The sequence below is a fragment of the Schistocerca nitens genome, chromosome 11 (assembly GCF_023898315.1).
Source record: "Schistocerca nitens isolate TAMUIC-IGC-003100 chromosome 11, iqSchNite1.1, whole genome shotgun sequence".
NCBI lineage: Eukaryota > Metazoa > Arthropoda > Insecta > Orthoptera > Acrididae > Schistocerca > Schistocerca nitens.
In genome coordinates this window covers 63,536,123-63,818,313 of record NC_064624.1, presented here as the reverse complement: position 1 = coordinate 63,818,313, position 282,191 = coordinate 63,536,123, and the positions used below count along the sequence as shown (strand labels likewise).

General features: G+C 43.4%; 1 protein-coding gene across 1 annotated transcript; it reads right to left on the bottom strand.

The window, feature by feature from the left end:
* Positions 1 to 63,859: 63,859 nt before the first annotated feature.
* Positions 63,860 to 213,592, bottom strand: LOC126212633 (GA-binding protein subunit beta-2-like). Its single transcript, XM_049940060.1, has 4 exons — positions 213,518 to 213,592; positions 162,493 to 162,591; positions 119,774 to 119,899; positions 63,860 to 64,352 (listed from the first exon to the last, which is right to left on the bottom strand). Exons 2-4 carry the CDS (start codon positions 162,561 to 162,563, stop codon positions 63,860 to 63,862), a joined length of 690 nt encoding a protein of 229 aa, XP_049796017.1. The 5' UTR covers positions 162,564 to 162,591; positions 213,518 to 213,592.
* Positions 213,593 to 282,191: the final 68,599 nt, after the last annotated feature.

The window sequence follows — 282,191 nt, the reverse complement described above, 5'->3', positions numbered from 1 at the left end:
GAGACGGAGACGAAGACGGAGACGGAGAGAAGAGACGAAGAAGACGAAGAAGTTTTCAGTCAGTTTCGGTGCTGAAGACCGTCATGCAAGAAGAGACTGCATCATGCACAGACGCACCAAGTCCGCCGCTGTAATGGAATAGCAAGCAGCAGCCGCGGTGCCAGAAGACAGAAGTTAAAAGGTATTTGAAGTCTGGTTTTTACATACCCGGGTGGCTCGTGAGGACGGGAAGGAGACGGCCTCACGTCAGTAGTCACCTGTGAGCTGGGATGAAGACCTGACAGCCGAAGACTGGCAAGCAGGAGTCCGTGGTTCGAGTCCGCCACACTGGCCTTCCCCCGCCGCGCCGCTCCGCTGGCCGACGCAGAACACACGCGGCCGCTTAGAGAAGAGAAACACTGGGACGCGACACCCAAGGTATCATCCGACGCACGACTTCGCTCGCAATAATTAAACCGGCCACCTCGCGCTGCGCGTCTCCCGGCAACTGGGCGAGACAGCGACACGAGATACACACCGCTACGCGTAATCAGACGCCGCCGCCGCCGCCGCCGCCGCTGCCGCAGCAGAAGACTTCACAAACGACACAGCTGCCGCTCTCCGAACCAGAATATTCCGTAAGATACAGTTGTACAAATCTTCAATAAAAGTTATTCTTATGTAAAAATGATGTTTCATTCGACCTCATACCCGAGCCAAGGAAGAACCCACCCTGCCCACATGTTGTTAAGAGAGAAAAGTTAATTTATTTAATATTTTCACCCTGACAGAATGCTTTAAAATGCTCATCCTGACAATTGACTTGCATCAAAAGAGAAAACCCAGTTACATTTAGTGACAGAAGTGCCACATTTAGTTTCACAACTGTTACATTTGGTATCAGAAGCCGTTATATTTGTTACATTTGGTGTCAGAGAAAAAACCCTTGGCTCAATATGAGGTGTGAATGACAGTCACTAAAGGTCCACAGTTAGTATTGTTTAATGTGTGAAATGATAGAGGTTTGCATAGCAGTCGTAATATTTTCTTTATTTAGAAGTGTATTCTCTCTCATAATTTTAAGAGTTTGTCGACAATATTTAAACATCTTTTGAATTCAGTGTGGTAATATTGTGTAACTAATAGTTTGTAAAATGATGACACGAAATCGTACAAAGTCAGAGTCAGCACCACAAGCGGTTTCTACTGAGGAAGCTATTCAGAGCTTAGTTAATCAGATAGCACAACTTAAAAACGATAATAATGCATTGTTTAAACAGTTGAGTGAGTTTAGGCAAACCAGTTCAATCCCTCCCACCCTAGATTCCTCAGCAGCAGCCTTAGTAACTCCTTTTTCAGGTAAACCTGGAGAGGACATAACAGCCTTTTTTGATGATTTAGTAGCAGCTGCAAAGTTAGGATCATGGTCAGATGAACAGCTCTTACAAATGACAAAGTTAAGATTGCTAGGTGAGGCTAAAGCACACGTATTATACCATGAAGAATTACGGAATGCTCCAACATTTGAGGAATTGAAGAAAGGATTGCTTAAACGTTTTCAAAAACAGAACAGCTGTAGATTTTATAGGGAACAGTTAAACACTATCACTCAGAGGCAAAACGAGTCGTTAGAAAGTTTTGTAGATAGGATTAGAAAAGTTAATATTAACACCTATCAGTTGACAACTAGTGATGAAGCAAATAAAGTTATTTTACAAGAGGCAGAAGATAGAGCTCTGGATACATTTTTACGTGGGTTACCTCTTGAAACGTCCCGTCGTGTCAGGGCAGAGTTTCCTAAAAATTTAGCAGAAGCTGTATCTGTGGCGACGGCTTTCGAAGAAATAGACATTGCCACCAGATACAAGGAGAAGCGAAATGTATTTCAGCAGGAGTGCGATGTTTTAGGTGCGATCGACAGGGACATATAGCAAAAAATTGCAGACAACCTAAATGCAATAACTGTCAAAGAATAGGTCACACATTCAAGGAATGCAGGTCTAAGAAAGTTTTTGGAAATAGAAATCAGTTAAACTCAAACGGGAATGCCGGAGCCGCCGCCAGGCGTTCCCAATAAAATTTCATGCCATTAAGGCTAATGTGAAGGCGGAATGCTGGTTATCTGCAACCATACAGAATAAAGAGGCAAGGATACTAGTGGATACAGGCGCAAACGTATCAATAGTAAGTAATGCATGTATTGGAGAAAAGAAATATGACCCTCCAAGGTATAGATTGAGTGGAGTAGGAGGAGGTACAGTGAAGTCAATAGGATGTACATCACTGATTTTCTATATTCACGGTGTACAATTTCAAGAAGATGTAGAAGTGGTAACAAAGGTAACTGACGGGTACGACGCGATCCTAGGACTGGATTTCCTGAATAAACATCACGCTAAAATTGACCTCAGACAGCAAACTGTCGAACTTAGCGGAATAGTTGGTTCAAATGGCTCTGAGCACTATGGGACTCAACTGCTGTGGTCATCAGTCCCCTAGAACTTAGAACTACTTAAACCTAACTAACCTAAGGACAACACACACATCCATGCCCGAGGCAGGATTCGAACCTGCGACCGTAGCAGTCGCACGGTTCCGGACTGCGCGCCTAGAACCGCGAGACCACCGCGGCCGGCAGCGGAATAGTGTTTCAGCTAGGTGACACCGCTGCAAAGGGCCCTCTGCCGCAAGATTTCCCTAACCGGAAGGCGAAATCAACTACACTGCGTGCAACGTCCTTGAAGGTTGATTCGCGGGATCAGATACCGTCTGGCTCAGGAAAACTTTTCTGGATGACCGTTGACTCCGAGGTACCTACAGATACAGTGTGTCTAATAGAGCCTTTAGAGGAAAATGAGGAATTAGATGTATCACATTGTTTTGTACGTAGAAGTGTTGTACGGGTTCAAGACGTTGAAGGAGAAAGAAAAGTACCGGTACATATTGACAATTTCGGAGTGGAGGACAAAGAGTTGCATAAGGGAATATTAGTAGCTACAGTCAGTACTTTTGAAGAAGAAGATTTCATTTGGTCAGATATTAACGATGGTCAGAAACCAGACGCCTATAAAACCGCATTACGCCAGAAGATTGAGCATTTGAAAGGAAATGATAGAGACACGATAGAAGCAGTTTTAGTTGAGTTTCAAGATTTATTTAATGCAGAAGGTCCACTGCCAGCAACAGATATCACACAGCATAGGATCCCAACAGGAAATAGCCCCCCAGTTTATAGGAAGCCTTATAGAGTTGCGCATCACTTACAGCCAGTACTAGATGAATTTATAGAACAGCATCTAAAAGATGGAATTATAGAATATTCTGATTCGCCTTATAATTCAAATATTGTAATTATTCCAAAGAAGTCTTCCGATGGTACGAAACGATATAGATTTTGTTGTGACTACAGACACCTTAACAAACAAACTATCTCAGATGTTTATCCTCTTCCAAACATTACAGATATCATTGACAGTTTGGGTAACAGTAAATACTTTTCAACAATCGATCTACGTAGTGGATATCATCAATTGGAAGTTGCACCTGAAGATAGGCATAAAACAGCATTTTCTACCCCTGGAGGCCACTGGCAATTTAAAAGAATGCCTTTCGGTTTGAAAAATGCACCAGCAACTTTTCAAAGACTACTCGATGGAGTATTGCGAGGACTCAAAACTCAGCAATGTTGTGTATATCTAGACGATATTATTGTATTCTCCAAAGACATTAATGAACATGCTGTGCGTCTGCGTAACGTTTTTCAGAGACTTAGAAAAGCTAAATTAACATTAAATATGGAAAAATGTACTTTTGCATTGACAGAGGTTACTTACCTAGGGCATGTCATTAGTGAAAAAGGAATTAAAACAGATCCTCGATTAATTTCGGCAGTTAAGGACTTCCCAACACCACAACGCGTTAAGGAAGTACAAAGTTTCATTGGTCTCGCATCGTACTACCGGAAATATGTTCAAAATTTTGCTGAGATTGCCCGACCCTTAACCCAATTATTGAAAAAGGGTGCAAAATTTCATTGGTCTGAAGATTGTGAATTAGCATTTCAAACCCTTAAAGATAAGTTAACACACAGTCCAGTATTAGCCTACCCAGATTATAATAAAGAATTTATTTTATCCTGTGACGCAAGTGGTCATTCAGTAGGAGTTGTTTTGAGTCAGAATATTAATGGCGCGGAACACCCCATAGCCTACGCTTCGAGACAACTAACAACAGCAGAAAGAAATTATTCCACAACGGAGAAAGAATTGTTAAGTGTTATTTATGGTATCAAATACTTTAAATGCTACTTGTACGGTAGGAAATTCAAGGTCATTACAGACCACGAAGCTTTAAAATGGTTGCTTGGATTAAAGGATCCATCTAGTCGTCTCACGCGTTGGGCCCTATGTCTTTCCGAAATGGATTTCGAAGTTATCCATAAACCAGGCAAAAAACACACGAATGCAGATTGCCTAAGTCGGAAAATAGCACTTTTGGAAGCAACAGGCCGAGATACTGAGGACTGGAGAAAGGCACAGGATGAGGATACAGAATGCAAAAAATACGCAACTCAAAAACAATTTTGCTTTGAAGATGGTGTATTATGCCGTAAAACAAAACTTGGACCGCGAATTGTTGTTCCCCAACACCTTAGACAAGAAATAATGGCAGAGGCCCACGATCATATCCTTGCAGGACACGGTGGACAGCGGACAACCGAAAGACGTGTAGCAGAGCGATTTTGGTGGCAAACCAGAAAGCAGGATGTTGCGCAGTACGTTCGTAATTGCATTGCGTGCGCACAACGAGCTGAACTTTCTCGTTCAAAAATACCCTTACAGAGGCTCCCCGAGGCTTCATGTCCATATCAAATCTGCGGAGTGGATCTCTACGGGCCATTTCATAAAACACCTGCTGGTAATAAGTATGTTCTTACAATTATAGATCACTTTTCACGCTATCTAGCTATGGTGAGTCTCCCAGATCAGCAAGCAAATACAGTTGCCCAAGCTTTAGTTAACAACTGGATACTTAAATTTGGCGTACCTGAAGCTATTATCACAGATCAGGGATCTAATTTTATGTCTGAATTAATGAAACAGCTTTGCCACTTACTAAAAATACGTAAATTACGCACAACTCCGTTACACCCTCAGTGCAACGGGCGCACAGAAAGAGTTCATCGGACAATTGGCAAGATGCTTAGTTATTATATTAACGAACAACATTCTAATTGGGATACGTATTTACCAATAATCGTGTCGGTATACAACGCCAAAACGCATGAAGCAACTGGCATGTCACTTTATGAAGTGGTCTATGGGAGAAAAATGCCGTCCCCTTTTGATGTAATCAGGCAGAAAAATGGAAAAGTCGGAGAAACAGTAAGAGATTTCAGTCGAATGATGAAGGATCTATGGAAAAAGGTTCAAAAATCTAATACAAAGGCTTTGGAACGACAGGAAAGATTAGGTAATGCCCAAGCTAAATATCCAAATTACAAAATCGGTCAGTGGGTTATGGTTTCGACTCCTTACATTGCTAAAGGAAAAACGAAGAAATTTGTAACAAACTACAGAGGTCCTTACCAAATTATTGAGATCACGTCACCAGTCAACGTTAAATTGCAACTGCCCACCCGAACTACCATTGTGCATGCAAGTCGTTTAAAACCTTTCAAGGGCGCTCCAGATGTAATTCCTTCAACAATAGTGTCTGCTTTTCCGAAGGGTGGAGGAAGTACCCGAAAAGGAAAAAGAGTGGCCACACCAGCACAACATACAGACATGGCACCATACAATCTTCGACCAAGAGTACGAATGTCCTAGTTGAATCTTAGTAGACTGTGGATAATATACAAATGTAAATAATTAATACATGATAATGGTTTATTTTCTAAGAAAGAAAATTTGAACGTAGAAACATGAAGATCTTGTAGTTAACAATTTATTCCCTCTTTTCTTTGTTTTAGTTTTTACGAGGCTGGTAGGTCCATAACCATGTTGTTTGCTTTTTCAGAAAACGCCATGCAAGCATTTCCTACACAACACCTGTCCTACCTCAATGACTCCCTTGACAGTTCCCTTCTGAAGTCATTAGATATGTTCATAAACTCACAGCAAGGCAAAATTGATGCCAATGTTATGATGCAACATGTTTTAAAATTAAAAGGTGAACACAAAACTAAAATTATAATGCTAGGAACGGGTATATCTGGAACCTTTGTGTTGGTGTTTCTACTTTGTACAGTTTTCTTTTATCTAAGACGAAAAAAGAAGCCCAAAAATAATATACCACTTCATCAAATCCCTGTTACCTGGATACCACGCTCTTAACTGGGGTACTTCAGTAGTTACTTTTCAGCACTAGTGTATTAATTTTGTTTATTGTACTTCATTCTTTATTAAACAGTCTCATGTTAAAATAAACAATACTGTAGAATAGATATTCTTGCATTAGTATAGGGTACATTAAACAGGTGTTGCTATGTTACTTTCTAAGTGAATAATCTATTTTTGTTCATTCATTGTCATAAAGATTTGTTACACTTATTACAACCATTTATGTGTGAACTATGTGATTCATGACCGTACAGTGCTTTAGTAAAGTGCTAAAGTATTTTCAACATACTTAATGTGAAGCATGTGTAATTTTCTAAGTCGAGAGTTTTCAATGCTTGTGCTCTTGCCGTGTGAAGAGTGGAGGAATGTTGAGTGGTAAATTCGAGGGCGAATTTCTCCGAAGGGTGGAGGAATGTTGAGTGGTACTTAAGTAAATAAATTAGTGAAATCAAAGTGAACTAGAAATTAGAATATAAATGGAAAACTTGGTTTAGTTTAGAGAGTTACATACTGGCATTCAGCGGGCAAAACAGCAGAACAGAAGAGACAATGACCATGAAGTCAGCGAGTTCCACATAAGCGGGCGCTGTCGATTCAGCCGTCAGGGCATCGCCCGACCGGCTCACGTGTTTCTCAGTTGTCGTATGTGAGCAAAGGCCCTCGCGTACATCCCAAGAGCCAATGACCGACGTAAAGAAGATTCTTCGAGAAGCTTTTCAACGTGACAGACGAGGCAATGACCGTGAAGTCGTTCACCTCCAGTGAACTGAAGTGAATAAATACGCGAGACGCAGTGGGCCAGACAGATGAAGTCAGAGGAAGTCAGATGAAGACGGAGACGGAGACGGAGACGAAGACGGAGACGGAGAGAAGAGACGAAGAAGACGAAGAAGTTTTCAGTCAGTTTCGGTGCTGAAGACCGTCATGCAAGAAGAGACTGCATCATGCACAGACGCACCAAGTCCGCCGCTGTAATGGAATAGCAAGCAGCAGCCGCGGTGCCAGAAGACAGAAGTTAAAAGGTATTTGAAGTCTGGTTTTTACATACCCGGGTGGCTCGTGAGGACGGGAAGGAGACGGCCTCACGTCAGTAGTCACCTGTGAGCTGGGATGAAGACCTGACAGCCGAAGACTGGCAAGCAGGAGTCCGTGGTTCGAGTCCGCCACACTGGCCTTCCCCCGTCGCGCCGCTCCGCTGGCCGACGCAGAACACACGCGGCCGCTTAGAGAAGAGAAACACTGGGACGCGACACCCAAGGTATCATCCGACGCACGACTTCGCTCGCAATAATTAAACCGGCCACCTCGCGCTGCGCGTCTCCCGACAACTGGGCGAGACAGCGACACGAGATACACACCGCTACGCGTAATCAGACGCCGCCGCCGCCGCCGCCGCCGCTGCCGCAGCAGAAGACTTCACAAACGACACAGCTGCCGCTCTCCGAACCAGAATATTCCGTAAGATACAGTTGTACAAATCTTCAATAAAAGTTATTCTTATGTAAAAATGATGTTTCATTCGACCTCATACCCGAGCCAAGGAAGAACCCACCCTGCCCACATGTTGTTAAGAGAGAAAAGTTAATTTATTTAATATTTTCACCCTGACAGAATGCTTTAAAATGCTCATCCTGACAATTGACTTGCATCAAAAGAGAAAACCCAGTTACATTTAGTGACAGAAGTGCCACATTTAGTTTCACAACTGTTACATTTGGTATCAGAAGCCGTTATAGTTGTTACACATGGATAGTGGCCTAGCATAGCATCTTATGTACAGCTGAAGTGAGGAAGTACAGTGTATTTACTTTTTAATAAATAAAGGTTAATAGTCTTCATTGTTTTAAATGCTGCTCCAATCTCACAAGCCACGATGTTTCAATTGGCAGTCCTTGAAATGTCGTATGGATTCCATATACCAGAAAGAACTGTAAAATTTAATATAATTGGTATGCACATAGTGCAGTTGACAGTGTGTTTAAGAAGGTGTATATACGCATTGAAAAAGATTCTGACAGATATTCAAGTTTACGTTTTTTTCAAATGTTGGACGATATACTATGTGATCAACAGTATCCAGACACCACCAAAAACATTTGTTTTTCATATTCGGTGCATTGTACTGCCACCTACTGCCAAGTACTCCGTATCAGCGACCTCAGTAGTCATTACATATCGTGAGAGAGCAGAATGGGGAGCTCCACAGAACTCACGGACTTCGCATGTGGTCATGTGAGCGTGTAAGGAGCAAACATTGAACGATTAAACAGTGGAAAAACGTTGTGTGGAGTGACGAATCACGGTACACAATGTGGCGATCCGATGGCAGGGTCAGGGTATGGCGAATGCCCGGTGAACGTCATGTGCCAGCGTGTGTAGTGCCAACAGTAAAATTCAGAGGCTGTGGTGTTATGGTGTGGTCGTGTTTTTCATGGAGGGTGCAAACCCCTTGTTGTTTTGCGTGGCACTATCACAGCACAGGCCTACATTGATGTTTTAAGCAGCTTCTTGCTTCCCACTGTTGAAGACCAATTCGGGAATGGCGATTGCATTTTTCAATACGATCGAGCACCTGTTCATAATGCACGGCCTGTGGTGGAGTGGTTACACGACAATAACGCCCCTGTAATGGACTGGCCTGCACGGAGTCCAGACCTGAATCCTAAAGAAAAACCTTTGCGATGTTTTGGAACGCCGACTTCACGCCTAGCCTCACCGACCGACATCGATACTTCAGTGTAGCACTCCATGAAGAATTCGCCAAGAAACCTTCCAGCACCTGATGGAACATATGCCCGCGAGAGTGGAAGCTGTCAGCAAGGCTAAGGGTGGACCAACACCATATCGAATTCCAGCATTACTGACGGAGGGCGCCACGAATTTTTCAGTCATTTTCAGCCAGGTGTCCGGATACTTTTGATCACATGGTGTACATTACGTGTACCGGTATTCTGAAATCACATCGCGGTGGATATCGATTCCTGAGCTTAATTACTTTTTATTAGTCTTTCGTTCTGTCTCGACTGATGATCTCTGGAGTTTATTCCTTATTTCCTCTAGACTTGCTTACATATTTAGCTCTACCTATGTTTCAATGATTACTTTACTCTCCTGTCTTGTAAAAATTCTGCCGGCCGCGGTGGTCTCGCGGTTCTAGGCGCGCAGTCCGGAACCGTGCGACTGCTACGGTCGCAGGTTCGAATCCTGCCTCGGGCATGGATGTGTGTGATGTCCTTAGGTTAGTTAGGTTTAAGTAGTTCTAAGTTCTAGGGGACTGATAACCACAGCAGTTGAGTCCCATAGTGCTCAGAGCCATTTGAACCATTTTTTTGTAAAAATTCTTATCAAATTGAAATCATTTCAGATGGAATTCAAACGGAATTCCTTAACAAGAATACCAAAATAATTCACATGCATATAAAATATTGTCCTCACATTTCATATTCATGACGGCAGGATCGCACAATTAATTCAAATCGATCTACGTTCTACTGGAGAAACGTAGAAAGAAACAGGAGCCTGGTAAGCTTTTGAGGGTACCATAGCCTACAGTCCGGTTGAATGCAGTTTCCGGAACCTGACAGTCTTACCTGGCTCACCAGAGGTATGACGTTATGTGTCCTGTACGCTAACACTATCACATTCTTCACTTCCAACATTATAGGACAAAGTAAAGTATGTAGCAATAACATTTTCTCAACCCACAAAACTATCTGGCAGGCAGCAGAAATGCTTGTAACAGGTAACTGATGCTACACTTCACCGATTTCTATACGACAGATAAATCATAACAAAAATAAATGTCTGCGCTACAAGAACTACACACAATTCGTTCAATAAGTTCTTGTAACAGCTGCGGAAATAACTTTTTATCTCATTCATTTCTTTGTGAATGAAGACAATAGAACATGTGAATAAGTAATTGGCTGTCCGTAATACACTGAAGCGCAAAAGAAACTGGTATAGCCACGCGTAATCGAATACAGAGAGATGTAAACAGGCAAAATATGGCACTGCGGTCAGCAAAGCCTGTATAAGACAGGTGTCAGGCGCAGTCATTAGATAGCTTACTGCTGAACGTGGTGTTATAGTCGGCACACGAACTTTGGGACACAGCATCTCCAAGGCAGCGACGATGTGGCGATTTTCCCGTACGACCATTTTACACGTGTACCGTGAATATCAGGAATCCGGTATAACATCAATTCTCCGACATCACTGCACCCGGAAAAAGATCCTGCAAGAACGGGACCAACGACGACTGAAGAGAATCGTTCAACGTGACACAAGTGCAACCCTTCGGAAAATTGCTGCCGATTTCAATGCTGGGGCATCAACAAGTATCAGTGTGTGAACCATTCAACGAAACATCATCCTGTGCGGCTGGTCCCGGCGGAGGTTCTAGTCCTCCCTCTGGCATGGGTGTGTGTGTTTGTCCTTAGGATAATTTAGGTTAAGTAGTGTGTAAGCTTAGGGACTGATGACCTTAGCAGTTAAGTCCCATAAGATCTCACACACATTTGAATTTTTGAAACATCATCGATACGGGCTTTCGGAGCCGAATGCCCACTCTTCTACACCTGATGACTGCACGACAGCAAGCTTTACGCCTAGCCTGGGCCCATCAACACCGTCTCTGGACTGTTGAGGACTGGAAACGTGTTGCCTGGTCCAACGAGTCTCGTTTCAAATTGTATCGAGTGGATGAACGTGTACAGATATGGAGACAACCTCATGAATCCATAGACCTGCATGTCAGCAGGAGACTGTTTAAGCTGGCGCAGGCTTTGTAATTGTGTGGGGCGTGTGTAGTTGGGGTGATATGGGACCCCTGACACGTCTAGATACTTCTCTGGCAGCTGATCACCTGCATCCATTCATATCCACTGTGCATTCCGACGGACTTGGGCAATTAGAGCAGGACAAAGGACACTCCACACGTCCCGAATTGCTACAGAGTGGCTACAGGAACGCTCTTCTGAGTTTAAACATTTCTGATGGCCACCAAATTCCCCTGAGATGAACATTATTGAGCATATCTGGGATGCCTTGCTATGTGCTGTTCCTAAGAGATCTCCATCCCCTAGTACTCTAACAGATTTATTTACAGTCCTACAGAATCCACAACTTCAGACATCAGTCGAGTCCATGCCAGCCCTGCAGGTTTAATGGTGTCAATTTCTTCCAGCACTATTTCAGACATTAATCGAGTCCATGCCATGTCATGCTGCGGCGCTTCTGCATGCTCGCGGGGGCCCTACACGATATTAGGCACGTGTACCAGTCTTTAGGCTCTTCATTGTACAAACTATCTCGATCTTCCAGAGACCTTCGTTCCCTCCACTAACACAAGTAATGATTGTTCAGTAACAAAAATGTAGGAAGTTGATAGGCTTTCAATGGCACCGAACAAAAAGTTAGTGACCCCCAGTAAACACGTAGCCAATACTGTGTGGCACCACTTCATTTCGTCAAGGGATAGATTCCAAGAGTGTCTTCAAGTATAGTAGATCAAACTAGAGACACTCATCGATGTTTGGGAGCCGAAAATCTGTCAGACTGCGGGAATGATGATGGCACAAACAGCTACAGACGTGTTTTCTGGGACAGCTATCGGGTAATGTAGCAGACCATTCGAGGTACGACACACTGCCGGAGCGTTCAAGTACCCAGGAATGCCCTGACCTGCCCTGGGAAAACAGGTGTTGTCGTATTGGAATGTACAAGGGTGCACCATGTGCACATCATAAGGTGTAGGAGAATGCGAAGCATTTGGTATCGATAATGTTGAAATAAAGATCACTGTTCGCGTTCGAGGTAACGTAACTGAACGGCCGCAGTCCACGCTTCGAGAAACACCCATAAAATTTCACGGAACCACCTCTGGTCTCAACTATACCGTCCACAGGCAGCAGCTTACACGCCTCATAGAGCCGTCGGTCCAATCAACGGTCTGCATTGTTTGAAAAGAACTCGTCAGAACGTGCTACATTCTCCAGTCATCTAATTTCCAGTTGCGCCGTTGTGTGGCCAATGGATGACGTGTAGCTTTAGGTGCAGCTGTGAGGGACAGACTTTCGCGAAGTGTCCTACTCCAGTTTTCCACTGTGCAGAATTCCCTTCACAATCATGGCTCAAAAACTCACTGAGATGGACAAGCATTCAATAACAGCTGACATTTCTGACGGATTTGTAGCAATTTTACGCCTTATTAAATGTTTGCGAGATGGAAATCATTCGTTGCAGACATGTTGGAAAATACGCATTGATACGCCAACAGATCAGGCAACTTCATTCACTGTGTGGCTGCGGGCACGTCAAAACACTACAGCTGCTTTCTTTCTGTCACGCCTCCACGCCGACAGATCTTCCGGTGTTCATTCTACACAACCGAGTGGCACCTGTCATCGACAGTCGCGTCTGCACTCCTTGTATCGCTTCTGTTGTGTGCGCAAATCGGTAGGAGTTGCCGCTATGATACAACGTGTGGTCACACTTCTGAAGAGTCTCTAACTAGAAGATGCCTCCAAAAGTGGGCTCGACTTTTTGAAACCATTATACAGTGATGGTCCAAGGTATCACACCCTGTAGTCGTTCACACAGGTGGGCCCTCGTCTCTGAGTGATCGATGAAAAGAAATTCTGAATTTCGTGAGTAGCTCTACTACAGCTTTGAATAGGTTCGTATCTCGTTACAGACTTCGAATTCTTAAATTTTTTAATCTGTATTGAATTCATTTTGATCGTTATTTTTATTCAAATAATTGTTTTAAATGAAACTATTTATTTTTCTATTCCTTTGTAACGACATTTTATTTAGAATGTTCACTCTTTCAATTTCTCTCACTTTTTCTTCCTAGCATTCTTTTTCCACTTGGGATAATTGTGCATGTGAATTTCATTATTGTTATTTATTGATTTCGATTTAATTTATTTCCTTTTATCATCTTATATTCTCGTCCATGTTATTGCCTTCGTTATTGTTATTCCTAATTTTGCTAGAATTAGTTTTACTTATAACCGTTCTTTGGTTTAAATTTTGATCTGCGTTGTTTTGTCCATAGTGCAATAAGAATTTACGTTTTAAATGTCTATTTGACAACTGCCATCAAAAAAAAAATTATGCATCTTGTAACGAAAAATATGTTTGACACCATACCACAGTCAATAGGAGAAGGTTTTTTTTCGGCTTTTGTTTTTTTGAATGACAAAAAGACATTTTAAAGCGTTTAAATATTATGATCGACAAATTAAAAATAATGAAATTCACATGCACAAAGATTCGAAGTGAAAAGAATGACAGGAAGAAGTAAATACAACAACTGAAACAATTAATACACTGATTAAAGTAACGTGATAAAGATACAAAAATTGAAAAAATCACTTTCATTCAGGTTAACTGAAAAAAAAATAACGATTAAAGTCATTTCGATGAAGAATTAACAATAAAAAGTTTCAAAGCACCTGACGAGTTTCGAATTCTCCATCTTGTGCAAGTGAGTATGGCATAGTTACCGTTATGCTATCGCAACAGTCTGATTAACAATACTACTACTGTAGAGCATGAGACAAAATTTCGAAATATTTTTTTCGTTAATTACTGGCAAACGAGGGTCCACCAAGGTGAATGGATGCTGGGTGTGTTATCTTGGACCTTAACCTACATAAAGTCGATCCCATCGTTGGAGACCTGTCTTTGTAAGAATATGTGTTGTGGCTAGCTCGCTTGTTGGGCTAGAGGCCGACGGGCAGTGTGTGTATATTCTGGCAAAATACGTTGACTCAGCATCCATCAGCACTTTCTGGCCTGTGTCATATTACATCTGTGCGTGTCATATCGAAGATCACTGGCGACACGTTACAAGGTCCCCCACTCCCCTCTCCTTCCTCTGCTCGCACCCCCTTCCATCCACCACCTTACTCTCATCTAGTATGTATCATATGACATCCGTATGCAATAGTGAATGGATCGTTATGAAGTGCTGTTGACTGACATCGGCGAAAAAGCAGAAGAAGTCTCAGAATAACTACACACATGAAAAAAATTTTGCATCACCCCAGTTCCCATAACTCCTGAAGATAGATGTTCACTGTAGATATTGTATCACAGACACAGTCCCTTTCACTGCTCAGAGGTGTCACTGAACCCGCCCCAAGTTGTAAACAACTATGCATCAGCAGTGCCTATTACATGGTAGGGGTCCGACAGCCTGTCAGTTACAGTCATTCCACCAAGAAGGAGGTACACGGCTGGTGTTGTCTGTAGCTCAACCATGCCTAGACGGTCAATACTGGGGTTCGATCGCGTCCGCATTGTTACTTTGTGCCAGGAAGGGCTCTCAACAAGGGCAATGTCCAGGCGTCTCGGAATAAACCAAAGCGATGTTGTTCGGACTCGGAGGAGATACAGAGAGACAGGAACTGTCGATGACATGTTCCGCTCAGGCCGCCCAAGGGCTACTACTGCAGTAGGTGACCTCTACCTACGGATTACGGCTTGGAGGAACCCTGACAGCAACGCCACCATGTTCAATAGTGCTTTTCGTACAACCACATGACGTCGTGTTACGACTCAAATTGTGCACAATAGGCTGCATGATGCGCAACTTCACTCCTGATGTCCATGATGAGGTCCATCTTTGCAACCACGACACCATGCAGTGCGGTACAGATGGGACCAACAACATTCTGAATGGACCACACCAATGAGTGTCGTATATGCTTTCAACCAGACAATCGTCAGACGAGTTTGGAGGCAACCCGGTCAGGCTGAACGCCTCAGACACACTGTCCAGCGATTGCAGCGAAGTGGAGGTTCCCTGCTGTTTTGGGGTGACATTGTATGGGGCCGACATACTGCACTGGTGGTCATCAGAGCCGCTGTAAAGGTTGTATGATATATGAATGCCATCCTGTGACCGATGTTGTTGTTGTTGTCTTCAGTCGTGAGACTGGTTTGATGCAGCTCTCCATGCTACTCTATCCTGTGCAAGCTTCTTCATCTCCCAGTATCTACTGCAGCCTACACCCTTCTGAATCTGCTTAGTGTATTCATCTCTTGGTCTCCCTCTACGATTTTTACCCTCCACGCTGCCCTCCAATACTAAATTGGTGATCCCTTGAGGCCTCAGTACATGTCCTCCCAACCGATCCCTTCTTCTGGTCAAGTTGTGCCACAAACTTCTCTTCTCCCCAATACTATTCAATACTTCCTCATTAGTTGTGTGATCTACCCATCTAATCTTCAGCATTCTTCAGTAGTACCACATTTCGAAAGCTTCTATTCTCTTCTTGTCCAAACTACTTCATGTCTCACTTTCGTACATGGCTACACTCCATACAAATACTTCCATAAATGACTTCCTGACACTTAAATCTATACTCGACGTTAACAAAGTTCTCTTCTTCAGAAACGCTTTCCTTGCCATTGCCAGTCTACATTTTATATCCTCTCTACTTCGACCATCATGTTATTTTGCTTCCCAAATAGCAAAACTCCTTTACTAATTTAAGTGACTCATTTCCTAATCTAATTCCCTCAGCATCACTCGACTTAATTCGACTACATTCCATTATCCTCGTTTTGCTTTTGTTGATGTTCATCTTATATCCTCCTTTCAAGCCAGTATCCATTCCGTTCAACTACTCTTCCAAGTCCTTTGCTATCTCTGACAGAATTACAATGTCATCGGCAAACCTCAAAGTTTTTATTTCTTCTCCATGGATTTTAATACCTACTCCGCATTTTCCTTTTGTTTCCTTCACTGCTTGCTCAATATACAGATTGAAAAACATCGGGGAGAGACTACAACCCTGTCTCACTACCTTCCCAATCACTGCTTCCCTTTCATGTCCCTCGACTCTTATAACTGCCATCTGGTTTCTGTACAAATTGTAAATAGCCTTTCGCTCCCAGTATTTTACCCCTGCCACCTTCAGAATTTGAAAGAGAGTATTCCAGTCAACATTGTCAAAAGCTTTCTCTAAGTCTACAAATGCTAGAAACGTAGGTTTGCCCTTCCTTAATCTAGCTTCTAAGATAAGTCGTAGGGTCACTATTGCCTCACGTGTTCCAGCATTTCTGCGGATTCCAAACTGATCTTCGCCAAGGTCGGCTTCTACCATTTTTTCCATTCGTCTGTAAAGTATTCGCGTTAGTATTTTGCAACTGTGACTCATTAAACTGATAGTTCGGTAATTTTCATATCTGTCAACACCTGCTTTCTTTGGGATTGGAATTATTATGTTCTTCTTGAAGTCTGAGGGTATTTCGCCTGTTTCATACATCTTGCTCACCAGATGGTAGAGTTTTGTCAGGACTGGCTCTCCCAAGGCCGTCAGTAGTTCCAATGGAATGTTGTCTACCCCGGGGCCTTGTTTCGACTCAGGTCTTTCAGTGCTCTGTCAAACTCTTCACGTAGTATCGTATCTCCCATTTCATCTTCATCTACATCCTCTTCCATTTCCATAATATTGTCCTCAAGTACATCGCCCTTGTATAGACCCTCTATATACTCCTTCCACCTTTCTGCTTTCCCTTCTTTGCTTAGAACTGGGTTTCCATCTGAGCTCTTGATGTTCATACAAGTGGTTCTCTTATCTCCAAAGGTCTCTTTAATTTTCCTGTAGGCAGTATCTGTCTTACCCCTAGTGAGATAAGCCTCTACATCCTTACATTTGTCCTCTAGCCATCCCTGCTTAGCCATTTTGCACTTCCTGTCGATCTCATTTTCGAGACGTTTATATTCCTTTTTGGCTGCTTCATTTACTGCATTTTTATATTTTCTCCTTTCATCAATTAAATTCAGTATTTCTTCTGTTATCCAAGGATTTCTACTAGCCCTCGTCTTTTTGCCTACTTGATCCTCTGCCTACTTCACTCCTTCATCCCTCAAAGCTACCCATTCATTTTCTACTGTATTTCTTTCCCCAATTCCTGTCGATTGTTCCCTTATGCTCTCCCTGAAACTCTGTACAACCTCTGGTTCTTTCAGTTTATCCAGGTCCCATCTCCTTAAATTCCCATCTTTTTGCAGTTTCTTCAGTTTTAATCTACAGTTCATAACCAATAGATTGTGGTCAGAGTTCACATCTGCCCCTGCAAATGTCTTACAATTTAAAACCTGGTTCCTAAATCTCTGGCTTACCATTATATAATCTATCTGAAACCTGTCAATATCTCCCGGCTTCTTCCATGTATACAACCTTCTTTTATGATTCTTGAACCAAGTGTTAGCTATAATTAAGTTGTGCTCTGTGCAAAATTCTACCAGGCAGGTTCCTCTTTAATTTCTTACCCCCAATCCATATTCACCTACTACGTTTCCTTCTCTTCCTTTTCCTACTATCGAATTCCAGTCACCCATGACTATTAAATTTTCGTCTCCCTTCACTATCTCAATAATTTCTTTTATCTCATCATACATTTCTTCAATTTCTTCGTCATCTGCAGAGCTAGTTGGCATATAGACATGTACTACTGTCGTAGTCGTGGGCTTCGTGTCTATCTTGGTCACAATAATGCGTTCACTATGTTGTTTGTAGTAGCTTACCCGAACTCCTATTTTTTATTCTTTATTAAACCTACTCCTGCATTACCCGTAGTTGATTTTGTATTTATTCCTCATAGCACTGATGCAAATAATGAAACATGGCAGTTCACCATTGGCACGTGACAACTTCACTACAGTGACCCAACAAGACAATACGTTCATTCTGATACTGTTCCGAAAACTCTGTGTTACATCTACATCTATGTACATAAGTCAGCAAGTCGCTGTATGTTGTATTGTGGAGGATACCATGTACCACTACCAGCGATTTCCTTTTCTATTCCACTCGAAGCGAGGGAAAAAAAGATTGCTTACATGCCTCCGCAAGAGCTCTAATTTATCTGGTGTTTGTGATATTTATGCAAAATATATGTTGGTCACCGTAGAATTTTCTGCAGGCAGGTGTAGCTATTTCATGGGAAGTGTGTCGTCTTCCCTTTAGGGATTCCCATTTGAGTTTATGAAGCGTCTCAGTAGCAGTCTCACGATGATCAAATCTACTGGTGACAAATCTAGCGGAATGCTTCTGTATTGCTTCAATGTCTTTCTTTAATATTACTTTCTGAGGATGCCAAATACTCTAAGAGTACTCAAGAATAGGGTTGCCTTAATGTTGTATATGTGGTCTCCTTTTGTAGGTGAGCTACACGTTCCTAAAACTTTTCCAGTAAACTGTAGCTGAAAATCCACCTTCCTTACTGCTGTTTTAATGTGCTCATTAGATTTCATATCACTTTGCAATGTTATGTGTCGATATTTAACCAATGTGAATTTGTCAAGTAGCACAGCACTGTCACTGTGCTCAAACATTACGGGATTTTTCTTCCTACTTATCTGCATTAATTTACATTTTTCTACGTTTAGAGAATACGGCCATTCATCCAGACAAAACAGGAATTCTATGTCACACTGTATAACTCTACAGTCACACAAGGAGAATATTTCCGCATATAATACGGCTTCATCATACGGTGAGGAGTAAAAATTCTGCAAATTCTTTACTAAACAAAGGCAATTAATAACAAACTCCTTTTCTTATTATGGAAGGAAAGATGTTCCCGCTAATAAACCCAATATCCACCTGCCAAACAGTTTCTTTTTCTCTAAATATTATATGCACCTGCAGATATTAATGGCACTGTATCACTTGGAAGTGAGTCTGTACAGCCAAACTAACTTACTGTGTTTCCATCCAGCTCACATACTCAAAGTGTAACTATGTTCTGACAATTACGTCAAATGCATTTTCATCTTTAGTAACGAATGGAGATGTAGACGAAGAGAATTTTTAACGACTGTGCAGTGGCCAATAGCCAAGTAATGCTTTTCGCAACCACACTTCTTTCATAGGTGTGGCCCTGGTGGAGTCGGTGCTGCTTTGCCCTCATCTGTAGTGTGCACAGGATCACACGGACCCACTGTCCCACCCGGACTACTAACACTGGTCTTCTTTTCCTTTAGTGTTCAACCCTGAGGGTGGTTTGCAGCAGAGCGCCATTCCTCTCTTCTGTCTGGCTTTGTCTTCATTTCCACGTATGTGTTACATCCAACGTCATTCATGATGTGTTGCATGTATGATACCCTTGGTCACCCCCGCCGATTGCTTCCCTCAGTAGCTCCTTCTGCTATTGTTCCAATCATTTTGTTGTGTCGTAGGACGTGCCCTAAAAGTTTGTCTCTTCTTGTTTAGATGTGCCTCCACAGACATCTGGTTTCCTGTACTCTTCTAAGCACCTCTTCATTTGTTACTTTTTGTCTCTCCAGCTGATCTTCATCGTCCTTCTATAGCACCACATCTCCAGGGCCTCTAGCCATCTTGTCCGCAGCTCGTGGTCTCGCGGTAGCGTTCTCGCTTCCCGAGCACGGGGTCCCGGGTTCGATTCCCGGCGGGGTCAGGGATTTTCTCTGCCTCGTGATGACTGGGTGTTGTGTGTTGTCCTTAGGTTAGTTAGGTTTAAGTAGTTCTAAGTTCTAGGGGACTGATGACCATAGCTGTTAAGTCCCATAGTGCTCAGAGCCATCTAGCCATCTTCTCTCTTCTCTTCCAATTGTCCAAGTTTGACACCCTTATACGGCCACACTCCAAACTAAAGCTTTCATGATACGTTTCCTCGTTTTCAGACTGATGTTGTTGCTGGTGAGTAAGTTCCTCCGCCAGTTAAATGCAATTTTGGCCTTTTGTATTCTGGTCGCAATTTCTTTCCAGCTTCTACCATCCCTTGTGATTTTGCTTCCCAGGTAATTAAATTCCTCTATGACTTCCAGCTCCGCTCTTCCAACTCTCATTCTCAGACCTTCATATTCTGCTCCTGTACTGCATACCATCACTTTAGTCTTTTTATTGTTTATTCTCATTCCACACTGATTGCATATAATTTTTTCCATTGTTCTGAGGACTTCCCATAGATCTTTTGTCTCCATGACTATAGCAATATCATTTGCATAACGTACCATGTCTATCTTCAGCCCACTAATTTTGATACCCACCTTAGTAGTTTCTTTAACTTGGCCTATACCTTCCTAGATGCAAGCATTGAATATAAGAGGAGAGAGAGCACATCCTTGTCTTACCCCTTTTCTAATATCTGCTTCTTGTTCCTGGTGACAGTCCCTAATCTCTGCCACCTCATTCTTATAGAAACTGAGTATCACACGGATGTCTTTGTACTTTATTCCACTTTTCCTCAGCACTCTGAACATCTCTTGCCAGATAACGTTATCAAATGCCTTTTTCAGGTCTACAGAGGCAATACAAGTTGGTTTATTTTTCTGTCATTGCCTTTCGATAACGAGACTTAGTGCCAGAATCGCCTCTCATGTTCCCAATCCCCTTCTGGACCAAACTGATCTTCACTCAGCATATCCTCCACCTTCTCTTCAGAACTAATTTTATGAGAATTTTTGATGCATGTGATATTAGACTTAGAGTTCGGTACTGTTCACATTTTGTAGCTACTGTCTTCTTTGGTATAGTACAACGTAACCATCCAGTACTGGTGGTGGTAAAAGTCTACCTAAGTAGTTATGTTACCTTCGCTTTGACCTGTCCAACCGCTCCTGCAAGCTACCGTCTGCAGTAAATGGTTTCTTAAATTCGTGTGGACCACGAAATTACTGGCCCCTGCGAGTTATTGCTGGGTATTAATAATTTCTAGCGGAAGGTTTTAATGAACCGGTAAAAACTGGAACGCAACGGATAACCCATTTTTTTTAACCACTACAGAAGGTACCTATACAGGGCTTAACAGGCAGTATATAGCTTTTATTTGCTTTCATGACCCAGAATTCGCCTGGGGTACTCACTGCCACCTACTTTTTGTGACGGACGGAGTAAAATCAGTGGGCATTAAAATCCGATACTTTTCCTAGTGGCACGAGTATTTTACTTAACGCACAACATCGCCAACAAATGAGATCGTTATGGGGGTGCACAAGAAACATCACTGCAATGCTGTTCAACCCACATAGCCAAGTTTCAGTAGGCAACAGAGCCCAGAAAAATATGGACACACATGATTATTCCTTCCCTATTTTACACTCGCTCACTATCGTATGATTATTCATCGTGTACAATTTATTTTCAGACCGAAACTACAATTTATCAATGCGGCGGTTGCTCCAACCGACCACGTGGCGCGAAAGCAAATTCACAAAGAAAACATATGGAAAATAAATAAAAATCCCAAAAGCATTACTGTAAATGGAGGAGCTGATTAAAATACATTGAGTGAGTGAATTTCCGTTAAGCACAGAGCAATAACGTGACAGTGAGCTTAAGGCTTATGGTGCGTTGCCTGAACAAGGCACTAACGCAAGGCCTACTGAAATTCGAATAAATTAAGAAAATCCGTTCCCTTATGGTCTCCAGTGGTAATCTCGCACCTGATTTCAACATCTGGACTTCATTACAGAGCAGATTTGAGACAATCTAATACCTATGTTAACATTACCAAGACGAGAGCTGCGTCTCCATGTCTGTCCCGCTCCACGACCCAGGAACAAGTGCTCTTCCAACCGAATTCGCCTAACCGTTCCGCTCACAAACGTGGTGGGGGTGGCGCGCCAACCTGACAGAGCCAATACGCGCGCCTGCGTGTCATCTTTGCCCTGACCTGCAAACTTGGTCTCTGCTAAACTTGTTCGCACTTGGGGGTTGGTACTACCCTACCCCAGAACGACCATTCATTCAGTGTTTCAATCTGTGCCTAAAGCTTCCTGTTAGTTCACAGATTCACTCATTTATACTGTCCAGGCCGCGCAAAGGAAACGAAAATGGGAAACGTGGTACATAACAGAAAAAAATTCAATAAATAACCCTGTTTAGTCCATTCTCTCCTTTTGGACTCCAGCTGAGGTATTACCTGCAAGAGAAGAAACTCTTGCTAATAATTTCTGCGTGCTAGCAATTTAATAAAACATTGGAACGGTACAACAAGTTCCGTTTCATCACACTCGGGTATCTTCGAAGAAAATGGACTTGGGGCTGTCTTTCCGATGGAACGACAGTCCAGAACATTTTTCAATTGATGCCACGCGGAGGAGACCCTAATCTCCACGCTGCACCAATCCGTTATATATATATATATATATATATATATATATATATATATATATATATATATATATATATATATATTTAACATGCTATGCTAGGCACTGTTCAAAGTACAACATTTGACAGTTAGTCTGCCAAGACTGCACAAAATAATATCATTGACACAGTGACAATTGCAACAAATAATCTCATCATTGTGAATGTTCTATAAGTGACATCATCTCAGTTAATTAATCTCAATTATAAAATACAGATGGGTACACATTATGCAAACACAATGAATTATTGCAACAAATATTCAGAGCATCCTTGAAGGTTCTAGAAACGATATCACCTTAAGTAAATAATCACAATTTTACAATACAGATGGGTACACATTATGGAAACACAATTAATTGTTTTAACACACTGTGAATTGGAACACTCATAACAAGGGGGGCAGTTAGTGGTTCTCAATAGGCATCACAGAAGTACTGTTCAAAATATTAAAATGAGAATTATTCACGTAATTACAAAGACAAATAAATACACATAATGGAAAGACTCTTAGTTATGTCAAGACACCGTGAGATGAAACATTTATAGCAAGGGTGGCAGTTACTGTTTAACAACACATCAAAAATGAATAAACAATCACTTAATAAAAATATATCTCCTTCAGGGGCTACAAAACATTTTCTATTATTCGTCTTATAAGAAACTCTAATAAAAACTCTAATTTCAGTTTCATTAGTTATTGAGTCTGCTAGCCTATCACTAAACCCTTAATAAAGCATTCTCATTATTGATTGCAGTAAAGCTACGTGGACCATGAAAGCAATGTTATGAACAATTATATAGGCACAAATAGCTCACAAAACCATATCCGTTTACACATGTCTTAGGTCCAGTTAAAATCAAGTATCTTATCTCTGCTAGACCGAGGCCTATGGCCGCCTTGTCGTGACACACACTTAATTCTGGCCAGACAGGATTGAGAGAAACATTGTCGGCCTAGGTTCTGATTAACTCATTAGGTGTACATCTTGCTTTGGGTCAGAAAATTTACCCCATCTTACATCCCCAGTTTCAGGTTGGTAGATTACAGGCTAACGACATGCACCTTACTATACTTCTAACTTTAGAGATAATACTTTATGTTAAAGCCAATGGTCCTCTCCTTTTCCTCTCTGCTCAGAATCTGCTACGAAGTCATCAAAGAAGGATACACTAATGACACGACTAACCTAGGACAAGTAACACTTTGTACATCTTACTCAACATATTCACATGAATAAGATACAAGATTTTCTCTTGAGGTTAGAGTGGCATGATACAGAAACACTTGAAAGAAGGGGCTAGCTCTCTGGTTAGGTCGGTTATCACTGGCACTTGCTACACTTCAGTAGTCACACGCCACTGTTTAAGTCACAGGCACACAATCTAGGGTTATCGTCGGGGAGGGCTTTGTTCCAAAGTAACTTGGGGGGTAGCGTATTACACTCTGCCGACTCTGATTCCTCACACGCTGTCTCCTTAAGTTTTATTGCGCCCAGCGCAATTGTCTTCTGCGAAATTCTGGCGGCAAGCTAGTCGTCCGTTTGCAGTGAACACACTGTTAAAGCGGTTGCCTCTGTTGTTCTGCGAGCACCCTGACTAGTGGAATGGGCTGGACTAAAGGTACAGCAGTTCCCGTAAGCCCACTTAAATCACCTGCCATACACTCTTTCTGAACGTTTGTGTCCCTTTATGGCTTGAAGTTTTCCTACTGTCCTCATTCAACCGCTAAATTATTTCGTGGCAGGTTTACTAGCGTTTACTGTCTTAACTCTCGGCGGCGAACAGTTCGTAGCTCTCTTAACAGGCACTGCTGGCGGTGTCTACACCTCAGCGTCGTGAATCACTCAAAATGCAAGCGAAGTTCATCACGACACACTTTTCTTAGTTAAATATCGGAGGGTCCAGGTCCTCTTTACGTCAAAACATATCACGGATCACGAAAAGTGCTAGTGAAGTTCATCGTGATACCATCTAAATATCGGCGAGGTTATGTCCTCTATGAGTCCGAAACCTATCACGGATCAGTAAAACTGCTAGTGTAGTTCATCACGATCTAATTAAATATCGGCGACTTTATGCCCTATCTCTAAGTCCGAAAGTTCTCCCTCATTTCCGTGTCCATAGTCACTACAGGGGTTACCTATGAGACTAGGAGCCTTCAGTCTGTACCCCATCATCTCTTAGCCCTGGAAACAAACCAAACAGCTCGTCGTAACGGCATGCGAGTCGCCGCCTGACAAGATGCGACGCAGCGATAACATCAGGGCCTCTTTAGTAGTTAAAGGCTTAGCCGCTCCGCCTGGCCGTGAGTCCCCGCAGGTAGCCGCCCGAGGCCGTCGGCGTATGTCAGCAGCTGAGAGCGGTGCGTCACCTCGGGCCGCCGTGGACGACGAGCCACGACCCAGCTCTGCCGCATGGGGTGGGGGAGGGGTGCAAGGCTCCATTCATACCGCCTGGCCCGTGCGTGCGCGCCCTTCCGCACTCGGCTGCAGCACCGGGGCACGTTCTCCCGTGTCCTTGCCACCTGGAACTCGGTAAGCTGCCCTTTTCTCGCCATCGCCTTGCAACATTCTGACAGAACAATCGTCATTCTCTTAAATTTTAGTGGTCATCATCTCCTCACTTGAGTACACCAAGTACATTTCTCAATTAACCTACAGTACACAAATCTTAATTATTTACAGATTTCACCAGGGCTTTACAATGGATGACAAATAGTTACTAATACAAAATAATTTTTAACCTCTACATACTACATTTTGTTTACACACAGGCCTCTCTCTTATCTGACGCTAATCTGTTTGGCAATTTACAGTAACTGAGTTCAAATACAGGTTTCTCGAGTCCTGAATAATAATTACAACAAAGGGAAAAGTGAGTATCCAAAAGGCGTTACTCTGTGGGAGACGTTTTATAAACATTGCTAGCCTATTTTTTGGATACAGGTGATCTACTTCTCTCTGACAACTGTAAAATTGTTATGGTTACTTCCTTAGATACTAATCATATTTGAGTGCCCATAAAGTAGCAACCCTTCTGTCTCGATTGTGGAGTAGGGCAGGTACCTTGGGTTTTGGGGACTGTTATGTACACCACTACACCACCACCACGATCTTACCTCTCTATCTTCCTTCCTTCTTGCATGCTCGCATTTCCAAACTACTCGAGTATTACTCCAGACATTTATATGTCACCACAACGTTTTAGATATTCCTTTCACCATCAAAATTTTCTAATCTACTATTATGAGAGATCGTTAGCAGTACTGACAGATAGCTAGAAGCATTATCCCAACTTTTTTTTTTCTTTTGTTCCTTTAACACGCAGGCAAAGCCAACACAGGCGACGTAACTGCCCATCCATTAGGTATGACCAGTTTAGCACACCATCAAACACTGAGTAGCTAGTTACACATCAAAAGAAAAACACAGAATAGAAGTTCATTGGAACGATACCACCTGGAGTTATTACCTCTCGTTACAGTTTCATACTTTATCTGACTCAGATGTTTCCTCTTTGTTTTGTCAAGTTCAGTCCACCAAGAACAAGTTGTAAGGTGTCAGGCAAATCCAACACCTTCCATGAAAACCCTGACATGATAAGCAAATCCAGTAGCATGTCACATAGCTCCGAATAAATCGTAACATTAAATTAACCAAAGTAATACGAGTAACGAGTGAGCGAATGGAATACCACAGACTAACACAAGAATGCCTAAATGCATGTCATACCTTCCCACCGTGAGACAGACGCAGTTCCGAGGGGAGAAACGAGAACAGAAGCCGAGAGCAGAACCGTGTTAAGCTAGAAGGCCCTACGATAAGGGACACCCACGTCGCCAGCTAACCGCTAGGACCACACCACCCGCAAGTTTTAGCGTGAGACTTTTCCGCGTCTCTGTTATGTCAGGACCACCACCCAGCCCATGTTAACAGATAGAACCCTCCAGAAGAACAGTATAGATCTTACGATAACAGAAAAAGGACCACAGCAGCTGCAAGTTTTAGCGTGAGACTTTTTCGCGTCTCTGTTACGTCCGGACCACCCCCCAGCCATGTTAAAAGATAGAGCCCTCCAGAAGAACAGTATAGATCTTACGATAACACTAAAAGGACCACACCAGCTGCAACTTACAGCGTGAGACTTTTTCGCGTCTCTGTTATGTTGCAAAATTTAAAAACATTGCCCCACCACGAAAAGTATAATGTTTCTCATTGGATGGACAGAATTTTTGTAGGCGGAGCTTAAGGTTAACATTGAGACCCTGATTGGTCAGATGAAAACACAGCGAGATAGTGTTTTTAAACCAACTTCGGTAAATTGTAGTAAGGAGAAGTTAGGAAAGAGTTGCTTCCGAGACGCCGAGGTGTGCGGAGCTGTGCTGCACGCCGCCCCCTGACGAACACCGACAAGGTTATGAACGCTCGCGATGCCACATAACAGCACATAAAGCTTCACTCAGAAATGCAGAAGTCTCATCTGTTACACCCCCTTTTTGCGTAATACTAGTGTCGATCGTCAATTAAAGCTCATGGTGTTCACATTTGCCACTTGAAGTAAAAATCTGAAACGCGATGATTTTTCTGTTATATAGTTATTGAGAGGCCACATCAGCCACTGTAATTTACGACAAGTTAGATAAGTAATTAAAGATAATTGAGGGTCACTGTAGACCATTTTGATAGTTTTCTCTTTTGTGAAACTTAATTTAAACCTAGATTATAGATGTGACATGGCATAGGTCATCCTTCGATCCATTGTAGAACTTGTAAACCCATTCAGGGAACATTCGTTCACATTTTTGTTGAACACAGTTGGTTTTTACCATCCTGAATTAAAAACATTTCCTTTTATCAATAGTGCAATTTTTAACAATGTTTTGTGAGTAAAATAAAATTTCCAATGGTGAACTTAACTGCTTTTTCGACGTTATTTTACCAGCTAACTAAAAATAGGAAAGCCTTGAACCCCTTCCACTAAATTTAGTTAGTATTAAGATTCTTTTACAGGGAGTGCAGTGGAGCTGACGCTGAAATCATTAAGTATTTGGTTATATCATCGCTAGTCTCACTGAACTCTTCTGAACTCTACATGTCATGTGTGGTCTGACGTCTCCTTACCAGCAACAGGTCCCAGGTTCAAATTAGTCAATTCCCTAAAAAACACGCTCAGAGCGTTTCTGCGAAAGTGGTAGGGAGACAAGATATAGAACAACAGACGCCACACAGAATGTTAGAAAATGGCGACCCTGCCAGGATGGTAAAGTACCATGATTGAAGGTCGACCACACGCCTAACTAAGTCAGAAAAATATCCTGTTAAAAATTTTTCGTAATAAAAAAAAATTTTTTGAAAGGCATAAAAAGTTGAAAACAGTAGCTGCAGCGATAGATAGTGAGACATTCTAGCAGAGACAATAGCATAATTAAGTTATGAATTTTAAAAATTGTTAGAATTAAGTTTTCTGTCCAATGCACAGCGGGTACATCGTTGACAATTTGGTTCCTACCCAACAAGTAAGTGAATGGATTGTCAGTCTTGGGTATAATTTGTGTCAAGTCGTGTGAACAAAAAGTTTATGAAACGCGTGAGATCGTATGAGCGCATGCTGACTCGATGTAGGGCGCGTGAATTGCTTTTAAAACAGAAAATAAGGGTTTCGGAAAGATTAGCAATGGCAGATCGAGACCTTGACCGAATTGAAGTAGAGACCCAGCATGAAAATTGAAAGAGAATAGAGGACAGTACAACAGACGATGCAGTATCGCGAGAAATAGGACATATAACGCACCATGACGAGGATAATGTACGTCAAGGCATGGAAAACGTAAGTCAGCATACGACAGAGGAGCAGGAAAGTAGAGAGACAGTCGATGAGGATTCTAACTTGCGTCTTGAATACGTAGAACCCATAGTACAAGTAATCAGAGCTCCCTCACCACAGAGTACAAGGAATGAGAGCAGAAACGTGTCACAGCACAGTTCAATGCAATCGGTTGCGAACCAACACTTGGGCGAAAACACAGAGCGTAGGACGTCGGAAGAAAACGCAATAGGACCCACCAATCTGGCAGAATTATTACAACAAATTACGGAAACCATGACAAGGCAAAATAAAGACATAGCGAACCAAATTCAAATTCAGAATGCAGAAACCACGAGACAAATGCGTGAGATTAAAGAACAAAACAAAAAAATTCAGTTACACCTAAGTCGTATTGAAGACGAGGCAAAAGAATCTCGAGAAGTGATAGGAAACTTAATAACAGGTTACAATCAATTGAGAACAGGCGTTGACAAGGTACAAGCGGACGTACAAACATTGCGTAATGACATTCACGACGAGATCAAAACATTACGTAACAACACCCAGGGAGAAGTCAAGAAACTAGAGAAACAGATAAACGAAATTACTAGACAAGCAGCAGGTACAGCGCGTGAAATTGTTGAAAACAGTGTGTTGCGCAAACGTATCACAAAAGCAGCGCTGAAAAGATATGACAACCGGATAGTCAAAATAGAAGCGCAAACGAAGCGACAATTTCAGAAATTGCGAACAGAGTTGTTGCAAACCATTGAAGAGCGTAGTGAACAGGATCGAACAAGCACAGAGTCTGCTACCACATCCATATCTGTAACAGCACCGGAAAAACAAGCAATTAACGAAGATATTACGCATTTGCGATTCCAATCACAGGCGGAAAGTAACATACGTGAAATCAGACAGCCTGCACTGCAACAAACACGTTTCGAAATTCTTGATGAACAAACGTCATCACAAACACATGCGGAACCACAAATATATGTTTCAAGACAGTTTGGATCGTGCAATGAAGCAGTAAGGTTAGCCAGACAAGATACCGAACCAATACCTGCCAATGGAAAGCCAGGTCGCGAAGAGTACAGTGCAAGGCATTCAGCTACACGTTCATAACCGATGGAAGAAAATTATTGCATACCACTCCAACGATACTACGCAAGGGTAGGCGAAAGTTACAGTGGACAATATCCAATGGATCTACCACAACCGGAAAGAACGACGGGAGAAATGATCAGAAACAAAAGTGGCGAAGAATCGCGAATTTCATATGGAACTATGACGAAGTACGACAACGATCATTTCCTTACAGTCAGAAAATTCCAACACTTTCGAGAAGGAAGCTCATTACAACCACGAACTTTTATTGATCAATTCCGAGTAGGATTACCAGAACACTGGACGCTAGCACACAAATTAGACTTTATATGTGCACACATGTCAGGAACAGTCGCAGGAACCATGCAGAATGTTGTAGCGACATGCCGATCGTACGAAGATTTCAGAAAGAAGTTTCTCTCACGATATTGGTCCAGCGAAGCACAGAACAGAGTGAAGTACGAATTATTACAGAACCCATATTTTGAAAATTCAGGAGAGAAGAGACCCGTGAAATTTTTCGAATTAATGGCAAAGAAAAATCAATGCTTAGATGTACCATACAGTGACGGAGAGTTGATTAAATTATGCGCGATGAAGCTACCATTGAAATACCAGCAATCATTAGTAGGTCGCGGAGGCAATGACGTCGAAGCATTTAAAGGTATTCTAAGGGAACTAGAGTTCATATTTTCGGAAGATGATGCAAGAAAAAGACGAAGCGCACGTGAAAACGAAAGCAAAAAGCAGTGGAATCCACAAGACACAGTACGAAGAAACAATTATTACGAACCATGTGATAACTTCGCACTAAGAAACGACAATAGATTTCAACAATGAACCGGTTATGGATTTAGAAGAGAATATGGCAATAACTATAATTCACCCAGGAACGGCAACAACTATTACAGAGTGAATAACGACAACCGGAACGGGTACTGGAGAACCAATAGACCGACAAATTATCAACAAAGAAACCACTATCAACAAGCTGAACAAGAAAAGAGAATACAGATAGAAGAGGTGGAGGTAAGACCACCAAACCCCGATAAACGTTCGAATTGACAGCTAAGCGCCCATGCCAAAGAGAATGACACACCGACCCAGGACAATTGCAGCACCTTGAACAGAGAAGTAAAAATCTTATCACGAGAAGAGAAGAAGGAAGAAACAAATCCGCAGGGACCAGATGAAAACGAAGACAAGAAAATAACAATATCGTGTTGGGACGAAATTAATTGGGATAATACTGACGAGGAAGATCAATTACCAGAGGCATGCACAACGAATGTAGGAGGAAAGGACGAAGTAATGAGTATTGCAGAGCTTTTTGAGATGGAAACCAGGGAAAGCGAATTCTATGAGGATAATGCGCAGTCGACAGAAGTTGAAAATAAGTTACGAGTGGGCACACAACCCAACGTATATAATGAAGGAAGTTATGAAGCGATAATTAGAGCATTTAGATGCGATTATGTGGAAGTAGCGACGAAGAAGGAGAAGATAGACGAGGATGAGGAAAAAGTAGAGGATTTTGAAGAAAGCGTAAATGAAGGAAGAAATAGAGAAGAGGAAATAAAAGAGAGAGAAGTAGCAGTCGAAGCTTATCCTACAGAAAGTTCGAATTCACAAGGGAAATTCCTAAAAAGACTCATGTATGATTGAGTGGAGGATTCGTTGATGCAAGAAGAAGAAGAAGAAGAACAGAACCAACCCTTTCAAATTCAACCAATTGTGAAGGCCATGGTAAAGCATATCCCAGTCAATATTGTAATTGATAGCGGAAGTGAACTGACTGCGATCTCAGAAAATTTATTCATGCAGTGTAATGCCAATGAGGAATTGCCAGTTCTGAAAACACGTAAGATTAAAGTAAGAGGTCCTATTAGAAACAATGCTGCGGAAGTTACGAGACAAATAAGGTTAACTCTTTCGTGTCAAGGTCAAAAGATCGAAGCCAACTTCGTGATTATACCTAAACTAACTGTATATTTGATATAGGTGCAGATTTCTTAAATGAGAGACGAGAGATAATAGATATGGGGAAAGGTAGCGTAACATTCGGGAATGTCAAACTTCTCTTTGAGCAAAAGCTAGAATTAGAATGACGCTAGATAAAGAGGATGAAGAATTAGAATGGTACGCACAAAAGGGGGAATCGCCTCAACTCATGTTAGAAGTCCATAAAGAAATCGACGAAAAACTGCAAGAAGTTCAAGGTATTTCGGAACACAGTAAAGGAGAATTAGAGGGTATTTTACGAGATAAAGCAGTGGTATTTTTACCTAAGACTGGCAGTATTAAACACTTTCAGTACAAGTTTGAAGTAAAACAGCACAAACCGTTTAGAGTGCCACCCTATACAATCCCATTAAGCTACAGGAATAAAGTATTCCAGGAAATATCTAAAATGTTAGATGACGATATTATTGAACCAGCTACCTCCACATATAACAGCCCGCTCCAATCCAACTTCACAAGTTTGTTATTCAAGAGCCTTCCTTCAGGCCCCTTTGTAACTTTTGCACATATTGATATTTATACTATGTTATGGATGTTAATTTCTGGGACCCTTCATAATGATCATATATTTTTTTAAATGGAATAATCAATCAGAATAAGCTCATTCATTTTCATCCAGAGAGCCTTCTTCGGAAGGGGAAAGGATGTGCAGGGAGGAGACCCCCCAAGAGGGATCATTGCCGACAAAATTTTATTAAATAAAATTTTCCATGCATAATGTTCGGCCAAAGCCGGCTTGGGCATACCGTGGTGGAAGGTGCTGGCCGGAAGACCATGGTCGGCACATTCCTGCCACGTGCTCCTCGGTCAGACTCGAGTCCCACGGGTTGGTTGCGCTGACGGGGGTACGCTACTAGCAAGGCGCGTTGGCGGAATCAATCCTCCAATCAGAGACTAATCGTGTGATCACGTGGGGACGCGGCCGGGAGCGGCGAGGGCGGCTTGGAAACAGCTCCGCGCTCTCTTAGCTTCAGACCTCGGCCCCGAGTGGTCGCTCCTCTAGCCTCTGCCTCTCTGATGAGCAGACGGCAACCCCTCTTGGGGCTGCTCAGCACTACGTAGGCACCAATGTATCATCGTTACAGGAATAAACTGGGTCCATTCCACTTCATTACTTTTCATTTTACAACGCCCTCCGCTCCTGACTTCTATCCTGACGAACAATATTTAGAAGTAAGTTCCAAAATGACAAATATGAAAATATATCCATTTTCTGTGCGTGGGAGGGGCCCCATCAAATCTGTTGCAGCTATTTGTTTTAATCTTTTAGGGATTATTGGAAACATAGGTGGCTTGGTTTGGGAAGTGACGTGTTTAGCCCTCATACATTTTTTGCATTTGACTAATACTGTTCTAATTCGTCTTTCCATATTAGGAAATTGGCTTGTTTGTTTTACTTTTAAAAAGCATTTCTTTGGTCCAAAGTGGCCATTACTTAAATGTGTATACCATATGTACTTATTAATTAGTTCATCTGGGATATAAATTAACCATTCATTCGTTGCAACATTTCGTCTAAAAAATAAAACATTGTTTTTACGAGATAGTGCTTTCGAATGTCTGGAAAATCCTTACTTCTCCACTTGTGTTTGATTCCTAGTATTTCGGGATCCTTGTCCTGTTCTTTGCCTATGTTTTTCAATGCTGTCGTAATGTAGTTTTCGAAAGGTACTTGTTTCATATAGTACATTGTAAACTGGTCTTCTGCTGCTTCCAAACCTATGTTATTGGATGCACCCTGTGGACATCGTGATAAAGCATCTGCTAATACATTCGCTGGTCCTGGTATGTGTGTAACAGTGAAGTCAAATTCTTGTAGTATTAACATCCATCTGGGTAACCTCCTATGAGTTAGTTTGGCGGATAACAGATATTCTAATGCTTTGTGGTCAGTGTATACTTTTGTTTTTCTTCCGAATAGGAAGTATCGAAAACGTTGGAAGCCCCATACAATGGCCAATGCTTCCAGCTCCGTGACTGAATAGTTTTTCTCGCTTTTTGTCAGTACCCGACTGGCAAATGCAATTGTTCTATATGATCTTAGCCCTGCCTGTTCGTATTCTTGGAATAAAACAACTCTTAAACCTGTTTTCGCGCTATCAGTGGCCATACAAAAATTTTGTGTTAGATCAGGATGTGCTAAAATCGGTGCTGTTGTTAGTGCGTTTTTCACTTTTAAAAATTCTTCATTGGCTTGTTGATCCCATGCCCACGGCGTGTTTTTTCCAGTCAATGCACATAGGCGTGGTGTTGCGAGAGAGTCAATCCAAATAAATTTTTTATAGAATCCAGTGAGACCTAGAAATCCTCTGAGAGTTTTCTTATCATATGGAGTACAGAATTCTTTTGATTGCCGTTAGTTTTTCTGGGTCGGGCATTACCCCTTTCTCGGAAATTATGTGTCCTAGAAATTTGACCTCTCGCCTTCCAAATTTGGATTTTGTTATATTTACTGCGACCCCATGCTCTTTCATGATCTGTAAAAACTGATTTAATGTGTCGTTGTGATGTTCCCAAGAGGGTTCTGCTATAATCACATCATCAACATAACAAGTAATTTTTTGTAAAATTTCAGGACTGAGTATAGTATTAAATCCCCTAATAAACGCTGCTGATGATATGCTTAAACCAAATGGCAATCGTTTAAACTGGTAACATCTACCCAATACGATAAATGCTGTAAATTTTCTACATTCTGGAGCCAATTCTATTTGCCAGAAACTACTCCGTAAATCAATTGATGAAAATATCTTAGCACCGTGGAAGTTTTGTATCAATTCCTCTAATTTTTCTGGGCGATCTGTCTCAGTGATTATGATTGTGTTGATCTGTCTGCAATCAAGCACTAACCTGATGCTCCCATCTCGTTTTCGTACAATATGGAGCGGGCTGACCGAGGAGCACGTGGCAGGAATGTGCCGACCATGGTCTTCCGGCCAGCACCTTCCACCACGGTATGCCCAAGCCGGCTTTGGCCGAACATTATGCATGGAAAATTTTATTTAATAAAATTTTGTCGGCAATGATCCCTCTTGGGGGGTCTCCTCCCTGCACATCCTTTCCCCTTCCGAAGAAGGCTCTCTGGATGAAAATGAATGAGCTTATTCTGATTGATTATTCCATTTAAAAAAATATATGATCATTATGAAGGGTCCCAGAAATTAACATCCATAACATAGTATAAATATCAATATGTGCAAAAGTTACAAAGGGGCCTGAAGGAAGGCTCTTGAATAACAAACTTGTGAAGTTGGTGCGACGGCAGTGGAGCGGCGCCATGCTGTGAGTGTGTGTCGGCGGTATCAGTGGTGGTGGGTACCCAGGCGATGGTGAGGGGCACCGGAGCACAGCACACTGAAACACCCCACCCTCGTGGGGGTGAGAGAGTGCTCCCAGGCCTAACAGTCACAAGGGGGTTTTTCCCTGTAATATTATTTTGAGTTCTTAAATCTAGGATTACAATGGTAATTGCCCAAGTGGGTGAATGAGAACATTACAAAATGACAAAAATTTAAAGAGAAAACAAAATGACTTACTTGAGGGTTAAGACTCGACAGTTAAATTGTGATTCCATAGACTTTACATAGAAATACAAATCCATTACAAAATTAGTTCATTGACCTGACACCTAGACTACAACTTAATTCTAAGGGGGGAGGGGGGGGTCATGCCTGATCGCATGCACCAAGTCAAGTTGGGCAGGTAGTTTCAGGTGTGATATTCACCTTCAGGTTGTGGGGGTGGTACTACTTCTCGGAAGGAAGTGAAACATTTGCAAAACCCTCTTTTACAGAGTATCCAGGACACTATAAACAGAATCATTACAGTGATGATTACCGAACCAGCGCTGGGTCATACAACGGTGGTTAATCGCTTGGTTTGGTGCCAATCAGCAATATGTGAGGCCACTCGGTCAAGAGCAACTTGGTTGTGTTCCTGGGTAAGGAGATGATTAATCGATTGGAGTAGATCTGAATCATTGGTATTCGGTAAATTCTTTAGCTTCTCATGGTGATGGAGTTTAAAAGAGAGTTCAGGAAGGTATAAGGTAGATGTGGGAATGGTGACATGAAAGGTGGAGTGCAATTGAGCTGAAATCCTCATAGAAGCAGCGTATACGTCACATCTTGAACTATTATACACTAGGCCACTATTATTCAGTGTTACCCGGTACGATTCAGTCTCTGCCATTGAACGGTGGCACACCAGGGTGGCGGTGACAGTCTGTGGAACAGCGAACAGAAAACTGTTGCCTACAGGCTGAATTATTGGTTGACGAAGTGAGACTAGAACACGAGGACATGGAGGTGTAGCAGTTTCAGCTAAAAACAGTGACATCTCGCACTCAGTAGTGTTAGTGTGGAGCATAAGTAATGTGTTGTGTGGAAGCAACTGGATAGTTCAGCGCGAGGGAGAGTGGCGTGGGTTTGTCGATCCCGTTTAACTATTAAAAATTCTTGAGTCTGCCAAACAACATGCTGGTGAAGGGTGGCCCAAGAGACTGGAAAAGTGTATATTTGATAGCACTCGTATTCGCAATTTGCGCACGTGATTGGCAACCTCATTCGCATCCGAATACCGTCCGAATTACGGGTAAGTCGGACCTCCAACGCAGCATAGTAAAAGGGGAGGTTGCTTTCCCGCACGGCATAAAGCATTTGTTTAGGGGCCAGAATTTGCGACGACACATTGTGTAGGATGTGCAAGAAGGCCTGTGAGGGTAACAGATGTGGACTGAGCTTTCCTTGCAGTCCGAGTTGAATGGCCGAGTGTAACATGTGCACGTGTAACTGTGCTGTGTGTATATTAAATAAAAGAATCTGCGTGGTCTTCACAATGTCCAATGTGACAGTCAGACTACGTAAACCCGAGCGAAGATGAGTCCACTCTTGGTTAAAGGATTGTTCAAGTGTATCATAGTGTCGTGTTAATCTGTCGGCTACAACTTGTATTTGTCTAGTTGTGGCTAACAGGTTATTCTCAAGGTGTGTCAGGCGCACCTGTTATTGTACCAACACTTCGTGATCAACTTGTGTTTCCGAAAGCGCTTGCTGTGTGTCCAAATCCCAGCGTTTGGCGTCTGTTTCGTCAGGAGTCCCAAAGACAGATTTTAATAATGTACCTCCAACGGGCAACCAGGCTTGTTTGAAACGAGGCCGTGGTACTGCGTCCCTAATACTGTTCAACTGACTTCCAAGGGTTGAAATAATTCTAGTCACTTCCCACAAAGATCGGAGAAACTCATGTTCCTTCGTCTGCGTCAAGAAGGTTCCATATTTTGACAATTGCTGAGCTGTATCATATAAAGCACGGTCTTCCTCTTCTAATAGTGTTAAGTTGACATCAGCTAACACAATAGCATAATGTGGAGTATGCACCAGATTGTGACGACGTCCAAAAAGCACGCCAGACGTGGGAGGGTAGACGTGAAATGGAGGCGCCTTAACGGCGACGATGACAACCATTGAGGTTAACATGCTTCCCATTGCGGATGATGAATTGACAGCCATTTGAACGGAGGTTGCTTTCAGCTTCCAATGTTGATAACGGTCGACTGCGAGAGAGAGTATTAGTGACCCTACAAGTAAAAATTTCCTGGCTTACTTGACGAGTAACTCAGAGATGACAGAGGGGGTACAACGTTGTAGCAATAATTACCTGGCAAGTAGCGACGGTGGACCAGTTCAGTCACGCTTACTGATGAAGAAGGCCACGAAGTAGAATCACGGCAGGCAGCCAACAGTTTGGCAGCCGTGGGGGTAGCAAGGCGGCAAGGCAACGGTGTAATTCAACACTGAGTATCCGCTGATCAATCACGCGTCAGCAAAAAAGACGCTGAACGCGGAGCCAGTACTACGCAGCGCAGACTAAGCGTAACTCGCTGGAAAAGTTTTTCAACCTGCTATGGGACGATGGCCAAGTGTCGTTAATTAATTTGCGATTTTGTACGAAGAGAGTTTTTTTTTTAATGAATAAAATGAGAGGTAATCCTGTGATCGCGGTGTAAACCTGCACAGCATAGGCACCTCGCACGCATTGGCCACTACGCAGGGGCACCCACCCCGCTAAGGCTCGACACGGCGAGACAGGTGAAGTATTTCATAAATTTCAGAAATAATATTGAGTGGTTTTTCAGCTGTAGAAAACCCGAATGAGGGTAGGACAACTCAAGTTAACTCAATAATCAAAGGATCTTTACTTACAGAAGTGCTCAATAGAGAGATTAACTGTACTGAAGTCGGAAATGAATGTTAGCGAGAGCGAGTCTGTTGCTCGTGAATACAGAGGCTGGGCGTGAAGCAGTGGAGGCGGCGCAGCGCAGCTTTATCAGCGCTGAGCCGGCAGAGTGCTGAGCTCGGATAACAGCGCCGGAGAGCGCTAGTGGCTCTGCGTCCGAGACCAAGACATTGCAAGTGCAACTTAAAAGTAACAGTTTATTGCAAAGCAATAATAAACGAATAGCTCATGTCACAAAGACGTTTGATTCCATTTTAACAGAACAACTTAAGTGTTCAACAGGTAAATTGATTATGTTGTTGATTAAAAGAAACTGCTACTGAACATAACGTACATACGTACGTACTTCCCTTTCCCCTTGCGAAGAGCGGAGGGCATAAACGATAAAAGCCGTGTTCATGTACTTAGTATATGACAATGGAGGTCTGGTAACATCAACAACTTACACCAAGGTAGTGTGGACATGAACAGTGTGAGTGTGTTGTAAGTTGTTATTGGGCGTATGAAGTGTTGTGTAAATGTGTGACTAATGGTAGCTGATGGCGGATACGAATTGAACGCCAATAGGTGCTATCAGAGATACTTCCAGTCGAGAAACAATGAAAGTTAAAAGGGAATACCGAATATGCCACAAAAATAACGTATAACCATAAAGTGTACTAACATTAATCATAACTATAAATTGATAACAATAAAACATGACACTGAAGTAATAATAATTGACAAGAAATAAAATAAAGGGAATATTTCCCGAACATAAACTTCCGAATCGGATACGAAATCCGTCAGGGGATGTTGTTTTTTAGTCGGTTGACGAAGTGCATAAGGGACTACGTCAGTAGAATCCGACTGTGTGTGTATATAACAACATTGTTCTTAAAAGTGCAGTTTGCACTGTCAGATGGTGAAAAGCAAAGAATCCGTTCAGCAACGAGAAAGGCTGCCATTTGGGCAACGGTATCTGAATCTTTGGCAGAATCCAATGATTTTGCAATGGAATTGCCATGTAGAAGAAAGTGGCGTTGTATAAAATGTAATAAAAGAGCGTCTGGGGCTCAGTTCATTTGTGGTTGAGTGCCAAAGGCGTAGTGTGAGCGCAAATTGTCTCACGGTAATTGATGTATGAATTGTTTTATGGTCAACCGAGGAACCTAGGATTCGGTGACGTGCAAGTACAAGTTCGCGGTGCGAATGAGCTACCTGCGAGTGACTCGACTAATAAGTTCAGCAGTACATTAGTGCAATCTGCAGACTTGGATTGATGACTACATAATTTGCAGGGCAATGGAGCCACCTGTGGACAGTGCTAAGGCAACCTGTCTAATAACTGAGGGGTAGGCAGTGCATTGGAGCTACCTGCGATACCGTGGTTCAGCGGGCCTAAGGGCGTCCGTCTGACTTAATAAGAATTGGTGCAGGCAAGTGGGTCTCCTGCGATGCATGGAACAAAAGTATCAGCGGCGGTATGAGCGACCTGCTGTACTAGGAAAATGTCGACTGTTCAATCAATAAAAATAGCTCTGAAGCTAGAATAGCATACATGCATAAATAGCGTCACTTTTTGTGCGCGCAGTACATAACACTACATAAAATGAAAATCATGAACTATAAATCACTAGCGCTAGCATAATGACATAATTAAACACAATGACAAATATTGACAGGAAAATAAAAACAGAATGATGTATAATAATAACGCTGTAAGTAGTCGGAACGCTCAACGTTAACATGTACCACTGACCACCTGGGGCTGGCTGCTAGGCCGCGTGTGTGTTTGTTTTAAAACTGACGATAACAAATTGAACTGAAACGACAACTAGGCACAGTTCCCGTAGCGCTTACATCACCGGCTAATTAGAGGCAAAGTACGTATCTCACAATGGATCATCGGCCGATATTTTGGGGGCCAGACTGCAACAAGGGAGAGCAATATCTCGGTGTAAATGGGTGGTAAGATTAAAAGACCGGTACTGACGGAAGAGGGTGCCTAACATGTTGTAGGGGCCTCCTCATCGACAGAAGAAGGAAAACAGGATAGAACAATGACCACGGCGGTAGAGTAAAATAAATGGGGAGGGCAAAAATAACTGCGTAGCAAACAAGGAACAATCGCCCACCGATATACGGCAGCCCGGACGATTGGTCGTTTGTGCCTCGTCAGTAGCGTGAAAAACCCGTGGCATTGCATTGGTTTACCCATATCTGGCCTTGTCCAAGGAAGATAACGTTAAATGTCCTCATAGTTCGATGTGTAAGAGGGTCAAGGCTGTAGTTTGCAGCTTATACAATGAATCAAAGCAGTAGTGAAACTTCACTTATAGGATTGGCAGACTAAGGTATGCAGAATAATGTAAATCGTTAAGAACTTCGTGTGATTTATCCAGCTAATGTGAAACAAAACGAGGAAAAGAATTTAAACAATGAATCACATCTACTTAATATTTATGTTACGATTTAATGGGATGTTGGAACGAATTTTGTTTGCCGTGTCTTCCGGCTGCATGAAAGAAACCAGCTTGGAGCTGTTAGCGAGCGCGCAGCGCACGCGTAGGTGCGGAGTAGGCGCCGGCACGTCAGCGGTCATGTGAGACGGCGTGTAGCCGCGAGAGACCGGCCGCTACTGTAGCGACAAGTATCACGCGCATAGCGTGTACCAGAAATAACGACCAATTAGAAATTGTTAATTATCTAGCATAAGAGTTTTTTAAAAGGGCTGTTAGTTATATAAAATGGTGGTAAATGCATTGTAGTCTGTCATACACGGAGGATAGGGCAGTAATTTGCGGTTTGTTTTTGTAACTACTCGGACGCGCCGCGTGTTGAGACGCTGGAGGCGGCAGCGCACGTGGTGATAAGATACGTCATCGCGCGGAGCGCTGTTACTGGCTGAGAAAAAATGATGGCCGCTGGCCAGTTCTTGGTGAGGAGAAGGGACAGCGCTGAAGAGAGGAGGGGAGGCGACAGCTGATGTGTTGCCCCGCCAACAGCTGGTCCCGTAAACAAAGCGTACGAGGCGTATGCATTTCAAGTCCTGGCTTTTTCTGTTCCGATTACTTACGATTACCTGCAGCAAATACAAGACTACGACATATAGTACAATACACTAGACGTCAACGTAACAAGTATTAAGAAAAGCTCGAAGTAAAAATACTCCACATGTACTGGTTTGCCAAATAGATGGCAATAGAGGACATTGAAGAATATTATTCGGGGTTAGCAGCCGCGGTACTGCCAACACCAAGTGTAATGGCTGCATCTGCAGCAAGTCAGTTGCGTGACGTCTAATGCGTGGCATTGCTTGCAAAACATAAAACATAATCATACATATAAAAATGAGCAAAAATACATGACAGCACTGGAAATTGACAATTGAGAATGCCTGGGAACTCCGTGGTGGCCAGGCACGTCTTGCTTCCAAGTCCCTGGAGAAAATGACTTAAACTAATCTGCAATAAAACATAACATAAAACTCTAATTAGGCGTGATTAATCACGCGACCTCAACCCATAAGGGTGTCGATTCCGCAAGGCGTATCTTGGACAACCCTGTGGAGGTAATCTCCTCCGTTTTTTCTTTCGTCTTTGTCCCACTTGAGGTGGAGGTGACACAGGCGGATCGGCGGCTGCGACCTGTTGTGGTGACACAGCCCTACCGTGGTAAGGTTGCAGGCGGTCAAAGTGCACTATCACCGTACGATCGGTTAATTGCAGTTCTGCATTGACTGGTGAGGTCAACCGCACAATCCGATACGGGCCTTCAAAGCGGGGAGAGAACTTTTTAGTTCGTCCCTTTTTGATTGCCGGGTTTCGTAGTAACAGTAAATCACCTGTTTGACAAGTCGGTAAAACAGCATTTTTGTTCTGCTTGTGCAACTGTTTATTAGTAGCTTTGATATTATTCCTCTTTACCTTATACCAGATAGCTTTTAGCCGGCGGGCTAAACCTTTTACTTCCTTTATTTCTACACCTCGAGGTAGTTTGTCTATTTCGAACGGCGAATTCATCGGCCGTCCAAACACAACTTCGTAAAGGGGTATACCCCGTGGATTCGTGTATTCGGGTGTTGTATGCAGAAGAAATATACGGTACATATCTGTCCCAATCAGCGTGCGTTTTTGCAACATAATAGGATAACATTTTACAAATTGTACGGTGTACGCGTTCAACGCGACCGTTGGCTTTAGGATGGAAGGGGGTTGTACGCCATTTTTTGATTCTTAGCAATTTACAAACTTGTACAAATAGAGCAGACATGAAATTGGTTCCTTGATCCGTTAAAATGGCATCAGGACTTCCAAAAGGTAGTATCACACGATTTACAAACTCTCTCGCCACAGCTTCAGCTGTTATGACGGGGAGGGGAACCAAAATTAGATAACGTGAAAAGTGATCAATAACAGACAAAATGTATTTGTTACCTTGTTGCGACTGTGGAAAAGGACGTTGGAAATCTAAAGCAAGAATTTCGAAGGGTGAAGATGCCTGAGGAAGTGTTTGCAGCGGCACTCGCGGATGCCTATTTTGTGCTCGTTGTGCACACGGCAGGCAAGATCTTACATACCTGCCCACGTCACGTTGTCGGTATTGCCACCAATAACGTGTCGCAATTCGAGCGTTCGTAGCGCGTTTTCCGCTGTGACATGCTTGGATTGTATCATGGCATTGCCGTATTATACGTTGCTGCAAGCATTCCGGTATTATCAAACGATTTCCATGGGGAGTTCTCGATATAAAAGGTCGTCTATTACTTCAGATCATGGCAAGGTGGCGTATCTTTGACACTGAACGTCCACCTGCTGTGCTTCTTTCAACTCTTCAATTGATACCTCATCTGATTGAATGAGACGCACTTTTCTACTTAACGCATCAGCATTTTGATGCAACCGACCAGCTACATTACCATTCTTCCTTTTATTTCCATCTGCACATTTAAAAAATCAGCTTAAAATTCTTTTTTAGTCAAAATTTAGTAGGATTTGCAACGTAGAATCTACATCTCATTGTTGAGTCTTGATTTCAGTGTGTAAGTATGGCGTCGTGTTACATGTAAAATGCTAGCGCTGTGTGCTAATTCGGTTGTGTAGTGTGCCCGTCTTCCATCTTGTCTTCTCCGCTTCAGTTCACAGTCGTTTGTTAGGCGAGTGCAACTCCCATACTTGACATACAGCACGTGACCTGACGTCAGAAGCAAAGGACAGACGGACCGCTTTGCAGAGCACGTGTAGCTGACGTAGTACTGTTGACAAACAGACACCGCGAGATGGAGGAGGGTAAACAGAAGTTAATCCCGACAGCAGGTGGCAGTGACGATATGAACAGAACTCAATATTCGCTGCGCTCACGTGCAACTAGCATGCGAGTGGAGGCGGAGGCTAACGCCGGTGACATGATTGACACAGACCAAACAATTCAAACGATCCCCACGGGTAGCAACCCGACTGTGGATACGAATGCAATGCTCCTTCAGATCCACAATTGGATGACAAATAATGATAGGGAAAAGGAACAATTGCGGTTAGAAAGGGAACGAAAAGCAAGAGAAAGAGAGCTGAAAGAGAGGAAGGAAACAAAAAAGAACTAATGCGAGCTTTTACCGATTTAAATAAACAATTTGACGTGGTAAATGAAAAATTTGAAGTGGTAAAAACTAAAATAACTATCGACTTGAAAACTGATCTGAATACGCAATTGGGCGAGGTCAAGTCGGAAATAAGTGGGCAAATCGAAGCAGTAAGATCTGAGATCCGTAAACAGGTTGAGGCTGAGATTTAGTAAATTTGATGCAGCACTAAGGTGCAGCCAAGGGTGAAATTAATGCCACGATAGAAGCATACCATAGCGATACTGTAGCATTAAAGGGTGATTGTGATACCACGTCAAAGGAGGTCAGCTGACTGCAGGCCGAAGCCTGGCGCAGCCCAGAAAGGCGGCTTCAGCTACTATTTTCACAAACAGCAATAGCAGACTGCGTCTGGGCTGCATTTAGAATACTTTTTTCCCCACACGTTAATTACTTAAACGCTGAAAAGGGTGTTTTGGTCGACCGACATTTTATGCTTCATTCACTATGGAATTTCAGAGTCCGCGGTCCTGGACTCTGGAAAATTGAGAAGACATTTCGCACTTTATTCATTATGGAATTTCAGGGTGTATGTTCGTTCGTACACCCTACAAAATTAAAAAGAAAAGAGTTTCACGCTTTATTCGTTATGGAATTCCAGGGGTCAAAGATTTGTTCCCTGCAGATATAGCTAAATCTTGACGAAAGTCGATGTCCGATTCATTTATGAATGCAGAGATTATATCTTCATCATGATCAGGACAACATACAGATAGGAAGAATGAAAGCGCCAGTTTCCTCATTCGTATTGTTCGATACAGTTATATGGAAATAATTTTTAGTAGATTTGCAAAGAAGTACACGAAAATTTAAAAGGGGACCGCCAAGCCTCCTTAAGGGTAGCAAAGCGTTACCCTTAAGAGGTAATGAAAAGTCGGCTGTTTTTATCATTGAACCAGCGACAGCTGAAGCAGTCTTGGACTACGTCCAGGCTGGAAAGATTTCCTGTCTGCAGTTTGGAATTCATTCGAGAGAAGAAGTATGGTTTGGACATGGGAACATGGTTTAGTGACATATGACGCAGTCAAAGCCTGCTTCAGCTGCCTCCGGGTGTCTCTGTTTGAAGAGAAGAATGTTCTCACCACGAGCGACATTCTAGCATTTTTGTATGGAAATCCAGCCGTGGAAAATTCTCAGGCGTGGAATTTTGACACAATTTAAAGTCGCCTGCAGACTTAGGACAATTTCGATAGCGGTGAAATGGCGCTACCACACCAAATTTATCTGTGTGTACTTATTCATGCATATAAAAGAAGTTGAAAATTTTAATAATTTTTTACAAATCTATAAAAAAATATTCTCTTAAATGGCAGCTTCTAACGCAGTTGTTGCAAGTGTAGAATCGGCTATCCTAAACATTTTCGAATTCATTCAAGAGAAGAAGTATCAATTAAATTTAGGAACATGGTTCACCGACATTTGGGTTCCTTTGTTCAATCAAGATGATGTTTTACTCACAAACGACATTTCGTGCTTCACGCACCATGGGATTGCAGAGGATCTGAGCGTATCCTCTGGAGATATTGAAAATATTAAAAAGAATTTGATCAAATCGTTGAATAATTACAATCTGGCGTACACTGAAATCAAACAGGATGATCCTCTCGCTTTTAAGAATGAATACATCCAGGACGAAGCCAAGCAAATTACACCGAACAATTTAGGCAAAAAGACGTGGATTTTTCTACCTGTGCGAAGAAACTTGAAGAAACTCATCGTGAGTCAACGCACGAAAGTTGCTGACGGAATCAAAGATTACTGTATAACAATCGAAGACATTTTGGTTGATTACCTTAATATACAAGAGAGTATGAACGCATTCGAGCAGGCCAACTTGCCATCGACTTTCAAAACAAGACTCTCGATCGAGTCAAAAGAGAAAGAAGAATTAGAAGAAGACGAAAGATTGGAACAATTCAACGTGAATATGAAGGTCTTCATAGACAAAGTCTAACAGAAAACAGGAAATGCTTACATCTACATAGATACTTCATTAAGGTATTCTTTAATCAACGACTTTAAACTGGGAAAAACAGAGAATTTGTCTATTCCAGATTCGAGTTTTAATTCTTCACGCAGAGCAAGATAAATTTTATATCTGCTTCTACGATAAAGTATAGGACGTCCATAAAACAGAAAAGACGGTTCATGAGTTATTGGGCGACTTCAGAGAAAAACAGAACAAGGATCTCTTCGTTTTACATTACACACCAGTGCTCGAGATTGTTAAACTAACGATTAAAAATATAAACGAGTCTTTCGACTACATTAATGATCTAACTAAAGATCAGTTAGTGGCAGTGTACTCTTCAGACCCGATAAACTCCGAAGAAGTGGAATCATTTGATGAAGAAGAATTGAAGGAGAAAATAAATCAAGTTCTTTGGTGTCTATAGGAGACCTGCGTTTAACTAGATCAGAACTGTTGGATCGAGTAAAAGTTGAACATCACATTAACAACACAGAGATTCCGAATTGCTTCAAAGAACTAAAACAATGGGAAAGCAGTAAAGAGCCGATTGCAGATAAAGAAATTAAAATTACGGTCACTTATTAATCGGCCTGTCCGCAGGACAAAACATGGTGGCAGCGGAGGCAGCGCCAGCTAAAGGAGGCTCAGCACTGCGTCAGCAGCCGCTGAACTGGTAGCGCCATTTCAGGACTGCCTGAGTGTAAACGAAAATTCATCTTTTCCTTCCGCTGGCGCAGCCTAAGGCAGCTCTAGCTGACTTACCTCTTAAGGGTGACGTTTCGTTACTCTTTAAGTTTTCTAATGGTTTCCGTCCGCTGACGCAGTCTGAGACTGGCGCAGCCAGAGAGGCTGGCGAGTGCCGCCAATCACCGACTGTTACTTTATCCACCCAACTGTTGTGCGAATGGTCGAAACCCAACCACTTAACATAAACCTTACCTCCTTTCTCAACGAGATACACATCTGGATATTTCGTCTTATGCAGTTCGTACTCATAAAAATTTCGTCTCACTTCTTCACCATCTAAAGCCTTCAATTTACATGTGATTGGGGTGGAATGGACAACACACGCAATTTCTAAAATTTCTGTTGACCAGTTGGCAGTGTAGCCCTTCTCAAAAAGCCCTTTCAGTTTACTCATCCTCACTTTGTTGCCAATTTTAAATTCGGGCTCAGCATCCGGCCTTCTGCAATATTTTTTCAGCCTCTTCATCTACGTCTCTCGGAGCCATTTTTATAGTTGAATCTCTCACGGTGTTGTATTCGCCAACTACTTTCGAGACTACAGCGACCCATTTATAATTTCCTTAAAGAGCAAATGTCTTCCAATCTTGAGTGCTCGGTCGACAACAGATGCTTTCATCTCTGTGAGGGTCGAATAGCGGTTAATGTCGTATTTTTTCATCATCTCCTGAAAATTTACGTTATAGAATTCTTTCCCGTTGTCTGTCTGCAGATTTTTTGGTCTCCTGGCGGTGAAAATTTTTTCGAGAACATCAGCCACATTCTTGCCTGTTTTACCCTTGATTGGGGCGGCCCAGGCAAATTTAGAGAAGACGTCGATAACGGTCAATAAATACTTGTATCCTCGATTTATCTCTGAAATTCCTTTGAACTTGCCACAGTCCATTTCGACTAAGTCGGCTTTCCATAGATCATCAATTCCAAAAGGGACTACGTGTCTTGGTGTAAAATTTTTTCTCATCCGTTTATGTAGTTCATTAATGATTTCTTCACGAATGGAGGTGGGTAATTCACCCGCCTTTTCACCGACTGCTGAAGCAGACGCATAAGGGGGGACCGATTTGTTCCCCCCTTCACCGCCTGCTGTCTGAAGACTGTCGCCGCCACGTTCGCCTACAAAATTCTTTTAACGAACCTACCCTTTGTAGTTTTACACACTGTGCAAAGACCTTTGATCCTCTGTCTGCCGTTTTTAGTTGTTACTCTGTGGGGATTATGCGTTTCAGTAAATATTTTGCACCTCAAACAACAAATGTGATCGCTCTGAAGAGCTGAGTGCGAATCTTGATCGTCCGTTTAAATAGATTAAAAAATAAAATACTATATTTTAGCTGCCGCCGGCGACTTCCAAAGCAGTTTAATTCACCAAACATGATTAATTCACCTGAAAGTCTTAACAGATTCATTTGTAGATATAAGTATTTTATCTTTCTGTTTCATTTCAAGTGATGGATTATCGAACTGTGTTGGATATAAAATTCGTAGTTCATCAACGTCCAATCTTTTTGTCTCTATTTTAAAATCAGTGGGTGACAGGTCACGATTTACATTGGCTCCAAATAAAATAATTCTCTTGATTTTTACATCATACCCAAATGTCTATTTCAATATTTACGTACCAGTATTAAAGTCAAATTTCAGTTTATGTTTGTCATACATTCTTTTCTGAAGATCACTTATTTGACTTGGATATGGCGTTAAATCTGCCTTTGAAAAATAATCTTCAAAAGCTTTTTCTACTTCATTTTTTGTGAAGAAATGCTTTATAGCGTTGTAGTTATCTTGATGAATCTGATTAATTTTTTGATTAAGCTGTGCAGCAGTGGCATAGTTATTGAACTGTGTTAGAATGCTTGTGTTTTCAGGTTTTGTAACATATTCTTTCTCTAAGAACTGTTTCGTAACAGAATCGTGACCATTTACCGGGTCTTTTATGTCTACGATTCTTCTGCCTTTAAAATCAACATATCCTTTAGCTACTCTAAAGATGGTGCGTAGTCGCTGACTGAAGCATGCTTTAGCTGACTCAAGTTCTTTTTTTTTTTTTATATCAATTTCAGCTGCCCCTGAATGCGTTGGACGATCTTCACCCTGAGGCAGCAGTTTATTTCCAAAAATGCCCATTTATTAAACTCAGAATTTCATTAAAGTTGTAATTATCACACAATTGTTTCAAAACAAACAGACACAAATGGCCACATATTACCTCATCGAAATTTTGAATTCGTTGTTCATTATAACAAAGCTCCTTTGAACCGAGATATTTAACCAATTCTTCGGGGATGTTTCCCCCAAATGAATCAGAAACAAATTTTTCACCATTATTCTTACAGTAGCAAATCCAGTGAGCGCCAGCATGATCAGATGTATCCAAATTAACTATTCCAGATTCGTGGCCAGGCGCTGGACTGCGCCCTGGTGATCCATCGATCATACAAACGCCGCGAAAGTTTTTGATTTTCAGCTGTTTAACTAATTCTTCTATGTCACAGTTAGGCAGAGGCTCGGCATACTTTCGAATTATTTTTTCGGACTTTTTTTTTTTTGCCTTTCTGGCTTTCTTCTCCATTTCCAAGTTGTGTCTTTTCTGTTCTTCTAGCTCTTTATCAGCTTTCTTCTCGAAACTTCCTGGCAGATTGAAACTGTGTGCCGGACCGAGGCTCGAACTCTGGACCTTTGCCTTTCGCGGGCAAGTGCTCTGCCAACAGAGCTACCCAAGCACGACTCACGACCTCGCAGGAGAGCTTCTGTAAAGTCTGGAAGGTAGGAGACGAGGTACTGGCAGAAGTAAAGCTGCGCGGACGGATCGTGAGTCGTGCTTGGGTAGCTCAGTTGGTAGAGCACTTGCCCGCGAAAGGCAAAGGTCCCGAGTTCGAGTCTCGTTCCGGCACACAGTTTTAATCTGCCAGGAAGTTTCATATCAGCGCACACTCCGCTGCAGAGTGAAAATCTCATTCTGGAAGCTTTCTTCTTGTTTGACTGCATTTGCGATTGCTGCAGATCCGCCAGTAAGTGAGCCAACAGTTGCTAGATATGGTAAGGCGGCCAAACGTAGAGGAAGGAATCTACCGTCGTGTTGTGTTACTCCTTTTCCTTCCTTCTTTTCTGTTAGATACTCAATGATCTCTTTCACAACAGGAATACCTAGGGTAATGAGTAAATTACGACCAACTGTAGCTGCCGCTTTCTCTTTATTTCTCTTTTGTGCATCGGTTAAAAATGATTCTATCGCATTTAGTTGATCATTATTCAGTTTAAATTTTATTGATTTTGGCTTGGTTTTGCCACTAGGTAGCGAAGTATAATCAGTCGAGAAGCTCATTGAAATAGATTAAAAAATTTACAAAGATTACAGTCCTCAACCATTGTCATCCACGCCTAAGCCAGCGCCGGCCGAAGCAGACGCAGTGTGGAAGTCTCCGGACTGTGTCCCGTTCCTGGTTTTCTCTTTCCGTACATTCATCCCCTAACTGCAGCAGCAGACGTTTATTCACCCGCTGAAGCATCACTTGCATGCATTCTTCCTTTCACAGCTAGCTGTAGTTCTTTATCAGCTTCAAGCCATTTTTCTAAATCCTTATGATCTCTGTAGGCAATATCCTCATCTACTGCATAATTCTAGGATCACCACGCGCCAGTCGCTCATCCAATTTAGTTCCCGGGCCACAGTACGAGTAGCCTGGAAGATGCATTTCGGACGGCAATTTGTTGAGCACAGTGTTTACTAGGCCCTTCCCATGTTTTTCGCTTGTCCAGGACGTGTGTAGAAGATTGTTCGAAAATGTGACCAAGTATGGAATCTCTTTAGGATTGTTGATGATGAAGTCGCTAAATTTGTACCTCAGCACCTTCGTTATGCCAATTATTTCACTGTGAAAATTTTTATTCTGCGCTACTTCTTCACCATGAATAACAGCTAGTCTGTCTGTTAATTGCCGAACATCGTTCATCCAGACATACTCGACCGGTTTTTCTGTATATTTCTTAATTATCCCTTTACTCCATCTTCTCAGCGTCAGCCTAACTGCTTTCAGCCGAACTTGTTTCTGAATTTGATGGTACTTGATGAACTTTCGGGAAATAGACACTAACAATTTCTTTACCAGTTTCTTGTTTTTTTTACCTCTACTTGATTTCATTTTATTTGGGTTAGTTTCAGAGTATAATGCTCCTGAACGGTATAACATATCTAAATAGTTTGACAAATCTTCACCATCGAATTTATCATTCAAATCATCCATAGTAATTTGTTTTTCACTTAAGAGATTCCTTAGTCCATCTCTGCCCTCATATTCTCTTCCGCCAATTTTTAATTTATCGCCATCGAAATCAACAGCATTACGCCCAACAAATTTAAATGCACCAACAAGTTTTAGTCCGAAAGTTGGATCTTCACCGTGGTTAATATACTTTAAAATTCTTTCACTAACGTTTATTTTTTTAAATGTAATCAGACTTCGTCTTTCGCTCCTCTCTTAATTTTTTAACATATTCCTCTCCTTTCTCTTCTTCATAGTTTTTCAACACGCCTTGAATTTCTGATTCACTTGATGTGTAGTCATAGTTGCCAGGAGCGTCGTCAGAGCAATCATGTAGTTGTCTAACTGGGCATACATCTCCAAAGTCGTCTGGGTGGTGACGACAAGGAATCATCTGGTCTTCAACCTCTGTGTTTCCCTTAACCTCTTTTAAAACATTATCACCCAAACCCTCGATTACCTGTTGTACTTGTTCGATTGCGTCCATAAGTGGTTGTTCCTCTCTTTTATATTTTTCGTACTCGATTCTAGCCTGTTTTTTCCAAAGCTTGAAGTGCTCTTTCAGTTCTTCAGCTTTCTTTCTATTTCGTGTGGCTTTTTAACAACCTCATCGTATTTTGCGAACATTTATTAAGGACGAAAAACATTAATTCAACATTTCTGACGTTTGAGTTCAACGTGTTCAACGTTCAAGAGGAACGTTTACGTTCATAATAAAATTTAATTAGCTGACATATTCTAAACATGCATTTATCAAAATGATAACAACCACTTGTGTCTGAACCACATGTAGCATCATTATCAGACCACACACAACTGCTGTAATGTTCGCCAACCTTAGCTAATTTTTCATATTTTTGCAAATAATCAAGAGCTTCTTTAAATTCGCTTACATGTTCTGCTAAAACATCGTGACTGTGGTCTAATAGATATGCAATTTTATCTTTCATTTAATACATTAAAATTTAATAAAATGTTGTATTTTGTTTCTGAACTTGCCATCGTTCCGTTTCCTAGTCATATCTATCGTAAAAAATCCGTGTCATCATTCCAACATGTGCTGCACATTTCATTAAACTCATCAAACTTTAAATCACCACCAACGAACTCGCGATAGGTGTGATTTAGATTTGTGTCATTCTGTCTGAAAATATTTTTAAAAAATGACGTTGTCTCTGCCTAACTGTTTAGGTATTTTTCAGTACGTTTGAGCTAAGTAAAACCAGTCTGTTCCTTTGTGTCTGCCTCTCGTAAAATATTCCCTAACTATATCTTGGTTCTCAAGAATGAAGTCATCGAAAACAATAACTGAATTGTCTTGACACTGATCCAATGGGACAATGTCTCGACGAAGGTAGCTATCTTTTCGGACTGCTGTCACTTGTCTTCAATTTTTTTGCACATTTTTATAAATTCTAAGTATTTTGGCCTCTATAAACTTTTAGAGTAAACATATGGATGATTAATTTTATTCCAGTTCAAACAACCAGGAGCTAGAATATAATTGTCGACCATTAATGTAGTCTTTCCACATCCGCTCGGCGCAGTTATTGCACATCGAACAGAATTTGGTAAAAGCTTACCATGTTTGTTTTTCGACTTCTTCTCTGGAAGTCTTATTTCTGGCTCTCAGTTTTGCTCATTTTTTTTTAAAAAAAGCTATTAAAAATGGTTCAGTTATTTCAATTGAGTGGTAAGTCATCTGTCCAAAGAAAAGATTGACTGTACCCATGTGAGACAGCTTTAGTAATGTTGCACTGGTTGGTTTTTATTCAACTTTTCTAACTCCGAATATTACACCGAGAAATAATAAACTTTACTGCTATGCAGAAACGATAGAAATTCCAACTGGTAAGTATAGTTTGAAAAACTTGGAAAAATTTATTCATTCGAAAAAGCCTAATATTCACATTAAAGCAGATGAAATTTTAAGCAGAGTTACTATTGAGAGTGATGTAAAATTGTATATGGATATAAAAGATAGTGTTGGAAGTATGGTTGGTTTCAGGAACCAGATTGTTGAGGATAATGAAAAGTTCCGTTTGAACTGATCAATATAAATTCCAAGCTTGCTGATGGGATGTTTGTAAAGCATGCTGATCATTGTCACAGAGAAACTAATATTATCGCCTCATTCAAGCCTAATGCAGAATTTGGTGGGCCAATAATTCACGAACCACATTTTCCTGTTCATGTGTCAATTTTTGAACCAATTCAGGATTTACAAATTACTATAACTGACGAAAATGATAATTTAATTGAGTTTAATGGAGCAACTGTGACAGTTCTTTTGAAATGTCTTAAATTTTTTCCTGAATAAATCAGCGAAAGCTAGAGCAGTGTTTGACTACGTCATGAATAAAATTGTACTCATTCCCTGTGAAAGAGAAGACTAAAAATAATTTAAATGCCCCAAATAAGGATACAGAAACCGAAATAAATATTGGCGATGGATGGCTTCATCCGAATCGTGCACAACTTTGTATGAATTTCAGTATTATTGCAACTGATGGAGCGGATTGTCCAACGTACGACGGAAAATCAAACAAGCGGTTCATCGATAATTACGAAGCAAAACTGTTTGGCTTCACAACGATAAACAGGGGGATCCTTTCATTTCCTCATCAGTTTTACTGCAGATGACTTCATCTGTTACTGACAAAAAAAGGTTAGAGGTGCATATTCTTACAGGGGAAAAATAAAGAGTAAGAGAAATGAAGTAGTTTATCCGTTGTCGATGCTTGGCGGATTTTTTAAGGATTACAAAGAAATCATGTGGGAAGGAGATTTAACTCTAATTTTTACGCATAGTTCTTCTGAAGACGCAATTCTTCAATGGATTGACTATAATGGCACTGAAATTTAAATAAAAGACACTCTTCCAAAAGAAGGAAAGATCGTCATAGAATCCATGGAAATTCGTCTTCCTATTGTTAAAAATACGAGCCAAATTACGAGCTAGAACAGCGACAAAATATTTTGAAAAACCTGAAAATTCCTATTTGTTTTTGTGAGCTTCAAACTGTAGAAGTTGCTGGCTTATCTGGCAAGAAAAATTTTGAACTTGACATCACAAATTACTATAACTCGTTGGAATTCGGCATGCGTTACTTCGTTTTTGTCACATTTCAGGCAAATCGAAAAAAATAATCAGTTATTCCATCACGTTAAACTTCAGAACATATACCTGAAAAATGGTCCGCATGAGATGTGGAACATGAACCCCGCCCCCAGATAACTTTCTCAAAGAATACGATGCATTTATCGATTTTAAACGAGTTACTGTACTAAAAGCAGATATCTATGTTAGCCCATTTAGTTTCAAAACGAATTATCTGATTTATGTCATTAACATGACGCGTAGAAGGAATGTTGTCACTTCACAGAAGACTACGATGAAACTTTGTGCAACTTTCATCGATAAGCTTCCTAATGACACACTCGCATATGTGGTGACGTATGGAAAGAGAAATTTGACATGCGATGCGCAGTACAGGCCAGTAGCTGAAAACTTGTAGTTGACCCTGTGTGAGGTGTGGACAGATGTTTGTGGCGGCTGCAGCTGGGCTGACCACGCGTGACCTCTGACCCTGGGCTGACCACAGCTGACCTTCGCTCCACGTGCTGCCTGGCCGCCTCTGGGCACAGCGCAGCCTCTTGATACGGCCGCCTGCAGCTGCAGCTCGCTCCAGGACGATAAAAACTCCGAAATGAAACTGATCTCCCCAGGAATTCCGCAGGGCTCTGTCATTTCGCCTCTGCTTTTCAACTTATATATAAATGACATCCCAACAGTCCCCCTTGTTACGGCGAGTTTTTATGCGGACGATACGGCCTTCCTGACAACTGGACGACACTTGGACCAGCTAATCGCTAGGATGCGACGGCAACTTGCTGTAATGGAACGCTGGGCGCTGCAAAATAAGATAACCATCAACCCGACGAAATCGGCAGCCGTTCTGTTGACATGGAGGAAACCAGTTCTGAACGACAGACTGCAAATAGCTGACCAATTTATCCCATGGTCGCCGGGAGTGAAGTATCTCGGTGTCTACCTTGACAAAATATTACTCTTTACGCTGCATATTGACGACAAGAAGACGGCAGCCCAGAAGATGGCCAGGTCATCGATTCTGTTCCTGAAGAGTAAGGATCTCAACCCTAAGACTAAACTCCGATTGTAAGGCTCTTCGAGTTTTTGACAAAATCGATGCCCTTAGGGACGAAGTTCGACAATTAGAATCGGTAGGAACGGTAAACCCTGCAAGATGGAACAAGTATCGACTACCGAAGTCAATAACGTTTCACCCCCCATAGGCAATCTGTCATAACACGAGAAAGCAGTCACACATAACAGCCTCGACACATTTCACCCTCCACAGGAGATAGACATCACCAAAGACAGCAGGCTAAAGGACCCATTGCGTGCCCAAGCCAAACTGAATGTGTAATAAATAAAGTGTTTTCCTTTTATCCTTACATCCCATCCTAGAAGAATAAGTCATCAAGGATGATCTCTTCAGTCCACAATAAAAAAAAATAAAAATAAAAATAAAAATAAAAAAAAGCTCGCTCTAGGACCACTGATTCCAAAATGAGTTAACAGATGGCTTTGTCGTCAGTTCCATTTACTATGGTAACATACTTCACCTAAGACATAATTTTCTTTGTTTTTAATTTTAATTTGGATGTTTTTCACATTCAGACTCTGTTTAGAAACTGCAATGAAGTGAAAAATATTACCTACTTGTGAATGTTTAAGTGCGATTTAAAAAAACGAGTCAGGTGACGGCAATAAACGTGTAGTGCTTCACAGGCAGCCGACGTGGATTATTTACCGCATTTACAACTTTTTCGAACGTGAACTTAAAGGTGGGTTATAACACTTCCGTCTGCTACTGCTGTACCATAACCTTAAAGTTTTTTCTCCACGGGGTGCACGGCAGCAAAACATTTTCGTATTGCGATCAGAAAGACGGTGACTGAAATTTCGGATAACATCTGGTCGCACGGAAAAGCGCCATTGTTTTAATCTCTGCCACCCCATCTGCGGTATCGTATCCCCCCACTAATTTCGCGATAGTGAAGAAGAACTCTGAAAATGACCAGTTGTTGCTCGATACAGTCTGCAGTTGGTTATTACAACGTTTACAATCTCCCTGCCGCACGGTTACACAAGAATATGTCAGTAGGATCGCAAAACATGGGAGGTAAACTACACAGTGAACTAAAACGGCGTGTCGAGATTCCAGAAGCACTACGGCTGCTCCCGTGTAGCGAAATGACGACGAGAAGAACGCATCAGAACCGCACAACGCAGAAGGCGGGGTCCTCAAAGAAAACTTATTTTCTGATCTGAGAGGAAAATGAAATTTCCGTAACAGGTATTGCGAGCTACGTAAATGAACAAGTAGTTTGGAACGCACACTAGCAGACAACCAAACCGACAGCGGAAACTGGTGTAATGAAACGAAGCGTTACAAGCTCACCGCCTCAGGCCTAGCTGTTTTGTGCACAAAAAGCCACACACATGCGGTATCTGACTGTCAAGTAGCAAATTTAAGGCATCTGGAGAAGACGGTAGGAAGGCGAATGGGGTGTGAAAAAGTTGCATTGTTGAGGCATTTGATTTTTTAAAACGGGTTCCTTCAAACCAAGCACTCGGTATAGGACATTTCGTGAAGAGAAAGTACTAGGAAGACAAGGGACACGTGAAACAGTTTATCTTTTCAGAGCCTAAGCTGTTTTGCGCATGAAAGGATGCGTCGGTGTGTTATTTAGCCAGCCGTTGTGGCCGAGCGGTTCTAGGCGCTCTAGTTCGGAGCCGCGCGACTGCTGTGGTCGCAGGTTCGATTCCTGCATCCGCCATGGATGTATGTTGTGTCCTTAGGTTAGTTAGGGTTAAGTACTCTACGGAACTGATGACCTCAGATGTTAAGTCCCATAGTGCTCACAGCCATTTTTTTAAACTTAATGCAAACAGGTGTGACGTCACACTCGTCGGCAGCGGTTTATTGTTATGAGGTACTCCGCAGTCTTCGTCATAAAGCCTTTGACACAGTTTGCCGTTTATCAGTTCTTACCAGTCAAAATTAACAATGTTTGACTGCAGACTAAAACAATGAAAAATTCGCGGCATTTTAAATATTCCAGGTTTTTCCTAGTTTTCTTCCAGATGAAAAAATTCCCGGGTTCCTCACGGATTTCCCAGTTGTCCCGGATCGCATACACCGTGAAGACGCAATCGATACCTTCACTGCGCGATAACAATGGTGATCTTTTTGATGACAGCTCCACGAAGGCAGAATTATTAAACCGTTTTCCCAATTTCTTTCACAGGAGAGGACGAAGTAAACATTCCTAAACTCGAATCGAGGACAACTGCCAATACGAGTAATTCAGAAGCAGCAATTCTTGGTGCAGCAAAACAGGTTAAACCACAAGGAAGGCAAAGCTTGCGGTCCAGATTGTATACCAGTCTGTTACTCTCACAGTATGCTGATACAACAGCTCCACACTTAGCAACCATATACAACCGCTCGCTGGCAAAAAGCTGTCCGTACCCAGCAGAATGGAAAATTGCGCAAGTCACACCAATAGCCAAGGAACGGGATAAGAGTAATCCACTGAACAACAGACCCACATCACTAACCTCGGTTTGCAGTAGTATTTTGGAACATATACTGCGCTCGAACACTATGAACCACCTCGATTTATTGACAAATAGCCAGCACGGAATCAGAAAACAACGCTCTTGTCAAACAGAACTAGCTCTTTATTCCAAAGAAATAATGTGTGTTATTGACAAGGGACGTCAATTTGATTAAGTAGTTTTTAGGTTTCCATATCGATTCTGACACCGTCCCTCCTAGTTAAATTGCGCACCTGTGAAGTTGTGTGACTGGATTCCTGATTTCTCGTTAGAAAAGTCACAGTTGGTAGTAACCGACGGAATGTCATCGAGTAAAACAGAAGTAACGCCTGGTGTTGCCCAAAGTAAGTGTTAAGAGGCCCTCTGCTGTTGCTGATCTCCGTACACCACTTACGGGACAATCTGAGCAGTGCTCTTAGAGAGTGTCTAGCTGGTGCAGCCACTTACCGTCATGTAATGTCATCAGATGACCAAAACGAATTGCAAAATGATTTAGACAAGATATCCGGATGGTGCAAGAAGTGGCAATTGACTATAAATCATGGAAAGTGTGAAGTCGTCCACATGAGCACGACAAAGAAACCACTAAGATGATAAATCACAAAAATCTGAGGGATATAATTTCAGCTAAATACTTAGGGATTAAAGTTGTTAATACCTTAAATTGCAACGATGACATGGATAATGTTGTGCAGAAAGCAAGCTAGAGACTACGATTTACTGACAGAAGAAGTAGAAAACGTGACAGGTATACTAAAGAGACCGCCTACACTACACTTGTACGTCCCCTTCTCGAGTACTGCTGTGCAGTGTGGGACCCGCCTCAGACAAGATTCACGGAAGCGATCGAAAAAGTTCAATGAAGGGCAGGTCGTCTTGTATTACCGCGAAATGGGTGAGACAGCGTTACGGATATGATACAGCAATTAACATGACAGTCGTCAAAACGAAGCCGTTTCTTGCTACGGCAGGACCTTCCCATGCAATTTCAATCGCCAGCTTTCTCCTCAGAGTACGATAATATTTTTTTGGCGCCCACCTACACAGGTAGAAGTGATCTTCATAATGAAACAAGGCAAGTCAGAGCTCGCACGGGGAGATGTGTTTGTTTCTCCCGCGACTGTTCGAGAGTGGAACGGTAGGGGAGTAGCTTAAAGGTGGTTCGATCAACCCTCCGCCAGGCACCTAAGTGTGAATTGCAGAGTAATCATGTAGATGTAGATTTCGAGTGAGCGGATCAGGATCTGCACAGCCCCTCTTACACTGGAAATGAGCCACACTCTCAGAAAGAATGTTACCACGCGCTTGATGCTACTTCCGTGGCATCGTGCAACACGCCCTTCAGCTGCCACCTTTCTGTTTAGGAGCGCGCAGTCTGTTTTCCGACTAATCGTCCAGTCACCTACGTTTATTGTTTACGATATTCGCAGTCTGCTCCGAAGTATTTAACAGGTTCGTCTGCATGCATCTGAGCAGAGTTATCGAAATGAAAGATATCGCATCCTCCAGCCACGCCACAGCACACTCTAATGTAACAAATACGAGTCGCAGACCGGGGACATCGAGTACATCAATTACCACGTTACGTGTTTTACGGCATAGCCTTCCAAGCTTTGGAGTCTTCTGCAAGTAGCGGAAACCGGTAAATACACCTGTTGGACATGAATAATAGTTGTAAATGAAATAAATGGTACTTATTCTCGGTAATTCCTGTAGTTCCCATTGCTAGTGCAACAAACACGACAATATCAGTCAGCTTTTCGAGTAATTTACACGAGATTTTGGGGGCAGAGCGCACCGAAGTCAGGTTCCTGATAGAATAATTTTTACCCGATGTCTTACTTACGTTGTGGGAAAGTGTATTTGCTGCTTCTTAAAGGTCACGCATTTTCTTTGGCCTCCAGGATTTTCACCTGTTTTTTGGTTGATTCTTTTACTGATAATTCAGGGTGTAAAAATATGCTTTTCCCCGGGTGAAAATACACATTTTCCGTGCTGAGTGACGGTAGGTTTGCCGTAGATTTTCCCTCGGAACCGTAAAACTTATCAATCCTTTGAATGGTTTACGGTTTATTCACTGACGTGGAACTTCCTGGAAAAAATGGAACGGGGAGAGAAGTTTTTGAACGGCTTTTCATTTGCGGAACATATAGGCCTACACTGCATATTTTCGTATTACGAAACTATAAATTCGAATTGCACCAAACACGGCACGCTAGTTTCCGGAGCTTTGAAATCGAGATTGCGATGTCATGGCACGTGACTTGGCCAGCCAATGACAGCAGACATTCAGAGCATAGGACACGCGCTGTATTAAGCCAATAGCAATCACTTACGTAGCGCGAACACACAAATAGGAAAAGTTAGGGATTTGCGTTAATATACGTAGTGTAACAACAAGAAAAGCCAAGCTTTCACACACAATATTGGTCTCTAACATTAATAAGCTACAAGGGAAGCTAAGCTTTCACATCTAATATTGATCTTTATTGCGTGTGTTATACTTTACGGTACTTCACACAGATGTGGCAATAAATTTAAAATAATGACCTAAATGTCTCGTCTTCAAGGCTCGAAATTCTTCTACGTGGTTGGTCCTGAAAGTGTTCACTTTCAAACGAGAGTCAAACGCTGTGCGATTTAAGAAATTCATCCCACTTCCTCACACGTAACATATTTCATCCTGCGTAGAAGCATATTTACTTTGAAAGTAACACTTTTCAAACCACCATTCGCAAAACTATAACCAGACTGTCACAAATATCTTCGGCTTAGCAGTTGCCAGAGCGCCAGAAAACAGGCATTACTGCGCGTGCGCAGCTGCAGTGACGTAGGAAGGCCGCATGTTTGTGTGTATAAAGCATAAAGAGGTGTTACATTACGCCATAAAAGAAACAGGACGTCAGAGGATACTCCGAGTGCATCGGAATTTCGTAAACTATAGTAACGTGAATACTTCGGTCTGAAGTGCACACTGTCCAGATTCACAATCAAGTAGGTCCCACCTGACATTAAGCTTTTCGGTGTGGTTTTTGGGATGTAAGTTTTCTTTGAGTAGCAGCACTGAAGCATCTCATGTTTTTTTCTCTTCATTAAGACATAATGACATACATGGCAGAATATGAAAACGTGCACTTTACATTCAACGAACAGCTGTGGAATGAAACACTTCGTTTCAAATAAATTGACTGCCTCTGCGAGAATAACAATGCCAAATTTCTTTAGCAAACTGACAACAATAACTTCATCGTTCTGCAAAGTGATTAATGCTTGACTGCCAAAAACTTTGAAATAGAATCCAGAAAACTGAAACCAATAACATATTTCTGCCTTCAATAAATATGTTAATGTATTTTAATTTTCTTGATAGCTCCTGGCCACAGAAATACGTTTTGTGTTCATTAGACGTGGGAGCTGTATATGAAGAGGAAGCAGCGAAATCACTGAACGCAAACACGGGTCACGTGCTCAGAATTCCCCCCCCCCCCTTTCACTACAACACAGATAACTCTGCGCATGCGCGAATGCGGCAGCCAGGCGCGCGGTACAGCTAACGGCCTGATCAGTCCGAGCAGCGGGGAGCGGGGGAAGGTACTGCTCGCAGGCGAGTCAACTGCGCATGCGCAACAGCCCGCTGGTGACTGCTCAGAAGAATCAGACGTAAGCAGCTGTGACGTCACGCTCACAGAAAGGAGTGTATTGTTACGAAGTATCACAACGTCTTCGCCCTAAGGCCTTTGACATATTTTTAGCTGTATTTTCTTCTTGTAAATGGTGCATTTCCTCTGCAACTACAGATTTAGTTTTTTCCCCTCTCGTTTATGTTTCATTCCGGCAGTATTATTCTCCATTAGCGGGATACAGTAGCATTCTTTGCCAGAGAATCAGTTCCTACCAGCCAAAATTACAAAAATTTATCTGAAAACTAAAACGATGAAAAAATTCCCGGATTTTTTCCCTGATTTCCGGTTGTCCTGGGTCGTATACACCCTGTAATTTTTCAACACCCGTTCTTTGTACAAATATTTACTCCTTACTTTTCTTCCGAACGTTTTATTACGCGCAAGACCCCCATTTGGTACGAAATCTCGGTATGTTTCTGAATGTAGCCACGACTCCGAAGAAAGCAATAAACACACCGTAACTTCCCACCCGAGACTGCTACACTTAACTATTTCCTGTACGATGTTAATGAGCCGACGCACCGCAATCCCTCCTGCTTGTCCTTCGTACGTCTCTCGCTGATATGGCCACTTGGGTAGTTCTTGCAGCAGAACGGACAGCTATTTAGATGCAAGCAGGCGATCTGTGTGTGTAATTTGGTGGTGAGAGTAGGTAACCCATTTGCAATAAAATCCAAGACGCCATCACAGTACATTTATTAAAGAATGCAGTAAAACAGTTAGCATTTAAATAGGTGAAACGGTTCACCACATGAAGTTACAAAAATCGGGACGTGTGTGTGTGTGTGTGTGTGTGTGTCGGAGGAGTTTAAAGTCTGACATGTGCCGAGATGAAATCTTGTTCAGAGCCCAAAGGCGACACTGCAGTTGTGAAAATAACTCTTACAGTAAATGGCTAATATATACATATATTATTGAAAACAGGTTTCCTTTTATGCAGAAAGACTAATTCCTCTTGTTACCTAAACATGTCTTTTGGCCACCTCTGTGCCATCCCCAGTGGACATCTGATTATTGTAAGCTGCAGAAAGTGAATATATTTTGTTTTAATTGATCTAACAAAGACAGGCCTAAAGGAAGTTTTTTTTCTTACCATCATTTTTACATTACACAGTTTTGCAGGACTATCTGTAGGGTGTCCTGCACTGCACACCTCTTGATTATTCAGCGACGTAATTTTGGCGTCAAAATATTTAGCGTGTACATGTTACTGCTCAAGTTTTTTGCGATATCAATCTTTTGCGTTCTGAGGGCACTGCACACACACACACACACACACACACACACACACACACATTGTTGTGTTTGCTAACGCCGTTAGCGTTCAACTCTTCTCGAGAGTATTTGGCGACGAATTTTAATTTTGTTTACACTATCGGTCTCTCTCTCTCTCTCTCTCTGTCTGTCTGTGTTTGTGTGTGTGTTTCTTTTCTCTCTACTAATTTGTTGGCTTAATTTCTCGATCATATGGAACTTGCCACTATTTTCCTCTGGTGTATGTTTTATTGTGTGTAGCTCCTGTGTGTGATTGTGTTTGCTTACGGATGTTCCGTTCAATCTGTGGAGTCTGAATTTGAAGCTTGTGCGCCACCGGGTCATTCGGCAGTTTGTGAACGGCCATGCTTCGTGGCTGTCGGTTTCCCGAATATTGTGAAGCCGTGTGTGGTGTTCCTTTTTTACACTGCGATATTCAGAAAATTTAGTGTGTTTCATGTTTCCGTTTGTGGCCTGGTGTGAATGTGTGGCTGTAAGTTGTTTGTTTCGTCGTCTAGCGGTTACACACGTGACCACCTGCTAGCGCCACAGGTGGGCCCTGGCGGCCGATGCTGACTGAGGGGAAGTTCCAGGTCCGTCTCGCAGCCGAGTACTGGAGGCTGGCGGGCGCGAGTCTCTCTCGCGGCCCCACGGCTGGCTCGCGAGCCCTCATCCCAGCCACTCACCGTCACGCCGCGTGCCGAGTCCGCTGCCGGCGCATGCGCGGGGAACGCCTTCTCGCTCACCGCCGCTGCTGTATTCTGCACTGTTCCCTTAGCTGCAGCGTCACATTGAAACCTAAAACCTGGAAAAATAAGTTGTTGCTGTCGATAGGGAAAGGAACCTCACACGCTCAATCCGGCCAGTTCATTTTCGACATCAACATTTTATGGGTCTTTCACATCGGTTGACACTTTATAAGAACCTCTTCTGTGCACACTGGACATGTATCTCTTCCCTCTCTGTAACCAACAGCTATTCGCTTCAGTCTAGCACAGTTGAGAGAGGAACCGTCTTTTGAAACTTAGTTGTTTTAGTGCGTTTTTTTTACATCCCCGCTGCTCGTTCCGTCATTTTTATTAAACGTCGTAGAGTCACGTGACGAAAGTTACGAAACGACACGCTCATATACAGATGGCGACAGTATGGGAAAGTGTGTAATTTACATCGGCAGTCACATCTACATTTGAATTAATTTAACAGCAAGTGGCTCATTAGACTCTCACCAGCAGTTGGAAGCAGTTACTCGATTCGTGGTCCAAAGTAGAGGATTTAATTTGTTTTAGTTTTCGTGATAGTGTCATCTCTACGAATCTGCCTCATATGAGACACGTTCCGTGTGCAGTGTTGCCAAGTATGTGGTGTAACTCTTGGTACCAATGTGAGGCTGCAATCAAAGGCGGCAAGTATTTTCGTACTGCAGATATGCAGGAACACTCGGCGTGAGATCGGAACTGAAGACACATTCTGACTGAACGACTTGTGTGCCAATAATTTATGAATATGGTGGAGTATATGCTGGTGTAACACAGCGCCACACATGCTAGCAGCATAGTTTCCAGTAACGGGGTAATGTAGTGGACTGGTTCAAACAAGGAACGTTAATGCAGCTGCATGATGTGGTAGACAACCAACAATATTGCGCCATTCGTGTCTTTAAAAGAGTTTGATTGGTGACGTTTTGAAATGCAGGCGGTCGTGATAGATGTCGGCTGTGTTCTTGTAAGTTGCTTGCATATGTTATACGCCATGAGGAAGACAATCTTGAAAGAGACATGTGGTGTTTGTTAATACAGCAGTGTTTTTGAGTTGTTGAGCTTTTGCAAAAACTGATTGTGAAGTATTTTACAGACCGAAGGGCTCCTCACGTTAGTTTACAGGTATCTCTCGTCGTTGTCACGGTGTTACCGGAGTTGTCATACACAGCACAAAATGGTACCTACAAATAAATGAACAAAGGATTGATTTTTTTGTATTCATTATTTGAAAGACCAATAGATATGATGTAACTGATTGTGATTCCTGAATGCCGTATGTCAGCGTTGTGTCAGCATATCCACCAGCTGCTGGTTTCTGTTCTGTCTGGCGACGTCCAGGGGGGTGCTGCCACCCCCATCCCGGGCCCCCCTGTCCGCCCCCGCCAGCAGGAGCTCAGCCGCCGCCTCTGCGTCGCCCCCCACTGCCGCCCTGTGCAGCGGCGTCCGCCCCAGGAAATCCCTGGCGTTGGGGTCAGCAGAGGCGCCGACCAGCAGCCGCACCACACCAGCGTGGCCATTCTGTGCAGCCCAGTGCAGGGGCGTGCTCTGATACAGGCTGGTCCTGGCGTCGACCTCCGCGCCGGCGCCGACGAGGCAGCTGGCCGCCGCCACGTGACCCCTGCCTGCTGCCAGGTGCAGGGCGGTCCAGCTGGTCCACTCATCCCTCGCCGCCACGTCCGCCCCAGCCGCCAGCAACTCGCGCAGCTGCTCCGCCGCGCCCTGCTCGGCCGCCTCTATCAGCCTCCTCCCTCTCTCCTGTTGAGAGAGGCTCCTGCACAAAACATCGACACTCTCTCACTCTACTACACAGACAGACACACAGACACACACACACACACACACACACACACACACACACACACACACACACACACACCGAATGAAAGAAACCGTCACAGACTCCAAACTGCGAGCAGCCCTCAATACACTTCTGCCCAGCCACGAGTTAGATAGAAATCTAGAAATCTTCCCTCTAGGATACAGATCAACCAGCGTCCGACAGAGACATACCAGTATCCCATTATCGAAATCTGCAGCCGCTTCCCGTTAAAAATTGGTGCACTGCATCTCATTACCAGCTGTTTTAACTTTTTCTCCTAATTCACTCCGAGGAGTCACCTCCTGTGACCTCAGCATCCTGTTGGTAATCGATCTTTGAGCTTCAGAAAAAAACACCTGTGACGGTTACTTGTGTGTGGAGCAATCCCTTCCGACACTGGGGAAGAAAACACAGGCAACTAATCAGATCTCTAAGTACAGAAATACAACTTCCTCGTCTGTTAACAAAACGTAGGTCGCAACACGGACAGTATTAGTGAAAGCGAGAGCGGTGAATATTGGATCCATTGCTGGGTTTATGTATTACTCTATACCAATGTTGTCTTCATCAAAATATTTTCCAGTACATGTGAATACATTTATTCCAGTGTTTGTTCCGCTGTGGCAAACAATTCTGGAACTTTCGCTGTGATATCCCGTAGTTCCCTCACCGATACATTTCACATCTCATCTGTGTATGAAAGAGACAGCCCTTTACGGTTCGTCGTAATTTTTAGGAATAAAATTTCACATCGGGTGATCGTGCAGCCAAGGGCGTCACCATAGTATGGTTTGTAGCCAACAATCACGAGCACGCAACGAATTCTAAGCAGATGCGTGATGACAATGCAGAAATCATCGTTCCGCCACAGATAGAGTTTTTTTTTCGGATTGCGTCATGCCGCTGGCGTTGAGCTTGTAGGTTTTGCTGCTTTCTCACCGTTTTACCTTGTGACTGGAATTTGTGGTGCACCAAACTGTTGAAATCGAAGAAACATTTACACCAGTCGTAAACACTTCCCGTACTGATAGTAGATTTGACAAAAGCAAAATCTAATGTCTCTAAAAGGTTGATGAATTTGACTCCGTTCGCATAGCCAAATTTAGTACAAACGCCATAATCCCCTTTTACGTTAAACAAATAATCGCAGATTCAACTAACAGACCAATAACCTTTCCAAGATGTGACCACAGACTAAATATCCCATTTACCTGGTGGAGACATACTTTTCAGACATGTTTACCTACACAACGACAAAAAAGTAGCGCGAATCTGAGATATAAAAAAGGCGAAATGGCGAGTTCCCCGTTACTTTTCAGCACTACTCGTGTCGCAAGAGTTGTCGCGTTTAACCGGACCGCATCAAAGGAAAGGCTTAAATTCTCCAGTACAGCTGCACTATGTGTTGTTTAAAAACCGTATCGGACGGAATGTATGCGCCAATTGTGGATGAAGTTGTACACGAACACGCATTCAGACGAACAGGCAACCGCTTTTACATTTCTAAGAGATACGGGAACGCTGACATTTGATTCCTGTTCCCGTGTTAATGCAATTTACTCCGTAATGTCGTGTTTTTCTAGACAGGGCAGTCGCTGAGGTGGGAGTGAGCGCCGCCAGGCTGTGTGCCCAGACTGGGTCGCCGGGACAGCACTGTGGAGCGGAGAGGGCGCACGACTTGACGGACACACTGTACCGCGTCCAGGGCAGGCTGCGCCGTCTGCAGGCGACCCTCACAAGCGACGCCCCCTACCGCCTGTCAGCGACTGTCGAACACATTTCAGTATGTGCTCAAAGTATTTAAATAAAGTGTATTCCGTCTACGTACAATGGCGAGTAGTTTCTACTTTCGACCTGAGACCATGTGTTTCACCATCAGGAAGCAACCGCGTGCCTTCGAGCAGAGACCAGGTCGAATGTTAGACTGAGCCGACAGCCGTGTCTGCAGACGCAGGCGGCTGCGGCGTGGCGCACGCGAGCTGCAGGAAGGGCCGAGCGTCGGCCGGGCTGCCCCCTCTACTCGGCTGACTCGCCTGCAAGGGCTGCCGCCGTCTTCTCTGATGGCCGCACGGCCGCAATTGACAGACTTCGGCTGCGGAACGGCAGTCGGCGCTACACCAGGATTGTCGGTATTTTTAAAAATATGGAGGGTCCAATACATCGATATTAATTAAAATGTCGATACCGACTGTCGATACCTTGAAAAAGTGTGTATCGGCGTACAAAATATCGCGACACTCCTGCCTATAAAAATATCGGCTGCACATTGTAAATATACTGCTGATTGTAGAGTTGTAGAACTATCGACTTATTATTACATGTTCTGTACATCAACAAGCTAACAGGGTGTGTACGTGGAAGAGGAAAAAAAATTCCCGCATTTTTCCTCGACTTCTCGGTTAAAAATATACTTTCTCTCGGGTGAAAATACACTTTTTCCGTGTTAAGCGACACTATACTCTTCCTCCCCACTGTAAAACTCATCACTTCTTTGATTGTTATACCGACGTAGAATTCCCCAGCACTTTAGTAAACTAAATTCAGCGGGGGAAAAAAACGTTTTGCAAGACCTTTGATGTCGTCCAAATGTTCCTATTATGAAGGTATAAATTCGGATTCCCCAAACACCGCACGTTACTTTCAGATGCTTTGAAATCGAGATTGCGAAGAGCTTTTGTAAGCCAGCCATAGCTCATGTCACGTGATCTCGCCAGCTGATGACAGCACACTACACGTGATGTAAGTCAGCCAATAGCAACATTACTCTTAAGTAGCGCCAAGACACAAATAAGAAAAGTTGACAGTTTAAATCAATATATTCACATATAATATTTGTCTCAAAGATTAATAAGGTGCGATCTCTCGCAGCTAACCCTGCACATATAATATTGAAGATCTGTGCGCGTTTTACACTTTAATACACGTCACACTAACCTGCCAGTAAATTTTTAGTAACGACCCAAATGTCTCATCTTCTGGACTCTAAATTTCTCTAAATGGCTCGTCACCAAGGAGTTGATTTTTAAATGAGAGTCAAACGCTCTATGATTTAATAAATTCATCGTACGTTCTCGCACATAGCTCACCTTGCGTAAAAGGAAATTTGCTTTGAATGTAACGCTTTTCAACCCACTACTCTCAGTATTTTCCCGCGACCTGTTAGAAATATGAGGTTCGTTTCAGCAGTTGACAGAGAGCGCCAGGTGGAAGGAGTCACCGCGCTTGCGCAGCTACGATGACGCAGGAGGCCCTCATGTTCCTACGTGTAAAACTCTGAAACATCTTACATTATGTCACCAAAGAAACAAAACATCAGAGGATTACTTCAAGAGCATCCGCATTTCATGCACTGTGGTGTCACCGCCAGACACCACACTTGCTAGGTGGTAGCCTTTAAATCGGCCGCGGTTCAATAGTATACGCCGGACCCGCGTGTCGCCACTGTCAGTGATTGCAGACCGAGCGCCACCACACGGCAGGTCTAGAGAGACTTCCTAGCACTCGCCCCAGTTGTACAGCCGACTTTGCTAGCGATGGTTCACTGACACATACGCTCTCATTTGCCGAGTCGATAGTTAGCATAGCCTTCAGCTACGTCATTTGCTACGACCTAGCAAGGCGCCATTATCATTTGCTATTTATCTTTAAGCATGTACAGTCAAGAGCGATGTACACCAATTATGGATGAAAGTTAAGTATTCTACCAGCTACGTATCTTTTTTATTAGACTCAACTCCTATAACTGTTCCAGACCTCACGACAATCTGCGTGAGCTTAAAAGCGTGCATTTCGGCCTCCTCTAGCAACACGGTGTTGGCTCTTCTGCCAACACTTCATGCACCACACTAAAATGCACAATTCGGCTTAAATTGCCCATTCCTAAGTCGATATTCCGATGTAAATTTTCTTACAGCACCAGTACTGTATTACCTGATGTTTGGTTCTTTATTATGGTATAATGCCATAAGTGCACTTGATGCGCAGCGAACAGTTGAAACTAGCCAATAGTCTGAAATTAAACACTTTGTTTCAAATAAATTGACTGCCTGAGCGGAAATTATTAAAAGCCAAATCTCTTTGGCGAACCTTGAAAAATAACTTTATTCTGCAAAGCGATTACTTCTTGACTGTCAGAAAGGTGGAAATAATATCTGAAACTAGGAACATACTTTAGCGAACGTATTTTAAAAAGAAACAGGTCTCACGTTTCCTGTGATTCTTATCGTCGATAAACCGTAAGAATTTAACAGAATTCGATATCGTGAACGTCACAGCCATTGACATTCTTGTAACCTTTATATATCTTAAGTGTGCCTTTCAGCATTTCATAGTCCTCGTAATTCGGAACATTGTTGTATCTATCTGCTGAAAGAATCTTACACTCGCAATCGAGCTCTAGGTATGTTTGATATCCATTTATTGTATTTACGTGCTAGCATTTGTAATTTTGTACAAATGTCCTCCTTAGTCGCCAAGTCCTATGATCCACTGGCGACATTATAGGATTAGACAGACAGAATAATCTCTCGTTCGAGGCGAAGGATGTATGTGACGTTCTCGAGTATGCAAATTATAGACACGCCTTGAAAGATGTTAGAGAAAAAGATACCTCACAGTAAAAAACATTGTAGTGTAGCTGTAAGCGGCAAATTTTGTCAATGAAACCGGACTCCACATGTTAGTGCTAAAGTCAACAATGCCTCTGACTGTTAAATTTAGTGATTGATTGGGTGTTTGAAGAAGTCTTGCCTTCCATTAGGGCGGGTGCACAAGGGAGAACCTCTGTCGTGCAACTGCCTCGCCTTTTGCACAGAGTCTGTACAATCATATGAAAGAGCACACACACACACACACACACACACACACACACACACACACACACACACACACACACACACAGCGACTCCCCAGAGACAACTTTTCAGTTGCTCCGGCCGCCGACAGAAGGGCGAACCAACTGCCTCAGCCGGACGAAGACACCGATAGTGAACTGATCGTAAATGAAGTAGAAAACAGGTCGGCACTGTTCACTGTAGAACTTTTGAAAGATTATTCTGGCGCTAATTTGAAAAGCAAAGTGTAGGAAGAACTGTGTGTAGTACAATTTGGGGTTATCCTCCACAAAAGAACGCCAAGCAGACAAGTTTTTAGTTTACAGAGTTGCTTTTATTGACATACTTTCAACATTATTATCATCTTACACTTCTTAATAATGTTTCGTGGATAGAACAACTAAGTTTTTCAGTATTGTTGAATTGTAGTGAAATCCGAGTCCATTGTACTGCCATGGAACAGATCCTCCATGGGACATATAATCGGTTTTAAAATAGCTGCGTATATTGACAGCAGATAAAACTTCAGCATGGTCTATAGGCTTCTGTGGACATTCGCAAACAATATCTGTAAAGTCTATTTCATCTCATCTGCGTACAAAATTGTGGAGCACACAACATGCTTTAATTATTGGACGACAGAAATCGATGTTAACATCATGAGGTTTACGGAAAATGTGCCATTTGTTCACCAGTATGCCAAATGTGCATTCAACCGTATGACTAGTAGTAGTGCGCCTACACTTGAAAATTTTCTTCAATGAGGTTAGCATTTTAGTAGCAAATGGGCGCAAAATGTGCCTCAATAAACCGAAAGCTTCAGCAAACAAACAAAAATGCATTGGTTTGCCTTCTGGATCGTTAAAGGCAATGTTCGGTTGTTCAGTATGTTCAGAAGGTTACGGTATAGCTTTTCACCCATATTAGAATTATTAAAAACTGCGGAATCACCTGCTGCTCCATTTGCACCGACATCTATGAACAAAAATTGGTATTCAGCATCGACCCGTGCCATCAATACCACAGGAAAGATTTTTTTATAATTAAAAAAATTCTGAGCCAGAACTTTGAAGTTGTATTATTCGAATACGTTTTCCATCTGTATCGTGTTGCAGAAATGGGTGTTTTTATAGAACTGTTCAGCCAACAACTCTTCCTCACATTTCTCTGGCATAACCACACATAGCAAAACATTCCGTACTTCAGTGCATGTTGCTTTCACTATTTTGCAGACTGTGCTATCACAAATGAAGTACTTGTATGGAAGATCATTTAAACTTGATCCAGTCGCTGGACACCTGAAAAGTTATGTAACTGAATAATAATAGTTTTCATTTTTATTTCACGAAAATAAATTAACTTCTACAACAATGTCAAGCATTTCAATTTATTGTCCGTTTCCTAGGAACACTGGTACAACAAAGACGAAAAAATCGAAGGACATGCTCAGCAAGAGAATTGCGTGAGCAAAAATTGGCCATGTCGGGACAAGCAGTACAAATTTTACGATCAACTTATTTCTTCTACCAACCGTAGAAGTACGTGATGCAAGTGGAAATGTTGAAACAGCAATAAGGAACCTGAGGAAACAGAACCTTCAAAGGACACGAACCTTCAAAGGCCACCCACTGTTTAATCTCGACATACATCCTACAATCCAAAGAAGAAAAGTTACGAAGAAACTTCACTCAATATAGTTCGAGAGGAGAAAGAAACTGTTTCATCAATGAATGACCCTGCAACATAATTTGCATTGTCTCTCGTCGCTACACTGAAACCAATACCCACACACCAAATGATTGATGCACAAATTGAGGTTCTTCAGGTAATGAGACTTTTACAGAACACGTGTCTACCAAATGACATGTAACGGTTTCAGTCGTGGCGTTCGGTGTTCTAGCTTCTCCACCCCTGCACGAGTGTTCACTGGAACATCTGTGTCTGACAATTAACCTACTGCCGGCAACAGCTCCTAAACCATCCTTACTTCTCCTCATGATTGACACAGTGTAAACTCATACCCGACAAATTTTTCTGTGCCTCCACATGGATCAGGAACTATGTACAATGTCGCTACACCAACAGTGTTTAAACTTTATACCTGCACTCATTTTCTGCCATTTCCATCAGTTGCTTTGGACATCTTTTATACCAGGGATTCCCAAAGTGGTCCATATCAACCCCTTGGGGTCGATATCGGTTTCCTAGGGGCCGACATAAACGAAAACTGATTTTGGGGGTCGACGAGGTCTAAAAATCGACCCCTATTAAATTAAAACAAGTTCATCAGCACAGACGAAGAGCTTAAGCAGAAGTTCAACCAAGGCTATCAGAAGTTCTGGTTGCAACGCAACATTGAAACACAGTATCCTACATTGTGGAACATTGCTGAAAGATACCTTATCGCTTTTCCATCATCATACCTAGTGGAAGAAAGCTTCAGTGTAGTAACAGACATTTTGACAAAACAAAGAAACCGTTTGAAAATCAACGAACGTGGAGATTTAAGGTTGCAACTCACCAATATTGAACCGGATGTAGCTAGATTGGTATATAGTCACCAGGTTCATCCATCACACTGAATGTTTTATTTTCCATCTGTGAATTAATACTTTTTTAAATATAATTTCCTACCTACTTAAGATTCTTTAAGTACTTAATTTGTAATAATCATTATAAATTTAACTTGATATTTACTGAATTGTATGTCTTTTTATTTTGTTAAATTTTGATGCGAAAATGAAGTCAACTTTACTCACTTAACCAAGTGCAAAGTTTCCCAATTGGTACCTTAGTACCTAGGTATTTTGTATCAATAAGAAAAAACTAAATATAGGCCCCCTTATTCATAATACTCTGCTAATTCTCACTCTGTCTTCTTCTATTGGCCTAAGTCAGAATGAAAAATAACAATCTGTAGCAGCTGTTTTAAGTTAGCGGACCTTTATGAATAAGGGGGTTGATCTTAAAAGTAGGTAATTTGGCCATGGGGGTCTGAGGTAACAGTTCATTTTGGAAAAGGGGTCACTTGTCCAAAATAGTTTGGCAATCCCTGTTTTATAAAAATGTAATGATTACTGTTACTAACTGGATTGCTGGAATTAATAAATATCAAGCTAAATAAAAATGTGTAATTTCATGCAACCTACTGTAATATAACACTGAGCCTCTCTTCGGGTGGAATCACCTGTCGTGTATTTGTATTTTGGTAGGAGGCGCGTATTTGTATTTTGGTAGGCGATGGCAGGCCCCAGAATTGGGACTAGCTCGTCACATGACGTTACACTCGTGCGGAACTGAAGGATTTCTCTGGGTAACATCTTAGCTGTTTAAATAAAGGGAAATTCACTTTAATATTTCGTCTTTCAGACGTAAGTGGGTGAATCCAGTACTTCCTTTTTCGGTTTGTCCTTTGCAGTGGTTTGTGCTCTTACCATTCGACAGTCCCAAAACAATTCCTCCCTGTGCACTGCTCGGCTACACTACAGAAACCCTTCAAAACGGGTCCACTGTCAGGAAACAGTTGCTCATCGTGTGCGAGCTCTCGAAAGCAGAAGCAACAATAAAGCAACAAAGACGAAATGGTTGCGCGACAGTAAGTCTTCCGTGTACGCCTGCCCTTAGAAAACACGGTGAGTACAGAATTAAAGAGATGTATCGAGGCCACATAATTCACTTCGAAAGTTTGAACAGTATTAGTGAAGGGCAAATGAAGCACATCAATTACTACCTCATCTTGTCCCTAAAAACGAAAACTTGAAACATGTTCGTACTCTCGAAATTATTTGACGATTACTGCGATTACACTTACCGTGTCATCAGAGTGCAGAGAAGAAATTTGCAAAAGCATCACGGTCTGACACCCAAATAGTGAAGAAATGCCGAGGGTCGAGTACAATGAAAATTCGATAAATTTGTACCAAAGAATGAAGGAAAACCTTAGCATCGACTACTACATTAACTATTTCAATATCGAGGATGATGACTACACCAGAGGCGAACTGGTTAACGATATCAAATATCTCCGTGAGGCTAAGTTGTTAGCATAATTTTTTAATGGGTCGAGATCCGTTAAAACTGTTGATGCAAAAAGTGCAAAACCTTCGGTGCCACCTGAAGGAAACCCCGGAGGGATTTTTTGTTTCAAGTCTTCTCTCATATTCCACCTTCAGGGTTTTCTCTCTCTCTCTCTCTCTCTCTCTCTCTATGATCCGCGACGTGATGGGAGCTGCTCCTTCTTGCATCTGTCGCCCGTCTTTAACTGGCGGGGGGGGGGGGGGGCAGAACACAGGAACAGTGGCGACTCGCTAGCCTGAGGCAGACCTGGGAGCGAGGTCAAGCATTTGCAACTTGTACATACGGTTGGTGCGGCAATGCAGCACTTTCTGAAAGCACCTACAGTCACCTTATTTCTCGCACGAAATGTGTGGTTTTTCCCAGATAGGTGCAGCTCGTTTGAAGAGACGAAACGCAAACTTCAGTTCTCTCTAATTTTCAGCTGGCATGACCGTCCCATCTGCATTTCCGTAACGAGTAAAGCAAAACACGTACTGCAGTAATTTACATGGCGCAAACCTCGGCGATATGTGTTGACGGAAGAGAGCAGCTGCAGACAACGCCGCCACATCCTGCTTCTCTTAGTGTGCCACAGATTACAACAGGGAATGATTCGCAGCGGTTCGTGCGCACAAACAGTGTTACGAAAACTGAATTAGCAGAAACACTAGTTAAAAAAATATATATTGCGTAAGAAAATTTTCAACAATACTATTAAACATGGAAGGAGCAACACTTGGTAACCATTTGGTAGAGTATTACAGTGGTTTTAGAAAGTGCAGATTTTGCTCAGAACAGATTTTCAACCTACAGTCCGTAATTCGCCACAGATTTACAAAGTCCAAAGATATAGTTGTAACATTTATATATTTTAAAGATGCATTTGACTCGGTTGATAGAGAAACACTTGATAAAGTGAACAGAGAATTTGCTATCAAATCTAAATCAGCAAACCTTATTCGTTGAAACGCTCACAAACACCACATCAAAAGTAAATTTTCGGGGTGATATATCGAAGGCATTCGACAAAAGCAGGTGGAAGGCAAGGTAATGGCTTGTCTCCACTCCTTTTAACTGTGCACTTGAGAAAATAGTAAGAGAGTGGAAACAAAAACTCAAAGAGCAGAAGCTATCGCCAATCATAATAGGAACTAAAAGCAAAGGTACTGAAATTCACTGTTTAGCATAAGCGAATCATTTTGCCATTCTTTCTGAAAATCTAACAAATGCTGGAATACAAATCAGTCTTTTAGAAGAAATAATCAACAAAGCAGGTTGAATATCTGTAGAAAAATAAAATTTATGACAAATATAACAAATGCTCTGGAATCTCTAGACCAGATATTGGCCAGATAAAGATGGTAAATATATTTAAATATTTGCGAGAAATTATCCAAGAAAATGGCTTAGAAAAATTTGTTTTAGAAGGGAGTACATAAAATGGAGAGCACTTGTGAAATAACAAGGAATATCTGCAACAAAAGATGCCTGTCTAAAAATTTAAGATACGCCACTACAACACAGTAGTAAAACCAGAATGTTTTTATGGAAGTGAATGTTTAATACCAAACATCAAATTGTACAACACTTAAGTCCTAGAAAGAAATTGCAAAAATATTTGGGCCACCACAAAATAAAGAGGTATGGAAATTATGAAGCAATGAAGAAGTTTATCGCAACATTGAAAACATGAATGGAACACTACAAAATAGGCGACTGCTATTTTTTGGACACTTATACAGAATGAACAGCAACAGGTTAACGAAACCAACAGGTTAACCAAACAGATTCTTAGATATCTTTGGGACAAGACGTTAACAATAGCCTGGATCCAAGAAGTTGAGAAAGATATGGAAAGAAACAACATGAGTGAGAAATATGCAACAGAAAGAGAGATTTTCAAGAGGACAGCGTTAAAAATTGAAGGATTCCAAGGCAAAAGGGAGAAAGAGACAGGGTCCAAATGGTCCCAGGAGAGAAAAAGGATACGTAGTGAAAAGATGAAAATACTGCAGGAAAAAGAAAGAACAACAAAGAAGGAAGCATTGAAATTGGTGCGTGGTCCTTAGATGGCCCAAACGAAGAAAAAACTTGAATGTTAAAGAAAATAAAACTTAAGGAATTAAGAGCTCTTGCATAAGACTTCAGAATCAAAGGTTTGTACAAAATGAAGAAAGCAGCACTTGAAGCAATAGAATGAATTTACTCAGCAGCAAATGATAGTGGTTTGTTTAACTATGGAGACTTGGCTCATAAAGCTACTCGCGAACTGAAAAAAACAGCGAGGGAATGTAAGGTCAAAGGTTACCCTGTAGTACATACAAAGAAAGACCTACTGGACTTGGTAAATTCAGAAAAGGAACGTTTGGAAACAATTCGGCACATTCAATTCTTTACAGAGGTTTTCTAAGAAAAACAACGGCGCGGCTCCACGAAAATATGAAAACTAGGCCAAATCTTTCTGCCCAAAAAGAGCTGTTCACTTCAGTGAAAGAAAAGAAGCTGGCCCTCGAGATTCAATTCCGTGATTGTACAGTATTGCTAAAGAAATAAAGTTTGGCAGACAGCTAATATCATTACAATCAAAGACTCGAAGAAAGGTAATCCCGTGTAACTAATGAAAGCTGTCAGAAAGGCTATACAAGCAGCTATAAATGCAGTAAGAAAATTGATTACAAGTAAGGGGACAAAATGAAAATAGTTGCTGAAAATGATTTTAATCATGCAATTTCATGGAAAAGGAATTTACTAGTCAACACCTCGCAGCTACTTGATCAGATTTAAATAATAATAACATCCAATGATCCAATGAAAATGTAAACACAAACAACACCAAATTTTACTTTAGGGTCTACGAAATAGGTCGAGGTAAAGGTTCAAAGGGAAACAAAAATAGTAAATATTACTAAAGATATAATTGGCAAGAGAAGTATAAACAAAATAACCAACAACGATAGCCTGCGCGGTTCTCGAGCAATGATCACTAGAAACATACTTGTGCGAGGAACTGACAGATAATGACGCTCTCTACACTAGGAAAGGGAGAGCTCTGCAGGAAGAATTAGCGAAAGAGTTGTGAGCGAGACTCGAAGAACTGTGAAGAAGGTTTCAGTCTGGAAGATATCGACGATACAGCAGCTTTTTTTGAATGTTCAGATTAATGTTGTTTCAGCTGATAATTTTAACACGGTTATCCATTGCTCTGGCGGCAAAAAGGGAACAACACTATTTGTACTTAAATAATGACCACCAAAACACCATCAAGAATATGAAGAGTTTTTAGGCAGCATGTCTATTGCAAGACGTGTGACGAATCCTGCAATCACAAGGACAAATATTTCTGCAAAAAAGATAGAGGAAATGTGTGCACCTTGCGTTTAAGAACAAAGCATGTAGGTTAACAGCCAAGGATTTAATGCAGAAAGTGCAAGACACACAGTGGAGTCTCGATAGTTCGAGGTAAACGGGACCGGAACCACCTCGAACTGTCAAAAACTCGTACAATCGAAATTTAAATGGGAAAAAGAAATATTATGACATTGTAAGTGATACAACCCAAATTTGAACTTTATTAAAATAAAAGTATTTACACATGCATTTGCATTGGCAGAACAACAATAATTACTTATTTAGCCAAGTAAAAGTGAAGTGTCTGTGACGTTTGTTCGCGGCACAGTGACGCCACCGGTGTCGCCTCAGGCTGCTGTTCCACGGAGCATATGGCGGCCTCGAGGGCAGCGCAGCCATCTGTGTGACTCGTCACCGGTGCAGCTGCTGCCTCGTCACCCTCACACTGCCGTGGAATGTTAACCGTGTCAATTACAGAAGAGTCTGTCACTTCCAACTGTTGACACCCTGACAATCCACTGATTAAATTACACAATGGTTGATCGTCCTCATCTCCTGAATTTTCAGTTTCTGTGTCCGGCATACTTTCCTATAGAATTTTCCTCCACGACTTAGAAATTGTGTCTGACTATTTGGCTCCAAGATTCACTAATCCAGTACACGACGTCCTTCAAAGTCACTTTCTTCAAAGCTCCTACAATGCTTTTGTTGTCTTCAGAATGCAGGATTGACTGTAGCAATCGCCGTCTATACTTTTTTTTACACATTCCAGAACGTCCTGATCCGTGGGCTGAATGAGACAGGTGACGTTTGGTGGGAAAAATAAGGCGCGGATACCGTCGCACTGCAGTTCTCCTGCACTCGGATATGAGGACGCATTATCCGTGAGCAAAATTGCTTTGCACGGCAGTCCCCTTCCTTTTAAAAAATTCTTGCAGTCAGGTACAAATGAGTTAAAAAACCAGTTCTTGAAGATTTCCTGATTCATCCAGGCATTATTCTGATGTGTATAGACAACTGGAAGAGCTGAGATGGATACATTCTTGAATGCTCTTGGCTTGGCAAACTTCCCAATCACAACTAGTTTTAGTTTGTGGTTTTCAGTTGCATTTGAAGCTGCCATAACTGTGAGCCTCTCTTTGCTTTTTTTGTGCCCAGGAGCTACGAGAAGCAAGTGTTCTCGCTGGTACCATTTAAAAATTTAGCACAGTTTCGTCAGTTATGATTTTTTTTAAACTCTACGATAAATTTTGGAAGGGGCTGAGCGTCACCACGGAGTTTTTCCTCCACATACGTCTAGTTGACACACTCCACACCTCTTCTTCCACTTGTCGAGCCAGCCCACAGTAGCGGTGAACTTGTCATCTCCTTCCTCCAGCTGGTTTCTGAAAAAACAAAGCTTTTTCTTGCAAGGTTGCGCAAGAAATCAGAGGACCCTTCCGTCTGTTGGGTAAACCACGTGAACAATGCCGCACTTTTTCTTCTCTCATTTCTTTTGAAGTCTGACTTCTTTATACTTCTTCGACTGAGAGATTCGTGTGAGCATTTTTGTGAAGAAAACTGTTCCAATTTAAGTCTCTTTCTTGGCCACTCAGCAACCATTAACTTCACCTACACCATACCCGACAGCAAGTTTTTTTATTGTTTCTCCTTAGTGCTTCTAATCTTAGATGCAAAGGCACAAATTTCCTCTTTTTTGTCACAGCACTCATCTTTGTAAGGTGTACTACAGAACACACAGTCAACAAACAAAACGACACACAGCACTGTACAGTACAGGTGCTGGGAACTACAGCGGCGTATGAACTCCCCAGTTTTGATCGATAGCAGTCGGGGTATTTCGTGCCATACTGACGACAGATGTTCGTGCAACAGGGCAGCGAGCTAACCGTCGGTGTTGACCGAATTGTTGTCTGCTTTGTCACTGAGCTGTACTCTCCCTTTCATTATTTATCATGTCAGTGAAAAAAAGAAAGTAGATCATTGCAACCTCTAATTTTTTAATTTTTATTAAAGAGGCTCGGATTATTGGGAACTCTGACTATCGAGACTACTGTATTGTTTTGGTAAAGAATGCATGGGTAATCACAAGTGAGCGTGTGAAAAGATTTTCGAGTGCGAAAAGTGTAAAAAAACGCAGAAGCAGCCTCGGCAGACAACTCTGGCTTCTCTGATTGCCAAAATTGCGCTGATGAGCATGTGAAGGTAAGTGAAAACAAATGCTACATGCAAAGGAGAAAAAGACGTGGTGGTTACTGCAATAATAAATATACTTGCAATGGGAGTGGCACTAAAAAATTTAAAAAATGCACTTACAAAGAAAGGTACTACTTTTCCGATTTCAAAGCAGAACAAGATACAGGCATACACACGCCAAACTTTGTGGCTGTGCACGACTTCAAAGGAAACACGTACGAATTTAGAAACTATGAATTTTGTGAATAGTTGCTATCACAGAGTAACAGGGGCTACACGTGTATAGCACACAATACACAGACATATGATACGTACTTTATTTTACAGTATTGTGTAAATAACGGAATAAAGATCAAAACCATTTACCAAGGAACGAAGACTATAATGCTAAAAATACCTTCCCTAAGGCTCAGAATAACTGACAGCATAAACCTTACCGTATTGACTCGAATCTAATCTAAGCCGCACTCGAAAAATGAGACTAAATCAACGAAAAAAAAAATTACCGGATCTAAGCTGCACCTGAAATTTGAGGTTCTAAATTCAAGGGGAGAGAAAAGTTTTAGACCACTCTAACGTGAGAGAGAATTGACGTCGGTTGGTTGGTTTGTGGGATTAAAGGGACCAGAGTGCAACGGTCATCGGTCCCTTGTTCCAAAACTTAAAAACTACCACACAGAGTAAAAAAAATGGATAATAGAGACAACAGACAACACAGGACAAGAAAAACTCAGACAAAGAACAGACATAACAAATTAAAATCACACGGAGTGAGGCGGTGGTTGGCCGACCATAGAATAAAAAAGGAAAAGCCAACCACCGAGAACATATTAAAAACTCAGTTAAAAACCGTAGGCCAAAGGCTAGAATCAACACAAAACAATAAAATAAAACATTAACACTCAAATTAAATGATAAAAACCCCCTGCCCAAATAAAACGTAAAACTAAGCCAGCCATAGCGGGGTCATCAGTTAAAAGGGCAGGGAGCGTATCAGGCAGCGCAAATGTCTGCCTGACCACAGCTAAAAGGGGGCAGGCCAACAAAATGTGGGCCACTGTCAAAGCCGCCCCGCAGCGACACAGAGGAGGGTCCTCCCGACGCAGTAGGTAACTGTGTGTCAGCCGGAAGTGGCCAATGCGGAGGCGACAAAGGACGACTGAGTCCCTGCGGTTGGCTCGCACGGATGACCGCCACATAGTCGTCGTCTCCTTAATGGCACGGAGTTTATTGGGCGTGATCAGATCGCGCCATTCTGCGTCCCAAAGCGCAAAAACTTTTCGGCGGAGGAATGCTCGCAAATCAGTCTCTGGGAGGCCAACATCCAGAGATGGATTACTCGTGGCCTCTTTCGCCAGGCGGTCAACATGTTCATTGCCCGGGATACCGACATGACTGGGGGTCCACACAAAGACCACAGAGCGGCCGCAACATGCATGGACTCGTGGATAGCCATCAACAGACGAGAGCGAGGGAAACACTGGTCGAGAGCTCGTAAACCGCTCAGGGAATCGCTACAGGTCACGAAGGACTCACCTGAGCAGGAGCAGATATACTCTAGGGCACGAAAGATGGCAACCAGCTCAGCAGTGTAAACGCTGCAGCCAGCCGGTAATGAACATTGTTCGGAATGGTCCCCTAGAGTAAGCGCATAACCGACACGACCAGCAACCATCGAGTCGTCAGTGTACGCAATGCTAGAGCCCTGATACATTGCAAGGAGGGAAAGAAAGCGGTGGCGGAAGGCCTCCGGAGGGACTGAGTCCTTCGGGCCCTGTGCCAATTCCAGCTGAAGGCGAGGCACACACCATGGGGGTGTACGCAGAGGTGCCCTGAAAGGAGGCGGAAGAAGTAAGGCCCCAAGCCCGGAGAGAAGCTCTCGGACGCGGACCGCGATCGTACTGCCAGCCCTGGGTCGACGTTCTGGAAGATGGACGTGCGACTCTTGGAATAGTAGCCGATAGTTAGGATGCCCGGGCAAGCTGAAAACCTGGGCAGCATAAGCGGCCAGCAAACGTTGTCGCCGTAACCGCAGTGGAGGGACACCTGCCTCCACTAGTATGCTGTCCACAGGGCTGGTACGGAAAGCACTAGTGGCAAGGCGTATCCCGCTGTGGAGGATTGGGTCTAGCACCTGCAACGCAGATGGGGATGCTGAGCCATAAGCCAGGCTCCCATAATCCAGACGGGACTGGATTAACGCCTGGTAAAGCCGTAAGAGGATAAATCGGTCGGCGCCCCAGCGGGTGTGGCTCAAGCATCTCAGAGCATTTAGATGCCGCCAACACGCCTGTTTAAGCTGCCGAATATGAGGCAGCCAAGTCAGCCGGGCATCAAAAACTACACCCAAAAACCTGTGGGTCTCCACCACAGCAAGATGTTCGTCGGCAAGATAAAGCCGCGGCTCAGGATGGACCGTTCGGCGCCAGCAGAAATGCAGAACACGGGTCTTGGCAGCAGAAAACTGAAAACCATGCGCTACAACCCAAGACTGCGCCTTCCGGATAGCGCCCTGTAGTTGACGTTCAACAGTTGCAATGTCAGTAGAGCTGTAGTAAAGGCAGAAGTCGTCAGCATACAGGGAAGCGGAGACAGAATTTCCCACCGCTGCAGCGAGCCCGTTTATTGCGATTAAAAACAGGCAGACACTGAGGACAGATCCCTGTGGTACCCCGTTCTCCTGGACTCGGGAGGAACTATGGAAGCCCGCGACTTGCAAGCGAAAGGTACGATACGACAGAAAATTTCGGATAAAGAGCAGCAGAGGGCCCCGAAGACCCCTTCCATGAAACGTAGAGAGTATGTGATGACACCATGTCGTATCGTACGCCTTCCGCATGTCGAAAAAGACAGCGACCAGGTGCTGACGGCAGGCAAACGCAGTACGCATGGCCGACTCCAGACTCACCAGATTCTCGGTGGCAGAGCGGCCTTTGCGGAATCCACCCTGAGACGGCTTCGAGACTCCAGTACCCAATTCAAGCGCCTGGCTCACCATCCGTTCGAGAAGCTTGCAAAGAACGTTGGTGAGGCTAATGGGGCGGTAGCTGTGCACCTCCAAAGGGCTCTTGCCCGGTTTCAAAACGGGGATTTTTTTTTTGTGGTTTTAGGGCGCACAACGTCAACAATCATTAGCGCCCATACTACTTTAGGAATGCACCGCGAGTCACAAGTTTAAACAACGAAACGGAAAACACGATGAAAGACAGACAGGCATAGGATTAAAAAGGAAAACAGCATAATCAAATGTCCTTTGAGAGGGTTGTCAAATTGATAAAATGAAGAACGCGAGCAGCTGCTCGTGGGTCATCCGCTAAAATGGCTTCTACAGTACATGGCAGGCCAAGATCGAGACGCAGGGTGTTAAAATCCGGACACGACGTTAAAATGTGGCGGACCGTCAGCAATTGCCCACATGGGCAGAACGGCGCCGGCGCAGCCGTCAGCAGATGGCGATGGCTGAACTGGCAGTGGCCAATTCGCAACCGGGCCAAAACTACCTCCTCCCGCCGAGAAGGGCGTGAGGAGGACGTCCAAGCCACGGGAAGTGCTTTCAAGGCCCGAAGCTTGTTGTCTGTAAGTGCAGCCCAATCGGCATGCCACAGCGATACAATGCGCCGACAAATTACCCTGCTACAATCTGACGAAGGGACACAACAAGAAGCTGTCCGAGGCTGGAGGACCGCAGCCTTGGCCGCGGCATCTGCAGCTTCGTTCCCAGGGATACCGACATGGCCAGGAACCCACATAAAGCTAACCGGAGAACCGACGTCCACCAGCTGCTGAAGAGAGCGTTGGATCCGGTGCACGATAGGGCGAACCGGGTACGGATCACCGAGGCTCTGGATAGCGCTCAGGGAATCGGAGCAGATGACATGTGCAGAATGTCAGTGGCGGCAGATGTAAAGGACAGCCTGGTAGAGGGCAAAGAGCTCAGCTGTGAAGACCGAACAATGGCCATGGAGCCGATATTGGAAACTTTGTGCCCCGACAATAAAAGAACACCCGACCCCGTCATTGGTCTTAGAGCCATCTGTATAAATGAAGGTAATATTAATGAACTTCGAACGAAGTTCGACAAAACGGGAGTGGTAGACTGAACCGGGGGTAACCTCCTTCGGGAGCGAGCAGAGGTCAAGGTGGACGCGAACCTGAGCCTGGAGCCAAGGTGGCGTGTGGCTCTCGCCCACTCGAAAGGTGGCAGGGAGTGAAAAATGAAGGTGTTGAAGGAGGCGACGAAAGCGAACTCCAGGGGGTAGCAGGGCGGAGACATACAACCCGTATTGACTGTCGAGAGAGTCATCAAAAAAGGAACGATACGACGGGTGGAAGGGCATTGCCAGTAGCCGACAGGCATACCGACAAAGCAGTATATCGCGCCGGTAGGTGAGTGGCAACTCACCAGCGTCAGCATGAAGACTCTCGATGGGACTAGTATAAAACGCTCCGATCGCAAGTCGTAAACCCCGATGTTGTATGGAGTTGAGGCGGCGTAAGATGTATGGCCGTGCAGAGGAGTATACGAAGCTCCCATAATCCAGCTTGGAGCGGACGATCGACCGATAGAGGCGAAGTAGGACGGTTCGATCCGCTCCCCACGACATACCACTGAGAACACGGAGGACATTGAGAGAACGGGTACAACGGGCAGCCAAATATGACACATGTGGAGACCATGTAAGACAATGTAAGACCTAAAAATTTTGTTGTCTCCACGAATGGGAGAGCAACGGGACCGAGTCGTAAGGACGGTGGGAGAAACTCTTTGTAGCGCCAGAAGTTAATACAGACCGTCTTCTCGGCAGAAAAACGGAAGCCATTGGCGACACTCCACGAGTAAAGACGGTCAAGAGAACGCTGAAGACAGCGCTCCAGGAAACACGTACGCTGCGCGCTGCAATAGATGGTAAAATCGTCCACGAAAAGGGAGCCTGATACATCAGCTGGGAGGCAATCTATTATTGGATTGATCGCTATGGCGAAGAGAGCGACGCTCAAAACTGAGCCCTGTGGCACCCCATTCTCCTGGCGAAAGGTGTTGACAGGACAGAACCCACACGTACCCTGAACTGTCGATCCATTAAAAAGGAACGAATACAAAGAGGGAGGCGACCGCGAAGGCCCCATGTATGCATGGTGCGGAGAATGCCCGCCCTCCAACAGGTGTCGTAAGCCTTCTCCAAATCAAAGAACTTCCGCAAGAAGTTATTCATAATGGTCGACAAGGTAACCAGATGGTCAACAGCAGAGCGGCGCCTACGAAATCCACATTGTACATTGGTAAGTAGGCGTCGAGACTCGAGCAGCCAAACCAATCGAGCGTTAACCATTCGCTCCATCACTTTACAGACACAGCTGGTAAGCGAGATGGGTCGATAACTGGAAGGCAAGTGCTTGTTCTTCCCCGGCTTAGGAATCGGGACAACAATAGACTCGCGCCAGCATGCGGGAACATGTCCCTCAATCCAGATGCGATTGTAAGTACGAAGAAGAAAACCTTTACCCGCAGGAGAAAGGTTCTTCAGCATCTGAATATGAATAGAATCAGGCCCTGGAGCGGAGGACCGTGATCGGCCAAGTGCGTTTTCGAGTTCCCGCATGCTGAATGGGGCATTATAACTTTCACGATTCGAGGAGCGGAAGTTAGGTGGCCTAGCCTCCTCTGCCTGTTTGCGGGGGAGGAAGGCAGGGTGGGAATGAGCGGAGCTCGAAACCTCTGCGAAAAAGCGGCCGAAGGCATTGGAGACAGCCTCAGGGGCCGCAAGGACGTCATTCGCGACCGTCAAGCCAGAAACTGGTGAGTGGACCTTAGTGCCAGATAGCCGGCGCAGGCTACCCCAGACAACAGAAGAAGGAGTAAAACTGTTGAAGGTGCTTGTGAAAGCAGCCCAGCTGGCTTTCTTGCTTTCGTTAATGATACGACGACACTGTGCACGTAATCGTTTATAATTGATACAATTCGCCACTGTAGGGTGGCGGTTAAAAATGCGTAAAGCACGTCGACGAGCACGTAGAGCGTCTCTACATGCTGCGGTCCACCAGGGGACCGGTACGCGACGTGGAGAAGAAGTAGTATGAAGGATGGAATATTCAGCAGCAGTGAGAATGACTTCCGTGAGGTGTGCGACCTGACTATCGCAGCTTGTGAAGGTTTGATCCTGAAAGGTCGCCCTGGAAGAGAAGAGCCCCCAGTCTGCTTTGGAGATGGTCCAACTAGATGAGCACGGAGAGGGGGTATGCTGCAGGAGATGGATAACACACGGGAAGTGGTCGCTCGAATATGTATCAGAAAGTGCATACCACTCAAACCGGCGTGCAAGTTGGTGAGTACATATAGAGAGGTCTAAATGGGAATAGGTGTGAGATGTGTCCGAAAGAAAAGTAGGGGCGCCAGTATTGAGGCAGACAAGATTGAGCTGGTTGAAAAGGTCTGCTAACAGGGAGCCCCTCGGGCAGGATGCTGGAGAGCCCCAAAGGGGATGGTGGGCATTGAAGTCTCCAGTTAACAAAAATGGTGCAGGTAGCTGAGCAATAAGTTGCATCATGTCTGCCCTGGTAACGGCAGACGACGATGGAGTGTAAACGGTACAAATGGAAAATGTTAAAGTGGGGAGAGTAATGCAGATGGCAACTGCCTGCAGGCCGGTGTGCAACGTGATGGGATCGTAGTAAATATCATCCCGGACCAGCAACATAACCCCTCCATGAGCTGGGGATACCTACCACAGGGGGTAGGTCAAAACGCACAGAGGTGTAGTGTGCCAAGGCAATTTGATCGCATGGGCGTAGCTTCGTTTCCTGGAGGGCTACGACGAGCGGACGGTGCAAGCGGAGCAGCAACTTCAAGTCATCTCGGTTGGAGCGAATGCTGCGAATATTCCAGTGAATTAGTGCCATCGTAAGAAGAAAAGGAAGATGAAAGAAGGGGTCACCTCGAAGGCCGCTGAGGGCCTGGCTTCGAGCGAGCACTGCCGCCGCTATCAGTAGGCGGACAGTCATCGTCCATTGGGTCTATAGGTTCATCGGCCATCGTGGGAAGATGGCCGGGAGGGGGAGCTTCCTCCGCCGGTGAACGGCCAGATGTTCCGGCTACCAGCGGTGCGGCCAGGCGAAACGGATGACGGCCTGGGGCGGCAACCGCTGGGTGGCGCAGGAGAAGAAATGCGCCGTGGCGGAGAAGGAGAACTGTGCTTCCTATGAGCCTTCTTGGAAGGTCGTTTGTTGGAAGTACCGGTCGAAGGCTGGGAGGTCGAGGTACGTAGGAAGTCTGCACGGGACGGTTCCTTCTTGAAGGCCCGTGCATCTGACTTCTGGGTCTTCGTCTTAGCAGAAGCTGATGAAGGGGCTGGTGTCTGTGGGGTGATGGGAGGAAGAGGAGACGTCGACCGCGCGATCTTAGCACTGGCCGAACGGACGACCGTGGTGATGAAGGTCAGATCGCATGTCTGGGTTGCCACCTCCCTAGTAGTCCGAGGAGAGGCGAGGACAGTACTGTATTTCCCCGCTGGGAGCAGCGTGGGCTTCCTACTAGCCAATAGCTTGCGAGCGGCCGAGGTGGACACTTTCTCTTTGACCCGAATTTCTTGGATACAGCGTTCTTCCTTATAGACAGGACAGTCGCGGGAGGATGCGGCATGGTCACCCTGACAGTTCACACAACGAGGAGACGGAGGTGGACAGTCACCCTCATGGGCATCCCTGCCACAAGTGACACATTTAGCCGCATTGGAACAAGACTGGCGAGTGTGATTGAAACGCTGACACTGGTAGCAGCGCGTAGGTGTCGGGACATAGGGGCGAACAGAAATAACCTCGTAGGCCGCTTTGATGCGCGATGGCAGCTGAACACTATCGAAGGTCAAGAAAAGTGTCCGGGTCGGTACAAGGTCATTGTTGACCTTTTTCATGACCCTATGGACAGCCGTCACGCCCTGCTCAGCGAGGAAAGATTGAATCTCCTCGTCAGTCAATCCGTCGAGGGATCTAGTATAGACCACACCACGAGACGAATTCAAAGTTCGGTGAGCCTCCACCCAGACAGGGAATGTGTACAGGAGTGTGGCCCGAAGCAGTTTTTGTGCCTGAAAGGCGCTCTCAGTTTCGAGTAATAAGGTACCGTTATGCAACCTGGTACAAGATTTGACAGATCCGGCTATGGCATCGACGCCCTTCTGGATAACGAAAGGGTTGACAGAGGAAAAATCCTATCTGTCCTCAGATCGAGAAACGACGAGGAACTGTGGGGCAGGCGGTAGTACTTTTGTCACTGGTAGCTGGTCAAGTTTCCGTTTTTGGGCAGAAGTCGAGAGAGATGGAGTGAAATACATTGCGGAGGAATCCCCCATGATTGCCAGCGTCTCCGATGGCGCGCTTCTTCCTTGTGGGGACCCTCTCAGAGGGCACTCCCGCCTTAGGTGGATGTTTACACCTCAGGTCACACCTCCCGAGAAACAGACGGAGGGACCAATCGGCATGATCAGAAAGTATCAGCTCAGGCAATCACCCCTCCCCGGGCCTGGCCTTTACCAGGGGCTACGTGCGTGCCTTACATGTCTACCCAGGGCGGGGAAATCCGCGTTACCCCGTCACCGGCTACGCGTGCGAACGCGCGGGTCGGCCTTCAGGCGCGCACAGGGAAGAAGGAAGAAGAGGAAAAAGGAGAGAGAGAGGGAGAGAGAGAGAGGGAGAGAGAGAGAGAGAGAGGACACTCTGTCTCAAACGCCGAGGCGGAGACCAGAGAAGGCAAGAAGAAGAAGGCAATCAGAAGGCAAGGAGAAGAAGGCAATGAGAAGGCAAGGAGAAGAAGGCAATGAGAAGGCAAGGAGAAGAGGGCAATGAGAAGGCAAGGAGATTACGCAGGGGAAAGAGTAAGGAAGACAGTGAGGTGGAGAAGAGCAAAGAAAGGAACCAACCAAAGGAAGGAAGAAACGAGAAGTGAAAAAGCAAAATGACCGCAAATAGAGGTCGTGGAACCGTCCGTCTCCAGACGCAGGCGCTAACTACCCCCTTGAGGGGGAGGGACTCCTTTTAGTCGCCCCTTATGACAGGCAGGAATACCTCGGGCCTATTCTAATCCCCGGACCCACAGGGGGAAAAACGGGGATGACAATGCTTTCCCGCCATTGCGACGGAAACTCACCCTCGACCCAGAGACAGTTGTAAAGGTCGAGGAGGCGTCGCTTGCAGTCCACTGAAAGGTGTTTCAGCATGTGACAGTGAATGCGATCTGGCCCAGGAGCGGTATCAGGGCAAGCGGCAAGGGCGCTGTGGAATTCCCCCTCACTGAATGGAGCATTGTGGGATTCAGAATGGTGGGTGCGAAAAGAAAGGATCCGACGTTCCATCCGCTCTTTAATGGAGAGGAAGGCCAGTGGGTAATTGGAAGAAGCGGAACTAAGAGCAAAATGCTCTCCCAAGCTGTTGGCAATTTCGTCCGAGTCTGTCAAACTGCTCCATTCTGTGAGAGCGCAGGGACGCTGACAGGGGTACGATTGCCATAGAGGCGTCGGCATCTTGGCCCAGACCTGCGATGAGGAGACATGGAGGCCAATGGTGGACACATACCGCTCCCAGCACTCCTGCTTGCGTTGGCGGATAAGGCGGCGAGCCCGCGCATGCAGACGTATGAAGGTAGTGAGGTGTTCAATGCAGGGATGTCGCTTGTAACGCTGTAGGGCCCGCCGGCGATCTTTAATCGCCTCAGCGATCTCAGGCGACCACCAAGGCACAGTCCGCCGCCGAGGGGACCCAGAAGAACTGGGAATGGCAGATTCTGCGGCAGTAACGATGCCGGTGGTGACTGAGTGAACCACCGCATCAATGTCGTCACAAGAGAGAGGCTCAATAGCGGCAATGGAGGAGAACAAGTCCCAGTCAGCCTTATTCATAGCCCATCTGCTGGGGCGCCCACAAGAGTGACGCCGTGGCAGTGACAGAAAGATTGGAAAATGGTCACTACCACACAGGTCGTCATGCACACTCCATTGGACAGACGGTAAGAGGCTAGGGCTACAGATCGATAGGTCAATGGCGGAGTATGTGCCATGCGCCACACTGAAGTGTGTGGAGGCACCAAAATCGAGAGATCGAGCTTCACCAATAAATGCTCAACGGTGGCCCCTCGACCTGTTGCCACTGACCCACCCCACAGAGGGTTATGGGCGTTAAAGTCGCCCAGTAACAAGATAGCTGGAGGCAATTGGGCAATCAGTGCAGCCAGGACACGTTGCGCGACGTCACCACCCGGTGGAAGGTAAAGACTGCAGACAGTAACAGCTTGTGACGTCCACACCTGAACAGCGACAGCCTCTAAAGCTGTGTGTAGAGGGACAGACTCGCTGTGAAGAGAGTTAAGGACATATATGCAGACGCCACCAGACACCCTTTCACAACCTGCCCGGTTCTTATAATAACTCCGATTGCCACAGAAGGTGGGGGTTCGAATTGCTGGAAACCAAGTTTCCTGAAGTACAATGCAGAAGAAAGGGTGAAGGCTGATAAGTTGGCGGAGCCCAGCAAGATGGTGGAAGAAACCGCTGCAGTTCCACTGGAGGATGGTATTGTCCATGTCTGAGAAAGGCGTGATGGGACTGGCAAGGCAGATTACCCTGCTGGGGCACCTGCTGCCTCCGAATGAGCACCTGTGCTAGTGCTTTCCATGGCGTCTGAGGGACCGGCGAGATCGAGGTCCTCAGTGGACGCCAGAATCTCCACCTCGTTCTCAGTCGCAGTGCTTGTAGGAAACGGTTGGATGGGTGCCACCGAAATGTCGTTAGCCTTGGGGACTTTCTTCTTCTTCTGTTTCTCTCGCTGTGCCTTCGGTGGTTCAGGCTTGGAGGGCTTCACTGGGTCAGTCTCAGGGACGGACGACGACTGTGAGGCCCTACGACCAGGGACTGGTGGTTGTTTCAGCCACTTGCCGGTGTCCGCTTTTAAACTGGTCGGAACTTGCGAAGGTAGGTCCCCAAGGGACTCTTCGCTGGCTGGGAAGGGGGAACTGATGTCACCGATGGTTGGTGGGGTGTTGCTCCTGAAGAAGATGGAGCAGGAGCAACAGGGAGTGAAGTGCCCCCACAACCAAGGGGGCCGGTGGATTCTGACAGATATTAGAGCAAAAGATAAGTGACAATGGGAGAACCGTTGTTGCAGCAGCGGCGTAGGTCGACGTCATTGCCACAAGATGGAGCCGCTCATACTTCCGTTTAGCCTCGGTGTAGGTCAGGCGATCCAGGGTCTTATATTCCATTATCTTTCATTCCTCCTGGTATATCCTACAGTCCGGCGAGCAGGGGGAATGGTGTTCTCCGCAGTTAACACAGATGGGAGGCGGAGCACATGGGAGTATTGGGATGCCGGAAGTACAGCGAGATGACATGTGCCCGAACTTCCAGCATTTAAAACATTGCATCAGAGGAGGGATATATGGCTTCACATCACAGCGGTAAACCATCACCTTGACCTTTCTGGGTAAAACATCACCTTCGAAGGCCAAGATGAAAGCAACGGTGGCTACCTGATTATCCCTCGGACCCCGATGGACGCGCCGGACGAAGTGAACACCTCGTCGTTCTAGATTGGCGCGTAGTTCATTGTCGGACTGCAGAAGAAGATCCCTGTGGAATATAATACCCTGGACCATGTTTAAACTCTTATGGGGAGTGATGGTGACGGAAACATCCCCCAACCTGCCGCAAGTGAGCAACCTCCATGACGGGGCAGAGGATGCTGTTTTGATGAGAACTGACCCAGAGCGCATTTTGGACAAGCCCTCCACCTCCCCGAACTTTTCCTCTAAATGCTCCACAAAAAACTGGGGCTTGGTCGACTTAAATGATTCCCCAACTACTCGCCTACACACGAGGTACTGGGTGAATAATCTCCACTGCCTTCTTTGGACAAACGTTCCTCCCATGGAGTGGCCAGGGAGGGAAATGATCAAATTTCTTTCCATCGAGGTTAGACCTCGATCGCTTAGAGACTGCTGGTGGAGGCCCACCAGCGAGAGATGATGTACCACGCTTCACTGCGGGTCATCCGCCCTGACGCCATCCGACCAGGGGCTCTCCCCACGGGCGCCACCCAGCCACAGCAAAGACCACCTGGCAGGATGGCCTTTGCTGGGAGTCCCGATGCCCCAAAGGGATAGGCATCTACTCCTCGGCATACGTGGGGAGGTAGCAGCTCAGGCATCAGCAGTGAGATCCCTGTGTAGTCAGGGGGCTACCACCAAGAGGGTACATGACGACCCCACCACAAAGGACTGGCTACCGTGCTGGATATCGGGTGTCGAAATATCCATGTACATCACGAGGGCAAAGATTGAAGTGCACAATAGAGGGAAGGGATGCTATCCGGAACACACTGCAGCGGATGTGGCCGGTAGCTCTATGTAAGTCCAACTCCATGAAAATATCAGGTGTGCTAGATCTTAGGGCAAGATGGATTTAAGATGCACCACGTAAGGTGTCCTTCCCCAAATGGTACGCACTAACGGAAAAATTTGGAAAGAGTGGTCAAAGCCCTCAGGGGACCATCACATTAAAGGCCGAAACAGTTGAGACTCCGTTTAGTTACATCTTACGACACGCAGGAATACCGCGGGCCTATTCTTACCCCCAAACCCGCCGGGGGGCAACTGAGGTCGAATGGATGAAGATACAGCCACAGTAGTTTGGTCCGAGTCGTAAGCTTAACAGTTAAGCTTTACCAAGTAGCCATTGCTATGTCAATTAATCAAAGTGACAGTCACAGTCACATTTATTTTGTCGCCAACCGATTTCAACCCGCAATAGGGTCATCTTCTGGGCGATGTACACTGCAAAGTTATATCAGTAAGTAATCATGTACAAGCAATCGCTGCTATCTCCACGCAACTATGTTCTCTAAACATTCATTGCTGTGTGTCAGGCATTATATGGGTACCCTTACTTTCTCACGTGCTTCGTATGCTTTGAATAGATTGCTTATTTTGCTTTGATCTGATGAGTGCTGTTCTCTTTGTTACAAGTGTAAGTCACTCGAAGCTGCAAAACCATTATTGTACTGTGTCATGCACTGTTTGTCGCATACTGACAATGAGTGTTTACAACCTGTCCCCGCTTGCGGCATGGCTTGCTTTTGTGCGCGCTACCGTGGCTTACAATTTAAAATAAAAAAGAGAGGAATTGTCTCATAAGGGAAACACTGGCAAGGGACTGCCATATGTTGTTACTTACACAGCTGCTTTCTTAGATAATGACCAACAAGATCGAAATAATAGGGTATGAGAGAAGATGTTCTGAACTAGAGTTTAGCGAAACTTTTTCTCCGTTTGAAAATCTTTGCACACGCCTCTTTAGTGCATCACATTCTGCACAGAAATTAAAGTCATCTTAGATTTAAAAATCTAGTCAGTTGCTGTGCTTCATTTCTCACTATCACTATTCAACATAAGAATAATACGAATATAAACATGACATGATATGTATATTCTTCCGCATTTGCTGTAGTCTCACTCGAGTTTCGTAGTTTATTAGGCAGACAGAATTTAAATGAGACAGCAGCAAACAAAAGAATACATGGCATAATGTTTACATTCTTCTACCTTTTATTTTAATTTATTTACGGACGCAGAGGTTTTGGCGGCAGTATTTACCTTTGTGCCTGTAAAGCATGCCTGTGTACCGCTACATATATTTGACGGGAGAAGTTAGTTGTGGCGGCACCTACCAGTATTTCTCAGAACTTCTGCTTACTTTGCACTCTATTCTAGGCCGCAGGCGGTTTTCTGAATTACAAAAACCAGAAAAAAACTGCGGCTTAGATCTGAGTAAATACGGTATCCAAGGAGATCTCGCGACGTTTCCCAAGACATTCAGTTTGAAAGAGCTGAAAAAAGGTTACTTTCCACCTTCTTCAATAAGCAAATCAAAATTACGTAGGGCGACTTCCAGCAAACAAGTACTACGGTGTGATATGTAAGGCTAGAAAAGCATTCTTAGAATGGCACGCTCAGGAAGTGGGTGAAAATTACGGGTTTGACTTCCAGAAGGAATTTTACGAGTATTTCCATTCTGACGACATATTGCGCCGCAGCTGCCTTGAATGTAGTTGATATTTTCTGGAAATTAGAAACATTGATCCTTTCCAGTACATAATTTCTAGTGTCTGTATGGCTATTTACAGGTCAGAATACATTCAACCTAATTGCTGTAGTCAAACATTAAAAGAAGGAAATGTTCAGCAAAGAGTAAATTGTGTGGTTAAATTAGTTTCATAATGTACAAAATGCATTGAACGGTGGAGAAGTTACAAAATGTGGCGGAAATGTTGACAGCTAGAACGCAAACACAAAAACAGTTTACCAGTATCACAATTGCTTCTGGCACGGCTGTCCAGTGTGTTATTCTCCCGATACTATCGGCAATGGTCAACAATGAAACCATGGATCTCTTAGAACTCACAGAAGAGTTGGTGAACGCCAGTTGTAACCGTGTCGAAATATGGAGCCGTAAGTGGAGTAATTCAAAAGAGAACGTAAATGTCATAGAACCCCTGAATCCTAGAGATGTCTTTTTCGGTGCAAGAACAAACGCTGCTAAATTCAAGTTTCAGGCAAGAAGCTGCGATATATAGACATGGGCAGGCTATATCCGACAGTGATGTTTTACGACGATTATCTGTTGGTCATCTCGTACAGATACTGAGGCCACAAAAATATGACAACGAATGATTTCGTTTTGTTAAATGCAAAGTGCATGTGCTTCACGGCTTGTACCACTCTGTGCTTCCAGTTGAGCAGGAAAAGCTTTTGTTTGCTCTACATTCGAAAAGTGTAGAAGAAAAGCCTGATGGTAGTTGCAACCATAGTGACGATGAGCGAGCATTTGTACGAACTTTGACAACTATAGAGCTCAACAAAGCCATCGAGAAGGCTACACAATACAGGAAACTTACGAGGTGTGGCACTTTGAATGGGAAAGTAATTGACTGTTCACAAACTACGTTAAAACCTTTATGAAGGTCAAACTAGTCCTTGGCAAGGTAATTAGAAGCCTAAAGAAGAATACGGTCGGATTATCGAGGGAAAGCAAGACATCACGCACAGCTTCAACAATACTGAACCGAAGGCTGGCAAGCGGGCTGTGGCCAAAATGTGCAATTCCCTCTGGAGAAAATTCGACCAGGGACAGAACTAGTCACAAATAGAATTTATAGACAACATTGAGCAATGGTACGAGCTCTTACTCGAAATAAATGAGAGACAACTAACGTCATACCGACCAACGAAGAAATAACACAGGTCTGAAAAAGAATATTTTTTGAAATTTGATAACTGATGTACTTTTCAACGACAATTTCAAAAATGCAATCCAATTTTTTTCTCTCACGTCAGGTTTTCTCACAAAAAAGGAGTATTTTTAGGTATAGTAACAACAAAATTTTATTTTATTTATAAATAAGTTCTAAACTACATTTCCCGCACACTTCCACTTCTCTTTCATCTCACAAGTCATTATAATAACGCTTTCGCTTTATGTCGAAGCTCCTCTTATTGCTTCTCCAGCTGTGGGCTCATTGAGGATCACCACTTTTTATCATCCAGTAGTAGTCCGTTATCATGTTGACGTTCAATCTTCCTTGATATATTCTTTCCATTCCTTGGATGTCTTGGTGGAATCTTTCGCCCCACTCTTCACTTACATCGCCAATGTTTTCAGGGAAGTAGTCAAGACGCGAGTGGAGGAAATGAACTTCAATGCTCACGTTACAGCCCAGCTTCTTAAAGTTGTTGAGCATGTCTGTGACAATTGTCTTGTAGTTTGGATCTCTCGTGTTTCCTAGGAAACCTGTAACACCTAATTTCAAAGAAGTCCATGGTGCCTTTTCTTATTTTTCCATTTTGTCCACAAACTTGGGATCTGTAATTAGTTTCCTAATGTCTGGTCCGACAGATTCCTTCCTTTAGCTTTGCCTCGGATAAACCAGGAAACTATCTGAAGCATTCCCCTTCTTTTGGCAATGCCTTAAATTGTTTCATCAGTCCCAACTTAACGTGAAGTGGTGGAAGTAACACCTTTTTGGGATCCATAAGGCTTTTCCTCTCAGCGTTCTTAACCCTTACCTGTAAGGTTTTTCTGAAGGGCCAACCTTTTTTCATATAGTGTTGCTTTCTATCTCTACTTTCCCATTCACAGAGAAAGCAAGGGAACTTTGTACAGCCCTTTGCTGACCAAACGGCATTGAAATCACTTTTAAATCAGCACGTAATGTCCATTTGTGGTCTGAATAGCAGTGTTTGCTTGAAGCCAGTTCAAGGCCTGCGTAACATTGTTTCAAGTAAACCGAATGTCCAACTGGTATAGAAGCGTACTTATTGCCGTTGTGTGGAAGTACTGCTTTAAGGCTTTTTTGTTTTGAAGAACCAATAAAAAGTCTCCACTCATCAGGAGCATATTCTATTTTGAAAAGGGCCATAAGTCCAGGAACACCACTGCAAAACACCAGGTCACCTTCTTGAGGAAAAAAGATACAAACTCCTTTTCCCTCGATCGATACCAAGAAAAGGATCTACCGGAGCCAATTTAAGTTTATCTTTCAATCTAGATCCTAAAACCTCTGCCGATTCTTTAGAAAGGCCTAGGTCTAAATCGTTCAGTTGAGTTTGTGAGAATGGAACGGGATCAGCTGTGCCAGAATCGTAGCAATCTCTGTCTTCTTGCAGTGCAAGAACAAAAATAGCAGTCATCGCTATGATTTTTGGGCTCCTCAAAACCATTGGTATTCCGAAATGTACGGACTGCTTTTTACGTTGAAACCATTGCCTATGTTCTTCAACACACACTGAACGAACTTTGTGTGGGGCCCAAGGCTTATCTTGATCACCTAACTTTATACCAAAATAGGCGAAATATACCTTTTCAACAAAATCGGAAATGTTTCTTTGTTGCTTTTTAACGGTATAGTTACCACAAATGTAGCACAAACAATGTGGCGAATTTATACATCCTCTGGTAGCCACTGTCCATGGAAGAACTTCACAAGGAAACTGTCACTAGTTTAAAGCACCAGCAACAACAACACGTGAACATCACAGAGTGAAGAGGTACTGTGAACTGAAGGACAACAGCAGAAGCTCACTGCTCGGTGATGGCGGGGAAGGGGCAGCGCGACATACAGGCACTGACATGAAAATACTGCTGGTTTCTCCCGATTACTCTTTATTTTGCGTATATTTAGCATAAAAACGGCTAAGTAACAGTTTCCGGAGACCATAAAAACCAAAATTGAAACTCACTAGAGTGCTGAAATATCGAAAAAAGCTAAAACTAGAGAAGCAGTTTGTGAAATAACTGTACGTGATGGAATGTTTTCACTAATTTTCCTGAAATCAGTGTTGAAAACACTATAAAAACCACTTGATGAATTTGGAACGTTTTTTATGTCGCAGACCTGTGTAATCCAAGTTATATATCAGTACAATGTCTAAGATCGTACAAGTACCAACCTATTTGTGTCCGTCCACCTTCACCACTTCCAACACTAAAATGAGGCCGTACGAAATGCTCGATAGATTAGGTGATAAAATTGTGTCCTACGACACAGACACTGTTGTTTATATTGACGATGGTACGAATACTGTAGAAACAGGTTGCACGCTTTGTGAATCGACTGACGAGTTTGGTAAAGATGATTACGGAATTGAATGGATAGGAAAAGGACCAAACAGTTGTGCATACAAAACGTACAGAGGTAAACAGACTACCAAAATTACAAGGCTTCACTCTTAACTACCGTAGTGCTAAAGGTTTTGAATTTGGAAACAATGGACGAGCTGGTACATGGTTCACAAGACAAAGTCATAATACCCAACAATATAATAACCATACACAAGAAAACAAAGAACTTTGTAATTACAGCTATAGGTAAGGAATTTAACTATCTACGATAAGCTTATGGCCTTAGAAGAGAATACAGAATAACCGATACACTTCCCTGGGTGTTATTATTTAATAATGAAATAAAATCTACATGTATAAATAGAATACAGCTATGCTTTCCGCGAGATTACAGAATGCATTGATGATACTGATTGTTGGTACAGATTGTTGCTGGATGATAAAATAGAGATAACTGAAGAGACACCTATCAACCAGTAAATAATTGAGGTGACTTGTAGGCACATCACAACTCTCTGATTTTGAAGGGTGGACACCATTTAAAATTTTCACGTGTCGTTGCAGAAAGTCGTTGCAAAAATGCGCTCGCAAGAAAGTGGTAGCTAAACAGCGACCACGGAAAAGTGCCTGCCGAGCGACGACTGGGCGCTGCTTGGAAATCTCAAGAAAGTGGCCGCAATAAAGTGGACGCAAAATGTCGTTGCAGAAAGGTGGCTGTCGTCTTTCCGTCTAAAAGATGTGGGTTCGTGCCATACCGCTGCCCTTACTTAAAATCACCACGATTTCGCAAAAAAAAAAAAAAAAAAAAAAAAAATGACTGCTAAGAAGTGGCCGACATCTTTAGCGCAAAAAGATGAGTTCAAAGAGGCGACCACTTTTACGCAAAATGTTTTAAAATCTGCAGTGACGAGATGCGGAAAATTTTCATGCAGAAACTATGTAAATATTTTTACGAGTAAAACATGTGGAAATGATGAAAATAGTCTTGTCGATACAGTTTTCTTTAAGACCAACAGCGAATTTATAAAAAGAAAATTGGAAATATTTAACAGAAAATTTAAGTGGAATTTTAATAAGACAAAAATATTTTTACAAAAAAATATGTGGAAACGTTTTTACAGAAAAAACCACGACGAAATATTTCTTCAGGAAAAAAAACCACGTCGAAATATTTCTTCAGAAACAAACCACGTCGAAATATTTCTCCAGAAAAAAAAAACCACATCGAAATATTTCTCCAGAAAAAAAACCACGTCGAAATATTTCTCCAGAAAAAAAACCACGTCGAAATATATCTCCAGAAAAAAAACCACGTCGAAATATATCTCCAGAAAAAAAAAACCACGTCGAAATATTTCTCCAGAAAAAAAACCACGTCGAAATATTTCTCCAGAAAAAAACCACGTCGAAATATTTGAGGAAAAAACACGTCTAAATATTTTGTCAGAAAAAAAAACCGTCTAAATATTTTCAAGTCAAAAACACGTCTAAATATTTTATCAGAAAAAAAAACGTCGAAATATTTTCAAGTCAAAAACATGTGGTGTCCCATACCAACGCCTATACGACTGGCATAGTTTGAAACAGTGCTACAAAACGGAAAGAAATCAGGTAACGAAATTTCAAATAAAGCGTTAACTCGACACTGCACAGTGAACTGCAGGTTTGTAGATGAGACAAACTTTTCCCATCATTCAGTAAGGAATTTGTTTTTAACATCAACCATCCGCGATCTGAAGATAAAGTGGTTAAAAGAGGGGATAAGAGGGAATTGTAAGTTCCAGGAGAGGTATATCAAGATTAACTACTATCAGTGCAGATTAAAACTGCGTGCCGGACCGAGACTAACTTGGGAACTTTTCCTCTCACTGAGAGCTGCTCTACCATGAGCTACCCAAACACGACTCGCACCCCGTCCTCACAGCTTTACTTCCGCCAGTACCTCGACCTCGTCTCCTACCTTCCAAATTCTGCACACTCCTCTGCAGAGTGAAAATCTCACTCTGGTAATATCAATGCCTTAACGCAGCAGTACACAATTATGTCGAGTGTTAGTCTGGTCGGTAAATTGGTTGGAAATCTATTTATTGTGCTGCGACAAGTTGGAGGTGCTCTGCCCCCCTACGATTCTTTCTCGTGTGCGCCATCTTGCAAGGGCACTAGGTAATAGTTACCTCAAAGCAAACGAGAGCAGGTAAATAGGCATAAGAGAACTACAGCTGTAGTATGAGCACTGCTTCTGACCAATGGCTGGTTAAAGCAAGTTTCTTTTGGTCGTTCCTGGTCTGCGTATAAAAATCATACTCCCTCAGAGCAAACTATCCCTCCTGAAAGAAGTGCGACATTGTGATTTGTATCATTGGAAAATTCGGCCTCTAGATGTTTTGTTTGTTCTGTGCCTATAAAACCTATTATCTCATTATCTGAACGTGCACCTCGAAGGAAGACCAGTTCCACGGTAAGGTCCACGACAGTGTTCACCTTCGATCTTGATGGTACAAACCTTTGTGACCACTGGGACGCGCTGTTTTTCATTTGGTGCTCGTTGTTCAAGTTAATTATCTGTCCTGAACATTTCTCTAATGTCGACGATGTGTATTTTGTTAAGTGTAATACGTGTGTCTCATAGGAGGTTTATATCTGTACGTCTTTGACACTCACTTTCTGTAGCCCTCCTCATGATCATCAAACATTAGCAGCTAATATTTATCCCGATCACAACTGTTAATACTATCCAATGAGCCTCACTGAAGACTGAATTTGTGATCTCGCACTCAAGAGGTTCCCTGTGAGAACTTCCACACAGCTGTATACTCATTCACGTGACGTGTAGGTTTCGGTGAATAGCAATGCAGTGACACCGTGGCTCCGAACCCACTTCCTTCGGAACTAATTTCTAACATAGGTGAACACCATCAACAGCAGCAGTTACATTAAACACACCTATTAAATGAAGAAATAGTTTTTCCTTACAACTGTAAGCTCAGCTTTATCGAAAATTTCAAAAATGCTTAAATTAGATGTTTTTAGTGTAACATTTGGTTGACGCGGCACCGAGTGTACAAGTCGGCAGCACTCACCGCAGGCGAGAGATGGCCACGTCGTCAGGAGGCGGCGGAGTGTGGCGGGCAGCCGCGGCAGGAGAGCGGCCGGGGTCGCCGAGTGGCCGAGTGGCGGTGCTGGGACTGCTGGAGCCACGGCCCGCGCTGCAAACAGGGGGCGGCTGTTCAGAGTGGGGCGCAAACCACAGCCCGAACGTAGGGGACAGCGACTGTGCTGCACTGACAGCACGACTGCCGGGCAGAACTTTGGAGGCAGTTCAAGTCAGCTAGCTGTGACTTGCTTCTGAGGTTATTTGGAACCTAATGTATGGAAGCTGAATACCACTAACAGGGGGGAGAGGGGGGGGGGGGGACATAGTGGAAACAATCGGCGAAGTTCAGTTATCAATTTACGAGGGTCGTTCATTAAGTAATGCCCCAGGTCCGGACTGTAGCGTGGATGAGGCAATGCGTTCCCGGGCTCTCGGACTTGTGTGTGGGCGTGCATTATCGTAATAGAGCAAGATTTCTGCTGGATTCTTGTCCGATTGAACACGTCGGAAACGGTTCTCGTGTGAGTCTTCTCGTATGGCCCTGAATTGATGGTTGACCCTCTTGCCATCACATCCACAGAAAAGACGCCATCACAATCCGAGAAGACGGTCACCGTGACTTTTCCGGCAGAGGGGTCGTCTCTAATTTCTTCTTCTGTCACGCATGAGGGCGATGCCACTGCATGGACTGCCTTTTTGATTCTGGCAAAGTGGTGCTCCCAACTTTCGTCCCCCGTAACAATCCGTGAGAGAAAGGTGTCTCCATCGGTCTCAAAACGCTCTAATAGTTAAGATGAAATGGCCCTTCTTTGAATCGTGTAGCCCGCTGTGAGCGTTAATTGAATCCATCGGGAGCACCACTATCTGAATAGTCGAGAGTCCTGATCATTGCAGACCCACTTCCAATTCTGACCAACTATAGAGCCAATTGTCAAGTTTTGATGCACCGGTCGGCACGAATAATGGCATCTGCACGATTCAGCATGTCTGGAGCAGCTGCTGTGGCAGGACATTCTAAGTGTGGCTGATCGTGAAGCTTGATTCTGCATTTCCTGAGCGTGCAACTTTCACCACCCGTTGCCCAACTGTGCTATCAACTGCAGCATTGCCACACACTGCACACAAACGTTTATGGATGTTCACCATGGTTTCTTTTCTTGTGCACAAAAACTCAATAACAGCATGCTGCTGGTAATGGAACTCATATGCAGACGCCATTTTGACGCTGTACTACTGCTCTGCCGTCTTCCAGAACGGTTCGAAACTGCAATGGCACACAGAAAAAACATCAAATGGGAGGCAGCAACAAGGACATTTGTCTATGTATAGTAATGGCATTTTTAAAAATTTTTAGGCATTGCTTATTGAACGAACCTCGTGCAATGAAAAACACATGAAGCTTGTCACAGATACAGCTATACTGTAAAACTTACAAAAGAGTTGTTTCAAAATTTGCTTCTGACTAAAGCAGACAGAACCATATACGCATGTAATGTCTCGATAGCAGAGGTGATGTACTTCTTCCTCAAACATCAATTTTCATGTTAAATTAAGCTGGACAAAACAGACAGAAGATTCCAGTACAGGCTACCACTAGAAGAAAAAATGGATTACACAGGATAGGCAATATCGTTTCACGAACAATGTTTATAAATTGTTGAGTTACCAGTAGTGTAACACATTCAAGAAACTCCAAAAAGGAAAGAAAGACTTAATATGAAGCATTTGATTCTGAGAGACAGAGGGTAACAAATAATACTTGGATCTAAGCGTCACACCAATACTGACGGTGTGGAACATGCTAGAGACCAAATTAGACAGATAGGAAATGTAATCTGCCACATCCTAGTGCAAGGAAACTCGTGCGATTCACTGGAGTGGCCCCCGATAATGCCGGAGAGAATTGCAGCCGTGGCAGAAGGGTAGACATTTGACACCTGCCCCTCCAGCATCCAGTACAGTGAGGTAACTAGAGCACACCATACCTGTGTGTTTCGTAGAAAGGAAACCATGGCACATAATCTTGGTGATGGCTGAACAGACGAAAATGTGATTGTAAGGCCCAGCATTGTGTGTGACCACGGTACTGTGCTGACTGAATTACTGTCTCCGCTCACAGCATCTTCTGTACTGGATATCTGACTGGATGGTTATTGGTTGATTGGGGTTGAAGGGACCAAACAGCAAGGTCATCAGTCCCTTGTTTCAAATGTGGTCCATTCAGACAGTTTGACATCTCATAAAAGTCAGAACAACAAAAGGGAAAAGGCTAAAAAATGTAAAACAGCAGTCATGTCGTCAATGGTAAAAACAAAATGAGCAAAGTCAGCAAGAGAGCGACCCCATGGCTATGCTAGAGGCAGGAAATATCCCACCTCTGAAGCAGTAGGGGCAAGACCACTTGCTATTTAAAAGCATTCAACCGCTAGAATGTAGAAGTGCATATGGCAAAAGGAGACTAACAAATTCTAAAAAGTGAAAAAAAAAACAGAGTAAAAGGGGGAAGAAAAAAGGATCTTGGCCAAGGAGGGGAGTCGGGAATCTCCAAACACAGTTTACAGTGGAAGATACCCCAACCCTCACCGCCATGCCCCAACACCAAAGTGATGTTAAAAACCTTAAAATTTAGAATAAAAACCACTTTCCCGGAGGAAACTGAGAACCAGTTCGACTATCCAGAAATCCTGAGCCAACATTAAAGGTAAAGCACGGGGAAATCAGTACTTAGTGTGCAGAGCCAAAAGAAGGGGGCATTCCACCGAAATGCGTGTTACTCAGTGGAAGGCTCCACGACCACAAAGTGAGGGTGGCTCATTACGCAAAAGAAAACCGTGTGTCAGTCTGGTATGGCCGATGCGGAGACAACACAGTGTGGTTAAGTCCTTTCGGGAGAGACGAAGGGAAGAATGCCAGCCCACATCTCGTGGTCGTGCGGTAGCGTTCTCGCTTCCCACGCCCGGGTTCCCGGGTTCGATTCCCGGCGGGGTCAGGGATTTTCTCTGCCTCGTGATGGCTGGGTGTTGTGTGCCTTCCTTAGGTTAGTTAGGTTTAAGTAGTTCTAAGTTCTAGGGGACTGATGACCATAGACGTTAAGTCCCATAGTGCTCAGAGCCATTCGAACCATTTTTTTGAAGAATGCCACGGGCCAGGTGTCACCTTAATTGCACGAAGTTTATTAGACAGGGAGGTAGCCACCCAAGAGTTGGCCCATGATTGTGCGAAGTTGGATTTGATGTGAAACCGTAAATCCGCTGCAGGAGGAGTTAAGAGAATGGAAGGCGGGGGGGGGGGGGGGACTGCTCCCCCAGCCAAACGACCAGCAAGCTCATTACCTGGGATACCTACATCACCAGGGACCGTAAGGAAGTCAACACAGTGAAGATCAGCAAGATGGTCATGGATGGCCGAGACCAAGGGATGGCGGGAAAAACTCTGGTCAACAGCCACAAGGCCACTCATTGAGACCGTACATAACAAAATGCGGTTGTGTTGGGACTGTTTAATAAAGGTAAGCGCCTGGGAAACTCCCATCAATTTCACAGTAAATGGCCCACATGTAGGTGGCAGCAGATGATTTTCTGTGCCAACAGAGGACATGAGGGCATATCCCACATGATCAACAAATTTAGAGCCATCGGTGCAAAAAAAAAAAAAAAAAGAGCAACATCCCAAAACTCCCCTAAAATTTGGCGGAAAAAGCAACGGAACACCATCGGGGGGATGGACTCTTTTGGACCTCTGCGGAGATCCATCCGCATTCGGGGCAGAAGAAATAACCAAGAGGGGGTGGTGGGAAGGGAGCATGGGAAACAGGACAAAGAAGGAAGCTGAAGAGACGCAAGGTGGATCCCAACAGTTAAACCTCCCTGAGGGCGGGAATCAGATGGGCGACATCCATGGTATGGGAACAGGATAGAAAAGGAAGGATGAGTGGGAGAGGAACAGACAGCGATTGCATAAGAAACCAGAAGCTGGGACCGCCAAAGAAAGAGGGGGGAGGGCGGGGATCCCAGCTTCAAACAGGAGGCTATCAACTGAGCTAGTAGGGAAAGCACCAATGGCCAAAAGGATACTGCAATGGTGGACCGGATCCTGCAGGCACAGTGTGGAAGGAGCAGCCGAACCATGAACTTGACAACATAGTCCAAGCGAGACAGCACTAGAACACGATAAAGGCGGAGAAGGATGGAGCTTTCCACACCGCAAGAGTTGTGGGCAAGGAAGCGAAGAACTGAGTTTACGGAAACATCCTACCTTCACAAGTCTGATACGAGGCAGCCAAATGAGCTTGTTGTCGAAAAGACTACCCGAAAAACGAAACTGTGGGAACACAGGTAATCGTTCTGCATCGAGATAGAGCTCCGGATGGGGTTGATCGTAGTATGGCGACAGAAGTGTACCACCCGCAATTTTAAAGGAGAGAATTGAAACCTGTGTGAGAAGGTCCATGCAGAGGCATGCCGTATAGCTCCCTGGAGCTGCCACTCTGCAGAGGCCATCGAAGAGGAACTAACCCAAATGCACAAATCATACACATACAGAGCAGGGGCGACCTAAGGACCGACAGAGGCCACAAGTCTATCGGTAGCAATGAGGAAAAGAAGTATACTCAATACAGAACCCTGTGGGATGCCAGTCTCCTGGGTCTGTGGAGAACTAAGAACAGTACCAACCCAAACACTGAACGACCAATACAACAGGAACAACAGTGGACCCCACAGATGAACTGTAAGGAAGATGTGATGGCGTCAAGCCGTGTCATAAGCTTTGCGAACTTCGAAAAATACTGCAAACAAATGGCTAGCAGTGCGAACAATCGCGTCAGACACGTCACGTAGGACGTCATCAATACAACCCGACAAAGATGGAGAAAACACAACCTGTGCAGTGTATCGATGCCAATCGGCCCGTTGGAAAGACCAACGAGGTAGCCTTCCCATCGGGGAGTGGGAAGAGAGTGAAAGAATCCATAGGAAATGGTCACAATCACAAAGGTCGTTGTGTGATGACCAGTGTAATGAAGGGAAGAGGGAGGGAGAAGGAAAAGAAAGATCGATGGCAGAAAAGGTACCACGACTGGCACTGAAATGAATAGGGGAGCCATCATTAAGAAGGTACAAGTCGTGGTCTGCAAGAAACTGCTCTATGAGAAGACCTCGTCTGATTGGAAATGCACTGCCCCAAAAGGAGGAAGGGAGGAACAAGTTGCAGAAGACGGGCTGTTATGCCAGCACGTGTAGGTGTCCTGTCAGGAGGGAGATAAAGATTGCAAACCGTGACCTCTGAGTCCAGGTGGACCCTAACAGCAACCACTTCCAATGCAGTTTGAGGAGGAATCCACATGCTAGCAACATCTGTACGGACCAATGTACAAACTCCACCAGTGGCCGACACGGGGCCGACCCGATTTCGACAGAAAACACGTAACCCACAGGGAGTCAGTGAGTGATCATCAGTAAAATGATATTCCTGTAGAACCAAACAAGCTGCAGAGTAAGACGAAATAAGGGATTTCAACTCTGGTAGGTGATGGTAATACCCATTACAATTCCATTGGATAACCATAGAACCTGGAAGAATCCTGGAGATACTAAAAGGGATCAGATAGATTATATAACGGTAAGACAGATTTAGGAACCAGGTTTTAAATTGTAAGACATTTCCTGGGGCAGATGTGGATTCTGACCACAATCTATTGGTTATGAACTGCAGATTGAAACTGAAAAAACTGCAAAAAGGTGGGAATTTAAGGAGATGGGACCTGGATAAACTGAAAGACCCAGAGGTTGTAGGGAGTTTCAGGGAGAGCATAAGGGAACAATTGACAGGAATGGGGGAAAGAAATACAGTAGAAGAAGAATGGGTAGCTCTGAGGGATGAAGTAGTGAAGGCAGCAGACGATCAAGTAGGTAAAAAGATAAGGGCTAATAGAAATCCTTGGGTAACAGAAGAAATATTGAATTTAATTGATGAAAGGAGAAAATATAAAAATGCAGTAAATGAAGCAGGCAAAAAGGAATACAAACGTCTCAAAAATGATATCGACAGGAAGTGGAAAATGGCTAAGCAGGGATGGCTAGAGGACAAATGTAAGGATGTAGAGGCTTGTCTCACTAGGGGTAAGATAGATACTGCCTACAGGAAAATTAAAGAGACCTTTGGAGAGAAGAGAACCACTTGTATGAATATCAAGAGCTCAGATGGCAATCCAGTTCTAAGCAAAGAAGGGAAGGCAGAAAGGTGGAAGGAGTATATAGATGGTTTATACAAGGGCGATGTACTTGAGGACAATATTATGGAAATGGAAGAGGGTGTAGATGAAGACGAAATGGGAGATAAGATACTGCGTGAAGAGTTTGACAGAGCACTGAAAGACCTGAGTCGAAACAAGGCCCCGGGAGTAGACAACATTCCATTAGAACTACTGATGGCCTCGGGAGAGCCAGTCCTGACAAAACTCTGGCATCTGGTGAGCACGATGTATGAGACAGGCGAAATACCCTCAGACTTCAAGAAGAATATAATAATTCCAATCCCAAAGAAAGCAGGTGTTGACAGATGTGAAAATTACCGAACTATCAGTTTAATAGGTCACAGCTGCAAAATACTAACGCGAATTCTTTACAGACGAATGGAAAAACTGGTAGAAGCCGACCTCGGGGAAGATCAGTTTGGATTCCGTAGAAATGTTCGAACACGTCAGGCAATACTGACCTTACGACTTATCTTAGAAGAAAGATTAAGAAAAGGCAAACCTACGTTTCTAGCATTTGTAGACTTAGAGAAAGCTTTTGACAATGTTGACTGGAATACTCTCTTTCAAATTCTGAAGGTGGCAGGGGTAAAATACAGGGAACGAAAGGCTATTTACAATTTGTACAGAAACCAGATGGCAGTTATAAGAGTCGAGGGGCATGAAAGGGAAGCAGTTGTTGGGAAGGGAGTGAGACAGGGTTGTAGCCTCTCCCCGATGTTATTCAATCTGTATATTGAGCAAGCGGTAAAGGAAACAAAAGAAAAATTCAGAGTAGGTATTAAAATTCATGGAGAAGAAGTAAAAACTTTGAGGTTCGCCGATGACATTGTAATTCTGTCAGAGACAGCAAAGGACTTGGAAGAGCAGTTGAACGGAATGGACAGTGTTCTTGAAAGGAGGATATAAGATGAACATGAACAAAAGCAAAACGAGGATAATGGAATGTAGTCAAATTAAATCGGGTGATGCTGAGGGAATTAGATTAGGAAATGAGACACTTAAAGCAGTAAAGGAGTTTTGCTATTTAGGGAGTAAAATAACTGATGATCGTCGAAGTAGAGAGGATGTAAAATGTAGACTGGCAATGGCAAGGAAAGCTTTTCTCAAGAAGAGAAATTTGTTAACATCGAGTATAGATTTAAGTGTCAGGAAGTCGTTTCTGGAAGTATTTGTATGGAGTGTAGCCATGTATGAAAGCGAAACATGGACGATAACTAGTTTGGACAAGAAGAGAATAGAAGCTTTCGAAATGTGGTGCTACAGAAGAATGCTGAAGATAAGGTGGGTTATGAGGAGGTATTGAATAGGATTGGGGAGAAGAGAAGTTTGTGGCACAACTTGACTAGAAGAAGGGATCGGTTGGTAGGACATGTTTTGAGGCATCAAGGGATCACAAATTTAGCATTGGAGGGCACCGTGGAGGGTGAAAATCGTAGAGGCAGACCAAGAGATGAATACACTAAGCAGATTCAGAAGGATGTAGGTTGCAGTAGGTACTGGGAGATGATGAAGCTTGCACAGGATAGAGTAGTATGGAGAGCTGCATCAAACCAGTCTCAGGACTGAAGACCACAACAACAACAACCACCATAGAACAATGATTCAAATGGGGGTTGAACATGCTAAAGCCAGTCACCAACCATCACCGACAAGGAGGGGGCGACATCCATGAACAACAACTCACAATCGGGTTGCGAAGCTAAAGATGGGACCTCTGGTGACACCTGAGGCTTCTTGCCCCGGGACTTCTTTTCTTCTTCTTTTCTGTTTGAGATTGACGACGGCAATGTGGCATAAAGGAGCCAGCTGCAGCAAGTTCGGGAACAGAAAGAGATCAGGCAACCTGGGGACCGACAGACCGTGGTTCTCGCGGTCGTCGCGTGGCAGCAGAATTTTGGCCCGGAAGGTGCCAGAAAGGGATATCCCGGGAGGGGCGCCCTTGACCGGCAGACGGCAAAGAAGTGGGACTCTTCTCCGGCTGGGGAGGAGGAGCAGCGCCCAGAGGAGAGGGTGTGGGAGCCGCAGGGGAGTGGGGTAGGAGAGGGGTTCGGGACTGGGGTAAGGAAGGGGGGACAAAGGGGTGAAGATGAAATTAAAGCGAACTAGTCATCGACACAGGGTGAAGACATGCATACTACTTACGAGCCTCAGTGTAGGTTAAGAGACCAAGGGACTTATACTCCTGTATCTTCTTCTCCTTCTTATACACCGCGCAATCTGGTGAATGTGGAGAATGATTGCCATGACAATTAACACGCACAGGAGAGGGAACGCACGATTGTCTTAGGACCCTTCTGAACACGCCGAACAAAGTGAACACCCTGCCTTCTGATATTGTCCCGAAGTTCCTCATCAGTTTGAAGGATGAGGTCCCTGTGAAAAATCACACCTTGTACCATATTTAGAGACTGGTGGGAGCTAATGGACACAGGAATTGTGCCAAGATGGTTACAGGCACGAAGGGCCGCAGACTGGGCAGCTGAAGCAGTTTTGTTCGGCAACGAACCCGACCGCATCTTGCTCAGGGAGTCCACTTCGCCAAACTTGTCTTCAATGTTCCACAAAAAATAAAGGTTTGGCATTGCCTAAAGTATCCCTATCAGTCCTGGTGCAAACCAGATAGCGGGGAAAAGGTTTCGCCCCTAGCCGACGGGCCTGACCCTCCTCCCAGCGTGTAGCCACGGAAGGGAAGGCCGAAGGGGCAGGAGAAGCAGCACTAAAAGAATCAGTTCCATTCGGAGAGACGGCCGCAGAAGAACGGCCAGAGTTCGGGACCCGTATGCATTTCATTTGGATACTGTCCGCCCTGACACCACCCACTCCGACCAGGGGCTCTCCTCACGTGCACCACCCAGCCACAGCAAGGGCTGTCTGGCACGGTGGCCATTCCCTGGAGTTCTGATTCTCCAGGACGACAAGCTACCACTGCTAGGCTTACCTAAGGTGGTCACAGCTCAGGTATCAGATGTGTGATCCCTGTGTGTTCAGGGGACTCAACCAAAAGGGTACATAGCGACCCCACCACACGGGCTGGCTACCGTGCAGGGTATGCACCCTAGCATCAGACGACGACATGAAAGAACAGGTGGAATGGACTAGGAGGGCACATGTCAGAGACTAGGTAAGGTGCTCTTACCTAAATGGCTCACACTACAGAATGGAGGTCAATCCCCAGGGGGGTACCAGGGAATGCCAAAAGGATGAGGTGATGCAACAAAGCCAAATTACAAAACCAACATAACCAGGAGGATAGCGGGGCCAACAAACAAGGACACCAAGAGAGGGAGAGGAGAGGGCAAAGGGGAAGGAGCAAGGAGGGGAAGGGCAAGGAAATGCAGCCCTGGAAAGAAGATGGCTGCACTAGCTGGCACCCCGTGCTCGCCACGCACACACTCACGAAAGAAATGTGAGCCCCCTGGGGGTATCTGACTGGAAATCATACCCTGCTCTTTGGACTTCATGGTCTAGCAGTATTGTCTTTAATTAGCAATCAAAACTGTCCTCGGTGCTGGGTTCAAAGCCTGCCACCGCTTACATTTTGAATAAATATCGTCAGCGTTGGCAGCCGAAGACTTCCAGCATAAGACGTCATCATTACTCAGTCAACAGCTTTGTCAAAAGTGGGTGGAGGAGCAGACAGGTTCAGGGAACTCTCTTACCATTGAGTTTGGAAGCTTCCACTTAAGGCAGATGAATCGGCAATGGTCAAAGGCATGAAGATGCAGAAGACAATAGAAACCACTGCATTAGACACACAAAGTGCATCAACAGGAGATGTGGCCAGTAACTGACAAAATATCATGATGATCTTGGCAAGAGATTCCTGACTAGTGTGTATTTGGATACCTGGGGGAGACTGCCAGGAGTGACGTGACCATGAGAAAAAGATTGAATGACCAACAAAAGGATGACATTATACGAGTCGAGACGTTGAACGTACGGAGTTTGAATGCAGTAGGAAAGCCAGACAATAACAAAAGGGAAATGTTAAAGCTCGATGTGGATACGGTTGTGGTCACTGAAGTGAAATGGAAAGAAGGTAAGGACTTCTGGCCAGAAGAGAATAGGGTAATATCCACAGCAGCAGAAAATGGCGGAGCAGGAGTAGAATTCATTATGAGTAGGAGGGTAGGGCAGACAGTGAGCTACTGTGAACAGTTCTGTGACAGGGTTCTACTCAACCGAATCGACAGGAAACCAACACCAGCACAGACAACGAGAGTTCAGGTACACATGCCGACATCACAAGTTGACAATGAAGATGTAGAAAAACTATATGAGGATATTGAACACTTAATCCGGTATGTAAAGGGAGATGAAAATGTAATATATATTTTTTTTTTTTTGTGGTTTTAGGGCGCACAACTTCAATAGTCATTAGCGCCCAGACTACGTTAAGAACGCACCGCAAGGTACAAGTTTAAAACAACAACTAAAAGGGAAAACACGATAAAAGACAGACTGACAGGCATAGGATTAAAAGGAAAACAGCATAATCAAATGTCCTTTGAGAGGGTTGTCAAATTGATAAAATGAAGAACGCGAGCAGCTGCTCGTGGGTCATCCGCTAAAATGGCTTCTACAGTACATGGCAGGCCAAGATCGAGACGCAGGGTGTTAAAATCCGGACACGACGTTAAAATGTGGCGGACCGTCAGCAATTGCCCACATGGGCAGAACGGCGCCGGCGCAGCCATCAGCAGATGGCGATGGCTGAACCGGCAGTGGCCAATTAGCAACCGGGCCAAAACTACCTCCTCCCGCCGAGAAGGGCGTGAGGAGGACGTCCAAGCCACGGGAAGAGCTTTCAAGGCCCGAAGCTTGTTGTCTGTAAGTGCAGCCCAATCGGCATGCCACAGCGATACAATGCGCCGACAAATTACCCTGCTATAATCTGACGAAGGGACACAACAAGAAGCTGTCCGAGGCTGGAGGACCGCAGCCTTGGCCGCGGCATCTGCAGCTTCGTTCCCAGGGATACCGACATGGCCAGGAACCCACATAAAGCTAACCGGAGAACCGACATCCACCAGCTGCTGAAGAGAGCGTTGGATCCGGTGCACGATAGGGTGAACCGGGTACGGATCACCGAGGCTCTGGATAGCGCTCAGGGAATCGGAGCAGATGACATATGTAGAATGTCAGTGGCGGCAGATGTAAAGGACAGCCTGGTAGAGGGCAAAGAGCTCAGCTGTGAAGATCGAACAATGGCCATGGAGTCGGTATTTGAAACTTTGTGCCCTGACAATAAAAGAACACCCGACCCCGTCATTGGTCTTAGAGCCATCTGTATAGAACCGACGTCCACCAGCTGCTGAAGAGAGCGTTGGATCCGGTGCACGATAGGGTGAACCGGGTACGGATCACCGAGGCTCTGGATAGCGCTCAGGGAATCGGAGCAGATGACATATGCAGAATGTTGGTGGCGGCAGATGTAAAGGACAGCCTGGTAGAGGGCAAAGAGCTCAGCTGTGAAGATCGAACAATGGCCATGGAGTCGGTATTGGAAACTTTGTGCCCCGACAATAAAAGAACACCCGACCCCGTCATTGGTCTTAGAGCCATCTGTATAAATGAAGGTAATATTAATGAACTTCGAACGAAGTTCGACAAAACGGGAGTGGTAGACTGAACCGGGGGTAACCTCCTTCGGGAGCGAGCAGAGGTCAAGGTGGACGCGAACCTGAGCCTGGAGCCAAGGTGGCGTGTGGCTCTCGCCCACTCGAAAGGTGGCAGGGAGTGAAAAATGAAGGTGTTGAAGAAGGCGACGAAAGCGAACTCCAGGGGGTAGCAGGGCGGAGACATACAACCCGTATTGACTGTCGAGAGAGTCATCAAAAAAGGAACGATACGACGGGTGGAAGGGCATTGCCAGTAGTCGACAGGCATACCGACAAAGCAGTATATCGCGCCGGTAGGTGAGTGGCAACTCACCAGCGTCAGCATGAAGACTCTCGACGGGACTAGTATAAAACGCTCCGATCGCAAGTCGTAAACCCCGATGTTGTATGGAGTTGAGGCGGCGTAAGATGTATGGCCGTGCAGAGGAGTATACGAAGCTCCCATAATCCAGCTTGGAGCGGACGATCGACTGATAGAGGCGAAGTAGGACGGTTCGATCCGCTCCCCACGACATACCACTGAGAACACGGAGGACATTGAGAGAACGGGTACAACGGGCAGCCAAATATGACACATGTGGAGACCAACTAAGTTTCCTGTCAAATGTAAGACCTAAAAATTTTGTTGTCTCCACGAATGGGAGAGCAACGGGACCGAGTCGTAAGGACGGTGGGAGAAACTCTTTGTAGCGCCAGAAGTTAATACAGACCGTCTTCTCGGCAGAAAAACGGAAGCCATTGGCGACACTCCACGAGTAAAGACGGTCAAGAGAATGCTGAAGACAGCGCTCCAGGAAACACGTACGCTGCGCGCTGCAATAGATGGTAAAATCGTCCACGAAAAGGGAGCCTGATACATCAGCTGGGAGGCAATCCATTATTGGATTGATCACTATGGCGAAGAGATCGACGCTCAAAACTGAGCCCTGTGGCACCCCATACTCCTGGCGAAAGGTGTCTGACAGGACAGAACCCACACGTACCCTGAACTGTCGATCCATTAAAAAGGAACGAATAAAAAGAGGGAGGAGACCGCGAAGGCCCCATGTATGCATGGTGCGGAGAATGCCCGCCCTCCAACAGGTGTCGTAAGCCTTCTCCAAATCAAAGAACTTCCGCAAGAAGTTATTCATAATGGTCGACAAGGTAACCAGATGGTCAACAGCAGAGCGGCGCCTACGAAATCCACATTGTACATTGGTAAGTAGGCGTCGAGACTCGAGCAGCCAAACCAATCGAGCGTTAACCATTCGCTCCATCACTTTACAGACACAGCTGGTAAGCGAGATGGGTCGATAACTGGAAGGCAAGTGCTTGTCCTTCCCCGGCTTAGGAATCGGGACAACAATAGACTCGCGCCAGCATGCGGGAACATGTCCCTCAATCCAGATGCGATTGTAAGTACGAAGAAGAAAACCTTTACCCGCAGGAGAAAGGTTCTTCAGCATCTGAATATGAATAGAATCAGGCCCTGGAGCGGAGGACCGTGATCGGCCAAGTGCGTTTTCGAGTTCCCGCATGCTGAATGGGGCATTATAACTTTCACGATTCGAGGAGCGGAAGTTAGGTGGCCTAGCCTCCTCTGCCTGTTTGCGAGGGAGGAAGGCAGGGTGGGAATGAGCGGAGCTCGAAACCTCTGCGAAAAAGCGGCCGAAGGCATTGGAGATAGCCTCAGGGGAAATTAGAAACATTGATCCTTTCCAGTACATAATTTCTAGTGTCTGTATGGCTATTTACAGGTCAGAATACATTCAACCTAATTGCTGTAGTCAAACATTAAAAGAAGGAAATGTTCAGCAAAGAGTAAATTGTGTGGTTAAATTAGTTTCATAATGTACAAAATGCATTGAACGGTGGAGAAGTTACAAAATGTGGCGGAAATGTTGACAGCTAGAACGCAAACACAAAAACAGTTTACCAGTATCACAATTGCTTCTGGCACGGCTGTCCAGTGTGTTATTCTCCCGATACTATCGGCAATGGTCAACAATGAAACCATGGATCTCTTAGAACTCACAGAAGAGTTGGTGAACGCCAGTTGTAACCGTGTCGAAATATGGAGCCGTAAGTGGAGTAATTCAAAAGAGAACGTAAATGTCATAGAACCCCTGAATCCTAGAGATGTCTTTTTCGGTGCAAGAACAAACGCTGCTAAATTCAAGTTTCAGGCAAGAAGCTGCGATATATAGACATGGGCAGGCTATATCCGACAGTGATGTTTTACGACGATTATCTGTTGGTCATCTCGTACAGATACTGAGGCCACAAAAATATGACAACGAATGATTTCGTTTTGTTAAATGCAAAGTGCATGTGCTTCACGGCTTGTACCACTCTGTGCTTCCAGTTGAGCAGGAAAAGCTTTTGTTTGCTCTACATTCGAAAAGTGTAGAAGAAAAGCCTGATGGTAGTTGCAACCATAGTGACGATGAGCGAGCATTTGTACGAACTTTGACAACTATAGAGCTCAACAAAGCCATCGAGAAGGCTACACAATACAGGAAACTTACGAGGTGTGGCACTTTGAATGGGAAAGTAATTGACTGTTCACAAACTACGTTAAAACCTTTATGAAGGTCAAACTAGTCCTTGGCAAGGTAATTAGAAGCCTAAAGAAGAATACGGTCGGATTATCGAGGGAAAGCAAGACATCACGCACAGCTTCAACAATACTGAACCGAAGGCTGGCAAGCGGGCTGTGGCCAAAATGTGCAATTCCCTCTGGAGAAAATTCGACCAGGGACAGAACTAGTCACAAATAGAATTTATAGACAACATTGAGCAATGGTACGAGCTCTTACTCGAAATAAATGAGAGACAACTAACGTCATACCGACCAACGAAGAAATAACACAGGTCTGAAAAAGAATATTTTTTGAAATTTGATAACTGATGTACTTTTCAACGACAATTTCAAAAATGCAATCCAATTTTTTTCTCTCACGTCAGGTTTTCTCACAAAAAAGGAGTATTTTTAGGTATAGTAACAACAAAATTTTATTTTATTTATAAATAAGTTCTAAACTACATTTCCCGCACACTTCCACTTCTCTTTCATCTCACAAGTCATTATAATAACGCTTTCGCTTTATGTCGAAGCTCCTCTTATTGCTTCTCCAGCTGTGGGCTCATTGAGGATCACCACTTTTTATCATCCAGTAGTAGTCCGTTATCATGTTGACGTTCAATCTTCCTTGATATATTCTTTCCATTCCTTGGATGTCTTGGTGGAATCTTTCGCCCCACTCTTCACTTACATCGCCAATGTTTTCAGGGAAGTAGTCAAGACGCGAGTGGAGGAAATGAACTTCAATGCTCACGTTACAGCCCAGCTTCTTAAAGTTGTTGAGCATGTCTGTGACAATTGTCTTGTAGTTTGGATCTCTCGTGTTTCCTAGGAAACCTGTAACACCTAATTTCAAAGAAGTCCATGGTGCCTTTTCTTATTTTTCCATTTTGTCCACAAACTTGGGATCTGTAATTAGTTTCCTAATGTCTGGTCCGACAGATTCCTTCCTTTAGCTTTGCCTCGGATAAACCAGGAAACTATCTGAAGCATTCCCCTTCTTTTGGCAATGCCTTAAATTGTTTCATCAGTCCCAACTTAACGTGAAGTGGTGGAAGTAACACCTTTTTGGGATCCATAAGGCTTTTCCTCTCAGCGTTCTTAACCCTTACCTGTAAGGTTTTTCTGAAGGGCCAACCTTTTTTCATATAGTGTTGCTTTCTATCTCTACTTTCCCATTCACAGAGAAAGCAAGGGAACTTTGTACAGCCCTTTGCTGACCAAACGGCATTGAAATCACTTTTAAATCAGCACGTAATGTCCATTTGTGGTCTGAATAGCAGTGTTTGCTTGAAGCCAGTTCAAGGCCTGCGTAACATTGTTTCAAGTAAACCGAATGTCCAACTGGTATAGAAGCGTACTTATTGCCGTTGTGTGGAAGTACTGCTTTAAGGCTTTTTTGTTTTGAAGAACCAATAAAAAGTCTCCACTCATCAGGAGCATATTCTATTTTGAAAAGGGCCATAAGTCCAGGAACACCACTGCAAAACACCAGGTCACCTTCTTGAGGAAAAAAGATACAAACTCCTTTTCCCTCGATCGATACCAAGAAAAGGATCTACCGGAGCCAATTTAAGTTTATCTTTCAATCTAGATCCTAAAACCTCTGCCGATTCTTTAGAAAGGCCTAGGTCTAAATCGTTCAGTTGAGTTTGTGAGAATGGAACGGGATCAGCTGTGCCAGAATCGTAGCAATCTCTGTCTTCTTGCAGTGCAAGAACAAAAATAGCAGTCATCGCTATGATTTTTGGGCTCCTCAAAACCATTGGTATTCCGAAATGTACGGACTGCTTTTTACGTTGAAACCATTGCCTATGTTCTTCAACACACACTGAACGAACTTTGTGTGGGGCCCAAGGCTTATCTTGATCACCTAACTTTATACCAAAATAGGCGAAATATACCTTTTCAACAAAATCGGAAATGTTTCTTTGTTGCTTTTTAACGGTATAGTTACCACAAATGTAGCACAAACAATGTGGCGAATTTATACATCCTCTGGTAGCCACTGTCCATGGAAGAACTTCACAAGGAAACTGTCACTAGTTTAAAGCACCAGCAACAACAACACGTGAACATCACAGAGTGAAGAGGTACTGTGAACTGAAGGACAACAGCAGAAGCTCACTGCTCGGTGATGGCGGGGAAGGGGCAGCGCGACATACAGGCACTGACATGAAAATACTGCTGGTTTCTCCCGATTACTCTTTATTTTGCGTATATTTAGCATAAAAACGGCTAAGTAACAGTTTCCGGAGACCATAAAAACCAAAATTGAAACTCACTAGAGTGCTGAAATATCGAAAAAAGCTAAAACTAGAGAAGCAGTTTGTGAAATAACTGTACGTGATGGAATGTTTTCACTAATTTTCCTGAAATCAGTGTTGAAAACACTATAAAAACCACTTGATGAATTTGGAACGTTTTTTATGTCGCAGACCTGTGTAATCCAAGTTATATATCAGTACAATGTCTAAGATCGTACAAGTACCAACCTATTTGTGTCCGTCCACCTTCACCACTTCCAACACTAAAATGAGGCCGTACGAAATGCTCGATAGATTAGGTGATAAAATTGTGTCCTACGACACAGACACTGTTGTTTATATTGACGATGGTACGAATACTGTAGAAACAGGTTGCACGCTTTGTGAATCGACTGACGAGTTTGGTAAAGATGATTACGGAATTGAATGGATAGGAAAAGGACCAAACAGTTGTGCATACAAAACGTACAGAGGTAAACAGACTACCAAAATTACAAGGCTTCACTCTTAACTACCGTAGTGCTAAAGGTTTTGAATTTGGAAACAATGGACGAGCTGGTACATGGTTCACAAGACAAAGTCATAATACCCAACAATATAATAACCATACACAAGAAAACAAAGAACTTTGTAATTACAGCTATAGGTAAGGAATTTAACTATCTACGATAAGCTTATGGCCTTAGAAGAGAATACAGAATAACCGATACACTTCCCTGGGTGTTATTATTTAATAATGAAATAAAATCTACATGTATAAATAGAATACAGCTATGCTTTCCGCGAGATTACAGAATGCATTGATGATACTGATTGTTGGTACAGATTGTTGCTGGATGATAAAATAGAGATAACTGAAGAGACACCTATCAACCAGTAAATAATTGAGGTGACTTGTAGGCACATCACAACTCTCTGATTTTGAAGGGTGGACACCATTTAAAATTTTCACGTGTCGTTGCAGAAAGTCGTTGCAAAAATGCGCTCGCAAGAAAGTGGTAGCTAAACAGCGACCACGGAAAAGTGCCTGCCGAGCGACGACTGGGCGCTGCTTGGAAATCTCAAGAAAGTGGCCGCAATAAAGTGGACGCAAAATGTCGTTGCAGAAAGGTGGCTGTCGTCTTTCCGTCTAAAAGATGTGGGTTCGTGCCATACCGCTGCCCTTACTTAAAATCACCACGATTTCGCAAAAAAAAAAAAAAAAAAAAAAAAATGACTGCTAAGAAGTGGCCGACATCTTTAGCGCAAAAAGATGAGTTCAAAGAGGCGACCACTTTTACGCAAAATGTTTTAAAATCTGCAGTGACGAGATGCGGAAAATTTTCATGCAGAAACTATGTAAATATTTTTACGAGTAAAACATGTGGAAATGATGAAAATAGTCTTGTCGATACAGTTTTCTTTAAGACCAACAGCGAATTTATAAAAAGAAAATTGGAAATATTTAACAGAAAATTTAAGTGGAATTTTAATAAGACAAAAATATTTTTACAAAAAAATATGTGGAAACGTTTTTACAGAAAAAACCACGACGAAATATTTCTTCAGGAAAAAAAACCACGTCGAAATATTTCTTCAGAAACAAACCACGTCGAAATATTTCTCCAGAAAAAAAAAAACCACATCGAAATATTTCTCCAGAAAAAAAACCACGTCGAAATATTTCTCCAGAAAAAAAACCACGTCGAAATATATCTCCAGAAAAAAAACCACGTCGAAATATATCTCCAGAAAAAAAAAACCACGTCGAAATATTTCTCCAGAAAAAAAACCACGTCGAAATATTTCTCCAGAAAAAAACCACGTCGAAATATTTGAGGAAAAAACACGTCTAAATATTTTGTCAGAAAAAAAAACCGTCTAAATATTTTCAAGTCAAAAACACGTCTAAATATTTTATCAGAAAAAAAAACGTCGAAATATTTTCAAGTCAAAAACATGTGGTGTCCCATACCAACGCCTATACGACTGGCATAGTTTGAAACAGTGCTACAAAACGGAAAGAAATCAGGTAACGAAATTTCAAATAAAGCGTTAACTCGACACTGCACAGTGAACTGCAGGTTTGTAGATGAGACAAACTTTTCCCATCATTCAGTAAGGAATTTGTTTTTAACATCAACCATCCGCGATCTGAAGATAAAGTGGTTAAAAGAGGGGATAAGAGGGAATTGTAAGTTCCAGGAGAGGTATATCAAGATTAACTACTATCAGTGCAGATTAAAACTGCGTGCCGGACCGAGACTAACTTGGGAACTTTTCCTCTCACTGAGAGCTGCTCTACCATGAGCTACCCAAACACGACTCGCACCCCGTCCTCACAGCTTTACTTCCGCCAGTACCTCGACCTCGTCTCCTACCTTCCAAATTCTGCACACTCCTCTGCAGAGTGAAAATCTCACTCTGGTAATATCAATGCCTTAACGCAGCAGTACACAATTATGTCGAGTGTTAGTCTGGTCGGTAAATTGGTTGGAAATCTATTTATTGTGCTGCGACAAGTTGGAGGTGCTCTGCCCCCCTACGATTCTTTCTCGTGTGCGCCATCTTGCAAGGGCACTAGGTAATAGTTACCTCAAAGCAAACGAGAGCAGGTAAATAGGCATAAGAGAACTACAGCTGTAGTATGAGCACTGCTTCTGACCAATGGCTGGTTAAAGCAAGTTTCTTTTGGTCGTTCCTGGTCTGCGTATAAAAATCATACTCCCTCAGAGCAAACTATCCCTCCTGAAAGAAGTGCGACATTGTGATTTGTATCATTGGAAAATTCAGCCTCTAGATGTTTTGTTTGTTCTGTGCCTATAAAACCTATTATCTCATTATCTGAACGTGCACCTCGAAGGAAGACCAGTTCCACGGTAAGGTCCACGACAGTGTTCACCTTCGATCTTGATGGTACAAACCTTTGTGACCACTGGGACGCGCTGTTTTTCATTTGGTGCTCGTTGTTCAAGTTAATTATCTGTCCTGAACATTTCTCTAATGTCGACGATGTGTATTTTGTTAAGTGTAATACGTGTGTCTCATAGGAGGTTTATATCTGTACGTCTTTGACACTCACTTTCTGTAGCCCTCCTCATGATCATCAAACATTAGCAGCTAATATTTATCCCGATCACAACTGTTAATACTATCCAATGAGCCTCACTGAAGACTGAATTTGTGATCTCGCACTCAAGAGGTTCCCTGTGAGAACTTCCACACAGCTGTATACTCATTCACGTGACGTGTAGGTTTCGGTGAATAGCAATGCAGTGACACCGTGGCTCCGAACCCACTTCCTTCGGAACTAATTTCTAACATAGGTGAACACCATCAACAGCAGCAGTTACATTAAACACACCTATTAAATGAAGAAATAGTTTTTCCTTACAACTGTAAGCTCAGCTTTATCGAAAATTTCAAAAATGCTTAAATTAGATGTTTTTAGTGTAACATTTGGTTGACGCGGCACCGAGTGTACAAGTCGGCAGCACTCACCGCAGGCGAGAGATGGCCACGTCGTCAGGAGGCGGCGGAGTGTGGCGGGCAGCCGCGGCAGGAGAGCGGCCGGGGTCGCCGAGTGGCCGAGTGGCGGTGCTGGGACTGCTGGAGCCACGGCCCGCGCTGCAAACAGGGGGCGGCTGTTCAGAGTGGGGCGCAAACCACAGCCCGAACGTAGGGGACAGCGACTGTGCTGCACTGACAGCACGACTGCCGGGCAGAACTTTGGAGGCAGTTCAAGTCAGCTAGCTGTGACTTGCTTCTGAGGTTATTTGGAACCTAATGTATGGAAGCTGAATACCACTAACAGGGGGGAGAGGGGGGGGGACATAGTGGAAACAATCGGCGAAGTTCAGTTATCAATTTACGAGGGTCGTTCATTAAGTAATGCCCCAGGTCCGGACTGTAGCGTGGATGAGGCAATGCGTTCCCGGGCTCTCGGACTTGTGTGTGGGCGTGCATTATCGTAATAGAGCAAGATTTCTGCTGGATTCTTGTCCGATTGAACACGTCGGAAACGGTTCTCGTGTGAGTCTTCTCGTATGGCCCTGAATTGATGGTTGACCCTCTTGCCATCACATCCACAGAAAAGACGCCATCACAATCCGAGAAGACGGTCACCGTGACTTTTCCGGCAGAGGGGTCGTCTCTAATTTCTTCTTCTGTCACGCATGAGGGCGATGCCACTGCATGGACTGCCTTTTTGATTCTGGCAAAGTGGTGCTCCCAACTTTCGTCCCCCGTAACAATCCGTGAGAGAAAGGTGTCTCCATCGGTCTCAAAACGCTCTAATAGTTAAGATGAAATGGCCCTTCTTTGAATCGTGTAGCCCGCTGTGAGCGTTAATTGAATCCATCGGGAGCACCACTATCTGAATAGTCGAGAGTCCTGATCATTGCAGACCCACTTCCAATTCTGACCAACTATAGAGCCAATTGTCAAGTTTTGATGCACCGGTCGGCACGAATAATGGCATCTGCACGATTCAGCATGTCTGGAGCAGCTGCTGTGGCAGGACATTCTAAGTGTGGCTGATCGTGAAGCTTGATTCTGCATTTCCTGAGCGTGCAACTTTCACCACCCGTTGCCCAACTGTGCTATCAACTGCAGCATTGCCACACACTGCACACAAACGTTTATGGATGTTCACCATGGTTTCTTTTCTTGTGCACAAAAACTCAATAACAGCATGCTGCTGGTAATGGAACTCATATGCAGACGCCATTTTGACGCTGTACTACTGCTCTGCCGTCTTCCAGAACGGTTCGAAACTGCAATGGCACACAGAAAAAACATCAAATGGGAGGCAGCAACAAGGACATTTGTCTATGTATAGTAATGGCATTTTTAAAAATTTTTAGGCATTGCTTATTGAACGAACCTCGTGCAATGAAAAACACATGAAGCTTGTCACAGATACAGCTATACTGTAAAACTTACAAAAGAGTTGTTTCAAAATTTGCTTCTGACTAAAGCAGACAGAACCATATACGCATGTAATGTCTCGATAGCAGAGGTGATGTACTTCTTCCTCAAACATCAATTTTCATGTTAAATTAAGCTGGACAAAACAGACAGAAGATTCCAGTACAGGCTACCACTAGAAGAAAAAATGGATTACACAGGATAGGCAATATCGTTTCACGAACAATGTTTATAAATTGTTGAGTTACCAGTAGTGTAACACATTCAAGAAACTCCAAAAAGGAAAGAAAGACTTAATATGAAGCATTTGATTCTGAGAGACAGAGGGTAACAAATAATACTTGGATCTAAGCGTCACACCAATACTGACGGTGTGGAACATGCTAGAGACCAAATTAGACAGATAGGAAATGTAATCTGCCACATCCTAGTGCAAGGAAACTCGTGCGATTCACTGGAGTGGCCCCCGATAATGCCGGAGAGAATTGCAGCCGTGGCAGAAGGGTAGACATTTGACACCTGCCCCTCCAGCATCCAGTACAGTGAGGTAACTAGAGCACACCATACCTGTGTGTTTCGTAGAAAGGAAACCATGGCACATAATCTTGGTGATGGCTGAACAGACGAAAATGTGATTGTAAGGCCCAGCATTGTGTGTGACCACGGTACTGTGCTGACTGAATTACTGTCTCCGCTCACAGCATCTTCTGTACTGGATATCTGACTGGATGGTTATTGGTTGATTGGGGTTGAAGGGACCAAACAGCAAGGTCATCAGTCCCTTGTTTCAAATGTGGTCCATTCAGACAGTTTGACATCTCATAAAAGTCAGAACAACAAAAGGGAAAAGGCTAAAAAATGTAAAACAGCAGTCATGTCGTCAATGGTAAAAACAAAATGAGCAAAGTCAGCAAGAGAGCGACCCCATGGCTATGCTAGAGGCAGGAAATATCCCACCTCTGAAGCAGTAGGGGCAAGACCACTTGCTATTTAAAAGCATTCAACCGCTAGAATGTAGAAGTGCATATGGCAAAAGGAGACTAACAAATTCTAAAAAGTGAAAAAAAAAACAGAGTAAAAGGGGGAAGAAAAAAGGATCTTGGCCAAGGAGGGGAGTCGGGAATCTCCAAACACAGTTTACAGTGGAAGATACCCCAACCCTCACCGCCATGCCCCAACACCAAAGTGATGTTAAAAACCTTAAAATTTAGAATAAAAACCACTTTCCCGGAGGAAACTGAGAACCAGTTCGACTATCCAGAAATCCTGAGCCAACATTAAAGGTAAAGCACGGGGAAATCAGTACTTAGTGTGCAGAGCCAAAAGAAGGGGGCATTCCACCGAAATGCGTGTTACTCAGTGGAAGGCTCCACGACCACAAAGTGAGGGTGGCTCATTACGCAAAAGAAAACCGTGTGTCAGTCTGGTATGGCCGATGCGGAGACAACACAGTGTGGTTAAGTCCTTTCGGGAGAGACGAAGGGAAGAATGCCAGCCCACATCTCGTGGTCGTGCGGTAGCGTTCTCGCTTCCCACGCCCGGGTTCCCGGGTTCGATTCCCGGCGGGGTCAGGGATTTTCTCTGCCTCGTGATGGCTGGGTGTTGTGTGCCTTCCTTAGGTTAGTTAGGTTTAAGTAGTTCTAAGTTCTAGGGGACTGATGACCATAGACGTTAAGTCCCATAGTGCTCAGAGCCATTCGAACCATTTTTTTGAAGAATGCCACGGGCCAGGTGTCACCTTAATTGCACGAAGTTTATTAGACAGGGAGGTAGCCACCCAAGAGTTGGCCCATGATTGTGCGAAGTTGGATTTGATGTGAAACCGTAAATCCGCTGCAGGAGGAGTTAAGAGAATGGAAGGCGGGGGGGGGGGGGGGACTGCTCCCCCAGCCAAACGACCAGCAAGCTCATTACCTGGGATACCTACATCACCAGGGACCGTAAGGAAGTCAACACAGTGAAGATCAGCAAGATGGTCATGGATGGCCGAGACCAAGGGATGGCGGGAAAAACTCTGGTCAACAGCCACAAGGCCACTCATTGAGACCGTACATAACAAAATGCGGTTGTGTTGGGACTGTTTAATAAAGGTAAGCGCCTGGGAAACTCCCATCAATTTCACAGTAAATGGCCCACATGTAGGTGGCAGCAGATGATTTTCTGTGCCAACAGAGGACATGAGGGCATATCCCACATGATCAACAAATTTAGAGCCATCGGTGCAAAAAAAAAAAAAAAAAGAGCAACATCCCAAAACTCCCCTAAAATTTGGCGGAAAAAGCAACGGAACACCATCGGGGGGATGGACTCTTTTGGACCTCTGCGGAGATCCATCCGCATTCGGGGCAGAAGAAATAACCAAGAGGGGGTGGTGGGAAGGGAGCATGGGAAACAGGACAAAGAAGGAAGCTGAAGAGACGCAAGGTGGATCCCAACAGTTAAACCTCCCTGAGGGCGGGAATCAGATGGGCGACATCCATGGTATGGGAACAGGATAGAAAAGGAAGGATGAGTGGGAGAGGAACAGACAGCGATTGCATAAGAAACCAGAAGCTGGGACCGCCAAAGAAAGAGGGGGGAGGGCGGGGATCCCAGCTTCAAACAGGAGGCTATCAACTGAGCTAGTAGGGAAAGCACCAATGGCCAAAAGGATACTGCAATGGTGGACCGGATCCTGCAGGCACAGTGTGGAAGGAGCAGCCGAACCATGAACTTGACAACATAGTCCAAGCGAGACAGCACTAGAACACGATAAAGGCGGAGAAGGATGGAGCTTTCCACACCGCAAGAGTTGTGGGCAAGGAAGCGAAGAACTGAGTTTACGGAAACATCCTACCTTCACAAGTCTGATACGAGGCAGCCAAATGAGCTTGTTGTCGAAAAGACTACCCGAAAAACGAAACTGTGGGAACACAGGTAATCGTTCTGCATCGAGATAGAGCTCCGGATGGGGTTGATCGTAGTATGGCGACAGAAGTGTACCACCCGCAATTTTAAAGGAGAGAATTGAAACCTGTGTGAGAAGGTCCATGCAGAGGCATGCCGTATAGCTCCCTGGAGCTGCCACTCTGCAGAGGCCATCGAAGAGGAACTAACCCAAATGCACAAATCATACACATACAGAGCAGGGGCGACCTAAGGACCGACAGAGGCCACAAGTCTATCGGTAGCAATGAGGAAAAGAAGTATACTCAATACAGAACCCTGTGGGATGCCAGTCTCCTGGGTCTGTGGAGAACTAAGAACAGTACCAACCCAAACACTGAACGACCAATACAACAGGAACAACAGTGGACCCCACAGATGAACTGTAAGGAAGATGTGATGGCGTCAAGCCGTGTCATAAGCTTTGCGAACTTCGAAAAATACTGCAAACAAATGGCTAGCAGTGCGAACAATCGCGTCAGACACGTCACGTAGGACGTCATCAATACAACCCGACAAAGATGGAGAAAACACAACCTGTGCAGTGTATCGATGCCAATCGGCCCGTTGGAAAGACCAACGAGGTAGCCTTCCCATCGGGGAGTGGGAAGAGAGTGAAAGAATCCATAGGAAATGGTCACAATCACAAAGGTCGTTGTGTGATGACCAGTGTAATGAAGGGAAGAGGGAGGGAGAAGGAAAAGAAAGATCGATGGCAGAAAAGGTACCACGACTGGCACTGAAATGAATAGGGGAGCCATCATTAAGAAGGTACAAGTCGTGGTCTGCAAGAAACTGCTCTATGAGAAGACCTCGTCTGATTGGAAATGCACTGCCCCAAAAGGAGGAAGGGAGGAACAAGTTGCAGAAGACGGGCTGTTATGCCAGCACGTGTAGGTGTCCTGTCAGGAGGGAGATAAAGATTGCAAACCGTGACCTCTGAGTCCAGGTGGACCCTAACAGCAACCACTTCCAATGCAGTTTGAGGAGGAATCCACATGCTAGCAACATCTGTACGGACCAATGTACAAACTCCACCAGTGGCCGACACGGGGCCGACCCGATTTCGACAGAAAACACGTAACCCACAGGGAGTCAGTGAGTGATCATCAGTAAAATGATATTCCTGTAGAACCAAACAAGCTGCAGAGTAAGACGAAATAAGGGATTTCAACTCTGGTAGGTGATGGTAATACCCATTACAATTCCATTGGATAACCATAGAACCTGGAAGAATCCTGGAGATACTAAAAGGGATCAGATAGATTATATAACGGTAAGACAGATTTAGGAACCAGGTTTTAAATTGTAAGACATTTCCTGGGGCAGATGTGGATTCTGACCACAATCTATTGGTTATGAACTGCAGATTGAAACTGAAAAAACTGCAAAAAGGTGGGAATTTAAGGAGATGGGACCTGGATAAACTGAAAGACCCAGAGGTTGTAGGGAGTTTCAGGGAGAGCATAAGGGAACAATTGACAGGAATGGGGGAAAGAAATACAGTAGAAGAAGAATGGGTAGCTCTGAGGGATGAAGTAGTGAAGGCAGCAGACGATCAAGTAGGTAAAAAGATAAGGGCTAATAGAAATCCTTGGGTAACAGAAGAAATATTGAATTTAATTGATGAAAGGAGAAAATATAAAAATGCAGTAAATGAAGCAGGCAAAAAGGAATACAAACGTCTCAAAAATGATATCGACAGGAAGTGGAAAATGGCTAAGCAGGGATGGCTAGAGGACAAATGTAAGGATGTAGAGGCTTGTCTCACTAGGGGTAAGATAGATACTGCCTACAGGAAAATTAAAGAGACCTTTGGAGAGAAGAGAACCACTTGTATGAATATCAAGAGCTCAGATGGCAATCCAGTTCTAAGCAAAGAAGGGAAGGCAGAAAGGTGGAAGGAGTATATAGATGGTTTATACAAGGGCGATGTACTTGAGGACAATATTATGGAAATGGAAGAGGGTGTAGATGAAGACGAAATGGGAGATAAGATACTGCGTGAAGAGTTTGACAGAGCACTGAAAGACCTGAGTCGAAACAAGGCCCCGGGAGTAGACAACATTCCATTAGAACTACTGATGGCCTCGGGAGAGCCAGTCCTGACAAAACTCTGGCATCTGGTGAGCACGATGTATGAGACAGGCGAAATACCCTCAGACTTCAAGAAGAATATAATAATTCCAATCCCAAAGAAAGCAGGTGTTGACAGATGTGAAAATTACCGAACTATCAGTTTAATAGGTCACAGCTGCAAAATACTAACGCGAATTCTTTACAGACGAATGGAAAAACTGGTAGAAGCCGACCTCGGGGAAGATCAGTTTGGATTCCGTAGAAATGTTCGAACACGTCAGGCAATACTGACCTTACGACTTATCTTAGAAGAAAGATTAAGAAAAGGCAAACCTACGTTTCTAGCATTTGTAGACTTAGAGAAAGCTTTTGACAATGTTGACTGGAATACTCTCTTTCAAATTCTGAAGGTGGCAGGGGTAAAATACAGGGAACGAAAGGCTATTTACAATTTGTACAGAAACCAGATGGCAGTTATAAGAGTCGAGGGGCATGAAAGGGAAGCAGTTGTTGGGAAGGGAGTGAGACAGGGTTGTAGCCTCTCCCCGATGTTATTCAATCTGTATATTGAGCAAGCGGTAAAGGAAACAAAAGAAAAATTCAGAGTAGGTATTAAAATTCATGGAGAAGAAGTAAAAACTTTGAGGTTCGCCGATGACATTGTAATTCTGTCAGAGACAGCAAAGGACTTGGAAGAGCAGTTGAACGGAATGGACAGTGTTCTTGAAAGGAGGATATAAGATGAACATGAACAAAAGCAAAACGAGGATAATGGAATGTAGTCAAATTAAATCGGGTGATGCTGAGGGAATTAGATTAGGAAATGAGACACTTAAAGCAGTAAAGGAGTTTTGCTATTTAGGGAGTAAAATAACTGATGATCGTCGAAGTAGAGAGGATGTAAAATGTAGACTGGCAATGGCAAGGAAAGCTTTTCTCAAGAAGAGAAATTTGTTAACATCGAGTATAGATTTAAGTGTCAGGAAGTCGTTTCTGGAAGTATTTGTATGGAGTGTAGCCATGTATGAAAGCGAAACATGGACGATAACTAGTTTGGACAAGAAGAGAATAGAAGCTTTCGAAATGTGGTGCTACAGAAGAATGCTGAAGATAAGGTGGGTTATGAGGAGGTATTGAATAGGATTGGGGAGAAGAGAAGTTTGTGGCACAACTTGACTAGAAGAAGGGATCGGTTGGTAGGACATGTTTTGAGGCATCAAGGGATCACAAATTTAGCATTGGAGGGCACCGTGGAGGGTGAAAATCGTAGAGGCAGACCAAGAGATGAATACACTAAGCAGATTCAGAAGGATGTAGGTTGCAGTAGGTACTGGGAGATGATGAAGCTTGCACAGGATAGAGTAGTATGGAGAGCTGCATCAAACCAGTCTCAGGACTGAAGACCACAACAACAACAACCACCATAGAACAATGATTCAAATGGGGGTTGAACATGCTAAAGCCAGTCACCAACCATCACCGACAAGGAGGGGGCGACATCCATGAACAACAACTCACAATCGGGTTGCGAAGCTAAAGATGGGACCTCTGGTGACACCTGAGGCTTCTTGCCCCGGGACTTCTTTTCTTCTTCTTTTCTGTTTGAGATTGACGACGGCAATGTGGCATAAAGGAGCCAGCTGCAGCAAGTTCGGGAACAGAAAGAGATCAGGCAACCTGGGGACCGACAGACCGTGGTTCTCGCGGTCGTCGCGTGGCAGCAGAATTTTGGCCCGGAAGGTGCCAGAAAGGGATATCCCGGGAGGGGCGCCCTTGACCGGCAGACGGCAAAGAAGTGGGACTCTTCTCCGGCTGGGGAGGAGGAGCAGCGCCCAGAGGAGAGGGTGTGGGAGCCGCAGGGGAGTGGGGTAGGAGAGGGGTTCGGGACTGGGGTAAGGAAGGGGGGACAAAGGGGTGAAGATGAAATTAAAGCGAACTAGTCATCGACACAGGGTGAAGACATGCATACTACTTACGAGCCTCAGTGTAGGTTAAGAGACCAAGGGACTTATACTCCTGTATCTTCTTCTCCTTCTTATACACCGCGCAATCTGGTGAATGTGGAGAATGATTGCCATGACAATTAACACGCACAGGAGAGGGAACGCACGATTGTCTTAGGACCCTTCTGAACACGCCGAACAAAGTGAACACCCTGCCTTCTGATATTGTCCCGAAGTTCCTCATCAGTTTGAAGGATGAGGTCCCTGTGAAAAATCACACCTTGTACCATATTTAGAGACTGGTGGGAGCTAATGGACACAGGAATTGTGCCAAGATGGTTACAGGCACGAAGGGCCGCAGACTGGGCAGCTGAAGCAGTTTTGTTCGGCAACGAACCCGACCGCATCTTGCTCAGGGAGTCCACTTCGCCAAACTTGTCTTCAATGTTCCACAAAAAATAAAGGTTTGGCATTGCCTAAAGTATCCCTATCAGTCCTGGTGCAAACCAGATAGCGGGGAAAAGGTTTCGCCCCTAGCCGACGGGCCTGACCCTCCTCCCAGCGTGTAGCCACGGAAGGGAAGGCCGAAGGGGCAGGAGAAGCAGCACTAAAAGAATCAGTTCCATTCGGAGAGACGGCCGCAGAAGAACGGCCAGAGTTCGGGACCCGTATGCATTTCATTTGGATACTGTCCGCCCTGACACCACCCACTCCGACCAGGGGCTCTCCTCACGTGCACCACCCAGCCACAGCAAGGGCTGTCTGGCACGGTGGCCATTCCCTGGAGTTCTGATTCTCCAGGACGACAAGCTACCACTGCTAGGCTTACCTAAGGTGGTCACAGCTCAGGTATCAGATGTGTGATCCCTGTGTGTTCAGGGGACTCAACCAAAAGGGTACATAGCGACCCCACCACACGGGCTGGCTACCGTGCAGGGTATGCACCCTAGCATCAGACGACGACATGAAAGAACAGGTGGAATGGACTAGGAGGGCACATGTCAGAGACTAGGTAAGGTGCTCTTACCTAAATGGCTCACACTACAGAATGGAGGTCAATCCCCAGGGGGGTACCAGGGAATGCCAAAAGGATGAGGTGATGCAACAAAGCCAAATTACAAAACCAACATAACCAGGAGGATAGCGGGGCCAACAAACAAGGACACCAAGAGAGGGAGAGGAGAGGGCAAAGGGGAAGGAGCAAGGAGGGGAAGGGCAAGGAAATGCAGCCCTGGAAAGAAGATGGCTGCACTAGCTGGCACCCCGTGCTCGCCACGCACACACTCACGAAAGAAATGTGAGCCCCCTGGGGGTATCTGACTGGAAATCATACCCTGCTCTTTGGACTTCATGGTCTAGCAGTATTGTCTTTAATTAGCAATCAAAACTGTCCTCGGTGCTGGGTTCAAAGCCTGCCACCGCTTACATTTTGAATAAATATCGTCAGCGTTGGCAGCCGAAGACTTCCAGCATAAGACGTCATCATTACTCAGTCAACAGCTTTGTCAAAAGTGGGTGGAGGAGCAGACAGGTTCAGGGAACTCTCTTACCATTGAGTTTGGAAGCTTCCACTTAAGGCAGATGAATCGGCAATGGTCAAAGGCATGAAGATGCAGAAGACAATAGAAACCACTGCATTAGACACACAAAGTGCATCAACAGGAGATGTGGCCAGTAACTGACAAAATATCATGATGATCTTGGCAAGAGATTCCTGACTAGTGTGTATTTGGATACCTGGGGGAGACTGCCAGGAGTGACGTGACCATGAGAAAAAGATTGAATGACCAACAAAAGGATGACATTATACGAGTCGAGACGTTGAACGTACGGAGTTTGAATGCAGTAGGAAAGCCAGACAATAACAAAAGGGAAATGTTAAAGCTCGATGTGGATACGGTTGTGGTCACTGAAGTGAAATGGAAAGAAGGTAAGGACTTCTGGCCAGAAGAGAATAGGGTAATATCCACAGCAGCAGAAAATGGCGGAGCAGGAGTAGAATTCATTATGAGTAGGAGGGTAGGGCAGACAGTGAGCTACTGTGAACAGTTCTGTGACAGGGTTCTACTCAACCGAATCGACAGGAAACCAACACCAGCACAGACAACGAGAGTTCAGGTACACATGCCGACATCACAAGTTGACAATGAAGATGTAGAAAAACTATATGAGGATATTGAACACTTAATCCGGTATGTAAAGGGAGATGAAAATGTAATATATATTTTTTTTTTTTTGTGGTTTTAGGGCGCACAACTTCAATAGTCATTAGCGCCCAGACTACGTTAAGAACGCACCGCAAGGTACAAGTTTAAAACAACAACTAAAAGGGAAAACACGATAAAAGACAGACTGACAGGCATAGGATTAAAAGGAAAACAGCATAATCAAATGTCCTTTGAGAGGGTTGTCAAATTGATAAAATGAAGAACGCGAGCAGCTGCTCGTGGGTCATCCGCTAAAATGGCTTCTACAGTACATGGCAGGCCAAGATCGAGACGCAGGGTGTTAAAATCCGGACACGACGTTAAAATGTGGCGGACCGTCAGCAATTGCCCACATGGGCAGAACGGCGCCGGCGCAGCCATCAGCAGATGGCGATGGCTGAACCGGCAGTGGCCAATTAGCAACCGGGCCAAAACTACCTCCTCCCGCCGAGAAGGGCGTGAGGAGGACGTCCAAGCCACGGGAAGAGCTTTCAAGGCCCGAAGCTTGTTGTCTGTAAGTGCAGCCCAATCGGCATGCCACAGCGATACAATGCGCCGACAAATTACCCTGCTATAATCTGACGAAGGGACACAACAAGAAGCTGTCCGAGGCTGGAGGACCGCAGCCTTGGCCGCGGCATCTGCAGCTTCGTTCCCAGGGATACCGACATGGCCAGGAACCCACATAAAGCTAACCGGAGAACCGACATCCACCAGCTGCTGAAGAGAGCGTTGGATCCGGTGCACGATAGGGTGAACCGGGTACGGATCACCGAGGCTCTGGATAGCGCTCAGGGAATCGGAGCAGATGACATATGTAGAATGTCAGTGGCGGCAGATGTAAAGGACAGCCTGGTAGAGGGCAAAGAGCTCAGCTGTGAAGATCGAACAATGGCCATGGAGTCGGTATTTGAAACTTTGTGCCCTGACAATAAAAGAACACCCGACCCCGTCATTGGTCTTAGAGCCATCTGTATAGAACCGACGTCCACCAGCTGCTGAAGAGAGCGTTGGATCCGGTGCACGATAGGGTGAACCGGGTACGGATCACCGAGGCTCTGGATAGCGCTCAGGGAATCGGAGCAGATGACATATGCAGAATGTTGGTGGCGGCAGATGTAAAGGACAGCCTGGTAGAGGGCAAAGAGCTCAGCTGTGAAGATCGAACAATGGCCATGGAGTCGGTATTGGAAACTTTGTGCCCCGACAATAAAAGAACACCCGACCCCGTCATTGGTCTTAGAGCCATCTGTATAAATGAAGGTAATATTAATGAACTTCGAACGAAGTTCGACAAAACGGGAGTGGTAGACTGAACCGGGGGTAACCTCCTTCGGGAGCGAGCAGAGGTCAAGGTGGACGCGAACCTGAGCCTGGAGCCAAGGTGGCGTGTGGCTCTCGCCCACTCGAAAGGTGGCAGGGAGTGAAAAATGAAGGTGTTGAAGAAGGCGACGAAAGCGAACTCCAGGGGGTAGCAGGGCGGAGACATACAACCCGTATTGACTGTCGAGAGAGTCATCAAAAAAGGAACGATACGACGGGTGGAAGGGCATTGCCAGTAGTCGACAGGCATACCGACAAAGCAGTATATCGCGCCGGTAGGTGAGTGGCAACTCACCAGCGTCAGCATGAAGACTCTCGACGGGACTAGTATAAAACGCTCCGATCGCAAGTCGTAAACCCCGATGTTGTATGGAGTTGAGGCGGCGTAAGATGTATGGCCGTGCAGAGGAGTATACGAAGCTCCCATAATCCAGCTTGGAGCGGACGATCGACTGATAGAGGCGAAGTAGGACGGTTCGATCCGCTCCCCACGACATACCACTGAGAACACGGAGGACATTGAGAGAACGGGTACAACGGGCAGCCAAATATGACACATGTGGAGACCAACTAAGTTTCCTGTCAAATGTAAGACCTAAAAATTTTGTTGTCTCCACGAATGGGAGAGCAACGGGACCGAGTCGTAAGGACGGTGGGAGAAACTCTTTGTAGCGCCAGAAGTTAATACAGACCGTCTTCTCGGCAGAAAAACGGAAGCCATTGGCGACACTCCACGAGTAAAGACGGTCAAGAGAATGCTGAAGACAGCGCTCCAGGAAACACGTACGCTGCGCGCTGCAATAGATGGTAAAATCGTCCACGAAAAGGGAGCCTGATACATCAGCTGGGAGGCAATCCATTATTGGATTGATCACTATGGCGAAGAGATCGACGCTCAAAACTGAGCCCTGTGGCACCCCATACTCCTGGCGAAAGGTGTCTGACAGGACAGAACCCACACGTACCCTGAACTGTCGATCCATTAAAAAGGAACGAATAAAAAGAGGGAGGAGACCGCGAAGGCCCCATGTATGCATGGTGCGGAGAATGCCCGCCCTCCAACAGGTGTCGTAAGCCTTCTCCAAATCAAAGAACTTCCGCAAGAAGTTATTCATAATGGTCGACAAGGTAACCAGATGGTCAACAGCAGAGCGGCGCCTACGAAATCCACATTGTACATTGGTAAGTAGGCGTCGAGACTCGAGCAGCCAAACCAATCGAGCGTTAACCATTCGCTCCATCACTTTACAGACACAGCTGGTAAGCGAGATGGGTCGATAACTGGAAGGCAAGTGCTTGTCCTTCCCCGGCTTAGGAATCGGGACAACAATAGACTCGCGCCAGCATGCGGGAACATGTCCCTCAATCCAGATGCGATTGTAAGTACGAAGAAGAAAACCTTTACCCGCAGGAGAAAGGTTCTTCAGCATCTGAATATGAATAGAATCAGGCCCTGGAGCGGAGGACCGTGATCGGCCAAGTGCGTTTTCGAGTTCCCGCATGCTGAATGGGGCATTATAACTTTCACGATTCGAGGAGCGGAAGTTAGGTGGCCTAGCCTCCTCTGCCTGTTTGCGAGGGAGGAAGGCAGGGTGGGAATGAGCGGAGCTCGAAACCTCTGCGAAAAAGCGGCCGAAGGCATTGGAGATAGCCTCAGGGGCCACAAGGACGTCATTCGCGACCGTCAAGCCAGAAACTGGTGAGTGGACCTTAGTGCCAGATAGCCGGCGCAGGCTACCCCAGACAACAGATGAAGGAGTAAAACTGTTGAAGGTGCTTGTGAAAGCAGCCCAGCTGGCTTTCGTGCTTTCTTTAGTAATACGACGACACTGTGCACGTAATCGTTTATAATTGATACAATTCGCCACTGTAGGGTGGCGTTTAAAGGTGCGTAAAGCACGTCGACGAGCACGTAAAGCGTCTCTTTATGCTGCGGTCCACCAGGGGACCGGTACGCGACGTGGAGAAAAAGTAGGGTGAGGGATGGAATATTCAGCAGCAGCGAGAATGACTTCCGTGAGGTGTGCGACCTGACTATCGCAGCTTGTGAAGGTTTGATCCTGAAAGGTCGCCCTGGAAGAGAAGAGCCCCCAGTCTGCTTTGGAGATGGTCCAACTAGATGAGCACGGAGAGGGGGTATGCTGCAGGAGATGGATAACACACGGGAAGTGGTCGCTCGAATATGTATCAGAAAGTGCATACCACTCAAACCGGCGTGCAAGTTGGTGAGTACATATAGAGAGGTCTAAATGGGAATAGGTGTGAGATGTGTCCGAAAGAAAAGTAGGGGCGCCAGTATTGAGGCAGACAAGATTGAGCTGGTTGAAAAGGTCTGCTAACAGGGAGCCCCTCGGGCAGGATGCTGGAGAGCCCCAAAGGGGATGGTGGGCATTGAAGTCTCCAGTTAACAAAAATGGTGCAGGTAGCTGAGCAATAAGTTGCATCATGTCTGCCCTGGTAACGGCAGACGACGATGGAGTGTAAACGGTACAAATGGAAAATGTTAAAGTGGGGAGAGTAATGCGGATGGCAACTGCCTGCAGGCCGGTGTGCAACGTGATGGGATCGTAGTAAATATCATCCCGGACCAGCAACATAACCCCTCCATGAGCTGGGGATACCTACCACAGGGGGTAGGTCAAAACGCACAGAGGTGTAGTGTGCCAAGGCAATTTGATCGCATGGGCGTAGCTTCGTTTCCTGGAGGGCTACGACGAGCGGACGGTGCAAGCGGAGCAGCAACTTCAAGTCCTCTCGGTTGGAGCGAATGCTGCGAATATTCCAGTGAATGAGTGCCATCGTAAGAAAAAAAAAGAGAAGATGAAAGAAGGGGTCACCTCGAAGGCCGCTGAGGGCCTGGCTTCGAGCGAGCACTGCCGCCGCTGTCAGTAGGCGGACAGTCATCGTCCATTGGGTCTATAGGTTCATCGGCCATCGTGGGAAGATGGCTGGGAGGGGGAGCTTCCTCCGCCGGTGAACGGCCAGATGTTCGGCCAGGCGAAACGGATGACGGCCTGGGGCGGCAACCGCTGGGTGGCGCAGGAGAAGAAATGCGCCGTGGCGGAGGAGAACTGTGCTTCCTGTGAGCCTTCTTGGAAGGTCGTTTGGTGGAAGTACCGGTCGAAGGCTGGGAGGTCGAGGTACGTAGGAAGTCTGCACGGGACGGTTCCTTCTTGAAGGCCCGTGCATCTGACTTCTGGGTCTTCGTCTTAGCAGAAGCTGATGAAGGGGCTGGCGTCTGTGGGGTGATGGGAGGAAGAGGAGACGTCGACCGCGCGATCTTAGCACTGGCCGAACGGACGACCGTGGAGCTGAAGGTCAGATCGCATGTCTGGGTTGCCACCTCCATGGTAGTCCGAGGAGAGGCGAGGACAGTACTGTATTTCCCCGCTGGGAGCAGCGTGGGCTTCCTACTAGCCAATAGCTTGCGAGCAGCCGAGGTGGACACTTTCTCTTTGACCCGAATTTCTTGAATACAGCGTTCTTCCTTATAGACAGGACAGTCGCGGGAGGATGCGGCATGGTCACCCTGACAGTTCACACAACGAGGAGACAGAGGTGGACAGTCACCCTCATGGGCATCCCTGCCACAAGTGACACATTTAGCCGCATTGGAACAAGACTGGCGAGTGTGATTGAAACGCTGACACTGGTAGCAGCGCGTAGGTGTCGGGACATAGGGGCGAACAGAAATAACCTCGTAGGCCGCTTTGATGCGCGATGGCAGCTGAACACTATCGAAGGTCAAGAAAAGTGTCCGGGTCGGTACAAGGTCATTGTTGACCTTTTTCATGACCCTATGGACAGCCGTCACGCCATGCTCAGCGAGGAAAGATTGAATCTCCTCGTCAGTCAATCCGTCGAGGGATCTAGTATAGACCACACCACGAGAAGAATTCAAAGTTCGGTGAGCCTCCACCCGGACAGGGAATGTGTACAGGAGTGTGGCCCGAAGCAGTTTTTTTGCCTGAAAGGCGCTCTCAGTTTCGAGTAATAAGGTACCGTTACGCAACCTGGTACAAGATTTGACAGATCCGGCCATGGCATCGACGCCCTTCTGGATAACGAAAGGGTTGACAGAGGAAAAATCCTTTCCCTCCTCAGATCGAGAAATGACGAGGAACTGTGGGGCAGGCGGTAGTACTTTTGTCACTGGTAGCTGGTCAAGTTTCCGTTTTTGGGCAGAAGTCGAGAGAGATGGAGTGAAATCCATTGCGGAGGAATCCCCCATGATTGCCAGCGTCTCCGATGGCGCGCTCCTTCCTTGTGGGGACCCTCTCAGAAGGCACTCCCGCCTTAGGTGAATGTTTACACCTCAGGTCACACCTCCCGAGAAACAGACGGAGGGACCAATCGGCATGGTCAGAAGGTATCAGCTCAGGCAATCACCCCTCCCCGGGCCTGGCCTTTACCAGGGGGTACGCGCGTGCCTTACGTGTCTACCCAGGGCGGGGAATTACGCGTTACCCCGTCACCGGCTACGCGTGCGAACGCGTGGGTCGGCCTTCAGGCGTGCACAGGGAGGAAGGAAGAAGAGGAAAAAGGAGAGAGAGGGGGGGGAGGGAGAGAGAGAGAGAGAGAGAGAGAGAGAGAGAGAGAGAGAGAGAGAGAGAGAGAGAGAGAGAGAGGGGACAGGCTGTCTCAAACGCCGAGGCGGAGACCAGAGAAGGCAAGGAGAAGAAGGCAATGAGAAGGCAAGGAGAAGAAGGCAATGAGAAGAGGGCAATGAGAAGGCAAGGAGAAGAGGGCAATGAGAAGGCAAGGAGAAGAGGGCAATGAGAAGGCAAGGAGATTATGCAGGGGAAAGAGTAAGGAAGACAGTGAGGTGGAGAAGAGCAAGGAAAGGAACCAACCAAAGGAAGGAAGATACGAGAAGTGAAAAAGCAAAATGACCGCAAATAGAGGTCGTGGAACCGTCCGTCTCCGGACGCAGGTGCTAACTACCCCCTTGAGGGGGAGGGACTCCTTTTAGTTGCCTCTTACGACAGGCAGGAATACCTCGGGCCTATTCTAATCCCCGGACCCGCAGGGGGGGAAAATGTAATAGTCAGGGGGGGGGGACAAAAATGCAGTTGTAGGGGAAAGAGTAAAAGAAAGGGTTACAGGAGAAGACAGACTTGGTACTAGGAATGAGAGAGAAGAAAGACTAGTTGAGATGTACAATAAACTTCAGCTAGCAATAGCTAATCCTCTCTTTGAGACTCACAAGAGGATGAGGTACACTTGGAAAAGGATGCGAGATATGTGAAGATTTCAGTTACATACCATCATCATCTTAAGGTAGAGATTCAGAAATCAGATACTGGACTGTAAGGTGTACACAGAAGCAGATACGGGTGCAGATCACAATTTAGTAGTGATGAGTACGCTGAACCAGATGCAGATTACAATTTAGTAGTGATGAGTAGGCTGAAGTTTAAGAGACTTAGTCAGGAAGAATCGGTGTGCAAAGAAGTGGGATATAGTAGTACTAAGTGATGAAGAGTCTCTGGTTATAGATACTACCATAATGAACAGTTCAGGAGGTAGCATAGTTGAAGAGGAATGGAGATCTCTTCAAATAATCACAGAGGCTGGAAAGGTAGAAAGCAGCTAATTGCAAAGAAACCGTGGGCAACAGAAGAAATACTTCAGTTGATGAATGAAGGAAGTACATAAATGATCAGGGAAATTCAGAAATACAGATGTACAAGTCACTTAAAAATGAGAAATAGGAAGTGCACAGAAGCTAAGGCAATATGACCACAAAGAAGAGAAGAAATCTGAAAGGAAATGGTTGTTGGGAGCACTCAACATATAGAAAAGCTGAACAAACTTTGGTGAAATTAAAAGCACAGAAGGTAACATTAAGACTGTAACTGTTAAATGCACAGAAGAGAGCAGTTAGTAGGAAATGCCTGTATGATGGGGAAGACTTGGCTAATGTCGTAATAGAAGGAGACACAGGAGTCGATATGGAGGAGATATGTGGTCTAGTATTAGAATCAGAATCAGAGCTTCAGAAAATTTAATATCAAATAAGGCAAAAGGGAGATACAACATTCCGTAAGATTTTCTAAAATGATTGGGAGAAGTGGTAACAAAGTAACTATTCACATTAGTGTGTAGAATGTGAGTCTGGCAATATACCAACTGACTTTCAGAAAAAGACTATCCACACCATTCTAAAGATTGCAACAGTTGACAAGTGCGATAATTATCACATCATCAGCTTAACAGCTTATGCATCTAAGTTGCTGACAAGAATAATATACAGAAGAATGGAAAAGAAAATTGAACTCTTCTTAAGCGTCAATTTATTTGACTTTGGGGAAGGTAAAAGCACTAGAGGCAGTTGTGATGTCACTGTTGATAATGGAAGCACAACTGAAGAATAATCAAAGCACGTTCATAGGATCTGTCAACCTGGAAAATGCGTTGAACAATGTTAACTTGTGAAGATGTATGAAACTCTCAGAAAATTAAGGGTAAGCTGTAAGAACACACATAACATTCAAAATGTACAAGAGCCAAGAGGGAACAATGAGACTGGAAGACCAAGAACAGAGTGCTCGGATTAAAAAGTGTGGAAGACAGGGACACAGTCTTTTTCCCCTACTGTTCAATCTATACACCAAAGAAACAATGACGGCGATAAATGGAAGGTTCAAGAGTGGAATTGAAACTCAAGATGAAATGATATCAATGATAAGATCCACTGATGACATAGCTGTCCTCAGTGAAAGTTAGGAAGAATTACACGGCATGCTGAATGGGGGAATGAACAGGCTAATGAATGCAGAATATGGACTGAGATTAAATCAAAGGAAGACAAACGTAATGGGAAGTAGCAAAAATGAGAGCAGTGATGAATTTAACTTCACAATTGATGACCACAAAGTAAATGAAGTTACGAAGTCCTGCTACCTACGCAGCAAAACAACCGCCGACAGAGGGAGCAAGGAGTACATCAAGAAACAGAGTACCACAGGTAAAATGGCATTTCTGGTCGAGAGAAGTATACTAGTACCAAACACAGGCGTTAATGTGAGGAAGAAATTGGTGGAATTGTTCGTTTGGAGCACAACATTTTGTGGTAGTGAAACATGAACGGTAGAAAACTGGGAAGAGAAGAGAATGGAAGCATTTGAGATGTGGTGCTACAACGAACATTGAAAATTAGGTGGACTGGTAAGGTAATCAATGAGGGGATCTCTCCACAGAATTGGCAAGGAAAGGAATTTATGGAAAATATTGATAAGAGCAAGGGATAAGATGATAGGACATCTATCAAAACTTCCATTGTGCTAGAGAGCTAACACTGTAGAGGAAGAGAGATTGAAAAACAGCCAGAAAATAACTGAGCACGTAGGTCGCAGGTGCAACGGTCAGAACAGTGATTGGGGGGGGGGGGGACATGATTAACAGCAGCTTGCTGTGAATGTAGAGAAATGTAAGTTAATGCAGATGAATAGCAAAAATATCTTATCAATATTGACGTTGTTGGAGATATATCAGACTCCAACAGACGGGATATGAAATGAAATCTGCTGTACCGTAGTAGAGGAAAACGTGGTGGGATTCACTGAGTGGCCTCTGGTAAAGCCATAGACGATTTCAAGGAAGACAGAAGGACATACATTTGGCATCCGCTCCTGCAGCATGCACTGAAGTGAGCTAAAAATACACACCGTTCCTGCATGTTTGTAAGGGGGAACGTGCAGCACATATTCCAGGCATTGGCTGAACAGAGGGGAGAAGGAAATGTGGCTGGAAGGCCCAGCATTGTGTGCTACCATGTTGTCTTGCTGACTGCATTATTCTTTTGTTCTTTGGTTCAAGTGGCTCTCAGCACTATGGGACTGAACATCTGAGGTCATCAGTCCCCTTGACTTAGAACTACTTGAACCCAACTAACCAAAGGACATCACACACATCCACGCCCGAGGCAAGATTCCAACCTGCGACCACAGCAGAAGCGCAGTTCTGGACTGAAGTGTCTGGAACAGCTCTGCCACAGTGGCAGGACTGTTTGGTCACTGAGTGTCTGGGGAGCCCCTGTGCTTAGACAATGTTGTTTACTGCACGCACAACCATATGCTACTCTCTGGAGCCTGGCATATTTCATGTGGTGTGCCTTTTAAGTTATACCACCACTGTACTGTTTGGGGGGGGGGGGTAACAAAATAAGTTTTGTACTTAAGTTGCTGGCCTATTGCACACATATACCGAGGAAATGGAAGCCAATTACTGCCGTACTGTCCTATACCGTGTCTGACGCACGCTGTGGCACTGACGGTGACACCAGATCTCGATTACCCCGACTGACACATCGCACTTCTGAGTAGCCGTTTTATGCTTGTGGGACAGACCTTTAACGCGATCGTCAATACCGTCCCAAGGCCGTCACCTAAGTCAGCACCTCACGAGATGTTCGCGCAGCAGCTGGCAGTCGCAGCTTTCATGATCAACCTGTGCCCAGGTCTGGCTGTGAGTTCTGGAGAGCCGCCTCGGCCGCTGAATGCACACTGAGGTGTCAGTGTGGCACTCGTGTTGCGACAGTAGTATGCTTTACTATGCGTAGAAGTTAGGGCACGTCAGTGTTTGCCACACGGCTACAAGAGAAATGCGAAACTGAATACGTTGCTGTCCTCCTCGACGTGCCACAGAATGCTAAAATGATTCTGGTGCTGAGCAACATACATAATAATCATCAACTTCTCTTTATGCAGCACGATGCCAGTTGGAGCTCTCCTAGTGTCAACTGCAGCAGTGGTACCGAACAACTGATGGCTACTTTTAGTAAAGCTGCCCAACATCACAGCACGAGCATTCATCTGGTCAACTACAAACTGCACCCGTCACTGTGTCCGTTTTGTTCCCACAGCAGTAGTCTCACTTGCTAGGTACACTATCAAAGGATCTCTTGTTGTTCAAAGGCTTGATGCCAAAATCTATATAAATGGGCTCTACACATGCTTTATAAGAGAACTAATCAAATGTAGACAGGTTCCTTAACCATTGAAATTATCCCCTCTATGATTTGTTTACTTAACATAACTGCTAACAAAAAGAGCTGAATATGGAGCTTTGATAAACCAGTCATAACAGGCCAATGACAGCATTGTGAGCTGTAAAGAGAGACAGTCACAACACACACACACACACACACACACACACACACACACACACATTGTTAAAGACAGAATAACGTCTTGCCCCGGGCTCACCTGGCTTCTGCTGGTGGCTCACTGGTTCTGATAAGGCAATGCGCTGTGTTCTGCTGGTAATTTTGTGAAATACTGATGAGCGAACACAGGGACGTATTATCAATCAGAACCAACCAGTAATTATCATACATGTATTTTTTCATACTGAGAAGAATAATTTTGAACCGGGGTATTGTGCAATGTGTTGGAATTGTCTTTAAATGTAAATGTGGTTCACGAACCGAGCTTTGATTTAAATGATTTTATATGCAAAAAACCAAATCTGTTCTGAAAGACAGTTAATAAATGATCCCAATCTTAAATATTCCGCAAGTGGTAGATTATTTATATGTACACATTATTAATTTTTTTAAATAATTTGATTATTTGTTGCCAGTTTTTGTTATTGAAGACCTGTTGGCACAAGTAGCTGCCATTTAAAAAAAATTGTCAATCTCAGTTATTCCTGATAGGGAGGAAAAAAAAAAAATCAAGCCAAATTTCCAGATGGAACAATTCTTTAAAGAAAGGTTCCAGTACCTATCATGGATTGTTTTACTAACAGACGAAGACCTCGCAGGGCGAAAGGTTATTTGTGACAGTCTTTTTATTGTGCCTATTTACAACTCGGCATGCGTAGAAACCTTCCTTTTCATAATACTGTTATATTCCATCCAGGAGTTTCATTGTTTGATGGACTGTTTTAGTTTATTTTAAAAAATCTTTGGGCACATAATTTATTACAAAATTGTATTTCCTAAATTTTATGAATGTTAAGTCCATCTAAGAACTTAGTCAACATTTACAAAACCACTGAGGCAAGATATAATAGTAATTCTATTCCTATAAATGATCCTCTGCCACAAATGCAGACTACTGCAAGCAGCTGCGATTCGAGGCTCAGGTAGTACCACAGGGTGCATCAAAAAGAATCATCAGATTTTAAAAAATCAAACTATAATGTTAATTGAGATATGTGCATGAACAATGTACTGTTGGAAAGAACAATCTCTCAAGTTTTACACTGTTCCTGCTAGGTCGTCAGTGCGCGCCCACTTCAGTTCTAGTAAAAATGGTGTCGGAACAACAAAAAGCATTTTAAGTTCTACATTTGGCGCAGTGCGTGTCAGTAACACAGAAAATTATATGATGGCATGAACAATTCCAAGGAACAGGTTGTTTGTGTAAAGACAGATCAAAGTCCCTGAGCGTCTAACACAGACGTTGAATGCATCAACGTAGTTTCACGAGGAGTGAACTGAAATCCATTGAATGTGCACATTGACATCTCAACATGCTCCCAATGTCGGTCTCGCACGTGTTGCTTGACGTTTACACATGAAATCACATAAAATGCAGCTACTGCAATGCAAGCTCTTCGCGTAGGTAACAAACAACAACGTGTGGAGTTCTGTAATTTCATTACTGGCAAGATGGAGAATGACTGTTTTCTTCCACACTTAGTGTTTAGTGAGAAGGCAACATTCGATTTAAATGGAATGGTGAACAGTCATAACGTGAGAATATGGAGTATGGAACAACCACATGAAGTTGTACAACACAGAAGGGACTCTCCAAGATTTGATGTGTGTTTTGCAGCTTAGCAGGAAAAGGTGTACGGTCCATTTTTCTTTTCCGAGAACAGTGTTACAGGAAGCACATATCTCAATATGCTTAAGAACTTTCTTTTCCCGCAGTCGGAGACTGATTCGAATGACTTCATTTACCAACAGGATGGGCCATCTCCACACTGGCATCTGGAAGTGTGGGAATTTTTAAGTCAAAGGATTAGTGAACGACGGATCGGCTGCATTGGACCAAACCACTTGGCCTTACATTACTGGACTCCAACGTAACCAATCCTGATGGCACGCGCTTATTTCTTATGAGGATTTATAAAAAAGACTTTCTTTATGTGCCTCCATAACCAACAACAGTGAGTGAAATGAGACATTGCGTAACAGCAGCTGTGGAAGCCGTTACTCGACATGGTCACTGCATGTGTGGGAGCAATTTGAATACTGCACTGACATGCCGTGCATCTCAAGGGGAGCGTATTGAACACCTAGAAAAGATATAAACAAAAAACTTTTTGAGGTCGTCAAAAAACAAAATTCAATGTATATGTTTATTATTTTCAGAAATACAGTAGTGCCAAATAGGATGATTCTTTTTGATATACCCTGTATACTGTACGACAAGTGCAGGTACTATTCGGAACTGTCATTGCAGCTAGAGATTCCGATTCATAGCAACTTGACGATGTCTTTGTTGAAGTGGGAAAGTGCTGAGTGTTTCACTCCCAATTACTGTGCTTCAGCAAAAATATAATGTGCTCCTGGCTTTGACCACACTGTTACCCTGAATTGTATGTTAGGCTATGCAAAGTATACAACTCAGTTTTACTTTACTTTATTTAAATATTAGTAAGATCTTACAGCTAGTAGTAAAATAAACATACTAGAGAGGAAAATATAACTGATTGAGCTTCTTTTTTTCCGTGTCTGGGTTTATACAAAGTCAGAAACTATGGATTTTGATGTCACTGAAAATAATCCTAGTGCGGAAGTCGAGTAATCGATCTCACTGGTGCGAAGTAGCACTCGCGAGGCGGAATGGCCGATTGTCAGAATCAGGTGGCCTTTAAAAAGGCTGCTTTTTGTGAGACTGTGGAAGGTGCAAGACAAAAATCAATTGATGTAGTGTACACCACTACAAAAGTATTCCAATAGAGGAGGAGTGACATCTCCAATAAGTTTCACGTTAACAGTCCACGCTTCAGCTGAAAAACTCACAAATTTCATTCAATGCGAACAAGACAGTTGCATTCTCGTTTATTCCGTCTCCACTGTGAGAAAATGTGCAGTGTCAAAACAGTAACTGGGGACAGAGAGACTTCAATGTTATATCTCTGTGACTAAAAAGCAAACTATTTCTGTATTCGTTTGGTCATGACAACTTGTATTTATGGGCTAACAGTGAGTTGCATCACTTATCATTCATTTCTGTACATTTTTCGAAAACTGTTATTAACTGTACATTTTCTGAAAACTGTTATAAATTTATTTTAATAATCAGTCACCATTCACAGATTGCACTTCTAATTGTTACAGAATCTCTGAATAGACATGCACGAAAAAGTTTTTCATGCATGCACACACAAACACACGCTTCTTTGTGTGTGTGTGTGTGTGTGTGTGTGTGTGTGTGTGTGTGTGTGTGTGTGTGTGTGAGATACATAAATCCATCCATATACGTGTGTTTATAAACAGAACAATATTCACTGCTAACTGATCAGTTATTATACTGACCTATAATAACTGTCATGCTCAATGGTTGCTTATGTCATTTAGGCTCGTCCATTTGCAACTGAGAATGGCTATAAACCCAAAATCATAAAAATAAAATAAATGAATTACTAATTTAGAGTCTGTCAAAATGGTCGTACGTATAGCAGGGGTGCCGTGAGTCTGTGGTTATACTTTCAAACTCAAGTACTCGCTCTCCTTTCGATGCGGGACGAATCCATTTGGTCCCGACAACAGACTTAAGCGACAAGTGGGCAGTGGCGGAAGCTCGCGAGTTGAGCCTTCGAACACACAGAGACCGTGAGTTCGGAGATGATGTCGCAGAACTCACTGGAGAGTTTAAAGTGAGTACACAGAGGTCATTTTTGATGTCCAGGGGCCAGTCCTCGCAAACAGGGATGACAAAGGGATACAGCAGAAGTTGTCCACTCTAGCCGAAGTACCAAGAGAGTCTGCTCTGTTCGACAGCTGCAACTGAAATGGGAGAAGCAATTCTGATGTGACCTCCAGAATCCTCCAACAGCCAAACACGTCAGCTGCCTCCTACACTGAGTACCGGTTAAACTGGTGTTGTGGATTCGCCAGCAAATTCGGCAGAGGGCTGAAGCCATGTCTTGTCAGCATCTATAGTTGGACAGATCTCCCTCTCAGAGAATTATCATAAAGACTTGGTTGGAGCCTCTGAAATAAAATTTTTTAAACCAATTCCTAAAAATGTTCGCAGACCAGCTGATGACCCTGTACACTGTCAGATCATTAATATGTATATGTAATTCATGCTGTTACGTAACTAACTGTAGATAACAGGAAGCATAATTCGACTGATGCTGGCTGCCCACATCGCGCAGTTTATTAGTGCGCCGTATATATTTTGCACACGTGCCCAGTTCCTAACAGCAAGGCCGAGCACAGTCCGACGAACTGCTCCCCGGATGGCAGGAGGGTGGAACACGCCTAACTATGACCCTCAGGCTACTCCGTCCTCTTTATCGAGAGGGGTCGTAGCAAGTAACAAAATAACATAAACAGTAATGAACAACACATGTACATAAATAAGAAACACACAGGGGGTATATGGAAACACCAAAAACACAAGACACTAGCATGCCAAATACGGTGTAGGAAACCTGTCGACATTCAAAACAGCTCCCAGTCATCTCGCAACGGATAAATACAGCTCTGGCACGATTTTTGAAGCAATCTTATACCACTCTTCCTGCAAAGTAGTGGCAGGTTCAGAAAACGATGACGGAGAAGGATAGCGACCGAATATCCGTCTCTCTGAAGCAGAGCACAGAGACTCAGAAACATTGAGATCTGACGATTGTGGCGGACAGGTGAGGCGCTACAATTTGCCCTCGTGCTCACAAATCCACTCCTGGAGGATGCGAGTTGAAACATAAGAGACACTGCTCGACTTATATTTTTACAATTTTTTTAAAAATAGCCTGCTGAAGAAACCGAGCTTCACCTAAAACAGGATATTTTAATGAATATGGATTAAAGCAATGATAAATTTCAAAAGAAGATAAAGGGTAAAAATACATAAAAGACAAAAATTGTGTGATCATTTCCCCTGTGACTATGCCACCTTAAAATGTAGCCCATTAGTTCAGCATTTTAAAAAAGAACTTTCGCTGTATCAGTCTTATTGCTTGTTGTACAACATTTCAAGCATTGTTCCCTTCAAAATAGTCCTCTCCACTGGTAATACAGTTCCCATTGTTTCTTGTCATTTTGGAACACGTCCTGGAATGCTTTTCGTGGGATGGCACACAGGTTTCACAGGTTTCTCGTCAATTGTCCTGTGTTTCTTCTACGGTTTGCAAACGACATCCTCTGAATGTGTTTTTCAGTTTGGGAAACAGGGAAAAATGTGCTGGGGCTAGGTCCTGAGAATATGGTGGATGGGACACAATGGGAATGTGCTGTTTTGCTAGATAACTGCAGACAAGGAGTGACGCGTAAGCCGGCACATTGTCACGATGAGACATCTGCCTCTGGTTTTCCCACAATTCAGGCCTCTTCCTGCGCACAGCATCCATCGTGCGCACTAGTATTCCCTGTTAGACTTCCTCGTTTACCGTCTGACCATGTTGCTCAAATCTGTGATAGATAATGCCTTTGCGGTCACAAAAAAAAATCAACATCACCTTGATCTTTGACCTACTCATGCATGCTTTTTTTTGGACAAAGTGACCCTCACTTCTCATGAACTTTTTTATGATGTTCTTAAGAAGTTTTCATTGTCATTAACAGTGGCAAGCAGTTCCCCGCACATTTCAACACAGGTCTGTTTCTGATCTTCGGTCAACAAACATGCCTCGAATTCGCACCGACATGACGCATCTCAAGTATTTCACTCAAAATTGGTTAACACGATCCTACGCTGATGCCCACCTCCTGAGCAACATCCCAAACAGTTAATTTCCGCGAATCACGGCACGAACGCTATCCGCGTCACCATCATCTGTCGATTTGAAGGACGTCCAGACCCGGAATCGTCACAGTCCGACATTATGCCCTGTTGAAAATGTTTAAACCACTTGTAGCACTGCGAGCAACTCATACAGTCCTCCCCGTATGCTTGGCTAAGCATTTGAAATGTCTCTGAAAGCTTTGCCAAATTTGTAGCAGAATTTCACACACACACACACACACACACACACACACACACACACACACACACACAAATTGTTCTCCAAGCTCCTTCATTGCACTAATCCGATGAGCAGGCTGTACACGTGCTTGCTTTAGCGGCTGTCGTTTGCTCGCTAATTGTCCGAGCGACGCGAGGCAAATGGCTGTTTGTTGTTTAAACCTGCTGCTAGGTGTGCTCAGTAGCTGCAGCATGCTCTCTCTGCTGGTTGGTGTGCTATTTCAAAAGTTCAATTACTTTTTGAACACACCTCGTATGTTACCAATTTCCCTCTCAGTGTACACGGTTCTATTTTTCACTGATGTACTGATGCTGATGGGCTACATTGCAAGGAGATGGCATACTAACAAAGGAAATGACCATGAAATTCTTATTGACTTATGGTTTTTATCTTTTTTACCTCTTATTCACTGACACTACTGTGGTGACTTCGTGTGGATGAACAACTGTAAATATACTTTGAGGTAAGGAGATTATTGAATACAAATCTTTCTGATGATGAAACACATTCAATTAGTGCTTTTCCAACATGGTTGCCTGAGCCTCTATTTTGAGCATTAAAGCATGAAAATGAACTACAAAAATTGAAAAATAAGCTCGAGTAAACGAAGACAGTAATGCAATGCACTATATTTGTTTATAAATTCACTGCCAAAAAGGAAACATATTTCGATTTGTGAAGTTCCGTCAATTTTAGTTTGGTATATCCGAGATACTGGATGCGCATAACTGTATTCAAATTCAGCGTGAATAAAGCTTCAGTAGTAGAGGAAACTGTGGAATGGTACAGAAAAATGTGCAGTGTTCTATACCAACCATTTTCAATAGGCTTCCAAAAGAAGTGAATTATCTGGATGACAAATCTCACGTTTCCAAATCTGAGAGGAAAATCTTCCTTGCAGCATACACTTTTGCATCTATACAGGAAGCTCTTGTGGCAATTTAGAGCATTAAGTGTACTCAGATATAATCACTTTATACGTGCATTTTTGTTTATAATGAGCAAAACGTAACATACAGGTGGAGTCATTCAGTCCAAGACCACATACGTTCTCCCGAAAATGAGTTCCCGAAAGAGCCAAAGTCGATAATTCTTTGCACGGCCACATTCCTCATTACCGGCAGTCTCGAAGGACGCATTGCTCACACGATGAGGACTTCCAGCAGTTTGTAGTGGGGTTCCCGCTTCCTTACAGATGTAACAGTATACAAAGCAGAGAATATCCGTCAGATAATAATGTCACAACAGAGAACAGGGTGTCGAGCAAGCAAAATCTTCCATATAATTGCAGGTTGGAATTGCACAACTGTGGAGATACGGTCACTGCTCTCTAAGACAAGCAGTACATCAAAGATGCAAACAAGTACAGTGTTTCCAGACAAGCAATGACAATATATTCCTCTGGTGCACGAGTTTGCAGCATTTTTTCATAAGTTTAATAAATCCGTTCAAACTTTAGTACATTCTGAAATCACAGCGTACAGAAGGGCTGGCCTGGAAAGCGAGTAAGGGCAACTGCCAGTCTGGGTGTGGCATCGACAATTTAAAAGGATTAGGGAGCACGAGATGAGGCAGTTCATAGCATGTGCCCGGTCGCCGACAGAGATCAGAAGGGCGAGTAAGTACAGGCCTAATACTTTACAATTTGAGGTACTGTGTTACCTCCGTGTGGGGCTTCCTTCGTTCCCACTGTAATTCCACAAGTATGACAAGTCTGAACTGTCGCGCTGCAGTCACTTTCTACCCGTCGACTTTTTTTCCCTTACTGAAGCGTAGGGTTAGTCGTGATTCAGCGTTAGTGCGGAAGTCGAGTACTCGATCTCACTGGTGCGAAGTAGCACTTGCGAGGCGGAATGGCCGATTGTCAGAATCAGGTGGCCTTTAAAAAGGCTGCTTTTTGTGAGACTGTGGAAGGTGCAAGACAAAAATCAATTGATGTAGTGTACACCACTACAAAAGTGTTCCAATAGAGGAGGAGGAGTGACATCTCCAATAAGTTTCACATTAACAGTCCACGCTTCAGCCGAAAAACTCACAAATTTCATTCAATGCGAACAAGACAGTTGCATTCTTGTTTATTCCGTCTCCACTGTGAGAAAATGTGCAGTGTCAAAACAGTAACTGGGCACAGAGAGACTTCAATGTTATATCTCTGTGACTAAAAAGCAAACTATTTCTGTATTCGTTTGGTCATGACAACTTGTATTTATGGGCTAACAGTGAGTTGCATCACTTATCATTCATTTCTGTACATTTTTCGAAAACTGTTATTAATTGTACATTTTTTGAAAACTGTTATAAATTTATTTTAATAATCAGTCACCATTCACAGATTGCACTTCTAATTGTTACAGAATCTCTGAATAGACATGCACGAAAAAGTTTTTCATGCATGCACACACAAACACACGCTTCTTTGTGTGTGTGTGTGAGATACATAAATCCATCCATATATGTGTGTCTATAAACAGAAAATATTCAAAACTGTTAAGGCTTTCGTGGCCACTTGTTGACAAACTGCCTATTGGCTTCTGTCTCGGGTTCTTCGGTCGACGTTCACCACCGGCAATGGAGGGTGAAGCTTTGACAATGCCAGCCACTGGTGCTGGCGAAACGTCAGAAAAATCATTAGATGAACGTCGGCCGAAGAACCCGAGACAAAAGCCAATAGGCAGTTTGAGAACAATATTCACTGCTAACTGATCAGTTATTATACTGACCCATAATAACTGTCATGCTCAATGGTTGCTTATGTCATTTAGGCTCGTCCATTTGCAACTGAGAATGGCTATAAACCCAAAATCATAAAAATAAAATAAATGAATTACTAATTTAGAGTCTGTCAAAATGGTCGTACGTATAGCAGGGGTGCCGTGAGTCTGTGGTTATACTTTCAAACTCAAGTACTTGCTCTCCTTTCGACGCGGGACGAATCCATTTGGTCCCGACAACAAACTTAAGCGACAAGTGGGCAGTGGCGGAAGCTCGCGAGTTGAGCCTTCGAACACACAGAGACCGTGAGTTCGGAGATGATGTCACAGAACTCACTGGAGAGTTTAAAGTGAGTACACAGAGGTCATTTTTGATGTCCAGGGGCCAGTCCTCGCAAACAGGGATGACAAAGGGATACAGCAGAAGTCGTCCACTCTAGCCGAAGTACCAAGAGAGTCTGCTCTGTTCGACAGCTGCAACTGAAATGGGAGAAGCAATTCTGATGTGACCTCCAGAATCCTCCAACAGCCAAACACGTCAGCTGCCTCCTACACTGAGTACCGGTTAAACTGGCGTTGTGGACTCGCCAGCAAATTCGGCAGAGGGCTGAAGCCGTGTCTTGTCAGCATCTATAGTTGGACAGATCTCCCTCTCAGAGAATTATCATAAAGACTTGGTTGGAGCCTCTGAAATAAAATTTTTTAATCCAATTCCTAAAAATGTTCGCAGACCAGCTGATGACCCTGTACACTGTCAGATCATTAATATGTATATGTAATTCATGCTGTTACGTAACTAACTGTAGATAACAGGAAGCATAATTCGACTGATGCTGGCTGCCCACATCGCGCAGTTTATTAGTGCGCCGTATATATTTTGCACACGTGCCCAGTTCCTAACAGCAAGGCCGAGCACAGTCCGACGAACTGCTCCCCGGATGGCAGGAGGGTGGAACACGCCTAACTATGACCCTCAGGCTACTCCGTCCTCTTTATCGAGAGCACAACAACGAGTTTATCAAGAGCAAACTGTGGAAATAATGAGACTTCACTGTCACATTTATAATAAGGTTTTCTGCCTCGCATATCTTGAACGGTGTGTTTCAATTACTAATGGGACTCCAAAATGAGTTAGCGGGATTGCCCCCACTGCTAACGTATTGCACCGTATCTTCCTTCGTCGCCGACTTTGTCGTCGTTACCACGAGGCACCGCTATCCCGAGTGGAAAGGCATGTCGATCTTAGAGCATGAGATATGGTAACTAAGTCATTGACAACACACAACAGTCACGGTAGCACCTGATTCCAGAATAGCTGCAGTAGTTAGGATCTACGAACTACCCCCTCTTGACCAGGTCCCCAAAGCTTAACTCGTAACGAGAGCCCTTCGAAGCAAATTGTCAAAACGATCGTCTGTAAAAGCTTCGTACAATGATAAGAAATGTTACAGTTTATGGAATAACAACAGATACGACCAAACTGTCTTGTTTCTTCTGTTTTATTTAACATAACTTTGTTCACAGTTTTATTTCGCATTCACCACTCGTTCACACTCTGATGTGGAGTATATGCTAGTGCCAGAACCCTAACTCCCATCGAAACCCTTTGATGAACAGTTTCCGTTGCTCGACACCAACAGTCAATGATAATGATACAGTATTTTGCAATTGACTCTTCTAGTTTAGCCACCGCCTCCACAAATGCCTGTTAGGCATAAGACAATTACACACTTTTCTCTCTGATCCGCAATTATTAAGAGTTCGCGTAAAAGTTAACGTTTTTCTCCTTTTCATAAAATGGGGCCCGCTCTCCGCGATATAATTAAAAAAAATGGTCTAAATACCACGTCCCTCGTGAGATGAGTATAGATTTATTCCGGAATTGACTACCCTGTAGGTGTACTCAATTTAATGACCACACTTCGCTATCCGCGATTTCGTGTAACTAAATGTCCTTTTGTTACTCTGATTGTATACTGTAGTTATTTAAAACTCGCCCCTATATTTTTCACTATGCACAATTAGCACTTCCTTACTTGTTTATTTCCAAGAGTAAACAAAAAAATGGCACCATATCATCAGCTTCGTCAAGATAAAGCAAAACACCTCAATATGCCCAATTTTACCTCTTCTTGTAGGATTGGCTACCTTAGCCATTAATTTACTACATATTATTTCCGATAACACTAAACAGGTATCGCCGTTATATTTTAATTGTACTCAAAAGCACGTTGTTATTATTATGACCGACCAAATCATAACAAATCGCACGGCGTGCGTTTTTAACGATAGCTTTACACTCGCCCAGCCTTCATTCGTGCGTTAAGTCACATCATCTTTGTTTTTAGATATATTTTTCCCACGTGGAATGTTTCCCTCTATTATATTCAATATTATATATAAATAATAAATACACGTCCATCCACATCAAACCCACCAACAAGCAACAGTACCTCCATTACAACAGCTGCCACCCATTCCACATCAAACGGTCCCTTCCCTACAGCCTAGGTCTTCGTGGCAAACGAATCTGCTCCAGTCCGGAATCCCTGAACCATTACACCAACAACCTGAAAACAGCTTTCACATCCCGCAACTACCCTCCCGACCTGGTACAGAAGCAAGTAACCAGAGCCACTTCCTCATCTCCTCGAACCCAGAACCTCCCACAGAAGGACCACAAATGTGCCCCACTTGTGACAGGATACTTTCCGGGACTGGATCAGACACTGAATGTGGCTCTCCAGCAGGGATACGACTTCCTCAAATCCTGCCCTGAAATGAGATCCATCCTTCACGAAATCATCCCCACTCCACCAATAGTGTCTTTCCGCCGTCCACCTAACCTTCGTAACCTCTTAGTTCATCCCTATGAAATCCCCAAACCACCTTCCCTACCCTCTGGCTCCTACCCTCTTAACTGCCCCCGGTGTAAAACCTGTCCCATGCACCCTCCCACCACCACCTACTCCAGTCCTGTAACCCGGAAGGTGTACATGATCAAAGGCAGAGCCACGTGTGAAAGCACCCACGTGATTTACCAACTGACCTGCCTACACTGTGAAGTTTTCTATGTGGGGAATGACCAGCAACAAACTGTCCATTCACATGAATGGACACAGGCAGACAGTGTTTGTAGGTAATGAGGATCACCCTGTGGCTAAACATGCCTTGGTGCACGGCCAGCACATCTTGGCACAGTGTTACACCGTCCGGGTTATCTGGATACTTCCCACTAACGCCAACCTGTCAGAACTCCAGAGATGGGAACTTGCCCTTCAGTATATCCTCTCTTCTCGTTATCCGCCAGGCCTCAATCTCTGCTAATTTCAATTTGCCGCCGCTCATACCTCACCTGTCTTTCAACAACATCTTTGCCTCTGTACTTCCGCCTCGACTGACATCTCTGCCCAAACTCTTTGCCTTTACAAATGTCTGCTTCTGTCTGTGTATGTGCGGATGGATATGTGTGTGTGTGCGAGTGTATACCTGTCCTTTTTTCCCCCTAAGGTAAGTCTTTCCGCTCCCGGGATTGGAATGACTCCTTACCCTCTCCCTTAAAACCCACATCCTTTCGTCTTTCCCTCTCCTTCCCTCTTTCCTGACGAAGCAACCGTTTGTTGCGAAAGCTACAATTTTGTGTCTATGTTGGTGTATCTATCGACCTGCCAGCGCTTTCATATGGTAAGTCACATCATCTTTGTTTTTATATATAAAAACAAAGATGAGGTGACTTACCGAACGAAAGCGGTGGCAGGTCGATAGACACACAAACAAACACAAACATACACACAAAATTCTAGCTTTCGCAACCAACGGTTGCCTCATCAGGAAAGAGGGAAGGAGAGGGAAAGATGAAAGGATAAGGTGTTAAGGTGGTGGTGGGAGGGTGCATGGAACAGGTCATGCACCCTCCCACCACCTACTCCAGTCCTGTAACCCGGAAGGTGTACACGATCAAAGGCAGAGCCACGTGTGAAAGCACCCACGTGATTTACCAACTGACCTGCCTACACTGTGATGCATTCTATGTGGGAATGACCAGCAACAAACTGTCCATTCGCATGAATGGACACAGGCAGACAGTGTTTGTTGGTAATGAGGATCACCCGGTGGCTAAACATGCCTTGGTGCACAGCCAGCACATCTTGGCACAGTGTTACACCGTCCGGGTTATCTGGATACTTCCCACCAACACCAACCTATCCGAACTCCGGAGATGGGAACTTGCCCTTCAGTATATCCTCTCTTCTCGTTATCCGCCAGGCCTCAATCTCCGCTAATTTCTAATTTCAAGTTTCCGCCACTCATACCTCACCTGTCTTTCAACAACTTCTTTGCCTCTACACGTCCACCTCGACTGACATCTCTGCCCAAACTCTTTGTCTTTAAATATGTCTGCTTGTGTCTGTATGTGTGGATGGATATGTGTGTGTGTGCGAGTGTATACCTGTCCTTTTTTCCCCCTAAGGTAAGTCTTTCCGCTCCCGGGATTGGAATGACTCCTTACCCTCTCCCTTAAAACCCACATCCTTTCATCTTTCCCTCTCCTTCCCTCTTTCCTGATGAGGCAACAATTGGTTGCGAAAGCTAGAATTGTGTGTGTGTGTTTGTGTTTGTTTGTGTGTCTATCGACCTGCCAGCGCTTTCGTTCGGTAACTCACCTCATCTTTGTTTTTATATATAATTTTTCCCACGTGGAATGTTTCCCTCTATTATACTGACATCTTTGTTTTTAGATATATTATATATAAATATACAGACAGGACCGAAAGATCGATCTCTCTACCGTAACCAATAGAGGCAAACACGCTATTCAAGTTCTGTTACATCTATGTTGACTCGTATTGTTACAGTATGACACACTAATCACACGCACATGCTCCGGCACAGCAGGCGAGACTTCCTCCGAGCTCAGCTTTAGAGGGGTGGGGGTGGGGGGTTGAGTTGTGTCACACCATTACGTGAGTGAACAACTTTAACAGCTGCAGTACGATAAAACTGTAAGTGTGTAACATTTCCGAGTGATTGTGAATGTAAGGATAATTGCTTTTCGAGGTGGACATCAGGTGAGTCATACAGACCAATAAATTTTGAGCAAAGCCTGGAGTCAAAACTCAAGTACAAGTTTCATTGCAGGAACAGGCGATATTTCACATAACTATTAAGATAAAGCTGTAAGTGAACCACAACTACAGGATGACACATAGCAGAGGGTCGGTTTTAGGTCACGATGGGGGTAGTTCCCCTCCACATGACATACCGTTTCAGTTACAATGGAGCAGCGTGACTTGCAACATCGTTTGTTCGTCCATGACAGCTTCTTCAGAAGTGGTGGGTCTGTTGCAGCTACGCAGCAAATGTTTTGTGTACGAGTCAATCTCAGATGACACGAGATTGTCCTGAGTCTTAACACAATCTTCAGATGGGTGCAAAACTTCAGATCAACTGGGAACATAACGCATACGAAGTGTTCAGGCCCAAGAAGCAATGCAATGGTACCAGAAAATGTTACAAGGCTAACGGATGCGAGAGCCAGATGCCCGTGACAGTCAGCTAGCCATTATGCAAGTTACCTAGCAATCGGTCATCAATTTGTTAGAAAAATTGTGCTCACATTAATATTCCATCAGTACAAACTTCTTGTTGTGCAACAACTCAAGCCAACTGATTTCGCTGTATGCAAAGACTTTGCTTGCAGAATGCAAGTGATTTTACCGATGAGTGATGAAGCTCATTTTCAAGCAAATGGGACCATCTGTAAACAAAACCTGCTTTATTGTGCTCCTGAGCATTCACACTTTACTCATCAGTATCCGTCACACTTGGACTGTATTTTTTCCGACAGTATGGGGCCGCAGTCCCTGTTACTGTGCCTCGATACATTCATATGCTAAAAATGTTCTTGAAACCAGAACTGACAAGGAGAGGTCTCCAGTGGTGGGATCGAGTTTCTGAAACCGGCCATACAGTAATGTCAGTTAGTCCTACGTATTACACCCTGCAGCCATTCATCCTGGTGAGCCCTCATTTGAGAGTAACTGATGGAAAAAACTTCAGAATTTCACGTGGTGCTCAACAGCATTAAAAATGGAATGTGACATCGGAGGGTTGCACGTGTGACAGATAGGGTGTGGCTTCACATGCGTGAGGTCACAGGTTTGAATCTGGTCCAGTACTTTAATTATCTTTTCTTATTTTTAACTTTTTATCAAAATGACCTTAATCATTATTATTATTCAATTAATTGTTTTAATGTAATTTTTTTAATTTCTATTCCTTTGTCATATTTTAGTTATCACAACATCTTCATATGCTCTCATTTTTTTCCTATTATTTTTTTGTGCTTGCAGTCTTTCTTTATGTGATTTCAATTAATTTATGTATTAGTTTCGATCTAATTTCTTCTGTTTTGACTTCCTATTTTTTCGTTGACGCTGTTGCATCCATTATTTCTATTCCTCATTTAACTTTACTTGTAATTCCTTCTTTCACTTAAATCGTCACCTGTTTTGTTTCATCTATAGTGCAAGGGGAATTTAGGCTATGTTTTAAATGTCTGTATGACAATTACCAAAAGAAAGAACATCTGGCATCTTGTAATGAGAAATACTTTTTTTGATGCCATTGCACAGTGAATATAAACAGATTATATCATCTTTTGTTTTTTAACTGATGGATCAGAATTTTCAAATATTTAAATATTATAATAGATAAACATAATCAGATTCACATTCACAAAAATTCCAAGTGGAAAAAGAATCATATAAAGAGAAAAACGAGACAAATGTAAACATTCATATAATGACTAAAAATATGTGACATAGGAATAAAAAAAATTACATTTAAAACCAATTAATTGAAGAAAAATAATGATCAAAGTCATTTCAATAAATATTTAAAAATAGAAAATGGAAAGATTTAAAAATAGAAAATGGAAAGCATCTGCTGAGATTTGACTCTACAACCTTCTGCACGTGAAGAGCTTATCCTATCCATTACAACTAACTATTGCCACCAAGAATAACTCTGGAATTATGATAGGAGTTGAAAAGTTGCATGGGACAAAAGTTGCATGGGACAAAAGTTGCATGGGACAAAAGTTGCATGGGACAAAAGTTGCATGGGACAAAAGTTGCATGGGACAAAAGTTGCATGGGACAAAAGTTGCATGGGACAAAAGTTGCATGGGACAACAGGGGCCATAATGGGACATTGGTTTTTTGTTGCTAGGTGGGGTCACTTCAGAGATATGAAGGTCAACCCCCTTTCTTTTTTTAAATGGGATGATATAGTTAGGCACTTATTTTCTGATAGCGGTTAATGAACGTCCATTTACAGAAGGTGTTCGAAGTGATGACCATAGGTATCAATGCAGCGCTGCAATCTTATTATCATGGATTGAGTGGTATTCCTTATCACTTCAGCACTTATCAAAGCACATGCTCTGACAATCCTCTCTCGCGTATCTTCAAGTTTAATTGGAACGTCTTTATAAACAATGTCTTTGACACCAAGTGACAAGGATCTCAAACCACAGTACCAAGAGTACCAATTTCCACTTCCTCGTTACTAACTTTCCTTTGCCCCATATGTTTCCGATGCGTTGAAGATCCAGTTGTTCTCAATTTATCTTACACATATTTAAATGTATGATGTGTAGGGTGAGTATGTTGAAGATATCTTTTAGCATATAAGTGTCTAGCTCTCACTGAATTTCGTTGGCATTCTCAGTAAATGAGAAGCATAACGACTTGTTCTTTGAAGGAATACATCATTCACATTTGCTTGATTCGACGATACTAGTCTTACCATTCCTATTAGTATTGTATTGAGAAACCGTCTAATGTTATTTACATATCAATGGCACATTAGACGGATACGCCGTGTTTGGTAATTATTTCCTATTTTCACTATATATGAGAGAGAATTGTAAGAGCATGTGCTTCAATAAGTGCCAAAGTGATAAGAAATGCCACTCAATCCGTGATAAGAAGATTGCAGTTCTGCATTGACACCAATGGTCATCTCTTTGAACACCTGTAAATGGGACGTTCATGTCACCTCTGTGACCTTCGCTGATGTTCAGAGACCTTACTGTTACACATCATTGGATTTGTCTCGACAGCTGCTGTCAGAAAATAAGTACTGAACTATAGCATCCCATTAAACACACAGACACACACACACACACACACACACACACACACACACACACACACACAAAGTTGACCTTCATAACTGACGCGACCCCACGTAGCAACAAAAAACCAACGTCATATTATGGCCCCCATTGTCCCATGCAACTTTTATCCCACAAACTTTTCAGCTACTATGATACTTTTGGAGTTATTCTAGGTGGGAACTGTTAATGACTCACCCTGTATACTACTTGAGCATCGAGTAAAATTATGAATTTTTTTCGTCAATTACTCGCAAATGAGGCCCATCTGGATGAATGGCTGCAGTGTGTGTGATACCTGGGATCTTAACCTACATCATAGTATAGATTGTTTCAAAAAGCTGATCCCACCACTAGGGATCTCTCCTTGTGAGAAGATAAAGAATCCCTTTGGAAGATGTTTGGTTCCAGCAGTATGATGCTACATCGCACATTGCAGTTCTTTGGTGTGCATTTCCTGAACAGTTATCTCACTTTTGGCAATGTCTCTTGCCCTCCCAAACCTCCAGAGTAACCTGTGTGTGACTTCTGGCCTACATTAAATGGCATCCAATTTAATGCCAATAAACACACATTAACTTTTAAAAATTGACCAATTATTCTTTATTTAAAAACTGCCTCCCTCCCACATGTCATCCTGCATTAAGCAAATAATATGTTCTACGGTTGATGGTATTAAATATTTCACACGACAAGAGTGATCGACTAAAAAGCAAGTTTTCAACGATTCACCTCATTTTTTGGTGGCAATGAGAAAAGTATTCAGTTTTTATTACAATGCTTTTCTTTATCGTGTTAAAATTTTATTAATTTTGAAGAAACGATTACCAATCATGCCCAGTCACTGTAACAGGCACATTGAGAGTTCTGCCTCTGAACTCGTTTAATCGGGTTCACATCGGAAAGAACTCCAGCGAACGAGCATCAGCGAATGAGAATTCTCTTTCGCACAAGCAGAGGTCAAACACAAGAGATCACCATATAGTTGTGTCCAATTCACATTCGGCCACACAGGCTCCCGAGCGGGTGGTTGTCGGTCTTTCGCAAAAAGCCAAATCACTAGCTCCCGAGCGGGTGGTTGTCAGTCTTTCGCAAAAAGCCAAATGAAGCTCTGTCCTCTCAGCTTCTGCATTAGCTGCAGACACAGCACTGGCTGCCATTTTGCGAGTGAAGTTTTGTTGTTAACATTAGCTGAGTGAGTGATGGAGTGCTCTGAGTGCAATGACAGCAGAACACAGATGTCGCAGGTGCCTGTCAGATTCACAGCACAAACGTTGGACAGAACAAAATACAACCGGTAGAAAATTAATGAAGCACACAAATGTCCAAATGGGGACATGAGAAACACGATCAAAGATGTTTCTCGCTGCAACGGCACGCATTCTGAGAGGCCTCTTTCCTCGAGCTGAGGTATTAACTATGTCTGTAACACGTGTCAATAAATTTGCACCATTCACATTCCCTTCAAACAAGAACTGCCCGAGAAGATTTTGTGATGTCCTTTTTGCCCATAACATTACGTGAGACAGGTCCTTTCTAACTCTACTGTGTAATGACAATTCTCTTTGGCTCAATCGAGAACATGTCTAGCACGTGAGCTGCAATAAATGGCGCATTCATCTGAAAATGTAACCTCGGTACGATTGACTGCATTTGGAAATCGAGTCAACAAAGCACCACAAGCTAACACAGTTCATTCCTGTGCATATGAGAACTCCTTTACAAACATCCGTGGAAAAGGTCAGACCTTAAGGTCTTTTTTTGTACAATCTCGTATTGCTGTCTTCCGTGTACCGAGTTCCGACATATGTTTACATGTCGACTTCGTAGGAGATTGGTCAATCGAAGGAGATATGTTGGCAAATGTCTCCTCTTGTGTCTTCTTCATTCCCCTCTGGGGCCTGTTTTTAATGCACGTCTTTTCCATTCCAGACTTGTTGCCTTTTGCAGTAGAACTGCTCCCATAATCTGTCTCATTGTCTGCTCTGTGCGTTGTTGTTCATGTACCCACACACTTTTCACTGGTTTCCTCAGTAGTGTAACTATGACCACTCACATCTGCCGTGGCTACGAATTAGAACTCGATTGCAACTGCGAAAATATGTAAACGTGAAATCGAACAATTTTTAAGAAGTAAAAGAGGTACTAACCTGCATAAAAACTTCTAATACTAAATAGGAGTTACACTGGAATGAGATTTTCACTCTGCAGCGGAGTGTGCACTGATATGAAACTTCCTGGCAGATTAAAACTGTGTGCTGGACCCAGACTCGAATGCGGAACCTTCGCCTTTCGCGGGCAAGTGCTCTACCGACTGAGCTACCCGAGCAGGACTCACGGCCCGTCCTCACAGCTTTAATTCCACCAGTACCTCGTCTCCTACCTTCCAAACTTCACAGAAGCTCTCCTGCAAACCTTGCAGAACTAGCACTCCTGAAAGAAAGGATATTGCGGAGACAGTTTTAATCTGCCAGGAAGTTTCATATCAGCGCACACTCTGCTGCAGAGTGAAAATCTCATTCTGGAAACATTCCCCAGGCTGTGGCTAAGCCATGTCTCCGAAATATCCTTTCTTTCAGGAGTGCTAGTTCTGCAGGGTTCAGGAGAGCTTCTGTTAAGTTTGGAAGGTAGGAGACGAGATACTGGCAGAAGTAAAGCTGTGAGGATGGGGCGTGAGTCGTGCTGGGGTAGCTCAGCTGGTAGAGCACTTGCCTGCGAAAGGCAAAGGTGCCGAGTTCGAGTCTCGGTCCGGCACACAGTTTTAATCTGCCAGGAAGTTTCAGGAGTTACACTCATGGAGACTTCTTGCCCACCCTGTATCTTATCAACTAGCTTATGTGAGAGATTGTATGTATATTCACATTTCATTAACCACGCTTTATTGACATTAACTTCCTTACACATACTTTATATAATCCCAAAAGATGATACAAGCGTTATTTAATTACAAAATTGCCAATATCCTGTGCTTCAAATTTGAATGCACTACATAGACAATTATTACAATTTTCACAGAACGCAACCTTAATTTCTTAAAAAAAAAATCAAGAAGTCTAGTTCAGTTTGTCCTTCCAGCATACTGCAGTTGCTCCAACTGGTTGATATAATTTAGAATTCAGTCATGTACATTAAAAGACAAAAAGAAATTTCTGACAGTATCAATTCCTCGCACAACAGCAGCAGCAAAACCTGACCCAATGCCCTCCTATTTTTCTTCTTCTTCTTCTTCTTCGTCATTGTTACTGCCAGCTCCTAATAGGCATAAATGTAAGCATTTTATTCGCATCAGTCTCAGGTATGGCAGTCATGACACCTTAATCACAACAGTGTCTGGAATCTGACATTTTCAGAAAAATCAGTTTCCTACCCCATCCTCCTCCTGGAACAATGTCATCCTCAGCAGCAACTGATGTACCTCAGTCACCCTTTGTGAAACAATTTTACATTGTCTGTTGTGATATAGAATTCCAGACAGCAACAAACATTTGTACAGGCTGTATGAGGCTGACTGTTATTACATCCTTCCTCTCAAAGAATGAAACTGACTTCTGCAAAACTGCTACGTTGTGCTTATCTTGAACAGAGTGTATTATGCCCAGGCCCAGAGTTTGGAGGAAGGAACACAACATTTACATTCCTCAAGAATTGTTTCCTTAGGAGGTACAGGGCATATGTTAATAATAAGTCCCAATTCCTTTCTGCTGCGCTCATCTTGGTATCTAATGCCTGAAAAAGTCGTAAGGATTTCTGGTATCTCCAGGGTCTGCGGTTGTACTCATATGCACAAAGCAGCATTTCTACATTTTGGAAACATCTGAGAATCATTAGAGGAGGCAACTTCCATTGCTATTTACACACAAAAGCATAGTTACCTTTTTTTTCCTCCATGGCAATTTTCTACCTTAACTGAATATGATTTTGCAGGAAGTAAATTATAACAGATGCCAGTTTCATAAGCATTGAAAATGTATCTGGGCTCATAGCCCTCTAACAGTCGTGGCAATGTAACAGTCTTCGAAAAGTTTACATTCTTCGAATAGACAACAGCACTGTCCAATATGAGTGTGTGAGGTGAGACCTGTATTATATTGTCTATGTGCTCACCTTCATGAGTCTTTTACTGAAGTTTGATTTAAATCTTAATAAAGGCTCGCGTGATTGGCACTTTTCCATATCTCAAAGTTTTGCCAGAAGCTGAGCTGAATGGAGTAGTTTTCGACAGCTCTGACATTTGGAAACTAATGAAAGATAAGACATTTGAAGACAAGACCAACAACACTGAAAGGTCAGCTCAGATATCCTTTAAAGAAGTTATCAGCAAGTTTCTCGGCAAGCTCTCCATTACAACAAAATAATGAGAAACGTGCTGGATAGTTTGAAAGTACTGGGTGCCTCAATGCTGCACTTCACGAACTCCCAATTACCTATTTTCCAAAAACAATCTAGGTTCTGTGAGTGAGAAGCAGTGTGAAAGGTTCCACCAAGAGAGTAAAGGAAGGTAAGGTAAGGTATCAGAGCCGAAGGGATGTCGGTATGATAGCTGACTGTTGCTGGATGCTACACGTGGTATGTCCCCGGGCAGCCAACTTGAAACAGTGTTTCAAATGGAAAAAGCAGACATATTAAGTGTTGCACATTTGCATTAGTGCTGAAGAACATTATACTTCATTATAATGTCAGGAGTGCCATATGTTAACATGTTGGTTTTTTATATATTTAGTATTATTTAGAAAGGAAATTAAGAAATAAAAAGCTAATGACGTACCGGCTCCACAGAGGGGTGGTTAATGTGGCTACCCTCGGTGCGGGAGGAAGCTGGTTCGATTTCCGAAACATCTTCAAATTGTTTCCGAGGAAGGGAGATCTGTAACACAGCAATGGGAAAAATCAAATGAAAATCAATTCAGTCATTTGGTGGAAAACAATCTACTCATTCAGTTGTAATTTTACATATTGACTGTAATTATTCATTCAGTCTTTGAATGAAAGCAACATGTGGGAGCAACCAAATGAAAACATTCAACTTGTACAGGATGGCGGGTATGGGCAGGCGGTGGGCGTTGTGGAATAATACAGTAATTTTTAGAGAAAGGCCATTTATTGGCTAAAGCATGATGAAAAGGGGCTACATAGGCCTAGGGAGGTGAGGGTGAGCCAGAGCTTACAATTCGGCGAACATTGTTCGCGAAGCTACCGAAAGTAGTTGTCTGCCAGAACTAAGTCCACAGTGCCGTAGCACCGGGAGAAGCAGGAGATGTTCAGTGCTACAGGGCGCGCATCCGACTCGCGGGTGAGCAAGAATACAAGAGAGCGGGCCCGGCGGCAGGTGGCCGGGTGTGTTCGACGCACCACGCGGCTTCCTCCGCCCTGATTGGTCAGGACCGAGCAAACCGTGCGGGCGGCATGGAGCTTTCCAGAGCATTGCCTGCTAAGCGACGCCTGGGGCGGCGTTACCTCGTCAGCACATGAGAGAGGCGCGTGATCAAGGTGCCCTTCCTCGGTGCTGACTTCCTGTTACTAGAGCGTGGGACGAAAGAATTTACAGGCAGCTAACACTGCCGGCCGTGGCTTGGCCGTAATGGAAAAATGAAGTTACCGGTTTGAGGCTCATATAATAAAGTAAAATCCCCTATTGTCTGGCTCATCCTTTACATTCCTCCCCCTTACGTGGGAGCGGAGAACGTACGTGAATTCGCTCAATGTAATTATTATTTGAATGTAAACAAATTTATCTTGTAAAAGAAAGTGAACATCACTTGATTAAGAATGGCCCTCACGGAAGACGGCAGGGGTCTTAATCTATGGGAGGGTATAGACACTCTAAAGACCTCCTAAGGGTCGCAAGGGGACTTACATCAACAATATTGTGTGCATACAAGAACCATCATAAAACATCAAAACATAGTAAAACATCATAAACTATCATAGAATATCAAAACAAAATTAGAACAAAACATAGCAGTGTCAATTAGATAAATATGTCAAGTGTTCTTGTTGCTAAGTTGAAGTAAAAATGTCTTTTTTTTAAAAAAATAAGTTGAAAATGTAAACATATCATCACTGATGAGACACTGCAGGGGCGAGTGGCGCGAGGCGGCGTGGTGTGTTGTCCCTCAGCAGGCTGCCGCGGGAATGGGGGCGTGGCCGTGGCCAGGTCCGTGCACTGGAACTCAGCGCAGGGGGGGTATGAGGGGAGGTCCACACGTTTCAAAACACATTTAGAAAGGGAGTTATCACTAAGGGAACACTTCACTACACTACACTAGTTTTTCCACATTATTTGACATCTCAGTTTCACTCTTAAAGCTAAGGGAGGGCACATGCCTGATAGGTTTTTGTTTTCTCTTTTTTTTGGGTTTAGTTTGCGGCTGTTTGTCATTCATTCAAGTGTGCCAACAGGCGAACGTAAGAAATTGGTCCTTTTTCAATGTTTTAGCAAGTCATCAATTGACGATAGGAGGTGATCATTTGATTTATTAGTTAAAACTGAAAGTTAGTTGACAAGGGAATCATGAATGTGCTTTCAGGCATAAAAAAACATAATGAGAGGGGAGCGAATACTGAGTGAGTAAGCTATAGTGGCATGAAAGGTTATAAGTAGTGTTCCAACAGGAACCGTTTGCGGAAGATCTGCGCGGAGCCTACATCAGAGTGGCGGCTGACTGCAAGGCCGAATCTCGCGCTGCGTCAGAAAGGCGCGCGGCAGATAACTTCCAAGGACAGCGCCGCGTCAGAGCTGCACGCGGCAGCTGAGAAGCGAAGTGCGCACGTGCGCGGTGCAGGAAGCAAGCGTCGCGTGTAAGAGCGAGAGAGAGCGATGAAGCTTACCGACGCTGTTCACTGCGCTGTCTGTACTTTACACTCTATCCACATGTTCTTGGGCTCCTGCGCCCGATGAGCGTATTTATGTGCTTCAAAGTGAGAGGTGATGAATACAAAAGTCACAAAAAGGGGTATAGCATTACTGAATAAAGGGGAATAGATATGCGTAATCGATATGAGTTATTCACCGATGACCAACGAAATAGAGGTGGGATTACTCGTGACATCACGCTAGACGCGTTGTTACAGCGGCTACTGTTTAAAATTACTTTATGCCATAGTAAATTGGTTTATAAGTGACAGATACCTCACAACCCCGTAACATAGGTCCTATGAAATCCATTTTAGCCCAAACATAATTGTTACAAAAACATGAAAATATAAAAGTAAGGTACACAAGTACCATATTAAATTGTTGTATATACCATATCACTAAACAAACAAAGTTACATGTAACTGTGGGCTGACCATCTAAGTGTGAGAAAAAGTTCCTCATGCATCAACATATGAAGTGAAATTGACAAAGAAAAGTGACACCAGTTTGGTGCAGGTGGGGTGCAGATTGTGTCGGTGGATGTCAATGCTGTTGTTAACGAGAGGAGAGAAACAAAATTCGACGAGAATATAGAGATTTCTATAGTGGATACAGAAACGTAAGGAATTGGATTAGAAAAGACTAAGTTGAGCGTAACTTCTGAAGGCCTTGTCCTTTATGTAGGTATAGTGCATGGCACATCGTTGACACGACGTTATCGCCTTCTTAACTGTGTAAATGACAATTCTGCGACTCCAAGATAGCTCCTTCATACTTCTTCCTCAAACTCGACATCTCTTACATAAAAAAAAAACTTGACTGTGCGGCCAAATTCGCCGTCTTCATCCTCTCAACATCTTGCGACCAACTTTACTTTGCGACCAAATTCGCCGTCTTTATCTTCTCAATATCCTGCGACTAAACTCGCCGTCTCTATGACTCCGTAGTGCTGGCCTCCTCGGGCCCAGCTGTTTGCTTAAAACTCTGTCTATCCTTGGTTAAATCGCAGTGTCCTGGGACACGTCATACAGTTCAATGCTACTACTTCAATAGTCGGTATTCCTTCGGAAAATATTACGGGAAAACAAAGAAGGCTCAAGGTTCTGAACAGAGATTTCCGCTTACTGGTGATTAGCTGCGGGCTAGACGCGGTTCGCGTCTGATGGTGCCTGATCAGCTGTTGTCAGAGAGCACGGAACACTGTTCTCGTGAACTCTTCTTCGACATGAAAGATTAAAGAATGGACTATGCCGCGAAACTGAAAAGCGAAGAAACGGCACAGACAGCTGAGGGACCGCGCGGGTTCCAGCCGCGTCACGTAAGATACGTGCCCTTGGGGGTGTGGTTCTCTTGTTCCTCCAACAGACTAGGTATATGGCCAAAGCTTGCTCGTTCTGTGGGTGTGATTCACTCTGTTTACCTTATCTATCACGGGGGTAGGCATGTGGTATGTCCCTCCAGATAAACATTGAAATGCAAATCAAACTAATGCATGGTTACATCCTAAACTACTCTTCCAAAACAATTTATCACCTAAGACATCATTATTATTAAACAAATAATTGGCAGTACTCGGGAACTTACTCTAGCACACTTGAAATCCTACAAAATGATTATCCTCATCAATATAGTAACACAGCGACACATGGAAACACTAGGTTGATACAAATACTAAATGACTGGTGCTGGCAAAACTTTAGCAAAATTCTCTAAATAGGTAGTAATAAAACTGTCAAAATGAACAATAGTAAAAATAATTCATAGACATAGGTAATTAGACATAAATAATTGGACGTAATCAATTAGACACAAGCAATTTGACATAAGTAATTGGCAACTCGTCATAGTGATACAAGACATGGCAAAACCGCGACAAAAGCAAAAGTTTAAGCGATTATTTCCATCAAACAAAACTTCCTTATCCTCCAGTTACATTTCGTAGCAAAATGAGTAAGTATCCCTTGGTATTCCTTTATGCTCTCGTTTGCATCTCCATACCAACTGATCTTTGGTACTTCTACCCACAAGAAAACTGTCATTAAGTAATGGCAATGTTGTGTGTAATGCTGTGGAATAGTGTGATGTCACGTTAATACTTCCTTTAACAAGACTCTGATGAAAAGTGGTTTTGTGTCGCCTTCAATGAATAGACCAATAATTATTAAACATGTTATATGCTGTTTGCTGTGTTGATTTGTTTTTGCAAATATTTGTGATTATCAGTCACCCAGTCAATCGTTCAAGGATATGATTGTTGTTCCTTTTGTTAATTCTCTCACTTACCTGCTTCCATATAATCAATATTGGCGGCTCGGCGAAGCTGGTTGCATCTCGAAGACGTCGATATGACCTACCTGTCGGCGCTTTTGTTTTTAATAAAATTAGAGTTCATTTGCCTTATATAGTGTGTAGGGAGCAAAGTAAGTTCCTTACTATTGAAAATGTGCGTAAAGTTATTCAAAGGTTTCGTTTTATAATGGTTAAGAATTTGTGTGTTGAGAGTCAGTGCAGCTTGAGGTGCTAAGGTGCGACACGTGTCGCGCTCGTGAGTTGCTGACAGCACAGCTGACAGTACGGCTGCGTCCGGTTTCACTGGCTCGGCGGCATAACTGGCGTTCACGCTGGGTCCGTCCTCTTGCTACGCATGGAGTTTATCTCTCGGTACAGTCACAAAATTTCCTTCCAGAGTTATGTTGTTCACGACAGTTATGCATGGAGGATGTTCTTTTCTAAGGGACTCTAATAACTTAAATCACTAGAGGTCACAAAACTATCGGCTTCCAATTATTTTACTTAAACACTCTGTTCTAAAATTTAGGTAACTGGCAGGTGTTAGGCTTCTACATAAACTGTATTTTGCGATGGCATTCCAAACCCAACTCCTTGGCTAACGCGTTTCCCACACAGCAGTCGTTTACAGGACAGATATAGCGGCAACTGCCGGCTTCCTTGACACCATATAGATCCGTTTATTAACCGTGGTGGTGATCCAACATAGCCGGAGATCGATCTGAAATTCCAACTTTTACTAATCCTGGTGGTTTAGTCAATGCTTTCCAGGAAAAGTTCTCTCTCCGACAACACAAATAGATCCCCATCTTTAGATCAGACTAATAAAATCTGTAGGGCAACATTAAGATGGTGATTTTATTTCTATAACCATCCCTTTAGGTTTGCTGTTTAAACTGCAACGTGCGAATGTACGAATGTGTAGCGTGGTTGACGCACGTGGCGTGCAGAGCGAAGGGTGGGTGGTGAGGAGCGGCGAGGGGAGAGGTGCAGATGCTGTATGCGCCAAAGACAGAGGCGGTGGGTGGGGAAGTGGGAACTGCAATGGCCGCTCTCTTGGCAGGCCCGGGAGAGGGAAGGGAAGGGGGCCGCGTCGCCAGCTGACAGGGAGGGGAGGGACTCGCCGCATGTGAACAGCTGTAGACAACAGCGGCGGTATTTACGCCACTCCTTCCGTGGCATTTAATAGACAGAAATACGTGGTACCAAAAAACTTACCTTGTTGTCTGTTCAACTTCGCATCATGAAAACAATAAAATCGCACTTGAGAAAGACTCCTTTTACTTTAGAGTAGCCTATTTGTTGTTTAACTTGGACGTATTTATTCTTGTTATTATCGTTGTGTGATCATTTAGCAAAACATACATGTAATAGGGCGTATTTCAAAGGACAGGTAGACGGCAGCATGTAGTCATAGATCTACTGGCAGTTACGAAGGCGTGTTACTATCATGTTTTTATGGTAAAGCTTTAAAACCTGTGTTCGTGCACTATTCACTAAATTAACAGGTGAAATGTGAATCCCTTTGAAATATACAAGATTAACTGATTCTTTCTCTACGTGTTCTTTTGACAAGGACAACTTTCCCCTTAATTCCATGATTAAAGAATGTGTGTGGTTTTAATTCTCGACTGCTACGATAACATTACTGGAGACGTTAAATGAGAAGACAAAATGATTACATAACTTCAATCACTTCCACTAGCATGTGACATCATAAATTCTATTACCAGTTACCAATGGTTGCCTATTCTTATGTCTACTTATAACTAACATGCACAATTTAATTAAAGGTATAGTAACTACGGTGTTTTCCGTCAATTAATTCTCTTGCTGCATGCAGAACTTTTCCAACTGTTTACATACCATTTCAGACCTACTTTCTGGAACGCAAATCATAGGGGTTTGACCTTAGAGCATATCTACGTTGGTGTCTAGGTGGTTGTATTACCTTTTTTCTTGCTTTTTTGGGTGGAACTACTGGCGCAATAGGCCCGGTTTCACTGTTAGATGGGGGTGGCTCGGGTCCTTTATACAGTTTCAATCTGTCAAAATGAACGATCACCGTCCGTTCCGCTAACTGAATTTCCGCATTTACTGGTGAAGTAAGCCGGATGATACGGTACGGTCCTTCATAAGTAGGTGTAAACTTTTTGGTTCTTCCCTTTTTTACTACTGGATTGCTCAACATAACTAGGTCTCCTACCTTGTACTCAGGCATTTTTGCTTTTTGATTACTTCTCTTTAACTGTTGGGCGGTGGCTCGGGCATTGTTCCCTCTTACTTTTTTCCAAATGGCTTTTAGACGTCGAGCTAGACCTTTCACATCTTTGGATTTAATTCCAGGGGGCAGTTTGTCAATTTCAAAAGGCGAATTCATAGGGCGGCCCATATACTGCGCCCGCATCTCGTGGTCGTGCGGTAGCGTTCTCGCTTCCCACGCCCGGGTTCCCGGGTTCGATTCCCGGCGGGGTCAGGGATTTTCTCTGCCTCGTGATGGCTGGGTGTTGTGTGCTGTCCTTAGGTTAGTTAGGTTTGTAAGAACATAGCCACATTTTCGTGGGACTTCCCAGAAATCGTGGGAATGTAATCAGCCGCAGGAAAATTGCTTACAGTCGCCATGTTAGCAGAAATTGTGGCGTTTGTATTAGAGATAGAATTAGTGTTAGTTGCCTCTGTTTGAGCATTAGTTACAGGGATGGAGCTAGCCACAGGTATGGAAGTTCGCGCACTAGCTTCCAGCGTCTGTTTCAAGACGCGGTTTTGCTCAAGTAGCTCCTGATTTTGTGCGAATAACTGGCGCATTTGCGCATTTATGGCCTCGAGCGGGTCTTGCGAGACAGGTGCCTCTACGGGGGTATCCCGTTCCGTCGCTCGTGTTCCCATCGGCATGTATACAATTTTATGGGACGCTAGTGACCAGAAAAAAGTAATGATTGTTACAAAAAAAGGACGGCCACAAAGATTCTCAATCCAGCGGCGGAAGATCGTCGAAGCTATAGTTTAAAGCATCGCGGCGACTTACATGGCGATGGAGGCGGTGACTAGCGTGGGCTGCCTCGCTGCAGCGCGCGCCCTGTGCGTCTTTAGTGGAGCAGCCACGGCCCACGTGGAGCAAACGTGGCGGCCGGTTGGCGCATTCCATGCGCGAAGTGTACGGCGTCTTGCCGGGAAAAATTTAGTGTAGCGACAAAGTCACTACGGGAACGCTATCCACACTTCTGACACCAATTGTACAGGATGGCGGGTATGGGCAGGCGGTGGGCGTTGTGGAATAATACAGTAATTTTTAGAGAAAGGCCATTTATTGGCTAAAGCATGATGAAAAGGGGCTACATAGGCCTAGGGAGGTGAGGGTGAGTCAGAGCTTACAATTCGGCGAACATTGTTCGCGAAGCTACCGAAAGTTGTTGTCTGCCAGAACTAAGTCCACAGTGCCGTAGCACCGGGAGAAGCGGGAGATGTTCAGTGCTACAGGGCGCGCATCCGACTCGCGGGTGAGCAAGAATACAAGAGAGCGGGCCCGGCGGCGGGCGGCCGGGTATGTTCGACGCACCACGCGGCTTCCTCCGCCCTGATTGGTCAGGACCGAGCAAACCGTGCGGGCGGCATGGAACTTTCCAGAGCGTTGCCTGCTAAGCGACGCCTGGGGCAGCGTTACCTCGTCAGCACACGAGAGAGGCGCGTGATCAAGGTGCCCTTTCTCGGTGCTGACTTCCTGTTACTAGAGCGTGGGACGAAAGAATTTACAGGCAGCTAACACTGCCGGCCGTGGCTTGGCCGTAATGGAAAAATGAAGTTACCGGTTTGAGGCTCATATAATAAAGTAAAATCCCCTATTGTCTGGCTCATCCTTTACAAACTGTTTTGCCACTGTTAAATCATTACTGTTGACAACACTCTGTTAACATTTGTCGTCACTGTTACGCCGTTCCGATATTTGCTTGCTATTTGAGTGCCAATAGGTAGCTTTCAGTTAAGTTTTCTGTCCACGCTTATAATAGGTGTTTTCTTAATAGCGAACTCAGCATCTGATGCAGAATACCAAAATGAACAGAGGCACGGGAATGGAGGAAATCTTATGACTCCATAGAAAGTGATCCTCGAGATAAATTCAATACGATGTACAATAACTGCAAGGATGATTCTTATTATGAAACTATAGTAATTACTTTACAGAAAACAAATGACCCATGACAAATATTTTTCACAAAAAATACTTCTAACAGTTCTTCAATAAATTTAGATTAAAAATTACTCATTTATTTAAACATAAATCTGAAATGTAGCATCAGTTATTAACCTTTGAAAACCAACAGAAATTCCACATGCCGGACATATAAAAAAAACCTCTTATTTATGTAAATAAATACACCAGTGGAAAAATTCTCCTATCAGAGTACAAAAAAGGGCAAATATGCTCCTGTTTAAAAGCCTCTGAATGAAAAGTATGGTACTGGCTACCTCAGTCTACCTTCTTCAGCACCTTTACAAGTTTTCTCAAACATTTGGCATTTGATCATATTCATGATCTCTTTAACATGCTTGCAACTCGCCTCTCACTCCCACTGCTGTACTGCACTCAACACCCACTAGTCCATTTGTACTCTTCTGCTCCCACTCACCATTTCTCACTCGTGCAGCCACAGTCATCGTCATCACAGTCTCCGCCTTCCTCTACCTTAGTCCTACTACCTCATTACTTCCTTCCCACTGCTGCTGTCTCTTTTCATTGTCACTGCCATACACTCTGATCTCTCATTATCACTGGCTCTTACCCACTTCCACTTCCCCCTCATCTTTGTTTCTCTATCACTGGCTCTGTCTCCTTCACTCTTCTCCGAGCACTGTTCTGTCAATCTGCCAATTATGTTCCACTGCCGCAGTGTCCCTCTCTCTCTCTCTCTCTCTCTCTCACACACACTGCCACTTTTTCCTTCACTCTTTCTGGAGCAGAACCACTGTTTACTATCTTCCAGTACTTATTAATTTTCTGTCTTTTTCTAAATGCCACCGTCTCCTCCTCTCTAACCACAGATATGTTTGCATGCCAAAAATGTTGGTAATTTTTTTAATCGTGCTGAGGAACGTACGCCGAGGCAACTAGTCCCCCAATTTTCTGCCGAGAACCTCTCAAACGGGAGCATTTTCGGCCTTTCCACTGGTTCCCTTCTTTAGCCTGCTACAGCAAGGCATGTCTCTGATATGAAAATAACTTTATGGATCATTAAATTTTGGCTGTATACTTACACGAAACTGAAATAACGCAAAACTAGTTTTACACCTCAGACTGGATTTTAAGTGGATAAAAATCTGCACGTGCTTCAGTGCCACAACTTGGGGTTCCCATAACCCTTACAACGATAACAGACATACTTTACAGCATATTTCTCCTCGCTAAATAACTTTGTAAGCTACGTTTTCATCTCGTGTCCATCTTTTGTGTGTATAAGTAGAGTAACTTTGAATCTCTGTACCTCGGAAATGGGTAAAGATATCAAAACAATTTTCACGGATGTTCTACATCAGGATCTTAGGAATATATTGTAAGGATTACAACTGTCTGGTGTGCACAACCATCTCGGAATACGCAGCTCAGTTTTTGTACTCAAAAACCAAATTTTGACCTCGTATTGTAGGATAGTTACAGTAAGACAATCCTCTTGCTGGGAATGCAAATGGTCCCTGGTCCAAGGGCTATCCAAAACACACGACCCTACATTTCTGTCACCAACAGAATCTGAGGTGTGAGTCCTAGAAAAATCTCATTTTTATTGCAAGGTTTTGGAATGTAACGGTTGTGTGTGCTGTCGAACACATATTGAAAAAACTTGAAAATACTTTTTAATCACTTCTCCTTGAAATAGGAAATGTTATGTCTTTAACATAATTGCCACCCCTAATCATGGTTCATGTATGACCAAAAAGACTGAAACACTATGTAAATAAATTCAATCAAATCCAGAGACAGAATTCCACGATCACAGATCGCCTGCGGTACTGCCACGTTGAACAGACCTGAGGCATAATGTTTGCAGACACCATTGTGATTCCGTTAGCGATGGCGAAGGACTTGCAGGAATAGCTGAACGGAATGGACAGTGTCTTGAAAAATGTGTTATAAGACGAACTCCTACAGAAGTAAAACAAGGGTAAGGATTATCAATAATATAAGGAAAAAATAGAGAGCTACTTATTGTAAAGATGAAATGTTAAGTTGCAGACAGGCACAACAAAACACCAATTAGCTTTTGGCCAAAGCCTATGTTAGAAAAGAAAACACACACACACACACATACTTCATGCACACATGATCACCATCTCTGGCAGCTTGGACAGGAATGTAGCTGTCACATAGAATGCAAGCATCTGGAGGGGGCAGGAAGCACAACATATAGCAGGGTGCAGGTAAGGGGGTAGGGGGGGGGTGGGGGTGGAGAGAAGAGCACTGTATGAGGCTGTGTGCAGGGACTAGACCTCCAATAGACATATTGTCAAGTCTCTGTGGGGCAGGGAGGTGGGGAAAAATGGAGCCAAAACGGGGAGGATCTGGAAATTATGGGTGGGTGCGCTAGCAGAGGACAGAACATAGAGAGGGTGGGAAGAGAGAATAGGGAGAAGGTGATAGGACAGAAGGGGCACAAACTATCAGACGGAGGGTGCGAGACGACAGGTTACCGTAGGTCGAGGCCGGGATAATTTCGGGCACGGAGAATGAGTTGTAAGTGTAATTCCCATCTGTGCAGTTCAGAGAAGCTGTGGGTAGAGGAGAGGCTCCAGATGGCTTGCGTACTGAAGCAGCCACTGAAACTGATCAAGTTACGTTCAGCTGCATGTCGAGCCACAGGATGTGCTACACTGTCTGGGCTACAGTTTGGTAGTGGCTGTTCATCTTGGTGGACAGTTGGTCGGTATACACACCAATATAAAAACTGTGCAATGATTGCATCAGAGCTGCTATACAACATGGCTGCTTTTTCAGGTGGCCTCTGATTGGGGAAGATAAGCCTGTGACAGGACTGGAATAGGAAGAGCTGTTTTGGTGGATTTGGCCAGGTGTCACACCTGGGTCTTCCACAGGAAATGATCCCTGTGGCACCGGAAGTGGCACAGAGATCAGCTAGAATGTCGTAGAGGTCGGGTGGGAGACAGAACGTAACTTTAGAAGGAGTGCGAACGATCTCGGGCAGGGTGTCCCTCATTTCAGGGCACGACGAAAGGCGATCGAAGACCTGGCGAAGGATGTAGCTCAGTTGTTTCGGCCCAGGGTGGTATTGGGTGACAAAGGGGCCACTCCTTTGTGGACAGTTCTTGGGGGTGGTGGGAGGATTGGGGGTGTGAGGGGAAATGGCACAGGAGATCCGTTTGCTAACTACGTCTGGGACCCTCAGCATACTGGGCAACGGAGTTCTTGTCACTGTAGATACGCCGTCCCCAGGTGGCCAGGCTGTACGAGAAGGATGACAACTGCCAAAATGTAGGTGCTGTTGGTAGTTGGTGTGTTTCGTGTGGAGAGAAGTGTGGATGGAGCCATCATAGAGGAAGGGGTCAACACCCAGAAAGGTGGCATACTGGGTTGAGGAGTACCAGGTGAAGTGGATGGAAAAGAAGGTGTTGAAGTTGTGAAGGAATGAAGATACGTTGTCGCGGCCGTGAGTCCAGATCGTGAAGATATCACCAGTGAACCTTAATGAGACCACGGCTTTGGCATTTTGGGAGGCTAGGAAGGTCTCCTCTAGATGAAGTATACACAGCCTCGGCATAGCAGGGTTCCGTGCAGGTGTCCGTGGCTGTGTTGTGAATGTTTGTAATCTTACCTTCAAAGGAGAAGTAGTAAGGTGAATTAGGAACGAGGTAGTGGGTTCGGAGTCTGAAGGACGTCAAGAAAGGTAGCGAGCAACAGTGATAACACCACGGACGTGAGGGATGTTGGTGCACAGGGAGGTGGTGTGCACTGTGACAAGTAGGGATCGAGGAGGTCGAAGGAAGTGGGAGGCTAGATTACGAGCAATCGGTTGGACGTGTCAGCCAATGACGAGCGAAGGTTTTTCAGTGGGGGTGCAATAAGCAGTCACAATCGCACGTCCAGGATTGTCGGGCTTGTGGATTTTGGGGAGCGTGTAGAAGGTGGGTATGCAGGATGTCGTAGCGGCGAGGGCGGAAATGGATTCAGGGGAGAGGTTCCGGGAAGGCCCTCAGGCTTAAGCAGGGATTAGAGGTTGTACTGAACTTGTGGGATAGATCCCTCTGCTTCTCTTCCATGTGACGTGCATTCTGGTCCACACTGCTGGAGATGGCAGTCATGTGTGAATGAGGTGTGTGTGTGTGTGTGTGTGTGTGTGTTCGTTTTGTTTTCTGATGGAAGATGATGTGTAGGTGTCTTTTCATTGCACCTCTCTGCACCTTAATGTCTTGTCTTTTTTTTTTTTTTTGTCATCAGTCTACTGACTGGTTTGATGCAGCCCGCCACAAATTCCTTTCCTGTGCTAATCTCTTCATCTCAGAGTAGCACTTGCAACCTAAGTCCTCAATTATTTGCTTGACGTATTCCAATCTCTGTCTTCCTCTACAGTTTTTGCCCTCTACAGCTCCCTCTAGTACCATGGAAGTCATTCCCTCATGTCGTAGCAGATGTCCTATCATCCTGTCCCTTCTCCTTATCAGTGTTTTCCACATATTCCTTTCCTCTCCGATTCTGCGTAGAACCTCCTCATTCCTTACCTTATCAGTCCACCTAATTTTCAACATTCGTCTATAGCACCACATCTCAAATGCTTCGATTCTCTTCTGTTCCGGTTTTCCCACAGTCCATGTTTCACTACCAGACGTACATCCTCAGAAATTTCTTCCTCAAATTAAGGCCGGTATTTGATATTAGTAGACTCCTCTTGGCCAGAAATGCCTTTTTTGCCATAGCGAGTCTGCTTTTGATGTCCTCCTTGCTCCGTCCGTCATTGGTTATTTTACTGCCTAGGTACCAGAATTCCTTAACTTCATTGACTTCGTGACCATCAATCCTGATGTTAAGTTTCTCGCTGTTCTCATTTCTACTACTTCTCATTACCTTCGTCTTTCTCCGATTTACTCTCAAACCATACTGTGTACTCATTAGACTGTCAATTCCGTTCAGCAGATCATTTAATTCTTCTTCACTTTCACTCAGGATAGCAATGTCATCAGCGAATCGTATCATTGATATCCTTTCGCCTTGTATTTTAATTCCATTCCTGAACCTTTCTTTTATTTCCTTCATTGCTTCCTCGATGTACAGATTGAAGAGTAGGGGCGAAAGGCTACAGCCTTGTCTTACACCCTTCTTAATACGAGCACTTCGTTCTTGATCGTCCACTCTTATTATTCCCTCTTGGTTGTTGTACATATTGTATATGACCCGTCTCTCCCTATAGCTTACCCCTACTTTTTTCATAATCTCTAACAGCTTACACCATTTTATATTGTCGAACGCTTTTTCCAGGTCGACAAATCCTATGAAAGTGTCTTGATTTTTCTTTAGCCTTGCTTTTCCTAAAGCCAAACTGATCGTCACCAAGCGCATTCTCAATTTTCTTTTCCATTCTTCTGTATATTATTCTTGTTAGCAGCTTCGATGCGTGAGCTGTTAAGCTGATTGTGCGATAATTCTCGCACTTGTCAGCTCTTGCCGTCTTCGGAATTGTGTGGATAATGCTTTTCCGAAAGTCAGATGGTATATCGCCAGACTCATATATTCTACACACCAACGTGAATAGTCGTTTTGTTGCCACTTCCCCCAATGATTTTAGAAATTTTGATGGAATGTTATCTATCCCTTCTGCCTTATTTGACCGTAAGTCCTCCAAAGCTCTTTTAAATTCCGATTCTAATACTGGATCCCCTATCTCTTCTAAATCGACTCCTGTTTCTTCTTCTATCACATCAGACAACTCTTCACCCTCACAGAGGCTTTCAATGTATTCTTTCCACCTATCTGCTCTCTCCTCTGCATTTAGCAGTGGAATTCCCGTTGCACTCTTAATGTTACCACCGTTCCTTTTAATGTCACCAAAGGTTGTTTTGACTTTCCTGTATGCTGAGTCTGTCCTTCCGACAATCATATCTTTTTCGATGTCTTCACATTTTTCCTGCAACCATTTCGTCTTAGCTTCCCTACTTGTCTTTATAGTAAGTACCAATTCATCTTTTCCTTAAATTGTTGATTTTCCAAACTGAATTTTTTTTTCTTTGACAAGGGTATAGAATGTAGTTAAATTAAAGCAGGCGATGCTGGGAGATTTGGATTAGGAAACAAGACACGACAAGTAGTAGATGAATTTGCTATTTGGGCAGCAAAATAACTCACAATGACCGAAGTACAGAGGACATAGAACACACACTTGCATAGGGGGAAAAAGAAAAGAAAACCACGGCTGATAAGGAGGAATTGATAATGGAGAATGTCAACTGAAGTACCATGAAGTCATTCCCACAGATATTCATCTGGAGTGTAGTTTTATACAGAAATGAAATAGTAAAACTGTCCTAACTGTAACCATTTTTGATAAATTCAGGTTTGAAGGCTCAAGGGTACACACCCAGTTATTAGTCAGGCACCAATTTCCCGATTTTCAGAGACCTAATACTCAGTAACGACTTAACCTACTGACCTCAGTTTTTTATGCATATACACTCCTGGAAATTGAAATAAGAACACCGTGAATTCATTGTCCCAGGAAGGGGAAACTTTATTGACACATTCCTGGGGTCAGATACATCACATGATCACACTGACAGAACCACAGGCACATAGACACAGGGAACAGAGCATGCACAATGTCGGCACTAGTACAGTGTATATCCACCTTTCGCAGCAATGCAGGCTGCTATTCTCCCATGGAGACGATCGTAGAGATGCTGGATGTAGTCCTGTGGAACGGCTTGCCATGCCATTTCCACCTGGCGCCTCAGTTCGACCTGCGTTCGTGCTGGACGTGCAGACCGCGTGAGACGACGCTTCATCCAGTCCCAAACATGCTCAATGGGGGACAGATCCGGAGATCTTGCTGGCCAGGGTAGTTGACTTACACCTTCTAGAGCATGTTGGGTGGCACGGGATACATGCGGACGTGCATTGTCCTGTTGGAACAGCAAGTTCCCTTGCCGGTCTAGGAATGGTAGAACGATGGGTTCGATGACGGTTTGGATGTACCGTGCACTATTCAGTGTCTCCTCGACGATCACCAGTGGTGTACGGCCAGTGTAGGAGATCGCTCCCCACACCATGATGCCGGGTGTTGGCCCTGTGTGCCTCGGTCGTATGCAGTCCTGATTGTGGCGCTCACCTGCACGGCGCCAAACACGCATACGACCATCATTGGCACCAAGGCAGAAGCGACTCTCATCGCTGAAGACGACACGTCTCCATTCGTCCCTCCATTCACGCCTGTCGCGACACCACTGGAGGAGGGCTGCACGATGTTGGGGCGTGAGCGGAAGACGGCCTAACGGTGTGCGGGACCGTAGCCCAGCTTCATGGAGACGGTTGCGAATGGTCCTCGCCGATACCCCAGGAGCAACAGTGTCCCTAATTTGCTGGGAAGTGGCGGTGCGGTCCCCTACGGCACTGCGTAGGATCCTACGGTCTTGGCGTGCATCCGTGCGTCGCTGCGGTCCGGTCCCAGGTCGACGGGCACGTGCACCTTCCGCCGACCACTGGCGACATCGATGTACTGTGGAGACCTCACGCCCCACGTGTTGAGCAATTCGGCGGTACGTCCACCCGGCCTCCCGCATGCCCACTATACGCCCTCGCTCAAAGTCCGTCAACTGCACATACGGTTCACGTCCACGCTGTCGCGGCATGCTACCAGTGTTAAAGACTGCGATGGAGCTCCGTATGCCACGGCAAACTGGCTGACACTGACGGCGGCGGTGCACAAATGCTGCGCAGCTAGCGCCATTCGACGGCCAACACCGCGGTTCCTGGTGTGTCCGCTGTGCCGTGCGTGTGATCATTGCTTGTACAGCCCTCTCGCAGTGTCCGGAGCAAGTATGGTTGGTCTGACACACCGGTGTCAATGTGTTCTTTTTTCCATTTCCAGGAGTGTAGTATGTAGTCCATCAAGTTGATCTAACATGTAAGAAGTATAATCCATCATTCAAACTTTATATGAAAAATGTTGAAAAGCATCCTTTTTCCGTGCTGTCCTTCAAATATGTGATTTTTAAACATATTGTAACTTGCACAGGGAAGCAGTACAGACTTCAGCTTCTGCCCTGTAACTCTTCAGTCCTACAATTAAGTATAATGAAAAGTATTTGGCATTGCAGTTGGTATTTCTTACCTTCACTTAAAGATGTCTCAATCACAAAAGAGTCAAATTTGACTAGTTAGCCCTGGGGTGGGGATGTGTGTTTGTGTGTGTGTGTGTGTGTGTGGTGGGGGGTACGATGAGGACAGATCCAGGAACACTGTCACTTCATGCACTTTTCTACTAACACCCTTCTAATAGAGAGGCTGTAAACAGATGCAAATGGGCGCACTGTTGCTGTGGAAGCTTGTAAAATGCTTTGTTGGAACAACTGCAAGTTGGGCATTACGTGGCTTTCAAATATGATGAAAACTGGTATGCAGGGCACATTTCCCAGGTATCGAATGAATTTAAAGATACCGACATTAACTGCACGCCTCCTGCTGAATCAGTTCCTTTCACGGCCCTGTAGGAAAGATGCCGTTCGAGTCACATTCTCCGTTACGTGAAAGGTGAGTGTCTCGTCATTACAAAGTCACAGTGCACAGTTGTATAAACTTGACAACACATGCTGCGAAAAAAAAAAATCATCTCTCTCATCTTTAAGTGAAGTCATTTCGTGTTTGGTTCAAGATGTCAAGAAATACAAAGCTATATGCAACATGATAGTTCTAGAAATACAATTTCCGTCTTTATAATTGAATCTGTTTATGGAACTGTTCTTTGCAGAAATTTTATATCTATGTACAGGGTGGTCCATTGATTGTGAACGGGCCAAATATCTCACGAAATAAGCCTCAAATGAAAAAACTACAAAGAATGAAACTTGTCTAGCTTGAAGGGGGAAAGCAGATGGCGCTATGGTTGCCCCGCTAGATGGCACTGCCTTAGGTAAAACGGATATCAACTGCTTTTTGTAATTAGGAACCCCCATTTTTTATTATATATTCGTGTAGTACATACAGAAATATGAATGCTTTAGCTGGACCACTTTGTTCACTTTGTGATAGATGGCGCTGTAGTAGTCACAAACATATGGCTTTCAATTTTTGACAAATAGTTGGTAACAGGTAGGTTTTTAAAATTAAAATACAGAACGTAGGTACGTTTGACATTTTATTTCGGTTGGCCCAATGTGATACATGTACCTGTACCTCTGTGAACTTATCATTTCTGAGAACGTATGCTGTTACAGCGCGATTACCTGTAAATATCACATTAATGCAATAAATGCTCAAAATGATGTCCGTCAACCTCAATGCATTTCGCAATACGTGCAACGACATTCCTCTCAACGCGAGTAGTTCGCTTTCCATGATGTTCGCACACGCATTGACAATGCGCTGACGCATGTTGTCAGGCGTTGTCGGTGGATCACGATAGCAAATATCCTTCAACTTTCCCCACAGGAAGAAATCTGGAGATGTCAGATCCGGTGAACGTGCGGGCCACGGTATCGTGCTTCAACGACCAATCCACCTGTCATGAAATAAGCTATTCAATACCGCTTCAACCACACGCGAGCTATGTGCCGGACATCAATCATGTTGTAACTACATCGCCATTCTGTCATGCAGTGAAACACCTTGTAGTAACATCGGCAGAACATTACATAGCAAATCAGCATACAATTCACCATTTAAATTGTCATCAATAAAATAGGGGCCAATTATCCTTCCTCCCTTAATGCCGCACCATACATTAACACGCCAAGGTCGCTGTATTTCCTCTTGTCGCAGCGATCGTGGATTTTCCATTGCCCAATAGTGGATATTATGCTGATTTGCGTTACCGCTGTCTGTCAATGACGCTTTGTCGCTAAATAAAACGCGTCGAAAAAATCTGTCACTGACCCGTAATTTCTCTTGCACCCAGTGGCAGAACTGTACACAGTGTTCAAAGTCGTCGCCATGCAATTCCTGCTGCATAGAAATATGGTATGGGTGCTATCGATGTTGATGTAGCATTCTCAACACCGACGTTTTTGAGATTCCCGATTCTCACACAATGTGTCTGCTACTGATGTGCGGATTAACCGCGACAGCAGCTAAAACATCTACTTGGGCATCATGATTTGTTGCAGGTCGTGATTGACGTTTCACATATGGCTGAACACTTCCTGTTTCCTTAAATATCGTAAGTAACCGGCGAACAGTCCGGACACTTGGATGATGTCGCCCAGGATACCGAGCAGCATACGTAGCACACACCCATTGGGCATTTTGTTCACAATAGCGACATATCAGCATGATATCGACCTTTTCCGCAATTGGTCAACGGGCCATTTTAACACGGGAAATGTATCACCGTAAGACAGAGATTTAGGAACCAGGTTTTAAATTGTAAGATCCGGTGAACTTGCGGCCACGGTATCGTGCTTCAACGACCAATCCACCTGTCATGAAATAAGCTATTCAATACCGCTTCAACCACACGCGAGCTATGTGCCGGACATCAATCATGTTGGAAGTACATCGCCATTCTGTCATGCAGTACATTTCCAGGGGCAGATGTGGACTCTGACCACAATCTATTGGTTACGAACTGTACATTAAAACTGAAGAAACTGCAAAAAGGAGGGAATTTCAGGAGATGGGACCTGGATAAACTGACTAAACCAGAGGTTGTACAGAGTTTCAGGGAGAGCATAAGGGAACAACTGACAGGACTGGGGGAAAGAAATACAGTAGAAGATGAATGGGTAGCTTTGAGGGATGAAGTAGAGAAGGCGGCAGAGGATGAAGTAGGTAAAAAGACGAGGACTAGTAGAAATCCTTGGGTAATAGAAGAAATATTGAATTTAATTCATGAAAGGAGAAAATATAAAAATGCAGTAAATGAAGCAGGCAGAAGGGAATACAAGGATATAAATGTAGACTGGCAATGGCAAGGAAAGCGTTTCTGAAGAAGAGAAATTTGTTAACATCGAGTATAGATTTGAGTGTCAGGAAGTCGTTTCTGAAAATATTTGTACGAAGTGTAGCCATGTATGGAAGTGGAACACGGACGATAAATAGTTTAGACAAGAAGAGAATAGAAGCTTTCGAAATTTGGTGCTACAGAAGAATGCTAAAGATTAGATGGGTAGATCACATAACTAATGAGGAGGTATTGAATAGAATTGGGGAGAAGAGGAGTTTGTGGCACAACTTGACAAGAAGGGACCGGTTGCTAGGACATGTTTTGAGGCATCAAGGGATCACAAATTTAGCATTGGACGGCAGAGTGGAGGGTAAAAATCGTAGAGGGAGACATAGAGATGAATACACTAAGCAGATTCAGAAGGATGTAGGTTGCAGTAGGTACTGGGAGATGAAGAAGCTTGCACAGGATAGAGTAGCATGGAGAGCGGCATCAAACCAGTCTCAGGACTGAAGACCACAACAACAACAACAAGAAATGTATCACGCCCCCCATATGAACCATGGACCTTCCCGTTGGTGGGGAGGCTAGCGTGCCTCAGCGATACAGATAGCCGTACCGTAGCTGCAACCACAACGGAGGGGTATCTGTAGAGAGGCCAGACAAACATGTGGTTCCTGAAGAGGGGCAGCAGCCTTTTCAGTAGTTGCAGGGGCAACAGTCTGGATGATTGACTTGTTCTGGTACTGCGAGCGGCTGAAAGCAAGGGGAAACTACAGCCGTAATTTTTCCCGAGGGCATGCAGCTTTACTGTATGATTAAATGATCATGGTGTCCTCTTGGGTAAAATATTCCGCAGGTAAAATAGTCCCCCATTCGGATATACGGGCGAGGACTACTCAGGAGGACGTTGTTATCAGGAGAAAGAAAACTGGGGTTCTACGGATCGGACCGTGGAATGTCAGATCCCTTAATCGAGCTGGTAGGTTAGAAAATTTAAAAAGGGAAATGGATAGGTTAAAGTTAGATATAGTGGGAATTAGTGAAGTTCGGTGGCAGGAGGAACAAGACTACTGATCAGGTGACTACAGGGTTATAAACACAAAATCAAATAGGGGTAATGCAGGAGTAGGTTTAATAATGAATAGGAAAATAGGAATGCGGGTAAGCTACTACAAACAGCATAGTGAACGCATTATTGTGGCCAAGATAGACACGAACCCCACACCTACTACAGTAGTACAAGTTTATATGCTAACTAGCTCTGCAGATGACAAAGAAATTGAAGAAATGTATGATGAAATAAAAGAAATTATTCAGATAGTGAAGGGTGACGAAAATTTAATAGTCATGGGTGACCGGAATTCGGTAGCAGGAAAAGGGAGAGAGGGAAACGTAGTAGGTGAATATGGATTGGGGCTAAGAAATGAAAGAGGAAGCAGCCTGGTAGAATTTTGCACAGAGCACAACTTAATCATAGCTAACACTTGGTTCAAGAATCATGAAAGAAGGTTGTATACATGGAAGAACCCTGGAGATACTAAAAGGTATCAGATAGATTATATAATGGTAAGACAGAGATTTAGGAACCAGGTTTTAAATTGTAAGACATTTCCAGGGGCAGATGTGGACTCTGACCACAATCTATTGGTTATGACCTGTAGATTAAAACTGAAGAAACTGCAAAAAGGTGGGAACTTAAGAAGATGGGACCTGGATAAACTGAAAGAACCAGAGGTTGTACACAGTTTCAGGGAGAGCATAAGGGAACAATTGACAGGAATGGGGGAAAGAAATGCAGTAGAAGAAGAATGGGTAGCTTTGAGGGATGAAGTAGTGAAGGCAGCAGAGGATCAAGTAGGTAAAAAGACGAGGGCTAGTAGAAATCCTTGGGTAACGGAAGAAATATTGAATTTAATTGATGAAAGGAGAAAATATAAAAATGCAGTAAATGAAGCAGGAAAAAAGGAATACAAACGTCTCAAAAATGAGATTGACAGGAAGTGCACAATGGCTAAGCAGAGATGGCTAGAGGACAAATGTAAAGATGTAGAGGCTTATCTCACTACGGGTAAAATAGATACTACCTACAGGAAAATTAAAGAGACCTTTGGAGATAAGAGAACCACTTGTATGAACATCAAGAGCTCAGATGGAAACCCAGTTCTAAGCAAAGAAGGGAAAGGAGAAAGGTGGAAGGAGTATATTGAGGGTCTATACAAGGGTGATGTACTTGAGGACAATATTATCGAAATGGAAGAGGATGCAGATGAAGATGAAATGGGAGATATGATACTGCGTGAAGAGAGTGACAGAGCACTGAAAGACCTGAGTCAAAACAAGGCCCTGGGGGTAGACAACATTCCATTAGAACTACTGACGGCCTTGGGAGAGCCAGTCCTGACAAAACTCTACCATCTGGTGACCAAGATGTATGAAACAGGCGAAATCCCTCAGACTTCAGGAAGAATATAATAATTCCAATCCCAAAGAAAGCAGGTGTTGACAGGTGTGAAAATTACCGAACAATCAGTTTAATAAGTCACAGCTGCAAAATACTAACGCGAATTTTTTACAGACGAATGGAAAAAGTGGTAGAAGCCGACCTCGGGGAAGAACAGTTTGGATTCCGTAAAAACACTGGAACACGTGAGGCATGACTGACCTTACGACTTATCTTAGAAGAAAGATTAAGGAAAGGCAAACCTACGTTTCTAGCATTTGTAGACTTAGAGAAAGCTTTTGACAATGTTGACTGGAATACTCTATTTCAAATTCTAAAGGTGTCAGGGGTAAAATACAGGGAGCGAAAGGCTATTTACAATTTGTACAGAAACCAGATGGCAGTTATAAGAGTCGAGGGGCATGAAAGGGAAGCAGTTGTTGGGAAGGGAGTAAGACAGGGTTGTAGCCTATCCCCGATGTTATTTAATCAGCATATTGAGCAAGCAGTAAAGGAAACAAAAGAATAATTCGGAGTAGGTATTAAAATCCATGGAGAAGAAATAAAAACTTTGAGGTTCGCCGACGACTTTGTAATTCTGTCAGAGACAGCAAAGGACTTGGAAGAGCAGTTGAATGGAATGGATAGAGTTTTGAAAGGAGGATATAAGATGAACATCAACAAAAGCAAAACGAGGATAATGGAATGTAGTCGAATTAAGTCGGGTGATGCTGAGGGAATTAGATTAGGAAATGAGACACTTAAAGTAGTAAAGGAGTTTTGCTATTTGGGGAGCAAAGTAACTGATGATGGTCGAAGTAGGGAGGATATAAAATGTAGACTGGCAATGGCAAGGAAAGCGTTTCTGAAGAAGAGAAATTTGTTAACATCGAGTATAGATTTAAGTGTCAGGAAGTCATTTCTGAAAGTATTTGTATGGAGTGTAGTCATACATGGAAGTGAAACATGGACGATAAATAGTTTGGACAAGAAGAGAATAGAAGCTTTCGAAATGTGGTACTACAGAAGAATGCTGAAGATTAGATGGGTAGATCACATAACTACTGGGAAAGTATTGAATAGGATTGGGGAGAAGAGAAGTTTGTGGCACAGCTTGACCAGAAGAAGGGACCGTTTGGTAGGACATGTTCTGAGGCATCAAGGGATCACAAATTTAGTATTGGAGGGCAGTGTGGAGGGTAAAAATCGTAGAGGGAGACCAAGAGATGAATACACTAAGCAGATTCAGAAGGATGTAGGTTGCAGTAGGTACTGGGAGATGAAGAAGCTCGCACAGGATACAGTAGCATGGAGAGCTGCATCAAACCAGTCTCAGGACTGAAGACCACAACAACAAGAACATTGTTTTTAGGGCCGGGGGAAAGACGTTAGCGAGAAAAATATCTCAGTCTTTGATAGCAAGTTGAGTACCGCAAATCGCTAAGCTGCCTCATTCTGAAATACTGGGTGAATAATAACCGCCGGCCGCTGTGGCCGAGCGGTTCTAGGCGCTTCAGTCCGGAATCGCGCTGCTGATAAGGTAGCAGGTTCGACTCCTGCATCGGGCATGGATGTATGATATCCCTAGGTTAGTTAGGTTTAAGTAGTCCTAGATCTAGGGGACTGATGACCTCAGATGTCAAGTCCCATGGTGCTTACAAGGGAACCTCCCCATCGCACCCCCCTCAGATTTAGTTATAAGTTGGCACAGTGGATAGGGCTTGAAAAACTGAACACAGATCAATTGAGAAAACAGGAAGAAGTTGTGTGGAACTATGGAAAAATAAGCAAAATATACACACTGAGTAGTCCATCTGCAAGATAGGCAACATCAAGGACTCTGTAAGTTGAGCAGTGCCGTGGTCCCGTGGTTAGCGAGAGCAGATGCGGAACAAGAGGTCGTTGGTTCAAGTCTACCCTCGAGCGAAAAATTTATTTTGTTTATTTTCGCAAAGTTGTGATCTGTTAGTTCGTTCACTGACGTCTCTGTTCACTGTAATACGTTTACTGCCTGTGTTTTGCGACCGCACCGCAAAACTGTGCGATTAGTAGACGAAAGGACGTGGCTCTCCAATGGGAACGGAAAACAGTTGATCGCACGGCCATAGTCAACCGATTCCTCCAGAGGAAAACACGTCTGATATATTCTATACGACACTGGTGACGGCATGTGCGTCACGACAGGAATATGTTGTCGACCCACCTAACTTGTACAGTTGGCGAATGGGTAAAAATATTCTTCTACCTTGCCCTGGTTAGGTTTCCTTGTGGATGTGATAATCACTCCCAAAAAAGTAATGAAAACATAAGAGTTTGTGACATAAATTGAAAATAAGAAATTAAATTTTCCAATCGAGGGAAGGCTTGAACCAAGGACCTTTCGCTCCGCAGTTGCCCACGCTAACCTCGGGACCACGGCACTGCTAAGTTTAAATTGTCCTTGATGTGCCTATCTTCAACATGGACTACTCAGTTTGTATATTTTGCTTATTTTCTCATAGTTCCACAGAACTTCTTCCTGTTTTCTCGATTGATCTGTGTTCAGTTTTTCAAGGCCTATCCACTGTGCCCAGTTTTTCAAGGCCTATCCACTGTGCCAACTTATAACTAAATCTGAGGGGGGTGCGATGGGGAGGTTCCCTTGTTAGAGCCATCTGAATAATGTCCGGTTATTTCACCGCCTTCAGTTCCGTTTCCTCGAGACACGCTAAGCTTCCGACTGATACTTCTCTTACTTCGTGAAAACCGTAATATTAGGTTATACTACTTGACGAGTGGATTTCCGAAGCAATTTGGATGTTTAAATTCGGTCAGTTTACGGGGAACATTTCTGGTGGAGGTTCCGTAATGGCTGACGGAATCTGAAGACGCCGTGTCGCTCCAAAACTCATTTAGTCCGAAGTGCTGCAGTTTATGGCTTCCGCAAAGTTGTGTCGTATGAAGATACGTTATTTCCACGCAGTGACTTTATGGCTTCCGCAAAGTTGTGTCGTATGAAGATACGTTATTTCCACGCAGTGACATAATAAATAACATGTTGTATTTATTTTAAATATGTGTCGTGCGAGAATTCTGAAGGAATCTCGAATCGCACATCGAAACAATGTCCGACTGAACGTTGCGCTATTTTCCGCTCGGTCAACGTTATTCCCTCTCAGGTTTTTCAGCGCTTAAATGACTAGGACGGCGATAAATAACGAGCAATGAAACACTCGACTCAGTAATTTAACACACTATTCCCCATTCGTAGCAATGCTAATTTTTTTTTTTTTTTAATTAAGACAATGTATTAGAGAGGAGCAGTTTGCTGACGTTGCTCTCTCGTGAGTTAACGCGACGGACGGAGTAAGTGAGCCCCACAATTAATCAATTATCTTACAAACTATTATAACCACAAAAAATGTTATGATTATCGATAGAAGTCTTGGGGTGTTATCCACAAGTGTTCATCAAAACTGTTGTAAGAATTTCTTTCTTTCTGTGGAGACAGTGGGTCTAACATCAAAGCAGTTACTGTATAAACTATCATCGCCACAAAAAGATGTTATTAGGATTTTCGATAGAGGTCTTGGTGTTCTGTTCGGAACTGTTGTACGAATATATATTTTGCTAAAATTGACAAAGAATGTTTTCGATACGAAATTTTTTTTCGAGTATTCTTGTTTTCTTCGCTAAATTCTGCAGGACTATTGAAATTTTGTACAAAGAACTCTAGAACTATGGCAAATCTATCAATAACCATGAAAAAAAATGTGTATTTCTCGTAAAAGGGGTGCTAACTTCACAGTGAGTGAAGAGGTTTCCTCCTTAAATTGCAATTCTCTCGTAACCTATTAGCTGCACAAAAAACTGTTATTAGGATATTCGATAGAACTCTTGGGGTTCTGTTCAGAACTGTTGTACTTATTTACATTTTGCGGAAACTGAATGTTTCCGTACGAAAAAATTTTTCAAGTATTGTTTTCTTCGCTACATTCTGCAGAACTATTCAAACTTTGCACAAAGAACTCTAGAACTATGGCATATCTATCAAGAACTATGAAAGAAATGTGTATTTCTCGTGAGAGGGATGCTAACTTGACACGACTGCGGCGCTGCCAGGTCGGCCCCCGGCAGGCGAGGGAGCGGCTGCGGCAGAGCCGGCGAGGCGTCTACGTCGGTGTCCGCACTGCCGGACCGGACCGCCTGCCTCCACCCACACCGGTTTGTCTCGTACTGCGGTATACAGCTGGCAACACAAACCCCGTCCCCGTTTACACGGGACGCCAAACACAGGATTTCGTAATCACATTTCCGAATACCGCTTCTAGGTAGTCATGTAAATCTACTCTGCAAATCCGCCTCCAGTTGCCAATTTTCCGAACTGCGCAATCAATTTTCAGTCCCACGTAAACGCAACCGGTTTTGAAAAATCCTTGGGCTGCCAGTCTTCGGCTCTTTTTTAAAAATTTTCGGCTAGTGTGGCCGGAGTGGCTTTCTGTACAGTGAAGGACAAGTAGAAATATTAGACGAAAGCTATTTACACCTCGACTAACTGAAGGGAAATAGCTACCTGTAAAAACGGCGGCGAAAAACTGTTTCCGAAATTCGGTTTTCGTCTTTCGGAAGATGTGTAGCATGTAAACTTAGTGACAGGAGCCATTTTAAAGGGCGTTCACACTAGGGCCTATGCTAGCGTGACAAGGAGTCTCATCTTTAAAGGGACACCTTTTATTTCGTTCCGTGTCCCGTTGTCCCGCAGAATATTCAACGGGATGCCAAATGTTACGGTTTTTCGTAATCAGCTGTAACCGTATCTTTGATGCAACACTTTGGTTTTTTTTAACTTTTACATTAATTTAGTGTCATAGACAGTTTCTTAACATTTTCTTTAGTCTTGCTTTGTCTTGAAGGCAAAGATGGAATAAACAAGGTTTATTTTGATCACGGGATGAGGAGAGGTGAGAACAGAACATTTTCCGTCATCGTGTTTACTGCCAGTCACCTACGCGTGAGTTTCGCGATTCGTATCGATTATCTGCTACCGCAGAAATGACGGGCGGATGTAACAAGTTTTCGTTAAAGAACGTTATACGACTATCAAGTTGTACTGGTGTTTACAAATTAGCTATTCCCTGCTAAAATGACAAATTTGCAGTGGATGCAACCGACACGATGTCTTCGCACTGTTACACACATCAGTGAGAAGTTGGCGGCAGTTTCCACACGGGGTTTGGCGAGCTTGCCTTAGTCCGCTGTGTGTGAAACTAATTCCTGCCCGTTAATATGGGGAAAATAAAGTTTCTTTGTTGAAAACCACGGAAGGAGGATTCCTTTACCTGATGGAAACCGCGAGTACGAAGGCGGTATCTACGCTCTGCCATTCAGTGTTTTCCACTGAACACTGAGGACTTACCGATACAACGAAGCACAAAAAAATGAAGCACCTGTTGGCAGTTTCTGAGAGGACTTGTAGCTGCGTCACTTCCTCTGTAAGAACGAATTAACTACAAACAGACTAAGACTAACGCGGAACAAGTGCTGTTCGGGTTCCATACCGCAAAAAACAATCTTTCTTTCCATTGAATGAACTGCACGACTCTTCTCATCAGACCTATTTGACAAGAAATTCTCATGTTTAAGGCCAAAATGCGAGTCAATTTTAGTGAACGTTTTACCGCCTTAACCAATGAAAGTTCAGTCAGAATTTCAACATCCCAAGTATGTGTGTGTCATGGTCGATGCATCAAATCACGAAAGGTTAAAGCTAGTGACGATTCTAGCTACTCGTTTCACTCCTGCAAAAAGGTGTTCGGTGCAAAATAACCTGTCTTCAGAAGAATGATTAGCTGTAGGCTGGATATTTTTTAAGAAGAAAAATATAGGAGACAAGATCGGCACATTTTGTGCACATATAACTAATACCAACTTTGGTGCACACAAGAGGGCAGGAACAAGCAATGTTTTCTCCTAACTGAACAGTGTTCTCAAGATGAACTTTGAAAGCATCGGTCGTGCATCCCACATGGTACACAGAGAAGCTGAAACACGTGCACACGTTCTTCCCTTTCACACAGAAACAGTAGTGAATTACATTTTTCAATATTCAATGAATCAGTGTTGAGAGCAGCTATGATGGTTAAATATACTGAACTGAATAGTCCCAGTGACCAATTGATCGACCTTTCTGCGTGAGAGGACACTGGCTACATGGATCCTGCCGAAATCTAAAGACTTTTATTGGAAAATATGTACCATTAGTGCTACATAATGTGAAAGTTACGGTGCTACATAATGGACTCTTCGCACGTACAAAATATATACTGCGTGCGGAACGTGCATATAAGAATCGAACAATCTGGACGCTAAATTAGCGACGGTAAAAAGGCCAAAACCTTTCCACAAACGACAAATCCACGAACTGTGTAGGTGCAAACAGCGGTGAGGGGAGCCACAGCAAGCAGTAACAACTGTGATACACGGAAAAGACTGAACCTGTAAATAGTACGTAAATTTATGGCCCAAGTTCGTAGCGTGTAGGAATATCTAAGCATTAATGTGAAGTTTCACGTATGCAATGTACGAAGCTGTTGAAATATCACATGCATAGAAGTGTTGGATGTAGTGTCAAACTGCAGTAACGTGAAAACACGGGACATCTGAACGCTTTAAGTGACAGGTGGACAAACATACAACAGAAAACCCTAACGGAACACGACGACTGTATGAATGCAGTGCGTGTGTGGCGGGAGGTGTTGACAAGCTATGAGCTTTGCATTTTATTAAACAGTGAGATAGTAGAAGTGTAATCCTAAATGTTGTGAAGTGCTGCACTAGTGACGTTCAAAACAAACTACAGACACAAACAACAAGCAGGTGACACGGCTGAGGAGTGATTGTGAACTAATAAAAACATTTTGTCAGCTTATGCGTGCATTTACATGTGTAAAAAACAAAAGAGACGTAAAGTGACATGTGTATAAAACATACGTGTGAGAAGTTACGTGTGTTGTTATAATGGTGGTATGACTGTTCGCAAACCGCGGGTGTGTTTGGCCCATTCATACCAGGGGGCCCTTGTGCCGATACGCGGTACAAAAGTCTGATACAAAAAAAAGTAAAATTGAAAGTTTAAGACTCTGAGAATACGTGTTTAACTGTCAGATCGGTAATTCGTAACGAAACGAAATAACAATGAAGCAAAAGACCCTATAGAATCTATGTAGCAATGTAATTGTCCTTTGTTCGCTGCCCCAAGAAACCAAAAAGGAAACGCACGCTGATGCGGCCGCCTCGCATTGAAGGTTGTGAATTTTAAATAAGATATGGTAATTTATGCTGACTGAGCATTTTTCTTTCATGTGCAGAAGTAAACGTATTATTTGTTAGATTATCAGTACGCTGGATAAGCAAGAACGGCCAAACAAGTCGACCATTCTTGGTACACATCTTGCATAGAAATAATTTCGTTGTTAACTTCATCGCCGTCATCGACGCACGCTTTACAATACTCGCATCTTAATAAGTAAAGACAAGAAAGCGCATAAATTAATTTATTTCGTATTAAAGCAAAAACTAACATTCAGTTCAGTACATTCACAGCTTCTCGGCAAAACAAAGATTATTCCATTTAAAAATTGAAATACTTTAACTCAAAGGTTCCCTTTAATTAAATTTCTCTACGATAGAAATATCCTGCAGCAATATTACAATGTGGTAACACGAAATATAATCCCTGAGATTACGTTTCCGTTTTTTTCTCCATGAACGCTCCACGTGGACATCAGTTTTAACGGATTCTAAATGCGGCTCACGCAACCCTATATTAACAAGGCGGCGAGTCGCGTGCTGTTAAATACATAGTGCTCAGAGAACTATTTTACGGAAGTATACATTCCGGTCCCCCATATCATCATTCTTTCTTGTGTCCGCTCCGCCAAAGAAGTGCCCTTTTCACACTCTTGTCGAGCGTAAGTAGCAATCAAGTTAGGCGTTAAATTTTTCTTACTCTCTTTTCATCACATTCATTGATTATACTTGAGACTGTGCCCGGATCTGCGCGGTAGCCTTACAACTACAATCCGCTCGTCGTAAGAATAAACCTGATGTAAACAAACACAAACGCTATGATTGGTCAGAAGCCGTAGCACTCTTACACTGGTGTTGTGCTCTTGGAAGTAGCTCCTACTTATGTGTTAGATACCTTATTACTAAGTTACGTTATACGAAACTTAGGATATTCAAATGTATCAACAGCCATCAACGTTTTTCTTTATCACGCCTTAGCTACGTAGTTTTTATTTAGAAAGTCGTGTAGTCACAGCCTGTGCAGCAGCGTTGTGCTCTGATTATCGCCTTGCTAATGCGCAGTACGAAAATGGCTGAGGCCACTTTCTGCTCCGTAGTGAAACGCGCGAGTAAAGCACAGTTAAAAGCGCCGAGAAATATGCTGTCCTTAATGATCATAAATTTACGGAGAAAATCGGCTTTGAAGTTTTCCCAGCGTTCTATATTAGTCAGTTGATAACCACACACACAACAAACTAGTACTGCAGTCGGTAGCGTGATTGTAAAAAATGTGAACCAAGTGCCGTTATTCGTGCGTTGGTTCGAATCTCCCGAGTATAAAGTTTTTCTCGTTCAAGGTGAAATACTTACATCTCATAATTTTAAATCTCATCGTTTTTATGAATAATGCACGTCTTGTTTCTAATTACATATTGGACATGAAATTCCTGTTTCCATTTAAAATACAAATTTTTAATTATCGATGTATTATGAAAGACTGTTCATAAAAGTTGTTTAAATGAAGGAAACAATTTAATTTTTAAGGCAAAAATGAAAAAAACAAATCTCTTTATTTGGGCTATGTCCATCTTTTTATGCCACAGAAGTATGTAAGTATCGTAGAAACATGAAAAACAATCATTTTCACAGCATCGAGCACTTCATACACACGCTGCATTCTTACATCTGCTACTGTATCATTACAAAATGAACCCAACAGAACCGATCTGGAGCCAAGCTGCGGGATTTGACCCGACAAGTAACAAGACTGTCAAGCTGCCAGACTTCTGGAAATAACGCACGCAGCTTCTTCACACGTCACTGCCGAACGCTGGCGGGATATAGAACGGCTCGTCATGAAAGAAAATGAGAAAATGCTGCGCATGGTTGGCTTCGTGGATTCTGTTGTCGATAGGCTGGTTATCAATTTAGTAGGTGACACTTCCAGAACTGAAATGTATTTCTCTGATTCGGGTAAAGAAGAAGCTAAGAGATTACCAGACGACTGCCTTAATAATATCTTCAGTGGCTTCAATATTTAACTATGCGGTGAATCCCTTACGTTGCAGACAGCTTATGCAAGAAAATTACCTTTCATCATTCTTGTTTTCCATTACAATATTACGTTAGCTAAAAAGATAACGCTGTGCGGTTTTCGTCTAGTCGTCTAAGGAGCATATTGTGGGAGATTTGCAGTGTATTGTTTCAGCCTGCTTAACATTCAAATGACATACGAAGCTGTATTGCTCCTCTGCTCCTCTCGTTTTACGTGTGAACTGCAGCTGTACCAGCTGGCCGGCCAGCGCTGTCCAAGTTAAATGCGCCGCTAAAGCTGCTGTACCGTATTACCGGGCAGCCGATGTGCGCGTAACGCACAGCACAAGGTGTGCCCTTATTGTCGTAGTTGGCTGTACTCAAGACAGCTTGGCTGCAGTCCCACGTGAGGCGGGAATCCAATGAGGTTCCAGCAAACGCGGAAGAATACACAGTGCAATGTTTACATCGGGTTTATTCGTATGATGAACGGATTACAGTACCATACAGTATTAGCATTCCATTCATGCATTCTGGAACGTCTGTTGGAAATAAAAACATCTTTCTTTCTGAGCCAGAGTGTCATTTTTAATTGTCTTCATGTGTGTTTCAACATAAAACGTTAACTTGAATTCTCTTCGTCACTTCTCATTAAAAACAGTGTTTCAGTTTAATTTTACCTCTTCTCCCGCCTGCTTACTTGAAAGTGAAGTCCTGTTAAATTACGGTATCTTCACTTTCATTTTGTTGTCCATTCTCGACATTGTCATGACACCCTTTTTTGAGTTCACTTACTCTAGATGACGTACTTTCTGTGAATAGGACATCATCGACTAATTGGTGTATCCCTCAGTTCCACCAAATTCTTCTACTAAAGTGAGAACTTCATGCTCATATTCCTTGATGTTGTTTTCTGCGACACCAGTTATTCGCTGAAGCTCAGTCATTAAAAATGATCCCTGCCTTCTTGAAACAGTTGTTGTGACTAGAACAGTTGTTGTGAACAGAACTACTAACAGATCTTTGAAGTTCATGACCAGATTCAAGACTGTCAATTCGAAACCAAGTATGTCAACCATTTCTGTCTGTAAAACACTTAGAAAAGTTGAATTATCTCCTGATCGAGTGTTTGACAACCTGAAGCTGACTTTGGCGGCAAAAATATTTTCACATTTTTTAGTGCAGCGTCGCAACGGGAGTGGCATATCCATAAAAATCACCTCCTCCTCCTCCGTGTTTCCATTCTACCATCAAATGCCAGCAACCATTCTGCCATTGTTGCTTTCGTCATCCATAATGGTTTCTGAGCAAACCACTCCACGTTCAAATTACTTAATTCAATGCCCTCAAAACAACCAGGTTTAGCGGCCTCACCAGTAACCGAAGGCTTTTCAAATTTCTCTGTGATATTGACACACAATACAGCTGTCTTTTGGTTTTTGCTTCGTGAAAAGTTTTCATCTTTCAGGGCCATTGTTTTACAAGGAAGAGCTCAAAAGCCCAGTCTCAGAGTTAAAAATGTTTCCTCCTTCATAAACCTCACAAATTCCTGTTACCGAAAACACAAATTCCTGTTACCGAAAACTTCCATCCTGACACGATGTTTTCGTACTCCGCTGAACTGTATCCAACACTCACCGCTAGAGAAGATATGTAATGGCTACACCTTAAATTGTCCGATCAACCTACTGGCTTTAAAATCGTTAAGCCGCAACTTCTTGGCGATTCCGAGTACTTTCTCGCGCATCAGAGGTCCACCTTGTGGCAAGTTATTGCTGCGAGCACGGCAAAACCATTGAGGTGTGAAATTGTTAACTTTGGAACCCGGTGTTGGGAAAAGCGCGTTTCCTAGTAAACTTACGGTTTCAATTCCACGATTCCGGAAAGCCATTTTTGTTTCTAAAAACGTCACTGGTCCGTGTTTTTCCAAGAGCAAACCTCGTAGCCATATCTACACCGAGCTTTCCCTTTCCGCACGAATTATCTCTAGCTTTTCGTTCAGCGTTAACCGTGTCCGGTTTCGCGGCGCCTTAGCACTGCGGTACCCGGACTCCCTGGCTGGGAGCCAGCAGCAGTGAGCTCTTCTAGCGCCCTTCCTCCACGCGGAGCACTGGTCTAGCCGGCCGCCCCCACACACGCCTTCCTCACTCAGAGAGGAGGAGGCGCAGCAGTGGCGGCGACATCAAAGCCGCGCCTTCTGAAGGCCTGCACTGCCGGCCGAGTCGCGACCACCGCTGTTCCCACGACGTCCGCTATTTGGGAGTTTTAATGGGTGTTGGGAGAGAGGTTTGTCTCTCCGCCTCCGTTTTTGAGAATGTTCGCTATTCGGAGGAGTTTTACCACAAGCTAATGTCATTTGGCAGCGGAATTGTAAAATGTCCGATATTGAGGAGCCCGCTGTTAGGTTGTGTCCGTTAAGAGAAGTTTTACTGCATATGCCTTTTTATGTGTATAAACTTTATTTGTTATTTATCTCAGCAAAGCGATGCAGTGCTACACTGAAGGGCCAAAGAAATTTGTACGCCTGCCTAATATCGTGTAGGGCCCCGCGAGAACGCAGAAGTGCCGCAACACGACGTGGCATGGACTCGACTCAGGTCTGAAGTAGTGCTCGAGGGAACTGACACCGTGAATCGTGCAGCTCTGTCCATAAATCCGTAAGAGTACGAGGGGGTGGAGTTCTCCGACAGCACGTCGCAACGCATCCCAGATATGCTCAGTAGTGTTCATTTGTCGGGAGTTTGGTGGCGAGCAGAGTGTTTAAACTCACAAGAGAGTTCCTGGAGGTACTCTGCAGCAACTCTGGACGTGTCGGGCGTCACATTGTCCTGCTGGAATTTCCCGTCGGAATGCACAGTGGACACGGAAGGATGCATGCAGGTGATCAGAGGATGCTTACGTACGTATCCAGACGTATCACTCCAACTGCACCGCCCCACACCTTTACAGAACCTCCACCAGCTTGAACAGTCCCCTGCTGACAGGCAGGATCCACGGGTTCGTGACGTTGTTTCCATACCCGTATACGTCCGTCCGCTCGACGCAATTTGAAACGAGACTCGTCCGACTAGGTAACATGTTTCCAGTCATCGACTGTATAATGTCGGTGTTGACGGGCCAGGACAGGCGTACAGGGGTGCTTCCTGGGCTCCAAAAGCCCATTTCGATGACGTTTCGTCGAATGGTTCGCACGCTGACACTTGTTGATGGACCAGCACTGAAATCTGGAGCAATTTGCGGTAGGGTTGCACTTCTGTAACGTTGAACGATTCTCTTCAGTCGCCATTGGTCCCGTTGTTACAGGATCTTTTTTTCCGACCGCAGCTATGTCAGAGATTTGATGTTTTACTGGATTCCTGCTACTCATGGTACAATCGTGAAATTGTCGTACGCGAAAATCCCCTCTTCATCGCTTCCTCGGAGATGCTGTATTCCATCGCTCTTACGCCTACTGTGTAACATCACGTCCAGATTCACTCAAGCCTGGATAACCTGCCACAGTAGCAGCAGTAACCGATCTAACAACTGCGCCCCACACTTGTCTTATCTAGCCATTGGCGACCACAGCGCTGTATTCTGCCTGTTTACGTTTCTCTGTATTTGAATACGCACGCCTATACCAGTTTCCTTCGGGGTTTCACTATATATGCAAAGGTTTTCTTTTTGCCTGGTGTCCTTGTCTGGAAAACTGAAAGAACCAGAGGTCGTACAGAGTTTCAGGGAGAGCATAAGGAAACAATTGACAGGAATGGGGGAAAGAAATACAGTAGAAGAATGGGTAGGTTTGAGGAATGAAATAGTGAAGGCAGCAGAGGATCAAGTAGGTAAAAAGACGAGGGCTAGTAGAAATCCTTGGGTAACAGAAGAGATACTGAATTTAATTGATGAAAGGAGAAAATACAAAAATGCAGTAAGTGAAGCACGCAAAAAAGAATACAAACATCTCAAAAATGATATCGACAAGAAGTGCAAAATTGCTAAGCAGGGATGGCTAGAGGACAAATGGAAGGATGTAGAGGCTTGTCTCACTAGGGGTAAGATAGATACTGCCTACAGGAAAATTAAAGACACCTTTGGAGAAAGGAGAACCACTTGATGAATATCAAGAGCTTTGATGGAAACCTAAGCAAAGAAGGGAAAGCAAAAAGGTGGAAGGAGTATATAGAGGGTCTACACAGGGGCGATGTTCTTGAGGACAATATTAAGGAAATGGAAGAGGATGTAGATGAAGATGAAATGGGAGATATGATACTGCGTGAAGAGTTTGACAGCACTGAAAGACCAGTTTCCTTGGCGTTTCACTATATATGCAGAAGTTTTTTCTTCCAGTGTCCCGTTTTCTTATCCCTATCTTTCACCAATGTCCCATTTCAGCTCGTGGAAGATGTGGTCACCACAGCCTAGGCCAACGCACGCCAGCAACTGCTTCGTTGGCCGAAACTTGGTTATCGTGTGTGGGCGGCAAATCGCAGCCGACGAAGCGTTTTGCCTCGGCTGGGGTTCGGTCAGCTGGCGATAGCGTCGAAGCGTTGGCGGTCGGCTGGCGTTGGGACCCCACTGCTCTGCTCTGTTCGTCGTAAGAACAGACCTGATGTAAGCAAACACACACCCGATGTTTGGTCGAGAGACGTAGCACACGTGTTCTTATGCTTTTTGAAGTAGGTCCTACTTCTGTGTTGCGTATCTTATTACTGTTCCCACTTCCAACTATGGGGAGGGGGGGGGGGGCGAGATACGGTTTCTGCCCCCCCCCCCCCCGACCAACTCGCTTGGAGATTTACTTCATACATGGACAGAGCCAGTGAATTAAATAAGCTGCGTCAAGAAATCTGCGCCGGCCGCTGTGGCCGAGCCGTTCTAGGCGTCTCAGTCCGGAACCGTGCTGCTGCTACGGTCGCAGGTTCGAATCCTGCCTCGGCCATGAATGTGTTAGGAGTAAGTAGTACTAAGTTCTAGGGACTGATGACCTCAGATGTTCAGTCCCATAGTGCTCAGAGCCAATTCATCCAGGCTTTGTAACTATATTCTCCCACTTCTCAGACAGACCTTTATGGGAAGGGGGGGTGGAGCTACGACGTACACGAAAGTTTTTAAAAAAAGGTGTCATTATTTCCGATGCAGCGGAAATACTTTTGAGTTGAAGGGGGCACCAAACCTGAATCCAAACGAGAGCAAAACCGTCGTTGGATCTACGCTGGGGTAATCAGAACTCGCTTGACCATCCGTATCAGCAGCAAACAGCTCGGGCTCAAAGATTCACGCAGGAAGAAAGGAAGAAAATTAACAACGGTCGGTGAATAAGCATTCCCTACCACTACAACGAAGCAACCAGACGTAAAGATGTCGGTAACCAGTATGTAACAATATAAGAAATTCTTACAGAAAGACGCAAACTATATACATGTAACACAGTATCGAGAACTTTAATGGAATAATTCCTGTAAGTTTGAAGAAAATTTGTATCTGGACGCACGCGTTTGAGTCAGGTGTAGTATTGCATACAAATCCCTCCATAACCCATTGCAGCTGGTCATGAAACTAGGCATCGTGACAGTGCACACGGATCATCCTTTTATTCCACGACAAGAGAAAGTCCACTGCTGTTGCAGGATCAGAAAGACGTATGTTCAGAAATGTTACTATATAGCAGGCTGTCATGAAGTTCATGGTTCACGACACGCACTACGTTCACATTTCAGAATGAAAATGTTAATAATATGCCTAGTTACATACATACCCAGTTTTGTCTCATACGAATACATAATACACTCACGATTTGACACAGGCTCCTTTGCGTAGCGGCCACATTCCTCACAGTCACCCTGCGATAGTAGTTAAGCAATGTACGCCGTCGTGGCAGTTATTGCTTAGATAACGTCTTGTGCCAAAAAAAGCCCTCAGTTTATTAAGGGGACCACACCGTGGTTCAGATCGAAAAAATGGACTTCCGGTTTTCATCATATTTCGATAGATTAAGGTTTTATTTAAGTAAAATGGAAAGGATTTTGCTGGGAAAAAAATTTTCGAGCATTTAAAGACAGGTTGTATACGCGGACAAGGAAAAAACTCCCGGATTTTTCCCAGAATCCCGGTTAAAAATACACTTTCTCCCGGGTGAAAACACGCTTTTTCCGTGTTAAGTGACAGTATATTTTCCCTAACAATCCTTCCTCTGAATGGTTTTGGTTTTAAACACGGGCGTAGAATTTCCCGGCACTTTAAAAATGGAAACTGAGGGAGAAAGACACGTTTACGAAATATCTGATGTGCAGCAACATGTACGTTGCGTTATTTTCGTATTACGACAGAACACATTGGAATTCCACCAAACACCGCATGTTACTTTCCGAATCATTGAAATCGAGATTGCGATGCGCTTTTGTAAGCCAGTCATAGCTCGCCAACCGATGACAGCAGATATTCAGATCGTAGGACACTTGATGTAGTCAGCCAACAGCAACACCACTGTTAAGTAGCACGAACGCACAAACAGGGAAAGCTAACAGTTTAAATTACTATACATAGTGTTGCTGCAAGAAAAGCAAAGCTTTCACATATATTGTTGATCTTGGTGCGCGTGTTACACATTAATATATGTCACACAAATGTGCCAGTAATATTTTTAATAATGACATAAATGTCCGATCTTCAAGGTTCGAAATTCTTCTAAATGGCTCGTCATCAAAGAGTTGATTTTTAAATGAGAGTCAAAGGCTCTGTGATGTAATAAATTCATGGTACATTCTCGCACGTAGTTAAACTTACGTAAAAGGATATTTACTCTGAAAGTAACGCTTTTCAAACCGCCATTCGCAATATTTTCCCGCGACCTGTTAGAAATACGTTAGTTTCAGCAGCTGACAGAGAGCGCAGACAACAGGAGAAACCGCGCTTGCGCAGCTACCATGACGTAGGAAGCCCCTGTATGTACGTACGTGTAAAACACCGAAGGATCATTACATTATGTCATCAAAGAAACAAGCCATCTGAGGATACTCCAAGAGCATCGGAATTTCGTGAACCATACTAAAATGTGCACATTTGAAGTGCATACTTTAAGTGCACATTCGTGTGTGCAGATTCCCAATGAAGCAGACCTCGACTAGATATTAAGCTTTGCGGTGTGGTTTTCGGGATGTAAATTTTCTTTGAGCACCAGTACCGTATTGTATCATGTTTGGTTCATTATTATGGCTTAATGCCATACGTGCTAGGAAGGTGAAAACGTGCGCCTGAAATGCAGCAAACAGTTGAAACTAACCAGTACTGTGGAATTAAAAGTTTCATTTCAAATATATTGACTTCATCTGCGGAAAAGGTTAATAAAAGTCAAATTTCTGTAGCGAGCAGACAAAAACAACTTCATTGTAAAACTTTGAACATAGCTGCTAAGGTTCAGTGTCCGTGTCATAATTATATTAGAACAAATAAGCCCTCTGTCACAAATATTAAGTCAAAATTGACCAGGTTTCGACGCTACTATGAGAGTCGTCTTCAGAATTAAACTAACTGTTCTAAAACATAAAAGGTATATAAAACATTAATAAACGAAAGTGTGCACTGACGAAAGAGATGCAGTACTTACAACTCACATTCTAAAAAAATCTAAGCCGGAAAGGCGGCGTCATGAAAAGTTGTAAATACGATAAGATGGCGAGCCGCTAAGGGCTGCTCGTACCTGAGTGAACACGGGTTGCAACCAAACTGAGGTGCCCACGTTAGAAAGTGTGGGCAAGTAAACACGGTGTTGCTACGAGCGCCACCTAGTAGCCGCAGAAACAACTACGCTACTGTACATTCAAAATTACACACATGAAATTGTAACGAAGCTGATTCAGGCATGATGTAAGCACTAATAATAATAAGATGAAGTGACATATTTATCTGCTTTAAACAGATACATTTTGTAACGTAAAAAAAAACCGTCAGTTATGACATACAAGAAAACAGCAAAGACGTAACAGGAAAATAACATTTCGGCAAACTGCATGAGGAAATTGAATCAAAGATCAAGCAACGGCTTTACACAGTGGAAAAAGTTTTTATTTCGCAGCTGCAGCTGTTCGCTGAGAATGAGGCCATCATAACGAGATAGATGTTTGAAAATTTCCAATTCCTCTAAAATATCTAACCTACGCCCCTTCTTTTCGGTATGCAGAATATTGTTATCGCCAATGGCTTTAGGCACGTGTCCAGTAATTAAGAGATGATCGGCAAAGGATGAATTTAGGAGACTGATGCCGTTTTTTCTCAAAAGATGTTCTTTATATCTGATGTTTGAAAGCACGTCCAATTTGCGCTATGTAATAGGAGGAGCACGTATCACAGATGATCTTATAAACACCAGAACTTTCTGTAGGGGAGCGAATGGATTTCAAATTATGTATGAATTTTCTCGTCAGATTGTAATTAGTAGAGAAGGCAACATTGCAGTTGTATTTGGTGCGAAGTATACGCTGAATCTGATAGGAAATGGGTCCTACGAAAGGAATAGAAGAACGTTTTGTTGGGTTAACTTCAGCGGGTGAGGTGTTGTGCGTAGTAGTTCTTGCAGTTTTCTTTTTGATGATATCGTCCACTATGTTAGGCGTATATTTATTATTAACTGCTATGGTTTTAAGTAAATTAATCTCCTCGTTAAACTTTTCTGTTGGAAGTGGTATAGAGGTGGCTCGGTAGACGGCAGAGTGAAAAAAGGCCATTTTTTGAGACTGGGTGAAAAGAGGAAGCAGGCACGATTTGGTCAGTATACGTTTCTTTTCGAAAAATATTGAAAGTGATGTTATTGTCTTCAATTGTAACCGTCAAGTCTAAATAATGTAACTGGCGGTTTTCGTTTTCGAGTTCAATAGTGAAAGAATTTTTTTCATGGAGGCCGTTAAAAAGTTGATCAGTGCATTCGGCGGGTCCGTTATAGATGACTAGAATATCGTCAACGTATCTTGTGTAAGAAATGATACGTAGTGAAGCGGCTGAGAAACGGTTACACAGCTTTTTTTCCAAGGAATTGATAAAGATGTGGGCAAGGATGCCGGCTAAAGGGTTGCCCATAGCGAGCCCATCAGATTGCTGCTACAGTTGTCCGTTGAATTCAGAGTAGTTGTACTTGACAACGACGTTAATGAGATTCATAAAATCGGTAATCTGTTCATCTGATAGATCTTTATCAAATTGACGTAAATTTTCTTCCACAATGATGAGCGTCTCATGTACCGGAACATTGGTATAAAGATTTTTTATATCTCAGGAAAACAGCTTGGTGTCTGAACTGCATACTAAGTTTTCAATATTTATTTTCGAAAACTAAAGATTTTTTCAAAGTTTCGTGTAGAAATCGGGCCAAATCGTGATATGCGCTATTCATGCTATTTGAAATTGGACGTATTGGGTGATTAGGTTTATGAATTTTGAACTGGGACCGAAGTTTAGGGGGCTGAGGGTTCATATTAATGAGTAGTTCCTTTTGGAAAGGTTTTATAAGAAATTTTGCATTGTTAATGGCTGATCTCACTTCTTTCTGTAATTTAGGAGTCGGATCCTCATGCAACTCCCATATGTTGAAAGAACGGAATACTGGGACAACTAGAATGTGAAGAATTGCGCACACTGGGCGACAAAAAGGCTTTCAAAGTAGGCATTCCGTTTGAAAAGCTACAAATCATACAAGAACCAGAATTCTGGCCAGAAAACATAAAAGTAAGTCGATTTCGTTTCCCAAGACGATCAATGGAAGAGGGAGCAGAGCTCAACTAAACTAAGAAGAAAACCAGAAGAGTAAGAAATAAAAGCAATCTTGTGGAATACAGAGGGAGTAAAATGTGCTCTTAACCTAACACCAACAGACATTCTGCAAAACTCGGATCTTGCAATTCTAACAGAAACCTTCCTCATAGACAGCTGGCAACATAAAGATTTCCACAATTATCACCTAATGGCAAAGAAGGGAGAAAGAGGACGACCCATGGGAGGAATATCTATCCTACTGAAACCCTGGATGACGCCCACCAAAAAATCATAAAACAAGAAAATAGAAGCGGCAAACATAAATATAATTGCAGCCTATTTTAAACCGCACACAAATGCTGTAGAAATAATTGACGAAATAGTCACACTCATCAAACAATGCGACAGCAAACCCACCATTATTGCAGGCGATCTCAACTGCAGAATAGACACAGAAAACTATAAAACAAAACTAGTCGTTGAAACCCTAGAAGAAGATGGTTTCACCCTACTTAACGATAGACAGATACCTACATACATATGCCACTTTGGGAAGAGCACCATTGATATCGCATTAACAAGAGGAGACATATAAGGAAGTATTCAACCAATATGGCATGACTCCATTACTCCTATACGAAAGCACATTCCAATGAAGATAAAAATAAATATCGACACGTCACCGTCAGCAAGAAAGACCCACCAAATCACACAAAGAAAAACTGACACAGAAAAATTAACAAACCAGCAAGAACAATTAACACAAATAGAAACGTTCATAGAGGAAGGAGACCTTGAAAAAGCAACAGACCAAATAGAAGACCTCCTAAAAAATTCAGTGATACAAACAATCCCCAAAACAAGGACGGCCAAAAGATGGTTCGATGCTGAATGCTACAGCAAAAGGAACACTGTTCTCAGAACCCTCCACAGACTAAGAAACCAGCATGACGAGGAAACATGCAAACTGTACGCAGAAGAGAGGAGAATCTACAAAAAACTAATAGAAGAGAAGAAAAAAGAATACATAGAAAGAGGGGCAAAAAGAGAAGCGGATGAAGCAGAGAAAGACCCATACATAGCAGCAAGACCAAGAAAAATCGCTCATACACCAAATATAGAACTGAAGGAATGGGAAGACCACTTCAGTAAGATACTGAACAAACGAGGACTCAAAACACCCCCAAAGAAAGAGAAACAACATCAAACTAAGGAAAAAGACAATACATGGGAACCCCTAAATGAAGAAGACGTGAAAGAAGTAATAACAGCACTGAAGAACAAGAAAGCAGCAGGACCTGATAATGTATATAATGAACATATAAAAGATGCAAAAGAGGCCCTCCAACACGCATGGACCAAACTGTTTAACAAATGCCTGGAACTTGGAAGAATTCCGACACAATGGAGACTCTCGACAATAAAAGTCCTCTACAAAGGTAGAGGAAACCCAATGGACCCAAACAAGTACAGAGGCGTAGCCCTGGAAAATACTCTATTCAAGATGTTTTCAAAGATAATAACACAAAAAATTCAAGCCTCTGTGGACAGTCATCTCCCAGAACGACAAATGGGTTTCAGATCTGGAAGATCAACACTTACGGCAGTCAGGCTTCCTCTAAACAACATCGATGAAGCGCTACAAAAGAAATAAATGCTCTACACAGTGTTCATGGACTTTACCAAAGCCTTTGGCCTATTGGAAAGAGAGCTCATAGTCCGAAAACTGGAAAACACAATGGGAGAAGATAGCGTATGGGCAAGAATAATCAAGTCAATCCTCGAATAGAACTTAATCACAATATCAGACAACCTCTCTTTTTCGAACCCCATTCTGCAATCGAACGGAGTCTTACAGGGCGACCCAATGAGCCCTTTGCTGTACATTCTAGCCACTGAAGTAGTACTCCGAATTGCAGAAAATGAAGAAGATGTGTGTGTATATGCAATCGCTGACAACATAGCCATAGGTTCAACAGATATACAGAAGCTGCAGAGAATCATTGAGAAAATAGACAGATGGTGCAGTGAACACAAACTACACATAAACATAAAGACAGAAATGGTCATTTTCAGAAAAGGAGGTAAAACACCCAAGAATGCGGAAATCAGTATCAGAGGACAAAAAATAAAAATCTCAGACTTTAAATACCTAGGAGTGACACTGCAACCAACAGCCAAATGCTTCACTAAACATACAACAGAACGTGCAGCCCAAGCAATAATAGCAATACAGGACATCGAAAACATCCGCCTACTCAGTCTAGAAACAACCATGAAACTATTCAACACAAAAATCTTGCCAATCCTGGCCTATGGGGTGGAGGTTATATGGGACCACCTGACAGAAAAATCTAGAAACACTAGAAAAGGTAAAATCGACCTATCTAAAAAGAGCACTAGGTCTCTCAAAGACAGCAAGATCTAGACTAGTGTACCTGCTAGCGAGAGAGACATTCCTAATTGAAGATATCAGACTCCGATATATGATGCCACACACCAGGTCTTCCAGAAAGCAACTGAAAATCATGGAGGACAAACGAGAAAAAATATGGCCAGAGTTTTATGGCACCGAAGCAATGACGAAACGCTCATGGACAGCACCAAATTTCGAACAGCGACATGTAACTAGACTTTCTATTCACGGCTTTCATCATCTAATCTGCAAAAACAAAACTTATCACAACCCAACCGCAACATGTGTATGTGAACTGTGCAACGAAGCCTGTGAACGATATCACATAGAACTGTGCAGTAAAAGAGTGAAATCGATAAATGAATATGCAAAAATGTAAATGTAAAATGTTAAGCAAAGTAACTGTATATGGCTATTTGGCTGCAATTTTATTAAATATATGTTGTTTTCACTGAAGAAATTTTCAGTTTTAGAAACATACTCAGAAATATAAGCAATGAATAGACAACAACCTTTATCGGTTTTAGTTATTAAAGCATTTGCTGTTTTAAGATTATTATTAATGGAAGTTACTAAAATTCTGACGTTATGCATAGCATTAGGAAAAGTAGCTGTATTTTGCTCAAGCATGTGGGTTACATCACACGCAATTCTGGCTTGAGAAGCATTATCAATCTTCTTATAATCGAGACAGAATTTTAAATCAACAAGCACATTTTCTCTCACATTTCTGTCTAAAAGGTTAGGCCTGACGTATTTTAGTCCTTTTCCTAACAGGATTTTTTCATTCTGAGTAAACATGATGATGGTTTTATTTAGAATTCTTTCATGAAAGATGTGACTGCTTTTATGAAATATGCTGAGGGCATTTTTCGTTAGAAAGCAGACAAAAAAGATTGCTGAGCTTCTTCTCGTGTTTCTGCATTATATCTATTTTACAAATCTCTAGATGTTCGTTAATTTGCGTCCACATGTCAATATATGTTCATCTTGTAGCGCACGTCTTTATGAGAAACATAGAATACACGTGTTCGAGGAAACGTAAGACATTATTTGGTCTGAAGTGTGCTAAATTGCAGTGCCACGCCTCTTCATAAAGCGTTCTTCTACAGCAAATCACTGTATTTCGCTCTGTGGAATTGAAACGTGTATATTTTATAATGGATGCCACCAAACTATATTCAGGACAGTGGAAACTGAAATGTGCTCTGGTGCCTCTTCTGCTCCCGGTTTGACAGCCTGCCCCTATTTAAAAATCTCGCAATTAACAGAGAATGGGATTATTTGTAATAGGGAGAACAAGAACTCTCCAGAAAATTTGCACTCTTCATCCCTTTTAGCTAATAAGAAAATTTGCACTCTTTATTGCCTATTAGCTAATAACTTGCTGTTTTTTGTGGCTTAAAATTAAATATAGGATGCATAAAACCAATAAAACCAAGAGAAGCAAGAAAGTACACATTTCTTCAATCCTTAGCTGGTAGCATTTTTTCTCTCTAATCTTGCTCCAGCTTTACATGGCGTGCTTTCCTTTCTGCGAAGGAATCTCTTACCTCAAAGTTCGTCAAACGTTTTGCTACATGAAAAATGGAAATGTCCTTAGCTAATACTGAAAAAGCTTTTAACACAAATAACACCCAAGACAGGTGTGGCTTTTCGATCTGATTACGTCTATTTTGTCATTGTCTGCTAGATAAAACAAAATAGGCCTTTCTAATATTGCAGCAATTTTGTAACACACATCAAATAAACGTGACTGTTTTGGCACAAATGGCCATTTTTTATAACACGAAAGAATATAATTCACAAAGTACCAATATCACATGGCTATTAGGCCTACTACAAGCAAAAAGCTTCGTGTTAGGAAATAGTTTCACATTTTATTTATACGCACCGGATTCTCAAGCATGAGATCGAAAAGTAGCATTACGAAGTTTTTATTTGAATCTAGATTCGTCTTATTCTTCTAAAATTGTGTGATGTCCCCGTTTCTTCTTCCACGTTCTAACAAACAATCTTGTCAGAACCAATTCCGTAACTATTCCTGCCATTCTCAAAATTTGTTCGTCGATTAACTCCACTAACCTGCCAGAATCACAGGTTTAGTTATCCCGCGATTATTTTCCAGTTAGGCGTTTTACGTTTTCCGCGTTACTTCCAGAATAGAACTTAAGCGGCTGCTAGCTGGGGACTGTAAAACGGTCCTTACTGGTATAGCGATCTGGCCAAAAAATTTCTGTCCAAATTTCATTTTCATGGATACACCGAGAAGATAATACGTAATATTTCTCATCTGTTATTCCTGTCAGTCGTTTATTTCCATTCTGGTACTCTGAATCTTTGGATTTCGCTAGTAATTGTAACAACGCTGATCTTTCGCAAACCCAATCAACCACATAATCAGACAGCGATTGGCATTCATCCGTTCGGCTTTACTCAGTTCAGCTCGTATAGCCCCATCCCCTTTTGTCTGCGGAAAGTTTATTTCTAGATACTACGAGGATTCTCCTGGCAGAGACATCACGTACACTATGCACACATTCAAAAATCAACTTATGACTCATTCATAAACCAATTTAAAATGTGTTCAAAAATGTTCAAAGACCAACAGGGACGCGTTTCAAAATCATATGAGTAACCTTAGAGACCAACGAGAGCTGGATGCTAGGCGTAGCATCTAGCTGCTTGCTGCGACTGCCTGCACAGCCAACAGCCACACTCCTGTAGCCAGAAGCGGGAGAATCTACTACTCAAACCCAACTGAACTGCAACACACAGAAACACCATGTATCCAAAAAATTGTCCTCGGAACGAAATTTTAGAAAGGATTCGTTCGAAATTCTTGATCTCATTCTGAAAAAATGATCGAAGGGCAACTAAGAGAATTTAAAGAGACTATTCCATCTTGAAGCGGTGGTTATTACGTTCTCCCAAATGCGTCCTCCATCTACAAGACGTTTGGAAGAATTGCTTTGAGTAAATACAATAGACTTCAACCTGGACAGGCTTTCTGCACAGCTCTAAATGATGTGAACTATTACGACTGGTATACAACCATGTAACGTACTCTCTATTGCAAGAAAACTTACCGCTGAACCTGTTAGGGTTAAAGAACTCCTCCAGGGAGTTATTTGCCTCATCATTCTGGTTCTGACAGTTCCAGTACCGTCACCATCCTCAGAAGTCATTCAGCGCTTTGATACGATTTAAAACTTGCCTCAGATGAACGCTGACTCAATCGAGAGTCACCCCTTTACTCCACTTCCATATTCATCCAGACACGACTGGAAAAATTAATCTTATCGATTTCATGAAAAAAATTTGTTTCCCGAACCGTACAGAGGAAAACTACATTTGCAAATTTTACCTAAAATTTTTTAGTCTAAATAAAAACAAAATAAGGTCTTTATTTCAAAATACGTTTTTCTTTTTCCCTTATGATGTGTTGCACAGTGTTTATAAAATGATAACAATAATAAAAGGTTTCTCTACCCGATTGTTAACCATACTCTATAGTAAATAGGTATTCCTTTTCGTAAATTGTCTAAAAACAAAGTAGCACCAATGTCTTTTTAAAAATTAAAGCAACGAAACAAGTTTACAGAGGACGAACCTTAAAACTGGGTCCATATTATTATTAACGAGTTGTATCTGTAGAACAGCGCTGTGTACCTAACACACATTCCCACACAGTCGGTATTTATGTATTCTTAACAGTTTTGCTGAAAGACGAAATCAGCAAATGGGTTTTCTTGAACACCCCTCCCCCAAAGAAATGGTTGGTACGCCAATGAGTGAGTCGTTCTATTAAACAGCCTTGACGCCACATCAAGTCTTCTCCTCCGCGGTTTCATTTTTTTATATTTTTTTCTTCTTCACAACACAGCGGACCACGTGAGCAGAACCGTTGTTCCAGCTCCACGTACTTGAAACAATGTCTTGTGTTAGTACCGCGTGCCTGGAGTGCATGGAAGCAAAGGTGGTTTTCGTTTTCCAGTATCTATGTCCATTAAAACGTACCACGAACTTAATTTCGTAGATCACAATTTAATAAGCAATGACTCCGAAACAAGCCACCTAAACTTCGCGAAAATTGAATATAATCTGGCTTGTGTTCCGACTGCTGTTTTCGGCCAATCACAGCACAGGACAACTGTTTCCATGAGAAGAGGAACTGACGTCACACTATTTGTTAATGACGGGAAAATTCTCCGTACAGTTTCGTGTGCGTAATGTGGGTAACAACGAAATTTCCATCCCGACGACAAATTTATTACCGTCTATTCATTTACATACTGATCAGTGAACGTTCTCATCTAAATTCTGGCCTCCATATAACACTACACATTTGCAGTCGAAGATCATACGGTTAGAAACATGTAAGGAACGACTAGTAAAGATTGTTCTCCGGCTTAAGACAGAAAACACATTAAACTACACATGATTATTGATGCACGAATTTCGTGAAATAAAATTTACCAGTGTGTCGATACTAGCAATTCAAAAATTTGGTACTTGTTAATACCACTACCAATCTAGTTTGACCGATCATCAAAACGCCGGATAAGCCACTCCCAAAATGCAGTATGCGTGAAATACCTACAACAACAAAACCTAATTTAGTCCCCTTACAAGACATTCACATGCTTCGCCAAGTAAAGCTTCCCTTTCAGTCTAAGGTACTTAAAAGTATCAGCACACTGTGCCTTTCAAGCAAGAATGTAGGAGGAAAATAAATGTGGTCTGTCTGTGCACACAGGACGTCCCGTGAAATTACGACACAGGTCAAAGTAAATATCTGACATCGGCAGGGCACTCTTGGGAGAATTCTTTTATCGTTCTAACGTTTGCTGAAGTTACCTTGCATTTTAGGTTTTAATTTGGAAGGTACTATACACAGGGTGAGTCAGGAGGAAAGGTACGTGTTTTGACGCGTGATGGCGTTAGTGATTCTGAACAAAAAACTTGATGTGGATGTATGGCCTATTCCTAATGGTTTCCCGAGATAGAACACTTAAGGTACATTTCTATTTACGTTCTGTATTATTGTCTTTTTACAATGTACCACATTTACACAGATGAAGTTGGTACGAACATTTTCGTACAGGACGCTTTCGGTCTATCAGGTAGAAAACCTGCCTCAAACTGGCCTACAAAAAGCGCATAAGCTACAGCGCACGCGCCAGATTTTCAATACTCTCGCGATGTCTCCGCGCACACTGTTACCCGTAGACAAAAATAAATAGGACCATTTTTTGTAGCAAATTTAATTTAGTTTAACTGTGTACTAACACACGTTTTCCTTGGAATGTGCACTATGAGTTATTAAAGGAGAACGTTTAGAAGTAATAAACATTCTATCTCGGAAACCATTCGCAATGTGGCAAATGTCCACATGAAGTTGTTTGTTCAGTATCACTTATACTATCGCATCTGAAAGCATGTACCTTTCCTCCTCACTCGCCCTGTATGTGGCAAAGTGCCTTAATTACAGTGCAAATGTGGACATCAGGCGTTACTGCATAGCAATCCGTTGCCCATTCACATCCAATGGATTACCCGTCTCCAACAATACCGTCTTATTCCAACCTAACCTAGACCACCTCCTTATGCTACAGATCTGTGTATCAGCGTAACCAGGGTTTCATGCACGTAGAGAGGAGGTTATATCAGTCCTTGTACCTGAACGTTTGTCTACTGTTCGCATTCCTATTTTTTCGTTTACTTCAACGAAAGACGCTGAAATTACTCTTTGCGTATTAGTATCAAGAGATCCGTTTGCTGTGATATAAACTGTATTGCTTGCTCTACCTAATAACAATACACTTTACATTGTAGGCAACTACAGCTATAAGAATGTATTCTCGTTAAAACCGCACTAGCAGTTGATTAATCCTTTATTTAAGCTAATAGTGTTACTCAACAACTCCTGTGGCTTTGTTTAACAAGAATATATATGTGAATCCTCAGTTTCTATCAAGAGACAATTGTGTTGTCAAGACATTTAAAAAACTTGGAAAGAGAAACGTTATCTCGCGACGCAGTAAATGTACACGAACCTCGTGTATCACCGAGCGCAAAGACGGCGTAAAATTTTATAGTAAATATTAAATTTAATCATCGTATCAAGGAGTAAAGTCTTTAAATGTAAACTTCTATGCAATTCATACGGGAGAATAAAGCTCCTTGATTATTGTTGTAATAGGTAGAAGAGATACTGTACCACGTAAGTTAGATGTTGCTAATATTGTACGTTAAAGTTTAAATGTGAGTTATTTCGATGTACAGTGAGCCCTCATGTTCCTTGCATCGAATTAATTTTTCTTAAGACGTTTACAGCTCCACTATTTTCGCGGCCTCTGCTTCAACAGGCGCCATTACGCGTCGCCCTATAATGCAAAATGATAGCGGAAGCTCAGATCAGCCGCTTTAACATGTAAGAGACATTTTTTCACAGCAGTCAGCTGCAGACGAGAGCAATACTAGTTTTGAGATTTTACTTTCCAGCTTACGCCGAGAGCCAGGATTAGACTACCACAGTCTGAACATGTTGCGTGGGTCCAGAATGATTTCAATATTTGAGTCCATGCTCTGAAAGTACAAATACGCCGAGGCTAATAATGCATTCAACAATTTTTGCATCTTGGACCCCACAATTACACTCGCGCGTCTATTTGAAAACTCCGAACAAATGAGAAAAATATAAATAAATAAATATCTCCTCCCGAAGAGACTTCACAACCTTTTGTTGTCGATCAGTCCACGAGCGAACTGCCAGTTCAACGGACACACTGTGAACCAGAAGTTCGCCTGTGCACTGCTCCATCACGAATATGGATAATAGTTTACTGCAGTAACATCTGTAATCGTCACACCACCTATTTCTATATCGTTCTGACCAATGATGAACGCTTCTCAGAAAATACATTGAGGACGACTGGTTTTAGCAAAAAAATGTTTCAATATAGGCGCTTAATGTACGGTATTGTTTTCCTCATTCAAATACATTGTTAGAATAAGGATTGCTGTTTGGTAAGAATAAGCCAGTCAGACTGAAGATACACGATTATTAATCTACGTGACTACAGTACTAAACCCATAAAGGCGAACATTTTGAGGTCAACGTAAGAATTCATTGATTTCTGCAATTACACAAATATAATAGAGACGAAATGGGGCACAACCTTATCTAACTGACTACCCAAGAGGCGGAATTGTCGCCGAAAACATTACTCCACAGAAGTAAAAATATCAATGTTAGCAAATACAGGACAGGGAGAAACAAGCTCCATTCCGTTACGTTATTCTCCACCTACAAGCAGGGTAGTTCTTTTATACATCAGACGTAACGAGTACAACCCAATATTTCGAGAAAACAATTCAACAAAATGGCGCGAAAACGACAAAAAAATCTAGTCCGTGACTGTGCTTTTCATTCTTGCCTCTAGTCAGTAAAACAGCAGATTTAACTAGAATTTCGATAGCGCTTAAAAATACCAAGATTTTTAATACGAAATTCGCTAGCGTTTTGAGAACATAGTAACCTTCATAGTTTGCTTTATACGCAATAGCCTCGACGGAGAAAACAGAAACCGCACAACTACCACGGCCATTCAAAAACTAAAAAGTAAATAATTCAAAACAGCGGGAACGAATGGAAATGGTCACCTTTACCTTATTAACGGAGTAGTAGATATCAACTCGGAAGCTGCAGCGCAAAATGCGGAGTCACGCCTTCACACTGGAAACAGCTCGCTACAAATGCGACAGACAACAGAAGGCGCAGGGAGTGCCACGCTGCCAGTGCTGCCAACTGCTGAGAGGGCGGCAGGTACCAACTGCAGTCAGCCTCTCGCATGGGGCTGTGGTCTGCTCACACAGTACTGGCTCTGGAATTTCTGTAACAATGAGACGTTAAAAAGAATAAGCAGAGTAATACGTCTCCATTGTGTCACACAACCATGAAGTACATTATAATGGCGATAGGACTTCTGATAGCTTTTCGTATAAAATTATAAATATAGAACAGGGAAGAAATGTGAAGTGTAAAAATAGCTTTTGTCTGTCATCCCATTCTTGGAAACGAGCGATATGTTATTATTCAATGTAACTGCTTCAACGGAAATATGAAACCTACTTTTAACAGTCCTACATAGGGCTAATAAACACACTCTTCATAAACCCATGTGCAAGGACCCCTTCTGGTTCGTCCTGTAAACAGTATCAAATCGGTTCTGGAAATGCGATTACCGATGCCGAATTTCCTACTGTGTTTTTAAGGTAAAAAAACCAAAACAATACAACGGCATTCCATCATTTTACCGTTTTAAGCACGTTCATTTTATCAGAGATTAAGTATGTAACTCCTGAGAATGCGGTCAGCACCTTTGTCCCGTCACGTCTGGCACGTGTAACGGTGTTGGATGACAAAACCTCGCTCAACCAGCATTGCTCAAGTTATATAAGTTGCAGGTACGTTACTGAATGACTTACAAACGTAATGACATTGTTTTGAATTCCATCGCATTTAACTGAACTAGCAGATCGCAGTAACGAAGAAGAATTTATTTTTGCGTGAATTCTCCTTGCCCTGCAGCCCACAGAGCTTTGTCGCTGCCTCAAGCGACTGACTGTTGCTGCTAGCGCTCCGGAATGTCGGCAGTTTAACTTCCTCGCGATCAATGGCCGTTTTATGAAGTAAATGAACACGTGAAAAAATGTTAATATATGTACAAACAGCATTGAGACTTTACATATAGCACGGTAATAAGCATGTAAACTTGTAAACAATAAATTACGTCGGTGGGGCACACAAAATTGTGATTAGGCTGCATAAGGACACATTTGAGGTATGGCTCCACAGACAAATTCGCAAAAGTTATCTTTTTTCCCAAATGAGGTTACGTATTGTATACTTTACTGTAAAACGACACTGACTTCCGCTAACCACTTGTGGCGTCATGTTTGCATGACACTCCCACCTCCCTACAGCAAAGAATTGTGTGCTCTATTACGCAATCTGTCGGCATATAAAAACAGTTCATTATGTTCGCAGTAGCCATGGACGGGATATAAAAACTTGTAATCTCCTGGCTTCTTAATTATCACGTCAGTATTCAAACGTGTTACTTGAGCGTCGACCAGCGGTTTGTTCACATGCCGTGATAATGATTTATTATTGTGAAACAGCGGCTAGAGCTCGTATGCAGACGTGGAAAGCGTATCGCAAAAGTGGTCGTTCATTCCAGCAGAAACTACCTGCCTTATTCGTCACTAGAAAATGATACTTACTGATGTAAGCGGCAATAATTTTTCTAGCTCCAAAGTTAAATGTTTCCTCAGCTCTTCATTCTAATTACATTTTTCCTCAGTTCAAGGGTTTTCAGTTCTCTAGCAGTGCATAAACGAACAATTAATAAGACGTGCAGTTTATAAAACGCCGTGAAAACAGCACTGTGCCGCAAAATTCCGTTACACTGCAAAAGGAATATTTCGCAGCGACATTCTTGTGACGCACACTTTCGGCGTTCTTGCCGCGTTAAACGTGAATAACGAATCAAGATTCGGACGAAACTCTCAGCCGTCTCTTTCTAGACCAGCTGACTGCAGCCGTGCTGCCAAAGAGGGTGTCGACGTCTGCGACGCTGCTTCCACCATGTTTGAAATGTAAACAAGTCTTGGAAATGACCGTAGACTGTTAACGCTAAGACAATAGCCGTCAAACCAGCATCGGAGACGAATTTGCTTACGTAGAAAGCTACTTATGAAAGTTTACATATATTTTAGAACCGACAGAGCTTGGTCTGTTATTGGGCTCACTAAGAAAATACATTTAGCGCTCGAAAAGTTTCGTCATTTCAGGAAGTTATGGAATTTTAAGGGCGCACTTTTGTGTGGCTCTAGCATCAACACACTGTGAAAACATCTCGGTGGTGTATATATAACCGTTTGCAACTCTGCGGCTTACATATAATTTTTGTCGCCTTATTTGTGTTTTACAAGCTGACTGCTTGACATGTTTTCCTTATTACGGCTTCATCCACTGCCAAGTGGTGCTGCGGCCCTTTACGTATTCCGTCCACATATTAATAGGCTGTTATAATTGTCTTGCTGATAATGGAAAAGAAAAAGTTGTTATTTTATCTCGTATTATCAAGACCTTCGTATTTCTGCAGTTTCTTTGCGACAGTGCCTGATTAACTAAAGGTCACGGCAGGCGTCTCTTGCTGCTACACTATGATGACGTCGCAACATCGACACTCGCATCTCATTCATCACGAACGGCTCTGCACTGCCACAAATGCTACCCCTGTAATCGAGAAAGCCTGGCCTTACATTCTTCTTATTAGAATATAACTACCCTAAAATGATCCGTGCTTCTCTGAAGAGAAGAATTTTTCCCATTTAATACGTCTCATTTTTTCTAGTATACTTATTCATCCACTTTGAAAACGTGTAAATGGCCGATATCTCTCCGATCGTGTGTAGCTGACCGGGCATCAGACGAGAAACCTGGAATTGTTATGGCTTTGTTTTCTCCTCTATAAACGGGTCACGTGTCCTCTTTTGACAACATGCTAATAATATTTCTGTAGCGTCTTCCATCTCGAAATTCTACAGTAGTGTGTTTCACATTCTTGCCATATAATAAAACAGTCCCGCAATTTGTTTGATGACCACGAAAAACGATAGTAACCATTTCTATTCCATCTTATAAAGTGTGCTATACTTCGCAAAGTTGTTCCACAATTCGGCGCCGTAGGTATGTTTACATACTGTCTCGAAATCATTGCTCAGTGTGAGTGAAAGACATCTGCGAGACATTTGCTATGATACAATTGTTCTCTAGTATTCGAATTTCCGATTACAGTGATATACGTACGTAGGGAAGCGTATCTGGTCCTCAGTCAGTTTCTGTGAAGGTCAACTAGTGGGAGTACAGGGGGCAGTCTTTGCAAAACGATCTGCCAGTGGCAATTCTACACTCAGGTGGGAATGTGTCTTTACTCGATGAGAAGGTTGGTCGCCACCCCTGAACTCCTAAGGTTTTTCTGTGAAATATGCTTCCAGCACTTCTTTCCGCAACGAACGTTCTCCTGGTCGCTTAATGAGACCATGCGTGTAAAAATCATGAAGATCGGGACGTCTGTTGACCCTAGTAGAATCGACTAATGTAACAAGATCACTTAGAGAAAAAAGGTTTCCGGTATTTGCGTCACTATTTCATTACAGCCAAAAGGTAAACAAGTGGACTATGGTTTGCTTCCGGTCAAGAGAAGAAATGAGGGCTACTTGGTTCCATAGGTTACTGTATGGTAGGTATATGACGAGATACAAAGAGCAGCTAATATCAGCCTAGTCATCAGTCTCTCAGACATCACTTCCACATCGCAGACGCGATAAAATTATTTCACATTTACTCCCGATTATAGAGCGATGTGATCAACCCAATTAAAGTTTCGCTTCATTTTCACTGCTTAGACAGCTGACCAAAGGTGCGCAGTCTTTCCTCTCATTGACACCGATGCTGTAGGCTCTCAGATGTCGCCGCATCGTAGCGGGACCGACACCCTTGTCACGGCACTCACTTCTTTACTAGAGGACTTCTTGTAACCAAGAAACGTATTTTACAGCTTACTTCGTGGCGGCTTGGTTAAATGTATCGCATTTCCTTTTACACAGTTACCGTCTACTGAACTTTAACGTTATAAGTCTCTACCAACACATTCTGTCATTTTGCTGTTTTTGACACTTTCTACCATAGACGAAGTGTATTACACCTCTGAGAATTCGACAATTAGTCTGTCGTGTCACGTCTGGTAGATACAGGAAGAGGAAAAAGAACTCGACCAAAAGTGCAGGGCAGAAAGAGAGCATCAAGTAAAGTGGTTTCGGCATTGCGAGTTGAGGTGGCAGCTGAATATTTAAGGCGCTATGCCAACATGGAAACGGTGGTCATACTGAACATTTGCTGCACATACTTACGTTAATTAAGTGTTGGCTCGTTTTTCACTCATTTTCACCTTTTAAGGACATGTTCAAACATGAAACGTGGACATTTGATTCTCTTCGTCTCTAAAGATGTGCTGCATGTTACGTCAGCTTAATACGATACACGTGTAAATAACGCCGTAAGTTTATATTGTTGTCATCGTGACGGTTGGTCAGTCCAAACAGCCTGTTTAATCACACATTTTCTGTAAATTACCGGTCATTTAGAGCAAAGACGTCCGTGTGTGAGATTTGAATTACGTCCCCGTAGCGCCGAAAAATACGCAGTTGCGACACGTAGTCGCTGTACTCAAATACCTATGTTTCACGCTGCCTTTTCACCCTACACTTTTGGTCCAATTGCTTCTCCGCAACCTGTATAACGAAGCTGGATTGTGAACGTCGCTCAACCAGCGGTGCTTAAATTACTCATTTTTTACGTACGCTACACAGACAGGGTGAGTCAGGAGGAAAGGTTCATGCTTTGAGGTGTGACAGTATTAGTCATTCTCAACAAAAAACTTCATACGGACGTATGCCCTATTGCGAATGGTTTCCGAGATAGAACACGTTTAATATCACTTCTGTATATTTTTCCTGAATAACTCGAAAACCGCACCCTCCAGCGAAAACGTGTCGCAGTACAAAATTAAGCTATATTAAATTTCCTACAAAACAGGTCCTATTCATTTTTTTCTCTAGAACTAATGGTTTGTGCGAAGAGAGCGCCAGAACGTTGGAAAACTCGCTCGACGCGCATGCTCCGTAGTTTATGTAGTTTTTGTAGACCAATTTGAGGCCGTTTCCCGACTTGATAGGCCACAAGTGTCCCGTACCAAACTGTTCGTCTCAGCTTGCTCTACACTACTGTGGTACATTGTGAACAGTGACAATGTATGGTACTACAGAAAATAAATAACACTATGTTCTAGCTCGGAAGCCATTCGGAGTAGTATTCAGTACCACTAATACTGTCACCCCTCAAAGCATGTGCCTTTGCTCCTCACTCATCCTGTATGTCACTGGATGGCTCCCAACCCGGTCGGCCGACTATATTCTGCCACGTCACAGGAACGCCAGCACGCGACACTCAAAATCACGAAACCAGCGTCATACTCGCATAATTACACTGTACTAATTTTGAGGACATTTAGACGTTGACCACATTTGCACATAGTTGTAGAAGCCGAATTTCTTTCAGTTAATTCTCCTTCTCGTGCAGCCCACAGAGCTTTGTTGCTGCTGTACTCCATCATAAGAATAAACCTGATGTAAACAAACACAAACGCGATGACTGTTCAGAAGCCGTAGCACGCATACACTGGTGTTGTTACGCTCTTGGAAGTAGGTCCTACTTATGTATCACGTATCTTATTAGCAAGTTACGTTAAATGAAACTTTAAGATATTCAAATGTATTAACCGGCCATCAACGTGTTTGTTACTCACGCTTTAGCTACGTAGTTTTTACTCCACAAGCCGTGTACAGTCACTGCCTCTGTACTGGTGAGCCCTGATTGCCGCGCTGTTAATGACTGAGGCTGCTTTCTGTTCCGTGGTGAAACACGCGTGTGGGACACAGTTAAAAAGTGCCGAGAAATAGGCTGTTCTCGATGATTTTCATATATTTGCAGAAATAATTGGCTTCCAAGATATACAAGGTACTCTATTAGATACAGTTCAGTTTCAAAGCCATACTCCTTGTCCACGTAGCTGAGTGTGTTGCCGGCACGGTAACTCGCCGTGTTCGGTCAAAGGGTTAGCTGCCCCCTGTAATAAAAAAACTGAGTCAATGGATCAACGACGAACTGAAGCGGGTGTCTTGCGACGTACGCCCCGAGCAGATACAACGAACAAAAACGAACAAAATGAGATTTAAAAAAAACGTGTGTTCGGTCAGCGTCGTATCTGCCCTCTGTAATAAAATTAACTGAGTCAGTGGACAAACGATGAACTTGAACAAGAGCCGTCGAACGTCCGCCACGAACAAATACAACAAAAAAATTAGATTAAATAACCGGTAACCTAGCAGATTCATAATTCTCTGTATATCATGGTCCACATGTTGAAGCCTCGTCCAAGTCACTTTTTTTTCTCGTTCAATTTGAAATATCTACATCTCGTAATTGAAAAATTCATCATCATCTTTTTATTCATAAAAAAATTACGTATTACACACGAAATTCCTGGTTTCATTTCAAATACAAATTAATAAGTATCGATGTTCTGTGAAAGACTGTTTGTAAAAGTTGCTTAAAATAAGAAAACATAATTCAATTTTTAACGCAAGAATGAAACGCCAAATACTCTTTATTTGGACTATCTGCATTGTTTTATACCACAGATGTAAATAAGTACCGTAGGAACATGGAAAACAACCACTTTCACAGCATCGAGCACACCATACAAATGCTGCCCTTTAACATTTTCCACTTTACCATTACAGTATGAACCCAACAGAACTGGTCTGGAACCAAGTTAAGAGATCTGTCCCGAGAAATAACAAAACACTGTTAAGCTGCCAGACGTACTGGAACTAACAAACGCAGCTGTCTTACATGTCAGTGCCGAACGCTGGAGGGATCCAGAACGGCATAACAGAAGAGGAGAAATTCGGCGCCTGGTTGGCTTCGTGCATTCTGTTGCTGATCGACTCGTCGTCAGAGTAGTGAACTTCTCGGATACGGGTGGGGAAGGAGCTAACAGATTACCTGACGACTGACTGCAATCAATACCTTCATTACCTTCAGTATTCAACATTACGGTGAAATTCCTGCAGTACACTTTTGCATCACACACAGCTCGCTCAGAAAAATTACCCTGCGTATAAGTTGGGAATTTTCATCACACTAGTTTGTAATCGGAATCCTATGTAAGGTAAGAACGAGAGCATTTTATGCTTTGCGTCTCGCCGACTAAGAAGCGCGCGGCAGTGCCGGACTTTTGCCGAATATTATTTCATTCGTTTTAAAAATTAGGTGACATTTGAAGCTATATTGTTTCTTTGGCCGTCTCTTTTTGCGTCTCAACTGCAGCTGGTGTCAGCATTGCAGGTTAGTTGGGCCGCTGTCCAAGTTTAATCCGCCGGTGAAGCTGTTGTAGCGCGTCACAGCTCAGTCTGTATGTGTGTGCAGCACAGCGTAAAACGTGTCCTTGTGATCGGACTTGACTGTACTGGACACAGCTTGGCTTCCGCTCCACGTGAAACGAAATTCAATGAGATTCGAGCAAACGCGGAAGAATATATGGCGTAATGTTTACGTCAGGTTTATTCTTATGAGGAACAGAGTATAGCGCCGCGGAACGTTGGCAGTTTTAAGTCTCCCGCGAGTCGTGGCGGTTTTCTGAGGAGAATGATATTTACACCCCAGTGTTCATCGTCGCAATGAGAGTCAATTCCCACTTGACGCGACGGCTTAATTTTTAAAATCCACCCACAGCAGAAGGCCGCGTGTCCCGCGAGTTGCGAGACTCGTGTACCACCCACGTGTGGATCACACTCCTAGCCGCTGTCCAGTTCCGCCATTTTAATGCATCCGGACAGAGCTGTTCTGCACTCCACACGTTCGTGCACGGCCTTCTGCCACACAAGCCTCCAGCAGGCGTCACCCTGCACTCCTGAGAAGGGGGAGGCCGTGTGAGAAAATCTTCCGAAAGACACGTCAAAACATACGGTCAAAACGTTCTTGCCCAAGCCATTTAACGCATGAGATTCTGTGTAATTATGTTCACCTGGATGACACGCTGTAATATTATTGGTATTTCCGTCCTATGAAAACTTTGAGTACCCTTGGAAAGGCATTCAACTATCTGTATATTAAATGATCAACTTATGAGACATATTCTTTGAAAGACATTTATTTTATATAATTAACATGAAAGACATTTATTTTATATAATTAACATTACTGTAAAGATGCGCATCTAGCGCGGACGCTAATACATCGATTGCGCAGTCAAAGAAACATTTTAACAGAAGCTGAACGACGTTCCGCTTCGATCTAAATAAAAGATGACAGTAAAAAGCTTTTGTAGATCTTCAGATTTTTTAATGTGCTTCTGCTTGTGACGTGAAAACGTAAAGGAGGTTGACTTTAAGCTAAAAAAGTGAGCGGTCTTGCCAGCGTGCAGACAACATTATTAATTAATAACATTCAAGTAATTTATGTTCGAAACTGTAACTCGGCAAGCTATTGTTATCGGAGGTGTTGAACAGTGCAAGAATTGTCTTCAACGAAGGAGAAAAGTGACTGTAATTTGTGACAAAAAACGCGAACATAGGAAACAGCACAGGACAGGCTGAAATCTGATCGCACCATACTGTTAAAAAAAGTACTTATGTAAGTTATATTGTTTATAAACAAGCCCTAATTTGCTAGTGAGAATGGTTTGAATATATTTAGTGTTTACCAGACTTCTTATTCTGTTTTTTTTTCTTTATACTTTTTTAATCTCCATGCCATATTATTTTTATGAATGTCAAACAGCTTTTACTACAGCAGAGAATACTGCGGCATCCTGGTCGTAGACAGAAGGCCGCTCCTTGTCTTCTATACAACTCATAGCTGCCCCATTTATGAATGATTTCATTTGCAAATGCATTTTTTTTACTGTTCATTGTTAAAGGTCCCTTAGGTAATTATAAAATTCATACTGATTACGTAAAGAAATCCGGGTTGTTCTTTTCCAAGTAATAGAAGTCTTTGCGTATTCAAAAAGTAGTCTCCTTCTGACAACGATCAGGAGCCGACCAGAAGACGGACGTCTTCGACCGCTTTCGTGTCTCCTGTGGCAAAGCTGTGCCAAACTGGGAACACGACATTCTAGTATGAAACACAGATTTAAATTGAAAGAATTGAAATATATTTAACCAAAGAAAATAATAATTTTTTTTATCATACTAGATGTGGCGCCCGAACAGGGACATGATAAAAAATTTTTTAATCTGTTCTGTTATTGTTTCATGACATCATCCGGTGGACATCGGGAAGCCGTAAATGAAGTACTGAACAAAACCGTGGAAGTATTAAAAAAAAAAATTTTTTTTGAAAAGTAACAGCAGTGCGCAAAACGACTGATGTAAGTACGGTTTTCATTACGCATAAAATCTCGCGTCTTGCATAAAAAAAAACTGATTTCCGGAATTTCTTTCCTTACTGCTTTATTTTATCCTATCGCTGTTATTTCCTTGCAGAATTGCTTATTTACGTAGTTAGAATTCATTTCTGATTATCTCTTCATGCAAAGTTTATTTGTTAGTATTATGAGCATCTTCATTGTTGCTACGGTTAAGAACACAAGATGGATGCCATAATAGCAGGATTCAGTGTCTAGTAGGTGTTTGTCACTTATTTTCAAAGTTAGGTGCCATCTTGTCTTCTACCCGGTATAGCTCGGCAATTGTCACCTACCGCGGTGTGACGTTTGACTATCAGCAAGCGTCGCAGCGTGCGCATCTGAGAGTTGACGATCGGCGTGCCGCGAAAGATTTCTTTGAGCAGTTACGTCACAAACTTGAAAATAAACATGTCAGATGACAGAGGCAAGCCGACAAACAGTGTGGATGACGTTGATGACACTGTTGTCAAGTCATACCCACTACGTTCGCGAACGGGAACAGGCAGACCCGATTCGCGAATGGAGAGAACGGCAGACGATGATGTTGTGCGTGACGTATCGTCACAGCAATCATCGTCACAGCAAGCGGGAGAAAATTCGATGGTTGAAATGATGAGAATTTTTTTTCAAGAAAGAGAACAGGAGAAACTGGAAAGGGAAGCTAATAAATTACAAAAACAACGTGATAGAGAACAGGAGAAACGGGAAAGGGAAGCTTATAAATTACAAAATCAACGAGATAGAAAAGAAAGGGAACAAAAATGGTTTGACCTAAATACCATGATTGGTACAATGAAAAATAGGTTAGATAAAATTGATGCCAACTTAGAGGCAAGAATAAGGACAGTCACGGTGGAATATATCTCGGAATTAAGTACTAAAGTTAATGAAAGGATAGAAGGTATTCTGCAGAAGGTAGATGCATGTGAGAGCACAGTAGGTAACGTGCACAAAGACATTAAAGTACAAATCGAAAGTTGCCAGGCAGTTACAACAGAAGTTTCAAAAAAATCCGTTGAGGTCGGAGCTAAAGTAAACAAGCTTGCAGACAATGTCGTCACTCTGCAAGGCCAGGTCAATGACCTGACACAGGCGCTATCCGAAATAAACATTGAAAAGAGGGTGAATGATGCTGCAGCAAACGTACGTTCCACGATAGGAAAAGAATTTGTAGAATGGGTCGAGACTAAGGAACAGTACATAGAAAACAAGGTTCAACACGACTTAAAAGAAGCCGTTAAGTCAGCCACAGTTGAAGTTTTAGCTGCTCCAGGTACATCAAGAGATACGATTCTCACTGAATTAGGAGAGATTCGTAGAGTTTTTCACCGAGATCTTCCCGAGAGGAAACGACACCTCACTGAGGAAATCGAGCAGTTGAAACAACAAGTCAATGATTTTCCTAATGACAATAGAAGTGAGCATTCACACTTGCTTTCTTCAGAACATGAATACAATAATAATCCCATGTCTCGTGTAAAATTCTCTCCACTTGTACATGGTCACAGCAGTAAGAATCCGCTAGTACGCAACCAGAATGATCAAGTAACTCTTGTCGAGCTCATGAAAGAAGAAAGCGTTCTCAAGAACCGCGTATTCCAGCCTTTTCTGCCAGAGAAACGCAACATCCACCCAATGGTTTTTCTGAAGTCATTTAATGGTGTTTTTCCTGAGAGCTGGGATGACAAGCAACGTATGCGCTTTATAGTAGGTTACATTCAAGGAGAGGGTTCTGTCTGGGGAACAGAAGTAATTGACAGATGTAATAATTACGCTGACTTCGAAAAGCAATTTCTGAACAAATTCTGGAGTTCAGGTATACAACAACGCCTTAGAAAGGAAGTATATAATGCTGAACCGTTTAACACGAGAAGTGCTGGTCTCCGTAGGTACTTTGAGAAATACCTGCGAAAAATACAATATTGGGACACGCCCATTTCCACGAAGGACGTAATTATGATCCGTAAGTCAAAGCTACCGGTATCAATCAGGGAGAAGTTAGTAAATGTCAGTGACGACGACACGGAGGCTTTTCTGTCAGTACTTGACAACCTTGACATGATTCAAGAAGACGTGCGTGCTAGTGCGCGGAGTAATTGTAATCTTGGCCCGCACACTACACAGCCGCACGGTGTAGGCGCAGACTCAGGTATGTCATACCAACCTAACAACAGTAAAGGACACGACGTTCTGTGCGATAATAACAACTACTATCGCCGTAACGGGAAGCAGAAACATAAATTCCAGGATCAAAACAGGTACCACCCCATATACCAGACAACACAACAGCAATACGGTAATTCACCAGTTAATTACAATGATCGCTATCACTACAATAACGATCGCCAAAATAATAATTTCAATGGAAAAGGACGTTGGATTAACACCAACAGTCAGCAGCAGTATGGTAACCAGCCTAGATTCCAGCACTGTTCTCAAGGGAGAAATCCTCCAGATCCTTCCAAGCAATACAAACAACAGTATGCTCCAAACTTTAGGAATAGTCCTCCACCTTTTACCAACTATCAAAGTCAAAATCATGAACCTCAAAATTCTCGCATCTATTATGCCCGAGCAAACCCGCCAACACACACGATCTCGACTGAAATTCCGGCAAATAGCTCGCAACTTAGGTGGAATACGGAAGCAAACTTCGTACCGAGCGTACCGCCCGGTACTTCAAAAGTAATTGTGAGCGAAATTCAATCTAATGAACACGCGGAAAACTAAAAGCAGCTTCTTTTTCTTGCCTCCTTGGGGAAGCTGCGGAACATGTTGGGGGCGATTTCATTAGGGGGCAAATCAACCTTATACGATATGACAATGACTCTGACTTACGAGATGACTTGCTGAAGGAGAATGACGTTTTGAATGGTGAGGATTTATGGGAAAACCAGGTTCAGGCATCCACTATGATTCATATTCATGATGTACCACTTGTCGCTATAATAGATACTGGTGCCAATATCAATGTTTTGTCTTTATGTGTATATAAGAAAGTGTGTTCTGTAGCAAAAGTTCTGTCATTGCCAGTACAAGGGTGTACCGTCTCCGGAGCTGTAGGCTCTCTAGTTCAAAAGGTGACGCTACAAATTCATGTACCAGTGAGATTTGCATCAGACACCGTACCATGTACTTCTCTAGTTGTTAAAAATCTGTCAGTACCTTGCCTCCTAGGAATGGAGTTTCTACGTAAGATTCGTGTCATCATAGATTTGCATGAAGGTACATGTACTTTCAGATACAGTGATAAGAGTATAGTGATTCGACTTATGAGGACCAAAGTTAAGTTGTCCAGCCAAGAACATAAAGTAAAGCTCCGCAAGCTCACATCGCGGCAACAATATTTCAATTATTTAAATGAGTCAGGAGATGCGGACGAAGACTTTGACTTATTACCGACACATGAAGAATTACTGACGAAGGCAAATGAATCTGACGGTTTAGGAGACCGGCAAAGAAAGGAACTATACGACTTGTTGACACAATTTACCAATGTGTTTTCTAAGAAACCGGGAATCATAGCCAACTATGTATTCGACATGAAGGTTAAGCCCCACAGCACCTACTGTAAAACCACCTATGCAGTTCCGCAATCCCGCAAGGAAGCAGTACGACAGGAAATCCGAAAAATGTTAAACTGGAAAATAATTGAGCCCTCTGACTCTCCATATTCGAGCCCATTATTGTCTATATTTAAACAGGACGGAAGTGTTAGGCTTGTTCTAGACGCTAGGGCCCGCATCTCGTGGTCGTGCGGTAGCGTTCTCGCTTCCCACGCCCGGGTTCCCGGGTTCGATTCCCGGCGGGGTCAGGGATTTTCTCTGCCTCGTGATGGCTGGGTGTTGTGTGCTGTCCTTAGGTTAGTTAGGTTTAAGTAGTTCTAAGTTCTAGGGGACTTATGACCACAGCAGTTGAGTCCCATAGCGCTCAGAGCCATTTTCTAGACGCTAGGAACATCAACAAAATTATTGTTCCTGTGTGTACCCGACCGGAAGCATTGGAGGAGGAACTGCAAAGGTTTTATGGTATCAAATTTCTAACCTCCATCGACCTTCGAAGTAGCTATTGGCAGGTGAAGTTGTCGCCTTCTTCAAGGAAGTACACGGCCTTTATCTTTGCGGGTCGGTCATATCAATTTCGTGTCGTACCCTTTGGCTTGAATATTAGTTCAGGTGTCTTCATTGTCGCACTTGACCATGTCTTAGGTCATGATTTACTGGACAAAATAACTGTCTACGTCGATGATATCTTAGTAGCCTCGACTTCATGGGAGGAACATCTTGACTTGATTCGGAAAATCTTCGTGAGGTTTGCTAACTTTGGCGTTACTGCCAATTTACAGAAATCAAAGTTTGTAAAAAAGGAAGTAAAATTCCTTGGTCATATTATCTCTTCTGAGGGAATCTCTCCCGATCCTAACAAACTGTCTGCAATAAGGAACTTCCCTGTGCCCTGCACCAAAAGACAATTAAAGGGGTTTCTAGGGTTAACGTCTTTCTTTCGTCGCTTTATACCAAATCAATCCATGAACAGTCCAGTGTTGCACAATCTATTAAAGAAAAACGTTCATTGGGCATGGACCTCTGAATGTCAGCAAGCCTTTGACAAAATCAAACAAGCTCTCCTGAATAGCAATATCCTCAGTCATCCGGATATGAACTCCGAATTCTGCATTTCTTGTGACGCCTCATTTCAAGGCTTGGGCGCTTGTTTGTTCCAGCTAAAGAAAACTAGAGATAAAGAAGAGATTAGGATAGTTAGTTTCGCCAGTCGTGTGCTGACGGAGTGCGAGAGATCGTACTCTGTTACCGAGTTAGAAGGATTGGCAGTTGTATGGGCGTTCCGCCGTTTTAATTATTACATTTATGGACATCCGATCAAAGTGTATTCCGACCATCAAGCTCTTAGCTTTCTCCTTTCGTGTAAGCTCTATCATCCGAGGCTTACTCGCTGGTGCCTATTTCTACAGGAGTACAATTTCGAAATTGTTTACGTGAAAGGCAAGAACAACATCGTTGCAGATGCACTGTCACGCATGCCGGAAGGAATGCCGGAGCCTACGGAACTTGTAGAACAGATTTCCAATCACAAGATACTCCTTATGAAAGATCCCTTGAATCGTAGTTATTTTCTACGTCTTTGCCGACAGATGGGTACTCTGCAAGAAAGTGATCGCAAATGGAAGAGAGTCAAACAGCTTCTACAAGACAACCCCAATCATCGTTTGTCGAAATTTTATAAATCACACAATGGTGTTTTATTTCATCGTACATCTATGTTGACGGAGCAATGGTGTGTTTGTATTCCTGAGGAGTACGTTGAATATCTCATATGGTACACTCACCTATCCTGGGGACATTATGGCCCCGAGAAGTGTAAAAGAAAGATTTCTGCCTATTGCTACGTACCCAATCTGCATAAGAGAATTCATAAACTGTTAAGCACTTGTTTAATCTGTCAGAAGGCAAAGCCCTTCAATCTTTCGAATGTCATACCTTTGAATCCTATCTACACTGAGCGTCCTAACCAAATAGTCAGTCTCGACTATGCGGGTCCACTTCCTAGAGGAAGAGGAGGTGCTAAGTACCTTGCTGTTTTGCTAGACCTCTTCACTAAGCACGTGTGTTTATACGCGATGAAGTCTTCCAGTGCAAAATCTTTAATAAGACGAATAGAAAAGGATTATTTTCCTCGTTTTGGTAAGCCGGAAACCATGTTGTCTGATAATGCTTCAAACTTCGTTGGAGAAGAGTGGAGACAGTTTCTTGCCAATAATGGTATTAGACAGATTCTAATCTCAAGATTTAGACCGCAAAGTAACCCGACAGAACGAGTCTTCAAAGAATTTACTCGTTTTATTCGCACCTATGTACCGAACCAGCAAACACGGTGGGTCGATTTCGTTACTCCATTTGAAGAGATTGTAAATAATCTTCCGCACACTTCGACCGGTTTCACACCTTCAGAATTAATCTCAAGGCAAAGGGAAAGCAATGAATGGACTGATCCTATCCCCAAGATAGAAGGTCCAGAAGTCAACCTAGATAATAAGTTAAGACAAGCCCTGATCTCTCTCACAACTCATGCCAATTTAAGAAAAAAGGCATTTGACAAGCATGTCAATAAAGTTCTGTCGTACCGCCTGAACGAGCGTGTTCTTCTGAGAACACACTTCAAACCATCTCTCATCTTACGTAAAAATCGTAAGTGGCAACACCTATACGAAGGACCGTTTATTATAGTCAGGAAGCCGCATATTGGTTGTTACGTGTTGGCAGATCCAGTTAGTGGACGAATAAGAGGACTTTACCACCATGTAGACCTAAAGAAGTACCATGAAAAAACATTAAAAAAAATCATTTATTATGTTAAGCTGCAACTTGAAACAAGAGTGTGGTCTGTTTAGAAAGTATGTGAGTCAACAGCATGTACATGTATTCTGCAGGTGACGTAATTATTTGAGTGAGGTGGACACGAAGTAATGATGGAGCTTGAAAGATATGAAGTGAGTGAAGAAGGTACTCTACGTATTTGGAAAATAAGATTTGCTTTAGTTTTAAGGTAGTTTTAAGTTTCTTGAGCAATTGAAGTCTGCAGTCGTTGAATTGAGTAAGGGATGTGCCAAAGTGCCACCTGCTGCTTTAGTTTTAAGTTATGGCAAATCTCCTTTTTACCAAATAGTAAAGGTTTTCTTTAAATTCCTCATTCAGACCAGAATGTCCGTATATGTGAAGTATTAACCGAAGTTAAGCTTTCAAAGGATTGATATTTTAAGTCGCTAGAACAATGTACTATGAAAAACTGATATATTGTAATCTGTAGATTACACCGAGTATAAGCAGCAACATGTAGTTAGTGTACAAAGAAATGAAATGGTACTCGCAACTGGAGAGCAACTTTAATTTATTTATTACTATGAGTCAACCAGTTAAGAAATTTGCATTCATAATTAGAATTAGATCCTGTATTGGAGAAACTTAGAGAGACTATTCCTATGTCACGAGTATTATACAGAAACCTTCGATATTAAGGTACCTAGTTGAGGAGTGAGATAATCTGCTTATATTCTTCTGCTATGTCCGCATGCCGTGATTTTGAGATATATTTGAAGATGCTTTAGAAGCGGATTTGTGCGACATTTTAATACTGAAGTCAAGTTATGCCACGGGGATGACATTAAAAACGGTGGAGCCGAAGAATGAATTTGCTCAACTGATTATTTCACCTATTATCTATCTTCGTATCTTTCATTTCCTTGCACTATCCTATTGTAGTTTTCTTCTTTAGCGTTCTTACCTTTCTACCCTACCCGGTAGGGGAAGAAATTTGGAAATTGGTTCAAAAGACTTGACGTGTGTATATTGTGTGTATTGACGATCGTGGCTCGTTGGTTAATGCGTATCTGCAGTTACTTATCGGAACGTGATGTAAATCTGATTTGCTGTGAGCAAAAGCATCCCAGGAAATAGGAATAATTTTCCCGATTTCTGTTAGATGAAGTTTTGAACGTGAACTGTTCGGCACGCCAAAGTGGGTATATTTACTGATTATTGATGTAACCGAATAAATGAACAAAGAAAAAAGAAGGGGCTGTAATAGAACAATAAGAAAAGGAAAAGAATCAGATTTAAAATATATATAAAATCTAACGTGCTTCAGAAGCACCATTCAGAATAGCAAACACGTTTTTCGTTACGTCTTGGACAGTAATAAAAAAAACCATATATATTTTGTAAATGATCCTTTCATGATAAGTAATTTTAGCATTACCTGTGCTAATCTGTGGTATAGAGAGACCTATATGGACACGTATGGATTGCTGCGTGTGACTCTGTGACAAAATGATGGACACGTGTGTAAAATAGTAATTTGACACATGTATGGGCACGAGAAACTAGTTATCTCTTGTGTGAATCATAACTGTAACAAACTTATGGACACGAGTGATGTTCCGCGTGTGAAGTAGCATTACAAGTATTCTCACGTTGCAACGACGATACAGTGACTATCAGTCAAAGGATAGACAAGCTATTGTATTTACTGCAATAGGTGACAGTAGTCATTTTCATCGATGACTGTTCTTCGTCGCTGGTGCAGTCAATTTACCGTCCAGGTTGACCATGTCGCCTTGACGAGCTGCTCCAGTACCCACGATTCAACAAAATGCACAAATTTTTTTTTAAAAAAAAGAAGGGTTGGTAGCCACTGAACTATCTGCCTCGTGCAGGACGCGGACGGCCAACGCTGTTAAACCGCCAGTTCGTTACCAAGTGACTGTGAAGCACTGTGGCAACATTCAATGACTGCTCGCCGGCCCGCACTCAACAATAAGCATTCCTCTCCGTAACGGGCGCGAGCGTGCTCCAGATTTGAGATGAAAATGGACATAAAAATAATAAAACGTTGATAAACTACGCACGATTTTACTATATTTACATTTAAAGGACACTAATGATGACTTTTCCTTAACTATAAAAATTGCTACGGCAATATTGCTAAATACATTGCTTAAGAAAGACCTGTACAAGACGAAACGTGTTTTGCTAATATTTGCTAACGAAAGAATGTAAAACCTAGACACAAAATATGAATAATATATAATGTATATGTACATAGTCTATGTAGTAATTTTTATTGTCTTAAATTCTTACTCTATATTCCCTTAGATTAAGATGCTAGTTAATGAGCAAGTCCTAATACAGATTTTTTTTCTGTATTTTCATGTGCTGAAACATGAATTGGAATGAGATTGCGACAGCCACCAAACGGACTCATTCGTCATTGAACCAGTCATCAACTTTCCTGATTCCGACATGACCCGATGGATCGTCAAGAAATATCACTTCCCCCTTCACATAGTGAAATTCCCAGTGTTTTCCACCAGAATGTGAAAAGGAGATCCCCAGTTTTAGTGCAGCGAAAAGTGAAAGGTGATGAAAGAATTCCCCTGTGAAAATCACCCGAGTTCATGGGAAATACTCCCAACTACAAAGTGAAGAGTGACGTCGCTACGAGAAAGACTGATAAATTTTTATGTTCTGTTCAAAATTGGCGGAAATGCACCAATACTGTAATAGAATTTTTTTTTCTTATTGTTAATATTTATGTATATTTGTATCTGTATGTGTATTTAATTTGTACTTGTATCTATGTTAGTATTTCAATGTTTCAATTGACTGAATGAGAGTAATTCTTGAGAACACAAAAAAAAAGGAACCTATGTTAAATCCTTGAACACTTATGATGGCATCATGCCACAACCAAGTTTGTTAATGATCAAGCAACTGTGAGTAACTTTGACGACTTAGTGTGTAACGTATATAATTCTATGTGCCTTATGTCATGTTTGTTTTGCTCCCTACAAGGACAGATCCTTAAATACTTCATTCACTAAGTACGTGAATCCAATAATATTACGATTGCGCGTGAGTCGTAACGATCTTTCAGACTCATTACTCCTCACGCGGGAAGCGATGTAATATTATTGGTATTTCCGTCCTATGAAAACTTTGAGTACCCTTGGAAAGGCATTCAACTATCTGTATATTAAATGATCAACGTATGAGACATATTCTTTGAAAGACATTTATTTTATATAATTAACATTACTGTAAAGATGCGCATCTAGCGCGGACGCTAATACATCGATTGCGCAGTCAAAGAAACATTTTAACAGAAGCTGAACGACGTTCCGCTTCGATCTAAATAAAAGATGACAGTAAAAAGCTTTTGTAGATCTTCAGATTTTTTAATGTGCTTCTGCTTGTGACGTGAAAACGTAAAGGAGGTCGACTTTAAGCTAAAAAAGTGAGCGGTCTTGCCAGCGTGCAGACAACATTATTAATTAATAACATTCAAGTAATTTATGTTCGAAACTGTAACTCGGCAAGCTATTGTTATCGGAGGTGTTGAACAGTGCAAGAATTGTCTTCAACGAAGGGGAAAAGTGACTGTAATTTGTGACAAAAAACGCGAACATAGGAAACAGCACAGGACAGGCTGAAATCTGATCGCACCATACTGTAAAAAAAAGTACTTATGTAAGTTATATTGTTTATAAACAAGCCCTAATTTGCTAGTGAGAATTGTTTGAATATATTTAGTGTTTACCAGACTTCTTATTCTGTTTTTTTTTCTTTATACTTTTTTAATCTCCATGCCACATTATTTTTATGAATGTCAAACAGCTTTTACTACAGCAGAGAATACTGCGGCATCCTGGTCGTAGACAGAAGGCCGCTCCTTGTCTTCTATACAACTCATAGCTGCCCCATTTATGAATGATTTCATTTGCAAATGCATTTTTTTTACTGTTCATTGTTAAAGGTCCCTTAGGTAATTATAAAATTCATACTGATTACGTAAAGAAATCCGGGTTGTTCTTTTCCAAGTAATAGAAGTCTTTGCGTATTCAAAAAGTAGTCTCCTTCTGACAACGATCAGGAGCCGACCAGAAGACGGACGTCTTCGACCGCTTTCGTGTCTCCTGTGGCAAAGCTGTGCCAAACTGGGAACACGACATTCTAGTATGAAACACAGATTTAAATTGAAAGAATTGAAATATATGTAACCAAATAAAATAATAATTTTTTTATCATACTAGAACGCGTTATGCGTAATATGCGTAGTGGTAAGGAGTGGAATGCATTTACACTCCGTGGCTTTGAAGACGTATAATGGCTAGAAAAATTCCTCTCAAGTACATTGAATGACCACATGTGCTGACACCACGCACCGATTGTTAAAATTTAACAAAAAAGCTGACTGCATCGTGTGTTTTGTATCGATACGGAATATCATCGCAGGGTGAGAAACTGTTTTACTTCGTGGCAGCGTGTGCAGGTGTTGTCCTTCGGCTCCTACGGATGGCATTCCTACCTGGTAGCGGATAAGAAAAAAACATCTGTCGGTGGCCTTCAGACACTGCACACGTCAGGGGGAGGACCGCATTCAGGTAACAACTAATTTACTGAAAAAGCGATATGAGCCAAAAAAATGTCGGCCATATTATTCCGTCGATCGTACTTGACTGTACTGGACACAGCTTGGCTTCCGCTCCACGCGAAACGAAATCCAATCAGATTCGAGCAAACGCGGAAGAATAGATGGCGTAATGTTTACGTCTCGCCGATCGCGAGAACAAAGCCCACCAAAGCTTTATTTTACGGTGCTGGACCGCTGCATCCACTGCTCTTTGGCGTATGTGAAACTTACCTCACACCATGACGATACACACATAGACGGCACATGCATCTACCCTTGCCGTGTTAAGTTCGAAACCGAGTGGATTAGACAGTTACAGTATCTGTAACTGGAACCAAGCTCTGGTTTCAACAACTGATCTCCCTGTCTTCGTCAGGACAGAGGTCAGGAGCGGAGGGCGTTGTAAAATGAAAAGTAATGAAGTGGAATGGACCCAGTTTATTCCTGTAACGGTGATACATTGGTGCCTACGTAGGGCTGAGCAGCCCCAAGAGGGGGTTTGCCGTCTGCTCATCAGAGAGGCAGAGGCTAGAGGGGCGACTACTCGGGGCCGAGGTCCGAAGCTAAGAGAGCGCGGGGCTGTTTCCGAGCCGCCCTCGCCGCTCCTGGCCGCGTCCCCACGTGATCACACGATTAGTCTCTGATTGGAGGATTGATTCCGCCAATGCGCCTTGCTAGTAGCGTACCCCCGTCAGCGCAACCGACCCGTGGGACTCGAGTCTGACCGAGGAGCACGTGGCAGGAATGTGCCGACCGTGGTCTTCCGGCCAGCACCTTCCACCACAGTATGCCCAAGCCGGCTACGGCCGAACATTATGCATGGAAAATGTATTTAATAAAATTTTGTCGGCAATGATCCCTCTTGGGGGGTCTCCTCCCTGCACATCCTTTCTCCTTCCGAAGAAGGCTCTCTGGATGATAATGAATGAGCTTATTCTAATTGATAATTCCATTTAAAAAATATATGATCATTATGAAGGGTCCCAGAAATTAACATCCATATCAATATGTGCAAAAGTTACAAAGTGGCCTGAAGGGCCTGAAGGAAGGCTCTTGAACAACAAACTTGTGAAGTTGGTGCGACGGCAGCGGGGCGGCGCCATGCTGTGAGAGTGTGTCGGTGGTATCAGTGGTGGTGGGTACCCAGGCGATGGTGAGGGGCACCGGAGCACCGCACACTGAAACGCTCCACCCTCGTGGGGGGGAGAGAATGCTCCCAGGCCTAACAGTCACAAGGGGGTTTTTCCCCGTAACATTGCCTAGAGTTCTTAAATCTAGGATTACAATGGTAATTGCCCAAGTGGGTGAGTGAGAACATTACAAAATGACAAAAATTTAAAGAGAAAACAAAATGACTTACGTGAGGGTTAAGACTCGACAGTTAAATTGTGATTCCATAGACTTCACATAGAAATACAAAACCATTACAAAATTAGTTCATTGACTTGACACCTAGACTACAACTTAATTCTAAGGGGGGGTCATGCCTGATCGCATGCACCAAGGTTGGCAGGTAGTTTCAGGTGTGATATTCACCTTCAGGTTGTGGGGCTGGTACTACTTCTCGGAAGGAAGTGAAACATTTGCAAAACCCTCTTTTACAGAGTATCCAGGATACTATAATCAGAATCATTACAATGATGATTACCGAACCAGCGCTGGGTAATACAACGGTGGTTAATCGCTTGGTTTGGTGCCAATCAGCAATATGCGAGGCCACTCGGTCAAGAGCAACTTGGTTGTGTTCCTGGGTAAGGAGATGATTGGTCGATTGGAGTAGATCTGAATCATTGGTATTCGGTAAATTCTTTAGCTTCTCATGGTGATGGAGTTTAAAAGAGAGTTCAGGAAGGTATAAGGTAGATGTGGGAATGGTGACATGAAAGGTGGAGTGCAATTGAGCTGAAATCCTCATAGAAGCAGCGTATACATCACATCTTGAACTATTATACACTAGGCCACTATTATTCAGTGTTACCCGGTACGATTCAGTCTCTGCCATTGAACGGTGGCACACCAGGGTGGCGGTGACAGTCTGTGGAACAGCGAACAGAAAACTGTTGCCAACAGGCTGAATTATTGGTTGACGAAGTGAGACTAGAACACGAGGACATGGAGGTGTAGTAGTTTCAGCTAAAAACAGTGACATCTCGCACTCAGTAGTGTTAGTGTGGAGCATAAGTAATGTGTTGTGTGGAAGCAACTGGATAGTTCAGCGCGAGGGAGAGTGGCGTGGGTTTGTCGATCCCGTTTAACTATTAAAAATTCTTGAGTCTGCCAAACAACATGGTGGTGAAGGGTGGCCCAAGAGACTGGAAAAGTGTATATCTGATAGCACTCGTATTCGCAATTTGCGCACGTGGTTGGCAATCTCATTCGCATCCGAATACCGTCCGAATTACGGGCAAGTCGGACCTCCAACGCAGCATAGTAAAAGGGGAGGCTACTTTCCCGCACGGCATAAAGCATTTGTTTAGGGGCCAGAATTTGCGACGACACATTGTGTAGGATGTGCAAGAAGGGCTCTGAGGGTAACAGATGTGGACTGAGCTTTCCTTGCAGTCCGAGTTGAATGGCCGAGTGTAACATGTGTACGTGTAACTGTGCTGTGTGTATATTATATAAAAGAATCTGCGTGGTCTTCACAATGTCCAGTGTGATAGTCAGATTACGTAATGCCGAGCGAAGATGTGTCCACTCTTGGTTAAAGGATTGTTCAAGTGCACCATAGTGTCGTGTTAATCTGTCGGCTACAACTTGTATTTGTCTACTTGTGGCTAACAGGTTATTCTCAAGGTGTGTCAGGCGCACCTGTTGATGTACCAACACTTCGTGATCAACTTGTGTTTCCGAAAACGCTTGCTGTGTGTCCAAATCCTAGCGTTTTGCGTCTGTTTCGTCAGAAGTCCCAAAGACAGATTTTAATAATGTACCTCCAACGGGCAACCAGGTTCGTCTGAAGCGAGGCCGTGGTACTGCATCCCTAATACTGTTCAACTGACTTCGAAGGGTTGAAATAATTCTAGTCACTTCCCACAAAGATCGGAGAAACTCATGTCCCTTCGTCTGCGTCAAGAAGGTTTCATATTTTGACAATTGCTGAGCTGTATCATATAAAGCACGGTCTTCCTCTTCTAATAGTGTTAAGTTGACATCAGCTAACACAATAGCATAATGTGGAGTATGCACCAGATTATGACGACGTCGAAAAAGCACGCCAGATGTGGGAGGGTAGACGTGAAATGGAGGCGCCTTAACGGCGACGACGACAACCATTGAGGTTAACATGCTTCCCATTGCGGATGATGAATTGACAGCCATTTGAACGGAGGTTGCTTTCAGCTTCCAATGTCGATAACGGTCGACTGCGAGAGAAAGTATTAGTGACCCTACAAGTAAAAATTTCCTGGCTTACTTGATGAGTAATTCAGAGATGACAGAGGGGGTACAACGTTGTAGCAATAATTACCTGGCAAGTAGCGACGATGGACCCGTTCAGTCACGCTTACTGATGAAGAAGGCCACGAAGTAGAATCACGGCAGGCAGCCAACAGTTTGGCAGCCGTGGGGGTAGCAAGGCGGCAAGACAACGGTGTAATTCAACACTGAGTATCCGCTGATCAATCGCGCGTCAGCAAAAAAGACGCTGAACGCGGAGGCAGTACTACGCAGCGCAGAGTAAGCGTAACTCGCTGGAAAAATTTTTCAACCTGTTATGGGACGAAGGCCAAGTGTCGTTAATTAATTTGAGATTTTGTAGGAAGAAAGTTTTTTTTTTTTAATGAATAAAATGAGAAGGAATCCTGAGATTGCGGTGTAAACCTGCATAGCCTAGGCACCTCCCACGCATTGGCCACTACGTAGGGACACCCACCCCGCTAAGGCTCGACACGGCGAGACAGATGAGGTACTTCATAAATTTCAGAAATAATATTGAGTGGTTTTTCAGCTGTAGAAAACCCGAATGAGGGTAGGACAACTCAAGTTAACTCAATAATCATAGGATCTTTACTTACAGAAGTGCTCAATAGAGAGATTAACTGTACTGAAGTCGGAAATGAATGTTAGCGAGAGCGAGTCTGTTGTTCGTGAATACAGAGGCTGGGCGTGAAGCAGTGGAGGCGGCGCAGCGCAGCTTTATCGGCGCTGAGCCGGCGGAGCGCTGAGCTCAGATAACAGCGTCGGAGAGCGCTAGTGGCTCTGCGTCCGAGACCAAGACATTGCAAGTGCAGCTTAAAAGTAACAGTTTATTGCAAAGCAATAATAAACGAATAGCTGATGTCACAAAGACGTTTGATTCCATTTTAACAGATCAACTTAAGTGTTGAACAGGTAAATTGATTACATTGTTGATTGAAAGAAACTGCTACTGAACATAACGTACATACGTACGTACTTGCCTTTCCCCTTCCGAAGAGCGGAGGGCATAAACGATAAAAGCCTTGTTCATGTACTTAGTATATGACAATAGGGGTCTGGTAACATCAACAAGTTACACCAAGGTAGTGTGGATATGAACAGTGTGAGTGTGTTGTAAGTTGTTATTGGGCGTATGAAGTGTTGTGTAAATGTGTGCCTAATGGTAGCTGATGGCCGATACGAATTGAAGGCCAATAGGTGCTATCAGAGATACTTCCAGTCGTGAAACAATGAAAGTTAAAAGGGAATACCGAATATGACACAAAAATAACGTATAACCATAAAGTGTACTAACATTAATCATAACTATAAATTGATAACAATAAAACATGAAACTGAAGTAATAATAATTGACAAGAAATAAAATAAAGGGAATATTTCCCGAACATAAACTTCCGAATCGGATACGAAATCCGTCAGGGGATGTTGTTTTTTAGTCGGTTGACGAAGTGCATAAGGGACTACGTCAGTAGAATCCGACAGTGTGTGTATATAACAACATTGTTCTTAAAAGTGCAGTTTGCACTGTCAGATGGTGAAAAGCAACGAATCCGTTCAGCAACGAAAAAGGCTGCCATTTGGGCAACGGTATCTGAATCTTTGGCAGAATCCGATGATTTGCAATGGAATTGCCATGTAGAAGAAAGTGGCGTTGTATAAAATGTAATAAAAGAGCGTCTGGGGCTCAGTTCATTTGTGGTTGAGTGCCAAAGGCGTGGTGTGAGCGCAAATTGTCTCACGGTAATTGATGTATGAATTGTGGTCAACCGAGGAGCCTAGGATTCGGTGATGTGTAAGTGCAAGTTCGCGGTGCGAATGAGCTACCTGCGAGTGACTCGACTAATAAGTTCAGCAGTGCATTAGTGCAATCTGCAGACTTGGATCGATGATTATATAATTTGCAGGGCAATGGAGCAACCTGCGGATAGTGCTAAGGCAACCTGTCTAATAATTGAGGGGTAGGCAGTGCATTGGATCTGTCTGCGATACCGTGGTTCAGCGGGCCTAAGGGCGTCCGTCTGACTTGATAAGAATTAGTGCAGGCACGCGGGTTTCCTGCGATACGTGGAATAAAAGTATCAGCGGCGTTATGAGCGACCTGCTGTACTAGGAAAATGTCGACTTTTCAAGCAATAAAAATAGCTCTGAAGCTAGAATAGCATACATGCATAAATAGCGTCACTTTTTGTGCGCGCAGTACATAACACTACATAAAATGAAAATCATGAACTATAAATCACTAGCGCTAGCATAATGACATAATTAAACACAATGACAAATATTGACAGGAAAATAAAAACAGAATGATGTATAATAATAACGCTGTAAGTAGTCGGAACGCTCAACGTTAACATGTACCACTGACCACCTGGGGCTGGCTGCTAGGCCGCGTGTGTGTTTGTTTTAAAACTGACGATAACAGATTGAACTGAAAGGACAACTAGGCACAGTTCCCGTAGCGCTTACATCACCGGCTAATTAGAGGCAAAGTACGTATCTCACAATGGATCATCGGCCGATATTTTGGGGCAAGACTGCAACAAGGGAGAGCAATATCTTGGTGTAAATGGGTGGTCAGATTAAAAGACCGGTACTGTCGGAAGAGGTAGGTACTACCATGTTGTAGGGGCCTCCTCATCGACAGAAGCAGGAAAACAGGACAGAACAATGACCACGGCGGTAGAGTAAAATAAATGGGGAGGGCAAAAATAACTGCGTAGCAACCAAGGAACAATCGCCCACCGATATACGGCAGCCCGGACGACGTCGTTTGTGCCTCGTCAGTAGCGTGAAAAACCCGTGGCATTGCATTGGTTTGCCCATATCTGGCCTTGTCCAAGGAAGATAATGTTAAACGTCCTCATAGTTCGATGTGTAAGAGGGTTAAGGCTGTAGTTTGCAGCTTATACAATGAATCAAAGCAGTAGTGAAACTTCACTTATAGGATTGGCAGACTAAGGTATGCAGAATAATGTAAATCGTTAAGAACTTCGTGTGATTTATCCAGCTAATGTGAAACAAAACAAGGAAAAGAATTTAAACAATGAATCACATCTACTTAATATTTATGTTACGATTTATTGGTATGTTAGAACGAATTTTGTTTGCCGTGTCTTCCGGCTGCATGAAAGAAACCAGCTTGGAGCTGTTAGCGAGCGCGCAGCGCACGCGTGGGTGCGGAGTAGGCACCGGCACGTCAGCGGTCATGTGAGACGGCGTGTAGCCGCGAGAGACCGGCCGCTACTGCAGCGACAAATATCACGCGCTTAGCGTGTACCAGAAATAACGACGAATTAGAAATGGCTAATTATCTAGAATAAGAGTTTTTTTTAAAAAGGCTGTTAGTTATATAAAATGATGGTAACTACATTGTAGTCTGTCATACACGGGGGATAGGGCAGTAATTTGCGATTTGTTTTTGTAACTACTCGGACGCGCCGCGTGTTGAGACGCTGGAGGCGGCAGCGCACGTGGTGATAAGATACGTCATCGCGCGGAGCGCTGTTACTGGCTGAGAAAAAATGATGGCCGCTGGCCAGTTCTTGGCGAGGAGAAGGGACAGCGCTGAAGAGAGGAGGGGAGGCGACAGCTGATGTGTTGCCCCGCCAACAGCTGGTCCCGTAAACAAAGCGTACGAGGCGTATGCATTTCAAGTCCTGGCTTTTTCTGTTCCGATTACTTACGATTAGCTGCAGCAAATACAGAACTACGACATATAGTACAATACACTAGACGTCAACGTAACAAGTATTAAGAGAAGCTCGGAGTAAAAATACTCCACATGTACTGGTTTGCCAAATAGATGGCAATAGAGGACAAGGAAGAATATTATTCGGAGTTAGCAGCCGCGGTACTGTCAACACCAAGTGTAATGGTTCCATTTGAAGCAAGTCAGTTGCGTGACGTCTAATGCGTGGCATTGCTTCCAAAACATAAAACATAATCATACATATAAAAATGAGCAAAAATACATGACAGGACTGGAAATTGACAATTGAGAATGGTCGGGAACTCCGTGGTGGCCAGGCACGTCTTGCTTCCAAGTCCCCAGAGAAAATGACTTAAACTAAGCTGCAATAAAACGTAACATAAAACACTAATTAGGCGTGATTAATCACGTGACCTCAACCCATAAGGGTGTCGATTCCGCAAAGGGTATCGACAACCCTGTGGAGGTAATCTCCTCCGTTTTTTCTTTCGCCTTTGTTCCACTTGAGGTGGAGGTGACAGGCGGATCGGGGGCTGCGACCTGTTGTGGCGACACAGCCCTACCGTGGTAAGGTTGCAGGCGGTCAAAGTGCACTATCACCGTCGATCGGTTAATTGCAGTTCTGCATTGACTTGTGAGGTCAACCGTACAATCCGATACGGGCCTTCAAAGCGGGGAGAGAACTTTTTAGTTCGTCCCTTTTTGATTGCCGGGTTTCGTAGTAACACTAAATCACCTGTTTGATAAGTCGGTAAAACAGCATTTTTGTTCTGCCTGTGCAACTGTTTATTAGTAGCTTTGATATTATTCCTCTTTACCTTATACCAGATCGCTTTTAGCCGGCGGGCTAAACCTTTTACTTCCTTTATTTCTACACCTTGAGGTAGTTGTCTATTTCGAACGGCGAATTCATCGGCCGTCCAAACACAGCTTCGTAAGGGGTATACCCCGTGGATTCATGTATTCGGGTGTTGTATGCAGAAGAAATATACGGTACATATCTGTCCCAATCAGCGTGCGCTTTTGCAACATAATAGGATAACATTTTACAAATTGTACGGTGTACGCGTTCAACGCGACCGTTGGCTTTAGGATGGAAGGGAGTCGTACGCCATTTTTTGATTCTTAGCAATTTACAAACTTGTACAAATAAAGCAGACATGAAATTGGTTCCTTGATCCGTTAAAATGGCATCAGGACTTCCAAAAGGTAGTATCACACGATTTACAAACTCTCTCGCCACAGTTTCAGCTGTCATGTCGGGGAGGGGAACCAAAATTAGATAACGTGAAAAGTGATCAATAACAGACAAAATGTATTTGTTACCTTGTTGCGACTGTGGAAAAGGACGTTGGAAATCTAAAGCAAGAATTTCGAAGGGTGAAGATGCCTGAGGAAGTGTTTGCAGCGGCACTCTCGGATGCCTATTTTGTGCTCGTTGTGCACACGGCAGGCAAGATCTTACATACCTGTCCACGTCACATTGTCGGTATTGCCACCAATAACGTGACGCAATTCGAGCGTTCGTAGCGCGTTTTCCGCTGTGACATGCTTGGATTGTATCATGGCATTGCCGTATTATACGTTGCTGCAAGCATTCCGGTATTACCAAACGATTTCCATGGGGAGTTCTTCGATACAAAAGGTCGTCTATTACTTCAAATTCTGGCAAGGTGGCGTATCTTTGACATTGAACGTCCACCTGCTGTGCTTCTTTTAACTCTTCAATTGATACCTCATCTGATTGAATGACACGCACTTTTCTACTTCATGCATCAGCATTTTGATGCAACCGACCAGGCTTGTGCCGAAATTCAAAATCATATTCTGACAGTTTCATTGCCCAGCGCATAAGTTTGCTGCTAGGGTCTTTAAGATTCAATAACCACTGCAGAGCAGAGTGATCGGTAAGAACTGTAAACTTGCGACCATACAGGTAACATCTAAAATAATTAATTCGAAAAAGAAGGGCAGGCAATTCCTTTTCTGTAGTACTGTAATTAGTTTCTGCTTTATTCAGTTGACGAGAGGCATACCCAACAGGTTTTTCCTCACCATCTTGCACTTGGCTTAGGACACAACCTACAGCAAAATCAGATGCGTCGCAAGATAAAATAAAAGGTTCAGCGAAGTCTGGGTAAACAAGTAGAGGTGAACTAGTTAAAATAGTTTTCACTGTTTGAAAGGCGGTCGAACATTCATCCGTCCAAACAAAAGGAGTATCCTTTTTCAACAATTTAGTAAGTGGTTTGGTAATAGTAGCATAATCTTTAACAAAACGGCGGTAATAATTTGCAAGGCCAAGGAAGGATTGTAATTCCTTTAAATTTGTTGGAATAGGAAAAGTGTCTACGGCTTCAGTTAATCGTGGATCTGGCTTGACTCCGCTGGAACTGATGACATGACCTAAATACTGCACTTGTGATTGAGCAAATGAACATTTTTCTAATTTTAAGCTTAAATTAGCATTTTGCAAGCGTAACAGTACACTGCGTAGATGTTCAGCATGTTCAGCAATGGATTTTGAAAATATAATTATATCATCAAGATACACAAGGCACATAGTAGGTTTCAACCCACGTAATAGAAGATCAGCAAATCGCTGAAAGGTTGCTGGCGCGTTGCGAAGCCCGAAAGGCATCCTTAAGAATTCATATAAGCCACCAGGAACTACAAAAGCTGTCTTAGCTCGATCATGAGGAGCAATTGGAATTTGATGATACCCACTGCGCATGTCTAATGTTGTGAACTACCGGCAATTGCCCAGACGATCGAGTGTTTCATCGATCCGGGGTAATGGATAATGATCTGGAGCAGTAACTTTGTTTACTGCTCGCATGTCTACACAGAGGCGATAGGATTTTTCTCCGTCTATAGATTTCTTTCGAACGACTACAATTGGGCTAGACCACGCACTAGAATAGGGTTGTATTATTCCTGCTTCTAGTTGCTGTTGTATAGTTTCCTCTGACTGAAGATGGTAGGGAATTCGGTACCCTTTTTGAGCTATTGGCCTAGCATTTCCGGTTGGAATCTCATGTTGGATTATATCTGTTGCTGGTAAATATTTCCTGTCTTCAAACAACCATGAATACTCATTCAATACTTCATTTATTAGCTTTTGTACATGCAATGGGAGGTGACTAAGCTTACCTTTAAACTTATCTGTCAGATGTGACGTGATTGTCAAAAGGTGTTGAGAGGCGGCAGCAGTCTTTTTCTTTTTCAGAGAAGGGGTTCTCTTTGACAACTCATCTTCTGTGATAACCTGTAAGCTGGCTAATACTGTACCACGCGGTATTAAAGCTTGCTTGTGACTAAAATTGTCTAGACACACGGGTACGCAATTTTCTTTCTGTACTTGCTGCGCTTTGCACAGGCTACGTTTTACGTGGACCTGCATCTGGTCAAGAGTTTCATTCTGGCAGAGTGGATCTACCAAGAAATGAACCTCTTCGGATTCACGTATCCCGACAGGCACCCAAAAGGATCTTTCCTGTGCCTTCTGGTATCTCCACGGGATTATCGGCTTTTAGCATCGTTACGGGAGACTCCGAAACTTGGGAAACGGATCCTATTTTCCCAGCTCCGCTCACCCGCAACATGCAGTCACGTCCAAAACGGTGCACGTTGTCGCCGAATTGGACGGTATTTAACCTATAGTCAATAACCCCCTGGAAATGACGCAGAAAGTCACTTCCCAGGATGATGTCGTAATCCGCGCGCCTGTTCCGTACAACCTCCATCGTAAAAGCATATTGTGTGGAGTCCAACATGAACTCAGCGCAACAGCTGCCATCAGGTTTACCTATGCCGGGACCAATACCACTGATATGGTACCGCGGCGGTTGCAATGTTCTTTTATCTCTCTTCGATAAAAATGCCAAGCTGATCTGTGCGCTTGTGTGAATTAGCACGCGTATTGGTTTGCGGCCTCCAACACGGTCGACAACAACGCTCGCCACCTGCGTGATTCCCTCATAAGCTGGTGGGGTGACTACTTTTAACGGGGCCCTGGAGGCGTGGGACTTCCTGCCCCGCGGCCGTTTCGCGAATTCTGTGGTTGGTTTGCGTTTCGCCTGGAATTTGCAGGCGGTCGTGGCCTACTATTCGGACAATGCACGCTTTGGTGACCCATGTTCCTGCACTGATGACAATATGGCACGCGGCATTGCTCTGCCACATGTGCTTGTCTACTACAGCGGCCACACTTAGTGTGGTTCGAAAAGACACGTCGGGGCTCGTTTTGCCGCGAGGAGACGGCCACAAATCGGCTCGCCTCGTCTCTGAAGAGTGCTAATCGCACGGCTTCGTGTAAGGTGCGGGGGGAAGCTACCTCGATTTCACCCCCTACTTGAGGGTTTATGCCACGAATAAACACGTCTATCGCACGACATTCTGATTCTTCCAACAGAATCTCGTTACGAGCAGAACTGGCACTTAGTGCGTACGTGTGGCATGCGACGCTTCTAATACTGTCCGCGAATGCTTCTAAATCCTCACCCGTTTTTTGCTTAAGGGTGGAAAGCAAGTCGCGATAGTAACTAGTACCACGTTTGTCTGTATACCTTTCAATCAACCCTGTTGCAAGGGACTGGAAGGTAGGGGCATTTTTCAAGCTCTCGACCGACTGCACGTAGTTCCGCGCTTCGCCGGTGAGTTTCATTTTCATCACGTTTAAGAGAAATTCATCTGGCCAACCGCAAAGCTTTCCGATGTCCTGGATATTCTGGACAAGCGTTCGAATATTCTCGTGCGACTTTCCAGCGAACGCCGGAATAAACGCTACTGCTGGAAAGCTCTGCACCACAGCCACAGGTGATTCTGCACTAGTGAGTGGTGGAGTCACCTGCTTCGGCTGTTCCTCCTCTAGCACTTGCTTAGCAACATTAGACTGCGGAGAAGCCATTTGCAGATCATCTGTCTGCTGCTTAAGCGACACGTTGGTTAAAATAAATTTATTTATCTGGGTCTGCAGCGCCGAGAGGGGTCTTTATCCTCTCCGGCTGCTCCTGCCTCCAATTGCTGCCTGGTGGTCGGCATGTTACAATAGTGTGGGCGTCTACACCACCGTAGCGTCGCTAGCGACTTACATTATTTGGTGGCGTGCAGTCGGCGAGCGGCGGCAGGCGCGTCGATCACGCTTTGTTGCAGGTGAAGTTTGTTGTCTCATTTTGGTGTGTTGGACGTTGTTGTTGCGTGTTGGGAACAGGATAATCTAGACTTCCCATGCCCTGCTCATGAACCCGTGCCCTCAGCCCTGAGTTACATCCTTACCTCAGCAGCGAAGAGCCGGTGACGCTCACTACCCGTCACTAACTCTCACTGTCCTAATCTGTAGTGTGCTGACAATGAACAACACAGTCCTGCACATAACAAGAGCAGCATATGATGCGCACAATGCAGTTGGCAGCAAGTTTCTCTGAGTGAAATATATGCTAAAGACCCAATAGAAACATTGCCAAAACAAAAATTTTTACATCTGGAAAGACGACGTCGATTTTGATCCGATGACGATATATTCCATGAAGGCTCAGGTCTGAAGCAAGCAGGCAACCATGCCACAGAGATTCCCACGCTCTTCCTGAAGCCCACTGAGCGAGACTGAAGGGGGTAAAATTGTGGCGGGATGGTCCTTTCGGACAACTGCCACACAAGATGGCGCTGCTGCGTCGGTTGTGCAATGACACTGCTATTAGTGGTCATGTGAACTTTCTGAACATCATAGACGAGTTTCTGGACGTCCAAGTAGCAGAGACACCGGCCCATGTCTTTCTGTTGTCAGGGTAGCAGTGGTAGGTTGCACAGCCAGCACAGCACAGGCAAGAGGGACTCTGAGCCCAGACGCGTCCACGCGAACTTTTGCGAACCTGTTATTAGGAGTGATGCTGTGGACAGGCAAAGCTGTAGGCTGTGTCCCCCTCACACCACAGCATCGACGTGCACCACTCGACTGGCGTCATCAGAGGATGACTTGGAAGATGGAATGGCGTGCCGAGGCCTTGAGCGACGAAAGCTGATTCTGCCTGCACGCAAGTGATGGTAGTTTGCTCGTACGACGCAGACCTGGTAAGCGCTGTCTCGTAGACAAGACACACTGGTCCCACCCACTACAGCTCCCTTTCATTTTTGCTGCTTCTGGACGGGACTTTAACATGCAGCTGATACGTGCAGAATATTGCTAGACCTGTTCAATGCCGCTCTTGTAACTGGAAGGTAATGTGTTGTTCCAACAGGACAATCCTCCCCCACACGCTGCCCGTGGAACTCAACGTGCTCTGCAAGATGTGCAGCAAACTCCCTGGCGTCCAATATCTCTGGACTTGTCTGCAATCGAGCAAATGTGGGATACGATGGGACGAGAAGTGACTTGTGCGACTCGACAACCAACAACTCTTACAGAACCGGTCGAGCAGGGATGGCATAAAGTATCGCAGTATTCTACATGTGTGCGATCGACTGGATACCAGAGTCAGCGCCTGCATTACCACCTGTGGAAGCTACACCATATACTAATATGTGTGTTTCAGCAGGGGCCGATACGTGCTACATCAGAACCGCTGGTGCTATCTATCTGTAAACGTACCAATTTCATGTACTCCATATGCACAGTGGCTACAATAAATCGTGAGTGAACTGGAAACCTCTAAATGGGTGCACTAATTTTTTTCCACAGAGTATAACGTTAAGTGTTTTCTCTGCCAGAGCGCTCCTAAAATAGTTTCGTTTCGTTCAGTATAATAGGAAAGTCTTTAACACACACATAAAAAAGTCTTGCTTTACTCCGGTTCCCAGAACTCCTGAAGTGAGACGTTGACTGTGGAGATTGTATCACAGACACAGTCCCTTTGACTGTTCAGAGATATCACTAAACCCGCCCAAAGATGTAAACAACCGTGCATGAGCAGCGCGTATCAGACGGAGGGGGTCCGACAGCGGATCAGTTACAGTCGTTCCACCAGGAAGGCTCGCGTTGTCTGAGTTCAACCGTGCCTATACAGTCAATACCGCGGGGCCAACGCGTCTGCATTGTTACTTTGTGCCAGGAAGGACTCTCAACAAGGGAAGTGTCAAGGCGTCTCGGAGTGAACCAAAGCGATGTTATTAGGAGACACAGAGAGACAGGAACTGTCGATGACATGCCTCGCTCAGGCCACCCAAGAGCTACTACCGCAGTGGATGACCGCTACCTACTGATTATGGCTCGGACGAACCCTGACAGCCGTGCCACCATGTTGAATAATGCTTTTCGTGCAGCCACAGGACGTCGTGTTACGACTCAAGCTGTGCGCAATAGGCTTCATGATGCGCAAATTCACTCTCGACATCCATGTCGAGGTACATCTTTGCAACCAAGACAACATGTACAGATGGGCTCAGTAACATCCCGAATGTAACGTTCAGGATTGGCATCACGTTTACTTCGCTGACGAGTGTCGCATATGCCTTCAACCAGACAATTGTCGGAGACGTGTTCGGAGGCAACCCGGTAAGGCTGAACGCCTTTGACACACTGTCCAGAGAGTGCAGCAAGGTGGAGGTTCCCAGGTGTTTTGGGGTGGCATTATGTGGGGCCGACGCCCGCTGGTGGTCATGGAAGGCGCCGTAACGTCTGTACGATAAGTGAATGTCATCCTCCAACCGATAGTGCAAACATATTGGCAGCATATTGGCGAGGCATTCGTCTTCCTGGACGACATTAGCGCCCCCATCGTACAGATCTTGTGAATGACTTCCTTCAGGATCACGTCATCGCTCGACTAGAGCGGCCAGCATGTTCTCCAGAAATGAACCCTATCTAACATGCCTGGGACATTCAAATAACTTACGGGTTTGCTGCTGGGTGACGTCGTCGAGCACCGCCAATATTTCGAGAGGAGCACACCCTGCCATTCTCAAGGCACAACTGCAAGGAGGAAGCAATGTGCAAGGGAATTTAATACCTCGGTTCACAGAGGAGAAACAAGAAAGATACCACACACAGAACATGTAACCGCAGAATCAACACACAACCAAGGATAACCAACATCAGAAATATCGATAGTGACTATTAATCAACAGGTGAGGTAGCACTAATTCTCTCACTCTGTTTTTTTGATGAGAGACAGATCCGGATTCCAAGGAGCATTTAAACACAATCCACCATCTCTGTTTATTAGGTTGCTTGGTAGTTTGATTTCAACAGCTTCCTTAATAACCTTGGTTCACAGGCCCTCGTTATCTCAGACCCTGAAAGTTTGGCAGCTGAGCTGTCACATCTCGAAGTCACCTTTCGTCAGAATGGTTGTAGTGAGAGGCAGATCAAACCTGCGGTGCGCTATCAGCCTTCTGTGCAACGGGTGAGTGACGATAGCAACGAAGTGGCACCCAAGTCTACGGCCTTTTTGCCTTATGCAGGAAGCATTTCCAACAGGATTGGCCGTATTTTGCGGAAATATGATGTGAAATGTGTTTTCCGACCACCGTCTAAGGCCCTGTTGGCGTCGGTAGAAGATCATCTTGGTTTGCGTAAGGCTGGTGTCTATCGCATTCCTTGCAGTTGTGTCACGTCATATATTGGTCAGACAATCAGGACTGTGGAAGACCGGTGTATTGAACATAAGCGTCACACACGCTTACAACAGCCGAGCAAATCCGCTATTGCAGAACGTTGCCTTGACACCGGCCATCCTATGGAATACAACAACACGGAGATTCTGGCTTGCACGTCCAGCTATTGGGATAGTGTTATTAAGGAAGCTGTTGAAATCAGATTATCAAGCAAACTTATTAACAGAGATGGTGGATTTTGTTTAAATGCTGCTTGGAATCCGGCTCTGTCTCTCATCAAAAAACAGAGGGACAGAATTAGTGCTACCTCACCTGTTGATTAATAGTCACTATAGATATTTCTGATGTTGGTTGTCCTTGGTTGTGTGTTGACTCTGCAGTTACTTGTTCTGTGCGTTCAAATGGTTCTGAGCATTATGGGACTTAACATCTGAGGTCATCAGTCCCCTAGAACTTAGAACTACTTAAACCTAACTAACCTAAGAACATCACGCACTTCCATGCCCGAGGCAGGATTTGAACCTGCGATCGTAGCGGTCGCCCGGTTCCAGACTGAAGAGCCTAGAACCGCTCGGCCACACCGGCCGGCTTGTTCTGTGTGTGGTATCTTCCTTGTTTCTCCCCTGTGAACCGAGGTATTAAATTCCCTTGCACACTGCTTCCTCCTTGCAGTTGTGCCTTGAGAATGGCAGGGTGTGCTCCTGTCGAAATATCGGCGGTGGTCGACGACGTCACCAGGCAGCAAACCCGTAAGTTATTTCAACATTCAATTCGCCGAGAAAAGTTAAGGTTTCACATGCCTGGGACAGATTGAAAAGGGTTGTTTATGGATGACATGACCCACCAACCACTCTGAGGGACCTACGTCGAATCGCCGTTGAGGAGAGGGACAGTCTGAACCTACAGTGCCTTGAAGAACTTGTGGATAGTATGCCACGACGAATACAGGTATGCATCAATGAAAGGGGACGTGCTTCCAGGTATTAGGGGTAGCGGTGTGTACAGCAATCTGGACAACCACCTCTGAAGGTCTCGCTGTATGGTGGTACAACATGCAATGTGTGGTTTTCATGAGCAATAAAAAGGGCGGAAATGATGTTTATGTTGATCTGTATTCCAATTTTCTGTACAGGTTCAGGAACTCTCGGAACCGAGGTGATGTAAACCTTTTTTTGAGTTGTGTCCGTGTACTGGTTTACAATATTAATGTTTCTAGACTCTAGGTGCACACAATCATTTGTGGCTATCCATGTGTGCCAGCTTATTCGCCTTTCTCGTCGTTTGAACCAATTTACTGCTGCATGTTGGAGGGGATTTTCGCCAATCGTCTCAGATGGGTCAGTGGTAGCCGACTTGATGGGCTTACTGGGAGGGTAATTCCCACACGACCGCCGTTGCAGGTAAAGATCTGAACGTCCGGCTCCTTATTCCGACAGGCTGAATGGGCTGTGTGCTGGATATTATCGTCGTGAAGTTTGGAGTTCGCGAAATCGGCAAGTCGGCGGTCAATTCTCTTGGGATGGATGTGCTAAGTCGCGGGTCCCACTGAGGCGTAGTTTGTGTTTGACATGATTACTACATCGGTGTTCTGGAGGGAGTGATCCTCCACGATTAACTGAGTTACGACAAAGTATTAGAAAGTGTGTCCCCGTGTGCTGGGCGTCTATTGCTTCTGACATACTTCCCTGTGATTTGGGAAATTTGGAAATTTGTAGTAAGTTCCTATGGGACTAACCTGCTGAGGTCATCGGTCCCTAGGCTTACACACTACTTAATCTAACTTACGTTAGGAACAACAAACACACCCATGTCCGGGGGAGGACTCGAACCTCTGACGGGGGGAGCTCCGCGAATTGTGGCGAGGAGCCCTAGACGGTGCGGCTACCCCGCGCGGCCCTGTTGTTCTCTGTGTGAATGTTCTGGACCGCTCTTAAGTCCATCTTAAAAATGTATTTACACTGACCCAAGATGTCCAAAATTTCTTTTGCATTCAATGTTGGATATGCACCAGTGATAGTCCTTGTGTTGAGGTATCTGTAGTCACAGCATAATCTGTGTATTCTTCTACCATTCGACAACATTTTTGGGAACAGTTAAAACATCTACACCTCTTCAATAGTCCCCTCAGACAATTTCTGATGGAGAAATTCTTCCGTTATTGGCTGTAGGTGTTCTGGAAGCCTGGATGGTTTCCTGTAGACAGGAGCGTTATTGTCGGTGAGCTCAGGGGAAACGTGGACATGTTAGGTAGCTGGAAGTAGTGGTTAGGTAGAAAGTGACGGGCGTGGCTAGGGTGAATTCACATGCATAAACTGAACTTTTCCTGTGCAGATCTGAGAGTGATGTTTTCTAAGTCACCGTTTCCCTGCTGGCTTTGAATTGTATATTGCATGCAGCCAATCCAAGGTCATTTATTCAACTTAGATGGTTATCTCCCCAGTCCTGCGGTCTGATCTTGGAACCTTACGCAATAGTAGTAACGTTACTACACTGAAACGCCAAGGAAAAAAAAAATGCAGCATTTCCGAGGTAGCGATGAACTGGGGACTTTCTCGTACGACGATTTCACGAGTGTAATGAGAATATCAGGAATCCGATAAAACATCAAATCACCGACATCGCAGCAGCCGGAAAAAGATCCTGCAAGAACGGGACCAACGACGACTGAAGAGAATCGTTCAACGTGACAGAAGTGCAACCGTTCCGCAGATTGCTGCAGATTTCAATGCTGGGCCATCAGCAAGTTTCAGTGTGTGAACCATTCAACGAAACATAATCGATATGGGCTCTCTGAGCCGAACGCCCACTCCTGTACCCTTGATGACTGCACGACACAAAGCTTTACGCCTCGCCTGGGCGTCAACATCGACATTAGGCTGCTGATGACTGCAAACATTTTGTCTGGTCCGACGAGTCTCGTTTCATATTGTATCGAGCGGTTGAAGATGAATCGGTACCGAGACAACCTCATGACTCCATGGACCCTGCACGTCAGCAGGGGACTGTTCAAGCTGGTGGAGGCTCCGTAATGGAGTGCAGCTAGAGTGATATGGGACCCCTGATACATATACATACGACTCTGACAGGTGACACGTATGCAACTATCCAGGCTGATCCCCTGCATCCATTCATGTCCATGTGCATTCCGACGGACTTTGGTAAATCCGGCAAGACAATGTGACACCCCACACGTCCAGAATTGCTACAGAGTGGCTCCAGAAACACTTTTCTGAGTTTAAACACTTCCGCTGGCCATCAGACTCCCCATATATGAACATTATTGAGCATATCTGGGATGTAACGTGCTGTTCAGAAGAGATCTCCACCCCTCGTACTCTCACGGATTTATGGACAGCCCTGCATGATTCATGGTGTCAGTTCCCTCAAGCACTATTTCAGACATTATTCCAGTCCATGCCACGTCGCGTTGCGGCACTTCTGCGGGCTCGCGGGGGCCCTACACGATATTAGGCAGGTATACAGGTTTCTTTGGCTCCTCAGTGTACTAACAGTGCTGGTAATTGCCGGTGCTGGACTTAGAGTGGTGAAATTTAACTATGCCTCGCTGATCAAAGCGAAGATGGCGACGTCAAATTTAGAGCGGTTTTACTAGTGTAGGAAATTTATCCGGGTCCGCCAGTAAACTGCTTGCAACTAAACACGCCGACTAGAGCGTCACGTGATGTGTTTGACGCGGGGCAAACCGCGATTGTGTGTTTTCGCGACGCTGCGGGAGTTCCGAAGAAACGACGGAAGGAGTTCATCACTTTGTTTCGATTCTGCAGCGTCCTCGCGCGCGCGCACGTGTGTGTGTGTGTGTGTGTGTGTGTGTGTGTGTGTGTGTGCGTGTGTGTTTGAGAGTGAGTGAGTGTGTATGTGATCAAATAGGTATGCAGGTAACCTGAGCTACACGCCACACCTACATCGCGTCATACGAAGATGGCGAGGGATGCTGCAATCTCTAGTTGCTCCATATCCAAAATAGCAATCCTTCCTCCACGCCATTCACCATTAGGGTTCGCTGTAATAGGACACTTACTGAAAAAATGACTCTATGTAATACCGTCTATGGCAGTGATGCTCAGTAGGAGTGTATATTACATTCACACAGGGATCGGTTTCATTTGCACTGTTCCCTCACTCTGTTTTTATTCGAACAAATTGGCTATCATCTGTTGATTACAAATCACACTAAATTCGAGGTACTACGTCCTTACAGTATAACTCCTGCCAGACATATGTTCTTTCCCATTAACTTCTGACACATTTTTTTCCCTTCCACTATATTAATTGTAAAAATACACTTTTAAACAACATAGTTTCTTCTTTACAAGTGCTACACCGTGTATACATTAATTTTTAACGTTTTCTTTAATACCTTACTGTATTTCTCAATCAGTATATCAACATCCTGTACAACAACTGCTCTTATTCCTGTGTCCTGTGGAATTGTCCTTCAACTCTATGCGTTCGCTTCAAACAACATGTCACAACGACACTTGTTTGTTACTGTCTCATAACATTTTGTGCCCCTCTCACAAATCAGAACACTAATTAGCGCTACGAATGCCATTACATGTTCTTCCACACAGTTCAGTTGTCTCCATCTTCCTGCCTTTTTGGTTTTACAATGGTAATAGTTTTTATTAGCACATTACTGATCATACACATAATACACACATACCGGTACAATTTTTATTTAAGACTTGCATATTTCCTAAAAAATAAATACTGTTATGGAACAATGTAGATAAGTAAATAAATTCGCAAAAAAAATTCGTATCAAGTTGAAGTTTAATGTGGTACAACGGAATAATTTTCAGATATACGAAACGTTGCCAAAGGTGAAAGTCAAGTAAAATTGTCATAAAAAAATTCCTAGTACTAGTCGAAGACAGAATTTTGGATTGAGCGATCTAGTGTGAGACATAAGACGAAGCACAGTTCTGCAGTTATTTGCAAAATAAGAAGGGTACCGTAGACATCTTTTTAAAGCTTTGTAGGAATCAATGGAAAGGGCAAACATTCCTGTAAAGATATTGCAAGAATATATCCTATTCCCTCACTAAACAGTGGTTGAAATATTTATTCATATGCAAGAAATTCTTCCATTATTTTCGTTTTTATCATACAACAAAATGTTTTAGTGAAAATTTCGGAGTCCAAGTTAACATGTAATCACATGGTGGGTTGGAAGAAAGAGAGCAGGAACATTCTTATTATCTTCTAGCAAATTACATTTTAATAGTAGTTACTTAATGTCAATTCATTAAAATAACTAGACAAACACAAACATGTAGAAATAGGCATTTATAATTAATTAAGAACAAATGAGAAAGATAAGACACTTTTTTGCGTGAGCAGTAGGAGTTAATTTTGTGTTATCAGCTGGATTCAATCATTATGACTGGTCACTGGCTTTAGTCCTGTCTACAGTCAAGACAGCCCTTTGGAAACAATACCCATGTAACTTACAACGAGGATTGTGCAAGGAGAGACCGTTCATTTCTCCTCCTTTCCAGGTTTCTCTCAGCTGTTGAACAGAGCTCCTGTCCTGGGCGGATGATATCCGGATTCCACCATGACAGCACTCTGTTCCTGACCAGAGGCAGCCTCGTTCCATTACAAATTAAGAAAACGAGCTGCAATGGTCCCTGCACCATCGCAACTATGTGTACGTAGTACACAAACTGCACTGTGCCTTGTGCCTGGTGGAACCCAATTCTAATAATTATACCTATCCCGCTCAAAATAACAGCCTTAACTGACATAAAAACATATTGTTTCTTCGAGGCAAATTTATCGTTACTAAAAATTTTGAGTTGCCGCATGGAGTTCCGAGCACGTAAGTACATGTATCCCACCAACCCAAGGCAAACCAAATTGAAAGTAGTGAAATCCCCGCAAGGAATATTATCCGACTGTGAATCAGGTAATATTTGCTCGTCTTTTCGAAAGCAATAGTTGCTGTGCATACCACACTCCAGGGTATCAGTGCATACAGCGCTTGACCACGGAATACCCTTCTTGCTTCAGCAGGTGGTAGGTCGTCAGGGAGCCTAAGATGACGGACACACGCGTACATTTGGTAGCAGAATAGGTTTAGCCAGATACATCTTAGAAGAGTCAGGGCACTATCAATGTGGACCATCGTAGATAGGTCGGGTACACCTGTCATACGATACATCACCTCAGAACACAATATCTGCGTTATACCCGTGATCTGAATGGACAGGAATATCTTTCCGGGGACATTACGTAACTGGGGCAGGTACATGTATACAACAGTGGTCAAAAAGCGGAAAATAATGTTTATGGCTATAAGTGACATTTCTAACGGTTTTCTGTCGATTTTGAAATATTTGTATTTCAAGGTGGCACTGTTCAAGCTGTCTTTGTACTTAAGAGCCCTTTCTGTTGGCCTCCCATACCCTTTGTAGAACTCTCTTTCCCGCGTTAAATTGTACATCGTGAAGTGCGATCCGTTTGTGTAGATACTGACGCCGCATAAATCGAAAGACGTATGGAAAGAAAAATCGCCACACATCAGCAACAGGATTGCTCTGGAAACAGAGCAGATGGCGTCTGTAGCGTTCGACTGCAGGCAGGACTGATCGTCAGGGCTGTCGAAATAGCAGCGAGCATCATGTACGGATTGTAGCATACTAAACGGGACGTCCTGACAAACGCTGAACGAGTTGACTGTCATCCAGGCCAGTAGGCAGAGGTTGACGTCCGGCCTCTGCGTGTAGGCCAGGTAGCTGGTGACGGGTACGTGGGGCCACCTCTGCACCACGTCGTCCCACAGCTGCACGTGGCACCGCTCGCGCAGGTTTTTGGTTTCCGGTGGCAGGTCTTCCAGTGGACACGTGGGGTGGTCGAGGGCGTTCGCCAACAGCTGCACGCAGTCAGTGTCCACGGAGAGCATGGCGTTGCTTCTGTCCTCCCTCTGCCACTCCTCATCTGCAAAAGAATCACTGTGAGTTGAGTGGTGCTCACACCCCAAATGTATGTAGAAGCAGATGTACACATCTGATCCCAAAGGCTCCTCTGGATGATAAGACCAGGTGTATTCTAACTACATCATCGATGATAAATAATGCCAACAAATTTTTTTGTATTCGGAAAGATATATACCAGAGTTGAATTGAGAGAAAAGTATGCAATTCGTTTTCATCTACAGAGTATCCAGGAAGTCCCCAAAACCCTCTTGACTATCTACAGTAACTCTTCATCATTTCCTTGTGCCTTTCACCCACGTCAACACAGGGTCGGCGTTGTTACAATGGATTTGGCATTGTTAGTGCAGAGTGCATCTAGATGGTCTTCCTATTCCCCCCCCCCCCCCCCCCCCCAGGATGGAATTAGTGTACCCCAGCTGTCTGCATCCAGTGTAAGCTATGAAATAATGCGAAAGTGTTCAGCTGTCTGTGAGTCGTGTAACAAAGGCGGGAAGTGCGGACAAGCCCAGCATTCACCTAGTGGGTTGTGGAAAACCGCCTAAAAACCACATCTAGGCTGGCTGGCACACCGACCCTCGTCGGTAATCCGCCAGGCGGATTCGATCTGGGGCCAGCGCGCCTACCCTGGTCCAGGAAGCAGCGTATTAGCGCTCTCGGCTGTCCTAGCGGGTGACTTTGCACAGTAACTGAGGAAATAAATTCGTTTGCTTGAAGCTGACGAAAAGCGTTGTCGTAATTATTACTCTCTGTTGTTTCACTACAGCACCATTTCAGTTGCGAATTCGTGATGAAGCAGTTACGCTGTAGAGGTGCATTTAGTGGCGCGTGTATGGATGCACGAAGGTCCACAGAGAGGGCAAACAACGAAAAAAATTATGAGAGTATTTTCCTTGGTGCCACTCGTAAAGCAGCTCTGCTTGTTTGAGCACAATAAGCTGGTTATGTATCGAAGACTGGTAGCGTGCTGGACGTAAAAAACACAAGAGAAAGCGTCTTCCCTCAACCGGCCGAGCAGTCACGAATGATGTTGTTGTTGTTGTGGTCTTCAGTCCTGAGACTGGTTTGATGCAGCTCTCCATGCTACTGTGCAAGCTTCTTCATCTCTCAGTACCTACTGCAGCCTACATCCTTCTGAATCTGCTTAGTATATTCATCTCTCGGTCTCCCTCTACGATTTTTACCCTCCATGCTGCCCTCCAATACTAAATTGCTGATCCCTCGATGTCTCAGAACATGTCCTACCAACCGATCCCTTCTTCTAGTCAAGTTGTGCCACAAACTCCTCTTCTCCCCAATTCTATTCAATACATCCTCATTAGTTATGTGATCTACCCATCTAATATTCAGCATTCTTCTGTAGCACCACATTTCGAAAGCTTCTAATCTCTTCTTGTCTAAACTATTTATCGTTCACGTTTCACTTCCATACATGGCTACACTCCATACAAATACTTTCAGAAATGACTTCCTGACTTTTAAATCTATACTCGATATTAACAAATTTTTCTTCTCCAGAAACGCTTTCCTTGCCATTGCCAGGCTACATTTTATATCCTCTCTACTTCGACCATCATCAGTTATTTTGCTCCCCAAATAGCAAAACTCCTTTACTACTTTAAGTGTCTCATTTCCTAATCTAATTCCCTCAGCATCACCCGACTTAATTCGAATACATTCCATTATCCTCGTTTTGCTTTTGTCGATGTTCATCACATACCCTCCTTTCAAGATACTGTCCATCCCGTTCAACTGCTCTTCCAAGTCCTTTGCTGTCTCTGACAGAATTACAATGTCACCCTCCGCCACACACCGTCAGGTGGCTTGCGGATTATGGATGTAGATGTAGATGTCATCGGCGAACTTCAAAGTTTTTATATCTTCTCCATGGATATTAATACCTACTCCAAACTTTTCTTTTGTTTCCTTTATTGCTTGCTCAATATACAGATTGAATAACATCGGCGATAGACCACAACCCTTTCTCATTCCCATCCCAACCACTGCTTCCCTTTCATACCCCTCGACTCTTATAACAGCCATCTGCTTTCTGTACAAATTGTAAATAGCCTTTCGCTCCTTGTATTTTACCCCTGCCACCTTCAGAATATGAAAGAGAGTATTCCAATCAACATTGTCAAAAGCTTTCTCTAAGTCTACAAATGCTAGAAACGTAGGTTTGCCTTTTCTTAATCTTTCTTCTAAGATAAGTCGTCGGGTCAGTATTGCCTCGCGCGTTCCAACATTTCTACGGAATCCAAACTGATCTTCCCTGAGGTCGGCTTCTATCAGTTTTTCCATTTGTCTGTAAAGAATTCGCGTTAGTATTTTGCAGCTGTGACTCTTAAACTGATAGTTCGGTAATTTTCACATCTGTCAACATCTGCTTTCTTTGGGATTGGAATTATTATATTCTTCTTGAAGTCTGGGGGTATTTCGCCTGTCTTATAAATCTTGCTCACCAGATGGTACAGTTTTGTTGGGACTGGCTCTCCCAAGGCTGTCAGTAGTTCTAATGGAATGTTGTCTACTCCAGGGGCCTTGTTTCGACTCAGGTCTTTCAGTGCTCTGTCAAACTCTTCACACAGTCTCGTATCTCCCATTTCATCTTCATCTACATCCTCATCCATTTCCATAATATTGTCCTCAAGTACATCACCCTTGTATAGACCCTCTATATACTCCTTCCACCTTTCTGCTTTCCCTTCTTTGCTTAGAATTGGGTTTCCATCTGAGCTCGTGATATTCATGCAAGTGGTTCTCCTTTCTCCAAAGGTCCTTTATAATTTTCCTGTAGGCAGTATCTATCTTACCCCTAGTGAGATAAGTTTCTACATCCTTACATTTGTCCTTCACACATTTTGCACTTCCTGTCGATATCATTTTTCAGACGTTTGTATTCCTTTTTGCCTGCTTCATTTACTGCATTTTTATTTTTTCTCCTTTCATCAATTAAATTCAGTATTTCTTCTGTTACCCAAGGATTTCTACTAGCCCTCGTCTTTTTACCTACTATGTCCTCTGCTGCCTTCACTACTTCATCTCTCAAAGCTACCCATTCTTCTTCTACTGTATTTGTTTCCTTCATTCCTGTCAATTGTTCCCTTATGCTATCCTGAAACTGTGTACAACCTCTGGTTCTTTGAGTTTGTCCAGGTCCCATCTCCTTAAATTCCCACCTTTTTGCTGTTTCTTCAGTTTTAATCTACAGTTCATAACCAATAGATTGTGGTCAGAGTCCACATCTGCCCCTGGAAATGTCTTACAATTTAAAACCTGGTTCCTAAATCTCTGTCTTACCATTATATTATCTATCTGATACCTTTTAATATCTCCAGGGTTCTTCCAGATATACAACCTTCTTTCATGGTTCTTAAACCAAGTGATAGCTATGATTAAGTTATGCTCTGCACAAAATTTTACCAGGCGGCTTCCTCTTTTATTTCTTAGCCCCCATCCATATTCACCTACTATGTTTCCTTCTCTCCCTTTTCCTACTCTTGAATTCCAGTCACCCATGACTATTAAATTTTCGTCTCCCTTCACTACCTGAATAATTTCTTTTATCTCATCATACATTTCATCAATTTCTTCGTCATCTGCAGAGCTAATTGGCATGTTAACTTCTGCTACTGTAGTAGGCGTGGGCTCCATGTCTATCTTGGCCACAATAATGCGTTCACTATGCTGTTTGTATAGTTTACCCGTACTCCTACTTTTTTATTCATTATGTAACCTACTCCTGCATTAGCCCTATTTGATTTTGTATTTATAACCCTGTATTCACCTGGCCAAAAGTCTTGTTCCTCCTGCCATCGAACTTCACTAATTCCCACTATATGTAACTTTAACCTATCCATTTCCCTTTTTAAATTTTCTAACCTACCTGCCCAATTAAGGGCTCTGACATCCCACGCTCCGATCCATAGAACGCCAATTTTCTTTCTCCGCCGGCCGAAGTGGCCGTGCGGTTAAAGGCGCTGCAGTCTGGAACCGCGAGACCGCTACGGTCGCAGGTTCGAATCCTGCCTCGGGCATGGATGTTTGTGATGTCCTTAGGTTAGTTAGGTTTAACTAGTTCTAAGTTCTAGGGGACTAATGACCTCAGCAGTTGAGTCCCATAGTGCTCAGAGCCATTTGAACCATTTTTTTTCTTTCTCCTGATAACAACGTTCTCGTGAGTAGTCCCCACCCGGAGATCCGAATGGGGGACTATTTTACCTCCGGAATATTTTACCCAAGAGGACGCCATCATCATTTAATCATACAGTAAAGCTGTATGCCCTCGGGAAGAATTACGGCTGTAGTTACCCCTTCCTTTCAGCCATTCGCAGTACCAGAATAGCAAGGCCATTTTGGTTAGTGTTAAAAGGCCAGATCCGTCAATCATCGAGACTGTGGCCCCTGCAACTACTGAAAAGGCTGCTGCCCCTCTTCAGGAACCACACGTTTGTCTGGCCTCTCAACAGATACCCCTCCATTCTGGCTGCATCTATGGTACGGCTATCTCTATCGTTTGAGGCATGCAAGCCTCCACACCAATGGCAAGGTCCATGGTTCATGGGGGGAGGTCTCGAATGATATCACTTCACAAAAGAGTTGCTCAGAATCAAACACCGTGGTCACCAACATATGACCATATAAAAATATTTGAAAATGAAAGGATTTAGGTCGACGTTAATGAATAGAGAATCTGACTGCTGTTTGGAGCGACGAGCTGCGACCTGCCGTGTCTCGCCCAAGAGTGTTAACAACAAGTATTATTTTTAGAGTCTCTAGCCGTATTTTGGAGTCTGAAGTGAAGCGTAATCTCAGGAACTACTCTAGAGATTTTGGCACGAATTCCACTAACAGATAGACACGTTCACGAAGAAGGTTTTTGTGCATCATATGTAAATGTTTAGTGCAAACTTCCTGAGCTTTGATAAATTAAAGCCACTGCCTGAGTGAAAGCAATGCGATTACTGTGGCACGTTTCTCTGTCTGAATGTGAACGCTAATCTCAGTAACTGCTGCAGAGTATGCGTGCGTGTGTGTGTGTGTGTGTGTGTGTGTGTGTGTGTGTGTGTGTGTATGTGTGTGTGTGTGTGTGTGTGTGTGTGTGTGTGTGTGTGTGTGTGTCTGGAGCTTACGGTCGGTCAACAGCGAGATTATCAGAACCCTAACGTACATTAAAAGAAACAAATGTGGATAAAACTACGAAAATGGTATCACACAGTGAGGAGAAAACCTTTAAAAATGACGCTCATCCTCTCCCACTCACCTCACTCACGTTTACCATAGAAGCACTCTGTCTCGCACCCGTTAAGACAACGGAGAAAGGGTGAAAGGTGCTATACCTGGGATTAAAACGGAAATAAAAGGACAGATGTGGTAAAAAAAAGAGGCTCTAAGAAATCTGATTGGCTGCCCACATACGAAAAATATGGGTCAGCTGGGCACACAATTAATACGTTAAAATCATCTCCCTAAAATTTTCGGAATCAGTGGACAAATTACAAAACCTTAAGACGCTCATCACATTCGTTTGAACGTTAATTAAAACGGAGGGCAGATCTATCAACAAATCAGTCGCTGCCCACTGGTCGGAAAATAAAACATTGTCTGATAAAATCTGGCGCACTACGATCTGTATGCTACAAGTACTACACAATGGACTGAGTTCTCAGCGGAGCAAGAAGCCATGTGTCACAGGGCTGTGGCCTATGTGAAGACGACTGGGGAGCCGCTCATCCTCCCACCGACCCAAAAGCAAGGAGACAGCAGGCAGGTGGATGGCACACCGCGCTAACTCAGCATTACGGCACGCCTCCTTGCTTGCTAGATCTGCCTTTTCGTTTCCTGCAATATCGACCTGCCCTGGCACTCAGCAGACAGACCTCTCCTTCCCCTGCCGTTGGAGTTGGAGGAGGACGTCCTGGATGTTGTGCACTACTTTAGCTACTGGGTACAAACGTTGTAGAGAGTGAAGAACACTTGGGGAATCAGAGAAGACAAGGAATTTAGCACTTTAAGCACATCTCGTCTGCTACAGTGCCTGCAAGGTCGCATGTCAATCTACGTCAAAGACAAAAACTTGCAAGGCAGTCAGACATTGAGTATACAATCAGAGAAAACAATAGTGCAACCACCAGAGTCCCCCTGTTTCGACCCGTCCATAAAGACATTTCCTAAGGTTTGGTGACCATTAAAAAAGTCCTTTGGAGTGCTACATCTGCTACACTACACTAAATCTCAAGTTAATCTGGGCCTCTACAGTAATCAGGATAGCAGACTGTTAAAACTCTGGATTTGGGGTTGCACTTGCTCCACACCAAGTGACTCCAGCACATGCCCTACCTAGTGTCCAAATGTCCATGTTACTCAGGGAGAAAAGGCATTCCGGAGGTGGAGGAGCAATGGTATGGTGTGCAGGTGAAGTTGGAGCTACAAGAAACTTACATGCCTGATTCACCATGAGGAGGTGTCCCTAGATGGTGAGTGGCGGTTTCCCAACGTTAGCACAGAGACTGGGTATGGGGCTGGTTCTGTAAGCGAATCTGGCCATTCTAATATCCTTATGCGTCAATAATCTTCAGGTAAAAAGATCTCGCTGACCTGTACACTGTGCATCCATAGTCTAGCCACGAACACGCAAGAGCCCTATAAAACTGGAGTAGACACACCCTGTCTGATCCCCTAGACCTCTGGTTAAAGCACTTTACAATATTCAGTCCCTTCTGGGTTCTGGCTTTCGGATCTCATAGGTGTGGCAACCACGAAAATTTGGAGGCCCAGAAACTTGATTGAGTCTTTAAAATGTTGACTGGTATCCCTTACATGCAAGTCAGGTAAATTAAAATTACAATGAGAATAATTAAGATTCTTATCTGCAGAAAACTGAAAACCTGTCTTTGCAGCCCACCTCCCTAACTTCTACAATCTAACTGCAACTGGTGGGTCGCCGTAGCCCCTCTGGAGGAGGAATATGAAACAGCAAAATTGTCCACAGTTAAGAAGCACTGTACATGACTCCTTTCTGTATATGTGATACTGTTTATGGCTATGGCAAAGAGGTTAAAACTCAAAACATTGCTCTATGAATACCATTCCCTTGCTCAAAACATTCCAACAGCGTGTTACGAATTCAAGACCTGATATGAAAGAAATGTTAAAAATGATGGCTGCACAGACTGCAGCACAAAGTAAAAACATTGACAGTCAACAATGCACAGTAGGAATATTAATGCACACATTTCAGAACAAGGCCGAAACATTAATAATCAACTTGCTGAGCAAAGTCAACAGATGCAAGCGCAAAGCAGTAATCTTACTAAACAAATTGAAGAGGCACAGTGAGTAATGAAATCAGAAACTTCAAAAGTAAAATTAATGTCATCAATGGTAATATTTTACAACGATAAATCGATGACATGAATGAAAGATTTGACACCGAAGTAATAAAAATTCAAGATCAGATAGAATCTTTAGTAATTATCAAAGTGGACAAAAAATATTCGGTATTAAATCCGAAATACAAAAGGAATACAACACCAGAATTGCCAAGATTAAACTGTCTGTGACAGAAAGAGGCAGGAAACTGTTCAAACAAATTGTTACCTGCGAAAAGATGTGTGAACACAGAACTTCCCAAATCCAAGGCAAAATTAGCGACTTGTAAAGAAAAATACAGGCAAAACCCATCCACTTTATTGAAAGAGTAGTTTAAAGTAAAATCTTAGATGGAGAAGAAAAATTCGACCCTGCCAAAAAGAATAATGGTTGGCAACCACTTGATTTCGTAAAGAACTACAAAATATATTGGTTGGAACAGAAATAAGACCACTTGTGGCCCAAATTTTTACTGGTCAGACTGTATGACATTAGAGGTAGGCAAACGATGAAAAAATTTGGTGAATCCTGGTACTGAAAATTAATTCACTTTAAAACTAGACGGACCGAATCTGAAATTGTTTGGGAGCTTTGGAAGAAACTGCCTGAGAATTCTAAACGATATGCTGGAAGTAACCATAGAAGTTTTTCTTCACTCTTAGAAAAGGTAGAGGACGAAGATCACTGGCAAGGAAATCATGAGTACCGTGCAAATAATAACAACCGATTCCGAGAAAACAATAATCAAAATGAGGGGACGGAAAATAATAGGTGTTGCGTAAACATGATATAGAGAGGTCGTGGCAGAGGAAGATGCTATTTTGCGTCCCGTGGCAGAGGATTCATAACATGGAATTTTCAAAACAGAGACGACTTGGAAAACTAAAAGCCGCATGTGTGAAGGCCGGATTCACGCGGAGGGCCGTTTGAGGCCCAAAGCAATCATATACGAATTTCGAGTGTGGTGAATGCAATCAGTAGGGCACTAAGAGTAAAAACGCTGCATTGATAGACGCACACGGAATAATACATAGTGGCGTGCGCTGGCTGGAACCTCGTGGTAGCTCAGATAGCTGCCACCTGTGTTCCGAGTAGCACCATACAGTGCTCTCGGTGTAATCGACAAATGGCCGATGTGAGAACAAGATGGCTGCTGTAAGGGCAGGTGGTATCGAACATTTCAGTAATCCAGTTTCAAAAATCAATGAGTGCAGAACTAAGAAGAAAACTAATATGTCATATAACAAAGATAATCCAATAGCAAGATCGGGCAAAGAAACATTATCGAGAAATAAAATGGAGCAGGAAGACATGATTCAAAAAGAAAACATTTGTGCTGCCAGTGATATAAATAAGGAAAATGACATAACATACTATAACCTCTGAAGGTGAATTTGTAGAAGTTAGGTCTCCTAATCCCAATAACGACGCACGCCAACAAAGAGACAGACAATGACTCGCACAGCAGCGCCACATGCGCCGGCTGGCTCAGAGGAAAATAACAGATGCTAACCTCGAGTTAGCATTCCTTACCGATGTATACAACATGATAACTGCTTTCAAATTGAAACTCTGCGTACTAGGAAGAGTAAAGGTTTACACCACATTTCACATGTAAAACCGTTTATTGAAAGATAATCTGCTTTTTAAACTTAGTCTTTGCAATAAAATTTTTCACTTCACGCTACTAGTACAATTTGTCACACTGAGAAACTGTTAACATGCAACAATGTTTTGAAATTAACTATCCAGTCAAGAACCAGCAATTACGAATGAATTGTTATAGTGAACAGACGACACAGTGTTATTGTGTGTGTACATTCTTGCTTCTTAGTTATACGATTATGTAACGACTTTAAGGCTCACATACTTAGAACATATACCAGTACTGCTAACGAGATTTTAATGCAACGTTTTGGATTTAAAGTACTTTCTGTGAGATTAAAGATGACTTAGTATTTGGTTTCTTTGACAGCTACACAATTATGTCACGACACTACTAACGTGTGACACAATTTACATTGTTGCTCTTGCGGTGTATCTGTTTTATGTCTGCACAGTTTTTCTGAATTCTTCTGGAAAGTAAAACATGTTTTAATAGTAACTTTTGTGGTATAGCTACAACGAGACAGCCTTTTCCGTAGTACAACAATGCGTTACATTATAGTACTTTCTTGATCATGGTAAGGTACGTAATAACTACGATATCTATATGCAAAGCATTTCACTTTCGTTTATGATGAGGTAAGTACACTGACTACAGCAGAACTTTGCTTACAGAGGACGATAACTACGACACTTCCACACAATTATCTTACAGAACACGCATTTGAGTGATTAATTTTGTACTTAAACCATTTATTTTTCTAGATTTTTGAATTACGAAGAAAGTTTTCTGTGATACATTTCATTCCATTGCTGTAGTCTGTAACACCTGAGGGTATAATTACATTAATCCTCAGGGGGTTACACGCTTCCTTTGTGTACCATATGTTTGGGAAGTACAAGGAGCCCTAGCTAATATGGTATTTGCTTATACAACTTTACACATCAGTACCATATTTCTCTAACACAGAATTACACAGCTATCTGATTATTTAACAGAGAAACTAAAATTTTTTTACTATGCTAGTGACACATGTTTACGGAATTATACATTTGGATAATTTCACACTTATGAAATTGTATTTTGTCTGTACTTTGTGAACTGTTGCTATTTTTTCGGAACCATTGCGATACTATGAGAGCTTTGAATGATACATTTGGTATGGGATCATGATTTTTAAAGTACGTTTGAGGTAGATGACACCATTGAAGTGGCAGAGATATTTTTTCAGGTTTTGAAATCATTGGAGGAAGCTAAAACTATTTTGAGATTTGACTGAGGTGTTATGATGATATTATTACAATGAAAATGTGTATTATGCTGTTGAGGTATGTTTATGATCAATAATCTGATGCTATATGAGAAATTTGAGTATGATACATATTTATTATGATGAAATAATGAAGAAGTGTCGACGAATACGTATGTGTGTAATAAAGTAAGGAATAATGAGTAGTGATTAGGGACTCTGATTTGTGAAAAAAGATGTTGGAAACCAAGAATCGTACTTTAAGAGTTATGAAATGTGTGTATATGCGTGAATGTATTATAATGCTGGCGAAATTTTTTGGACACTGTTATATTTATAGGATTTTGTTTCTACACACGTGTAATGCAAATTCTCAACCTGTGAAATTTTTGTGTATGAGACTGTCATTGCAGTCTTAAATATTTCTGTAAGAAAGTTAAGTGACCTTCATGTAATGCGCCGTGGGCGCCCAGCTGTGCCACCTGCCTCGAGATAAAGCCATTAGGTGGAGAAAAAAAGAGGCCATTAACCTCGCTACTGACATTCCTTTGTAGAAAGCATCACAAATACGACACGCTCATTACTTGGAAACATATTGTACTTTGTGCTACTTACTGAAATGCTTATGAATTGATGGGAAATATTCTTACATCTGCACACCTGATTATGACAAGTGCCTTTCTATGAGAGTTGAGATAATTTCTACTGATTTATGAAATGCCAAATGGCTATTGAATGATGTTTTTATGGTTTGCTTTACATAGTTGCTTATTTCATTTGATATCTGTTTTCCAGCTGTGTTGCAGCATTGATTTTATAAAATAAAATTAAATGCATTTGCTAATGTGAACACTTTTTGTCAACAGATCTATTAAATAATAGGTTTATGATCCACATTCTTCGAAAAAGGAGCGCTAGGAAATGAAAGAACAATAAGAAGGGATTAATAACAGAAACTGCATACATAATTTTCTTTTAAACTACTTGGTAATTTTTTGGTAGAATAACTTGTTGTGGTGCACCATTTTAATGACATAGACACTAAGACGTGAATAGACATTTCCCTTATCTGCATTGTTGTCTGTTGTCTTTAGTGTACTATTTTTTCTGCTTGAGCTATGTCATATTTAAGTATAAGTTATTGCATTTGTTGATGCTGTTTGCCAGGCATAGTGCTACTGAATGTCACTTTGTACTACTCTGTTAAGCCAGTTTTACTACTGATTTATTTTTCTTGTTGCTGCAGATTGGCTCACATTAGTTGTAATGTTGCATTTGCTTTGCTAATTTAGATATACTGCTGCTTGCTTTGCCAGTTTCCATTTTTTGGTCATTGCTGTTTGTCTTAATTATTTTGTGCTGCTGCATTGCCTCGTCCATGAGTATATATATCTGAGCTCAGTAGATTTAAGTAGCTTAAGAGTGCGTAGACTATATAAGAAACTAACTGTGATGAATTGGAAGAAATGCATTGAGAAGCTATAAGAAAATGGTTTGCCCAAAAAAAGTTGTGTACAGAGGAGAATAATTATTTTGACAGAGGATATGAACAGAAAACAGAAAGCATGCTTGGACAGGATTTTTTTGGTGGAAACAAATGTTGAAATAAGAGGAAAAATCTATAGAATGAAGTTCTGGGTTGGACTGCATTACCAAATGTTACACTGAAAACAAATCCTGTCCTTTCCTTTTGTATTATTCCCTTATGTTTTTGTGTACGTTGTGTATTTGTGTTTTTCCTGTCTTTATGTGTTTATCTGATAAGAGTTATGTTGTAGAATTTTTCTAATAATATGTTATTTTCTTTGTAAAGATGATTAGACATTATTTATTCTGTTCTGTTTCAATGATCATGTGTGAAATTAATGTTTCTAAAACTATTCTCATTATTTTATTTATGTATGTCATAATTCCTGTAACATTATGTCTATTCTTTTGTAAAGCCTGTATTACTACAAATGTTATCTGTATTATTATGTTTTTAATGATGTTTTCTGTACCTTTGTAATTGTATTCTTATGTTGTGAATTTATGATTGTATAGAAACCAGTTCTTCAAATTAAGTTACATTTCACTGCACACGTTTCTGTCATAGCATATGCACAATATGTGAGAAGTTGGGACTGTTAGTGTTTGCACATGTGTTAACAGTTCAGCAAGGGACTGGTTAACAGCATTGCTGGTTCTAAGGACAATTCCAAAAACTTTGTGAGTGCACAAGTGGTGGTTTATGGACTTGCTATTTTTACAAGGACTGCTGTGGGTCTGCACCTCTGGTGGCCCACCAATACCGTAATCTCTAACAGGACTACAGTGGTCTGCTCTATGATGACCTACCTACAAATATTCTTCAAAACTTCGAGTGACTCTGCTGTGGGTTTGGTCTGTTGTGGCCCATTACCTGTCTGCATGTCAAGAGTCAGCATTGTCTTTCTGTTGGATGGACAACACTACTTCTTCAAGACTGCATGGAAATCCACTATTTCCGTATGCATTTTCTTTTACTCCTCAGGCTTTGTGCATAAAATTGTAATTAATACTGTGATGAACGATCAGGACTGTCTTTATGGACTGTGAGAAAATTTTAGCTTTTGACCAACATTGTATCAATAAGTTCATGCATTTGATTTCTTTGTTATTGTATTTATGAAAATTTTTTTTCAAATCTGTATTGGCCACTGCCCAAAACAATTTGTAAAATTTTTTGAGGAGAGCATGGGGGCTATGTAAGTAGGCTGTTTAGGTTTTTATGTTGGTAACGCCATGTAGTGCTCTATATGAAAATCACTGACTGTGATGTGTGCAGTCTGTGGCTGGTTTGCATTGTTCGAATTTGCTATTGTAGTGTTGGGCAGTTGGCTGTTAACAGCGCGTAGTGTTGTGCAATTGGAGATGAGCCGCCAGCAGTGGTGGATGTGGGGAGAGAAATGGCGGAATTTTGAGAGTGGATGATCTGGACGTGTGTCTATCAGAACCAGTACATTTGTAAGAATGGATGTCATGAACTGCTATATATATTATGACTTTTGAACACTTTTAAGGTAAATACATTGTTTGTTCTCTATCAAAATCTTTCATTTGCTAACTATGCCTATCAGTAGTTAGTGCCTTCAGTAGTTTGAATCTTTTATTTAGCTAGCAGTATTGGCACTCGCTGTATTGCAGTAGTTCGAGTAACGAAGATTTTTGTGAGGTAAGTGATTTGTGAAATGCATAGGTTAATTTAGTCAGGGCCATTCTCTTGTAGGAATTATTGAAAGTCAGATTGCGTTGCGCAAAACATATTGTGTGTCAGTTAATGTTGATCAGAATACGTAAAGATCGAAATGTCTGAGTCCGTTCAGTTCTGCTCAGCTGTTTGAAAATCAAATAATGTAAGAGGTTTATCAGCACAGTAATAAGGGGACGTTTCATGTTTACTAGTCGAGCTGGCTACGATAACAGTGCGTACTCTGTGGCTTCCTTTAACTTAAAGCTTTCACGTGCATAATCTAACACTACCCTGTGCTTTTCTAGGATATCCCTTCATAGTAAACCTTCGAATGGCAAATACATTTGTGTCCTTACAACTTGAATTTCGTGGTAATATCCTTTACCTCTTTTTGTCCACAGGTTTATTCTAACATGTCCTTCGGTTCTAATTTCCTCATTTGTGATACTCCTTATCATCAGGTGTCTACTATTTTCTACTTTAACACCTCAGCTTTAATTACACTTACGTGCGCTCCGCTGTCCACTAACAGCCCTATCTTGCTCTCTATCGTAAGTAATCATTTTTATTAATGCAGTCTGCTGTACGTACTATTCCTATCACAACATAATGGAATTGCTGCATCATATTCGTGGTCCATTTCCCGGCTTCTCTAGTTGACGTATGTTGGTCCAACGGCTCTCACTACAACTACATTCACTAGCATAGTGTCCGGTGTGGTGGCATATGAAAGACATATCAGGTTTGGCTCTATTGCAGGGGGGGGGGGGGAAATGTCCTACTATGTTACACTTTATACACCTTATTGGTGGAGGACATTCCCTGAAAGGACCATTTCCTTGCATTTGCTCAACATCTATTTCCTTTATGGGTAGCTTAGTTCTCATGGGTTTGGACTGAGCCCCCTTGTTCTGGCTGAACTTACGTATTTGTACTCTGCTTTTGTATTCTCTCGCTAAATGCCCTACCTTCCCGCAGTTATAGCACCCCTTCTTATTAATTTGCTTTGGATATCCTACCTGCCGATATTTTTCTTTTTCAGAGTGGATTGTATTCTCTTCCATCGATGCTAAATCAATTAATTCTGACAAAGTGATTCTCTCTCCCTGTGCCTGTACTATTGTCTTTATCCTTTCGCTAATCGTCTCTATATAAAAACAGCTCTCCCTAATTCTCCTATCAATGCGCAATTGCCTGGAATTATGTCTGCCTTCATTACCCTCCTCATGGCTTCTCTGAAATGAAACTGCATAATATGTACCCGGGCTCTGCATTGCACCACACTTTCGTCCCTTGTTTACTGGCTATTAAAAATTTTGCACGCATAGAAATCTGATTCCTAAGGTTTGCATAATTCTCCATGAGAATCTCCCTCACTTCTGACCATGTTTCAGTGTGATCTCTAATGATAAGTTTTCTGTAGGCAGAACACATTCTTTGACCTATAATATATTTAAGAAACAATCTTTTAGACCTTGGTTCTACTAGTTCGTGAGCACTATTTAAATTCTCTATAAATTCAGAGAGTTGCTCCTATTTTGTTAATATAGATCAGGTACAATAGATGGGCTGCAACGCTCCCTTGGGGAATGCCGGATATTACTTCTGTTTTACTCGATGACTTTCCACCTGTTACTATGAACTGTGACCTTTCTGACAGGAAATCACGAATCCAGTAGCACAAATGAGGCGATATTCCATAGGCACGCAGTTTGGTTAGAAGACACTTGTGAGGGGCGGTGTCGAAAGCCTTCTGGAAATCTAAAAATATGGAATAAATCTGATATCTCCTGTCGATAGTACTCATTACTTCATGAGTATAAAGAGGTATTTGTGTTTTGCAAGAACGATATTTTCTGAATCCATACTTACTATGTGTCAATACATCGTTTTCTTCGAGGTACTTCATAATGTTCGGATACAGTATATGTTCCAAAACCCTACTGCAAATCGACGTTAGTGATATGAGCCTGTAATTCAACGGATTACTCCCTGCCGCCATTGGATAAGCAGCTGCAGCAGCAAGTCGTATACCCCTAGCTTACTTATTTGTCACACAGTTTAATTCTTAATTTCTTTGCGTGTTTTTGAGTACTTGCATTGTTTAATTCATAAATTTCTGGCGTATTATAGTATTTGAGAGTTGTAGCATCGCGCTTTAGTACCTGAATAGTGTAAATTCGCGTAGTCGTCTGTCTTCTGTTTTTGTTTTGAACGGCCAGTGTCGGTTGGTCACAGCCAGTGTTCTCCCTGCCGCCGTTGGATAAGCAGCTGCAGCAGCAAGTCGTATACTCCTACCTTACTTATTTGTTACATAGTTTAATTCTTAATTTCTTTGCGTGTTCTTAGGTACTTGCATTGATTAATTCATAAATTTCGGCCGTATTATAGTTTTTGAGAGTTGTAGCATCGCGCTTTAGTGTTTACTTCGTAGATTCTTACTTAAATTGCGTGTGAGTTTCGTATAGCAGTTGTAATTTCGAGATTTAATTACTGTAATCGTGAATTCAGGCAGATTGTAGCGCAGTCGTTAGGCATTTATACAGGTTAGTTAATACATTCTTTGTGTGTTTCCCTTGCGTTATCTAGGCACAGACACGTGTTTCAGTAACTGTTGTTCAACATCGATTAGAATCGACAGGGACTGTGATTGCTGTGTTCAGATGAGGGCTGAGTTGGCATCCCTTCGCTCACAGCTGCAAGCGGCGCTGACTTCGGCCGCGCAGCTTGAGGCTGTTGCCAAAGGGTACCACTGTGGGGAGCCGGACTTGGGTATAACGGGGATGTCAACCTCGTCCCGTCTGTCCGCAGATCGGTCTGTCGCTGTGGTTGCCCCGGTTGCTGCCCGCAGTGGGGCTGAGCCCTGGCCTGTGGTTGATTGGGAGGTCGTTCCAAGGCGTGGCAGGAAGCGAAAGACGTCCGCGAAGGCTGATCAGAAAGCCTCCCCGGTGCGTCTGACAAACAGGTTTCAGGCACTGTCTCTGGCTGAGCCAGATGCAGCTGCCTGCCCTGTTTCAGAGGATGATTCTCAGCCTTCCAGGTCCGGGCAATTACAGAGGGTGGGCTTATTGGTAGTTGGGAGCTCCAACGTTAGGCGCGTAATGGGGCCCCTTAGGGATATGGCGGCTAAGGAGGGGAAGAAATCCAGTGTGCACTCGATGTGCATTCCGGGTGGAGTCATTCCTGATGTGGAAAGGGTCCTTCCGGATGCCATGAAGAGCACAGGGTGCAGCCAGTTGCAGGTGGTGGCACATGTCGGCACTGATGACGTGTGTCGCTTAGGATCTGAGGAAATTCTCTCTGGATTCCAGCGGCTATCTGATTTGGTGAAGGCTGCCCGTCCTGTTTACGAGGTGAAGGCAGAGCTCACGATCTGCAGTATCGTTGACAGAACCGACTGCGGGCCTTTGGTGCAGAGCCAGGTGGAGGGTCTGAATCAGAGGCTCAGACGGTTTTGCGACCGTGTTGGCTGCAGATTCCTTGACTTGTGCCATAGGGTGGTGGGGTTCTGGGTTCCGCTGACTAGGTCAGGAGTTCACTACACTCAACTGGCGGCTACACCGGTAGCGGTGGCTGTGTGGCGTGGACTGGGCGGTTTTTTTAGGTTAGAAGGCCTCGGGAAAGTACGGGGTGGGCTGAAATCTCAAAGGGTGCATGGCAAATACAGGACGTGTTTGGATCAAGGAACAGTCGGAATTGTAGTTGTACATTGTTGTAGTTGTGCTGGGAAAGTCCCTGAGCTTCAAGAGCTAATAGAAATCACAGAAGCTGAAATCGTTATAGGTACAGAAAGCTGGCTAAAGCCTGAAATAAGTTCTGCAGAAATTTTTACGAAGTCTCAGACGGTGTTCAGGAAAGATAGATTAGGCAGAATTGGTGGTGGAGTGTTTGTGTCTGTCAGTAGCGGTTTATCTTGTAGTGAAGTCGAAGTAGATACTCCGTGTGAATTGGTATGTGTGGATGTTATACTTAATAGCCGAACTAAGTTAATAATTGGCTCCTTCTACCGACCCCCAGACTCCGATGATACAGTTGCTGAAGAGTTCAGAGAAAATTTGAGTATCGTAACAGGTTAGGTTAGGTTAGGTTAGGTTAGGTTAGGTTAGGTTAGGTTAGTTGCTGAAGAGTTCAGAGAAAATTTGAGTATCGTAACAAATAAATACCCCACTCATACGGTTATAGTTGGTGGGGACTTCAACCTTCCCTCAATATGTTGGATAAAATACTTGTTCACCGAGCGAGGTGGCGCAGTGGTTAGCACACTGGACTCTCATTCGGGAGGACGACGGTTCAATCCCGTCTCCAGCCATCCTGATTTAGGTTTTCCGTGATTTCCCTAAATCGCTTCAGGCAAATGCCGGGATGGTTCCTTTGAAAGGGCACGGCCGATTTCCTTCCCAATCCTTCCCTAACCTGAGCATGAGCTCCGTCTCTAATGACCTCGTTGTCGACGGGACGATAAACACTAACCATCATCATCACTTGTTCAAAACCGGTGTTATGCAGAAAACATCTTCCGAGATTTTCCTAAATGCTTTCTCCGAAAATTATTTCGAGCAGTTAGTCCACGAACCCACGCAAATTGTAAATGGTTGCGAAAACACACTTGACCTCTTAGCCACAAACAATCCAGAGCTGATAGAGAGCATCATGACTGATACAGGGATTAGTGATCACAAGGTCGTTGTAGCTAGGCTCAATACCGTTTCTTCCAAATCCACCAGAAACAAACACAAAATAATTTTATTTAAAAAAGCGGATAAAGTGTCACTAGAAGCCTTCCTAAGAGACAACCTCCATTCCTTCCGAACTGACTGCGCAAATGTAGACGAGACGTGGCTCAAATTCAAAGATATAGTAGCAACAGCAATTGAGAGATTCATACCTCATAAATTGGTAAGAGATGGAACTGATCCCCCGTGGTACACAAAACAGGTCCGAACGCTGTTGCAGAGGCAACGGAAAAAGCATGCGAAGTTCAGAAGAACGCGAAATCCCGAAGATTGGCTAAAATTTACAGGCGCGCGATATTTGGCACAGACTACAATGCGAGATGCCTTTAATAGGTTCCACAACGAAACATTGTCTCAAAATTTGGTACAAAATCCGAAGAAATTCTGCTCGTATGTAAAGTACAAAAGCGGCAAGACGCAGTCAATACCTTCGCTGCGCAGTGCCGATGGTCCTGTTACCGACGACTGTGCCGCTAAAGCGGAGTTATTGAACGCAGTTTTCCGAAATTCCTTCACCAGGGAAGACGAATGGAATGTTCCAGAATTTGAAACACGAACAGCTGCTAGCATGAGTTTCTTAGAAGTAGATACCTTAGGGGTTGCGAAGCAACTCAAATCGCTTGATACGGGCAAGTCTTCAGGTCCAGATTGTATACCGATTAGGTTCCTTTCAGATTACGCTGAGACAATAGCTCCCTACTTAGCAATCATATACAACCGCTCACTCACCGATAGATCTGTACCTACAGATTGGAAAAGTGCGCAGGTCGCACCAGTGTCTAAGAAGGGTAGTAGGAGTAATCCATCGAACTACAGACCAATATCATTGACGTCGGTTTGCAGCAGAGTTTTGGAGCACATACTGTATTCAAACATTATGAATCACCGCGAAGGGAACGATCTATTGATACGTAATCAACATGGTTTCACAAAACATCGTTCTTATGCAACGCAGCTAGCTCTTTATTCGCACGAAGTAATGGCCGCTATCGACAGGGGATCTCAAGTTGGTTCCGTATTTATAGATTTGCGGAAAGCTTTTGACACCGTTCCTCACAAGCGACTCTTAATCGAGCTGCGGGCCTATGAGGTATCGTCTCAGTTGTGCGACTGGATTCGTGATTTCCTGTCAGGAAGGTCGCAGTTCGTAGTAATAGACGGCAAATCATCGAGTAAAACTGAAGTGATATCAGGTGTTCCCCAGGGAAGCGTCCTGGGACCTCTACTATTCCTGGTCTATATAAATGACCTGGGTGACAATCTGAGCAGTTCTCTTAGGTTGTTCGCAGATGATGCTGTAATTTACCGTCTAGTAAGGTCATCCGAAGACCAGTATCAGTTGCAAAGCGATTTAGAAAAGATTGCTGTATGGTGTGGCAGGTGGTAGTTGACGCTAAATAACGAAAAGTGTGAGGTAATCCACATGAGTTCCAAAAGAAATCCGTTGGAATTCAATTACTCGATAAATAATACAATTCTCAAGGCTGTCAATTCAAGTAAGTACCCGGGTGTTAAAATTACGAACAACTTCAGTTGGAAAGAGCACATAGATAATATTGTGGGGAAGGCGAGCCAAAGGTTGCGTTTCATTGGCAGGACACTTAGAAGATGCAACAAGTCCACTAAAGAGACAGCTTACACTACACTCGTTCGTCCTCTGTTAGAATATTGCTGCGCGGTGTGGGATCCTTACCAGGTTGGATTGACGGAGGACACTGAAAGGGTGCAAAAAAGGGCAGCTCGTCTTGTATTACCACGTAATAGGGGAGAGGATGTGGCAGATATAATACGCGAATTGCGATGGAAGTCATTAAAGCAAAGACGTTTTTCGTCGCGGTGAGATCTATTTACGAAATTTCAGTCACCAACTTTCTCTTCCGAATGCGTAAATATTTTGTTGAGCCCAACCTACATAGGTATGAATGATCATCAAAATAAAATAAGAGAAATCAGAGCTCGATCAGAAAGGTTTAGGTGTTCGTTTTTCCCGCGCTCTGTTCGGGAGTGGAATGGTAGAGAGATAGTATGATTGTGGTTCGATGAACCCTCTGCCAAGCACTTAGATGTGAATTGCAGAGTAGTCATGTAGATGTAGATGTAGATGTACTTCCCTTTTTGGGTATTGGTATGACTTGAGGAATTTTCCAGTCTTTAGGTACAGATCTTTCTGTGAGTGAGTGGTTGTATATAATAGCTAAATATGGAGGTATTGAATCAACAAGCATACTCTGAGAGGAACCTGACTGGTATACAGTCTGGACCCTTGTCTTTATTAAGTGATTTAAGCTGCTTTGCGACACTGAGGATATCTGCTTCTCTGTTTCTCATCTTGGCAGTTGTTCTTGATTGGAATTCAGGAATATTTACTTTGTCTTCTTTGGTGAATGAGTTTCAGAAACGGTGTTTAGTAACTCTGCTTTACTGGCACTGCCATCAGTGACTTCACCGTTGTTATTGCGTAGTGAAGGTATTGATTGCGTCTTGCCACTGGTGTGCTTTATGTATGATCAGAATCTCTTTGGGTTTTTGCCAGATTATGAGACAGAGTTTCGTTATGGAAATTATTAAAAGCATCTCGCATTGAAGTACACACTATATTTCGAACTTCTGTAAAACTTTGCCAGTCTTGTGGATTTTGCGTTCTTTTAAGTTTGGCATGTTTTTTTCGCTGCTTCGGCAGCAGCGATATGACCTGTTTAGTGTACCATGGGGAATCAGTACCATCACTTATTAATTTATGTGGCATATATCTCTCAATTTCTGTTGAAACTATCACTCTGAAATCATTCCACAACTTTTCTACACTTACATGATCAGATCGGAAGACGTGAAGACAGTCTCTTAAAACGGCGATGATAGCATTTTTATCAGCTTTTTTAAATAGATATAATCGTACTTTGCATGTCTTTTTGATGGCATTCAGCCTAGCAGCAACTGTCTTGTGGTCGCTAATCTCTGTATTCATCACGATACTCACTTTTGTCCAGGATTATTTGTTGCTAAGAGGTCAAGTATGCTTTTGCAATCATTTATGCATCGAGTAGGCTCATGAACTAATTGTTCAAAATAATTTTCTGAGAAAGCATTCAGTACAATTTCGGATGATGCTTTATGCCTACCACCAGCTTCAAACGTATAATTTTTCCAGCATATCGAGGGTAGATTGAAGTCAACACTGACTATAACTGTATGAGTTGAGTACCTATTTGAAATGAGACATGTTTTCTTTGAACTGTTCAGCAGCTGTATCTTCTGAGTTGGAGTATCGGTAAAACGATTCCATTAATAGTTTAGTCCGATTGTCAAGTATAACCTTTACCCATACAATTTTGCAGGAACTATCTACTTCAGTTTCACTACAAGGCAAACTACTTCTGACAGCAATAAATACTCCACCACCAACTGTATTTAATCTATGTTTTCTGAACCCTGTTAGATCGTTTGAAAAATTGCGGCTGAACTTATTTCCGGCTTTAGCCAGCTTTCTGTACCTATAACTATTTCAGCTTCAGTGCTCTCTATTAAGGATTTGGAGCTCTGGTTCTTTTCCAACACAGCTACGACCATTTACAACTACAGTACCGATCGTTTCTACAACTAACATACTGTGTTTTATCCGTCCCCTTTTAGACAGACGCCGTTTCTGTGGTTACCTGAGACCTTCTAACCTAAAAGGCCGCCCAGACCCTTCCACACAGTCCTCGCTACCCGTGTAGCCGCTTCCTGTGTGTAGTGGATTCCTGACCTATTGAGTGGAACCCGGAAACCCACCACCCGATGGCGCAAGTCAAGGAATCTGCAGCCTACACGATCACAGAACCACCTGAGCCTCTGATTCACGCCCTCCACTCAGCTCTGCACCAAAGCACCACAGTCGGTTCTGTTGACGATGCTGCAAATGGTGAGCTCCGCCCTAATCTCGCAAGCAACACTGGCAGTCTTTGCCATATCCACTAGCTGCCCGAAACCAGAGAGAATCTCCTCTGCTTCCAAGAGACACACGCCATTGGTACTGACATGAGCCATGAACCGACATAGGCTTATAAATGGCCAAAGCTAAATCATGAAGGATGTTCTTTACAGCGATTCCACGTTAAATTACTGGGAACTGAATCACTAGGAAAAGTGTGGCCTAAACATTTCTGAACATCGTCACTAACATTTGCTAAAGAAATTATAAGTATAGAAATATGTCTAACAAAACTGGAATACTATGGAGAGTCTTTTCACCTTAGCCACTGTTTCTTTTCTTTCTATGTACTAAGAAATGTAAGAATAGTAGAGCTGGCTATTTCACTGTTAAGAAACTGATACATAAATTTTGTTCTTATTTACAGAACCACACACACACACACACGCACACACACACACTGTGTTGAATTTTTTTATCTGCACTGCTACTGAAAAACCTACCTTGTACTGTGCATTCAGATATCTAGCCTGTGTTATGGAAGAACATTCAATAAAAAAACCAACTTGGCATAGAAAGTTAGCAATGTGCCAAGAAAACAAAGTATAATAATAAAATAAGAACTAGGAAGACGCAGATGTATGAAATCCGATACTGTAACATGGGTGAAGCATGGTGAATGTAGATTAACTTGTGGTATTAGCAGATGACAACAGCAATTTCATCGTCATCGTCGTCCCCTCCCTCCTCCACCATGCATCAGTGTCAATACTTTCTTCCCAAGAAACCTTAACATTGCTGCAGTGTTCCATGCCATTCATACATCTTGAAAAACATTGTGAAATGCTTCTGTTGTTCTATTCTTTCATGCGTGAGTCGACCTTTATGACAGTGTGTCTAATGACCATGTAGTATTTGAGTTCTGTGGGATGCTTCTTCAATTTTTACTCTTCCTCACGTCACACCAGATTATTTGTAATTTATCATTCTACGTTTTTCAACCTCATTCGATATTACTGAGATCCCCTGCTATACCCGTAGGCCAGGACAGATAGTTTAACTTGTGGAAAGCGGCCAAAATAAGTGGCTGTCAGCTGCACTTGAACATACTTCTTTATTCATTTTACAAATATTACAAGAGTAAAGGAAACATTAAAAACAGAGCAAGCCCAACATTAATTTTAGAACTTAATTCCCAGCTAAATGCACCATTCAGTCTCACTCTTCAAGGGAAAAACAACTTTAATTTAAAACTGGCTGAAGGCCAACCACTTGAGGCTCAAAAAGAAGAATTTGAATTTTAAAAGGCAGAAGGCCTTATCCTAAAATTTCTTTAAATCACACTGAGGGCCCAAACAGTCTCACGCCTTAAGGGCAAAACAACATTAGTTTGAAATCGGCTTAAGGCCAGTAACTTAAGACTCAAAAACAGGAATTTGAATTTAAAAGGCAGACAGCCTTATCTTAAAACTTTTCTCTAAATTAGGCTGAAGGCCCAAACAATCTCACGCCTTAAGGGCAAAACACATTTAATTTAAAATCGGCTAGAAGCCATACATAAACAAACAAGGACAAATAAGAAGAGGCAGCACATCCAATGGCGCTCAGAAGTTTCCAAGGGCTGGCCTGAAACTCAAATGTACTTAGGTGAGAGAGGCAGTTGGCCCAACATTTCTCAACCCGACAGCAACCCAACTGACAGACAGTCAACGGAACAAGCGACAGGATAACTTCCGCTCCTCCCAACCAGCACACAACGGGGAGCTTAATGGAACATGTAGAAGGTATCGGCGCCCACAACGAATTACACCTTCAACTGTCAAACTAAACACCGTGCTGGACAGACACAACACGACGAGGAAAATACACTGCCTGAATTTAAGTCAATGTCCAGGGCAGGATACCAGAACGTTAACGGCCACAAGGCAGAAGATTTCGCTGGTGTAAGTCAATTCAAAAATAATCAATTTAAGTTAAACTCCACACGAGGGCAGCTAGAATTTCGCCAACTTGAAAACAAACGTTGTTGCTCGCGGGAATGCCCCAGTAGCCCACAACTAAATTCAAGCATCACAATGTGAACAGTTGAGACTGGCTGGTAGATTAGGTAAAGACTCAACTGTCTTAGCCGGGACCGGTGAACCACAGACTGTATCAATGGGAACTGCCCCTCACACTCTGACTGCATGTGGACTGCGCCAGCAGGCCCGGCCAGACACGTGCCACGGGGACTTCCTCGCTGCTGCACGCCAACCAACCAACTGCCCGCACAGCACAGCCAGAAACTAGAAGCGCGAGGCCACAGATAGTACAAAGGTGCGAATATCCATACACGCTGCTGCTGCCATTCACAGAACAGAGTATAACAAGCATAATCGTGATAACTGCGGGACACTAAACACAGTATAGCAACCAATGTCTAATGCAAGGTATAAGACAAGCCAGCTATGGCTCAACCTCCCCCCCCCCCTTAAACTCAACACAGGTAGGGGGTGACTCAACCCCTGAGCTATCTGAACTTCTTGGCTAAGGTGAACCCTATATTGCTTACCTGAACAGTTATCCTTGATATACAGATTTATCAGGCCTGAGATACGTACGATGGTGCAACGCCCCAGAAAATGGGGAGTAAATTTGCTAACGTTCCCGCCAAGCACCTGCCTCCCCAGGAAATTTCAGATATAGACTTGATCCCCTGGCCTCCCCTTAATGGTTTCTCAATTATGATTATAGCGCTCAGCTTGTTTATTATGGGCTCTGAGTATATTACGTCTGGCCTGGTTCCAGTTTTCCTTGATAACTTGAGGACTAATATCTGTTGGAATAAGATCTTGAATACCCCACAAGATCGAAAGAGGGGAATTAATGGGATAGGAAAGGATCAAGGAGGTGGTCGTAGCTCGCAAACCTTCATGACTGGCGGTATTAAGGGCAAAACTAAGCCAAGGAAGACTGGATTTCCATTTACTAGGGGTTTTCTGGTGATAATTAATCAAAGCGGACTTAAGATTTCGTTTAACTCGCTGCACAAAGGACCCCAGGGGATAAAACAGGGTGGTCGTGATATGTTCGACAGCGTTCTGAAAACAGAAGGCCCTGAAAGGAGCTGAAAGAAAAGCAGGAGCATTATCGCTAACATGCTGCTTAGGTGGGCCAAAAACACTGAAGACATTAGTTAAATGAGAAATAGTGTTGGCAGCGGTAACGTTATGGCTCGGAGGGAGCCAATAAATCTGGAGAAAGCATCGATAATAATTAGCACATATCGATGACCTTGCTTAGTACGAGGTAAAGGTCCTAAATAATCAATGTAGAGCTTGCGCGTCGGACAGAACTCTCGTTCAGAACTCAAGAAACCCAGATGAAGAACATTCTTGGGTTTGGTTACATTATACAAGCGACATTGGGATATCATCTCTCTCACATGCCAGTCATGGAGGACCAAGTTAAATGCTCCTTGATTTTTTGGAGAATCTTTTAAGTACCTAAGTGGCCACCAACCAACGAATCACGAAAATAACGAAAAACCAGGAGCA

Coding starts and splice junctions, on each gene's coding strand:
- LOC126212633 (XM_049940060.1), bottom strand. CDS start 162,563: ATGTTTCGGAAATCGAACCAGCTTCCTCCCGCACCGAGGGTAGCCACA. Junction 119,900..162,492: donor ACCACCCCTCTGTGGAGCCG/GTACGTCATTAG, acceptor CCCTGTTTGCAG/CGCGGGCCGTGGCTCCAGCA. Junction 64,353..119,773: donor GTGGCCATCTCTCGCCTGCG/GTGAGTGCTGCC, acceptor TGTTTTGTGCAG/GAGCCTCTCTCAACAGGAGA.